A 220,605-nucleotide genomic window follows, 5' to 3' on the forward strand; every position below is an offset into this window, starting at 1 on the left:
CAGGCGAAGGTGATTTCCGTATTTGCTCCTTTGGCAGTTTTGTAAAACTGCTACCTGTGTCAAATGGCACAAATGCTCCTGTGCCACTTCCAAAGCGCTCTATAAGTTTCTTCGCTTCTCTGGCTAAGAAACACTGAGCTGCATCCTGCTTAAATCCTACCACCCTTTGCAGGTCTCAGCTCAAATCTAATTTCCCCCATGGAGGGTTGGGTGCCCCAGTGGTGTATACTGCTTTCAGCACATATCGCAGTTTATGTTAATTGGTGGTTTTATTTTCTTGTCTCCCTCTCTAGTCAGAAGCTCTATGAAAGCAGGGAGTTGTAGTTCTCATGCTTACTCCAGCGCCTGGCTCATTACAGACGGTCAATAAATCCTTTCTGAAGTGATAACTGTGGATGCAAGTGGGTGTCTGCAGGTGATTGCCTCTAGGCAAGAGCGCTAAATGGGGACCCGGTTAATTCCCCTGGGAGAAGTCATTGCTGCGCAATAATCTATTCTTGGTGCCCAGGACACAATGTGATTTCTATAACGGCATCCGTGATAAGAAAAGTTATTTTATATCAGCAACAGAATTGTCATTCATTATAATCAGTGTTTAATAAATCCTGTCATGTAATGTGTGGGGAGCTGTGTTTGCTTCCTATTGGTTTTATTTAACAATAAGCAGGATTTAATTACTTTCCTGGCACCAGGTCATTAACTTTTATGATACAGAGATTAAACGGCCAGGCTCTGGAGTCAGACTGCCTGGATTTGAATCCTGAATCTGCCACTTGCAAATGCGAGATCTTGGGGAGGTAACTTGACCACTCAGTGCCTTACTTTCCTCATCTGGAGAATGGAGATCACAGGAGTAACTTCCTTGCCGAGTGATGGCGGGGACTATATAGCTGAATGTAGGAACAGTCTGACACATGGTAAATAACCCCAGTGATTATTAGCTGTTACTGTTGTTATCTGGTGGTTCTTGTACTTCAAGAGCGGTTTTCCACAGAAACGCTTAAAATGTCCATACATGGTATCAGCTCAATACGTCCAACAAGGAACTTTTAACTTTCCCTCCTACGTTCATTTCTCACTTCAGTCTTCCTCCTCTCAGTAAAACATGCCATCTATCCAATGGTTCAGACCATAACATCTAAAAATAAACTGTAATGCCTCCCTTTCTTTGACAGCCCACATCCAGCACTTTCCCAAGCCCTGGTGAGTCTATCTCCCAAATACAATGGAAATCTGTCTGTGTTCCTTCTGTCTTGGTGGCTCCACGGTACCGTTGTTTGCCTGGACTTCTGCAAGAGCTTCCCAGCTGTTCTTCCTGCCTTTATCATTGCACTGCTTCAATCCATTTCCCTCATTTTTAAACACGCAGTTCAGGTCAGTTTACTCTCAGCTAGGAACCCTTCTATTGCTTCCCACGGCCTTTAGGAGAAAATTCAAATTCCCTGTTATAGCCTACGAAGCATGCGAAGTATTCATGGGCTGACCTCCCCAACCGCATTTGCCCAACTTTTCTCTCTCAACTTCTGTGGCTCTCTCAACTACTGAAGAGGCCATGCAGGCCTCTTTCTCTCCTTGATCATAGTGAGCCTTTCTTGTCTACAAGCTTGGCTGTTCTGTCTGCCTGAAATGCTCTTCCCCAGCTCTTTACAAGGCTGGGCATCTTATCCTTGAGCTCTTCATTAAAATATCAAGTGCTTGGAGAAGACTTCTCTGACCCCTCTTTCTAAGATGGCCTTCCTCACTAACTCCTTCTTTTCTTGGCTGTCAATTACTTTTCTGGCACTCATTATATGTTTATTATTTCTGTTATCTGCACTTCTTGCTAAAAGCAGCTCCACTCCATGAGGGCAGGAACCTTATCTACCTTTTTCCCCACTGTAACCCTTCTGCCTAGCAGAGTACCTGGCACAAGGTAGAAATACAACACACATTATTTGGAAGAACTGAAAGACTGAATGGATGCTATTGTGGCAAAAATTGACTTGGAGATCAAGAAACAATAGTACTCTCAGTTTATTCATTCATTCATTCAGCAAGCGTGTATTGAAGACCTACTATGAGTCATTCATGTAATTCATTAGGTGTTAGAATAAAAGCTGAGCAAGTCATTGTCTCTCGTATTGAATATAAATGAAGTATTGTGGAAATACAGAAGAGGGAGTGACTAACAGTTTGGAGAATGAAATGCTTTAATGAGTGATATTTGAGCTGCTTCTTGAGGACGAACATGTTCACAGGCCAGGAAAGGAGAGGGCATTTTAGACAGAGGGAGAGCATGCTCAAACACATAAGGAAAGGAACATGAACAGCAGGATTGTGGAAACGGATTATGGTCCACCTGGAGTCGTGGCGGGAACTGGAGTTGGAAGAATAGAGTGGTGCTTGATAAGGCAGAGCTGGGCCTTCAGGAATAAGAAAGAAAAAAGCATTTGGAAAAGCTTAAGTAGTTCAACATTCACATACCTGAGTTTCAGAAACTTAAGTATGATGGAAAAAGAGAATGGAACTGGAGGCAGAGAGACATGGTATGATGCTATTTTAACAGTGCAGGTAACAAATGAACCTGGACTTGGGTAGCGGCACAAGGAGTAGAGAAAAGTGCTTCTGCACGACATTGGGTGACCTTGGGCATTTTGTCCTAGCCAGGTCTCAATTTCCTTTCTGTAAAATGAGAGTTTTGATTAGATAATCTCTGTGATCCCTTTCAGGATGATTATCCCATACATGCCTTAGAATTTTTCTTTTGTTGTAAATCTATCTATCTAGTTTCCCGGCCAGGGAGAGGCCATGCCATCTACACCTTTTTTATCGTGTATATATAGATAAGTGTATATAGAATGACTGTGGAACAGAAAGGCCCAATTCAAATCCCAGATCTACCATTTTCTAGTGGTATGCCCATGTCAGATATTTATGCATCCTATGCCTCAGTTTCTTCATCCATAAAATGGGGATATTAACAGTACCAACTGCAAAACGTTAAGAAGATTAAATGAAACCAAAGAGATGAAGTATTTAGTATAGGGTTTGGTACATTGCGAGTGTCTATAAAGAGTGGCTATCATCACTATCATCATCATCATCACCACCATCATCATCATCCTCATCATCTCTCTGCCTAGTAGAGTACTTAACACCTAAAAAATACTTAACACATTCCTGATGAACGACTGGATGAATGCAGTAAAAGAGAATAGCAATTCAGGTAAATTATGCCAAATAAACCTCTACTTTTTTCCTTGACTATTTGAACACGTTTTTTATTAATTCTATGAAAATTGATAGGCAACAGCTATGTCTCCAGGGCAAATCTTCACCTTGCCATGTTTAGGAAGCTTCATTTGGAGTGACATGTGTGATAAAATCAGAGTAAGTCAGAAGCATAGGTGGCAGAATTGCCTGGTTTTTGTGATACGCTTTCCAATTTTTTTTCTGTTTTTGAAAATCCATAATAATTAAATGTTTGTGAATTTGTATGTGTCATAATTTTTCACATATCATCCTGTTGAAAGATTTTCACATCGTTCCTGACCTTGGACTATTTGTGTGGGTATAACAGACTGGCAAGTTCCAGATTACAGAGCTGCTGTAGTTAGAATGAGTTATCATTGTAGTCAACTCTGGCTTTTTCTACCTTACTCTTTTAGACGCACACATTATTATACATCTTCCATTATTGTGTTCTCCTTCATTTTATGTTTCTCCATTCTGGGAGGATTTCAGAATGGAGATAATGATATAGTGCCACATAAAACTATCCCATCAATTGCCAATGACATCAGCTCTGTCTGTAAAACAGGAAAGGAGGGTGGATGTTAACATGGGCTGTGTCTGGAACAACATAACACTGGCTAAGGTGTATACACACCAAGTGCCTTAAGAGCTTAAAATGGAATCTACAGTACAGCAGCATTAATGTTTGAAAATGCCATTACACCACAGGTTGGGTAATGCTGCCATCTTAAATCTGCCAGATGTTGGGTTTAAACAGCTCTGTAAGCTTTGAGGAAAGAACATAGCATTGAAAGGAAAGCAAACCTGGTGCTCATTTTGGCTTTTTAGGTCCCTCCTGTATTTTATTACATGATCTCCAGGTGCCCTTCTAATTTTACTAGTCTGTGCGTTTTGAAAACCTACCAAAGATATTCCTATTTTAGTACTTAATCTTTTAAAAATTATTTTGGGTCCCAAAGCATTTTTGTGGCATATTTAATTTTCAATGCTTTGGAATCAAGATTACTTAGCAAAGGATAAAGTCTTAGATTAGGTGGCAGGAAAGGGAGCTAATCATTTCGGTTTTCCGGGAGAGCGTCATTTCACCCCCCAAACGCAAATTAAAAAAAAAAAATGACTGTTATAGCTGCCAAATGGAAAAGAAACGTTCCAAAGATTGTAACCACATCTGTGACATGTATTGACGGCTTGGAGGAAGATCTGGTCATCCTACTGCTCACTCAGCCGTCTCCGTCTTCCCAGAAATTAGAGCAGTGGGGCTGCAGGGGTCACTCATTCAGCAGTTCCCTTTGCTCTGTTGTCTTGAAAGAGTTTAGAGAGGAGGCCAGCTGGCAGCCGTGGTGTGTGTTTGGGACGGGAGTGGTGAGATGAGGAGGAGAGTGTGATGAGAGGAGGAGGCACAGTGGCAGAGAAAGGGGTGGGCAGTAATGGGGGAGGTCTGGTGGTGACCGATTTATTTATTACCAAGTGTTCGAGGAGGCAAACCGTGCCTGCCTTTTCACGTGGAAAGATATGACTGCTGCGTCCTCCCTTCCTCTTGTCCTGTTCTCTCAAATCTGTCCTCCCCAGTGCTGCCAGAATGAACTTCCTACCAAGAGGGCTAGCTCATGCCAGTTCCTTGTTTAAAATCCTTTAATGGCTCTCTGTTGTTGCCCTACACCAGGAATGAACAAACTACAGCCCACATGCCGAGTTTGGCTTACCGCCTGTTTTTGTACAGTGAACTACAAATGGTTTTTACATTTGTAAGTGGTTGAAAAAAATTTTTTTAAAGAATATTATTTCATGACTTGTGAAGGTTATGTGAAATTCCAATTACAATGTCCGTAAATAAAGTTTTATTAAGCCATGCTCATTTGTTTTCATATCATGGTCACTTTTGCAGAGTTGACTTGAAGCCATATGGTTCTCTAAGCCTAAAGCATTTACCACCAGGCCTTTTACAGAAAAAAATTTACCCTTCCCTGTAGGATAAAATCCACTGTTTCTGATTCCCACCTTATTATCCAGTAATAACACAGAACAGCCTGGAGTTTATCAACACTGTGCTGTTCCCTTTGTCTGGAATGGCTTCCCTTTTGGCTGTACCAGTTACTCCTACTCAGCCCTTAAGACTCAACTCTGCCATAAATTCTTCCGGAAAGACTTCTGTGAGGACTTTTCCAACCATGCACCAATGCACCAATCTTCTCACCTTAAGGTTGGATATCTTTTTGCTGTTCTCATAACACTCTGTGTATAATCCTATCATTGTTCTTGTCTCTTTACATGTACCTCCTCTTAGAGCTACCAGCTCCCTGGGGACAGAGGCCACGTTTTATTCACTAATATGTCCATGGCATGGAACATCATGTATGGCAATCAGTTGGGAAATGATAAAGGATTGCTGACTGACTGATAAATGGTTGCATCCATCTCCCCCTGAGAGTAGCTCCTGGAGCTGCCAACAGAAGACCTTTATGTGCTCTTGCCAGAAGTGGTACATTCTGGAGGAATAACTAAGTGTCCATGAACTGTGACATTCCATTCTCCTTCCTAGGGCTTTATTCTTAAACTCTACAAAGAGTCTATAGCCATAGTCTATGGTGAGTCCTTTTATACTGGCTTTCCATTTGGGGAGAGGATTTGAGTTTGCTGTCTCTTTAAATCCAACTCTAGGTATATTCATTGTGCCAAGAAAAAAAGTCTAGGGCAGGAACAGAAATGCCATTCAATGTTATTAAACCTGTGGGCTGCTCATGCTGATAAAATTTTATGTTTCCCTTTGTCAGAAAAATTAAAAATCAGGATGAGCATTACCTGCTTTCCTTCTGACATCTTCACAGAAGCCCCGATTTTCTTAGATTAAAATAAAATCTTGCCACTGATAACTTCAAATAATAATAACTTGGGGAAAATGCTAAGTTGAGTAATTGAATGCCTGAGGGAGATTTCTTAAAATGAACGCAATGCACGTTTCATGGAAATACTTGTGCCATAAATATCAATGTCTTCATGGGAGTAAAAATATTTGTTTTATACTTATGGCTAAAATGCCTCCCCCCTTTTTTTTTTTTATCTTGGAATGGCCCTCTTTTAACGTACTTTGTTTTAAGAACAACTTTTTTTTTTAGAGTATTTATTTGTTTATTTATTTGTGAGGAAGATCAGCCCTGAGCTAACATCCATGCTAATCCTCCTCTTTTTGCTGAGGAAGACCGGCTCTGAGCTAACATCTATTGCCAATCCTCCTCCTTTTTTTTTCCCCCAAAGCCCCAGCAGATAGTTGCACGTCATAGCTGCACGTCATAGCTGCACATCCTTCTAGTTGCTGTATGTGGGACGCGGCCTCAGCATGGCCGGAGAAGCGGTGCGTCGGTGCGCGCTCGGGACCCGAACCCGGGCCGCCAGTAGCGGAGCGCGAGCACTTAACGGCTAAACCACGGGGCCGACCCTAAGAACAACTTTTTAGGAGGGTAATGGTGAAATAAAAATGTGCTACACATTCTTTTGCAACTTCCTCAGGCAAAATAGCTATAGCATTTGTTCCTACCTCTGATTTTTTCCTACATGATAGCATTTTAGACCTTGAACAGTTAATTCTTATTTATTTCTGGATGTCTTCCTTTATTACGCAAAATGAGAAAGCCAGATACTTTGCTTATTCAAACACATTGTGGAAGACCCAGTTGAGTCTCCGTTAGAAATATAAGATTTTCCAACAGCACCACTGGAGAACACCATAGGACGTGAAAGCTCTGCCCTCATTGGTTATTTTCTTTATCAAGTTCATACCGGACACGGGGCTTGGCTTAGCTGAGCATTGAACTTTGGCTATTTTATCACAAAATCAGGGTTCTTTTTCCTGTTCTCAGCCCTCTAGTAAGTATCAACCTTAATACATTATAGGCATTTTGTATTCTAATAATCAGAGCTGTAGTTACTGTAGATAGAAACCAGAGAAAGAGTGTCTGACGTCAAGGACAAAAAGGCATGTCACTGGCATAAAGGTCCAAACAATACCAAGTTATAGGAAAATGTGAAGCCCCTTCTCCTTTATTTATTTATGTTAAAAATATTTTTCTTCTCTGTCCTATGTACTGGTCTGGCAGAAAGCTGTGTTATGAATGACTTGTAGCTCAACAGGAAAAACTACCAAGGCAACCCCTTGAAATGAGGCTGGTCCTGACAGGTCAGGGAGCAGCCCCAGCTGCAGCAAAGCTTCTGCTGACTCTGTCAGGGTTTTCTCTTTTGCTTCCCAAATGGTTGCCCCATCGAAGCAGTAGCAAGGCAGTGCAGTGTGCCTTCCCTAGGGTAAGAACAGCGCTTTCCTTTCCAACACAGGCACTGTACTGTGTGGAAGAAACATCCCTGCAGAATACACCTATTGCTCAATTGTCTAAACAAATATTTTTTCCTAGAAAAGGGGATGCTGAAGAAAGACTAAGCAGGATCCTTCCTCTACCTCTGAATGTTCACAGCAATGTAGACAGGGTTCTTCAAGGAAAATTTGAGCTTAAATAAGATTGTGCCTTTGCCTTCATATACCCCATATAATTTATTTCGTAATTTAAGGCAAACGTCACGCTTATTCAGATCATCATGGTGAGGCAGTCCTGCCTTATAAAGCCTTCTCAGACCCTCAAGTAGGAAATACAGCTCTTGAAATTCTGAAGAGGTAAGGGAAGCTTTTTCTTCTTGAGGGTAGGTGAGAGTGGAGGAAAGCTTATGAAGACAGGCGACAGAAAAGTCAAGGAGAAAGGAAGTATAATATAGTAAATCTTCCCTACAACTTGAGAGAGAAAAAAATGTCAGAGCAAGATACATTGGAAGCATTTCATCTTTAAGTGCCCTTCATAAAATTACTTGATTTTTATAAGGGGGATTGCCAGATAATTTCTAGACGTATATTATAAAAACAGTTAGAAATTCTAGATTTCTAGAAATATAAAATCACATTTTGTAAGGCTGTAAATAACGAAATACCCCTTTGTGAAAAATATTGCCCTATTAAATTTGAGAAGTCAGGGATCTTGCTATTTTCCAAAACCACTGAGGAAAAGGGAATACGTTGCACTAAATATTTCTGGTATTATGTGGACCAGGGAAACTGGCTATTCTCGAAGGAACTCTGTGGCTGTCTTCCTGGTGGAGATCCAGGGAATTGAACTCTCCTTGTCTCAGGCTGTCGGTTTTCTCCATGTGGAGAAAACATTGCCTACCTCTTAGTGTGTTTTGAAATTTATAGTCTGCTAAGCGCTAGGAATTCCTCAGAGAAAAGGGACTTTTTCTATGGCATGAGCGTCTTAAGACAGTATAGTGCTACTCTCTCTTACGTCATTTTAATCTTTATAACAGTCCTCATTTTTGAAGAATGTTTCAAGTGCTGGCCCTTTAAAAAATATTTTTTTTACCGGAATGCCAAAAACAGCCGTCTTATTAAGAATTTATAAAAAAAAAGTGTCAAAAAGCTGAAAGTTTTAATGTTATGTAGGAAAAGCCAAAGTCATTTTTAAAAAAGTTTTACTTAAATACGCTTTATTATAATGAGGGCCTCAGTTTAACAGAGGTCAGTCTCGGGCCAGCCTAAAGAGGACAGACGGCTGGAAGTAATGGAATGACAAACATGGTAGGTTCTCTGAGTGAGTCCAGAGTAGTTTTAGAAATTCAACCAAAGTATTATCAAGTCATATTACCATTGGCTATGCTTGTGCTGAGGACTGATTTTCAAAATACTATAAAGGAAAGAATTAATAAAAAATAATATTAAGATATGTTTGGATCCTAAACTTCCTAATTTACATGTGAAATTGATAATGTTCTCAGGTAAGTTTTTTCTAAAGTTTTTAAATGTTAGAGTCAAAATGTTGCCATCAGCATGAAATTCTTTGATGTGCCTGGAGGCTGTTATTGTAGAAACCAAAATTTAAATATATGTAATAGGTAAGATTAAATCTCCTTTGGGGTGAAGACTAATTCAAAACAATTTTTTTATAAGGAAAAATGAAAAGACTCTTTAAGTTGATTTTCAAGTTACTTTTTATTACTAGTACAATTTAGACTTTCAGTATGCATTTTCAAATACAGTCTTTTGGGGGTAAACACAGGTGAAAATGTCAATCTAATTAGCAGGAGAACATAGTCTTTTTTTAGTAGAAAAGTGTGGACAGTGTATACTTCTACTTTGAATAGAAATCAAGTGTGAAAATCTACTTTCTCTTAAAAAACAAACATTTCTAAAATTCTTCTCTAATTATAATAACTGAGCCTATTTGATATAATTTTTTTACTCAAAGTTTCAATTTGTTAATACATATATATACGTGAGCCCTAATAGGGTGGCCCTTTCCACTGTGAGCAATGGTGCCAAAACATAAAAGAGACATAGAGATAAATCTGTGCATTTATGAAACTCAAAATACTAGACAAAATTTAAATCACCTTAATCATGGACACGTCACACACATGCAATAATATGATATTTAAACTCAAGATGGAGGAAAGGTGCCAAATTAATGTCCCTGTACTTTTAGAGAATCCTTTTTAATCCACGGTAAACCAGGAACTCTTTCTACCTATGTGGTTGCTACTAGCAGAAACATGTCCTACAACACATGCGGTATGTATTTACAAAGCAACAGCACTTCTCTAAACAGACTAATATTTTGTTTAGAGACTAACTAATTTTATTTTGTGAGAACAGTAGCTATCTAGGTATAGTCACCCACCGGAATCAGATCTCAGCGTGACATGTCCTGTCTCAAACATTAGCTTAAATGTAAGCAATCTAACTTTACTCTTTTTCAAATAAACGAGAGATAAACACCCACGATACGTTTTGTGATGATTTGACAATGGCAGTTTTGCTTTGCAGAATTATATCTGCAAAGTATGACTTCTTGAGACATTGATTTCTAATAAAAATATGAGATGTCTATTTCCTTCTGAGTGAAAAATGTACAACTTTCTTGCCGTATATTGTCTTTTTCTTGATGTCTAGAATAAATTCAGATAGCTTAATACAAATGACAATTTTGATCTAGTACATGCAAAGAGTGAGGTGGCTGTTTTATAATAGCAATATTTAGGTTTAAAATGTTCTGCTTCTCTCTATTTTTAGTCTAGTGAAAGTTTTAGTGAATAATATAATGTGTATCAACTTCTGGAATTGTAGTGTATCAAATCCTAGGAGTAATGGAAATCACTTCTAGTGTTTATAAAAGAAAGCAACAAAATAGGATCTGATCCCGTCAGGCTAATTCTTCTCTGCTAAATCCCCCATATCTTAAAACATTGACATCTAGAATGATTCAACCACTTTAATAAAGTTTGAAGCAAAGAAGTTTTTATGTGAGGGATTCCAGAGAATTTACTGACAGACTAACAATATATTGGGCATTATTTTTTAAGATTCCACAGGACCTTCAGGAGTCAATAAATATACCTTATAGTTTGAGAGAATTAACACTATATCGATTTAAGATAATTTAACAATATAACTTTAGAAAGTAGTCATCTTTTCTTCATAACTAAACAAATTAGTATCTAGTTGGGTCCTTCAATAACAGAACTTACTGTGATTTCTTCAAATTTTTATTCTTTTCTTCTAAGATAAGGGATCACTTGTACCCTGGAAATTTTTTTTAAGTTTTATTCTGTGAAAGACACCATCATAATAATAAATTCAAGGGTTAAAAAGTAAAACAAAGCAAAATAATCACATTTAAAAACCTAAGAAAGCTTCGAATGCTCAAGATGTTTTTATTTTAAAACAGTCTCAATACTTGCTTATGCTGTAAAATACTTTGAATTTCCTTGTATTTAATCCTCTGTGGGTATGGCAGGAAGAAGCAGGTGTTTGACTGATTGTCTCATGGCCATGCTAACAAGGCCTGGGTCATGGAATCAACCAAGCAGCTGTTTAACTTCCTGCGAACTTCCTAATGATGACTTTCGAAAGAAGCACGGCTTGTTGCATAGGCTTCTGTGGCATGTTTTGTATAACTGAATAAATGGTCATGTCCTACAGGTGCATAATAACAGACACATCCATCTACCACTTCCTTGAATCCATTAACAGTTTTTTCTTCACATCACATCACCCATCACTTCACGTAACACGTAGCACAAAATCTGCCGCCCAACCATTCTTTTTGGACCTTTACTGATTCATGTAGTGACATCCATGACCTAATCCACTCCTAAATTTAATCTGATATTTATATGATGAGCAACAAAAATGAAAAATGCATCAAAGGTCATTCTACTAATGAAAGAATCTCAGAATATCCGAGTTGTTAAGGATATAAGAGATTAGATAATCTGATCTCGTTTGACAAAGGAGGACACCTGAACCTGAGGTCTATTCCTGTCTCAGGCTGCTGGCTTTACATAGGTTAAAAACTAGTCCTGTACCTGAATCTTTCTATTCCCCACACGTTACATCATTTACTTCAAAAGTCCCTCTGAACTGTATAATTGTCTTACTCTCAAATACTTCTTTCTTTCTGAGAATACTTATACTGTATTTCAATTCTAAAAAACAAATCTGAATTTTATTAGATTTTAAAAAATATTTCAGCGAAACGCTTAAAATAACACCAAGGAAATCCTTTTTTATGTAATTATTATTCACTGGCTTACTCCCTTTGAAAACTTCTCCAACGTTATATTTCTTGCTGTTATTGCTAATGACAATTAGCACATCATATTTCATTAATTCTTTCCTGGACTAAGGCATATAGAAGAAAATAATTTCATTTTTATTAAGCAGAGTTTAATTGCCTAGACTACCTCATACTAATGAAATAAATGGAATTAAGATTGTGAATTACAGATAAGTACCAGCACATCAATGCAGAAAATAAATTTTTTCTTCAAAGAAATTCTCTACGCATCAGCAGAAAAGGAAGTGATTCACACTCACATGTGCGCGCACACACACACACACACACACTCAGATAAACGACCTATGAGAACAAGCCAAGATCAAAAGTAAATCTAAATCTATTGGAAAAATCAAAAACCCTGCAAGGGAACACTTTTAAAAATGATTACTGTAGGTGATGCATGATCAGTTCTTCTAACTTTCATGTTTGGCGTCTCCATCCCCTTGGGTGTGGGTTATAGTTGAAACTGGCTACTGGAAGACAGTAATCAGATCTGGTCTCCATGGACATTATTTCAGAATCATTTCTGGAAGGCTGCCTATAATATGCATATGACAACTGGGAACCATATTGGGAGTTGGTGGGCTTACTATTATTGGGTAGGGATGCAACATTATACTCTTGCCTTCCAGATGTGCCCATATTGGCCTTCTGGGTTTGAGGAGCATAGGACAGTCTCTCATTCCAATCCTCAGAGGGCCCTGGAAGCACCTTCCTCCGAGCTGCTGAGACCACATTTGCCACAATGGATTCCTGGATGTTTCTGGGTCTAAAGGCATCATCCACTAAACCAAGAGGAGAATTTGCTGCTGCTTCCCAAGGAGTTAGTCTCTTGTTTGCTTTCTCTAGCCCATCAGTTGGTTTGCTAGAGTAGCCATAAGCAGGCTGGTATACCCAAGGAGATGTTGTAGAGATGGCGGGTGGAACTGGTCTTCCAGGAAGAGAAAGGGAGCGTCCACTCTCCTAGAAACAATGAAAATGTTAATATATCTCATTCATTTTGGTTTATGCTGACTGGCTGTTACTCCAAAGTATACTTGGCACCATTACCAAGTACTGTAAAAGTCAGATCCCCCAGTGCTTAGTCCTAAAGCCAAGACACGCTGCCTTTGCCTGGTGTATTATTAGCTCTGCTCTGGGACTGGGCCCTCACTTAGGACCTCCTTGGTGCTCTAGCTCTCTGAGCCCATAGCTCCAATTGCCACTATCTGTCTTAGACATACCCACCACAGCAGGTGTCCTGTCATCACTGCGGGCCACCCTCACTTCCTCTCTGCCCTCCACATATTCATATCTACATCCACAGCCCACCCGCATTCCTGCTTTCCTGGTACAAAACAAACAACACGTATTGATAACTCCAGAAACAGACCATAAGCTACTGGGCTTCGTACTTTTCCCAAGTGACCTTTAATCTGTTATCTTATTCTGGTCCACTGAATATAGCAAAAACAAACAAAACCTGCTTAGATGTGTCTGACGTTACTGGCCTGATGGAGCGGATGGCCTTTTTCCCCTCAAATTCTATTTGTATATTGGGGAAGATCATATGGATCTTCATGTCCTAAGTGTGGTGTATTGTCCATGTCCCTGAAGGAAACACTCCGGCCACTTGTTTCACTGAGTTTTACTTCCTTTTGTGTGTATTACAGTTCTTATTTCTTTGAGAGTGTGTGTCCCTGCCACATTCCCTCGTGTATGCTAAATGTTCGGTCTGTCTAATACGCAGACATATAATTTAGTGACAGCTCTTGTGTTCTCTCCTTTCACCCCCTCTCTGTTTGCAGGGACCCTGAAGACTGGCTATCCGCATTACTTCCTCACACATTCCCACCTGCATGAGACTCTCTTAGACAAACTTCTGGCAAAAAGTAGCAAATGTATGCACACCTAAGGGAAAGGATATGAAAGTATCATGACATGTGTTTCTTGAACAAAAAGCATTGCCATGCTTGAAAATGTGTTCAAATTTCAGAAACGGCTTCAATAGCTTTCCTTTCTTAATCAAGTTCTTAAATTTTAAAGTGAATAGCAACATCTGGATTTGGACAAAATATTTCAGATTCAAATGTTTTGTTTTGTTTTTTCCATTAGGCACACAAAGAAGGTAGGCCATTCATTCTTGGTTTGCATATAAAGAATAAGGGGTCAATATAATGGATCTTCTCTCTTTTCAATCATTAGTATTTTAGTAATAATGGTTGAATCCTAGCAAAAAGTTGTTTTCATTAATCTCTTTCTCTTAGTCTGGATCTAATAATAAGTCCTCTTCACTATATAGTCAGGGAGGGGGAAAAAAAATGCCTGACTTTTAGTCACTCTTTAAGGATTAGCTTCTATTCCACATTATTTAGGCATTGGTTTCATTCATTCATTTAACAAAAATTTTATTGAACACCTAATATTTCTAGGCTGTCTTCTATGAACTAAAGATACAAAGATGATTCAGATAAAGTCCCCGTCCTCAAGAAGTGTGCAATCCAGTACCATTTTTAGCTCTGCAGTGGCAAGTCAGCCAATCACAGGTCAATTTAGAGAAGAGACTTTTTACCCATCTTGACAGGACCAATAGGGTTTTTTTCTCAACTGTGAGCAGTATTAACATTCAGTATGATAAGAAGAAATTTAGCTCCTGTCCCCTACAGTATATGTCTATGTCTCCCCATTGTCCTTATTTATGGAAGAAGGAGAACAATATTGGTCTATAGAGCCCTTGGGACAGTTTTCAGATTCCAAGGGTATCTGCCTTGTGTGGTCTTTCTTCTGATAGAGCAGCTCAAGGCCTACTGCAGTCGGGTCTTTAAAACAATAGAGACTTGAGGGGATGGCAATAAAGGGATCCAAGACTCTATAGAAATAGGAGAGGCTCCTGAATATACATACAGGTGACTAATGTCGCTGGTTAATATCTGGAAAAAGAAATAATTATCAATATATTTGGAAGTATTAAGTGCGATGTGAATGCATATACTTCAGGGATAGGACATCCAAAATGCAGGATGAAAGAGAGAAATTTATTTTCTGGTCTTTCTCCTACCCACTTAGTTTGAAAATCTTCAGAAGAATGGAAACTTAGAAATTAAAAAGTTAAAAACATTGTTAAATGATATTCTAATAACAAAGACATCAGGGATTTTTTTCAGCTAAGTTATAAACATTAATTAGTGGAATGTGTGGGGAAGAGTAAAACTGAAGTATAATATTGAAAGAGTAAGTCGAGGTTTTCCGAAGAGAAATTTAAAACCGCATTGAAATTAAAAAAAAAAAAATCTCACGTAGAAAACACATACGCCAAACATAGCAGCAGTACTGGTTCTGAAGGAAGCACGCAATTACCTCAAGGAACAAAATGACTGTCGCTCTTCTACGTGTTCCTCAGACTGCCAAACGGGCCTTCATATGCCTTTAAGTGCTAACAATAGAAGATAAAACTACAAATTGTCTTAGGTTAGAGGCGCAACTGTGCTATATATAAATAGTTCCTTAGGTACATTGTTGTTTCCGCTTGTGCCCAAAATATTGCAGGCCTCTAGTCTCTGCCTGCACCCACACCCCTAATTTTAACACATTTCCCCAAAGCAATTTCCACACCTTGTTCCTCGGTGCTATTTCCTTCTGCCAATCTCTGTCCCAGGGCTCATGCTGTTCTCTGCTTGGCTGGCTAAATGAAGCCATGTGGTATACCCTGAGCCAGAAATGACCAAAGGGACCTGAAAATAACAGAGGTGTTTCTTCTATTTCGGAGTTTGAACGTCTGATGGTGGAATCCTAGCATGACATGGGTTAGATCCTGGGTTGTAGTCTCTACCATGGTTATATTATTACCAAAAGAATTTAAATTTTTGACATGAGAGAACTTAACTGTAACCAATATGTTAAAATGGCACTATGTTTGATGCAACATAAAATTGCTTCTTCTTTTTTTTGTGTGTGTGTGAGGAAGATTAGCCCTGAGCTAACACCTGTTGCCAATCCTCCTATTTTTTGCTGAGGAAGATTGGCCCTGGGCTAATATCCATGCCCATCTTCCTCTACTTTATGTGGGATGCCTGCCACAGTGTGGCTTGATGAGCAGTGTGTAGGTCTGCACCTGGGATCTGAACCTGAGAACCCCGGGCCACCAGAAGCGGAGCTCGAGCTTAACCACTATACGACCGGGCCGGCCCCAATGGCTTCTTTCCTTTTGTCTCCTACTACCTTTTAAATTTTTTTAGTGCTAGAAGTTTTCCCACTGCCATTGGATGAAGACTTAGTAGGTTCTGTGACATTCTACTTCCTTTTAGGAATATGGTGACCTTATGTTACCTAAACCACTTTATTACAAAATAGAATATTCCATCCCTTGGAATAACAAACTCCAATTTCAACTTAGAGTTAAATCTCTTCTCCTTCCCCAACTGGGGCCCATTTTGGGAGGATCACCTTCCTTAAGGAAGGCATTGTGGTTGGCTTCTTTACTCTTTCCTTCCTTTTCCTCCCCCAGCTTTCTACCTGTGAGTTCTGGCCCCCTGGGATTAGAGTGCAAGAATGGAGAAGAAAAAAGAGTGGAAGGAAATTTTTACTGGATTTGGTAATATTATATTTTGGCTTTTCAGTCCTGGAGCCAGGTAGGCCCAAAAGAAGGAAACTTGCACGGGACATTTGAAGATTCCTATCACTGGGGACATCTTGGCTGTAGTCCTGGATTCATGCCAATTCATCCCTATCCTAGAGGTTAACTGTGACTCACTCTGCACCCCCCAGGAAGCTGTCTACCTCCAGCTTGTAACCACTAGGGTTCATTTGCACCCTTGGGGAGGGCCTGAGATGACCCGATCCAGCTCTCGCTTGCTCCTGGCCTGCTCTGGTCCACGGGGTACACTCACACCATTTGCCTTTGGGAGTGCTGCCACAAACTTCCTGGTTCTTTGCCAAAGCAGTTTGTCAGCCCGTCTCTCAACCCCCAGATATCCTGGGAGGGAGTCAGGCCCCAGTCCATTCTGACCTCCCAACCGTCCTCACGCAGTCACCTCATATCAAGTCCTCTAAGGAGTTACTTTGAAACTCTTTGTTCACAAGGCTGGAGGTGAGAGGGTAGGGCCCGTCTCCTCCACCTGTCCAAACACACACACCGTGATCCACTGCATTCCAGAATTCCTCCTCCCCAAATCCTCTCTCCTTGCCATTCTCTGACCCCTTTAACAGGCTGGACCTGACTGATGGGTTCAAGAATTGTGGAAGTGGTTTGCTATTCTTTGAACACACCAGGCACACTCATGCCTAATATTTTCTTTGTAAGTCTGTATTTTAATCTGGAATCTCACTGCAGTGTGCAGTGTCTCTTATATCTGAGGCCCTGGGGAAACTCCCACTTTAATATCCTGTCATGCAACATCATCATTTTCAGTAGAGTGCAAAGTTCTTTCTCTTATCTTTATTTATAAAATGAAATGCAGACTAAAAATAGAATGGAAAATGTTTTTTTCTACTAATTAATTTCAAGAAATTTCTCTAATAACTTCAAATAGTCTTAAGAGATGAAATCTTATACTTGACTCTGGTCTCGCTCTAGAGCAGAGGGCTCACTTGTTTCCAGGGCGTCTCGGTCCATCCTTAGGCTCTAATTGCTGAGAATTTCTTCCTTACGTTGAACCAAACTGCTTCCCGTAACTTCACCCCAGTGGTCCTGATAACATAGACCATATCTACTTCCACCTCTATGCAGACGTTCCTTCATATATTCCCAGTTGCTTCTCCCCTCTTTGAACACCTTCACCATCCTATTGCTATCCTTCATTTTTCAAAATAAGGAGAAATAACATCCACGGTGTTCATTCCCCCAAGTTTTCTGCATCTTCTTCCTCCAGGTTTATACGTAAGGCTAATGCAGATATAATATCTTGATCTTTTTAAGTAGGTGTACGTACATAAATACCAAAAGCCAAGCCATGAAGACATCATTCAAACTGACTGAGGGGCCATCGTCATCTGGCAGATGGCATAGTTAATATTCAGTCTGTGTGTATTCTGAGCAATGTGTCCTTTAAAAATCAAACCCGTGAAAGTACATGCCAATCTTTAGCTGGTCCAATGTGATGCATGCAGCAAAGGCTGCAAAGATTCCCAGTGAACTCACGAATCACCTGGTGTTATATATTCCCACCAAAAGGCTAAATACAAAGAAGGCTTTGTGTTTAGCTCTGCCTTTCATAATAGCCAACACTAATAGACCACTTAGTCTGTGCCAAGTGGTGGGTGCTGATTGCTTTACGTGGAGTATTTCATTTAATCCTCATAACAACCCCATGAAGTAGGCACTACTATCCCTATTTTCCAGATGGGACTTAAAGGGGGCAAGTAACTTCCCCAGGGGTGGAAAGCTAATAAGTGCTGGAGTGGGGCATTGAACCCAGGCAGTCTCATATCAGAGTTCTTAATTGAATAGTGCACTATACTTGCAATGAAATTGTTTTGAGACGACATCTTTTTAAAAAAAGATTCAAATCAAACCAGCCCTGATCGCCTAGCGGTTGAAGTTTGGTGCGCTCTGCTTCTGCAGCCCAGGTTTGGTTCCCGGGCGCGGAACCACACTACTTGTCTGTCAGTAGCCATGCTGTGGCGGTGGCTCATGTGGAAGAACTAGAAGAACTTACAACTATACACAATTATGTACTGGGGCTTTGTAGGGAGAAGAAAAAGGAGGAAGATTGGCACAGATGTTAGCGTAGGACGAATCTTCCCCTTTAAAGAACACAAAGATTCAAATCTAAGCAAACTAAATGGAACGAGATCTTGGAAATTTTGGAAAGGGTCATTAAATCTGTGATTAAATTTGGATTGATTAATACTGGCATCTTGCCATTTGTCAAGAACAAGTAGGTGCCGGTGCACACATCACATTTAGATGCACTCCCTCTTTAGAGACACAGCCGGGGCTCTGCATTCAGTCAGCTGAAAGGCTCAGAGGAGCTGAGGGCCTTTCTCAGCTTAACATAAACCATCTTTTCATGTCAATTAAATGTTGATTTATCCATACAGCTTGTTAATGAAGCGGCTTAGTTGGCTTCCTTGTTAAACCGTCTGGTGACCAATTTAACTGGCAGGAAACACTTGACAATTAAAAAGGAAGTATAGCCTGAGGTTTACTGAGGGCAAAGAAGTGAATTCTAAAGCAATGCAAACAGCCCTAGAAGCCAAAGAAGGTTAATGTGATCTATGTTTTGAAATTCAAACTATTTCATGCCATAAACCTGGAAAGCTAAAAAATTCTCTTGGCTGAAATCCTGCTTACATATGCAGAGTAGAGAAAGTGTCTCCAACTGATAAATGTTATTTCAACTCCTTCAACTCTGTTCTCTCTTAAACATATGATCAATAAATATTCATTACAAACATACTTTATCATAAGCAGATTCCAGGAAAAGCAAACAGGAATAAATGGCATTTCCTTTGCCTTTTAATCATTAATTAGAATTTCTAAAAAGCAGAGGTCCATGAAGGGCACATGAATAGAAGAAACCACTAGGCATTCTCCACTTTTCCTTTTGCTCAGGTCAAAATCTTGGGAGTCACTGTGGACTCCTCCCCATCTCTTACACTCTACACCTGACCTGCCAGCATTGACTTTAAAAGGCATCCAGTAGCCGACCATTTCTCACCACCTCCACTAGTACTATCCTAGGCTAAGCCATCATGTTCTCTTCCCCAGATTATTGCTATAGTCTCCTAATTAGTTTCCCCAGTTCCATCCTTGCTCCTTTAGTCTATTCTCAATATGGCAGCCAAAATTATCCTGTTAAAACCTAAGTCAGATTATGTCACTTAGTCCTCTGTTCATGGCTTCTCATTTCAAAAAAGGAAAATCAAAGTCCTTTTATTGATCCACAAGGCCCTGTAAAATCTGCTGGCCCCACCCCTCCTTATATCTCTGATTTTATCTCCTCCTGCTTGCTCCCACTCTCTTTGATCCAGCCACACTGGCCCCTTTGCTATTCTTTGAACATACCAGGCACACTCATGCCTCAGGACCTTTATACTTTCTTATCCTTCTCTCTGGAACACAATACTCCGGACATCAGCGTGATTCCTACTTCATTTCCTTTAGGCTTTACTCAAATATCATAGGATCACTATTTGGCTCTTCTCTCTCTCTCAAAGTTCCTTATCCCCCTTCCCTGCTCCACTTCTCCCCTTTTATCTAACATAAAATCTAATTTATTTAATTACTATTTATCTGCTTCTTCCCACTAGAATTTAGCTCCCTCAAGAGTAAGGCTTATTGTTTTATTCATTAAGACATCCCTAGACCTAGAACAGTGCCTGGCAAGTAGATGCCTAGTAAGTATTTGTTGAATGAATAAATGATAATTTCTATATCAGACTGCCATAACCAGGAAATTTGGTTAGCTTTACCAAAGTTTTTGGTCGTGTCCTAAGATGTAGCCCTTCTCATTTGTCAGTTACATGTGGTGAGGGACTCACACAAATAGACTCATGTCCACTACCCCCAGTATACGCACACTAATATACATGCCAAGCCATGTTGGCAAGACAGATAGCATTAATTAATATTTACAAATGAATCAATTTTTCTAAACAAGTAGAAGTTTTTACGTGCAAGTAAATGATTTGCATTTAGGTCAGTGGAAGTGTGAGGGTTTGATTCTGCTTTGATTCAACTGCTTTGATTCCCCAAATGAGAAAAATCTTAGAAAATATGCATGAATCCTAAAGGATTCCTTAAGAGCCTAAAATATATTTGCAAGATTTAAAAATAAAGACCTAAGAAGAAAAAGATAATGGAAATTGAGATTAGTGCGAGTTGGAGAAGCGAAAACTGAAAGTTGATTTACCAGTTACCAGGAGACTGCACGCAGCTGTGGGGAATGGCAATTTCTAATTCATCTCTTAGGGGCTGTTCCAGCTCTAATACATCTTCAGTTAAAATTTTCCTGACAGGGGAAGCAGGTCAACATTGGAAGAAATTTCTCCATAAAGATAGAGAATTCGTTTTTCTAGAGACCTTTAAATATAGGACAAATGCTCCTTTGAGGTGACTTAGACACAATCACGCTTGAAGTCAAGGGGATAAGGAGAATTTCAAAGTTAGTTTTGTTCTAGTCTCTTAATAAAACAGTCTCTATCTCATATTGCCTGAGACCTGACTTCTTAAAGTGAATCTTAAATTTTCTTCCACCAAGTGGATTTTTGGAAATTCTGTGATAGCACTCTCTTATCCAAAAAATGGAGGAGAGTATCCATTTCTTTAGACAGAAATCTGCAGTATTAGTCTGCTCACCAAGAACAATGCAGAGAACCGGGACTAATAAGTTGTATTAGTGAATACAAAAGCAGCCAGGTCACCACACATTGCTTAAAAAGTTCCATGAATGCAATAAATATATTAGACATCAAAAGACGGGACATCGCCTTGTAGCTAGAACTTCTCATCTTGGCTCTGTGCCACTAGGGACTATTCATCTTAATTCACTTTAGATTAGCTTTTAGATTAAATTTTCAGTTCTAAAACAATAGATTTTTTTTTTTAAGTTTTATTTCATGTTTGAAGGAAATCCCTTTGTGAGAAAGTGTGAGGGTTGTAAATGACAATGGAAGCCAGCACGATATATTGGAAAGAATGTGAACTTGGACATGACACTGACTCTGGAGACCTGCCTTTGCCTCTTGTTACCCATATGACCCAAGCCCTCCCAGCCTTACTTTCCCTGGTTGTAAAATGGTCATAATGCTGGCTACCATTTCAAGGTTACAGGTAGAGGAGAGAGTGCGTTTATAAATGGAATGCCGCATAGCACCACAAATGGGGATTATTCTTGTTATTGTGAGAAGAGTCTGCGAGGCCTTAAAAGGTATCAGAGACCCAGCAGAACCTTTTGTTCAAGAGGCAACTGCATAGGCAGGCTGCCGACTGGGATAAAAATAGGAGGGAGCCTTGCCTTTGAAGTGGCATTAGCGCCGCACGCCTCAGATACCGCTGCGCCAGCTCTGCCTCCCTCCCGCCACCCGCACTCAGGGAGCAGGGCTGGCCAGAAGCACCGCCCTGACCTCATCTGCCTGTCAGCCCCGGGTGGGCCAAAACACAGACTTCTCCATCTCTTTCAACCCTCTGTTATAAAAGAATAAAAATAACCACATTCAATTTAAGGTCATGAAGACTGATGTTAAGGAGGAATCTGTGCATATACTTCTGTGGTCCCTTTCATCTTAGAAGCAAAGATAACAGTAACTAAAATGTATGGAATCTTTACTAGGTACTAGTCGAAGTTCTAAGCATTTTTTCTATTGACTCATTTAATCCTCTCAACAACCCTATAATCACTATCTTTCAAATAAGGAAACTGAGGCATAGAAATTAGGTAATGGACTCTAGGTCACACAGTTAGTATGTGTTTGTACAGGGAAATTGAAGAATTAAAGCTGTAGATAACAAAATTTTATCTAAATAATGTATTTTAAGACATTAAATCTGTTAGTGGAAAGAAATCACTACAGTAGCAATTTCTACTCTCTCACCTTCCTTTATCTTCAAAAAAGAAGTTTGTCACTAAAAATGATAGTCTATGAAAATACTCCTGTTAATATAGACTGTGTTCTATTTAGATAGCTGGAATTGCCATTTTAATGTTTTGTGATTCTTGGGAAAAAGCCTTCCTTAGGTATATTTCTATAAAAATCTACTTCAGGAGGCAGCCCAGTGGCACAAGCGGTTAAGTGCGTGCGCTCTGCTGCGGCGGCCCGGGGTTTGCCAGTTCAGATCCCGGGTGCACCCCAAGGCACCGCTTGGCAAGCCATGCTGTGGTGGCATCCCATATAAAGTGGAGGAGGATGGGCACGGATGTTAGCCGGGGGCCAGTCTTCCTCAGCAAACAAAAAAAAAAAAAAAAAAAGAGGATTGGCAGATGTTAGCACAGGGCTGATCTTCCTCACACACACAAAAAATCTACTTCAACTGGTTTGAACATAAAAATAAGAACTTTTAAACACATTTCAAAATATTTTCTGAAAAGAAGTTTTCTCTCTCCCCAAAAGATTTAAGTAGTAAAAGTTATATAGATTTCCACCATAGAAAAAAATGAATAATAGATATCAAAAGTTCAAATTTCATGAGTTTCTATAGAGGAAAAAAAGGAATTTTCACAATAAACAGAGGATGTTGATCTTGTATGAAATAAATGAGTTTTTGACCTTGTGGGAAGTTTTTGTAGAGAAAAATGTCAGTGCCTGGCATATAGTAAGCACTTAATAAAGGAGAGTCATCATTATTAGGGTAAAATTGATACACTATATACCTTACTAGGATTATAATTATGATAAATTATAAAACCCACTTAAAATGTGTCTAACTATATGAACATAGCTTTAGCTGTTTGTAATATCTTAAATACCTTTCCTAAAACAAATCCAGGCCACCATCTCCTCCCTCCCTCGTTCACAAAACGAAAAGTCCCCATGAATGGGCACTTATCCCTAGAAGAAGTGTGGGGGTAAGAGAGATGATTTTTTACAGATTATGTGCCTGCTATTTGAAGAAGAGCTAATATCCCTTAAGCAAACTCATTTCCCAAGTAGAATGGCTTTGGCTTTCTCAGAGGAAAATTTTATCAGTTAAGATTTTAAGAACAAGAATTCTTAAGAAATGTGTGTATATCATCTGACAACCTTGATTGGGCTCTTTGCATGATAACATTCCCCAAATTTTCCACTGGCGTGCTTTTAAGCAATCCTATCACAACTCTTAATTATATTAGAAAACTGACAAGTCAAAGCTGGTTAATGGTAACGACAGGGACACATCAACAACTACACAACACGTGACAGCACTATTTCACAAGGATGCGGAGCACACAGTATGAGGAATACGGCTCATTTGATCTTTGCAACTCTTTCTGTCCATTACGTTTCTCAGCTTATTAAATAGATCCTTTGATTCATTCCCTGGGCCCTTGGGAAAATGTTTAACCTACTGTTCTTGGGAAATTTAAGATTTACTGCCAAATCATATTTATGTTTCCTTCTTCAAAGCATAGCCCCAGAGTGATTTTTAAAATTAGGAATAAAAAATGTAACTCTTCATCTGGGAAATCACCAATAGCTTGTTTTCTTAAGCCCAGAGTGGGAAAAATTTTGCTTAATTGCCTTAACACATCTCTCTGGTCCCAATGGTAAATTTTATTTAACCATCTCTGTCTTGTTTGAGGGAATTTACACCATAATTTCATGTATGTCCTTTCATTTTAGAGACACAGGAACGCCATAAACTAAGTGAGATTCTCAAACGAATGATTGTTTTTCTGGAATAGGTAACAGACCACTGAGGGGGAAAAATAGATTAGAGCAGAGTATACAATAATAGTCACGATGGTGTGCTTTCCCAGAACAAATGGGAAACTTGGAAACATCTTTTATCAGGAGTGTCCCAGGTACATTTCTTCAAAATCGGAAGGATTTACATCACTTGAAAATAGTAATCCCAGATATATCTGTAACTCCATCAATGTCAAGGGGATGTCTCATGAGGTATTAATATGCTTGTCACTTATCAAACTTTTAAAATTAGAGACCAAACATTTAATTTTGCCTTTAGCTTTTTCTATTGGCATAGCTTTCTTAATACACTCACAAAACAGCAAGATGTACTTATCTAGACATAACATTGCATGTTAATACTATAGCAAATTCTGCTATGTGGGCCAGTCATTTATTCAAAGGATCTCATTCCTTATTCCCCTGACTTCCTCCCATTCCCAAGTTCCCCTTTATTTTGACATGATGTTAGGTAGTTATTGACTATCCAATTGCTGAACAATTTTTTCACTTTCTTTCCAGTATTGATTCATGCAAATGCATAGATGAATTAACAAAAGCCTTGTGAATTAACTACACACACTTCATCAACCCTCTAAGCCACTTTGGATGTATAGTCTTAGCCTAAGATGATAGATAAATTCTCCTGGAGGTACTAAAATGTCTAGGCCCTTGTAAGTATGCACTTGAGATTGAGAAAGGAAGAGAAGACATCCTTCAGGGATGTGGATGTCTGAAGTCCTGAAGCAACTATCCATTAAAAAAAAAATACGCTGGGGAAGGAATGGAAAAGGAAATGTCTAGAGCTTATCTATTTGTAAAAGATTTCTAACTTACACCAGTCAAAATGTTCCTCTCAAATCTGTTTTGATCTGTTTCTTAAATATCATGAGACATTTTCTGATAGTGGTGTGCAGATGGTTGATGGTTGATGGTTGTTTCCCCAGTTCCAACCTTGTCCCTAATCTTGCTTGTTTCAGTACTGGTAAGTCTAATGCAGGTAAATTCCTTTTAAAATATAATTAGCCGATCAGCGATCATTGACCACCTGGAACCACACATGTGTAGTGACCTAGGGTAGAGCTCTCCTGTGTCTTTTAGCTGGGAGAAAGGTTATCTCCCAATTCTTTCATTTAAAGGGCCTGAATGAGGTGGGGATAGTGGGAGAATCTCCTGCAATTTATCCCTGTGAGTCAGATATTCTCAGATGAAATGCAACTTTGATGTTACAACTAATTGCTAAATTCAGGTCAGTCCAGACGAGTACACTTTTTGCAAAAAATGAAGTCTAGATGAGACAAAATGAAGTCTGACAATGCAGTGCATCCCCACGATATGTCGATAATTAAACATTTATGCACCATTCACAAGACAGGATTTTGACTTCGATCATGGTTGACAGCGCTAAGAAGAATTTATAGAAGTTTAAAAAAACAAAACAAAACATCAAAACAGGTTGAATAGTGAAAGCAAAGAAGATAAATCCTAAACAGTTCTTCTTTGCAAAAGATTGCTTTCTGTATGAATGCAAGATACATTTGACACAATTTTATAAAAAGGAACATGTGCATTTTAACAGCAAAGGATGGAGACCTAGTGATTCGGGTGAAACAATAAGCCAAGGGTACTAGAAGTTCTGCTTGACAGCATTGCAAGCCCATTTCTTACCTTCCTCCAGGTGCCTACTGGCTGCCCTAGGACTAGAGGCCGCTCTGCGCTTCAGAACCTCCCCATTCTCGGGATAGTCAGGAGGAACGTAATCACACTTCGCAACTCTGGAACCAAAGCAGATCCTTCTAGTCATGGCTTCAAGGAAAGAAAAATTGTTCTCTCGCCTCCTCTGCTTTTGCTCTCATTAAAAAAATGATGTATTTAATTTTAAGATATTGTTCCTTCAAATATCCTGGAATTAAAGTGGTAAGGAACAAGCAAATCTTGTCTTGTCGGGTTTTAAACTGACCCTGGTTTTTAAAAAGTATTGAACTACATCAAATACTCACAAAACTTAAAAACCTGAATGCTTTTCAGAAGATATTTATATAGAGAATCATAAACCCTTAGAGATGGAAGGGATGTTAGAGGTCCGGCGGTCAGGCTTCCATGAGGTACAGGAATTCCTGTTACGACACACCTGACAGGCATTGGAATGGGGAAAGCACGGGCTGTGAAAACAGATAAAGCTGGATTCAGCTGGTACCTTACTAGCTGGGTGACTTTGGGCAATTTTCTTAACCTCTCTGAGCTTCAGGTTCCTCATCAATTAAAAAAGATGGGGATAATTATAACAAATAGGTTGTTGTGAGAACTGAATTAAGTACATGTATTAAAGCCCTTAACACATTTTGTACGTTCAATAGATGTTAGTTCCTTCTCCATCTCTGCCCTGCAAGTTTTTGAAGTTTTCTTAAGTTAAACTGAAATTTACTATCTTGTAACTTCCACTCATTAGTCCTAATTTTTTTCTCTTTCACCAATAGAGACATTAACTCTCTCATCCACACCATGGTTCCCCAAGTGTCCATCTCTCCTATCTCCTTTTAGTCTTTTCTCCTCCCACTGGTAAATGCACAACCATGTATCTCATATTACAGGACTTCTAGACACGTCATCATCCTTTTTGTTTTAGCAATAAACTGTAGTGCGTCAAAGGTCTGAAAACAATGCTCTTGTTAGGATCAAAGCTGCTGCCCTGGGGCTCTACCTGTTTCTTTGTTCCGTACACTCTTGTAACATTTAAGCAGCCTCTGACTGATTTTGCATTTTGGCAATTCAATCATCTTAATGCTAAGATACAACAAAAATATTGAGATCTTTCCCTGTGAGCCATAAAGTGCACAAACTTCTTTTTCCTTTTGAAAATTTTACAATCATATTTGTTTTCATTTTAAAAAGCTAAGTAGCATTCAGAGTGCTTCAAAAATTCTCCGTTAGCCTAGATCCCAAAATAAGAATGTTTTGATTACCGCCAGAGAGATTTAAGTTAGTTATTGGTAAGAACATTTTTGATTGGAGATAACAGCCTCTATTTCCCTCTCCAAGGAGGAAGTCATACAATCCCTCTCCCTAGAGATAAGAAAACAGCCAAGCAACTTTGTACAGTCCTTTCTCTAGATGATAAATTGTATCATTCTATTCCTAGAAATATTTATTCTCAGCCTTGATTAGAAGCAGGAGGTCAGATAAAATAACATCTCCAGGCCCTCTTTATTCTCCTATTGAAAAAATAAATAAAAAAGAATGTTCAAAACAAATTATTTGCAACAAGTTTTAGAATGGCTGCCTGTGCAACCCTTTCTGAGCGAGAAGACAGTTTGCTGCCATCTCCTGGACCTTTGGAATAAAGTCATCAAGACCAATGCCTCAGTGCCTTGTCACTTCCGACAAGCATTTGAAAGCAGCTGTGGTTTACAGGTTTGGCTGTCCCTGACTGGATGAACTATTTATGGGTTTTAAAGAATAAAGTTGACTTAAACATTTTTGTGTAAGAAAAGCGTTTCTCAAAGTGTGTTTCACAGCCCGTTAGCATCAGAATCACCTGGGGTGTATGTTACAATAACAAATTCCTGGGGCCCACCCAGACCTACTAAATCAGAATTTCCAAGGTGGGGCCGGGGGAATCTTAATTCTCCCCTGGGAACAAAAGTTGGAAAATTGTTAGAACACTGTGAAGGCAACACTTTGCTAAAACTAAAGTGCTGTATATAAAAGAAATCATATTAGTTGGTGAACTGAAGTGTAAAATTAAAATCAAAAGTTCTAACTGACATATTTTGCTCTGTTCTTTATTTCAATAATACCACCCATGATGAGTTGTGACATTTTGCTGGATATTTCATGATATAGAATTCAAAATCTATTTAGCCCCTATTGGGTTTATATGAAGAATTATAATTGGCACCACCTGATAAACATTAATAAGTCCAGCGGGCCAGACATCAACTCTGGGTGTGATTTAAAAAAAAGCCCAAATGGTGGAAGGATTAGTATGACGTTTTAAATCAGCATTTTATTTATATTAGTCTACCCTATTCCTTAGTGATTTTTAGCTCTAGAGGATGGTTTTGTGAACATTTCTTTATCAATCTGAGATATGCTAGGAGAAAAAAGAACTAATGGGTATACAATGCAAGAAAGAGACCTAGTTGTTTTTTACTTTTTAAGAAAAAACGTAATTAAATGGCACAAAAAGAAAACTGAACTAAATCAATCAAATTGTATTTGAAACAAAAGCAATTTTGGATTCAGGTAAAATTTTTAGAATTTCAGCTTGTTTTGATATTTTTCTCTTCATGATCAGTCCTGACTTCTGCTTCTGACTCAGAAGGATACTAGAAGTACCAGAAAACCCACAAAAATTCCTGGGTTTGAAAGGCAGCTGGAATTTTAGGTTCCTCCCTACATCAGTCACTCAGCTTCTGAGTGTTTTTCATCACTTGCCCGGGAGCTGGGAGTTTGCTCTGTTCAGAATGAGGTTTCACTCTTTCTGTTTTTGGAAACTGATTATGCTTCTCAGGCAAGGGGATCAATTACTCTAAAGAGGCCAGGTTGTTGACCCTTTGTCCCGGGACAGTGCTGGGGAGGAAGGATAAGAATAGCTGTCTGCCGCCCCTTCAGAGGTCAGCCAGGTTCTGTCAGAGCCCCAACTGTCGGAGCTTGAATTGGGATGGCCTGGGGATTGGGTTGCCAATCGCTCTACTTTCTGTGTGATAGGCCTATTTAAGCTTCAGTGACCCGACTAGAACCTTGCTCAGGGTACCAACTATCCTATTTGAGACTATATTTAATTCACAAGCATTTTCTCACAAGAATCCTCTTTACATTGCTAAGTGCACCGCACTTGTTCTATTTAATATCGGTACTTTGAATTGAACACAGTCCCTTTACAGTAAATCTCAAAGCTGATGTTTCTTTTTTTTAATATTGTACCAGGTTTTTTCAATCCTGGTCTCATCTTTGTATACCCCACAACAATGCTAGTACACTAGACAAAGACAAGAAAAAAATTGACCAACAGGCCTGAATACAAAGGAATATAGACATATAAAGCTTCAGCAAGAAGAAGGCGGTAGAGAAGAAACACAGATCTCGCAGTAAAAGACTCCTGGGAATAGAAGGAGTCAATGTGAGATTTATATAGACATTGCTTCTGCTTTCGCTATTTTGGTTGTGTTAGACCCCTTAAACCGGGATGCATATTAACAGAGAAAACAAAAGAACTTGTTTAATTGTTGTGTGTGTGTTTTCCTCCTTGGAAGTTTTTGAAATAGTGGCTATTGTCTATTGAGCGCCCTTTACAGTAATGTTAATAGCTAACATACGTCAAATGCTTTCGATGTGCCAGGCCCTGTTCCGTACACCTAACACATATTGATTCACTTAATCTTCACAACAACTTGTGAGGTGCACCTATTATTGTCTCCACGTCACAGCTGAGAGTACAGAGGCACAGAAGGGTTGAATCATTTGCCTCAAGTCTGCAACTAGAAAGAGACAGGCCTGGGATTCAGCTGCAGGCAACGTGGCCCGAGTCCACACTCTCCCCACTACCAGATGTGCCTCTGTGGGCTTGGCATTTACCTGCACTGTCTCACCTAACCTAGGTGAATTTCATCAAAGAAATGGTTACCTTTGGCTTCACCTAAATCAAATTATGGCTTTTTTTTAATTTAAAAATTTGGGAAAACATTTTTCCACATTGTTGTTACTAAAATTTGAGAACTTTCTCATCACTCTTCTTTTCTTCCTTAATTTACCTGGTGTAAATTAGTGCAGCTCTAGAAATATATGATGCTAGTTGGCTGGAAGTGAATGTGTGGAGAAGTTGGTCTAGTGTATCATGGGTATTCGTTCAATGGTAACTAGAAAAACGTTGGGTTCCCTCTACCATTTATTGAGTTATAAGCAAATAGGGTGATAGAAATAAAAACTACAGCTTCCCCTTCCCTTGGACCTCTTTAAAAGTGTCTATCATTTGGGACTACCAAACTTGAAGACGTTTTTTCAATATTTCTTCCATTGATTTAGAATGTTTAAGGTCACATTTAAGTTATTGCTGAGACTGGTAAAGCTTATCGCCTTGGATGGGCAATTCTTTTCATCTGTGACCTTCGTCTTCTTGTGATCAAGAGAGACAATGTAGTATTGTGGTTAGAGAATGGCTCTGGAGCTTGACTGTTAGGTCTTGAGTCTTACCCTCACCACTTTAGACAAGTTCTTTAACTTTTCTTTACCTCAATTTTCTCATCTGTAAAGTGGGATGATAATAGCACCTACTTTATACTTTAGTCATTTTGTGATAACTAAAAAAGTTGACATTTGTTAAGTATTTAGAACAGCACCTAGCATATAGTAAGCCCTCATAATTGTTACCTGATTAGTGGCTCTATGATTTTAAATTAAGGCTGTGAAGCTCTGCAAATATAATGAGAGGTTTTTATAATTAACTTAGAAGTTCACGTCTTGTCTCCTTGAAGTCAGTGATGGCCATGTTCAAACCCATGTTTAGAATCCATTATACTAGTTTCTTAGAAGATGTTTTCAAAATAACAATGAGACATAGTTTAAGAAAAAAAAAAAAACTACTGGAAAAAACATAAGGTGTAAAAATGTCCTTGCTGGGAAGTCTTTGACAGAAATAACTGCTGAGAAATCTTCCATTGAGAACATTGGGGCAGGAAGGGTTTGCTGCCTCGTGCACATCCAGGATGAAAGCTAGCTCAGCTGGGAGAGACTTCACAGAACTCTGAGGTTCCAGTGACAACTGTTTTTTCAGAGTATAGTTTGAAACAATGAAAACTTGTGACTCTCTCAGCACTGTTCTGTTTAGAATTATTCTTGTTGAAATGTCTCAAGTTATTATTGGTTTAGTAGCAAGCCAAGCTGGGTGCTGATTCACTTTTTAACAAGCAAGTTCCCTGAATTACATTTAGTCAGAATGGCATGAAGCCAAGGGGAGGAGTTCCTTTTATGTGGAGACTTTGATTCTGCTTTATTTTTTTTAAGTGACATTCCTCCCCACTTCCAGCCTATGAATATCGTCTGTTCATCCTGAAATAAGCAAATGAAAGAATTTGGGGAACTCATACAAAATCACTGTCAAGTCCATCTTTTTTACTTAAAAAACAGATGTTTCTTTTTCAGAAACTGGTTTTCACTTCCAACACACTATCATAGCATCTGATTTTATGAGCAATCTTATGAAAGGAGTGGGGTCCTTTCTAATATTGCTCAACGTGGTTAAAGCCATCGATGAACCATGTACAGAGTAGGCTCTTGGCAAATAGTTCGGGGAACACACACTTAACAGGTCTCAGGGAGTGGGATCCTGGGGTTTAAAGAGACTGTGGACACCATGTGGTGCTGCAGGCAGAGCCCAGGCTTGGATGTCAGACAAATATCTAGGTCCAACCCCAGACCATTACACATAAGCTTCGTGATTGTTGGACAAGTTGTTTAGCCTCTCTGAGCTTCAGATACCTCGTCTATAAAATGAGAATAATAATACCTTCCCTTTAGGGTAATTTCGAGGAGTGAATGAAGCCATAGTATAATTGGGTAAGAGTGCAGGTCCGGACAGAATTCAGGGTCCACTACTTAACACTGTGAGATCTTGGGCAAGTTATTCAGCCTCTTTGTGCCTCAGAATCAGGTCTATAATCTATAAACTGGGGCCAATAATGGTACCTATCTCATAAGGACTGATTAAAAGAGAGAATCTATGGTGGTTACCAGAGGCAGGGAGTGGGGAGGGGTGCAAAATGGGTGAAGGTGGTCAAAAGGTAGAAACTTTCAGTTATAAGGTAAGTAAGTCTCTATTTATGGGATGTAATGGGATGTAATGTACAATATGGTGACTATAGTTAACAATACTGTATTGTATATTTGAAAGTTACTAAGAGAATAGATCTTAAAAGTTCTCATTACAAGAAAAAAAAATTTGAAACTATGTGTGGTGATGGATGTTAAGGTGATCATTTAGCAACATATACCAGTATTGAATCATTATGTTGTGCACCTGAAACTAACATAATGTTATATGTCAATTATATCTCAATAAAAAAAAAAGAGGTAATCTATGAAATATACTCGAAACAATTCAGGGCCCAAAGTTTGTGCTCGGTTAATGTTAGCTATTGTTATAACTTATGGAAAGGATTTAACACAGTTCCTGGCATATAGTAGAAACTTAATACCTTGATCCCCCACCCCACCTTCTGCCTTTTCCTCAGGTCTCACAAGGTGTTTGAATGGCTGCCACGGCTTCCATCCTCACCCATGTCATCTTGACTTGGACCATAATGTGTGACTCAGAGCCTTTGGATGGTCTTGAAAATAGATTATTCTACCAAATAAAGATATTGAAGATTCCCTGACTTATAAAATGTCTCCTGAAGAACAAACAAAAAAAAAAAACTTTGCTTTTTTTTTTTTTTTTTTGTGAGGAAGATGGGCCCTGAGCTAACATCTGCCAATCATCCTCTTTTTGCTGAGGAAGACTGGCCCTGGGCTAACATCCGTGCCCATCTTCCTCCACTTTATATGGGACGCCGCCACAGCATGGCTTGCCAAGCGGTGAGTCGGTGCGGGCCCGGGATCCGAACCGGCGAACCCCGGGCCGCCGCAGCGGAGCGTGTGAACTTAACTGCTTGCGCCACCAGGCCGGCCCCAAAAATACTTTGCTTTTTGATATTTACTTCCAAGAAGAAAAATGTTCTCAGTTTCTTCCTAAGATGTGCGTTCCTTTTCAACTTACAGCTAATCGCAGTCCCTTGTTTTGTTTTGTTTTTCTTCCATGAACAAACCATTAATAGTTATCAATGAGCTCAAGAAGAGGGAGCTGTGAGTGCAGGAATCCTCCACGCACATTTGAATATTATTATTGAGTATTATTATCATTATTAGATAGAGGAAGGAAGGTAGGCTGGAAAGTAGGTCCTTGTGATTATTTTTATTAGGGACCCTGAATGTATCTCTCACCAGTCATAAAGCACACATAATTTAGATAAACATGTCAAGAATGAGGTAAAGTGGTAAACATGAGGAGCTTTACATTTAGAACCAAAAAATAAAAATGTAAGAAATTCTATGTATGAATAACAAAAAATTATTTAAACTATAGACTCTGTAGAAGTCTAACTTTCTCTTTATACTTGAGATATACTTTATTAGCTGGCAAACCTCTGATCAAATCAGGAATCTGACAGGATTTGAGATGTCTGAAATGTCTGACAGGATTTGATTTTTTTTAATTAAATTTCTCTTTTATTCAATTGCCTCTAAGTAGAAAGATCTGTGATTTCCAAGTGCCAAATGATAGTTTAGTGTACAAATATACATACCACAGAAACATATTAATTTTTTAAAAGATTTACGAAACTGGCTGCCCCGATGACATCGAGGAAGGGACAATTCTGATCTGGGGGCTCCTCCAGAAGACTGATTTTCCTTGGCCTGACGCTCCATAGGATGGCCCGTAATTTTTGTACTTTTTTTTTTAAAGCCAGAGAGGGGGAAACAGAGACTGGCCTCTTACTGAAATTTTGCCTGGTGTTTGGGTCCTGTGGGAATTCACTAGCTTGCTTTATGGCCCTCAGCCAACCCTGGTGGGAAGTCTAGAGAAGAATTCAATTCTGCTTTTTCCCAGAATACTTGTTGACGACCTCAGCAGCACTGAAGTGTTACACGAGCCTTTGTGTCCCCCAGAGTCCAGTGATCAGGGGACATGAGACCAGCGAGGGTCAGTGTTTCCGGGAATATAATGTTGGTTCTTAGAATTTACATATTTTTCTCATGAACCTTTAACAATTTTTAAAACAAACTCAACAGCTCTGATTTTAGGAGGGAATGAGCATGTAGCCCCCTGCTTCCCTCTGGAAGCATTTTAAGCATTTAGCTTTTCAGAAAGCAATTACTTCTTTTTGATGACTAGGACTTCAAATACCCTTCCTGCCAGGCCGGTGGTGACTCATAAAACAGCAATTTCAGGAACTCACCATTAGAATAGGGGTGCTTGCAGGTTCTCAGATTTATAACTGGATGAAATGATACACAGCAAGGGGATTTTGTGTGAAAGATTAAATCCAAACTGAGACACTCACAGCCATGTGTCCTGTGCTCTCAAGAGGCTTCGCTGTGACGGTGCCGCGGAGTCAGAGTGTCTGATACGCTGTCAGCAGCAAAACGACCTTCCAAGTCCTCTGAGCGAGTAGCCGTAAATAGGACAATGGTCCCACATATGTGAGTCCACCCCCTTTAAATGTAGATCATTTATTTTGACATCTCAGACATGACTCTTGCTGCCAAGCTGGAATTTAGGCTCTACGCTAATACTCAGCTGCCCTAAGCAGCCCACTTCTTGAAAGGGGCCGGTACAATCTAGAAGAGTTAAGAACCCTGGCTTACTTTAAAGAACTATTTGTAACTCAGATCAGTTTTCCTATAGTTAAAATGAGTTGCTTCTTGTGAAGATTAAATGAGATACATGTTATCATGAAGAATCATGCTAGATATATTTTGAAGTACAAACTTTTACATCCTCCAGACTGACAACGCAAATGTGTCTTATAAAACATATTCCTAAAAACTTATGCTTTACACTACCAAGGAATAGTCAAAATGCAGAAACAGTGTGATTCTTCCTCTCTCAAAACAACGTGTTCATTATTGAGATATTAGAAACAAAATTGTAAATGTTCTAAAATTAAAGTGGCAACACTCAGAATCCCAATCTTACCAGTTCTGGGATTCAGTCTGCCCTCCTATAAAACTGAGAGGAATGTGCTTCACTTACATTTACATACATTTACCTTTCTTCCTAGAAGATCTAGTGTTGTGCATACTCACTATGGCACAAGATTCCAGGAAGAGAGGTTTGAGACGTTATTAAGGAGAAACTCGTGGAAAGAAATTTGCACAAGTTCCTGCAGTAAGTCAGTGACTGCAAATACATTTTATTTTATATTCCAGTGCCTATAAACCATGCAGTGGATTCCTTGGGATAATGTATATAAGGCATCTAACATAGCACAGGCACTCAGAAAATGATCATTGCTATTGTGTTGATGATGAAAACTTGAATTCATAGGTGCTCTGCCTAGAAATTAAGCTAACAAAGGACAAGGGAAAAGGCAAGGTGCTAAAAACTAAACAAAAACTGCCTCCTCACACCCCACGACCGGCCAACCAGCCAATCAAACATCTGTCACCACCACAAAGCCAACGACACCCAGATTGCAGAGGGTGTCCAGTGGGAGGGAAGCTGAGGTCATGAGTTTTAAGTCTCCCACCTGCCACACTGACATCATTTCCACAATTCCAACCTGAAACCTGGTGCATACAGCTTATTCTGCATGCAAGTTTCCAGGGGGCTCCCTGGCTGGGGAGAAGGGGCAAAGGAAATCCCTCTTTCTCCACGGAGCTGGCTTAGTCCTTCCCCTTCCTACTCCTCCATCCCTCAGCGGGAGGTGAGACTCTGTGGTGGGTATACTTTGGGAGGATTCCCACCCCTTTCCCATAAAATGGGACTGGATGAGATGAGACCTATATTCCCAGTTCCCAGTCCGAGTTGTGGATGCTTAGACTGGATGCCTCGCATGTTTCTTAGGAGATTTTTGGGAACCCATGCCAGTCCCAGTCATGTTAGTTGTGTCTTTAGTCATCAACTCCAGACAGTGGCTCTGCTAAGATCGCCACCTGTCCAACAGGAAGTGGACCGAAAACACTTCTCATTCCTACATACCACAAACCACTGGACAACTGGGAATACTGTGGGTCATTACCATCCTAGGCTACTTTTGAACCAATGATCTCAAACTGACTACCTTGTGTTCTATTAACTCTCCCCTATTTCATGCCGTTCTTTAGATGCTATGTTAAGAATGCAAAGTTATAAAAATGACCTCCTTTCCTGCTTCGCCTTCAGAAGGCTTTTTTGATTGTTCTATTAGCAAAGAATGCAAAATGCACAGCATTCAGCAGACTTCCTTTCCAGAGAACAAGAATACAAACAATAGTATTTTATAATGGATAGGCTGCTTTTTCCTTTATCCTGTATTAACCTTCCTAATTGACTTCCCAAAAAGGCAAATAAGAGACCCAGTTACATCCTGTGGTTGTAATCTCTAGGTAAATTGCCATCAAAGGCAATAGAAGATTTTCCAGAGAAAAAGCAGAAGAATCAGCCCTATCATTCTGTATCTGACATAATTCTCCTCTTTATGTGTGATGTCTTAGAAATACCTACGGCTTGCAGGTTTAGATGTATGGATAAATGGATATGCTCACAAAAAAGAAATTCAGATGCTTTAGGAGTGATAAAAGAGAAGTATCAGAAAAATGACTCAGGTCAGAACAGCTCATATAAGGAAGACTTTTTTAAAAATACATACATTGAACAGATAAAGAAGAAAGTAATATTTTAATAGGATAGTGAAAAATATAGCAGATTGACAGTGACAGCAGAAAAAGAACAGGAATACAGATATTTTCAGAGAATTAAAATGGTACCATGTACTCTCAAACCAGGCTAGTTTTTATGAGAGGTCTCTAAATGTATCCCCTGTATTGAGTAGATGGTTTTCCTTGGAGCTATCAAAAATGCTTTGTGATTCTCTACATTAATTCATGTTGAATATTTTCCATGGTCGGTCAAACTGGGACTTAAAATAGATATGAGAAAGGTCTTCAGGTTTACTGTCAGTAACATTATTAACTTCATAGCCAGCTGGATGACGGCATGGTGTGTGACCAATCCAAATTTACAAGGTAACCTTGCCTGAATCCTCCTGGTCCATCAAATATAAATAATAAAGTGAAGGTGCGAGAATAGAATTGCAAGGAACAGCGGGAGAAGCAGTCGTAAGAAAGCAAAAGAAACACAAGAAAAAAACTCTGTGAGGTCACTCAGAAATGATGCTAATGATTGTGTGTTCTCACCCTGCGGCCTCCATACACACGGGGTTCCTCGTGCTTCACAATCAGCCCCTGGAGTCAGCAACCCCTCACGCCCCGATCGCGGTTTCCCAAGGAAAAACAATAGTCCTGTGTACCTTATCTGCATCCTGCTCACTTTTTTATACCTTGCTCCATTACACTGTACTCTGCCACTCGCCTCAGCTGAGGAAAACACACTTTATGCTTTCACGGGCAATTGCAGATGTACTCAGTTTCCTATGTAACTGTGAGGGAGGATGGGGATCGATCGCTAAGGATAATTATCCTTCTTGCTCTATTCTCTTTACTTTAGAAACGTTTTCTGAAATAAGTTAATATCTGTAAAACATCTGGCAAGGAACCTGATACAGAAGTGCTCAATAATTATTAATACCCTCTTTCTGACTCTCCATGCTAAACGATGTACATTCCAACAATCCCCAGGGTACCTTCTCTGCAATATCAAACAGGTGGCTGAGGTTGACAGATCAGCACTGATCCCTGTGCTTGATAAATTTCTTATCCCTTAACACTAGTAATGGAGATAAAGCACTACTTAAAAAGGAAATTTCAGTCAATACATGTTATATTTTCACTACATTCGAACCTTTTCTCCATAGGAGCACAGCTATTATGTTACATAGAGGCTGTGTCCTCAAGTTTGATAACCCTGATCACTGTCTTTCTTGTGGCTAAAGCATAAATCCTAAGTATCCTGCTTACTTAATATGATGGCACATGTCTATTTGGGGTACTCCCAGATTTTTTAAGTGTGCAAAGAAGATAAATATGTTTTAAGTCAATCTGAGTTAGATTTTTGACTCATTAAAAATATTATGCTCCTTGGACCCAGATTGGGAGGTGACACCTGAAATTAAGTAAGTTGAGGACTTGCTAGGCATTCTCGGGGACTCAAGTAACACTGCAAACAATTCGCTTCAAGCAAAGCGGACACTCAGCCTCAGCTACAAGATCACTCTTCCACAATAGATGGTTTCCACACCTGAACTGTGACACCACTTTTCTTGGCTGAGAACTTCGGCCTTGGCGCCACAAAATAAGATGTTGAGGCTGATTCTTGCTTTGGAGAGGTGGGAATGCCCACAGGCACTGGGGAGGCACTGACTGGTGAGGTGGCCTCTGCAAAGAAGGTAGGCTGAGAGGTGTAGGCTGGTACTGAGTACACGGACGAGGCCTGCACATGAGTGGGTGAGCTAGCATTCACTGGCCGGGGAGGAAGAGCTTGCTTCATGGCTGGCCCTGAACTGACCTTGACTGATGACTTTTGGGGGAGGCCATCCTTTGCATCTGGAGGCTGGAAAGTAAACAAGGATGCATTTAGCTGATACGGTTGGTGCTTCATGACGTCCAAAGCATTGAGGGGTTTCTTGCCCTTTTTCTTGCTCGTTTTGGAGGCCTGTGGGGCTGACGGCTGAGACTTGACAGCAGCCGGTGGGTAGGAAGGAGAGTGGATAGGGTTGTAGGCCACAGGAGGGGGTGCTCGGACGTTGGAGGAGTACTTCCACCCGGCTGGTAGAGAGGGAGTGGGAGACTGAGCACGAGTGGCGTGGGCCTGCACGGTGTCTGAGTCTACCACGTACTTCTCCATCCTTGACTGCCTTTTAGCAAAGAGCTGGGCCCCTCTCCCACTCATTCCTGGAAGCTGATTGGATGGTCCCCCTGCGCCAGCACGGCCAGCATTTACTGTTGGTGTGGGAACTGTCGGCTTGGGTGCGTGGTTCAGACTGGCTACTGCTGCTTGTGGTCCCTTGAAGGGACCAGCTGGGTTCAGAGCACTCGCAGGCCGGGCAGGAGGGTAAGAAGGCTGGGCTATTTTGATGGAGGAGACAACGGTGCCCTGCGATGGGTTGGACGTGGGGAAGGCAGGTGGTTGGGTTGGAGCCACTCCTGGTGACCAGACTGGAGAAACTGGAGTTACTGGTTGGGAGGATGAGGACTTGACTGCAGGTTTTGGAGCAACAGGAGGTGGGGTCTTTTGTTTCCCAGAGGAGCCTTGCATGAAATTACAAGCCTCTGCTCCTAAACTGAGGTAGTCTTCTTCGGGTCCGGAATCGCCTCCAGCTCCAGTGGCCCGTTTGCCCTCTGAATTTTGAAGAAGTGACAAGAGTTCAGGATTTGGGCTTACTTTGGGCTCTTTAAAAGTGAACATGGGTTTTGTTGTGCTTCTCCTTTTGGCCTCCTGCAATATCCCTGTTCTTTTTGCTGGCACTGCGATCCTTTCATCCCGGGAAGCTATTCGCTCAGATGCGTCGTAAAAGGCTGCCTGGGACCAGGGGGCAGGCTGGGGCCACGGAGGGGGCTGTGCTGGGCCAGCTATCGGACTTGATACTGCTCTGGAGAAGGCTTCAGGTGGAGGTGTGACTGCAGAATAAGGTGGAGGCGCAGGAAAGTCAGCAGTGGGACTTGTCATGTTTCGGGTTGGGGAGAAGGGGGTTGCTGGCTGGTTCACAGACCCCGGGAAGGGTTTGGCCGTTCTGTTCATGGGGATCATCCTCTGGGCCTCTGCTGTCTCGGACACCCCACTGAAGCCATTCTGTTGGGGCACGTGGCCAAGACCATGGCTCACCTCCACGTAGCTTTGGCTCACAGAGCTCTGCACTCTCATCGATTCTTCTTCCTTCCTTTGGTAAGAAGTCATGGTTCTGAGGCCATCCGTCTGGGCAGCATCTGGTTCTCTGCTTGGCATTCCACCTGCCCTCTCTTCCTCTTTCTGGGCCGCAATCTGATCCATCCTCTCCCTCCTCTTGGCAAACATGAGGGCCCCCTTGCCTGTGGTGTCTGGCAACATCTCCATCTTGTCCCCTCTGTTCAGTTTCTTTTCAATGTCCACTAGTCCAGAATCCCAGTCAAAGTTCACAACTTGTGTGTTGTCGTCAACGTCAGATAATAACTCTTCATCCACCTCTGATTCACTCGGGTCCAGAAACGCGACTTCACATGTATCCTCCCTGTCCCCTTCCTCCTCTTCGTCTGCCTCTCGCTCGAGCTCGCCAGTACCGTAGCTGACTAGGGTGTATTTCCTGGCTCGCCGCCGACGCTTCTTAAACATCAACACCCCCTTGGAGTTGGGGTTGGGGGCATCTGTCAGAAGGAGGGCAATGCTTTTGCATTTAGATTTTGCTTCTTTCACCTGCTTTTCTGACAGGCTTTCACTCCTTCTGAGCCCTAGGGAAAGTACAAAAATTATATTGAATTGATGAGTACAAGGAAGACTCTATAGCGACCCAGAAATCAACTCTCTTGGGGGAAAATGAACACGAAAAAAACGTTTACAATTGGGAACTGAATTTTGAAGCAATCCAACTCATTTCTCTTTTTTATCTCTTTTAAAATGTATACTTCTATAATGATACACAATGATATATATAACTATACAATGCCTTGTTTCACTTGCTCATGTAAATACATTTTTATGTATTGATTAGAATATATGTTTCATAATTTGATTAGAATAATATGTTTCATAATGGATCCTGATACTTTAACAATAAACACTGGCTAGTAAATGTCAGTTAACAGGATGTAAACAAAACTAAAAGGGAAATAATTTAAGGACATAATATTTTCTGAAAAACAAGTTAAGATATACCTTGTACTTCTTCTTTTTTTTTTTTTTTTAAAGTCAATATAAAGCTGTTTCCAAGCATTTTTGAAAAGCAGGAGGGAGAGGGATCAAGAAAATGTTATTTACCTAAATATTTTAATGTAATGAATTTGAATATTTAAGTTTTCTTCTTCTTTTTTTACTTTGATATCCTCCCTAAAGTCCTTGCATTCATGGAGACTGAATTAACATAAATTCAAAAAACTGAATGAATAATAATTGAAGGTACTCAATCAATCATTAATAGTAATTCAGAACACTAGATCATTGTGAATACATGTAAGAAATTTTAGCTACAAAGTTGTCAAGATAAATTTGTAATATATAGCTATTTTGGAAATACAACACTACTAAAGTTGCAGCAACTTTAAATCTTGGGGAAATTTAGTGTAAATCTTGGGGAAATTTAAAAATTATATGACTGGTGACCCTTTTAACTGTGGGTAAAAGCTAGTGCAGAAACTAAGTCGTTTAGATGAGAGTTTGACAGTTTTAAAAATAACAAAAATTTAGATTTAAATTTTTACTTTTATCATTATTATTATAAAAAATAAATTGGTGGCAAATTAATTTATAGCATCAGTTAATTATAATCGTATATTTAGTGATAATGAGCATGATTCACAAATAAGTTTTGAATTCTTCAAAATAATTAAGTGGAGATTTCAGAGAAATGTTTTGAATATTTTATGATCGAAAATTAACTCTTTTTGTCACTGGAAAAAAAATCAGGCTTAATTGTTAATTTTTTAAAAATAAAAGAGAATCAGAGCAAATAGCTTCATAACAAAGTTACAAATATTCTCTGGTAATCGAATTTTATTTAGAGAAAACAGTAAAAAGTGTGGTCATTCCTAAATGTAATTCCTTTTTTGATCAGAGTTATACAGCTTACTGTTAAATTGACAGTCACAGTTGTTGCTACCTTCACCGCCAACATGTAAAGTATGTGAGCGCTGCCTTAATACACTTGTTTAATATGCTATAAATGTGGAGATGCGTACAGATGCTTAAAGTATAAGGAATGAGTAGCAGCACTTGCCAATAAAGCTACAAATGGTTATGCTAAAAATATGCTTTGAAAGGAATAACAATAGGTTGGAAGATTTAACATACTGCTTTGAATAGCCGAGTTCATTACTGTTGTGTATCATTCATACATTCAAGCGCCTTTGCCGGTCAGCCTTTACCTCCTCAAACAAAATTCCAAAATTTGTAAAAAAAAAAAAAAAAAATGAAAAAAAATAACGAAGATCTTAAAACCTAACTGCCTTTCTTATCCTCGTTCCCCTTTTTGTAATCAGTCCCTGAGTAAAACAAAAGACTGTAAAAAGCCATGAATTTAAATATATTTTATGTTTGGGGGCATTTACATGCCTCCACATGGCCCTGGAGACTGACTTCTGTTCTAGGAGGTAGACGAAACGCTGTGCAGTCTAGTGAAGACTTACACAACGGAGAGGATCATGTAACTGCTCAGTATTCCACATGTCCCTGTCTGTCAAGCTCACTTCTGCAAGCATCATCAAGCTGCACAAAGATTTTTTTTCAAAACGAGGATCTGCTTTGAATATCAGTGTGGAGCTTGTATTTTAAAGACACCTCTCGGTAGCAGACTCAACAGTTTTTGACATCTAAACTCGGAGTCCACATGACTTCGAATACTCTCGGACACTGTTTTGATATGAAATATTACAACCTTCTGAGACAAACCAAAAAGGCACATTAACAGTATTATTTTCTTTAACAGTTCCCGTGCCTTTGGGGAGAAAGGAAAGTGCATTAAAAACATTTAAATCTACTATAAAGGTCAAACTTACTGCTTCCAATTCGTGTTCTCCACAATTTCACATTTGTTATTTTGTGCATTAATTAAAAAAAAAAAAGCCAATGAGAGACATAAGAAAAGTCTTTAAAAAAGAGCAAAATCCATGCAGGCCAAGCAACAGCAAAATGCCCTAAGCTCCCACACCCCTTACGAGAGCCCAGCAGTGGCCGGGCAGGACTTACGTGCGTGGCGCGCTCTGTGCTTGTGAGGTTTGCTGTGATCCCTTTCCGAGCGTGGGTCTTCTCCCTGCTCTGTGCCTTCTGATGAGACTGCAAAGGATATCAGAGAAGGAGGTGCTTCTGACTGCCCTCCTTCCACTGGAGAATCCACACACCCCTTTCCTGCCTGCAGCCTGCACCCTTCTGTCTTCTGCCTGTCAGAGCAGTCGAGGATCACTTCCACTCGGGGCAGCCCCGCGGCTCCGGCTCCACTTTCCTGGATCACTCTCAACTCTTTGCCACTGGAAATCTGGATTATCTTACTGGACCTCCGAGAAGGGTCCTCTTTCTCATCAGTGGAGACTGAATTTATGTGGACAATCCCATCGTGTTGTAAATTAGGTTCTGAGTCGGGAGACTTAGATTTTTCAGCTCCCAGGAGAGCCACTACAGGAGCACTTGTGCCCTTGTGTCTCTCCTGTGAAAGGGACAGTTGTAACTCAACCACAGGGCCTGGCTGCCCCGCTTCTGCCTTGCCCCTTAAGATAACCTCCCCTGGTGGGCCTCCCCTTTGCAAGTCAGGCATTTGGGGAGCCACATGGTAGCTCAAGCTCCTTTCTTCTTTTATGCTCCCTGAACAACGGGGGCCACTTCCCTGGTCCTCAGCTGGGGGAGTTCCACTCTTGATGGGGGTGATGTAGAACTCTTTGTACTGGCTCTTTGTGGCTGGTCGAGTCTGCAGGGTGGTGCTTTCCACATACCCCTCCTGGGTGAGATGCTCATGGGTTTTGTTTTCAGTTTCAGAGATCGAAGTTTCACTTATTCCACTCGATGGTCTGCACATGGAAAAATCGGTCCAGACAGTTAAATCAGAGTGTGTTCCACCTGCCAAAGAACGTCCTGACACTTTTATGATGTCTAATACATGATACAGTCAAAATATTTCCTCCTAAATGTCAACTGCAACATATTTGAAAACAGAAATTGGCAACATGTTTATATTATTATTTAAAGATCTTCCAAATAAACTTCTTTTCAAAGCAAAGCAAAAATGCTTACAAAAGACTATGAAACCTAAATCCATCCTAAATTCAGCCTCCACTTTTTAAAAGCATGGGTTATAGCCTCATGGATGCCCTTTATTCATAATTATTTGGGTATTTTCAAATAACCATGTTTGCTATAATATGACTAAGCATTTCAACGTCTTATTGACTAAGTTTAGGTCTGCATGTTATAAAGTCTCATAAATATATTCAACAGCTTCAGGGCAATATTAATATACAGATAATCTTGTTATAAACCAATGTTACTTCAATAAAAAATTAAGTAAATAAAAAAATACAGATAATTCAAGTAAGCCTTTTAGAAGCTGTGCTTTCTTGAAAGGAATGAAATAGAAGCTGTTTTTTAAGCTCCAGTGAGCATGTGTTTTGTAATAAGTGGACCCCAGCCCAGTACTCTTGTGTAAAGAGAAATCCTTTCCATGCTGCAATGAATCATTGGGTCATGAAGTATTTATAATCTGAGATGTCTCCCCTTCTCCTATTTGAACCTGTCTCTTGGAGCATTTTCCTTATAAGATCTCTGAAGTCTAACTGTTCCTTTATCTCCCAGCTGAGGGGCCCAGAGCTGTTCACCACAGTTCTTTGATTTTGACCTTAACCGCTCCCAGTTGGTTTTGCAAAATTTGGGTTTGCAAGAAGCAAGGTCAGTTAAGGGTTAAACAACTTCTTGCTAAAATCCTAATTTAAACTCCAACTGCTTTTAGACAAGAAGCATCATTCGCAGAACAGCTGTAGGAGACGCCTTCATTTCTTACATTTGGAGGGTTTTTTTGAGAAGCAGCAGTGTCTATCTCTGCCCCTTTCTTCCTCCCTCAAAATGCACCCTGACTAATGCAGGATCATCACGGAAGGGAGTGAGCCCCTACTTTTATTCCACTCAAGGGAATTTATCTTAGAATTTATGTGGTAGTAGAATTTCAGACTAATGTTCAAAATAATTACTCCGAACTTTGCTTTGGACTGTATTTAGCCAAACAAAACTAAACAAAACAAAAACAAACAATCAAATGAAATGCAGCTTTCTCTATGCAAGTAATCTCCTGGTAATACAAAAAAAAAAAAAACATTATAATAGAGTATTTAAAAAATTTGATGACAGCAAATTAGATCTTTCTTTTATAGGAAATGATGAATACACTCTATGCAACTGAATCTGAGGGTACCAAAAGGTCAGAGAGTTGTAATTTAGGAAGGCCTTGGGATGGAAGTGGATTAAATCACTTTGAATTATATTAGCAATCAATTATGAAGCTGAGAAGAAAGTAGTCTGAATTGATTCCAGCCTTACAGACTATATCACAGGCAACAGGGTCAGATAAATGCTAACGTTTATTGGTAGCTGAAGTAAAATAGATATACATGAATAAAAATCATGAAAGCACTAGAGGTTAAAGCTTTATACCTTAAAATGCTTATTTCCATTCAGTCTACATAGGTAATCAAATCCAAAATATATGTCTCATAATTATATAATTTTTAAAATATCTTATTTTAATAAAATGTAAGATAATAGAGACATAATGTTAGAGGAGTCTTTTTAGATAGTCTGACCCAGCTATCTCTGGGCAATGGTCCAGGAGAAGCAAACCGCTTGTCCTCTAGTGATAGATGACAGTTACATGAGTGAGAGAAATATTTAATTCCAGGAAGCAATGTTCAGCCATCCAGAGTGGTGATGATGATGATGACGATGATTATCTTTGGGCTGATTTTAATTTGAATTAAAATTTTGAATCTCATCAATTAATTATCTATTTCGTGAAAGTAAAAATAGTTAAGAGAAAATAATAATAATCATGATTCCAGTTACTAAAAGCAGCAGAGAACTAGTCCATTTACTTCTGAAACCAAATATGTACCTAAGACTCAGCTTTAAACCACCAAGGATTTTCCCAATGATAGCCATCAAAATCAAAACAAGAACTAGTAAGGAATGTCCCAGACCGCAAATGTGTTCCAAAGAAATTGGCCTTAGTAAATCAGTAAAGACACTAAAAAGGAATAAATCAGAAAAGGGTTTTCTCCCATTTTGGATGTGATTAAACCTTTGCAAAGATGGAACTCTTCAAATACCTTGGAGATTGATGCAGGATAATGGCAGACACCATGACTACACTCACTTGGCAACATTGCCGTTAGATTCCTTTTAAAAGCAAGTGGCAGTTTTGTAAGTAGAATCCTATGGGCTTAAACATGGGTCTTGACGGGTAAATATTTAGATGGCAGATTCTAAGAATAATGCTAGATTTCTTTTATTTTCACAAGATTTTGGCCATAGTGAGTTCATGTTTGTATGGAAATGGAATCCCATTGAATGATTATCAGATGAGTGATGCTGCATGTAGTGTTTCTAGAGTTAAGGCAAAACCTGGAGGACTTTGAGAGTCTGTGAGATGTCCTCTGACATCTTCCTGAAGGCTGCTCTCCAGGAGGCCAGAACTTTCCTTTCTGGATTCATTCGACAGCCCTGTGTCACTTAACGATGGGGATACATTCTGGAGAAAAGCATCATTAGGCGATTTTGTTGTTGTGCGAACATCATGGTGTGTCTCACTCAAACCTAGACGGTATAGCCTACTGCACACCTAGCCTATATGGTACTAATCTTATCGGACCATCGTCATATATGTGGTCCGTCATCCTGAAACATCACTATGCGATGCATGACTGTATTGCCGTGGTCAGGGCCTCACTTGCAAAGTCAGTATGGACTGTGTTGTGATCTGCACACTGTGAAAAATTTGATGCTATAGTTTTTCATGATTGCTCTCATTGTTTTATTTTGTTTTTACGTTTAAAGTTTGCTTCTGCATTTTTAAGCAGTTTGGTGGGGAGGGTAGTATTTGGAGAGATCAAATTAACAAACGATTTGCATTGATAGTCCAAAAACTTTATTCTAACCATCTGCTTTTGCCCATATCCAAATATTAGTTTTACTGGAGGTCCTGGCAAGCAGAAATCTGGATGCTTTTATGGTTTTTGTTGTTGCTGTTCTTTTTCTTCTCCTAGGCATCCTCTTTCTATAAAAATTATTGTGTAGTGGTTTCACATCTTTAATTCATCTGGGAATCTGGGAATTAGCATTTCGTGATCCTGACCCACCACAAAATCTTGACCTTAAAGTGTTAAATTATGTCCAACACGCTGAGCATTCTGGGGAGCTGGTCTAAAATACCTAACTAAGATTTTCAATGAAGTTCTTGACATAAAGATTTTCAAGTTAATTCTCAGTTAACTAGAAAATTCAGTTGATTAGAATTGCCACTTTGCAAACACTGTGGGTTTCTGTTTAACTCTACTGACCTTCTACAGAGCACCGCCAATTTCCCCATAAATGACAAATTATATATGTAGTAGAAACTATAATCTTTCTCCTCTAGCTTCAAGAGAAAATATATACTCCAACAAATCTTCTGTACCTTTTGATGAGCATTTGGAGAGAGTCCGTTATGCTCTCCATGAGCTTGATGACCTCGGGGTAGGTGAGGTCTGCACAAGGGTTCCCATTGATAGAGACCACTTCATCCCCTTCACAGAGCCCAGACCTGGATGCTTTGCTCTGGCTTCGGATCTGAGTGGAATGAAAAAGGAGGCAATAGTTAGAGTCTTATAACTTGTAAAAAACCATGCCACCATCTCTGAGAAACATTTATTTGAAAGAGGTAAATAGATCTGCAAATTATAAAACCAGCCCTGATTTTTAATTCACCTGTTAATCTATAAGACCACCCTAAACACTTCCCAGCCCTCTCACACACACAATGTATTATGTACCATAATGTCAACATTTAATTCATAGCATTGTAAGAAGACAGAAAGGAAAAGTAAATCTACGGTAAAGGAGCTAGAATAAAAGGAATAAGGAATAGAGAAGAATGAGGGAAGACATGTTTTAATTGAGTATCCATTAAAAATAATTACGTCACATTGTAAAGTCTGACCCCAATCAGGCAGTTACTTCTTACATTAAAATAAATTTAAAAGCCTCTCCCATTGCCAAGGTGGCTGGAACACCGACTGTGAGAAGAGCGATCAGTTTAAGGGGAGAGCTGCACAGCTAAATGAACTAAGGAAAGCCATCTCAGCATAATGGGGAAGTTAGGCAGCCAGCATATTAAGAATTACGTCAAAGAGAAAAATCCTTGATTGAAATTAACTACTTAAGTCTTGGTACCAAGCAAATTTTAGCAAAAAAGTCATTATTTTGCAAAAAATAAAAACATCCCTGTTATAAGGACTGCATCATATTCTAGCACAGAATGATGTGAAACAAAAACTGAGTAAAAACCTAAGGAGAACCTTCGGACTCTGGAAGAAGAGAACTTCAGAGGAGCAGAAGAATGGCGGAGAGCTCCCTCCAGCTCCTTAGTGAGGAATAACTGGAGGTTTACGTCCCGTGTAATTATGATTATGGTGAGATGTTGTGCTGGTTATTCCCCCTCTGCCCCTCCAGGTCCATTCTCCACCCTCCCTGGTGCTGCTTTGTCCAGCAGGGGGACTGGCTTCTAGAACCGCATTGGCCAGGCTCCCTTACACGGTGGCTCTTGGTTAACCAGGATTTGGCCAATGGGAAGCTCAATAAGAGATCAAAGACCCAGGGAATGAGAGGTCAGGTAGATGATCTGCTGGGCGATGGTTTGGCAATGGTTCTGTTCCTCCATCTAGACAGTTACAGCTCCTGTCTGCCCCACTACCATGCGTTCACTTTTGTTCCAATAACACACACCGTCCCTTGCATCTTCAGGCCTCCTGGTAATAACAGCTTCCTGCTCTTCATCTCTGGGTGCTTCCTTATCATTTGTTGGTTCCCTTAAACCTGACTTTAGTCCTGTATTACATCATCCTTAATTACTCCTTTGAGCATGCCACCTCTTTCCTGCTGGGACCCTAAGTGATACTAATATCTTTAGATTTCATTTTATAATGTGAGTTTACTGGTTCTCGATGAACTATGTATTGTGATCATACAATCTCAAATTTAACTACACATTAAAATACTATTCTAGATATTTTCTACCAAGGTGATCCCTCTCTGACTATGAAAATCAAGATTGTGAGTCCACAGAGATTAAAACCAGGTAAGCATACTTCTTGAAGAATGTTTTCATAGCCAGCCTCATTTCTGATTGGGCATGAAATGTATTTCAATTTTTCTCTAACAGCTTCCCACTAATTCTTGCTAAGATCTTAAATAATGATTAATATGTTGACTAGTATAGATCTAAAGTTTACGTCTCTAAGTGCGTTTACAGTTTAAGTGACACTCTTGAAAGGAAAAGAATACCTTTAAGTGTCAAAGCAATGATGCTGTTGAAGTTCAATGTGATTCAGGGAAGTTCTTTTCTGGGAAGATCTACCCTTTTATTGTCATAAATTATAACCTCTAGAAGGCCTTCCCCTTCTCTAACAAATCAATCTCATTCCTTTTTTTTTTGGAAGAACCTACTAATTTACTGCAAAATATTAAATGAATTCAATATTTTCAAGGCTATAAGGAAGCAACAAAAGCAATGAGAAAGAGAATATTCACCCTATTTTGAAAAATATCTCTTTTAAGTGCCAAATGTATTTGTTTTGTTTTGTCTTTCATGAAATAATTAAAATAAAGAATCACAAGAGAATTGTTAATAAGTCAAGGATAAAACAATATCCAACATGAACATTTAAGTTAGGGTTAGAGTTCTTCACATTTCATTCATTTAAATTTATTTGTGTTTTTTATAAAGTGAGGTAGGTAGATAATAAAGCATATTTTGAAGCATAAAACCATTCATTCAATGGAGTCAGATGTACTAGAATACAAACAGAAAATTCATCCTTTGGACGACCAAAGGAGTCTTATGTTGATAAAACAGACGTGTCATTATATGCACCAAGGCCCTATCTCAGAGTGGGGGTTTCCCTTTATCAGCAACAGGTTGTGTGAATTTTAAGCAGCTTCACGGATTTGCAGAGCAAGATGAAAAACTGGTCCTTGGAAAATAAATAAATCCCCAACTTAACAGAGCTGTCTATCATCCAAACGTGTTGCTTGACGGGAAAAGCACAGTTCATCATTATGCTTGTCAAGTGGAGCTTTTAATGGTATCCCAACAAGCAGAAGCATTACCGTAGGAGTCGTTAGCATTCCTTCAGAGCGTACGTTCTGGGGTCAGCATTCAGAATCAAATGCTGTGATTGTGTTCGCCAACCTTTTACATTTGTCTGTATGGCAGGAAGTATTTTTCCCTCAAGAGCCATGTTAAATATGGTGATACTTTCATCGCCACAAAGGCTTTTCTGAAGGACTACTCTTTCTCCATTTTTTGTAGGACGACGAAACCAAACAAAGATTGTACGACAGGGTCTATTATGCCCACACATACCCCTTGCAATCACCAACTTCACCAGTATGCTCCTGTTCATAGGTGTATTATGAAGAATAAACATTTATTGTGCACAAAAAACCTTTACCTTATATTGTGTGTAATTATGTATTTTTATAATTTGTATAATCATGCATTATTATGTATGTGATTAAAAATTCTAACTCCTGAAAATATTCTTATGTGTGAAAATGAAATACATTGTTAGTAATAAGAGTAAGTTTGGCCATAAAAATCATTAGTATTGCCAATGCTGAATCTCTATCAGTGAATTTATCAACCAGTCTTCTCCTTAAGCCATTGGTCCTAGATTCACAAGATACACGTCATAGTGGGAAAGAACACCAGCTCTGAAGGAAGAGGACCTGGGTTTTAGTTGTGTGGCTGCAATGCTCACTAGCTGTCTGAACTTAGATGAGTTACACTACACCCTTGAGCTTTAGTTTTCTAAAGTGTAAAATACAGCTAATAAATCTGATCTATAGATGGTTAATAAGGATTAGAAATAATATGTGTTAAGTTCCACGATGCACACACAGCTCATAGAGGTGCTCGAGAAGGGACTAGTGAATGAGAATTTGTTGACTTCCTATACACACACACACAAAAGGAACAAGCCAAGTGAAAAGAAAAGCTGTAAAATGTTGGGACTTTATCTACAAGATGTTTGAAAACATCTGGATTTCTTTTCAGTTTTTATCCAGATATTTGGCATTATCTCATTATAATCTAAGATAAATAATGTTTTATCTGTCTTTTCCTCAGTAAGTACACATTTCATAACTGAAAGACAGAAGAAGACAAGCCTATTTATTGTTTACCAGCAGAAATAATAGTACAAATATTTAAATATTAGTGGTTTGTTTTTATTGAGCACCTACTGTGCTAAGCCCTTTACATCCTTATACCATTTATCTCTACAAAACCACAACAAGAAACATAAACATACTTCCACTTGCGTATGTTCAGATGCACTGCCATTACCTTCAGTTTAAAGATAAGAAAACTGAGACCCAGAAAAGTTAGTTACTTTGCCTAAAACCAAACAGCTAGGAGCAGAATTTGAACCCAGGGAATCTGGCTCCGGGACTTGTGTTTTGAACCACTGCACACATTGCCTCCCTGGTCAATAGTCTGAATTCTCTCCTGTGAACCCCAGAGTGAAGAGAGAGAGAGGAGCCGTGTGCCAACAATTGGCAGAGGTGGGGAGTAGAGTCAGGGAAGAAGTGGAAGGACTAGGTGGAGGTGACAGAAACTTGCCTGGTCATTTTAAGAGTTATATATATATAATATATTCTTTAAAGATTGGAAAATAGTCAATATTATGACCCAATATGTCACAAATTCAAAATCAAATATAACTATCTTTTGCAAACTGTGATTTGATACAACATACCTATGTGAGTATGTGAGAAATTGCTTTTCTTTGAGAACATTCCCTTAGAGACCTCATTCCACACCTAATACATTAGACAGATAAGTGAGTTTCTATCCATTAAATACTACATTCCCTTTTAGCGTCTCTCAATTTAATCATACCACATAACTAAGAGAGATATTGGCAGTGGAAATATTTACCAAATACTATGTTCTATTGCTTACAGCTTCTTGATCCATGCCAGGAAAGATTTATTTTACTGCAAGCAACTACAAATGGAAACTTAAGGCTTCTCTGGTAAATTTAACAACATTATTTTCATTTCACAAAATAAATCTGAGAAGAATGTCAGCTATGCTAATTTAGTTTTATGAATAAATAATTCCCTGGCAAAATTGAAAAAACTCCTTTTTCTATTCTCTTATTATTGCTTCATTTCCAAGTCTTCCAGAACTGACTAGAAAGCAAGTGTCAGATTTGAGTTCGCACCTTGTACTTAACTATTTTGTGTTGTGTCTACGCCACATCAATGGTGTTAGCTTCCTGTTAGTGAAACTACATCTTGTCTCACGGGCTGCATTTTCATGTACAACTCATTGACAAGTCATCTGGGAAGACATCAGAGTAAGTGGTAGAACCAACACAATCTTCTCCTTAAATTTCACTACGATATCTATTAAAATATAAGAAAAAGGAAGATAAAATTAGCATAAATCTATCCTATCGCATGTAGGGCTATTCTCAACCCATAAAACAAAGTCTTGCGGACCAGGAGATAACCAAGAGAGGATGAGAGAAATGATCTCAGACAACAAGTAAAGTTTTAGAGATTAAAATATTTTGATGGAAATTGGAAAGTAGTCTGTGATCTCGCAGCTCTTTCTGAAGCCCCAGCCCTTCCTCAATTTTCTACTTCAGGCCTTTGGCAAAACTTCCCTCATACCTGTGAGACAAGATTTAATAAGCATTCCCTTACCCCAGATGGCTCTTAAACTGAAGCCCTAGGTAGGTCTGTATTCCTCAATTGACCAGGGAAATGGGCACAATGGTCCTTGGGATGCGCAGCAAGAGTAATGAAACTGGTGGCTAAAGTTTTAGAAATAAGTAAATAATCCTACTTTTAAAGGGCTTGCTATGCAGATTCTGAACTCCTACCTCTGCCCTTGATGGGGGAGTTTCCCTTCCTGTTGGGTATTCATGTTTATAGTGGTACGATATTTTTGGAAATCAATAGCAAATAGAAATATAACAGTTTCAGAATGACAAGGCAAAAAAAAGAACTAGGACCAGAAAACAATGAAATAAAAACAATAATAACCCAAGGAAAATCTTTATCATAGGAAGCAAAAATCATCCTGGAATTTAGTGCAGAAATCCAAACAGTAAAATGGAAAAAAAGACTTGAGAAAATATCTAGCACATGGGATAAATAAATAAGAAATATAACTAACAACTGAATAAATCAAAAGTCAATGGAGAAGACTGTAGCTAAGAGCTGATCGGATTGCTCAACTTCTGTTCCAAGCCCCTCAGAGTGTGCCTTGTGTGTCGCAGAGGCTGAGAAAATAAAATACTATTTCTCAGACTGTCCCTCGGCTAGGGTTCTCAGTGCGATAGAGTTCAACACAGCAGGCATACTTGCAAGAACCCTGTATTTGGAACTGAGTTAAGCGGAGAGAAGCATTACACTGTGAGGCATCCCTCTTGCTGGTGCAGATCTGGGAGATGATTTTACTCTGGAGATAGCAGTTCTACTGGCAGCTTCTTAATTCCAGATCACAGTGAAGGTGTGCAACCCTGGACCCCAGAGCTGGCCCAGTGGCTTCCTGACTCCCTAGCTTCCCAATTGTGACAAATGCTGCCCAATCTCTTGAATAGCCAGTTTTGCAGTGTCGTGTGAAGTCATTCCTGGAGGCCCCACCTAAAGCCTGCCTTTCCAGATCTTTCAACAATTCAACAATAAGTGCTTCTTAAATTCCTTTCTGACTAAAATAACTAGAGAGGTTTCTATTTTTTGCAAATGAACCCTGAACTGATACAGAAGGATAGGATTAAGGGCGAACATAGGTGGTGAAAGAACAAGAGGTAAAAGAGCAACTATTTCTCAAACACAGAAAAGGGGGAAAATGATGATGCAGATACTGCTATTTCAAGACAGAGAGGAGAGACAGCACGAGAACTTACACCAGATAAATTGTATGAAGTCACCATCTGCTGAGAAGAAAGGAGGAAGGGCAGAGGGGGCTTAAAAGTTGAGGACAATGAAGGAAGGTCAGAAAAGCCATTGTAGAGCACATCCTAGAACTAAGCATGAGAGAAATAAAGGCTTTGTGAAGAACTTATAAGGAATAAAGTGAGATGATGATCAACATGCACAGTTGTCTTAGACAAATGTTCTAAAAAGAGAGTAGATTCCTAAAAGGAAGCGAAGCTTTTCTCCATTAAAGCATTGATAAGTGTATAAAGAATTGAACAAGAGATTCAATTATACAAATTGTCCAAATAGTGAAGATAACTCTTCAACTGTGTGTTCACACCAGGCCATGGTTGCACATGCACGTAGACACTAGCATATTTAAGTTATTCTCTACTCAATACTTCAATTCAAGCTCAATAGCCTGTCCTCACGTTGAGTTTTGGTTTGAAGACTATGAACTTTTCTGCTCTCGTCACTAATATCCGCCCAGATACGGGGCGAAAAGTTTTCCTTTTGGAAAATTGTCCTTATCCTTAGGGACCAAGTTGCCATAAAAGTAAAAAGCATTCCTGGTAGCAACTTTGGAAGGATTCCCGGAGTAAATAGCTGTCTTTGACAAGAATGAGGGCCCTAATCCATGGGGCTGCATACTTAAGAATCTGCATACCAATGTGATTCCACAGGCAGAAATGACGCCGCAGTTTCACTGCTATGAGCTGTTATAAAGCAGCCACCATGATGCTGGAAAACCAACAAGGACAAATATGGAATGGTATTCTCTGCTCTTCTTTCCTTCCTAAGAATGTAAACATCCTAGCTCTTTCAGAAAAACACGATGGATCAGAGCCTATGTAGGACATGCCCCCATCTGCTCTTCTGGTGGATTAAATGGTGAAAGATTGCACAAAGGATTTTGACCCATAGGCAGAGTCCTCTTATAAACATTTACACAGAATATCAGGAAAAAAAAAAATTCTTAAAGAACTCGTTAAAAAACATTTAAAATCTAAAAGATTAGATAAATAAGTTGTCAGTGTTATCAGGATTACTCAGGAAAGAGAGCAGAACTAGAACTCACTATTTGGGTTTCTCAAATCTCTGTTTATATTTATTAACTACACACACAAGTATTAACTAAATAACATTATGTCGCAATATCTCACCTAATAAGAATTTAGTTATCTAAAGGACCTGTAAGTGAGCTCATCAGTCTTCTGAGTGGTCAAAATACAGTAAAAAATAAAGTTCACTATAACTTCTGGACATCACTGTAAGTATGTGGAATCCTTTCTCAGTCTATTTGCTTAGTTTTATATAATTTGAATAAGCTTTTTAAATTTGGTTTAGAGAAAATAAGAAATGGAGAGTCAAACATGCATCCTGTATGAAGAAGGTGTTACAGTTAATACAACACCAAAGCAAGGCAGTAAAAGCCAAAATTTAAAAACACATACAAATCTTTAAAAGAAAAAAAGACTCAGAATACTAGGGTAATTTAATAAAAGTGTAAAAAAACTCTCATATGCTCAATGGAACTTAATGCTTGTACTGTATTTGAGTAAAATAATGGGCATTAATAATCATGATCCCGAGTCATTTAAAATGTTTAAATTATCTTTAATAGACTGATTAGATGCAGAAAAACATGTGATATCTTTTAGAAAGAGTGCCATCCCAAGCAGCTACATTGGAAGTTTTGCTCTCTAAAGGTATAACTGGACCTGAGGCATTACCAGATTAATAGAGTGAGGAAACTCGAAAATTCAGAATTTGAGATTCTAAGTACTTTGCTTAAATTGTGTTTTTAGGGCCAGCCCTGTGGCTTGGTGGTTAAGTGCGCGCACTGCGATGCTGGCGGCCCGGGTTCGGATCCCGGGTGCGCATCGAGGCACCACTTCTCCGTTCATCCTGAGGCCGAGTCCCACATGCAGCAACTAGAAGGATGTGCAGCTACGACACACAACTATCCACTGGGGCTTTGGGGGGAAAAAATAAAATAAATAAAATCTTTAAATTGTGTTTTTACTGAAATTGTTTTCTTTCGGACACTGAGTGTCTCATGTACCCAGAAAATGTATTTGTCTGGAATGCCCTGTTTTTCCATAGCTCCAGACATCTGAAGTTTTCCTGTTTGACTAAACTAGATGAAGCAATTTCTCCTCCCTCATACATAAAACTATAGCTAGAGAAGAGAGACATAAAGTGAAAATCGTCCTCCAAAGGACAAGAGTACAGATTTTTAAAAAATGTGTAAGTTCTATTCTTTTGCTCTGGACTTAAAGGTATTAGCAAACTGGAGATGTTATCTTAATTCTGTCACTGACTCATGTGACAAGGCATTTAAGCTCTGAGGGAATCATTTTCCTTACCAGGAGAATGAAGGAATGCCCTCCATACTCCTAATGTTATGCCTTGTTAAACTGTAATACATACACACATACACACATATAAGATATATCATGGTGCTTCCATTTTGGAAAGAATCATATAAAATTTTTATTGAGGTTTTAAAGAAGTGTCAACAGTACAAATTTATAAATATTTTAATCCAAGGAAATGAAGTTGATTGCGGTGAACATTTACTTTAGTGGGGAACGGGGGAAAAGACAATGCCAATACTGTCTTCACATAATTGGGATAATTGCCACCATCCCAGTCATAGGACATGCTGAAGATCTGCTTGCAAAAAGGAGCAACTATCTGGTGCAGGGGCCAGAGGAAGTTAATTAAGGACTGTGTCCTTTCAGGGAAGGGCCGATTTAAACAACCACCTCAAATGCTTGGTTAACTGGAATTTCATTTAGGCCATCATCAGTGTGTGACCTAAAGCAGTAAGTCTCAAATGTTTTGGTCTTAGGACCCCTTTACACTCTTAAAAATGATTGAGGACTTCAAAAATATTTTGTTCTTGTGGGTTCTTTCTATTGGCGTACACTGTGTTAGAAATAAAAAGTGAGACATTTAAAATTTTTGTTCATTATTTTAAGATAAAATAAGTGGCATGTCAACATAAATAATATGTTTTTAAGAAAAATAAAAATAATCAGGTTTTCTAAAACTAAGATAATTTAGTGAGAGTAGGGACATTGTTTTCCATTTTTGTAAATCTCTAATGTCTGAGCTTAATAGAAGACAGCTGTATTCTCATAGGTGCTTCTGCATTGATTCTGTTGTGTTGACTGAAGTATATAAAGTATATGTATCTGGCCTCACACAGATACATAGTTGGAAAAGGGAGGAGTATTTTGACAGCCTTTTCAGATAACTTTGGACATTCTTTTTTGATACTACATCAAACTCAACAAGTGGTAGTTTCTAAAGTTGCAATGTGGAATCTGAAACCATAGCAATGAACTTCTCATACTTGGTAATATTAAAATCCACTGGTTTATTTTGCCCTGTGAATGGGTCTTATACCCATGCATGATTTTGTTACATCATGCATTGGTCATTTGGAAAATATTGATTCACTGAATTACGCAGATCTTCCAAATGTTGATACATTTCATTATATAATATACAAAATCACACTCCTTAATATCACTAATAACTTCATCAGAGAAGTCTTAAAGTATTGGGAAACTGTCAAATTCATGATGGCAGATGAAACTTTCTAATTTTCCCTTGAAAGCTCAAATACTGTCAGTTGTTTTCCTTGAAGTGATAGCCTCACTTTGCTCATTTTCTAGAAAATGTCTGCTGAATACTCAAGTATGAATAACTACAGTTTGTCTGTCAGTCATTCTTTAAAGTAAAAATGATCTTCCATGAAAAAAATAGCTAACTAGCTATTTTGAGCTTGCAATTCAAACAACTGTACAAGTGTTTCCACAAGACAAACACTGTACTTTGGTATTCAGTCAAAGGGCTTTATACGTATTTTCATTTTGCCACACAGAATATTAAAAAGATATGTGCTTGAGATTTAATAAAATTCAAACTTTTACTGCTTCACCCAGGACATCCTTACATGAAACTGGTGTCTTGTTTCTTAAGTCAAATGATGACAGCGAGGAATATAACTCCTATGACAGGTAGGTGTCACCACCTCAAATGCTAAGGTGCAAGTGGTTTCATCCATCTTTGCTTTTGCACCATCAGTGCAAATTTCAACATGGTGAAAAAGGCAAACAATGTCTTAGTATTATTATGAAAATCGTTTTGAACTCACGGATTGCCTGAAAGTATCTCAGAGACCCCCAGAGGTCTGCAGACCACACTTTGAGAACCACTGATCTAAAGGGACACGGGTATGTGATAGAGATCCTTGGCCTCTTGGGTATCTGAGTTGGAGAAGGGGAAGTTCCATCAAAGGCAATGCAAGGGCAAACAGAAGTAAGGTCCAGCCCAGGGAGGAAAGGCTGAGAGAAACCAGGAAAGGATGCCTTTTAAGAACTGTGTGCTGAGAGAGCATGCCTGAAACCAACCATGAATTCAGACTGAAGATCACTTTGGTCATCTGAGGGAAATGGAGAAGCAGTTTCAGCCCAGTTCTGGAGATTCCAAGTCTATTGTCTGTGGAGAGGAGAGACAAAGAGGGGAAGAAAGTCTTCACTGGGCTGGAATGTCAGGTTGCTTTGGAAATAGCTCCCTTTTAGTTTCCAAACTACTGGCTAGTTGAAATTCACTGAGAGCTGTGACTGCAACACAAAGATCTTTGTATTTTTATAATCCAAAGTATGTCTTGCACATAGTAGGTGTGCAATAAATATGTGCTGAATAAATGACAATATGAATAAACCGAATTTTACCCAAACGTCTATCTCAACTTCCCTCAGTACCTGGGCAAACAGTCACTCCCAAATCTATTACTTTCTGTTTATTCTTTCTTCATAGTCTTTTCTCGGTACGAGATTACTACAACAGTATCCTGTGATAAATAGGAATTCCCAGTGTATCTGTGGAAAAGAATTGGTCCTATTGAATATCGGCCATCAGCAAGAACTGAGTTGTCCCTAGCAAAGGCAATGATCACACCATGATGACTCAAGAACAACTCTGCAGCTGCTCCTGCCAATCACCGCAGTTCGCCATCATTCCTCTGGCTCCATGGGAAGTAAGGTCACAAGGCAACCAGTAAAACTTAAAAACTTGACTATGCATGGGCTTGGCTGCAATTTCTGGAGCTGAGCGCACGAGCAGAGGCAGCTCGAGGTGCTGGAGCTGAGGCCCCAGCACAGGTGCGGCTGTGCTTCCTCTGTGCCCTGCCTGCCTTGGCAGGTCCCCGTGAGCTGAGTGGGGCCGTGGGAGCGATTTCCAAAGCCTGTACTTCAAGAAGGGAAATTAGGGTCATGCCAAGGGCCCTCTGTGCCCATGCAAGTGTTCTGTTGATGCGTCTTAAACCGGTCACGCTCCCTGCTGGGGTTGACTAATACTCTCCCTATTTATTTCTGATTGAGGAGAGCCTGCATGAATGTTATCATCTTGCCAAAAAATCCCGAGCCTTGCAGAGGCAGGCAAGAACCTCAGCTCCGCTGTCTCTTCACCTAGCCCGAGGTCTGTGTTATCTTTATGTAAGGAAATGGAGTCAGAGCTCGAGGCTGTGCTACGTCACCACGTTTGATTAATTAGTTAAGTCAATGATTATCCTACATATTTCCTGATTGTCTTTTATGTGACTGACAGTGTTCTGAGGTCTGAAATACGACAATGACTATTGCACTCAAGAGCAATTTATATTCTAAGATTGATACGTAAGTAGATAATTGTAACCCTATACGATAACTGTGATGATCAAAGTACACAGAGCATGCAATGGGAGCACACAGCAGGGCCATAGCAGGCAAGGATTCTTGGAGGAGGTGAGGTTTCCTAAAGGACACGTAGATGTTAGCCTCCCAAGGAGAGGGCAAGGGGAATTGGAGATGCAAAGGCATGGAACCCCATACACAGTGAGCCCTCAGTCAATGCCAGCTGGAGGAACTATCTTTTCACAACACAGTGCTGCCTCCCATTAATACTACAGTATCTTACAGGGTACTTCAAAACAAATGCCTGTTAGCTCACCCACAAAATGTTTACAAAAATCCCATCTTGGCTATTCAAAGTGAGGTTCACAGACCAGCAGCATTGGAATTACCCTGGGGCTTGTTAGAACCACAGTATCCCAGCCCCCAGCCCACATGAATCAACATCTGCATTTTAACAAGATCCCCTGGTGATTCATGCACATATTAGGATTTGAGATGACCTTCTAGAACAGTGGTTTATAACCTTTGGCGAACATCAGACTCTCTGGGGAGATGTTTTATAATACAGAAACCCAATTTTTATTCTCTATCCTCCATGGAAACCAAATCCCAGAGGCTGGGACCTATGTATCTGCATTTTTAATGAGCTTCCCAGGGGACACTGAGGCCTATTCTTTGACACAACCTGGTATTATTCTCTATAAAATACTGTAGGGAAATATGTCTGGGGCCAACCATTTCCGTGTGTGTGTGTGTGTGTGTGTGTGTGTGTGTGTGTGTGTGTGACAAATAGGAAGATCTTTACTGAGTGACTTTCTTCCAAGCGACCACATTATTAACTCTATCGAGCCTCAAATAACCATTCTTTTCAGGGAGACTGAAAGATGAGCTTATGATCACTATTTTAAGATTTCTTTGCATTTTCTTGTATTTTAACGATATAAGTTTTATTGTTCTGAAAACAAACATGCTCCAAAGCCAAGGCTCTCTGGATTAGAAGTAGTAAACATAAGGTAAGCTAGGGGGCTGCTAAAGGCCACTTATGTGGAAAAACTATCCCCCCAAATTTTATCCCTAAGCAGATCATGCAAGCAAATAACTAGCTCTTCAAAAATATTTTGCGTAGCCTCCAGCCATATAAAAAGCTCCAAAGACCATTTGACAATACTTGTGCTAAATGTAAAATGCAAATATGACAATATATTTGAATTCTGATTTACCTTAACTATAATTTTATTCTCCAGCTAGTCACAAAATTTAACATCCTGAAGACAAGGGATTTTCATTTGAAACTAAATATGATGAAATTTCAATTTCCTCTCTATTATTACATAAACCTGAAGCAAAGAAATGGAATTACGAAGTGCTCGTTTTATAGGAAAAATTATCTCCACATTAATTAAATTAGTTGTGCATAATATGGCATCTTCTAATATTGAAGGAAATGGAATAATCAAATGGCAGACAAATATATTAAAGTATTTTAATGATTTAAAGTTCAGTATAAAAACATTTGATATAACTCAAGGAAACTACACAACAGACTATATAAATTATGCTTTAAAGGAAAATATAAACCATATTAATTTCTTTGGGCAAGTACTTTCTTAATTTTACAAATTGTTGGTAAAAGAAAATTTAAGCAATATTGAGTCTCCTCCTCTTTCTATGAAACAATTTGGATTTGAATGAAAACATCAAATCCCCACTTTTTTTCAAATGAATGGTTTTGCACCCATCCTTCAGAATAACATAGCGTAATCTCTGTTACTGTTTAATCTCATTTACATTTGCTAAAACATGGTTTCTTTTATTCAGAATTTGTTTTGAAGAGAAATAAAAAGCCTGTTAAAATTAGACCAAGTTTCACAGCTCATTTCATCTCATTTTTGAAGGGATTTATTAGTCACAGAATTCACAAGTGGGGATTGTCCCCAGCAGCAGGTACTCTTCTGGACTTGCCTTCCCCGGGCTGGCCTCAGAGTCTAGGAAGAACTTGGCAATTGGACTTCCATCTTAAAAGGCTGGTTATATGACATGCCCTGACAACCACAGATAACCACCAGGACCCATAGTGAGAGAGGCACCAAATCCATGAGGACCGATTTACTCCGACAACAAATATGTATTAAGCACCTAGGCTGTGCAAGTACTGTACTCTGAAAACTATCAAGATGTTATGGTAGAGTTCCTGAACAAAGCTCTCAGAAGTGGAAAGCCATTGCATTATCTGCCGCAAAATTTAGTCTCCCATTTCTGAATTTCATTTATTTATCTGTCTTCTCTCCAGCTCTCCCTCCCTTTCCTCCTTCCTCTCCTCCCTCCCTTCTCTCTCTCTCCAATAATGATGTCTCTTACAAATTCTTCATGGACCACAACTATAGGTGATGGACTCAACTACTTGTCATTCACAAGGATGTGAAGAAAGGTTTCTTGTGCCTGAGTCTATATTTAGGATCCCTTCTCACAGATTCCTTTATTGGCACATTTATATTTGACATGTTAATATTCCTTGAAACAAAATACACACAGCAAAAGTATGAGATGATGTTGTTGGCATATAAGTGTACAAGACAGACGTTCTGTCTGTTCCCCAATATCAGTGTTAAAAAAATTGAAATCCATATTAAAATAGGAAAGAGTGTGATTTAGAGGAATATGGATTGACATTCCTGCATTAAGAGTTTCATAGAAGCATGAAGAAGACCCTGGCTAAGGGTGGCCTGCCCCTGATCATAGGTGCAATGCTGGGCTGGGCTTTACAAAGCCCTGACTGGACTGTGGATTTGGTTCTGAATAGTGTAGATGTTCACCAATAAAATGATGAACAGAACATTATGAAATCTAGATTTTGGCTGATGCCACATAAACATATGACTTGTGCCATATAAAGCTTATGAATATAAATCTAAGTTCTTTATTCAATCTCTACTGTTCAATAATTTTAAAGCCAAACTTTTGGATAAAATGGTATTATTTTCTACTTTTTAACATTTGAGAATGACATTTTTATTCCCACACCCTCCATTTTTTAAAAAAGTTAGTGGTAAAATAGAAGTATGCCTTCTTATATAACTTTGGAGGGTATTTTTGATTTGCTTTAGGAATTTTCTGGCTCCTCTTTATCTCCCTTTGCCTGTGTGTGTGTGTGTGTGTGTGTGTGTGTGTGAGAGAGAGAGAGAGAGACAAGAGAAATGTCTATGAGCCTCTTGACAGTAGAGACCACGTCTTCTTACCTGGTACAAAGAGCCAAGTGCATTTCTTTATGCGACGTCCATTACTCTTAGAAGCCCACAAATGCAATTAAAAAAATAGTAAATAATGAAGCAACAAGGCAAGAAATTAAGCGGACCAGAAAAAATATGAGACATGAGACAATTTAAGCGGCCACAAAAATTGTTACAAGCATACAATAAAGAAAAACTTGACTGATAATAAATGTAGATTGAAAGGTACATGGTAATTGAGAGACAATGTCTGCATGTTGCAGCGCCCTGGCGACAGCAGATGACCTCAACTCTCCTGGCTAATGGGAAAGCTATTAGCATAATGGAGCAGTTACTACCAGATGTGCCTGTTAGAAAAATAAAATATTACAACTATTGCACAGAAAATAAAACAACCAGCATGTTCCTTTGGGAATTACCTAAAATTCAACTCATTATTTACACACAGATATTGGTGAGGCTCTTTAATTTGTGAGTTTCTCCCTTTGATACTGACATTTTTTGATAGGATAAATATCTCAAATTGTGAGGCTGTTGTATTTTTTTCCAAAATGCCTTCCTTTATTTTCCTCACAAGGGAGGTATCGTTTATAATCTTAAGAACTTGGCAGTCACACGATTTCCCTTAGTAAGCCCAAGGCGTCCATGAGCATTCCTGGTGCTTAAGCCCACCAAGTAGTCCTGAGGTTTCGAGTCTTAAAGCTTTCTTCACAGCCAGAAGTTTCTTTGATGTTTGAGTTGTTGAACACAAATTTGCCAGATAATTTGTCTTCTAATAAAAGACTTCTGTAGTCCACTTCTGTTCCTAAGAGTGTTAGTTGAGCTTCCTTTTCGATGAACACTCTGATTCCATCTTGAACAACTTCATCAGAATCTCCTTGTGTGTTCATATATGAGAAAGTATATGAAAGGCAGTGGTAAGGACACCAGCTTTCACACCTTCGTGTTCAGGCTCATCTTGAAGAAGTGTTATATTGTTGACTGCTGATGGTGTCAGGGTGAGTGTGGCCTGGGTGGGTAGCTGCTTCCCCTTCTCCTCATCTCACAGCCTCGTCTTGCTAAGGAAGAGACATTTTTGCCTTTCTGGCACCCTAGTGCCCCTGGCTAACGCTCAGAGGACACCCCAGCTTCTGTCCATGGTTACACAGTGGGCCAATGCACTTTTTTTTTTTCACTATTAAACAATTTTTTCTCTTTGTAGTTAGTGAAGATATTTCCTGAAGGCTCCAATTGGATATAAGTGTTCCTAGACTAGCTTGGTGTTAATGCTATTTCGAAGCAATGATTTAGTTGTTCTCAGCAATGCTATTTGCACATATTGTTTTTCAAAGATAGATATTTGTCATTTTAAAACATTTCCTGGTTATAAAGACAGAAAATTTTCAACAGTTTCTACAAACAGGCAGACCCGGTAACTCTCACTCCTAAGTCAGGAACAGAGAAAGCCAAGAAGCAACACAATTTGCTCTACATAATTCCCTCAGGTATTTGTGGGAACAGTCCCCTCTTGAAGTAAGAATGAGGGTAGGGATGAAAACAGAAAGAATAGTTCAAATTCTGTTTAAGAAGACATTAGAACACCCCAATACCATTTCCTATTCCTCACAGCCAAGCAAATGTCCTTTATTTACCCTACAGGACCCCAGGCAGAGTTGAGCGTGGGTGTACCACATGGAAAATAGGGGCTTAAATGAAAGATGACTACAAGATCTTGAAACATGTCCTCTCAGCCCTCCTCCTGTCTGGGCTCCCGGAACTCTGGCAGCTGGACTTCATACTCTTCTGGAAGGAGATTGGAGGGTTCTGACCAGCCACTCAATAAAGATAGTAATCTTAGGGCTTCTCCAGAAAATGGCCCAGCTTTGTCACCCTACAGGAAGCAGAGAGCCAAGGAAATCAGTCTTCTAATCTAAAGGAGAGCCTCCATTGTAAAAGACAGAGACCAAAACAAGCAAAAAGCAAACATGGAGACTATGCCGGAAGAGGACAATGTCAACAAACATTATCACTACTGTCTCCAGAGAGATATGAAATTCGTGAAACGAAATAAGATGATATAGTAAAGAATGAGAAAGACTCTTGGAAATTAAAAGTAGCTTAGCAGAAATGAATAGCTCAATAGAGAATTTGGAAGATAATGTTGAGGAAATTTTCTAGAGTTTCCTAGAACTTAACAGATTTAAATAGTAAGACAAAGAGATGAAAATAGAAGGACAAAGCTAAGAAAATTAGAAAATGCATACGAATGGTTCAATGTCTGCATGACAGAAATTTCAGAAGGAGAAAACAGAGAAAATGAGAGAAATAAATAATGCAAGAAAATTTCCCATAATTGAAGGGCAAGTTTTTCTAGATTAAAAGGGCCCACATAATAGATAAAAATACACCCAAACCAAGGCACATCATTATGAATTTCACAAAAAGATTTTATAAGTTTCCAAGAGAAAAAGTTACATACAAGGGATGAAAAATCCGAATGGCTTTGAATTTCTCAAGAACAACACCGGAAGCTAAAACACAGACTAATACCTTCAAAATTCTGAGACAATATTTCCAGCTTAGAATGCTATACCTAGATAAATGATCAATTAAGTGTGAGGATGGAATAAAGATGCTATCATATATACTAGATCTCAGAAAATCTAGCTCTCATCACCCTTTCTTAGGAAGCAACTGAAGGAAGAGAGCCATGAAAATGAAGAAGAAAACCAAGAAAAAGGGAGACGTGGGATCTAGGAAATAGGGATCAACTCAAGAAAGAGGACAGAGGAATCCCCGGGATGATTAAGAAGGAAGATTCCAGAAACCAGGCATGCGCCTGGCAAAAAGAACCAGCAGTCCAAATTAGAACAGGTCAGAAGACTCCAGGGAAGGTGTCTCTGAAAGGGATGATAGTCATAGAGTTCTTGATTTGTTTTAAAATATGAGGAGGATTATTTAGACAGATGGAGAGAGTTTGGGAATAAATTAATGACAAATACTTAGAAAACTAAAAAGGAAAAACAGCTGTTAATTCTAAGGTGGAAAAAATTGTACAAGAAAGGAAAAAGTACTCATAGCATACTATATGGCTTAGCTTCATAATCTAAGCACTGAATATTGATTCAATCAATATATGAGACAATTATATTGGGAGGATGGAGTCAGAGCCAAGGGGAATTATGTGAGCTTGAGGCAAGGAGCAGGGAGGGGTAACAGAGCTGTATCTTCAGTTTCCATAGTGGTAAGCCAATGACAATGTTTACAACTAAAAAAATAATAAAATAAGGAAATAGCACAATAAGTGTGTATTTTAGAAATAAGAAGGAAAACAGCCAAAGGTAAGAGAGTCGCCTTTGGAAAATCCAGAACTGATGGTTTTTCATCACAAGTCCTCTAGAATTATTTGACTCTTTCAACTATGTGCATGTAACTTTGATAAAGATTAAAAACTAAATTTAAAGAAGCATCATGGCTTTTTCTCTAATTTTTGTATTTTTAATATTCTGGTTCCCAAGCGTACTGGCTTTGAGTAACCTGTGAATCTAAACTTTGTATAAATAAAAGTTGTCTTGATTTACTCAAAATTCTACTCTAGAATGTTAAATAATCCATGAGCTTTACGGACATGAAAGATTAGCCACTAGCCTAATTCTTCAGTGAACAACGAGTATCTAGTTAAGGAAAATATTAAAATGTTTTATTTCAGTATCTGCCCTTAATCTACAAGCCAGCATCAAAACAGGAGTATATATAAATATATAAATGTGCATGTGTTTTAGGTATAAAAGACCGTATTCTACAAAAGATTTTGAGGTGAAGAAGTAGTTTTCTTTTCTCTCTTCCTTTTTTTTTTTTCTGGTCAATTGATCCATCCATCCTTTAACTGTACATGGAAGGACCATAGGGCCAGGATGCTGCACGACTTTGAGGGGCACCCGTCACATTAGATACACGTTAATGACACCCCACGACGGGGCACAAAGTCAAGAAGAAAACAAATGGTGGAGATGAAATGGGAGGGATTTTTGACCTCTTGAGAGGAAAGTGTGAGGGTAGAAAGAAAATAGGCGTGGAATAAAAATTCTACAATGGAAAGCTCAAATAAAATTCCACTTCACTCCACTCATTTGAAACCCTAGATCTAACAGACTTGTTCCCGGTGAATGACTTCAGAGTTCGGCGCTTGGAGATTTTCTAGACTTCTGCCTCTGCAGAAGTTAAGACGGAAGGAAGAACAACAAGAAGACACAGACCTTCCGTGCAGATGATATAACTGAATTCTGAAAAGTGGAATTAAGTGTTTCGATTCGTTCAGCTTGCTGATCTCTGCTTCCTCTCCCTCTTGTCTACCTCCCTTCCCCTTTCTCCTGGAAGCCAGCCTTGGCAACACAGCCGGTGATGAGGACATAGGCTTCAAAATATGGCCATGGTATGAAGGCAGCAGCAGAAATTTTTAAACAGCATTTCAGCACCACACCACAGTGCCGCGAAGGGAACCTTGTGTAATATGAGCAACTATGAGCTGATGCTATTTTACTAATCCTGGGCAGTGATCCCTGGGGGTTGCATTACCTGTGTGTATGTGTGTGTGTGTGTGTGCATGTGTGTGTCTTCTGCAGTCTCCTATTTTATATGGCAGTTATCAAGAAGTCATCTTCTTTTCAGACATGCCAAAGGCAAAGTGGTGATAATCTGGTATTAACCCTAACTCTGGGGTTTTCACCTATTAGCAAGGACTTTGACATTAAAAGCAAAGAAAGGCTGAAATGAGAATGACCTTCTCTGACATCCCCTTCTTCTAGACTCAGCCTCTGCATGTGTTAGTTTCTTGGTCCTTATCACCTCATTAAGTCACCAAATCTTGCTACCTGGAAGGAAAGATTGATGGAGTGGTAACTGGCAGCTCTCTTGTGACACTGCAGCCAGTGCTCTCCCATTTGCTTACTAAAGGACACTTGCTTTTCCCCCAAGCAGATCCCTATTCTGAACTTCCTTTCTCTTTAACAGGCCATTCTCCAAACTCTTTAACTTTTCCCTCACCAGATCCTTCAGAAGAAAAATAACTTCTTGGGCCAGAACATGGTAGTATCTAACATCTCTACTTCAAAACCTTTAAAAGATATTAGGCAACAGTGCAAAACCCTGAAGATAGCAGGAGATTAGAAGAAAATTCTTCTCTGTGTTTAGAATCTACCTAGCGTTTCCCAGAATGTCCATCCTGTCTTCAAATCTGATTTTTCCTCCAGACCCCAGATCAAATGGCGGCTTTTACCTGGAGCCCTTCCCCTGATGACCTCCCATTACCCTCCAGGCAGAAACATCTGTAGTCTAGAAACTCATTAAAAATGACTACGAATTTCTCTTCTGGCATTTTATAGCTTACACTTTAATTATTAGGGAACATGTTGTCTCCACTCCTAAATTGAATCTTCATGAAAACAGAAACTGTTTTAATCTCCTTCTTATCCAACATGGCAAATTACTAATAACAACATCCCCAGCTAAACTGTTTGCTATACACACACTATCTCTAATCCTCACAACAACCCTGGGGGCAAGGGCTGTTAAGTCCATTTTGCAGAAGAACTGAAGGCTCTGAGATGTGAAGGGGCTTGCCCAAGATCACACTGTCAGTAAGTGGCCAGCATTTCACTGAACCTGTCATTTTATCCAGACTCTGTCCTCTTCATACTCTGCAATAAGACAGAAAGAAGGAGGGAGGAAGGAGGAAAGAAAAAGTTTGAAATCTCAAGCTTTTACTCATTTATTGGAATAATACTTCACAGACTTCCAGAGTTGTAGAGTTGCCAGAGATTGAAGAAATTAAGACAATCTATCCTCTATTTTTTACACAGAGGACAACAGAGACCAGAGAGGCTAAGATCCCTGTTCATGGTTGAACAGCCAGTGACACAGCTGGGACTAATGCAGACCTCAAGGATCCTGATTCCCACTCCAAAGTTCCTTTCTCTGTAAGATGTAAATTTTGAACCACGCACTAAAACATCAAGACATTCAAAACAGGATAGCACTAACAGACATGTAAGCATGTTTGTTTAAACTTTTGTTTGCTAAAGTCCTCTGGATGCTAAGAAGCAAGAATTACAATTTCTAAAAGTTTTCTTGAATAATTTTCCCATCCCCCAAACATGTGGGATAATATCTAAAATATACAAGATGACTTAATTCTCTTTTGTTGGTTCACCAAAAAGGAAATATTTGCCTTTAAAGTGTGCTTCGCTACTTAGTAGTCATAACAATACAAATAGTGAATGCTTCATCCATGAGCAACTTGCTAAATTCATACTTTTGAACAGCACAAAGGCAGCAAGTTTAGAATATGACCAAGCCAGTGTGGTGTGGGCATTAAAAATATATGCATGTTTAGGGCCAAGTTCAGGGCCTTGTAATTTTCCTTGTAATTAACTGATATATGCTTTCAGAAAAATGTGTCTAGCACCACGGGCAGTTAACCAAGTCCTAGAAGACCCCACAGCAGAACTGTGTGCCCTTACAGCTCCACACACACCCCCTGTCAGGACACTAAGGCCATCTCCTTCAGGAAACTCCTCTTCTTCCTCAATCCCTCTCCTTCCCCCCCAACACTGGGGCAGGAATCAGGGACATCTGAGATCTTAGAAATAAGGGAAAGAGAGTTACCTCTGAGAGTTAACTCTAAGATCAACAGTCACAGATGAGAACAGAAACTTGCACAGTAACTCGAGATACATGGACTGAGAGAAGGCCAGGGCAGCCTAATGGAAGGTATTACCATGTCTAAGGAAAGAATGTGTCTTTCAGAATGGGTTGTCCAGAAATAGACACTAGAAAAGGGTAGGAAACAAGCAGTGCCCATAAAAGTCATGTCTGGAAAAGACGGTATCCAGAGCCAGGGCTGATCTGCACAGTAATAAGTGCATTGCAACCACACAGGTGAGCCATCAGGCACCCACAGTTCAGTCTTTCAACTCACACACTTTGCTCTATTCCACACTCACACATCCAGCTTTACATAATAACTTGGTTTCCAAGGGAAGATGCAGCACCAGCCAGAAGATGCAAGTATTCAGTCTTCTTGTCAATATGCTTTGTCTCTCTCTCTAAAGGAAGAAATCAGAATTCTAGATCACCTTCAGTCTTCTTTGTCTCCAGGTAGCATGAGCTAGTAACCCCAGATTGGGTTACTGCTTGAACAATGACAAGATTATTTTAGAATCTGCGTAACTGAGGGTCAGGCCTGGACTCCGCTACATTTGCAAAGGTCAGGCCACCTTGGAGAGACCTTTTATCAAGCCAGTCAGTCAAATGTTCCCTACCTCATCATATCTTTTTTCAAATTTCAGTCAAAATTAATTGACTTCTACTCTGCCCACAAATAGACATTCAATGATCTCTCTTTCTCTTAGAGCATATCGTATGCCTTGTGCTATATTTCTTTTTATCTTACAAAAGTGTCTCTCTCTCCTTGAGAGCAGGTGGTTTTATTTTGTTTATTCAATCACTGTTTTTTGAGTGTCAATATAGAAACGAATAAGATACAGTCATGTCCTCTATACGCTCACGCTAGTAGGGGGGACAGACAGAAACACAAGTTATACAAGTGGTAAAGGCGATAATAAAAGTATGTATAAAGAAGAGACATATCGCAAAAGAGGGAGAGAGGGACCACATGGGGAAGCCTCCCAAGAGGAGGTGATGGCCAAGAAAGATTTTGGGAAATAAGTAAAACTTCACTGAGAAGACTAGAAAGGGGAAGAGCATTCAAAGCAAAGGAGAAAACATGTGCAAAGGCCAAAAATATGTGAAATGACCTGGGAACAAAACACAGCTCATACTGTGAAAATGTGAAGCACAAGGAAGAGAGTCATGAGAAACAAGAAGCGGGATAGGTGGAGAGAGGACGGACGAAAAGGGTGTCCCACATGGAGTTTGGATTTTCCATTGCAGATGACAGGAGCCAGCAGAGGCTTTCAACTACAAAAGAGCCTCATTCAGGTTTGTGCTTGGGAAGATGTTGTTAGTACCAGTGTGGACAAGGGAAGGGAGAGAGGTAAGCTAGAAAAAAGCCAGATTAGATACATAAACAGATGATTAGACATATAGATAGATAGATAGATAGATAGATAGATAGATAGATAGACAGATAATTAAAGAAGGCATTTGGAAAAATCCAGACCAGCAGTCGCCAATAGAAATATAATATGAACCACAAGCGTAAGCCACATGTATAATTTTAAATTTTCTAGTAGCCAGGTTAAAAACATAAAAAGAAACAGGTGAAATTAATTGTAATATGTATTTGTTCCCATATACCCCAAATATTATCCTTTCAACGTGTAATCAATATAAAAATTATTAATGAGATAGTTTACGTTCTTCTTTCATCCTAAGTCCTTGAAATCTGGTGTGTAGTTTACACTCCCAGTGCATTTCAATTCAAAATAGCCACAGTTCAGGTGTTCAATAGCCACATAGGGCTGGTGGCTACCATATGGGACAGCACAGGTTCAGACAATAAATGATGAGGCAGTGACTCACGTCATATATTTATATGATGAATTTGAGAGAAATTAGGGACAGATTGATGCCAACAATGAAACAACAGTTGAATATAAAGTTTTCCAGCTTAGGAAATTGCTGGATGACAATGCCATTAGCCAAGCCGGAGAAGCAAGTTTAGGGAAAATGAGATAATGAGTTTGTTGGGGACTTACTGAATTTGAAGTGTGTGTGGGACCTCACGCCTAGGGGATATAATAATGCCAACAGCATACACCACATAATGCTTTTATGTTTCAAGAACTCTTCTAAGTGGTTTTGTATATGAACACACTGAATCTTCAAAACAACACTATGAGTTAGGTCCTACTACCATCCCCAAGAGGAAACACTGATGTACAGAGAGAATAAGTCATTTGGCCCCAGTTCCATTGTTATCAGCTATCAAGCAGCAGAGCACAGATTTAACCCCAGGCAGGCTGGTTCCAGAGTCAAGGCTTACAACAGCACATTGTAAGGCCACTCTGAAGGCAGGGCCTGTGGAATCAGACAAACCTGGGTTCAAAAAACTCCTCCTTCACTTACTAATCGTGTGACTTTGAGCAAGTTTACTAATCACTGAATTTCAGTTTTCTCATCTGTAAAATGGGAATAATATGCCTATCCCACGGGGTTGTTGACAGGAATGACTGGCATAAGGTATATAAAATATTCATCACAGCAATAGGTATACAACACATGATAAATAGTAGCTACTGTTACTATTACATCCATTGGGCTTGGAGCTCAATGCAGAGCTCCAAGCTGGGATATATACTTCCCTTCAAATACCTAACATGGGATCTGTCTGAGTTCTGTCTTTTAAAGAAATGACTTTAGTTCATTACAAAGGCATATGTAAAGAACTTCACAGATGAGAACTATAGGCTGGGCTCATCCTGTGTCAACAGCTAAAGCAATCACAGGCATTTAGATCATGGGACAGCCCTGCTAAGTGGTCATGGCACTGAGATACTATGGAGAACTGCACTGGAAATAAAAATGGTGCTCCTACCCTCAAGGGGTCTAAAAGAACAGACTGAATACCTCACGAGAACACATTTGTTCTTGTGTACTTTTATTAGTTAGTGATAAAAAATAATCAATAAAAATTCTTTATCAGACAGGGATCTATGGTCATGTGGTTAAAATCCAAGAAAATTTAATCATCGGGTCTAGGTTTATCACATCACCCATCCAGATAATCTCATTCTTGTATAGGTAGGCATTTGGATAAGAAAACAAAAAACGAAATTAAATAAATTAACCAAAAACCTTAAACAAAGAACCTCTTGCTCCACAATCCTCAGCATTTTTAACTTGAGATTTCCGACATGTTCATGTTAATTACATGCCATTTCCTGCCAAGCTTATGGTCATGTGATCTAAGTTTGCATTGTAATTAGCTTTGTCTTTTACAAAACACTCTGCTTTTTTCTAGATGATGAGATGCTGGGTGTGGAATCTTTTGAATAGTTTTAAAGAAAACTTCAGCAACCAATTAGCTCTCAAACTCTTAGAATCCCCCAGTTCATACACTGAATCAACAAGCGCTCATATTGATCCATCCAATCCCACTGTCATTCCATCCCTCAACTCTCTAAATTCCATTTAGGTGGTAGGTCTCCTTTTTCAATTCAGGGCTAAGTTAATAACACAATGCTCTGCATGCCGAGCCCATCTGACTCTTCTCATCTCAGGTTCTGTCCGGAGGCCTACACTGGAAACCTCTCCTCTACAAGACGTTTGAGTGGGCCACATACCTGGCTTGCCCAACAGGCACAGCAGATGAGTAACAAGTATGTTTATAGATTTTGTGGTGCTCCAGCTGTCGCTATGTCAGTGTTTTCTGCTAAAATTGATGTATTTTTGGCTGTCTGCCTCATCCCCTGAGCAGTTCAGACATCACCAGCAGGGCCCAGTGGTCTGAGGACGCCACACTTCAGAGAAAGAAGTTAGATTCTTTGTAGGAATAAAGTTGCTTATCAGAAGGTTGCCTAATATGGTGGTTAATGACTGACCCAGAGGCCTCCTAGAAGAGCCAAATGTTCAGCAAGAATAAAAGAGAACATTAATTAGCTCAAGGACAATGCACAGGAGTGGAGAGCCTGTCTCTCCTAGCTTGCTGGGTAAGACTAGGTGAAGCATTAAATCACTCCATGATTCCATCACTGTAAGTCCAGGGATTAAACTTGCTACATTTTCAACCCATCTGAATATAAATGAACTTCCATTTGCGACTCCTTTACAATTTGGAAAATTCAGAATAATAATTCAAATGCAGAAATGCATATTATATATTTGGGGAGGAAAAAGTGTGGGGAGGGAGAAAAGACCTCAAAGTAGTTAAACAGGTTCTCAAACAGACATCTAGAAACACTTTACTAGGCTGTAGGTTATGTTGGCGAAAACCTGTCATGGGAGTCTGTAGGCTCAGAGATTTGTATGATAAGAGAATTGTGCTTGAAGAGCAAAATGGAGGAGGGAGGGAGATTGCTGGCTTATGCACAAGTATTCAGCTTGTGGATGGATCCAAGAGTTGAGTGGTGAGTTGTTAGAAGATGTCAGAAATTCACGCTGACATGTTAACAAGCTGCACTTGACAATTTGATCCAATGGAATATGTTTTTCCTTTGAATTTTAAACTGAACTAAACCAAGGAGACTCATAAAATGAAGTAAATTTGTCTAAAGGAAAAGGTTTCCAAATAAATTTCAATCCATTAAAATTATGTCTCTCTCCGATGGCCAATCCTTCACGCTCCATGGTGTTTACTATTTCATTTTCACCTTTTAAAGGACTTTTTCTTTTTAAAAAGAATATACACACACACAGACTCACACATGAAATTCTCATTTGGCTTCCTGCCTTCAGTCTCTTTCTTCTTTAATCAATTCTCAAATCAGTGTGAAATGGATTAATAAATATTTCTCTGTCACTTTACTACTCAAGGAGTAACATTGGCTTCCCATTAACTCTTAGATCCACTCTGCTTGGTTTTAGTCATTTTCTTAAGAAGATGAACCTAGTTTTGCCTGACCAACTGTCCAGGTCCAGAGAGGAGGCTGCTGTCTCTAGTCAGAACCAGAGCTCCTTCTGGATAACAGAAGATGCCTCAGATCTGAGCAGCAAGAGAAGCTGAACCCATGCAGAGGAGTCAGGATCCAAAAATCAGAGGACAGTTAAGAAAGCACTGTAAGTGGGAGGGCTTAGACACAGGCTTGGAAAGTTAGGCAGGAGTTGATGAGCCAGAACAGGAGTTCCAAACCTAAGAGGCAACAGCAAGACCAAGTGCAAATAATTCCAGACCAAGTGCATTTATGTGGTGGTTGGTGGTGAGTAGGTCATGGAGAGGGGTCCTAAGTAACTGCCTAGAACAGCGGGTCTCAAAGTGTGGTTCAAAGACCTTGGGGGATCCCTGAGACCCTTACAGAGGACCCACGAGGTCAAGACTATTTCATAACAATAGGAAGGCATTATTTGCCCTTTTCACTCTCATTAGCCTAGAGCGGAGTTTTCCAGAGGCTGCATGATACACGATGCCACCATCACTCTGATGGCTAATGGAATGTGTGCCTCCCACACTGGAGACCTCATTGCCAACCTTAACTCTTCACGGTGCCCTCACTCCATATCTCATCACATCCTGTTGCTTCTACCTCAGGACTGTCTCTTGAATCTGGTCCTCCTTGCCACGGCCTTATTTCAGTCCTTCTTCTGTTTTAGCAGCCTGCCATGTGCCCGCCTCCTCTCCAGTCACTTCACTTTCAATCCATTCTCCACACTAACACAATCAAGTCCTGCATCCACACTCCCACAGAAAAACCTGTGCAGAGTCTTGCTTATGAACAGAAGTAAATCTAAACGTCTTTACTTAACATACAAGCAAGATCCTCCACAATCTGACCCCTGTCTACCTCCCTAGCACCATCTCTTGTACCTTCTCCCTCACCCCACTCCATCCTCCAGCCTGGAGTGCAGCCACAAGGAAGTTCTCCTGAGTCTTAGAACATGCCAGACTCTTTTGTGACTCTACACCTTTGTACACGCTGTTGGCTCTGGAATGAACTCCCCTGAATCCTTTTTTGCTGAACGTCATTAAATGCCATCCTCCTCCTTTTTCTTTTAATTGCCATTTGTCACCATACACAAATGTCCTTTTACCCTTTTTGCCCTCCCCTCTCCCTCCTTCCCCCCTAGTAACCACTAATCTATTATCTGTGTCTACGTGTTTGTTTGTTGTTGCTCTTGTTTTTCATCTTCCACATAGGAGTGAAATCACATGGTATTTGGCTTTCTCTGTCCGACTTATTTTGCTTAGTATAATGCCCTCAGGATCCATCCACGCTGTCACAAATGGCACGATTTCATCTTTTTATGGCTGAGTAGTATTCCATTGTGTATGTGTGTGTGTGTGTATACATATATATTTATACACATACCACATCTATATCCATTCACCCAGTGATGGGCACTTAGGTTGTTTCCAAGTGTTGGCTATTGTGAATAATGCTGCAATGAACACAGGGGTGCAAATATCTTTTCAAATTAATGTTTTCATGTTCTTTGGATAAATACCCAGAAGTGGAACAGCTGGATCATATGGTAGTTCTATTTATAATTTTGCGGGGAATCTCCATACTGTGTTCCATAGTGGCTGCACCAGTTTACATTCCCACCAGCAGTGTATAAGGGTTCTCTTTTCTCCACATCCTCTTCAACATTTGTTATTTCTTGTCTTTTTAATAATAGCATCTCCCTTTTTTATTCTGTTTTTCTTTCACTTGCTCAGCCAAGCTATTCCCTGTTTCAGGGCAACTGTACGTGCTATTTCTGCCTAGAATGTTCTTCCCTTCCTTCTTTGCATGCCTTGTCCTTTCTATCCTTTGGTTCTTGGCTTCCTATCCTTTGGTTCCTTTCGTTCCTATCCTTTGGTTCCAGGCCAGAAGTCCTGCCAGCCCTTTTCCCTATAATCACAGATGCTAGAGCTATAGGGCCTCTCACAGGGCTCTGCCCAACCACTATGCAGGCTCCTCTGCAAAGGTCAATGGCTAAGGAGCCTCAATAGGCAACATTCACCCTTCTCTCTCTCTCTTTCACTTCTCTCCTCTCTAGTATTTTTTCTTCTCTCTCCCAAAGTCTAATCACTTCAGTCTTAAGGGTCTCCAAACTTTGATAGCAGCCTAAACTTGGATTAAAACTTCTCTAGAAGAACACTCAACTGGTGGTGATGATGAGCTGCAGGTCTTGCAGTTCCCTTCCTTGATAAAAAGAAAAATGAATAAGGTGGTCACACAAAAGAAGAGTCATTGAATTAGGCCAGAGCTAGACTTTGAGAATGCATTTGATACCCTGGAACCAGTGATCTTACCTGCATAATATTATGTATATACACAAGGGAGTTGATTTGGAAAAGCGTCTTAGCCTGACCCATGCTGTGTCGCAGGCTGCATTAGCCTGGTGCTCTCACCAGAAGGCTCTGAATACATTTGAAAGTCACACTTCCCCATCTCTGCCACCCTGCTCATACTTGGTGTGCCCATTTGTTTGGTTTTGGTCTGTCCCTCCCTCTGGCAGATGAGCTCCATGAGGTCCAGGGCCATGTCTATTTTGTTCACCATCGTGTCCCCAGCATCTGGCACAGTATCTGGTGCATATAGTGCTCTGTAAACATGTACTGAATAAATGATCGAACAAGGGACCTATTTATTTTTCAAGATCAAGCAAAAATGTTATTTCCTAGGTGGAGCCTCTGCTCCCTTTCTCAGGCAGCTATTGGCTCTTCCCTCTGAGCACCCACAACACTGCACACTCTGCTGTTACAGAGAAAGGGAACAGATATTTTCTGTGGCTCCATCATATGTCCTACGTGAGCTGCTGTTTATATGTATCTCTCACTTCATTCTTTCAACAATCCCAAGAGACAGATATTGTTTCCCACATTTACAGATGACAAACAGGCTCAAAAAATCCTAGTCATACAACCAGTAATAGGCGGCAAAGCCTTATTCAAAACTACCTCCATTTGCCTCTTCTGCAAAACCCCTTTTCATTAAGTTACTCTGCCATATGGTTTTAAGGTCGATGTCATAATTTACCTGTTTACAGGTTTGTGTTACCTTTGGAGACAGAGACTATGCAAATTCATCTTTGTATTTATAACACTGAGCATGCCGCCTGCCATACCACATTCAACATCTGAACTGAAGAACATACATACAAGTGAACGTGAGTCTGTCTACTGATGGACAGGGGACTTTACACCCTCAAGGCCTCAGGGCTTACTCTCAGAGACTGTTGGTATTGACCACGCACTCCATGGAGAGCTTCTGCCCGGGTTCCTGCCTGAACACAAGTTGGGTCCCTCCGCCAAGCTCCTGACCCTAAATCCAACCTCTTGTTTCTTCTGTCTCTGCCACAAGATTCCCAGATCCTGAGTGCATTTGGCTGATGTCTGCCTCATAGGGTATTTCTATCTTAGTGGTCAGTGCAACACCACAGAGGCGTGACTACATGACACACTCTTTTATTACTTGGAACATTAGCTACTTTTCTTTATTTGCAGCTGAAGTCACTGCTACCAATGACTGTCAGTCAATCAACAAGGTGAGCCCATGACTCTGGCAGATTCTTTTGGGAAATCAAAAATAGCATGCTGTCTGTCTTCAGATGCTTTCAGGCTTGCTAGGGAGATATAATCACAGATGAAACAGTTAGAGAACGGTACAAACAAGTTTAGAGTCATATACCAATTTGAGTCACAGTTTGAGGCTCTGGCTCTCAGTATAAGCTTGCCAAAGCCTTAGCTATTCCCATTTGCACTCCAGAAATCTCTGCACATGCTGTTCACTCCCCTAGAAACTGGCACTTGCCACCCCAGCTATGGGCACAGGGTCTCACAGGCATAATGATGACCCAGGGCCTGATGCTTTCAAATGTATTCAGAGTCGTCCGGCCAGAGCACCAGGCTAATACAGCCTGCGACTCAGTGCGGGCCAGGCTAAGATGCCTTTCCAAATCAACTCCCTCATGTGTAAACGTGAAATTATGCAGGTAAGATCACTGGTTCCAGGGCTTCAAATGCATTCCCAAAGCCTAGTTCTGGCCCAATTCAATGACTCTTCTTTTGTGTGACCACCTTATTCATTTTGTTTTTATCAAGGATGGGAACTGCTAAGACCTGCTGCTCGTCATTACCACCAGTTGACTTTCTTCTAAAGAAGTTTTAATCCAACTTGAACCTTCCCTCAAAGTTGGAAGCCCTTAAGACGGAAGTGATTAGACTTAGAGAGAGAGAAAAAAAAAATTAGAAGAGGGAGAAAGAGAAAGAGAGACAGAAAGAGAGAGAGAGAAGGGTGTACATTGCCTATTGAGGCCCCTTAGCCATTGACCTTTGCAGAGAAGCCTGAACAGTGGTTGGGCAGAGCCCACTGTGAGTCTCCTGTAGCTGGAACATCTGTGTTTATAGGGAAAGGGGTAGGGAGGGCTGGGTCTGGAACTCTTCATTATCATGTAAATTGAATTCCTTCTTTCTCCCCGAATGAAAGCTACAGTCACTTATTAATTTAGAAGTGAAAGTCCAAATTCTTACAGATTTTCTTCAGAATAACTCATAGATAGAGAAACTATCCTTGGAGCCCTTCTAAAGGAAATGCTAGATGTACTCTCCAAAACTTCAGTTAGAAATAAACCAGAATCCAAATGTCCCGCATTGTCGTGTCCAAGCAAGTCTTATTTTTAGAATGAGGTGTCACTCAACCCGCTGTATAAGGCCGCGCTAGAAGCCTCTGCTTTTAGGGAAGTTCCCTGCTCTTCCCTGGAGCAGGACTGTTTCATTTCACATTTATGTGCCTCTCCATTGACATCTTCTTCCCATCCCCAGAAAGAAAAGCCTCCCTCTTAGTCTAAAGGATTTCTTAAAAACGTGACAGTGTACAATATGAACACCTAAAAACAAAACCAAAACAGGTAAAAACAATAAGACATGCAGGTGGACATGCACGTAAATTAACGTTAGAGATATTGACAGATAAATATAGTTTACACAGTATTTGTTCTAGCTGTTCAAATAAACAGGATTAAAATAACTCTGCTCATGAAATCAAGTGTGAAAATTAAGGAAGTGTGTGTATAGTAGCAAAAGAATTCTGTTATATTTGAGTTTGAACTCAAATTCACCCATTTAGTAGTCTGTGTGACCTTGGGGAAAAATAATTAATATTTATTAAGAAATGGTTACGTGTCAGGTTCTGAGCTAATTACTTCACATGTTGCATAACTTTTCTGAGTCATGTTCCTTTTCTATAGAGCTATGATGATAATATGTACCTTATATGCTGTTGTGAAGAATTTGAAAACATATGTAAAACACCTAGACATGGAGTGACTATAAAAATAGATATTTTAAAAATAAAAATGGAACATAGTAACAGCACTTCTAGTATATTCAAAAAGTGATCTAGTTCTCACTCTACTTTTAGATGCATCTTCTTAAGTGAAGAAAAGAGTCTAGAAGCAGTGATTCTGGTGCATATTAAGTATTTTAATGAGTAAAGAAAGTAAAATTAAAAATTACTAAAGCAACATTATCTTTGAATCAAAGTGAAATTCTGAAGAATGAAAAGCATATTATTCAATTTCTCCTTGATGTTATTTGGGTGGACATTGCATGTTGCAAGAGAAAATAAATTTTATTACAGTCCTAGGAGAAAATTATTAGACCTTAGTTTTTCACCTATTCCATACTTATTAACTTGTTCTGTGAACTTGATCCAGTCAATTAACTTTTTCCCAGGTCCATTTGGATATCTGTAATTAACTCATTAGAGATTCTATATATTTGCAATTTCACCTAACACAGTGATAAGGATAATAAGATCTCTAAAGATGACTTCATCTTGGCACAATTCAGCAGAGCTGCAGTGGTTTTATTGAGTGAGATGCAGAACACATTGGCAATGCATATGAATGGACAACAACCTTCCACCGGAATTTTCTGGCCCTTTCAGAGATTTGATAGGGGAAGTTGTTGGAAGCTTTCGGGGGCAATGTCAATGGCACATTGAGTAGCACTCTGTTTCCTGGTTCCTCTGATCCAGCCGGAGCACTTATTTAAGGGCTAGATGAGATGGAAAAGGGAAGAGCATGTACAACATTCAGCCTGAAATAGAGTGAGGAACAACGTGGAGGTGAAATTACTGGTCAAAATCCCTCCCAGTAAAGGACTATGCTCCCTCCCACCCAAAGTGGTTTAGACTAGTTGCAAATCCAGCCCCCTTGTAGACTGGAGAGAGCGGAAATGGCCACAGGTGCCTATTATCACCTCTCAAACCCAGGATGAGGCAGAGATGTTTCCCATAGATACCTTTGTTACCACCAAAGCCAATCGAGATCAGGGGCAAATTTTTGGGCTACCTTTAAAAACTCATGAAATCTAAGTAAGAAAGAAGGCCAAAAATTTTCAGATCTTATCCACGGTGGTTTTGTTCTGATACTGATTCCCTACAGGTAACCTATGATGGTTGAAATCTGATTTTCAGGACCCTGAATGACCTGGCAGAATGTGTGATAAGCTCTAGGACATTCTTGGCACAGAAATTTCAGTTTGAGTTGACATTTTTAAACACGTTGAACTTACTTTACTATCTTTCGTGCATAAAAAAGTAAGCTAGTAGGAAAGAGCAAACAGGGTTGAACATTTTTGGTTATGGTTTCCACCATGACTGTTAGAAAATAAATGACAATATAAGTGTTGGTAAATGTAGTCTGTGGCATGAGAACACGATGTCTGCCTATTGGTTTTGGAAAGGGGTATAGGATTGGGGGCCATGGGGTGGGTTTATATAACAATCTTAACCTACAAAAAGATTTCAAATTGTGAGAATGAAGGCCATTTATGCTGAGGGTGAGGGTTTTGAGTATATATGGATTGGCAGGGGAGAAGAAAAAGATTTCTTTTATGGAGTCATATATTGTCTGCAGAATTTCTAATTTTAATTCAATGGAAGGCCAAGGAAAACTCAACAGACTCAGAGGCACATCAAGCTAAGATTGCCAGACAGCTGGTCACGTTACAGGAGATGGCCTCTCCCACTCTTTTTACCTTCATTAAGGGCTGCACAACTATGTAGTAAATGGTGGGGTTTTTGTGAAATATAGCTCAGCAGCCTGGCATGACCATAAAGGCAGCCGACCATGGACAGCATGGTACAGAATTAGATCCTAGATCAGGGATAATGCGAGGTCACTAAACCATGTTCTGCACAGGGCCCAGCCCAGCCAGCAGATGTTAAACAAGACACTTCTGGACGCCTATTTGGCATTCAGTAAATACTTGTTGATTAACTGATTGACTTACTGATTGACAAAATGGTCACTGGGGATGCCAAGTTAGACGACAGGGATTTTGACTTAACTCTATTAATATGTCAGAGGATTAGGCAAGTCTCAACATTTTCCCGCTTCAAGATCCTCAAGTCTACAACACAGAGATAATCACTTGCCTACAACAGTTACAGGAAAGAAGAGAAGACCGAAAAAAGACAAGATTATTGTTGAAGTCTGAGGCACCCCTCTCCAATGAAGAGGTGCCAGCACCAGCTTCTGTAGGGAATCAGAGCTTGATAGCTCAGCTGTCAACGTCCTGAAAGGAGAGACAGAGGGCGAGCCTGTTCCAGGAGCACGAGGCGCAGCCAGGCACATGGAGCAGGCTGCGCAACAGGGCGAAGGACTGGCAGAAGCTGAGGAACACTGAGCAGACAAGCAGGACTGGGCTGAGGACCTCAGGGATTCTCTCCTCTAAAACCTTCCCCCTTAACCCTGCTATATCCGGTTGGAGCAGAGGCTCTCAAAATTTAGTGTACATAAGAGTCACTTGGCATGCTTGCTTAGATTGTCAAACCCTTCCCCCGGAGACTCTGAATCAGCAGGTCTCAGTTGGAGCCCAGTAATCTGCATTTTAGCAAGCACTCCAGGTATTCCTGTAGTGGGTGGTCTAGGACCACATTTGGAGAAGACCACAGTTGAGAACCCATCAAGCTTTGTACTTCTTAATGGCAGTGACAAACACCAGTGATGACAAAAAGATGGCATTGGGCCTCATATCCAAACAGTTCAAATTTTGGATTTCTCATTATCTCAGGACCAATGACACTCAGCTACCATTTACTGAGCACCCATCCTATGAAAAGCATTGAACTAAGGGGTGCAAAGTATACAAAGATAAGAACAGTCACGTGCACAGACAACTTCAAAATCAGGCTGAATTTGATAGAATCATCAAGTGCTTAGGCCAGGAAACCTACAGAAGAGAAGGAGAGTTCTAAATGCTGGGATCTGGGAAAGCACTGGGAAAGAACTGGTGACCTCTGAGGTGAAGCTGGAAAGGAGGTAGGCCTGCATCCGGTATGAAGAAGGGCGCCTCAGGCAAAGGGCACCGGTTAAACAAAGATATGGAAGCCTCGGAATCCAGAGTAAGGGCGTGTGACTGGCCTGTGGAGAATATTAGAGTGGAGACAGAAAGCAGAGAAGACTAAAGAGGTGGGTTGTGGCCATACCTCGGGGAGCTTTCAACGATAGGATGAAGTTCAATTTTGTTCTAAAGGCGATGTACGTAGGATTTTGAGCAGAGGAGTAACTGTAAAGGATATTTCATCTATTTTTTTAATTTAATAGGTAATACTTAATATTTAACTTAAACATTATTCTTAATAGCTAATATATTCATGGGGCACAAAATTTTAAAGGAACAAGATGGCACATAAATGTAAATTTTCCCTCCCTTTCACCCTTGTCCCCCAGCCATTTATTTTGGAAGCAACTAATGTTACCAGTTTCTTTTGTATGGGGAGGATTTCTTGGGAAAATAACTAATGGTAAAATATTGGTTGGGCTGGAATGGGGAACAGAGAGCTTAATGACAGAGACATCAGTTTGGTGATCATTTCAAAAGCCCAGGTGATGAACTGAAGGCTTGAAATGGAGTACTGCTAATGTGAATACAAGGGAGATTCAGAAAAGACATTTCATAATCCTTTAGTCTCCATGTCCAACCAACTTCCAAATGGCACAGTAGGAGTCAAGGATGAAATTTTGTCTTGAGACTTGAGGGTTGGTGAGGAGAAAGAGTCAGTTTGGGACAGGGAGATGGGGAGGCTACACAGGAAAGACGAGTTCTATTGTGAAAACTTTTGTTTGAGAGACAGGACATAAAAGTGGACATGACAAATATTCCATTCCAAGGTCAGGCACATAGCTTGGAAGAGAAATAGATACCAGGGAGTCAAGGCAGAGAGGTGGTAGTTAAAGCTGTAGGATTGTATGAGCTTGGTAAAGGAGGACACACAGAAGATAAAGGGACTGAGTACTGAAAAATTTCCACATTGAAGGGGGAAGTAGAAGAAGTGGAGACAAGGAGGCAGAGGAGAAATGGCCAGAGAGTCAGTATGTGTGTTCCTGATTCCAGAGGAAGAAAGAATTTCAAATGCAGAGGGATAGGAGGATTTCCGGTCAATACCACCACCGTGGTAAAAGGGATGTGACGTAGAAAGAAAGAGCTGAGAAGACGTCATTGGAGCACCTGACGGTGAATAGATTATGGATGAGTTTTAAGGGCTGGTTTCTGAAGAGTGGTGGGGGTGGAATAATGCAAGAGAGAGAGTGAAGGAGGCAAGGAGTGGAGGCCCAGTGTAGACCCTTCTTTCAAGAAGTCTGCCCTGAGTGGAGGGAGAGAGGATAAGAGCTGGAAAGCGGAATAAGGTAGAGAACTTTTTCCACAAACGGAGGGGAAAAGGTTGGGGAGAAAAGGGTGGAGTGGGGAAATGTTGATGGCACAAGCTCCCTGGAAGAGACCGAGAGGAAAATTTGAAAGGAAGGGAGGAAAGCCAAGGAGTTCACGCCTCATCACCTTGGCCATCTCAGCACAGTAGCTGAACTTACCTCCATGCTCCACGGGCAATGAGTTTATTTTGGGAAGTTGGCAAAAAAATACAGAAAGGAATTTGATAGGATATTGACTTGAGATGAAAGAAGAGATTTTCAAGAGCCAGTGAAGGTCCAACTGAGGTTGGACTAAGGAAGCTACACCTATGAGTCGATTCAATTAGTTTCCAGAGCTTTCGTCCAATTCTCCCCCACAATCACCATCTCAAAAGAACTGTCCTTAAAGTAAGAGTTTGGCCTGTTGGAATACTCTGAGAAATGTTCTCAAGAACTCTCACATTCTTCCCGTGGCCCATAAAGAAAAGCAGAGGAAGGAATGCAGAGTGCCTTCCGGACAGGTTTCTGGGAGTCAATCACTGGTCGCTGTTACTCAGGAAGCTTATGCAGTGATATGTGGAAAGAGAACTTAAATATCTCTATCACACCAGGCTGCACAATTGCGATTTATTTATTAGCACCCTGTGAAAACTACCAAAAGGAATTTACAAACAATTTATTGGAGACGGATTGGAGATGAGTGGAGTCAGTACACCTCCCTGTGATTCGGGTCAATACAGACGTTATTTACCTAGAGATCACCTAGTGGTTCTCCAAGGACAGTGTGCAATGCCTTCCTCCTCCTCTTCCCTTTCCTCCTAAACCTCCTCCCTTTATCTTTTCTCGCCCATCCTGGATTTACTCCCAAAGTGTGGAAGGAAGGCATAGAGACAGTGCTCCTGCTTAGGTTAAAAGAAGTTATAATGGGGACACGTTAGTTGTGAAGAACCATGTGTCCCCAAGAGGAGCATAAGGACCTGCAAACCTATCTATGATTTTGTCCCCAGGTTAATTGTGGGATATATTTTAGTTTAGCTTTTTTTGTTTCTATCCTGTCCTGGACCGTTTTTTTTGGCTAGTGCTTCAGTTTTAAATCTCTCCTCATATGAATGATTTATATTGTGCCTGCGTCAAGCAATTATGATATATAAGAAAAAGATGTAAGTTCATTGAAAGTTAGACATTTATTCCTTTATCCTTAAATTTGAGATGACTCCCAGGGAGTGTTTTCTCATTGTTCATGGTTTTATTCCCTGAATTGCGGTAATGTGTAAGCGAAGCCCACACTGCATATTTCTTCCTCAGGCTACAGAGTATTTGGTCAAAACACGCGCTCCTGAGGCTATGCTGCCCTCCAGCGGTCTGCGCTGAGAATAGTCAACTATTTTTTTCTGGGCGGAAATCGGTTACCAACCAGGCCTGTTTGACTTAAGCATTAACTCCTGACCTAAAAAAAATTATTATGTGCCAAGTCTCAGAGGCATGAGGGAAAAAGGAAGGCTTTATTTCCCAACATTCCTTCAAAAGGTATAGGAGTAAAAAGTACAACAGCAGCAGCCCCACGCTTGCTTATGTTAATTATAACTGGCTGCAGGCATGTGGCCGTGGGGACTGAGCTGCGGGGTATGAGTTGAACTGGCTCCCCTAGGCCTTTGGGGCCAAGCCCCAGCTCCTCTACGGCAACCCCCTCATCAGAATCGTGACATCATGTTCCGCAACTGAGGATACACAGTTGTTCAGCAACAAACGCATTCAGGGAAAACATTCAACTCTTCTCCTTGTGGCCAAGACTCTCAAGAGGGGGCTCAGTAATTATGGTGATTACATTAATCACAAGGATCATTGTGGGGAAGGGTATTCATGTGGATGCCTGATAAGGGTGCTCTGCGGGGGTCTGCTCTAATTGGCCACCATCAAGGCCCACTAATGCCTGTGGTTAACCTCCCAGGTTGTTGATGGAGAAAGGAGACCACCCATCAAAGGGGCAGGCAGATTCAGGATTTGCTGGGTTGTTCTGTGCAGGGCTTAGGAGCCAGGTTGGTTGTGGGGCATTAGGCTACTCAGCTAGAACCCATCCTGGAACAGGCAGGCCAGCTAAAAACACATGCTGTGCTATCCCTGTGGTTCGTCACATTGTTTCTGGTACTTTGGGTGATTTTGGTTAATCGTGAATCTCCTTCAATAATCAAAGGTTTTCGGCATGGAAAGCACTAGTTCTTGTGCGCTGCTCTTGGGCACAGAGATGAGCTGGGCGAGTCCAGTGAGTAAAAATGAGTTCCCTACTAGTGGTTATCTGGTGCTGTGGGGAAAGCCCTAGAAAGGACCCTGTGCTTAGAAACTTGAGCTCTAGGATCAGCTTTGCCACAAACTGGTTACGTGACCACAAGCGAGTCACTTGATCTTTCTGGGCTCAGTCTCCTCATCTGCAATCTGTGGCATTTAGCTCAGATAAGTGGTTTACAGACTGATACGTGGGGAGGGTGTGCCTCACAGGCTACCACCAGGACACAGGGTCCATTCTTCCCTCCCTCTTCAAGCAAAGCAGGCCGACTTTGATCCATTTACAAACCAGAATTTGAAAACCACTGGATCAGATGGTCTATACACCCTTCCTTTCCAGCTATGTTATACTGAAATAGGGACAGATACTCTGAATGTCGATGGTACCCAGGAAATGAGTCCACTCTGACTCTGGGGTGATGGCATGTGTGTGTGTTGGAAGAGAGGAGACAAAGGAAGGAGTACAGCTCACTGTGGTCCCACAGCTCCCTGGAGGACACAGGTCAAGGAAGGAACTAGACAGAACCTATGAAGCAAACACCAGACAGTTTGAAGAATGTGGGCACGTGCATAAGTATGGTTATACTCTACAGGCAAGCCAGCCAGAAAATGGATGGTCAGAGTTGAGGAATGGTCTGGAAAAAATAGGGAGCATAAACAGGATAACAACTCTTTTCACTCCATCTCAAGAAGATTTATTGTAAATGGGCCCCCCATTCCTGAGTGGGCCCCCAAAGGAAAAATATACTAAAAAGAGTTGAAGAAGCAAGACTTCCAGAAAATAGAGGAAAAGGTTTTACTATACTGTACACGGGTATATGTATCATTATTAGTAGTAGCCGTCATTAATAAAAGTAATATGATTTGTTTTCATCCAGGAAGTTTTCCCTTTAAGTTAGCTTAAAAACAAGATATAATATAAAATGTGTACAACTTTATTTCTCAACCACCCAGAGTGTTTTTTCCTCTGCAGTGTTTAAGTCAAGATGAGATACATGGATGAGTGATGGCTGGGCTCCAATCTCCTTTCTTGATCCCATGGGATACAGATTAAGCACAGATCAAGGCTCAGAATCATGAACTAGCCACTGTTCTAGTTCAACTATGCTGAGTGAATGCAGAAGAAGTGTCTTTTCCTCTTGTGTTTTCATATCACCATCTGTAATCGATATTTATAGAGAGATTGCAATTTATGAAAGTAATTGCTCGAACTGTAATTCATAGTTATATGAATTGCTGCGGTCCGATTTGTATGCCCCTAATAGATGTCTCTATTGGTACCCATTTTTGCGCTAAAAATGCAGGATAGATAGTGAGAGAATATTCATCCAATGAACAAATATTTATTGAGCACATATTATAGGAAAGGCATTGAAGTAAATGATGTGGGACTACAAAGATTGGCCAGGCATAGTCCTTGCCCACAAAGCGCATACAATCTGGCAAAAAGCGGTGTGTGTGAACAACTACAAAATACGGCAGTAACTAGTGACTGCTGGATATGTGGAGTGGTAATATGTGCTTCTGATAGAGAGTTGAGGGTGGGATTTTAGGTAATTTGCTCAGAAAAGGGTTTATGAAGTAAACTGCCTGTGGTCTGGGCCTTGAAGCATGCATAAAATTTTGTAGGTAAAGATGGGAAGAGAGAACATTCCAGGCAGGATTGGCATGAGCAGGGTTAAGGCAGTGGGGAAGCACAGCCGGTGTTCAAGGGACAGCAAGGCAGGTGGAGGGTGTGGGGAGTGGAGGAGCGGGAGCATGGGGAGGGCTAGGGAAGGGAGAAGGCACGTCTGAACAGGAAGGTCGGAGTTATAGTACAGCGGGGTTTGTGTTTCGTGCTGAGAGGATGAGAGGTGTTGCATGGCGGCAAGCATGGAAGCCACATACAGAATGATTTGGAAGGAAAAGTGACTCTTCCAGAAATGCCTCTGGAGGACTATCACATTAGTCCAGGCGTAGAAGGACGAGGGTCTGAGCTAGAGGGTGGCATAGGACGTGTGTGTGTGTGTGTGCGTGCGCGCGCGCGTGTGCATGTTGGGGATGTTATTGGAAAAGAATTCAACCGGATGCCATTGCATAAGATAAAACAAGTTGGGCAAGAAGGAACAGGTTAGAGTCCTACATGTGAAAAGGTTTTGGCCTCTTTTCAACAGATGGGCTAAATACATATGTGGATGTGCAATGTCAGGAGGATTTAGTGTGACACATGCAGGTATACTGCGACACAAGAAGTCCTGGCATCATTTTCCAAAGTAAAGAAAGTTTTTTAAAAATGAAAGTGAAAAAAAATTCTGGAAGCAGGGAGATGTGATTGGGTACTGATAGTCATTACTTTGTAAATGAAGTTGAATATTTTTCTATTTCAGCAAATCATTAGAACAAGTGGAAAATCCATTGGAATACAGATATACAGTCCATAAACAGAAAAAGGTAATAGAAACCACCCTGACTATTCATAAGCCAACTGGTGACAAGGATGATGTGTAGACAAAATTTCCCTGCAAATGGTTTGTTGTGCTTTTCTTGTCAAAACATGAGTAACAGACCCAATTCTTTTGTGTTTTACTTCCCTTTTTATGTTAGGGAAAAATGTCATATTTTATTTTAGATGTAACTAGACAATTAAAGAAAACAACTGTCTAGAATTCCAAAAATCAAACAAAACGGTAACAAGATGTAGTTATTGAATCAATCAACAGCCCCAAATTGAATGCTCACTATAAAGGCAACTTTGGGCTAAATTGTGGGGGAAGAAGAGACTCGACTCATTCACAGAAAGGCTTGAAATTTAGTTGGGCAAATCTGGCTAAAGAACAAGAGACCACTAAAATCAATAAATTATAATACTGTAGGCTACTGATATTTTCAAGGAATTTATTCAGAGATCTTAGAAAATTTCCAATCCTCAAATCCCACAACAGCACATAATTCCCTCATAAAATATTCAAGCAACAACAACTTGATATCATCAAAACTATGTTGGACTATGATGGGGACCGATTTCCTGGGTTCACTCACTTGGCTAGTGACCCCCTACCTCAAGCTAGCTTTGCAGAACTCCTGAATGGAAGTCATGTCTTTGCAAAATACAAATGGCAGTGCCATGAAACTTAGGGATGACTTGAAAGAAGCCAAAACTAGGATTGCTAAGACTGTGCATGATCAAGTACTAATTAGCAAGATGCCTGTCCAAAAGGGGCTAAAAGAATGGAGAAATCCCTAGAGCAGAGTTGATGCTTCACAGAATAGATGGGGTTGTGTTGAGAATGAGTCATGTTCGGGATTGGTAGAGATGGGAAGAGGGATGAAGGAAGGCATCCCAGCGAGGAGTTTGGCCAGGCCTGATGTCTCGCCTCTGGGCTCTTCTCTACCATCAGTGGAATGGCTGGATCCCACCCACAGGCTTAGCATCACCTCAGCCACTAGGGTCAATCCTTTTCTTGGGCAGGAGTTATTTCAACAGCTCTGGCAGAGGGCAGCGAGCCTATTATTAAATGGCAGTCACCCTTGCAGGCACTTTATTTAATCGTCAAATCTATAAATCTATAAAATATTTATTATTTTCCCCATTTTTATATATGAAGAAATCAAGGCTTACAACAGTTAAGGAACTTGCCCATGATCATACAGTAAGTGGCAGGAGAATGAAATTCAAGTCCAAAGGCTTACCATGGTAGATTTCCTCTCAGGCTCTGGAACACATATTCTTAGCCTTGTGTTTTTGGGGACACAGGACGGGGTTGCTTGATGCTGGTCGGCTCTGATTAGGTGGCCAAGTTTTGACAATTAGGCTTCTCCCTTGTTTTAGAGAACCAATATGGTAACTATATTCCTGCTTGTCTTACTCTTTGTGACTTAATCCTACTCATGATAAATTGGGTGATAACCCAGATCCTCTAGGTTGAGAGTCTTTTCTTGCCCTTGTCGCACCTCCTCCTCCTCCCAGGGCTGGAAGTCCTGCTCTTGGATTTCACCTGAGTGCTTGGACTCTATGACCATTTGTTAGTAGATATCCCAGATGCTGTTTGTCTATACCCCTAGATTTCTCAGAATGGATGTCATGGATCCTTCATCTCTGTCTGTCATTCACATACTAGTCCATTCCCACTCTTGAAGTTTGGCTTTTTCTGAAAGGAACTGCTTGCCTAGCCTACTACCAATTTTCTGTTCCCATACTTATCCCAAAGTCTATTCTACTTGTTAGGCTTGTCTTCCTTCTAGTACTAATACTAGATAGATCTGGGGATCTGTCTCCCACATTATTTATCATTCTATGTGTATGTCTTTGTCTAGCTCCTTTAGCCCTATACCTGGGCTATGTGTGACCCACAGTGTAAGTATGGCAGAATAGTGATGGAAAGAAGCACAGTGTGTTCTTGAGAAGTGCAGAGCTTGACCTAAGAAGGGTGGGAGGGTGTGTGTGGCAAGTCATTGAAAGCAAAGGTGGATTAGTGGGGTGGAAACACAGTAAAAACAGTTTTAAATGCCAGGATGAGACATTTGGATATAACCCAGTAGTGATGAGAAGTTATTACTGGTTTTTAAGTACCCTAGGGAGATTAGTTAGGGTGCAGGATGGACTGGAGGGGATTAGACTGAAGATAGAGAAACTAGGAAATCATTAGAGTTGTGCAAACATGAAGTGATGAGAGCCTGGGTTAGAGTTTATTTGTAATAACCCATAGGAAGGAGATAAGAGACACAATTTGAAGCAAAAACTATAGACTCAGTGAGAGATTGGATTTATAGAGAAGAACTCAAGGATGACTGCAAATTCATAATAATGGTGGTATCATTAGAAGAAACAAAGAATCTAGGAAGGGAAATCAAAATATTGGGGAAGGACTCTAACACCCCAGCTCTCTTTCCAAGATGCTTAAGTAATAACTCTGATTGTATCTGAGGACATAGCTGGTAAGTATTCAAGCAGAGGGATATGTTGAAATCAGTTGAATTGCTGAAATGAGACAGGAAGGCAAATGAGAGATCAGAGCTAAACATACCAATTTGGGCTAGATGTGGGAGTGGAAGTCATAAATGTGGATGAGGGGGACTCAAACCTCGTCTGGCAAGAAGTCCACAGCTTTACACAGTATTCTGGGTCTGGGACCCTACAGGGCCGGTGGCCAAGGATGGGCAAGGGAGTTATGGATGGCCTGAATATTCGTAAATAAGAAAACCTGTTATATAACTTGGCTCTAAAAAGCTCGAACCTCTGGTGCATGAGAACCCTGATGTTATAATGCCTGTGTGCACATTTCCCATCTCATCCCACTGAGAAAGGCTGCAGATGCCCCTTGCTACAGCTGATTCCCTTTGGCACTAAAACGTACTCTCCCGCTAAAGTTGCTGTCGAAATGCCTCTTTTCTTAGATCAACGGTACAAATTATCTGAGTTTAATTCTCAGCTGTGCTTAACTCTCATTCTCAACTCTCCTTTCCAAAATGTATATAATGTCAACAAGATCAGCAAGTTGTTGAGGGTTTCTGTCAGTGTCCTCAGCTGTAAAATGGAAACATTAATACCTGACTTCCCTTTCTGTGAAGAAGGAAGAATCCTAAAATGGGTCCATACAGAATTTGCACTTAAAAAAATATATTGAGATGGCAGATTTCTTATTTCAGCGTGGCTCTTTTAGCTCGTAGGTTCAGAGGCTACTGATTGGTGTAGTCAATATACTTTTTATGTAACTTCAGGACCAAACTAGGCTTCTTTTAGTTCTGATCCTAATTAAAATTCAAAATTGTGGTTAAAAAAATAAAAGGAAGAAAAATGTAAATATTTATGGTGGGTTCTTTTGTGAGGAGGGAACTTTTTGGATATGAACTGGCTTTTGCCCAAGAGTATTCTGAGTTTAGTAAGTAACTCAGCACGCTTGGATTAAATTTCCAATGAAAAACATGAAGCTTAAAAAGTAAGTGGAAAGTACTTGGCAGGACACATATTTACATTTGATGAAGGGAAATCTTTGTGGTAATTGGCCAAACCTGACAAGCCCAGGGATTAACCCATCCTCACTCATCACAGTAACAGAAATTGCCAGTTATCATTGGCTCCATGCTGGGGCTTTCTCAAAGAAGTCGGCACACCCTGAAAGGAAGCTGACCTGTGTGAGCGCAGTGTGTGTGTGCTTGTGCACAAACTTAGTGCATGGGGATGCCTTACAGGTGGATGAATCATTGAAGACATGAGGCCCTCCTATAACATACAAACTGCTTTCTAAAACACAGGAGGAAATCTGATATTTGAGGTACTGTAATTCCCTTCTCTAAGACACGAGTCTGAATATAGGTCTCTTTTCTCATTGTGATAACATTTTCAGCACAATAAAATAATGAGACTTTTTAGATGATTTACCCATGATCACACAGGTAATAAATGGTAGAACAGAAATTCTAATCCATAACTGTTTCTACTCAAAAGTTCAAATATTTTCCACTATACTTGCCACCTACAAAATATGGTGTAGGTGAGGAGACGAAGGAGGGGGCTCCCGGGGACAGCCAGCTTACAAAGTGTATATTTCTGATTCCATGATATCTAATTCATTTCTAACATTCAAAGGCAAGGCATTAAAATTATCGAGCACCGTGATGAAAATTAAACTCAGCCGCAGAGAGATTTTAGTGACTTGCGCAAGGTCACAGAGCTAGTACATGGGAGAGCCAGGATTCAAACCGAGAGCTATGTGACTTAAAATGTCAGGCCATGGGCTAAACATTTTCACCTATGAAACTTCTTTATAATTGATGACAATCCTAGGAGAATGTTAGAAGTGAGGGGAGGAAATTGGAGTCAGCACATAAGAGAATTCGCTAGGCTTCCTTCTGAGTTACTTCAGACAAATTAGCTCCTGCATTTTGGGAGGGGGAGGAGGAGGAAAAACACATATAAAATATTTTATTTTCCCAAATGGGAAACATAAGGGGATCAGATTTTGCTTGCAGGCTTAGAGTTCTTTTTGTATGTATGGTTAATATTATTCTGTCTTCTTTCTTTCTTTTATGTTCTGATGAGGGTTTCAATCAGAAAACGTGAGGATAATTCCTACATCAGAATTTCCACAGAGATGAAACAGAGTTCTACGTGCAAACCTGCAGTGGTGTTCAGGACAATTTGCTGAGCACTGTGAAGGACATGAGGCCTGCACTGTGAGGTCGACCTCTGTAGAATACTTTGGTGTTGGGGAGACCATTATTCCCCTTTACATACTTTCTCAAAAGAGGGAAATTCCATTCCCCTCACAGATGGGACAATATAACACTTCTGGATGTCTCCTGTCACTTTGCCCATGGGAAGAGTAGCTAATTTGATTGGTGGAGAGTCTGAAAGCCACTGAGCCACAATGTTTTCCAGGGACTGTGTTTATTGAATTGAAAAGTTAATGACAGCCATTGCTTTCTCCTACTATCTTGGACTGGCTGTGCTCATGGGCAGTGGGCTCACTTGTGGCTTCAAGATCCAGGAAGTAAGTAAACTTTCCCTGGGGAGGCCCAGCTAGGCTTCTGTTCTCTTTGCCAGCTTTCTTGTCTGGAAATGGGTGAGTCAGGTCAGCCCGTCAGCAGAGGCCAATTAACTTTAGTGTAATAAATGTTAATTCCCTAAAAGGAAGTGCTATTTTAGCCTCAGGTCCAAGTCACATTGTCTAGTCCACCTTTATTGTGAGTAAAATTGATAATTTGAAGTTAAAACCTAAAAGGAAGGTGGGATGTGTGAGTGCTACTCTAAACCTTGAACATTTGGGACCTTTGAGACAGGCATTTCAGTCCTCTGCTGTCTGAAAACATTAGCATAACATAACCATCAGCAGGATCTGGCTCCGTGTTCTTGAGAGTCATGGGTTTGTTTTGCTTTTTTATTTGCTTTCTGCTTTAAAGGCACATAATAAATATCTGTTGATTGATTAGAGTAAGTTACTAAACAGCAGCTGGTGCTTAAATTAATCCTACTTGAACCAAAACAGCTGGCCTAAGGCACTGAGCAAATCTCAGAAATCAAACATGTCCCTCTTCATGTCAGAGAACAACATGTATTTTAAGATGAAGGGAGAGGAGGAGGAAAAGGTGCTGATGGGACCTCTCGCTGCCTCCAGAGAGTGCTCAGACCGAAAGCCACTCCAGCTTTCTGCCACCTCTGAGAGTGTCTTGCTAACAGCTGGCAAGCCCAAAGAGGCAAAGGGTCATCGGGGTTCAAAACAAAGGAAAAGACTCCATGTACTCTGGAATTTATATTGAAGTTCTTCTGAGAAAAGCAGAAATAGCCTTTTTGATGGATCGCTTCATTCATTCATTTATTGGCAAGGAGTTCTAAAGCGCTACCCAGAACTCTTCGGGGGAGAACAGTTTTCTCTGCACATGCAAATGCTTCCAAGATGGAGGGAAACTGTAGACAGCCTGACGTGGTCATAGGTCAAACCATGTTCTCCAAGCCAACTGTACCAATAACAAAGCTGATTGTTTTCTTTAAGCTCCAACTGTCTAACTCTGGTTTATTTCTTAATTTGTTCAGAAACTAAAAGAGAGCAAAGAGGATGATTAATTATTGCTCCCTAAAATTTCACAACATGCTTATTGAGTAAAAACCAATTAATTTTATGAAACTTTAAAATAAAATATGCTTAGTGTAGACAGTTTCCATCAACCGAATTTTTGGTAAGTATGAGGGACAGTAGTTAGATGTTACATTCCCTGTCAAGTTCTTTAATGCAACTAGCAGGAGAACCATATTGGCCACAGAATGAAGGAGACCGAAAGAAGTTGCCCAAATGGAAGGGCACCCTGTTTCCACATGGAGGTGGCCAACAGAGACAGGCTGGGCCTGGCTGAGATTCTCAAGAAGACACTTGGGGTTTCCATTCAAGGCTCATATATATGGAAAGACAACGAAGGTCCCCAGTTGCACACCATACAGTATGACTTCAATGACAATCCCAGAAAAAGTTTGAAGTAAATGTAACTAAATGCCTATCTTAACCATAACAAAATGAAAAACTTTATCAAAGCATTTAACAATGCCAACAACAAAGTTGAGCAATAACTTCCTGTGAATTCCTTATGTAACATTTGAGGACTTCAAGCAAAGCCCCTTGTGTACACCCTGTGTTTTCAAAACATACTCTTGGTAACCAGATAAACTAAGTTGCTAAATACATTTACTGATTCCCAGCCAGTTAAATGTCAGAATCATCCATCAAAAACACTCGCCTTGGTTCTGGAGTCTTGGATCTGTAGCTCTCTGTTTTTGCAATAATTAGATATAGCACCACCAGTTTTCTATTGCAATCCCTCCAGATTTATAACAATCAATAAGGTTATCTGCACTTGGATGTATATTTATCTTTCTATTATTTACAAACATGTTTGTGATTGAAGCTGCATGCATGCATCTTGTCCAAGGGAAGTGTCAAGTTATTAAAAGGTGTATAGTAAAAAAAAAAAGAGGGATGCAAAACCCATTCCTGTTTTTCTTAGTGAATATTGAGAAGTACTACAGGACAGAATTAGTCACTGGTGACTGTGTCACGGATCCTGATGGGAAACAATCAAACTACTGCAGCTCTTGATTGGTACAAATGGGAGCACAACCTTTGGAAGTTTCTCAGTAAGACAAATGTTTATCTACATTTTGCTCCCAATAAATTGTGAGCACCTTAAGTCAGAAATGCAGTTTGTTCGTCTATGAGTTTGTGCCTGGTACATGGTAGGCATTTGACATATATTGTTAAGTGAATGAAATCTGTTGATAATTTATAATCCAGGAATAGAACAGATTTCAGGTAAAGCTTTTGCTAGGTGAATAATGAATACAAATCACAAGCACATCTCCAGGAAGGCTCAGGAGTGTCTCTTATTAATTTCTGCTATTATTATTAAACAGAAGCCCTGGAGAATGGACAGAAATGGTGCCTAATGTTATTAATTAAAAGTAGATATGAACGTGATGTAATCTATGCAAAAATAGAAGTATAATGATGTACACCTGAAATGTATACAATGTTATAAATCAATGTTACTGCAATAAACAAAAAATTAAAAAAACAAAATAAAATAAAGATATTAATAACTAAAAAAAAAAAGTAGATGAAGATACTTAATTGAAACTATGAAGCACTCCATCTTTTCTTTATGCTAAGCACCCAATATTTAAAAGCAAACAATAAAATATTCTCTCAAGGCAATTCTATGAAGCTTCACTCCACTTTTTAAAGAAGCAATTTTCTCATCTAAGATTAGTTTTCTTGACATTTCTACTATTTTTTAATCTTTTAAAAAATAACTGATATTTTACAAAAAAGAAAAACCACCTTGTAATCAACTTCTAAATAAACAGCTTTTTCCATATATTAGTGATCTTGTAGCAAGAACACCCAGAACTTCATAAAACCCCAGAAGACTTGAGAAAATCCTGACTCACAAGAACATAGTGCTTATTTGGTTTCAGGCCGTTGGCTGCTTCATTGTTGGGATTTTCCAAGTCAAATAGAGTTACACTTAGAATATGCCAGTAAGCATTAATATTAATGACTATAAATGAAAGTTGGCCTTCCCCAGTCAGATGTAAGACCAGACTTTCCAAATCCAGTGTTCTCTTTTGGGCAGCAGAGGGCAGTGAAAGCACTGTTAATTGATCATATAAACCTTTTCTTACAGTCTGGAGAGAAACTGCATTTCCTTACAACTGCATTTTCCATTTTAAGCACCACACATGTAAGTGGTTCGAAAGACAATACATTTTTAGTCTCAGACGCATTTATGGAGCCACATAGAATGTTTACAAAGTGCAATGAAGTATCTATACAGCATTCCAGGGACTTACAGTTCAATTTAATATAACATAAAAATGTTTCAAAGGATATTATTACATTATGCTCTTGGTCTAAAATTTATCTATATGGTGTAGGAGATACTAAAACTGTGGTAACCTATCAGAGACAGAGTGCTGTGTCTGTATTAGCATATAATTTAAGAGTTGCAAGGGGCCCTTGAGGTCAACTAATGAGCCACGCTCCTCTTTTTAACCGACCTGGAAAGGTTACTGGATTCCCCCTACTGGAAAGAGGGTAAGGAATCATGAGAGTTGTGGTCTCCTCACTCCTCTCATCCTACAGTCTTTATTTTGCCACACCATATTTCATAATACTTAGTTAGATTTATGACTTCTGATATTTTTCTCAAGGTTCAAAGGTCTAGGAATCCTCACCTGGAAAATGCAGTAGTGTTCAAATTCAGTCTGATCTTGTCTCTGTAAAGGTTTGTTTTCAACAGATGAGGAGGAAGTAAACCCAGTAAGGTTACACATTTGACATTTTTAAAATTTCCCTACCTATAGCAAATCAATATATGTTTCATGATCTTCAAACGTAAGACCCCATCACTCCCCAACCCCAGCATTAGGACTAAGTAGAAGACACTGCCCTTTTAACCTCAGCAAACCCACGCAAATCTGGTCCCCTTTCCTTCTTGGCACGCCCCAGCACCGTATCATGGTTACAAATTTTACTAAATGGGACTGAAACCAGCTGTTGATGATTTCTGAGCTGTGAACTTCCAAAGCCTGGGCTTCAATCTGGAAAATCGACAGATTGAAGCCCACTTCACTTTCCCTACTGAGTTAGCAATGTCAACATCAGGGGAAATGGTTAAATGGCTAACGGTGAAATAATAACCTCTGGGAGAGAAGACAGCTCAGGGAAGCCAGGACGCCACTCAGTTACACTGAAACATTTTGCCTCTGGACTTTGTTGATCTGTCTGGAACACATGAGGTCTGATTGGCATTAGCAAGTTCAAGGGCCGCGAGCGACATTTTCCTGACCCTGCGGCAACTTCTTCTTTCTTTAAAGAACACACACTAAGCCTTGGGCCCAGGGCGTCTTACTTTCATTTTCACTAGCTGGCTTCTCAGCCCCTGGCTTTGTTCTAAGTCTGTAGTCTTTCAGCAAGTCAAGGGCCAGGCTGAAATCCCAGAGCAAATTCCTTCAAGGCCAAACAAGGAAATGCTCAAGGAGTCTTTGGAAACCCAAAACCAAGAACACTAGGTTATCTTATTTGGCAGTTAATATATTGGATGTTAACGTATTTTTCACCAAAATTAGACATTTATGAATTAGTTGTGTATCTTCATTACATCACATTCTCTAACAAAGGTCAAAGGTGCATGGATAGGTCCACATTTTAAATAGACTCTAACCTTTTATAAGGTATAAGGGTTTTTTTCAAAACCAAGTCAAGGAGAATACCTCCTTAGGGGCTCTGGCATTACAAACTTTAATTAAAATGCTGTATATCTTATGATTTCTTGTGGAGATGGTTAATACCTAAAGGAATTATCCAGAGGTGTACCAAAAACATATGGGAAAGATGGAATCTCTTTGTACAGAAACTATCAATTACTGTTCTCTATCCCTTTTCCCCAATGGCAAATGGTTCTCTAGAAAAGACTATGGATGGGGGCTTCCCCAGTGTGCCTTCAGTCGGGCTAGCTGGAGAAGCCACAGAGCCTCCAGCCAAGGGCCAAGCGGAGCTTTGTGTTCTTGTGTGCTGAAACGTGTTACCACCCAGCAAGGATGAGGCTCTGGGCACAACCTGCTGGTTTGGAAACCTGAAGCCAGGATTTTTAGAAGCCTGGCTCTTAGGCATACCCCAAACAACAAAGGGAAGCTATTTGTTTGGAAAGCCCAGTCTCAGGGAATGTCAGAGCTAAAGATCAATTGTAGAGTTATCCGGAAGCTCAATGCATACCCTATTTTCATGGCTCCTCTGCAAGATTTTGTTCCCTATACGGGACAGAGAGACAGGGAGAGGAGAGAAAGGAGGGAGCGAGGGAAAGGAAAAGAAATGGACAGTATAGAGCGAGAGTTAAAAATGGGCTTTAGGTTAAAACCCACTCACTAGCCGAGTTCAACTACCTAAGCTTCTGTTTTCTGAAATATTAAAAGGGAATAATAATACTCACCTAGGTTATAGGAGTGTTATAAGAATTCATTGAGTTAATCTCTGTAAATGACTTAGTGCAATGCCCAGAACATGTGAAGTATGCTCAATAAGGTTAACCAATATTACTGTTATTTTTAAGTAACTGGATAAAGAGGGCAAAGATGCACCTATTGTCAGGTACAGTTCCTTAAACACTACCATTTTATTAGCTAATCATTCAGAGCCTTGTGAGCAGGACCTATTCTTCAAGTACATCAGTGGATTTGGGTACTATAAGAGCCTCATCAATCTATTCAACCCACATTTATAGAATCTATACAACCCAGGTCACCATTTGTTCAGGTTGCACCCTGCACAAGGGGGACTGGTGCGGGGGGATCTTGCACTTGTCAAGCCCTGCACCCTGGCTTCGGGTTGCATCATCCCAGAAGAAGTGGCAATATTTTTTTTTAGTTTTGCATCAATGTTCCATATGAACTAGCAGCAGCTCTGGGGTCCAATCCCAAATCCCACAGCTCTTTATGATCATGACCAAACCCTCCAGCCACACCCTGGTTTCCTTTTCCCAGGCAAGATGGCAGAGACGCTCCTTCCCTGGGATCCACCTGGGTAAGGAGGAAGCTGTGCTCCAGGGACCAGCCTCTAGGGAAGAGAAACCAATTTAAACAGGCGTCTCCTATCTGTTGACTCCACCCAGAAACTGAAAAGGGGAGGGAGACTTTGCCTTTTCTTCCTCCCTAGAGAGCTCATATCTCAACTCTACCCAAAAGGTATTGCTTGAGTATTGAGGCATGGGAGTTAGAGGGAGAGATAACGGAAATAAACCACATTTTCTGTTTCCTTTTTCATCCCAGCAGCCCGAATGAATGGCGGAGAATTTCATAGCCAGTTTTGTCATTGAGTCCCTCTGTCTGAACTGCTGTCCTCTGATCCACCTAGAGTAATCCTGCTTGTCCTGTCAGACTTAGCTTTCCATGATCTGCAATCCTATCCTAGGGTGAGGTAGGGGCCTCTCTATTTCTTCAAAGCATCTTGGACATACTTCCCAGAATGTAAACCCACGAGGACAGGACCTGGGCCTATCTTTACACAGTTTTACTCCCAGTACCTAGAACAGTACCCGATACATAGTAGACATCCAGCAAATATTGTTGAACAAGTGGATAAGTGAATCAGTACATGTAAAGGAGGAGAAAAAAATAGTATATACAACTACAACTGCCTTCTATAAGAACAGAGAGTGGATTCTAGAACAAGAAAGGCCCATTCCCTGAGCACAAGGATGGATTTAGGTATGAACAAAACGGGCCTCGATTAGAATCTGGAAGTACATGAAAAGAACAGAATTACTCTGCACAATAGAGAGCAAGACTATCCCAGAGCTGGAGCATGAGGGAGAGGTAGAATGCAATGCAGGAGAGATGGCATGAGGAGGAGAATCGGGAGGCAGAAGAGAAGACTGGCAGGAGTCTGGGTGCTCCGTGGGGTGAAGCAGACAGTGAGGAAGCCCTGGTGATAGGGGACCAAACGGACCCATAACAAGAATGTGCCCTTTGTCATTTGAAGTTTATTGCTATGCTCTCCTATGACCCAAAAACTCAACAGTTCAAGTTTTGAAACATATTATCAGCCTTGATTTCCTCACTTTGTGTGGGAGGAGGAGAGGCAGATAGGGGGGTGTGGGAGAGACTAAAAGAGAAGGGAGTTGTGTCCCAAGCGTGGGTTTATGTCAGGACAGAGATAAAAGAACAGCTACAAGATGCAGAGTACATCAGAGAGCAGGAAATCAGAGCAGAGCTGACTACAAATGCAACAGGAATCTCGGGGGCATGCTTTGGCCTTCAAAGGGACGTGAAATGGGAATTTTGTGCTGCTAATCTTTGCCAGATCTCAAGGGGCCAGGAGGTCCCAACTAACACCTGGGGCACATTATACATTCTGCCATAAAGGTTAATTTTCTTGTCTGTGACCCCTTTGGACTATGATTTCCTCAAAGGCAGGGATTTTCTTATTTGTAAGAGCATCTGCATCTCTAGCACAGAGTCTAATAGATAGTAGTTACTGTTTGTTGAATGAATAAACGAATGGTTTATCATAGACCTTCTTTATTAAGAACTACCTAAGATTGAACCAGCCCTGATGGCCTAGTGGTTAAAGTTTGGCGCTCTCCGCTTTGGCAATCCTGGTTCTGTTCTCAGTTGCAGAACCACACCACTGGTCTGTCAGTAGCCATGCTATGGTGGAGGCTCACATAGAAGAACTAGAAGGACTTACAACTAGAATACACAGGGCTGGTCCCGTGGCTTAGTGGTTAAGTGCACACGCTCCGCTACTGGCGGCCCGGGTTCGGATCCCGGGCGTGCACCAATGCACCAATTCTCTGGCCATGATGAGGCCACGTCCCACATACAGCAACTAGAAGGATGTGCAACTATGACATACAACTATCTACTGGGGCTTTGGGGAAAAAAAAGGAGGAGGATTGGCAACAGATGTTAGCTCAGAGCCAGTCTTCCTCAGCAAAAAGAGGAGGCTTAGCATGGATGTTAGCTCAGGGCTCATCTTCCTCACAAAAAAAAAAAAAGAATTCAGTTCTAGAATATACAACTATGTACTGGGGCTTTGGGGAGGGGGAAAAAAAGAACTACCTAAGACTAGTGAAAAAATCAAATAGGAGAGAAGGAGCAATGAAGAGAGAGAGAGAGGGAGGGAGGGAAGGAAGGAGGGATGAAGGGAAAGAATAAGAATGGAACCCTAATACATATAAACTGAAGAGTTCCTCAGGTAATGTTTTTTCCACATCTCTAACTTATCTCTTACCTTCTAAAACTTCCCTTGGCACCTGCTCCATATTCTAGAATTAGGTTAAGTGGAGTCAAAAGCCTGGTGGATGGTCTTCACGGGCGGTCCTCTACTTAGGCAAAGGGCATGCACATCCTAACAGGCTGCAATCCCATCTCAGTGAGAGCCAAGCATCACCGGGCCAGTACTTGATGAGGAGTATTCACATTTCAAGGACAGAATGTACCCAGGACAGCTCTGGCCTCTATGCTACTGTGAGTTTGCCTCCAGGCAGTACTTAAAGATGAATAACAGGTTTTCCAGACCTTTATGCAAAAAGCTTAATGTAAGTTGTTAGATCAGATGGTCTGGGGATATACCCCTGCAATAAAGGTTTTACAGACTATGGAATAAATCATAACAACATTTAATAATACTAATAAAAAAAAGTCAGTTGATCTTCATTTCCCCATGTATTTGATGAATTGATAGAAGAAATAAGTAAAATCTGATGTTTAAAAAAATATTAAAGATGCAAAACAAAAATAAGTTCCGAGACCAGGTCTAAATATACGCAAATCCAAATGTCATACGTTTTCCCTATTATTGCAGATATATTAAGCATTGAAATAGCAATTACTGAAACACAGATCAGTAAGTCAGGCAAAATGATTTCTTAGTCTGGTGGACTGTATAAATATGCCCCTAATTTGAATTAATCCACCTTTGAAATTGTGTATAGGATGACAGTTTAGTTTTTCCTAGATGAAAACATGCTTAAATAGGACAGAAACTACTGCCTGCATACTCACTGTAATGATCTAACAGGACAGATATTTGCCTAGGATGCCTTGTGGAAAGTATCTGACTTTGCACACAAGAATGTACTCACTCACTAAAGGTGTTATGGAAGTGCTTCTTTCTTAGAATCAAATCTAATAATTGAGTTCATTCTCAGATGTGTTTAACTCTCATTCTCTACCCTACTTTCAAAAATGTCCTCTTCTTCCCTTCTTTCTTCATAGGATGGGACAAAATACACCACCACAAGGCAACCTTAATAATATGTGGTTGCAATGTAGTTAGTTCTTACACAATGGCTGCCCATGATTTCACTTGGTCCTCAGTTTATTTGCCCTCAGATTCTGGTCGTTACAGACAGTTTGCATTCCCCAAGACCAGGATCATGGCTAATGGGTGGTAGGGAGAAAAGTGCCTGTCATTCTCCAAAGATATGACGTGCCAACATAATGTGGATAAGCTCAAGAAACCATTTCCAAACATGGAAACAGGACTGACTCAGTTTGGGGCAGATAGAAGCTTTTGCCAGTTCTTAATTTTGCCAATCTCTCTAGCCAACTTCTCAACCACTCAACACAGGATGAAAGGAAACAAAATGACTTCTATTTCCAACACTTTGGAGCTATTAGAAATGATCAAAGTTTTTCTTAATAAGTAAAATAGATATTAGAAAAATTAGGGTCTGAGGATTATCTCAAAACCCTTTACAATTATGGAAATTTCACAGCAGGGTTAAAATTCCTAGAAAGTAAGAACTGAATATTTTCATTATCTTCTCTGTTTGTACGCACTTCTTTACAGCTAAGTTTATTTTGCTTTGCCAGAAAATTTTCAGCTATTCACTGATTAATAGAAGGGACATGTACCCCCAACACAAAAGCACCAAATTCCCAAAATGCATTAACAATGCTTCCTTTATAAAGTAGCTGTCTTCTTTCACTCCGTCCATAACTTGGGGCTTCAGAGACTTGGTTTTGTTTTGTTTTCCTATTAATTTTTAAATCAGTTTTTCTCTATTTCCTTTGACAACTCTTCTTTCTTCTCTCCTCCTAAGAGTAGGTTCTCTCAGGGCAAATCCTTGGCTTTTCTCTCCCAAAGCAATCCCTCAGTGGGCTCCTGCTCTCAGGGATTCATCCGTTGCTTCTCTGTGGATGCTTCGAAATCTACAACCACATTGACAACTGGTTACCAGCCATCTACTACCTGAAAGCCTGTTCTATCTTGAGGACAACAGATTCAAAGGAAAAATTACATCTTCCCCAGCCAGGTAGGCTGAACATCCATCCCAGCTACTTATTCTGTCAGTGGAGTTAAGACTTACATGGAGGTAATACCTAAAGAGCCATATACTAGAAATTGACAAAGGATAGAAATAAACCTGCCTTCCTGGTGACTCACTGCATTACTTTTGGCACTAAACCTTTTATGAGTTATTTAATTATCCTTTATTGCTTTACATTTGTGTGTCAGTGATTTGACCAATATTTATTGAGCGCTTACTCTGTGCCAGGTATTGTTGTAGATGCAGGCAGACAGCAGTGAACAGGAAAGACCTTAGAGAAGCTTACAATTTTAGAGGGAAGAAGCCAACAATCAACACATAAAAATATAGGATGAATTTAAGTACCAATTAGAGCAATATAGAAAAAGAAGGTAAAAATAGACTAACGTGATCGAGCAGCTGGGTAGAATGGTAGAGGCCACTTTAGATGGGGAATGTCCCTCTGAGGAGGTAATATTTGAATTGACACCTGAATAATGAAGACACAGAGATGCCAGGATCTAGTAAAAATGTATTCCAACCCAAAGACAGAGCATATTCAAAGGCTCTGAGATGTGGACAAGCTTAGTATTTTTTTTTTTTTTTGTGATGAACATCAGCCCTGAGCTAACATCCATGCCAATCCTCCTCTTTTTGCTGAGGAAGACTTAGCCCTGAGCTAACATCCATGCCCATCTTCCTCCACTTTATGTGGGACGCTGCCACAGCATGGCCTGACAAGCAGTGCGTCGGTGCGCGCCTGGGATCCGAACCCGGGCAACCAGCAGCAGAGCGTGCACACTTAACTGCTACACCACGGGGCAGGCCCCAAGCTTAGCGTATTTGAGGAAGAGTAGAAGGAAATGAGGCAACAGAAGTCAGATATCAGCTCATGTGGACTTTGTAGGCCAAGGTTTCTCAACTTGGGCACTGTTGACATTTTGGGCCGGAAAATTCTTTGTTGTGGGGAGCTATTCTGTATAGTGTAGGGTGTTTAGCAGCATTCCTGGGCTCTACCCACTAGATGCCAGTAGGGTCTCCCTAGTAGAGACAACCAAAAAGTGTCTCCAGAAATTGCCAAATGTCTTTGAGGGGGTGAGGGGGCAAAACAGCCTCCAGCTGAGAACCACGGTTGGAGGCCAAAGTAAGAAATTTGGATATTATTCTAAGCATAATGGGAAGCTATTAGAACATCTTGGGCAGAGAGTGATAAGATCTGAATTACGCTGTAGGAAGTTTATGCTGGCTTTTGTGGACAGAGAGAACAATAGAGGCAGGGAGGAAATTAGAAGGCTGCAACAAAACCCGAGTCAGAGACGATGGACTAAGGAGGTAATCAAGAGGACTCATCTTCATCTAGGAATTTGGTGGAGGGTGTTGAGAGGAAGAAAAGAATCAAGAATGATGCTTAGGTTCTTTGCTGGAACCATAAAGCAGCTGGACCTAAGCTCTAAGCCTGACATGGCAGTGCCACTTATTGATGGGGAAGACTTGGAAGCAGATTATGAGTGCAGGGGTTGGAAATCAAAAATTCTGTTTAGCCATGTTAAGTTTGAGATCTCTATTAGATATCCAAGCGGCGAGTCAAGTAGGCAGTTAGATGTATGAGTGTGGTACCCTGAGGAGAGGTCAGGATTGGAGATCTAAGTCTATAGATGGAATTTGAAGATGACAGATTAGATAGGATTATGTAGTCTATTAGTTTCCTGTGGGTGTTGTAACAAGTGACTACAAACTGGTGGCTTAATACAACTGAGAGTTATTCTCTCACAATCTGGAGGCCTGAAGTCCAAAATCAAAATGTCTATAGGGGCTGTACTCCCTCTGGAGACTCTAGGGGAGAATCCATTCCTCGCTTCTTCTAGCATCTGGTGGCTGTCAGCAATCCTTGACTTGTGGCCTTGTGGCCACATCACTCCAAGCTCTACATCTTTGGTCACATCACCTCCATCTCTTCTGTCTGTCAAATCTCCCCTGTGTTTCTTTTATAAGGACATTAGTCATTGGATTTGGAGCCCACTTGAATAATCCAAGATGATCCCTTTATCTCAAATTCCTTAACTTAATTACATCTGCAAAGACCCCTTTTCCGAAATAGTTAACATTCACAGGTTCTGGGAATTAGAACATGGACATATCTCTTAGGGGACCTCCAATCAATCCACAACACCTAGGGAGAGAGTGTAGATAGGGAAGAAAAAAGGCTGACACTCCAAGGACAGAGCCTTGGAGACTCCAACATACAGAAGTTGGTAGAGAAGGAGGAGCCAGGAAAGAATGGCTGGGAAATGCAGTGGTCACAGACAACTAGCGAGAGAGGGCCTGGGGTTCACGTTTCTTTTGCATCTCCGATGTTTCTTTGTACCAGATTTGGCCCAGAGTAAGTTTAAAAGATGCTCCTTGAACTGAAATGAATGTTTAGAGTGATCTTAAAAAGCACTTGTCCATGCCACTAAACTGCCTTGAGATTGTTGGAAAAACTCAGAGGTAATCGCTCACACATTTATTGCTTTAGGTGAGCACATGGAAAAAGACAGAGAGGGGGCAAAATAACTGTTTCATTTTGTGCCAAGTTTTTACTATAATAGTCACCATCATTCTTCCTTTAATTCTTCATTCCAAAGCCTACAAAGGGCTAACATTTGAAACCTATTGAGCAAATTCTTTGGAATTTGCAGCAAACTTCCAAAGTTAAATTTAGGATTCAAATCTTTGTGATTGGTCAGTGAAGTGAAGGGATGGGGACTGATGATTTGAGGAACTGCATTCCTCTGATGTCCTGATATGGTAACAGGAAATATATCTGGGTGATGCAATTAATTCTTCGCTCCTCGGGAAAATAGACTCATTATCTTTTCATAAAAGTAAGGGATTCAGTGTTACCAATAACTTAATAGTCAATACATTTCAGTTTTACTTACTGATGAGCAAACATATCCTAAAGTCCTTTGAATAGAAATATGTCATGTAGGGTCAAAATGTTATCTGTCTTACAACATAAAAATTGATACCTTGGAGAAACACATTTTAAATAAAATAAAATTGAATGTATGACCTCAGAATGCAGGAACACGGGTCTTTTTTCCTTTTTTTTTTTCAGGTGTGGCTCCCTTAGTGGCTGGCAGAGCACTCAAGGGCTTAGCCCTCAAAAACTCTACAGGGAGAAATTTAAGGGAAAATTTCAACTTTTCTTCTCATGAAGTCATCTTTCTTCTAGAAGGGAAATGATGATTGAAGCAGCCTGTTTCCTGAGATGGTTGAAGACTGCAGGAGGAGGTGTGAAGAACTTTCTATAGTTTCCCTCTGCTCACACAACTGTGGACGAGTTGTAGGGTGGAGCCATTTGGGATCCTCATCTCCACCACTGGAGATAGACTCAGAAATTGTAGTCTTGTACTTTCGACCCTCTCTCCGCCATTTTCCACCCTCACTCCTACCTGCCCCAAGGTCCTCAGGGGGAAACAAAATTATGTAAGACTGAGACTTGCTTGTCTAGGGCTGTCGGCCTCCCAAGCAAGAACAAGATGTATTAAATAATGGACCAGTCAATTAATTAACTTGGTGTACAAAGTTGAAGAAAAGCACATTTTACACTTAAAATCCTAAGATTTAAAGTAATATGACATGTCTCAAAATCTTTGAGATTAAATTTCACTTGCACTTTCCTCATGTTAACCACCACCCCCCACCACCGTCCACACACTGTATATATCCAAACCAATATTCTGATTTGAGTAAGTATTTAGATGGTAATGTGGATGAATGGAACATAACAAACCACATATTTTTTTGAGATGTGAAAAGGATGAAAACAATGCCCACTATGTAAGAATGTTAAGAGTAAATTGAAACGTGCCTTGAAAAATAAAAGTTAAAGCAGAAAGAGTATGAAAGAATTGCTGAGGCTAAGAAATGACACACGACTTGCCAAGAGTCGAAAGTCCCACAAGCAGCTCTTTGATATGACTAGAGAATTAGCTCATATCCGCGTTGTGTTCCCTACATAAGTGGAGGGGTATTTTGGCAAGAAAAGTGGCAGCAGATTCTTGGCTTTTCCCATCAGGCTCTGACGGGAGTGAGCAGCCAGCCCTGGGTTCCAGTTCAGGCTTTGTGCCCTTCTCATTTTGTGATAGAAACAAGTCCTCGCCCCTTTCTGAGGCCCTCTCTCTCCATCTGAAAAATAGGAGTAATAATGAATACACTGGCTCATTAATAGGTTTGTTGTGAGGATAACATGTATTAGTGGACATGGAAGGGCTTTGAAAGAGTTTAAAGATGCAAGTCATTTTATTATGTAGTAAAAGGAATCAGGATGGAGACTGTCTGACCCTACTCAGGCCTCATAATCAACTAGGATAATCACCATGCTTTCCACTAGACCTCCTTAAATAATAATTAGAGTAGCTACCATGTATTTAGTGTGTCACGTGAACAAAGCATTTAACAATAATCTTTGATATAGGGTTAGTACTTCCATCTTCACAGATGACACAAATAAGGTCCAGAAGGATTAAATGGCTTTCCAAATCACAGTTCTGAGAAATGGAGGAGCTGGGGTTTGGATCCAGATCTGACTCCCAAGCACATACTCTTACATTCTAGGTCATACAGACCAAAGGCCAGAGTGATGGGAAACACGGCCCCTGATTGCATTGGTGGGTGTGTTGACAGACCCCAGCCTACCTCTTCTCTTCACTAATCTCAAGAGCCTTTCATATCAGAAGCATCCAAGAGGTCCCTGCCGTGGAAGATCCCAGTGAACTTCCCTTGGGAAGAACCTCTTGTGTTTGTGGGGAATGGCTTTTCCAAACAAAGACCCCAGTTTCAAAGATCCATTATGTGGATGAGATTTGCCAGGGCACTCTTGGGATCTACTGTGCGAGTGAGTCCATAGGCTTCTTATCACCATGTCACCTTCTTGCATCTATTCTCTGTGTGCCTAAGGAAAAGGAAATTAGAGCTAAGATCACCCACGCTCTACAGTTCAGAAACCATTTTGTTTTACTGTGAGTTACACTTGTCTCCACCGCTCCCACCATGCTTCCCTCCTGTTGTGTGCCAAATATGAGTGCTCAATAAGCATTATTGACTGCCTGGCTGACTGAGTGAGAACTGATTTACCCAATAAGGAGTAATTTTGACTTGGACAAAATAAAAATAATTACAAGTTAAAAAATGTAGTTGGTACTTATGTATATGCTGTCTAATGTGAGTGTGCAGATCCAATGACTTTTTCTACGTTCTCATTCTCCTTTTCCTCCCTGTGACTCTTGGAGCTGTTGACCACAATTCACTTCTTGAAACCATCTCCTTCCTTGACTTCCATGGAGCTTACACTATCCTGGTTCTCCACAGCCTCTACTTTTATGACCGCGTCTTCACAGTTTCCTTCATGAGTTTTTCTTCACTTCCTATTCCTCACACATGGACATTACCTAAGATTATACCAATTTCCCAGTCTCTCTTCAAAATCAGTCCCCATCTATGGAGATGGCTTCTAAATCTGTGCTTCAAATCCCCACACTCTCACCTCACTTCCAGTTTGTACCTACTTTTCATTTGGATTCCATCTTACTATGTCCTACTCAGGTTTAAAAACCTTTGAAATCATCTTTGATGTTTTCCCTTAGGTTTCCTTCACCATTCAAACAATTCCTACTGATATTTCCTTAGTAATATTTCCATATTTATGCTTTCCTTTTTATTTATTTAACATATATCTTTGAATTCCAGGCCTTCATCTTGAAAAACGCACAAACTTCTGAGTAAGGCCCACTTCCTTTTTGTCATCCCTTCTAATCCTCTCGCACATGGTTGCCAGATTAGTATTCCCCAAACACTTTTTTCACTTTCCCACTCCTGTTCTTGACCTAAGACAACTCTGCTTTATCTATGAAATGAAGTCCAAATTCTTTGCCTGATAGTCACATCCTTGTAACATCTGAATTTAAGCAACCTTTCTAAATACATCTCCTATTTTTCTCTACTTAAATCTGTTGCTTTGGGCAGACTGATCTTCCCACTGCTCCCCTATAATAACACTTGGTGCATTTTGATCTCTGAATATTGGCTCATTCCTACCTCCTAGAATGCCTACTATTCTCTTCTTCTCTCATCCAATTCTTATACTTAAGAAGGCCCAATTCAATTCTTCTCTTCCTAAGAAGCTTCCCCTGGTTACCTCAGTCCCCAGTAAAATCGGCAAGGGAAACACATCCTCTAAATCTGCACCTATCACTGCCTCTGAGCCCAAGCACCATCTAAACACACTCTATTGTGGGGCATTTCATGTTGTGGAACTGAGTTATCATTTAACTTCCCACATGTGAATATTAAAACTTCCCATCATGTTGTGCCTTCTCTGAGGACAGAAGCAGATTGGCATGGTGGCAAAGAGCATGATGTCTATAGCCAGACTGTCTGGGGTCAAGTTATCAGTACCTGTGTGATCTTGGGCAATATATTTTATTGTACCTCAGTTTCCTCAAGTGAAAATGAGGATATTATACTTCCCTCATAACTTATTGTAAGGATTAAATGAGTTAATGTGTGTAAGGTACTTAGACGGTGCCAGGCACATAGTAAGTACTTTGTAAGTCTTAGCTATTATTCTTCCTGACGTATTTCCCAGTGTATACCAATTTATACACATACATACGTGTATATCTATATTTATATCTGGAAGGATAATTGTGATATTGTGATTTATAAGAAACACATATATTTGGTCATTCAGATGACTGAAATATATTTCTCAGATACATGTGGTCTTTGTCCACAGTTCCTGGCTCACAACTCCTAAAAGCCCTGGAATTTCTTGTTTGTGTTAATGAAGGTGACTTTTGGACTCCACCCAAGGGTGGGAGCTGGTTGCCAATAGAGCCAACCATGTGATTAGAGGGTTGGAACTTTCAGTTCCACCTCCTAACCTCCTGGGAGGGGGGAGGGGCTGGATGTTGAATCAATTGCCAATGGCCAATGATTTAGTCAGTCATGAGTACGTATGAAGCCTCCCTAAAAACCCAAAGGACGGCTTGTCAGTCTTTTTTGTCAGAGAGCTTCCAGGTTGGTGAACATATGGAGGTGCTGGGAGAGAGAGTGGTGCTTCCGGAGAGGGCACGGAAGCTCCACGCCCCTTCCCTCATACCTTGCCCTCTGCATCTCTTCCATCTGGATGTTCATCTGTATCCTTTATCATATTCTTTAATAGACTGGTAAATGTAAGCAAGTGTTTCCTTGAGTTCTAGCAAATTAATCAAACCTGGGGAGGGGATCGTGGGAACCTCTGATTTATAGCCAGTTGGCCAGAAGTACAGGTAACAACCTGGGAATTGTATCTGAAGTGGGGGGCAGTCTTGTGGGACTGAGACCTAACCTGTGGAATCTGATTCTATCTCCAGACAGAGAGTGTCAGAATTGAGTTGAATTCTTGGACACCCTGCTGGCGTGCGAGAACTGCTTGTTAGTGTGAGGAAGCCTTACACCATCGGAATTGGGTCCAGGAACCCTTTGCAATAGTTCATCAACTAACTAGTTAATTTGGAGAGTATAGAAATACCATCAATTTCAAGACTATATATGTGTTTCCCTCTAGCTCAGTTTTATGTCTGAATTATGCTGAGTTATGTTACTTTAGCTTCTCATTCTTCTCTTCCTGACTGCATACGAGTGTTCTTCTAAGACACAGAGATGAGCAGCACACTCATTTTCAGTGAAGACTTTGACCAAAATAGAAATGCCCATTTTTAGCTGAACATCCTTTCACACGTGAGACATACATATTCCCTAGATGGCAATGATGAGTCTAGATGAAACGGTGCTTTGTATAACAATTTGTGTTCAGTTTGGAAATAGGTTCTAAGACTTTCCCCATGAACAATCTTCCTGAAGTTAAAAAAGAAAAAAGAGAGAGGGAAAAAATGTAGGAAAATCCCCACTGCTGAATAATGAAGACATTTAAGGCACATCTGTGGGCAAATTGTCAGTTTTTAAAACATCTTTTTTTGTTTTAAAGATATATGCAGACTGCAAAATAAGATTACATGAAAATCTATATATTTAAATCTTTTAAAAAACTGAAATAAAAATGTGGTTTCATAATATAAAACAGTAAAACCTATATGGGAAGAAGAGCATAAGTAATTGGTAATGTTAAGGAGAGATTAGGTGCAGAATCTGGGGATAGAGCAGTAAACACCTGTAGACAGATGTGGGCTGTGTCAGGAGGGTAGAGATGGACAAGCCCCTGGGGGGGAATCCTGGCTCTCTGGGAGGGATGAGGGGAGAGGGGAGGAGTGCTCAACCTTTTTGCGTTCTGATCTATTCCTTACCAAACCCGGAGGAGTCCAGTTTTGTTAGAGAAAAATTCACTGGAGAGGACCAAGGGAAACTAGTATCCCTGATTCTCCTTGGAGCCCATCAATACTCAATTTCATGCTGGCTTATGTTCTTCACTCTGGTGATCCTTGACAGTCTACATTAATTCCTAGGAATCTATAACAAGCATGGTGGTTTTGCAGTTATACATGTAAATTATGAAAGTACAACAACAGATATTCTACATGGTACAAAGGTTGAAAGCCTCATGGTGTGCACAATTATGAGCAAATTTTAATTTTCAAAAGAAATGGCTGCAGTTGGAGAAAGTTGCAGAGTCACTCCTTTTCTTGCCTGAAGTTGAGACCGTCTACCACTCATTTCTGAGAACCCTACGCCTTTAGTTATTACTTAGTGCATTCAAATAGTCAATTAAATATTTAATTAGCACCTGTCCTGTCCCAAGTGTGATGAATCCTATGCAAGGAGAAATACAGGGTGTGCCCATTAAAAGCTTCAAATTAGAATCAATACGGGAAAAATTGTTTCATATTTCTTTGAACTCTCATCGTAGTCAAGATGAATCAACCAAACATTTTAGCTGAAAATGAATAATGTGTTTAAACTCATGTGTGAGGGTTAAAAAAGGGGTGTCTTCCTATTCCTCATCATACTTCCATTAAGTGAAGTTCCAAGGTCACTTCTGTTAGTTATGCTAATGGAACTACAACCTTGTTTTCTTTCTTTTCATATTAGAGTCTTCCCAGGGGGAGACAGAGGGACATATTTAAAGGAAAGAATGTGGGCTTTGCAGGATTCTGGGTTAGAATCCTGACTTTAGGCCTTTCAATCTGTATAATTTTGGGAAAATTACTCAACCTCTCTGAGCTTCAGTTTTCTCCTTAATAAAATTGTGATAATTATAATTCCTTCCAGTGTTGCTATATAATTAGAAATAAAGCTTTATAAACCACCTGACATAGTGCCTGACACAAAAAGCACTTGAAAAATAGTATATTTTAGTATCATTGCTGAAAGATCTCAAATTCTCATTTGCTGACCTGCACATTTAATAATGAAGAATGTGCTAAATTGTCCTACCTGAAAAGATGAATTAAATATCTACCATCTAATATGATCAACTAAGATACCACAGGGAACAATGGAATACTAAGATTTAATACTCATGTTCACAGATTGCTATTGTATTCCTTCTGGCATTTTCACCAATCTGCAGTCTTACTGAAATGGAATTTGAGAATCATAGAAGATGTGGTACATATACACAATGGAATACTACTCAACCATAAGAAACGATGAAATCCAGCCATTTGTGATTACATGGATGGACATTGATGGTATTATGCAAAGTGAAATAAGTCAGAGGGAGAAGGTCAAATACCATATGATTTCCTTCATTAAGTAGTAGATAATAACAACAATAAATAAACACATAGAGACAGAGATTGGATTGGTGGTTACCAGAGGGGAAGGGGGGAGGGAGGAGGGCAAAAGGGATAATTCGGCACATGTGTGTGGTGATGGGTTGTAATTAGTATTTGGGTGGTGAACATGATGTAATATATGCAGAAATAGAAGTATAATGATGTACACCTGAAATTTATACAATGTTATAAACCAATGTTACTGCAATAAACAAAAAAATAAAACATAAAAATAAATAAATAAATAAATAAAATCAGAGTTAATTCAGAATACATAATTACAAGTAACTGGGATTCAGACAGAATATCCCCTTTTTTCATAAACTAAAAAGTTTAGTCTTAGATGTCATATAAGAAAAAAAAGATTAAAAAAGAGCTATTTCACTAAATTTCAATATCAGGAGAAGGAACAATCTATACGTGGTAAATGAAGTCCTGATGAATTTTTCTCTCTCTTTCAATTTAAATTGCCTACTGCTCCAGCTAGGCATCTTGCATGTCTTATCTGTAATCTATCTTCAAGTAGTGTAGGGGGATTTCCAGTCCCCACTTCTAATTTTTCCAGGGCGGGGGAGGTGAGGGCCTATGGTCTCCTCTTTACCGCTCCTCACTCCTCAAGGAGGAGGATGAGTGCCTTGCCTGATTGTTGAGACTGGAGGAGGGACTGAGCAAGACTAGCTCAAGTCAGCCCCCTCTGGGTCTTCCCCCCTCAAGAGACCCTACTCGGGATGTATTCTCAGTTAGTCCATGTGATCAGTTTAGAAGAGTAGGCTCTCTCTGGCTTTGCCTGCGACTGGGCAGGGAAGTTTAATTCTGGGGTGAAATACTAAGAAGCTCATTATGGTTGCACATCTTGGCCACAACCTCAAATTCAGCTTAATTTAATTTTTTTTAAAATTTGTATTTAAATTTCATCTGTTTCCTATGTTTTATTTCTCAATTGTTTCCAATCTCAAGAATTGGTATAATTTGCATCTTATGATGAAAAAACTCATGTTTGGAGAAATAACATATGTAGCCCAAGGTTATACAGTTGGTAAATAGCTGAATAAGTGTTTCAGCCCTGGCCTACTTTGCTGTACCATCCAGTTTCTTTTCAAGATACAATGCTGCCTTCTTTTTGTTGAACAGTAAAAATAACAACTACCACAATAATAAAACTCCCGGTCCTATTTTGAAGCTATACATTTTCACCCTTGGGTCCCAACAAACTTGCTGTCTCTTCGTGTACTGATATTGTCTCATAACAGAAAGTGTCTGCTCTGACCTTCCCTCCTTACACAGTGTGTCTGCACAAACTAAGTACGCAGAGAAATAAGACAGGAGATAGAATTAACCAGGCCATCATATCAATCAAATCCTCCCTCTGCTTCTTCCCAAAATGTCTCACTGTTTAGGACAGGTGACTTTTCTTGATTTATGTACACAATAGCATGAAGACTTGCATAACTTTACACTTGGGTAAAACTTTCTACTTGTATAGAAATGGACCAGACTTAACAGAGTCTGGTTACGTTATTTTCACACTTGAATATCTTTCTCCTTTTCCACAACCAATTTATTTTATGGCTCTGACCTTCTGGGACACAACCCTGTATTACCTATATTTAACTACATTAACTGTATTTTCTTATTTTCTGCACTCTTGATGCTCTGACATCCCCATGCACTGCCTGGGGAACAACTGCCTCTCCCAGGGTTAGCTAATTCCTTGAGATAATTTACTTAGCATTTGAGCACACCTTTGATACACAAACCAACCAATCCGGAGTCCATACCCCACCTGCCTCCTCTATCTGGCATTCCAGGAGGCAATATTCCTCTGCCCTAATCATCTCGGGGCCAGGTACCAGACAGCTAGGGACCACCCTGATAATTCAGAGCCCTCCAAATTTATTCAAACTATCCAATCCTAAACCTGCTCACCTTGCCTTGCCCATTCCTTCCCTTGAAAATTGCAGTAAAGACTGCCCACTGTCTCCCCTCTCTCTCTGCCTGTTCACCAACTCTGTTCTTCCCCGGTGGCCTTGCGTGGTGTGGCACGTCCCCTCCTCTTGGGAACCGTGAGCAACAAACGATTTTTTCAATGGCATTGTCTCCTGAGCTGTTGGCCTCACCACACCTGAATAAAAACAAAATCCTGAGTACATTTCAAAACAAACCTGTACCCTTGCAAATAGCAAAAAGCATATGCAACCATAGATATTTTAACATACTGCTTTTTTTGTGGCAAGTTATACTCGAAAACTGGATTATTACAAATTAATGAAATGATAATTTTCTAGGATTCTTTAGACAAATAATACTGAGATGAAGATATGAAGGTTGTTTTCTTTTAATAGATTTCTTTTAATGGAATGTGATATTTTCCAAAGTGGATTACAAGCATTTGATAATGGCTTACAGTGAAAGCAATCTGAAGCCACCTCGTTGCCTTACAGCTTCAAATGGAATTCTTCTGTAAGCCTCATGAAGACAGTGGTTATTTTCATTATAAAATATTTTGAAAATGGAGTTGAAGCCAGAATCAAGCAAAACTAATTATAATTTTGATGTATATTCTAAAGGAAAAATACAGGGTAATGAGGATTAACTCAATAACATAAGTAAAAGCACCGAGGTAGGTGATCAACATGTAATAGAATTTAAAAATGCTACTTTTGGGGCCGGCCCCGTGGCTTAGCAGTTAAGTGTGCACGCTCCGCTACTGGCGGCCTGGGGTTCAGATCCCGGGTGCGCACCGACGCACCGCTTGTCCGGCCATGCTGAGGCCGCATCCCACATACAGCAACTAGAAGGATGTGCAGCTATGACATACAACTATCTACTGGGGCTTTGGGGGAAAAATAAATAAATAAAATTTAAAAAAAAAATGCTACTTTTCCCTACCATTATCTGCAAGAGTGCTCAACTAGATTTGCATTGCATTTTAGAAGGAAGTTGGATTACTGAAAACTAACAGCAATATCCCAGAATTAGAGCAGTATTTCTCAACATTTTTTTCATGGTCACTTCCTAAGGAGATTTTTTTCTTAATCTGCCCCATCCCCATGAAATGTTAAGACTACAACTATACTGTACATCTGTTTATGGGGGACCACAAACTATTACAATAGCTAAGATACTTTTTTGCCCCCCAAGAACTAATTTTCACCCCCATGGGGGAACTAGCACCCCACTGATAACCAGTGAGAATACATGGTTAGGGTCACCAATGGTGCTTACCCTGGCTGCACATCAGAACTGTGTGGAAGGCTTTTAGTTACCAAGGCCCCATTTGGAGACTTTTATGTAATTTGTCTGAGGTGGGACCCAGGCTTTGTTATTTTAAAACTCTCCAGTGGGTTAGATCAAGAAAGATCCTTCACTACTCACCAGAGAAGAGCAAGTCTAAGTTCTTATTCCATGCTTCCAGCCTGTGACAAGCTAACCAAGTAACATGACATGGTGTGTTTGTAATTTACTTAACTGTAAATTGACATACATCAATTCTTTCACACTGTAATAAAAACATATATTTATATGGCTTCCCCATGTACAGTTAGGGGATGGATGTGTTGGAGAAAGTACTTCTGGAATAAAAAGAGAAAGTGGGCAACGATCGTAACTCCAGGAACATGGTATTTGAAGGGAGAAACCCCCCTTTTCATTTTGGGGTCAACAGCAGGACGTCACCTGGGGTTAAGAACACCAGCAGGAGAGCAGTTTGCCCTCTGATCCCAGGAGGGCCTGTTTTGGTAGAACAGTAGTTCTCAAAGTGTGGTCCTTAGAACTTATTAGAAATGCAAATAATCAGACCTTACCCCAGACCTACTGAACCAGAAATTTGGGGGGTAGGGACAGTGATCTTTGTTTAACAAGCCCACCAGGTGACTGTGATGCTCTCTCAAGTGTGAGACTCACTGGTAAAACGTGGCTCTCAAGCATCTTACGTTCTAACTGCTTCTTTTCATCCTTGAGAAAATTTACCTTTTATTCCTACTGCTGATTTTTATCCTGTACTTGATTAATTTGTTCTTAATTCTGTTCCTATGAACCAAGATCTTAACAACCTGGATCATATTTGTGCAATCAACAAACTTTAAAAATTCCATCTTGGGGCCAGCCCTATGGCACAGTGGTCGAGTTTGACATGCTCTGCTTTGGCGGCCCGCATTCACAGGTTCAGTTCCTGGGTGCAGATCTATACCACTCATTGACGGCCATGCTGTGGCAGTGACCCACATCCAAAATGGATGAAGATTGGCACAGGTGTTAGCTCAGGGCGAATCTTTCTCAAGCAAAAAGAGGAAAATTGGCAACAGATGTTAGGTCAGGGACAATCTTCCTCACCAAAAAAAAAAAAAAAAAAAAAAATTCCATCTCCATAAACCACAGTTGGAAATATTAACAAGACAGAGCTCAAAACCAGCCACTTTGAACCTCTTTAAACACATTGTACAGAGGAGTTAACTAGGAAAAGAGGTGTCCCTTTGGACCACTACGAACATTTAAAATTCTTTATGTGTTGCTGGAAATACCAAACATTAATCAAATCCCCAATACTAGGGCGACATTAAACAAAAAGCAAATTAGACTATGGTGATAATAGTATCTAGTCTCTCATTATCATTCAAATCATGCCGATTCCTGAGCTCCATTGTCCTTCTAAAATTCTATATATATACAGTGCCATGGGAGCACTTGGTATCAGAACTTAAAACATATCCCATGTGAAAGAATTAAACTGTTCCATTCCTGTAAGTTGTTTTCGTTATTGTTTTAATTTTCCATACAGTTCAAAATTGCCTTTTAACAAGGGACCAGATCCTAAAGCAGAAGGGTGAGGATTACTTCTTCTGGGCCAGGCCTTATTAATATGATACTGATTCTGCCCTTACAGGAGAGGAAGAGAGCTGAAGAGGACAGAGGATAAAGGGCAGAGTCGGAAGCAATAAACTTATTTCAGGTGGCTTTAATCAAACTTAAGAGGACTGGAACTGAAGGTCATCTTCCTCCTCTACACTTCAAGAGGAAATGCTGCTGTAAATAAGGCTCATGTTGTTGACATGAACATGCTTAGAAAATGCTATCGTATACACATCCAGGCATAAAAACAGAGCTGTGTCCCATTTGCTGCAACACATTACATGTCTCGCTGCCCATAAAAGGTAATGTAACTCTGCTTGTGATCTTATTGTTCAAATATACATTGTGCCTGATGTAAACCGTCTTCCCCATCTGGCTGTAAGGGAGATAATACAGAGATGACAGAGCAGTTTATCACCAGAGACTCCGAAGTTTACAGAATTCAGTCAGTCTGCTTAAAGATGAATTAAACTGACTTGAAGCCAAAATGTGAGCTCTTGTAAAACCTGACACACCAGCAAAATATGCTTCTTGATAGAACAGAGATTAAGAAGAGTCTTTGGTCAAAAATTTTAGCTATAACTTCACAAAAGCAAGACAACTAATCAATTCAGTGAAAAATTGGTCAACTCAAAGTGCCTGACCCAAAAGTCCTAGCCTGAATGTATTTCTTTTAACTATACTGATCTTTACAGAAAAATAGGAAGCCTTTGATTGATTTCATTCTTAAAATACTGATGGCATTCTCTCAGCACTTTATATAAGACATTTAGAAAAGAGAACACACTAAATTATTTTATAAGGGATTTGAAACGTTAGAGTGAAATTATAAAGAGACTAACATTCTTTAGTGTAGCTTTCCAGGATTTTGCAATCTCCAACAATATTAATGAAGACATAAAATGCATTGTACCAATTCTGATAAAGCTTAAAGAAGGTAAAAGAAATAACCAATTACTGCTTTAATTTTATCGTTAGAACGCAACAGAGAGTGAGTGAAGGACATGCAGGGCTCACAGAAGAACTGGAGGCTAATCCAGGACCTGAGCGCCAGAGTGTGGAATCTTTTGAGAGCTTTTCTCTTCTTTTTGGGTGGCAGATTTCTAAAACTGGGTCACAGAAAGAACGAGAAAGTCAGCGACCTCTCCTGATTATCTGTCAGCTGTATTCAAAATAGCACTGGTGCTCACCACACAGCACAACTTGAGCCCTATTTGGCAGGAAAGTGCTGTTCTTGCCTGATGTTTTACCTTTCTTTCTGAACCTTTGAAGTCAGGTCTCACACAGAAAATAAAACCATATACACTACAGCAGAATACATATTTTTAAGCTTATGGCATCTGGCCTACTTCTAATATTTTATATAGGGAACTTTCTGGATGGAAGTTGTTTCGTGCGCCCTCTGCCTCTGGTTATCTTGGTAGATGACCACATGATCCCAACATACCTTTGTCTACAATGCCCTACAATGGACACATCTTGCTTTTTCCAGGTATTTTCCTAATAGTGTTTTTAAAAAGTGTTAAGCTATTCAGTCAACTAGCTGCTTTCGAACTAGCTATAAGAGAAACGTTTCAGGGACAAATTGTTGACTATTTTTATTCCATATATGTAGCATCCTAGTTTTGAAGTCAGTATGTCATGGAACTTTGGAAGATAACTGTGTAGAGCAATTTGGGGCACATCATCTTGCTTTTTAAAACCTGTATAGCAAGGTTTGTCATGTCTTGGTTTCTAACATCTTTATCAATAGATATGAATAACACATCTTACTTTCTTGTCCCAAGTAACATGTTTCAATGTCTCCTGCAATGAGATAAACATAAAGTCGTGTGCAAGATATACTAAAGAGTGGTTCAAATCTGGTTCCAATAGTTATTAACTCAAGTCCTTTTATTTTTTCAATTGTGTAGTTTGTTTTCAGAATTTCTTTTTTTGTTGCTTTAACTCATCTTGATTTGGGGACATTTGCAAAAGATTTTATGTCATGGGTGATTTATTTCTATCAATATTCTCTTATAGTAATAGTATATTGATCTTTGGAACCTACACTGATGTATAGTAAAACAGCTTTTATCATAATTCTTTGTGTTGTTTGTATATTTTTTAAACATGATCCTTCTGCAAAGAGCAATGGATAGGAAATAAGAAATTAAAGAGACAACAAGACTCTGAAATATAATCAGCATACACTATTACAGAAACTTTTGGTAGGTGTAAATAATAATGGCTCACATTTCTTGAGTGCTTACTATGTGCTGGGCACAGCATTATGTATTGTATATTCATTATAATTTAATAAACAGCAATTCCAGGAGATAAGTACCATCATTGCGCCTGTCGTTTGTTTTATGAAGGAACTGAGGTTTAGCGTGGCCAGCAACTAGTTCAGAGTCATGTACCAGTAAGTGATAAGGTAGGATGCAAACACAGCTCCTCTTGACTCTAGTGCTTAATCACTACGCCATCCTCTCTCCTATCTGTACAACCCTAAGTGTCCCCTCAGTGATGTATATTTTTAATGTTAACTCAGTTAAACTCCACCATAATTCATTTTCCAGGCATCGCATATGATTGTTAGATCCACCCTACGAAGTCATTGAAGAATTAAACAAGCCAATTATTTCCTTGCCCAAGGACATTAGTTGTCAAAATATTGCTCCTAAAGAACCAAAACAAGAGCCAGTCCTGATGGCCTGATGGTTAAAGTTTGGGGCTTGCTGCTTCGGCGGCCCGGGTTGGCTTGCCAGTCTTGGAACCACACCACCTGTCTGTCGGTTGCCATGCTGTGGTGGCAGCTCATAGAGAAGAACTAGAATGACTTACAACTAGCATATACAACCATGTACAGGGGCTTTGGGGAGCAAAAAAAAAAAGGGAAGATTGGCAACAGATGTTAGCTCAGGCTGAATAAGAAAAAAAAAAGAACCAAAACAAATATGATAAGCAAGATGGATAAAACTTCCTATAAAATTGTATTATTATTTTTATTGCAATTGCTGTTGTTGATATTACTATTATAATTGGTTGGTCAAACATGGCCTGAGCCATCACCATAAAATAGAACTTCTGACTTCAGTTGGAATCAGCATCAAAGTTAGTGAGTAGTTCAGCCTACTTTCAGCTCACAGATGTTGCTGTTTGACTCGAGTTGCTATGCTACTCCCAAAATGGATATGTCCTGGTCCTTTATTTATTATGGGGAGCCATTGTTTTGTTTTCACTGTAGATAGTCCAAAAAGAATAGAAGAGTTAGCTAAGAAACTGGGAGTTCAGTAACTGTCTTGATTTGCCGAGGACTGAAGGGTTTCCCAGGAAGCAGGACTTTCAGTTTTAAAATTGGGACCGTCCCAGGCAAATTGCGATGCATTGGTACCCTACTGGGAGGAGACTTGTGGTTTTATTAATCTTTCAGTTGTAACACCAATCTATCTCAAGTACGCTAGACATGCACTTGAGTTGACACTGAAAAGCTGTCCTCGATTAGGCCTACGTGGCCAAAGTAAAGCTGACATCTGAGGACAGAACTTAAAGATAAAGACCTCCATGCCTGTAATAGAAATTCCCACATCTTGAAATGTGGTGTCACAGCTTAAAAATGAAACTTTAACATATAAAAAGTCTAATAAGACCTGCCCTAACATTCTCACTCTATCAGAAATTTAGTTGTACTCAGACTTGGTGCTACTTTCACATATGTTCGTGGCACTGAAAACAACATGACTATCAAGTGATGCTTTGCTGACACTCACACATCAACATGAGCTTGGGCACCTTGAAAGGCTTATTCCAATGATATTGACTTAGCTCAAGTCATTTCTAAAACTCCTTTTAGAATTGCCTTTAAAGTCAGATTTATTTAATTTGTAGCCTGTCCTCAATTTGTATGAACAGGGTATTAGGAGCACGGATGATTTTCCTTATTCACCATACATAGGTCCAAATAACTTGATTTTTTTCCTAAAATCAAACTCCTACCTTAGAGGACAATGTTTACAACCCCTTGTGTTATTCAAAAGAACATGACACAAGCTCTGGGGACAATTCCAAAGGGGTGTGACCACATCCCTTTGATCAACAGCAGCATGCTGGCTTAAGGAGACAATCCCAATGTCAGAGAGAGCAATTTTGGAGTTATAAGCTCTATATGATCGTTCTCTTCCCCCACATCACTTATGTTAACTTAAAGTCAGACCTTTTAACTGTCAGCTAAAAAGCCTATAATTTTGGTGTTCATCTTAAGCCCAGCCATCAGTGTTGTCATGCTGTATCCCAAACCACTTAGGCTTCCTTTCATGGTGTCTACTCAAATACTGAACTTCTCACTTGTAGCTCGCTGGGTGTCCTTCTCTAAAGATTACTTTTCCCCTCAGAGCTGCTGTCTTTACCTCTAGGATATCAGCTATTTAGCTTGTAATCGCTTCATGAGGCGGTCGTGGGGCGTGGTTGGTTGTGTGAAGTCTTTCTAGGTAAACTTGTCAATCACGTCCTCCTCTAACATGAGGTTAGAGGTTTTGCAACATCAACACTATTGACATTTTAGATTGGATTATTGTTTGTTGTGGGGGCTGTCCTGTTTATTGTAGGAGGTTTAGCAGCATCCCTGGCCTCTATCCACTAGATGCCAGTTGTGACAATCAAAAATGTCTCCAGACATTGCCAAATGTCCCCCCGTAGGGCAAAATCGCTCCTGGTAAAGAACAACTGGCTAACATAAGGAACAGAGAGATGACTTGTTCTCTTCATAGAGTTTTACGTAATATACATTATGCTGAGCCCGATTAAACTTTACTTAGCTTGAAAGGAAAAGACTCTCACTTTTAAACCGAATGAAAATATATTTTACTTCATTAATTGATATAACAAAATCTATATTTAGAAAAAAATGCTGTGCTTTCCTGGTGAAACACTAACCACATACACCAGGTAGCAAGGTGTCCATTCATTTCTTCATTCCCCTGATATTTACTGAGCATCTACCAAGTGAGAGACCATGCTGGGCACTGGGAATACAGTGGTGAACAAGACACACAAGATCCCTGCTCTCAAGAAGCCTGCAATTTATCAAGTTTGGGAGACGTAAACAACACAGTGAGATATGTACCACACCACAATTTGTGGTAAGGTAGTGTATTGACCATATTTTTTATTTTCTATATTTTATAATGTTTTGACATTTTGGGGGTGGGGGTTGGTGGCTGGAGAGAGATGGCCCCTCCCAGAGCTAGTTCATTCCTAACGTAATAAGCAACATGCCTGAGAGCACTCCTTTCATATGCAAACCAACCAATCCCAAGTCCATACCCTCAACCGCCTCCCTTATCTAACTCTCACCCTCCAAGCCAATATTTCCCTTGCCCAGAATCAACCCAAGTCCAGGCACCAGACAACTAGGACAACCCCTGTGCCCCAAAGCCCACCAGAATTACTCAAATGAGCCAGTCCTAAGCTGCTTTGCCTGCTTTGACTTTCCCATGGAAAACACAATAAAGGTTGTGGCCTATGCCTTCCCCTCACTCTTTTTTGCACCCTGACTGACACTGATGCTTCCCCACGTGGCCCTGCATGCCATGGTATGCCCCCTCCTCTCTGGAAATGTAAGTAATAAAAACCTTCTTTCAATGGCATTAGTCTCTCCATGTTGTCACTCACTCACCTCTAAAAATTAAGATGCCACAGGTACAATGATTGAGACAGCACATAGAGGGTACTCTACTCCAGTCAAGGGGACCAGAAAAGTTTCCTGAGGAAGGATTAGAGTTAGGTAAGGGGGAATAAATTTCATGCAGGTAGAAAAGAATGTACAAATGGCCAGGTGTGACCAAGTTGAGGTAGGAGAGTTGAAGGACAGATTCATTCAGAGTGTTCATCTTGAAGGTAGTTGGAAATCATTAAGTATTTAAATCAGGAGAGTAACAGGATTAATCCATTTTATTAGGAAGATCCTTCTGGCTGCATTGTGGGAAACATGTCTTAGTAGAGAAAGAACTGGACAGAGACTAGTTAGTAGGTTTTTGAAGCAAATGTAGGAAAAGATGATAGTGTCCTAAAAGAAACTGGTGACTGAGAATGAACAGAAGTTGATCAATTGAAGAGATGTTCAGCATGAAGAACTGAGCAGAGCTGGTGAATTAAAAGGGAGGAGCAAGGAAGAAGCCAAGGTTTCTGGCTTAAGAAACTGTTTAGACGTGTCTAGTAGTGCCTTTCACTGAAATAAAGAACCCAAGAGGAGAATCAGATCTGGGGGGAAAGTTGAACTTGAGCTGTCTGTCAGACATTAAAATAGATGTCTAGCATTCAGTTGGATGTGATGGTCTGGAGTGGAGAAGAGAGATGCTCTAGAGACAGAGCATTTGAAAATCATGTCTAAATGATTCAAAAGTCATCCACAAGGAGTAGTAACGGCTGCCAGGAGTGACCCTGGAAGAGTGAGTCGAATGACAAGAGAGGAATTCAGGTCAGAACCCAGAGGAACATCAACATTAATTACCAGGAGGAAAAAGAGCCCTCAAAGGAGACTGAGATGGGGTGATGGGAGAGGCAGGAGGGAAACCCGTGCCTAGAATTCTCTCACTCCTCCATCTCCTCCCAGCCTCACCCCATCATCACTATCTTCTTCATCTGAAAACTATCCTATCAAGATTCTTTGCTGAAGACCCAGCTTCAAGCATTGTGACTTTTGTGGTGCTTCCTCTGACCACCCCCAGGTAGCAGTAAGTGTTCCTCCTCGGTTACAGCATTGATCTCATCACACGCGTGTCTCCCTTGACGGCAGAGACCATTCTCACTATTGTGTCCCCAGTCCAATAATGGCACCTAGTATGCATTCGACTTATATTTGTTGAATATATGAAAAAACATGTTGCATTCTTGACTCATAGGACAGTCCTTGGGCAATCACCTGAAGCCAATTTACTCTTATTTTGGCAAAAATTCTAATAGATTTTCTCACCCACAGGTGATTAAAAACAGAGGAGAAATGGAACTAGAGGACACATACTCACACACACTGATGGAGCACTGAAAGCTTAAAAGTGAAAGAGAAGAAGCTAAAATGCTTTGTATGTGGCAGTCTAGTGTCCTTCAACATAAATGCCAACACGTTCACTAATTTTAATACAATTCAGAAATTGATGTTCTTGTGAGAACATTGAGTCTCCAAGGAGGATAAATTATGATAGGTAAAACTCTATTAAGTCAGTCAAGAGAGCGTGTGTACATTTTTAGTAGATTTAGAGTACAATGGCAATTATTTTTAGTTTTCAGCTTTTAGAGCGAAGGTTATATAAATGTTAGAAAGATTCAAAATGTACAGTGACTATGCATTTTAGCTGAACTTCTGGTTGTCTGGAACACGTGCATTATGTGGAGTAGTTCACTCTCTAATAATGGGAGTGCCATATAAACGAGCTGCTGCCATATGTGGATATGATTACTCGGAATTACAAAATGGAATCTCTTGCCTTTCTCATTTACAAACTCATAAACACAATGTTTGCTACAAAAGCATATTAAGCACAACACAGCATTTCCAAGTGGCTGCCCCATTGTTATCAAGGTCTTCTATGTCAGGGTGTACAGGAATTTAAGAAGATTTCTATACTGTGCGCTCCCTCTCCATCCTTCATGGAATAGCACCGAAGTGTATTCTGTTGCCTTTTGCAGTCAGCATGAGCTTCCCTGCCACCAACCTATGATCGTGTTCTTGGACATTAAAATGAAGCTCACTCAAAAAATATTCCTAAATAGGGCACAATGGTTAAACTGGCAGTGCTATAAATACTACAGGACCAAAGTATATTTTTGTCTTTATTTCTCTGTGCCAGACACTGTTAAAGCAACTATTAATACACAAACTTTTTTGTTGTTGTTGTTGTCAAGGAGAGTCTGCAGCTTCCTTAGGGCTATTTTAAAGTCTGTGCCTGATTTCACATAAATATTTACCCAAGGGAAGGTGTCTGACAGTGAGAATCTATACACAGTCGCAGTCCTTAGGCAGTGCTTCCACTGTATAGACCCTGCTGAAGGGATAAAAAGCTCCCCCGTGGAAATCCCATTATGAAAAGAGAGAGAAAAAGGAAAAGTTACCATTATTCTCCAAAAGTTGAAGTTTATAAAAACAAAATGTCTTTGTCAAGAGGCCCAGCCAGTTTGCCTTGTGTTCGAAATATGCTCATTTTAGCAATCTCAAAGGAGAAAATAAAAAGTAATGGGGAATTATTTTTCAAAACATCTGAAAATAAGTACTTACACATATATTCTACAAATTTTTTAAAAACTCAATATATTTTAAGATGACCTCTGAAGCAGAGATTAAATTATGTATTGGCATGCCTAAATTGAAATATTTGACAATAAAAAAAACAGGGTGAATCACAGTGAAGCTATCAGTTAAAACCACATTTTTTAGTGCTTTTCTTTTTTTTTTTTTTTAAAGATTTTATTTATTCAGTTTTTTCCCCCCAAAGCCCCAGTAGATAGTTGTATGTCATAGGTTCACATCCTTCTAGTTGCTGTACGTGGGACTCGGCCTCACGTTGGACGGAGAAGTGGTGCCTCAGGGCGCTCCCGGGATCCGAACCCGGGCCGCCAGCATCAGAGCGCGCGCACTTAACCGCTAAGCCACGGAGCCGGCCCTTTTAGTGCTTTTCTAACTTGTAAACCAATAACTTTTCCAGAGATTGTTTAGAATTATTCAAGAAACTGATATCATTTCCTCGTGGCTTTTGCCTACAATCAGCACATATATCCTAAAAGCAATAATAATGTGCTAATAACCCATGTAGATTAAACACCTGTATGCGCCAGGCACTCTACGTAGAACTTCACATGGATTTTGTGATTTGATCCTTGCAACCATCCTGTAAAAAGGGCAATATTATTTTCTCTATTGAAGAGGTGGAGAAACTGAGGCTGAGTCCTAGTCAAGACCCCATAGCTGCCAAGTGAGGGCATGAGGAGTCACAACCAGGCAGTCTGATCATCCCCCGGAGACCAGCAGCGAGCCCACCCACTCCTCCTGCAGTTTGTGGTCTACTGGCCAAGGAGGACTTCAAACTCTCACACAGCACACACACAAGCGCTCTGAAAGAAAGGTGGAAAATGCTTTTAGAGAATATCACATGGGGTCTAAAATCAGGCTGTCAGGGAAGAATGGAGAGCTAATGACCCTTGGGCTGAGAGCTAATGGTTAGTAGGAGGTAGCCAGGCAAAGAGACAGAGAGTGTTCCTAGCAGCGTAGAGGGCATATGTAAAGGTCCCAAGGCAGAAAAGAGCTTATTCCAGTAATAGAACTGCAAGAAAATGAGTATTTGGAATGTATTGAGTAACAGAGAGGATGGAGGGAGATGGGCTCAGACATGTAGGCAGACCTCGCAGACCATGTGAGGGAATTTGTATTCATCCTAAGTGCAGCGAAAAGCGATTGAAGAATTTTGAGTAAAGAGAGCCATGAGCCTATTTGCATTTTAGAGTCATCTGTCTGCTGTTTGGAAAATGGACTGGAGGATGGGAAGAGAGCAGATTGGAGGCTGTTGCAGGAGCCCCAAGGGGCTGACGATGAAGCTTGACTAGCGGGGGCAGCGAAGTTGCAAGGAAGAGAATGTGCTTGAGATGTATTGTGGAAATAGATTTACAAGACCCGGTGGTGGACTGGATGAAGAGGAAGGAGTTCCAGATACCTCACAGAAGCTTTCATTAATTAAATCAAGGCTCAACTCCTTCCCACTTCTCCTATGTCTGACGGGGATCAGTTAACACCCTTTCAGAGTTAATACCAGTGTAAATATCTCATGAAAGAGAGAAGAGAGGGAGACTACAGACCTAATAGTTACTACTTAGTGATGTCAGGTTGTAAGTGTAACTAAATTTCCTCAGTGTTTCTAGGTGGTACCAATGGGATAGGTGGGGGAAGGGGAGAGAGAGGTGGAAGAAAGCTGTCTACCCCCAAGGAACAGCTGTGGGACCATTTGTCAAATGTCCCCCACAATGCTTCAAGTTGTGAATCCTGGGAGGTTGTCATTCTGCTGGAGAACACGCATAGTTAGAGAACTGAGAGTTCAAATACAAGTAGAATCTCACCAATCATTTTGAAGTAATACTTTCTCTCTCATTTTTATAAAAGAAAACAAAAAGCTCTTTAAAAACAAAACAGTATATATATATATAAAATAAGTCACAAATAAATACTATATATTAATAATATATATTATTAGGCACTTATTGAAATATTAATAGTTCATAACATTTAAAAAGTTAAATATCAAGCCTCCAACAAAAAAATAAGTAATTAAGCCCAATATTAATGGTTAGAGAATAAAGAGATCATGTTCCCAAACATATTTTTTTGCACACGTTCTGGCTGTGGATATTTTAGTTGAGGAAATCAGTTCCGAGACTGGCTTCTTCTACAGACTACTGTTAAAGTTATTCTCCACAAGATTTAGCCTCGTTTTCCTCAGTGTCTTTCTGCTCACACATACGGCAATAAACCCCCTCCCAATGGCCACATTGGGAGTCTCCACGTCAGTATATGGAACTGTGTGTCTGAGTGTGGAATTGATTAGCCAGAATTCCTACTAAGAAGAGAGACCAAAAGAGTGAGGTGTTTTAAACCTTTCAACATCAATAACAGATGAGAGAATGTGGGGTGTTAAGCCTGGAAAAGAGAGACTAAAGGTGACTATCTTAACTATTTTCATATCTATTAGGAAGCCTGCGATGTGGAAGAAGAATTGAATTCACTTTTTGTGGCCCCCAGGGCCAAAGCAAGGCCCAACGGATGAAGGACAAGGGGAAGCAAACTGATGCTCAACGTAAAGAAGGCCTTTTCCAACAGAATTGTTCAGAAATGAACCAGGGTACGGTGGCTCACTGTCACAAGTGCTACCTGCAGAGACTGAATGACTATTTTGCATTAATGCTTTACAAAGTTTGATCAGTCAGAAAGGCATTTGGCTAAAGAGCTCTATTTCTAAGATTCATCGTGTCATCGGTTATGTCTTCAGCATCCATTCTCACCATTCTAACAGCCACAAATTTCCATCTCATGATTTGTGAAGTTCATTGGCATCACAGTGGGGATTGATTGCGAGCGAGGGGTTTGAAGCAAGGCTAGGTAATTAGCACATCCCATTTCTCTGGCCACAGAGATTGGGTCAGGGGTGAGCGTGTGACAATCTAGTCTGATGTCTTGGGAGTTCTGGGACAAATATGCTTTTTTCCCACCTGCTATGGATAGGGAAGCACGTCGCCTCTGCAATAACTGTCAGTCATCTTAGGACCACAAAGGGAGATCCTGCCTAGAAACCAAGAAAAGAACTGAAGAGAGAAAGACCTGGACCTGGTTACATCATGGACACCAGCAGATCAAGCCATACCTAAAACCAGTTCTCCTAATGGATTTTTCAATTACATGAGCCAATGAAGTCTCTTTTTGCTTTGAGCAGTTTGCGTATGTTTTCTATGCATGCAAACTAATGATTCCTAACTCTGATTCTACCCGCTGCACTTTGCATTCAGAGATCCAATAGCAGCCAAGAGATTTCCCTAATACTGATCTCCGAATCATATAAACTCAATTTATGTCAAAATCTGGTTTCCATAACCATTAGTATCTCCTTCAGAACAAACAATGTTAACTACCATTGGAACTAAAAATTTACTAAGGATTTAAAATAGATCTAAAACAGTTTTACAGGAAACTTTTCATCCTGCATGTGTAAACTTAATCCTTCTTCCTCCTTGCAGGGCTACTGTCAATGAAAAAAAAGCAGTTACGATCAATGCAGAAATCCTACAGGGTTAACGACCTTGTGAATTGACCATATTAAATGCTTAAATAATTTCTTGATTTGCTTGAAGTTTGGTAACTTCTCAACACTAGAACTTTAATAACCATAAACTATTTTGCATGCTGTTTTCCAATCTTTCATATTTTGATTCTATAGAATTCGTTTTTTGACTCACATCAGCAGGTCATCCTCAGTTGGGTTCAGATTTTACTTATCTGTGCCTATGTGTAAACTGAAAAATGAAAAGTGAAAATCACAGACATACACTGAGCGCAAATATTAGCATCAACCTCGCCTCCAGGACAGGACCTTCCCAGCTCTGGCTGTGGTCCGCTAGTGTGTTGAGATACTGATTTTTTTTCCTTCAGTCCTCAAGGCAGCTGCGCAGAGCCCCAGACAGTCCAAGACTGGCCAGGAGCAGCCTTGTCTGTTTACGCAAAATGCAATCGAAATATTTTCCTTTCCTACGTGTGGTATTGCAATAAAAAGCCCAGGATGCACTACCCTACATAACCCTACTTAAAGGAACTACCTTGTTCCTCTTTTGTTGAACTTGACAGATTCCAGCTTTGGAAACCCATAATAAACATTGTTTTGCCAGCATATTAGTAAAGGAAAGTGGTAAGACTTTCCTTTGAGTTTGAATTCAAAGACAAGAAAATCCAAAACTTATTTTCTTTTTCTGCGTTGAGATAAAATGTTTTCACTTATCTCTTTCCCTTGAAAATTATTTTTATGTGCTTTTACTCAGTGTTCTTCTTATAAAAATGGATTTTAGTAAGTTCTGGTTTAAAACGAAAATTGTGGACTTTCAGGGTAGAGCAGGTGTCCTCACATCATCACTCTTCACCAACGAGACTCCTGCAGCCGGACACAGAGAAGTGAGGACTGTTGTTGCAGAGACCACACAATAGGTCCTTGGAAAACTTGTAAGGGACACTCCAGAAAGATGGGTTCTTGTTCCAATATGATGGTGCCAATGAACTATCATGCACCTGTCTACCACTTTCATTAACAATGGTTATTTAACATTTCAGGTTTTAAATTGCAGAAAACAAATTCTTACACAGGTGTTCTTACATTTCAACTGAATGTTGACACACAAAACACCATTTTATGGCAAACACTAACCCTAAATAAGGTCTATGCCCAGTTCCCGTGGAGGTTTCTTATGTAACCAGGATGGAATATTTGATTATTGATAGTGCCTGAAATCTAGGTGTTTCTTGGCTAAAGTAAGCAAGAACCATTTGAGGCAACTTAAATTTTATAACTAGCAGAAGGTAAATTGCTTCAAGATGCTCACTTTCAAAGAATAAAATGTCTTCTTTTATTAACGATAACAAGTCAGATACAAACACGTTTACAAGCTCAAAACTCAGCTATATTTCCAAAGGCAGGGACAGGAAGTTTTTCAGAGCATTTCTTTTTCTAAACCAGACTCTTCTTTGAATCCCACCTTAAACACTGCCTTATTCCTGGTGTGGTCACCGGCCTCTAACTCAGAACACAAGTAGGTCGAAGAAAACGCTCTCATCTATTTTCAAACACCCTGGGATTTTTGAAGTGAAAACTTTTATAAATAGTTGGAAGCATATTATTAGGAGTCTGCTTGGAAACTGCACCATTTGGGTCAGAAAAAAGATACCTGCTGAGGGAAAAGATTACAAGGTTGTGGATAACCGCAAGATCAAATGGTTTTAACAGCTGGCACACTGCTTATGCTTCTCTGTGCTAAATTCACACCTTTCAACATGGGAATAGAAACAGAGTGGTTTTTAAAAATGCAGAAATTTTGAGCAGTGACAAGTGCTCAATTCAGGAAAAAAACTGTAACTCACTAAATTTAAATTAATGACTGATGTAGTAAGGAGTTTTCACCCAGGAAATAAACAAATATTTGCTGATTTTTAAATTATGTGTAAGACTGGCCCTATACTAGGCATTCCATACAAGCCTGAGCCGTTTGTTGGCAATCCCAACTGAAGAGCTCTTGATTCAATGAGCCAAACGAATGGAAAAAGATCCACAGTATACAGGTGGTAGTAACAGATTGGGTGTAGAGCTGGTTCCTGAGAATCTAGGAGCCCACTGATTTGCTTACATAATTTATGCCTCACTTGCTGCCTGTTATTTCTGATCTATGCAGCAAAGCTGGATTCTTGTACAGTTTAGATTATAGAGTAAAGGAGTGGCATGGATTCATTTCAGTATAGAATTGCTTTTTTCCCCTTCTAGACAGAGTCAAGCTTTTTGTCAGTACAGCACAGTGTATAAGATTTTTCACAATGGAGTCTACCATTTTGTAAGTGTTCAAAAAACATTAAAAGCAAGAATAGCCTAATGATCCTGGATGCTTGGGGGATTAAGTGTTCTCACAAATTGAAATGTTAGCTGTGTAATAGTTTAATATCATAGCAAAGACCCAAACTAGTAGTCAGAAGACCTATGTTTCTCTCCCAGGTCTGTGAATGTGGACAAGGCATAAACTCTCCAATGGTCAATTTCCTTACTTCTGAATTCTTAATTTCTCAGGTTTATTGAGAGAATCCAACAAACGATGTTCTTTTTAAATTGGAAGGTGCTAAGGATATTGTATCTACCCTTTTGAATATCTGCATAAGATGTGATAGTCTTCTCATATCTTAGTTAACACAGTCATAGATATAATTGAATATTCCTCATCACAATAAAATGCTTATTGCATGTAACACCCATTTTAACCCTTAACTCAACTCAGTAAATATTAATTTGAGTCATCACCATGGGTAAGAATTCACAAGTTGGATACAGATACGTCCCTATCCTCAAGGTAGTCATAATCTAATGAAGGTGAGAAACCCAAACACAACCACTTATGTATTCGGTAAATATTGATTGAATTCCTACTAGATGACAGGCACTGTGGTAGGCCCTTTGCTACCAATGTGAAAAAGTCCTGTACCGTGACATCAAGGAGCTTGTGTTGTGGGCCGGCCCCGTGGCTTAGCGGTTAAGTGCGCACTCTCCACTGCTGGCGGCCTGGGTTCGGATACCGGGCGCGCACCGACGCACTGCTTCTCCGGCCATGCTGAGGCCGCGTCCCACATACAGCAACTAGAAGGATGTGCAGCTATGACATACAACTATCTACTGGGGCTTTGGGGGAAAATAAATAAATAAATAAATAAAAATTAAAGAAAAAAAAGGAGCTTGTGTTCTAATAAGAAAGACAAAGTTTCTTTTATAAAAAAGCTACAAATTATTCCCATATACTACATAAATATTGTAACGGAAGTATGCACAACACAGTTGAAAAGTAGAGGTGGGAAGGAAGTACTAAAATATGATAACTAGAGCAAGGGATGAAAAGCCCAAGGTCAAGTTTATGTGGAAATTTGAGCTATGTGATCTATTCCAAGGTACTTGTTTTCTCTATTAGCTTCAAGATGTATAAAATGGGAAAAAAAAAATATTATCTTCCTCGTAGGACTTTTGTGTGGATTAAAAGAGGCAATGCAGATCAAGCTTTAGCCTTGCTCCTGGCACATGAGAAATGCTTGATACATGTTTAATTATTGTTAACACATGTATGCCCCATCTCTATTGTCTCTGCTTGAATGCCTAATACAATGTTATATACACAACAGGTTCTCGGTAAATCCTTAGTTGCAACCCTACAGGGTCATTATGAACGTTAATCTAAAGGATTATCATCATAAACATCTATTCCAACAATAAAATATTGAAGATGTAATTTTTTTCACTAAATTATACCATCCACTTGCTTAGTCCTTTACCTTTTCTTCTATAAACAGAATGCAGAAAATAAATAAATCAGAAACAAACTATACACATCCATGATAAATCAGTTGATTGAGGGCTCTAATTAATGGAATTTGACTTAATTCAGATCAATCTATCTATAAGTTATGATAATCATTATATATTTTTATTTTAAAAAGTGCACTTGTACTTTTTGGAACTTTCCATTATAGTTAATTTAGTGAAAAATTATTTCAATTTTGTAGACTCTTGGGAGATAATTGAAAGACTCTATTTGTACAAACAAAAATAAATGAAGATTTGAAGAAATCATTTGGCTAAAGTGAAGGGCAGGGTTCAATTGAAGAAGAAATGAAGTATAAATTCTTCTATTAAAAATTAAAAGCCAGGGCTGGCCCAGTGGCACAGCAGTTAAGTTCACGAGCTCTACTTCGGTGGCCCATGGTTCGCAGGTTCAGATCCTGGGCACGGACCGATGCACCGCTTATCAAGCCATGCTTTCGCTGGCATCCCATATAAAATGGAGGAAGATGGGCACAGATGTTATCCCAGGGCCAGTCTTCCTCAGCAAAAAGAGGAGGATTGGCATCAGATGTTAGCTCAGGGCAAATCTTCCTCACACACACACGAAAAATATTAAAAGCCGGCTCCTTGTTACTTAGGAAATATAACCAAATATATTTCTTATTTTCCCCTACATAATTAGCCAAAATGAGATTAGAAACCTCTTGACTTTAAAACTTTGAGAGGCTACCTGATTTTCTTAGAGGACATTCTGAATTCTTTATGGCGATATAATTTAGGAGGTATAAACAATTCAGTTACTACCCATGCAAACCTAAAAACATTCATCTAAATTTTAAAATGGTCCAAAGAGTTGCCCAGTTCCTTATTTTTACGGCAAATAAAAAACAGCCACTCGACTGGCTTTTTTTTGCCTGTATGCATCTGTCCTTTTTTTCCCCTTCCAGTTTTGTTGAGATATAATTGACATATAACATCATATTAGCTTTAGGTGTACAACACGATGATTGTGTATATTGCAAAATGAGTACCGCAAGTCTAGTTAACGTCCATCACTTCGCATAGTTACAAATTTATTTGTCTTGTGATGAGAACTTGGAAGATCTGCTCTCTCAGCAACCTTCAAATATACAATTCGGCACTGTTCACACTAGTCACCATGCTGTCCCTTATCCCCAGGCCTTATGCACCTGGCTTTCTGTTTTGCTTCGGCTCTTCCTCTTCCTCTCCCTTCCCCTCCATCTTGCCCTCCTTCCCTTTCTCCTTTCTTTTTTTCTAGTCCTCCCTTCCTTCTATCTTTACCTCTTCCTTCTTTTGTTTTTTCTTTATATGGCCAGGGACCAGGAGCTTTCTTAAGTGCTGGCAAAGAAACAGTGAATAAAACAGACACAGTTCCTTCTTCCTTCCTCACAGAGCTTATAATCTTCTATGGAAAACCCTTAATTAAACAAGTGTCTACTACAACATTTTAAGCACTATAATCAGGCAAGTACGGTACAGGACAAGAGCACGTTGCTGTGGAATGCGGCTTAGTTCGTGAACAAGAAGCAGCTCATTAACCAAGGCTTTTAAAGTTGCTTTACGTTTTACTGTGTATTTATATATAAGTATATAAATATAAAAATACTACGTAGTCAAACTTTGCCTCACAGTATCCCAGGGTAACTAGGTGTAAGCAGTTTGCTTCACTCTAATAAATAGGCTAATCTCCTTCACCAGACATTTATAAAATAGAGGAACAAATAATAGAAGGTTAAAGAAAAAGCATCTCTTTTGTAATGATCTGAGACTTTTTGAGTAAGGTCTAATCTTTCTAAAGAAATGTCACTGCTAACGTTTGGATATCGTTGGAACTGGTCTGGATTTTCAAGGCTCAAAGTATGAGTTATGACCTAATAAGACCTAGGCCATCTGTTTTTTCTTGCTCGGAGAAGCTTTTCTAAGTTTACTATAGAAGGACATAGTTTCAATGTATTTCTTCCCGTGCAAATTTATACGCAGGGTGGCAAATTTTCTCAAAGATCAACACTTCTGACTTCATCCTAAGGGTTTTTTTCCTGCCGTGTAATCACAGATGACTGTTTTCCAAATGCTTTTTATAAGTTTTGATCCTGACCAATTAACTAATACACCCGTACATGGACTGATTAGTTCAGTACAAACAAACCTCTTGCCATGAAATAGCAACACTTCTTAACAGGCTAACACGTCAACCATTCTGGTCCCGATCTAGTTTACTGTGCCTGCTTGCCTTCTTGGAGGATGGCAACAGGCCAGGCAGGAATATCTAGGCTTGTTTGAGAGTTCGCTTTGGTTGCCTAGCAAACCTCCTGTCATGGGGGCCAGGCGGCCTGGCCTCCGCAGATCCTGTGCACCCTGCAGACACCCTCCTCCTCCCGAGACGCAGTGCAAGGATACACGAATGCTTTTCTGAAAAAAGAATATTTTCTTCATTTCTGTAATCAGCCCATGTGCATATTTAATACGGTGCTTTTAAAAAGTAAAAACAGGGGAGAAATTTAATATTTCTAGATCAATACAGTTTCCTGACCAATTTCTACGCAATACCAGTACGGCATATATAAGCAGGATGCTTTTTTCCAAAGTTGATAGCACAGGTCATTTTTCCAAAATTCAAATTATATCTATGGAATACATGTATAAAACCAATAGCAACCACTAGGTCTCAGGAGCAGCTCTGCCGTCATCTACAGGACATTAAACGTCCACTATGCTCCGAGGTTCTCTTATGGTGTAACTTCTCAACCGTTTTTAGGAAAAAACAGGCTCTAGAACAACATCAGGAAAAGCACCCCTGGGTGAGCACGGCCCCCGCCACGTGCCGTAAAGCAGGTACGCGTGTCTATGTGCACAGAGGATAACACAGCACTGCCGTGCAGCTACACCACTGGAGGAGGCAGTGAAGACGTTGTTTTGAAAATTCTACTTTTCCAGCAGAGAGGGCTAATGTTTTTAAACCCAAGAGACACCTCTCTCTCTCTCTCTAATTCAATTTCAAGAAGGCCCTGGGAAGCAGCATGGTAATGGCAGAAATCCTTATCTGACAGTCAGGGCTCTTGAGTCCAGACTCGGCTGAGACACCACCTGGTTGTAGAGCCTTGAACACTTCACTTTACTTTTCTGGGCCCCAGCTACCTCATGTGTAGAAGGACAGGAGTGGTCAAGGTCATCTTTAGGGTCCCTTCTGATTCCGACATTTTGTGTCTTGTCAATAAAACAAAGAGAATCCCGCAGCCACAAAGAGTTAGGAAAATGAGAGTAAATATCTGAATAACGTCAAACTTGAGATTTTTTTTAATGCAGAAAATATCCCTGACAGCAACTTCATCTTGCTCTTCGGCCCACCATCTGCTAGCGTCCAGGCCAAGCTGCGCATGTTGGGCAAACGAGTGAGACAGGACCAAAGGGAGTCATTTGCACGAAGGTTTTGGGTTTGCTGAAAAGGGGAAAGGAGAAGACTGGAAAGAGAGTGAAAATGATGAAGGAGCGCAGCTGGTGTCTCCCTAAGAGCATCTCTAAGACGTGGGTCTCAATGCACGGGCAGGGACAGCGTCCTCAGCGTCCCCTTGCTGAGTAGGACCAGTGAGGGGAGTGCGTCCTCACTCTCTATGGACAGAGGCCGTGGAGAGGGGGACCACCGGGCTCCGCGGGGCTTCGGCACACTCAGGAGTGCTGGACGACAGCATCCTGGTTCCTCCAGCGGAAAGCAGATTTGACTATCACAGTAATAATGTACATTTGTTACATTTGATAACTTACAGCATTTTAGAGTTTTTGTTTTATTATACCTTTTAACAATGTGACCCTAGTAACTGACTGTATTTTTTCTCTTGGCTTTGACTGCTACAAAGTTTGAGACCAAACTGCAGCCTGGCTCCCACGGTTGCTGTGTGTTGTTGCACAGGTTTGCACTGCACAACTCTAGGGGGCACTATATTCCCTTTTGAGTAGATGCCAGCATGATTTCATCAATGCAGAAAGAAATATCCCTTTAATCACCCTTATTATTCTTTCTCCCTACCTCCACTGATCATCCAAACCTTCCCACTGCATTACCCAAACACTCCTTAACCCTGTCCTGTTCTCAGCCCACAGCAGCTGCCACAATTCACATCCTCAACATATTCCATGGTTGCAATAGCTTCCCAGCAGCTCCAGACATGTATGAAAAAGCAAAACATTTTTTTCCTCTCCATGAGGGCTCAAGAATTATGTGAACAAATTTCACTCTTGCTAGTGCTTCGAATAGCTCCCTATCACACACTCACAAGATGAAACCCAAGATTTCATCTTGTGAAACCCGTATCACAGCTTACAAAGGCCTTCTGGATCTAGCCCCTGCCTACCTCTACGGTTCACCTCCTATAACCCCAGCTCTGTTCTCCATTCACATGGAGGTGCTTGTAATTCCTCAAACACACCACCCCAGCCCTGCGTCCTTGACACTGCAAATATTATTCTATCTGCTCCAATTGTATTTCTCCTTCTCATCTGCCTGGTGAAAATCTATCACGAACTCCCCCATCAAACTGTGCACATTTTGGAGGCAGGATCTTTGTCTCATTTTCCTCTGTTTTCCCGGTACCTAGCCAACGTCTTGGCACTCCTTACACATTTGAAAAATCTCTTGGAATTCTCAAAACAAAGTTGGGAAATTGTTGCACTGAGATTTCAGGGCACCAGTTCCCTATAAGGCATCTGTGTTTGTTACCCAAACCTGGCCTGGCAGAGAGTTATTATCATACATCCCACCCACAAGTTTATGGAGAAAGGTATCCCTCTCTTCCTTATCCTTAAGATAGTCCACATCTCTTCTTCCTCTGCATGTACTGGAGACAGAATTCAAGCGACCCCATGATTTTAATAATACTTGAATACAGCTGCATTAAGGAACCCTATTAGGGTTAGACTGTAATGAGCCTGACAGTGATGAACATTCCTCTGGGAAAGCTATGGAGCTCAAGATGTTCAGGCCCCTGTCCTCACAGAACAACCTTAATGGATAAAATCACAAACTCTGTTACCTGGGGTCTGTATGTAGGTGGAGAGCATGAGATTTAGGTGATGACAATGAACTATTACTGGCAAAAAATGCAACAGCTGGAGTGGGGTTTGGGGATGGAAAAAAATTTCAATATATCCTTTGCAAGTAGGCTGGGCTTTTAAGGCCAGCAGCCACCTGGTTTGAGGTTGACATTCTACTGGCTGGTGATTCTAGTTAGCAAGTCACATCGATGCCTCACGTGCTAGAGAGTCCAGGCAATGAAATTGTATTTCCTTGGATTCTCTTGCTATATCAGGAATATTTTCCATCCTAATGCCTCCCTAACACATTTTTTTGAGTTACCACAACACTGAAACAACCACATTCTTAAAACTTTGGTACCCTTTACAACATTGATTAGACTATAAACAGAGATTCTAGCAAAGTGCTACATCTAACCATGCAATGAAGTTCACCATGCAGCCCGGAACACATCCCGTGCAAGGAAAAGGAGGATCGGCCTCACTCCAAGAAAACCTCGCTTATTGGATTACTACAGCTATGAGCATTATGTATTAGATCTTACTGTCTGGGACAGCAATTTGCAGAACAGTTTTCCAAAAACCAGTCATATGTTAGCTACTCAACTCCAATGCACAATATTTGGGCTTTTGCAACTGAGAGACAGCTAGAAATAGGATTGGAGAGAAGCTGCATCATCGTCTGGAGAGTAGCCTAGAGGAAAGCTCCCTTTAACAGAGTGAAGACGTTGGCAGGACAGACTGTCCAGTTTGCAAGTGCTGAGCTTTATATACCTGGCTGGAGAAGACATAATCTGAACGAAAATGTCTCCCTATCTTTCTGGAGATTCTTCAGCCCTTCACCATGTCCACACAGAGGTGGTGTGCCATACATCTCAGGATCAGGGCCAACACCCCTGCCAAGAGCCTGAGAAGGTGGGCATGGATGGGCAGGGGCAGGAGAGGACATGCCAGCAGGGATGACTCAGCCAACAACACTGACCAAGGTCCTGGTCTTTTTTGCTGTGACTCCTCTGTTGGCTTCTATGTTGCCAATGCCTAGGGTACATGTTTGGGGAAATATTTCTACCCTCTTAAGAGCCATGTAATTAAAATGAATTAACTCAGAACGCCCATGGCTTTGTTCCATCCCAAATGATAATACCTGAAAGCCAATGCTGAATGAAAAGTTTCTATACTTCTCATTGGAGTCACGGCACAAGACCCTCTTCTGCCAATTCTCTACCAGAAAAAAAATAGGCAAAGATTTCCTGCAGACCTGTACAGTCCTGAAGTGAGGGTATACCTGTCACAGAAGGGCTTATTTTTGATATATGTCTGTAACTTCGCATTGATCTGTTGGTCCTTAATCCACTGGGGAATGCTACACACCCACACTGGGCCCCTGGGTACTGCCTTTCACATTCAAATCTTTGATTTACTGACAGAATGTGTAAAATCTGATGTATCTAGACAGCTCCCGTCAACTACATGTGTATTGAAACACAAATTACATACAAGTGCAAATTATTTCAGCTGAGATCAGCATTAATTGAAACTCAGAATAATAATCCCCTCGAGACTTTCTGGAAAAACTTGTTGCCACATGAATTCAGATTTTTTTCTAGTGCACCCTGTTGAGATGTCTGTCCTTTTCTCATGCAAGGATTTTTCCATAAAGAGAGGCTCAGTAAGCTAAAGAGAAGGAGCTGCATTACAGAGGCAGCAGAAAGGTTACAGTGATGTTAAGAGCCAACATCCTCTCCAATAGGTCTGTAGCCTGCAGGCATTTCCTCAGCTGCACTCAACAGTCAGGATCTGTATTCTAGAAGGGATGACACAGATCAATTAACCATCTTGTTTGTATTTAGAGCTAGGAAACAACTTCCAAGGTCAATATTTGGGTTCTTAGACTATATATTACATGTGAAATTTGGCTAAAACACCAATATTCTATAGCTACCGCCATGCTATGTGTATGGCAGACAAAACTTTTTTTTCCAAAATATACGTAAGGAACCTGGATACCACACTTTCTTTATTATATATCCAGGGAATTTATTGTTTTATTTAAAAGATTTACTTTGTGCTATTAGCACAGATGTATAATGAAAGACATGTGCACAGATAAGGCCAGACAGTCCACATATGGCTAAACTACACTATGTGGATGATACTTCTAGTAAAAAAAACCTTTTTTCTTCTTGACAAGCTGAGCTTATTAGCTGTCTGAGATCCCCAAATATAATGCGATTCTTACAGGACACTTTTCCTTGGAGTTTAAAATGGAAGACAACATTATATCTCTCTATCCTATTATAATAGCAGCCTTATCTTCACAACTAACAGAAATCAAACAATGCCAGGAGGTAATGTACTGGAGAAGGCTGTTAACCCTCTTTGGTTTCATAAACAAATATGGTTGTGTCTCTTTGCATGAATCTGTGGGTCCCAATAGAATACGTAGGTAGAAAATATGTGGGTCCCGTGAATACGTAGGTTGAAAAGAGTTAAGAGAAAAATCTATTTGACCATCCTGTCCAGCTAGAAAGTAAACTGCTGGAGGTTCCTCAGGGAATTCTTTAGAAAGAGGAAGTAAGCAACATCACAAATATGGCATGTTTTTACTTCCAGAAAGGATCATCTACCTGTAGGTCTTGGACCAGAAAGCCAAGCTTTTTTTCTCTAAAACTGAAGGATTTCTTGAGGTCACAAAGCAGCCCCATCCACACAGCAGAGGTATGTCTATTTCGGACAGCATCTGATTAGGATCTGAGTATTAGAACTGGTAACAAAAAGCATCTGACACGTGGTGAACTGGAATTACTCAGTGGCTAAAAAATGACACTGAAGTACAAAGACATTTTCCATGAGCGTTTGCCTTTGACCTTCACTGCTTCCTCATTTATTTGACCGTTCTATAAGCACATGCTAGACGCTAAGGATACAAAGATGAATAGGATAGAGTTGCTACCCTCAGGATGCTCCCAGCATCGTGAGGGAAGCAGATAACTGTCAAACAATGTGTTGTGCAACAAAGACATGCACAGAGTATTATGAGAACACTGAGATGAGGTCATTAATTCACAGCCAAGACAGGCTACCTCAGCAGGTGGCAGAAGTTAACCAAGTGGAGAGAGAGAACACCATATTGAGGGAGAAGCAAGAATAAAGACAAGATGGCAAAAAAAAAAGTATACATAAATACAAATAAAAATAAAAATAAATCAATGAATAAATATATATCATATGTAGAGTAAATATAAGCAATTGGTGCTGGCGGAGTTTAAAGCTCAAGTAGGAAAAAAAAAAAGATAAGGCTGGAGAATTAGACAAAACATCGTTGATCAAGGATTTATTTTCCCAAATTAAAGAGCTTTAGCTTTAGTCTGGAAGGGATGGGCATGCTGAAGGGTTTTGATCAGCAGAGTGGCATGGGCCGCTAAGTTTTATAGATCCATCAGCCTGGCAGATGTGTGAAAGATGGATTTGAAGATAAGAGGGAGCTAGAGACAGAGATGCGGTCATCATACCCATAACGATGGTAGCAGAGCTTCTGACAATGAGAAAATCTGCAAGGGATTGTGTGCAGAGGGAGAAGGCAGAGGGCTGACCATGGAACTCTACAAAAACCAACATTTAAAGGCTAGGTAAAGAACTTAGGCAGATCTTAATAACAATCTTCCTCAGCCGGAGGAGATTTTTCTTGATTAGGCCAGTTTGCTCACCTTCTGCCTGGTTATTCCATGATTAGACTGGTGTCAAGAAAAGAAATGGTTTCGGGGCAGGCCGGTGGCGTAGTGAATAAGTGCGTGCGGTCCGCTTTGGCGGGGGGACTGTGGGTTTGGATTCCGGGCGCGCACCTACGCACCACTTGTCAAGCCACGCTGTGGCAGCGTCCCATATAAAGTAGAGGAAGATGGGCATGGATGTGAGCCCAGGGCCAATCTTCCTCAGCAAAAAAAGAGGAGGATTGGCATTGGACATTAGCTCAGGGCTGATCTTCCTCAAAAAAAAAAGAAAAGAAAAGAAATGGTTTCATATGTGTATTGTGAAAACATTCATTTGCTTTAAGATTTATTTCATCCTCAGCAAAATTGTTCCAGTACGCAATTTTAATAAAGCTGGAGTGTGAAATACATATTTTTTATTATATCACACTAAAACTATAAGAGATTTTTTTGATGGTTAAGTTACTTTACAGTTTAAAGAGAGAAAGCCTAAGGAAGTGATTGCCTTTCCTCTGTTCTGTGGCAGGTTATTTTGATCCTAGAGCCCATGGTCCAAGACAGAACGAGTACGTGGTGGTGTGCCCACTGTAGGCATCAAGTGTTGTTGTATCTACTCTAATATGTGTGAAGCTGGATCACTTAGATAAAAGCTGTTTTCATGACATGGGTGATCTCACCCACTCAATGACTTCAGCCACCAGCTGTACACAGCTGAATTCCAAATCCTTTCCTGTCTCCTGAGCTCTGGATCCTATGCACAACTGCTGACAAGGCACTGTGGATGGCCTCCAGGAACCTCACACTTCAAGTGCATAAAAGTAAACCTTTATCTTTCTTGTATACCTGTTCCTTCTCGTATCGTCGCTTTCTCCAAGAATGACACTAAAATTTGCTCAATTACCCAAGTCATCTCAGATTCTTCTTTTTCCTTCACCACCTCCCACATCCCTTCAGCCACCTTATCCTACAGAATCTAATTATTTTGGTCATTGGAATTCATCTCCTCTTTTCTACTCCTCATCCTCTGTCCCCTACACTGGGACAATAATGTTAAATCTGCTCTCACAGACTTCAGTCTCTCACCCAACCAATCTTTTCTCCATGAATTGACCAAATTATTCGCTAAATGCATAAAATGTTTTTAATGAATTACCATTGCCTTAATAAAATTCTAACTTCCTAGGGGCCACAAGCCCCTTCATGATGTGGCTCCTGCCTAACTCCCCAACAATATCTTTTGTCTGCTGCTCTCCACCCTCAGCTTGCCCCGCACAGTTACACGCCAAGGCTCCTAACAGGCCACGCTGGTTTACGCCTTAAGGCTGTTCCTAGAACACATCTGTGACCGTCTGCTCCATCCTGACAGACACCATCTCGTATTTCAAGCTTCAGCTTGTGTATTCCATCTTCTAGAAAACATTCTGATCCCCTCTCCATCCCCTTTTGTGCCTCCGCTGTCTCCTACACCGTCTTCTACAATAACACAAAATCCTATTACACTAATTGCATCACTTACTTGACTCCCTCTACAATAATAGAAGCTTTTGGAGGAGATGAAGCTTATAATGTTCATCTTTGCATCCCTGGGACCGTGTTTGATTCATGGTGAGCCCTTAATTGATGTTTGTTGGCATCAAAACAGTTAAAAAGTTGATATTCAGATGAATACATTTTTCTCTTTTCATTTAATTACTTTAGTATATAAAAACAGCCAAAATTGGCTGAGGAGAGAAAATGGCTAAGTACAGTGATTGCAAAGAGATTTTGGCTCGAAGTCCAACTCTAATCAATTGCAAGTGGGCACAAGCTTGAGGGAGAGGGAGGCCCTATTGGGGCTCTGGAGAACGAATGTAAACACCTTCTGTCATGTCTGTGCCTTGTATTTGCTCTCCCTCCCTTAATGTAAGTATTCAATAAGCAAGTCTCTTTGAATAAGTATTCAAAAGTATTTTTAAAGATCTCACTTCATGCACATGAATAAGGCAAAAATGTCTGCATTTTCAGAGAATATATTCACCCTGAGAAACCGTGCTAAAACCAGCAAAGGGCATTTCTGTTAGATAATGACACAGAATTCTTAAAAGGCATATTGAATTTTATAATAGCCTTAATTTTATGCCATCTGGTTGGTACAATTATATTGTTTTATGTAATTTGATGGACTTGGGCATCTAAAATAGTCATGGAATTACCTTTGAAATATGTGAATAAGGATTAAATTATCACTACCTAATATAACTATATATGTCATGTCTTTTGGCAAATACAAAACTAGATATAGTGAGTTAAAAAGGCAAATGAAAATCTTATCCCAATAGTTGGATTGTCTTTTTTTTTTTTAAAGGAACAACTTATTTTATCTACAAAGTAGATTCAAGAAAATGCAATCCCTAAAATTCACTTTAAAAAATTCCTCTCTTGTTCCACAAAGTCTAATCAGGGTCTGTTTCATTATAATTTTATCTGAACTCTATATGCTGTAGCGCTGCTCTGCAAATGAGTCATAGGACAACTATTCCCAGTTTGTAGCCAATTCTCCAGAGAAGCAAAGAAAAAAGAAACAACTGCCTTTTAAGGAAATCAAACCTGTTTCTAGCGATAAAGCTCTTTCCATTCCTATTTGAATATATTCTCAACAACCGAAGAAGAGAGGATTGTAAAATACATGACCTATTGGATGAACCACCCAGCCAAATACATCTGTAGGTTTGTTTAATGTTTCTGCTCTACCATAATCTATTATATAGAGACACAGTACATAAATATATGCACCTGGGCACACGTGAAATGGTGAGATAAAAGGACATTTCTTTTTCTGCAAACATAAAAACATCTGGTCGCAGTTTGAAATTACATTATAGCTACTTTGTTAAAGAAATTTGTTTTTAAAAGAGAACTTGCAGTTTCTAGGAATCTTATAAAACATGGAATTTATATTGCAAAGAATTTGTATAGACAGCTGAATGGGAAAGACTGTTAAAAGTAGAGTCATGCAGCAGGCACCATTCAATTAATCTCTCTCTGCCTAACTCAACAATGTGAGGGGGAAACTGTCTCTTCAGTCTGGACTTCCCTGTAACTCTTCTCATTCTCCGAATTTGGAAAGTGAGGGAATATAAAAGTTTAGTATACAGTGGCTGGATATTTAGCTATTTTTCCAAAATTTTGGAATCATCACCTTACATTATACCAGAATATTTCTACCACTAATCTTTTTCGTTAGTGTCTTAGAATGAACTAGAAAAATGATTCCTGGCATAATGAAGTTCTTCTTTTAAAAGTGCAAGTGATTGATATTTATCCAATAACACAAAATCACTCTTACAGATTGAAATGTTCTATTAGTTTTGCCACCTGGAAGTCATATATAATAAGGGACACACATGTACATATAGGCACACATATCTACATACTATAAATCCGGATTTGGGTTTTGACTAAATTCTTTCCTACTTCTTTTGTCTGGACAACAAAGCTGTAGCTGAAGAATTTAAAATTAAAACACTTGATTGTCATCTATCAAGTCAAAACATCCTGATGCCATTATTCAGTCAGGGAATTGTAATAGTTGAATTCTCTGAATCGGAGGGGGTTTTTGTTTGTTCGTTTTGTTTTGTTTTGTTTTTTGTGAGGAAGATCAGCCCTGAGCTAACATCCATGCTAATCCTCCTCTTTTTGCTGAGGAAGACCGGCTCTGAGCTAACATCTATTGCCAATCCTCCTCCTTTTTTTCCCCAAAGCCCCAGTAGATAGTTGTATGTCATAGTTGCACATCCTTCTAGTTGCTGTATGTGGGACGCAGCCTCAGCATGGCGGGAGAAGCGGTGCATCGGTGCTCGCCCGGGATCCGAACCCGGGCCGCCAGTAGCGGAGCGTGAGCACTTAACCACTAAGCCTTGGGGCCAGCCCCTGTTTGTTCGTCTTTAACCAAATTACTTTTAATCTCCAAGATGATTAAAACAAATTTCTCAAAAGCAGCAGAAATGCTCTGGAATTTAAGGAACAGCATTATCTAAGAAAAATAAAAGGTTTATTGTAAAAAGTATATCTGGTAAAACATCTTGGAAAAAAATTTTAAATAATAATCTAAAAACCCAAGATCTTATAGAAAATATGTGTATATTTCTTCCACCTTGGCATAGGTAAAAGATTTCTCTAACAAGACCAAAAAACATTAACTGTAAAAGAAAAAAATTGGTAAGTTTGACTATATTAAAATTGTTGTTCAGCAAAAGAAATCTTAACAGGAAAAGAAAGGTTATAAAATTGAGAGGTCATTCACTATACATTCAACTGACAAGGTTTCATATGAAGAACAAGTACAGTACTTGTAGTAATCAAGATGAAGGACACAAATAACCTAACAGAAAAATATTTGAAAGATATGAATACGTAATTCATAGAAGAGAAAACACATTCAGCCAATAAACACATGAAGAGATATTCGACTTACCTGGTGGTCAGAGAAATACAAATCAAAACCACAATGAGATGACATTTTACACCCAGAAGATTGGCAAGAATTAAAAAGTCTGACCATATCAAGTGTTGGAAAGGATGTGGAGCCACAGGATGCCATATCCACTGCTGGTGGAATTGTAAAATCGCGCATCAATTTGAAAAAGAGTTTGGTATTTTCTCCTAAACCTGATCATTCACAAACCTGCGACCCAACAACTCCACTCCCAGCTATGTAACTAGAAGAAGCAGCCCTTGCTCATGTGCAACAGGAGACATGTTCTAGTAGCACTGTTCACAACAGCAGAAACCTGAAGTAACCCACATGCCCATCGACAAGGACATGGTGAATGAGCTGTGAGATATTTGCACAATCGAATATTATATATCAGACAAAACAAATGAACCAGAGTTGTAGCCATATGGATATAAGCTAGAGATAATGTTTTAAGTGAAAAAAAAGACTTCAAAGATTACATAAAACATGACACCCTTTTTATAAAAACAACTAAAATAAAAATACCTACTTCTTAAGAATGCATAAATATTCAATAAAACTGTATAAAAAGAACAGCAAGTAATGATGAATACAGAATTCGGGATGATGGTTACCTGAGGTGGAGAGAGGCAGGGTGATACATTGCGGAGTGGAGATCCCTAACGATGGATGTAGTCTCCGGTTTTAGTTTTTGTTTAGGAAGTTGGGGTCACGTGTGCTTAAGATATTATTAAAAGTAATTTAGGAAATATACTATGAACAAAGGATTATAATTACTCTAATTCTGTGCTCCTGTTGTCCAAAGTAAAAAAAAAAAAATTAATTTAAATAAATAAAAATTCATGGTCCGTGGCTCAAATGCTTTAGAAGGCTTTCAGATAATGATCTTGTTTGTTTTTCTGTTTTTTATGGGACTTTTTAACATCTAATACTTTTCATTATATAAAAAATACTTCCAAATACCCAAATGACATATGTAAAATACCAACTTATTAAGCACTAAGCTCCATGGATTTAATCCTTCCCAACTCCTCTGATTTTGCTGTTAACTACTCTGTCATACTTAGTCTTTCTCTCTCTTTCTCCCTCCAATATTTTAAAAAACACTTTCTTGGACCATCTTTTCCCTCAAGTAGATGCCATCTTCACTCTTCCCGTTTTCTCACCAGTCACATCCTACTTGCTATCTTTCCCTCACTGCCAAACTTGAAATATAATTGCCTATACTTGTATCTCCACTTGCTCTCCTCTAATGCCTATTCACTTCCCAGCCAACTACTGTGCAACTTCCATCCCTTCCATTCTACTGAGAAACGATCAGCAAACACTTCCTAGGTGTCAAATGTGTGGTCTTATCACCCTCTTCCTTGAACCCTGACATATTTGTCACTGATAACACATTCCTTGAAATATTCTCCTTCCTTAACTTCTCAGAAATACTTATGTTCTTCCTCTTTCTCTAGTGATCACCTTTAACTTCTTTCATTGGCTCCTCTTTCTCTGCCCATACTTTATATGTTGCTCGTCCCCCAGTGTCTGTCCTCTGCTTTCTTTGCTTCTTGCTTCATGTCCTTCACTATTAACTCCAGATTTTCTCTAGTGTTGGCCACTCTCCTGAGCCCTGACTGATACTCTTAACTCTCCATTATATAGTTCCTTCTGTATGTCCCAGAGATAACTCAAATCCAATTTAAAATTAAATTTTTCTTCTCACCATAACTACTCCTCATAACTGTTTCCCTGTAATTGTTCCTCCTATGCAACATTTCAACAAATGCCACATCTATCCTCCAAATTATTGTCCACTCTTCCCCTGTTCTTGTCATCCACAGCCTGTATCTTTCTAATTTGTCTGTTTCTTCCTTTTCAGCCCCAATGCTATTAGCTTAATCTAGAGTCTCATTATTTGTCACTGAAGTATTATATTCGTCTCCCAACCGTTCTCCGTCCTCCAAGCTCCACCTTTCAATCCGTCTCCACATTGCCATCATTCATCTTTCTAAGCCTGCAGATCGTCCCACGCCCCTCTTTAAAAATCTTTGATGAGAATTTGGGAGAGTTCGCAATGAATAAGATGATGAGTTTGAAAGGAAGGAGATAGTAACGTTTAATTCCTGATTCGTCTCAAATTCTGAGTTAATAAACTAAAGGGATTCTAAAATTAGTATCTTTTAACTCTTTCCATGATTGTGAGGTGGCAAGAGCTTCATTATGGCCTTTCTCACAGTTTTCCTTTGAGTCTGACACAAGGACTTCAGGCAAACTAAGACAATGAGTATAGAGTTTTAAATGTTATCAGAGGAACATGCCAACGAGCTTTTACGCACGCACAAAGAAAAACAAAACAATAAAAGAAAGAAGGCTCAGGCATCAAAGAGGGACACTGTGAATCTATCTGACTGAATTCTGTCTTTTGCATAATTCACTGAGATTTATCCAATACTCATAAAAGAGATCACTATAGCACCCAAACTGAAAGATTTCAGGAGATTCTAGTCTCTACAGACCACTTGCTGTTCATTGAACATGCCACATTCTTCCAAGCTCTTGTGTCCTTGTTGACTGTGCTCCCTAGGCCTGGAATGTCTTTGTCCAATTCAGAGTCCAGTTTGCAAGATGACTCCTCTGTATTGCTCCCTGATGCTACTAAGCAGAATTAAATTTATTCATGATTTTTATTTTACATTTATTTTTTATTATATATTCCTCTCTTTAAAGCCTGGTCACCTTGTATAATAGTTATAAATCTGCCTCTTCCATGGGCGTTTAAGTTTCCTAAGAGCAAGGACAATGTCTTATTCACTCCAGAATCTAGCATAGTTGTGGTATAATAAGAAACATATTTGGTCCTTGTCTCTGGTACCTGGCACAAAACTCCTAAACCCTTGGAATTTCCTGAGTGATAGGAGTGTCTTTTGTTGCTCATAAGGAGTCTTTCTGAGCACACCTGGGTTATGCTAATGAGGTGATTTTGGATGGGACCCCTAGATAGCCTCAGATGGGGCTGGGCACCAGAAAGATCAACTGATTAGAGGGTTGAAATTTTCAGCCCCACCTACTGACCTCTGGGAAGAGTGTGTGTGGGGGGAGGGCATGGATTAAGCTCTGTAAAAACTGAAACAGTGAGATTTGAGGAGCTTCCAGGTTGGTGGATGCATCCACATGCAGGAGGGTAGCGCACCCCAGTTCCACAGGGACAGGAACTCCTGTACTCAGGACCCCTCTTGACTTCACCCTATATACCTCTTCATCTGGCTGTTCATCTGTATGCTCTTTAATATCTTTTATAATAAACTGGTAAATGTAAGTAAATATTTCTCTGAGTTCTGTGAGCTCCTCTAGCAAATTAATCAAACCCAAGGAAGGGTTCTTGGGAACCTCCAATTTATAATCAGTTGGTCAGAAGCACAGGTGACAATCTGGATTTGCAAGTGGCATCTGAAGAAGAGGTAGCCTTGTGGGACTGAGCCCTTACCCTGTGGGATCTGACATTATCTCCGGGTAGATAGCATCATAATTGAGTTAAATTTGTAGGAGACCCAGTCAGTGTCTGCTGAGACTTGAAGAAATGCTTGCTGGTGTTTGAAAAAACACATCGGAATAGTACTTTTTACAAAGCAAGTGGTGAATATGCTTGCTGAATCAAAATGAATGTCAGAAGCTGATGCTAAAAATGAGGTAGAATCCATAAATCTGGGAAGTGTGGTTATTCCACTCTGAAATAGCTCGCTTAATGATTATGGACCCAACTTAGATAATTACACGAAAAAAATTCTTACAATGAAGTTGAAGCTATAAAAATAAATAATAACCATGTGTTTAGCTAAACATTTTCCTTATTAATGATGCCTGAGGTTATCTTATAACTGCTGGATCTCAGTGTTAATTAATAGTAAGTTTGGCCAACTAAAACTCTAGTCTCATTTTTCTGAACTGCTATCTACCTGGTATCACCACATCACCTTATAAAATTGATTTTTTTAATTAAATGCAGAACTTCACATTTATTGGTACAGCTAGTGCTTCAGTAGATGTGTTCCATTACCAGGACAAATTACAGGGTAGGAATGATTGGCATTTCCAGAAGTCTTTATTCGAACAGCTGTCATAGGAAGGAGTAGACTTGTTCTATATTTCACTGAAGGCAAAGTTTGAATCCATGAGTAGAAGTTATAAGGAGGAAGATTTCACCTAAATATAAAGTAAATTTCTTCGAATAACAGTGACCAACAATGAATTCTTTAGATTTCATTGGGTCCCACGGCCAGAAAGAACTATTTTTTTAAAGGCTGGTTGTTTATCTATTAGTGATGTTGTAAAAAGAAGCCTTCCATCTAGGGGCAAGTTGTATCAAATGAGATGTCTCTTTCAACTCTAAGCTTTTATGATCCCATTAATACTTTCCCTATTTTTCAGTTGTTGCCATTCTACAATCAATCTTATTTTGCTCCTAGATTTAATCCTGTCAATTGTTGTAACCTGTTAATTCATGTCTGTGCCTCAAGGGAAGTTTCTCTTTATAAAGTAAGTCTGTGTTCTCATTGTATATAGACCTATTATAAAGGGAGAAAAAAGATCTGTAGATGAAAATGGGACTTACAAACAAAATGATTTTTAAGCACATGTTTCATCTCAACTCCTAGAATTCATGATCCAAAGAGCTTCTAAATATTAGTATCTCTTAACTCTTTCCATGATGGTAAGAGGTCCTTCATTATGACCTCTTATGCAAAGAATTTTCCTTTGACTCTGATACAGAAATTTCATGCAAACTACAGAGAAAGAGTGTAGAGTTTTGAATGTCATCATAGGAACATGCCAAGAAACTTTTATGCACACACGAAAAAAATAAAAGAATGAAGGATCAGGCATCACAGAAGAATATATTGACATTTCCACTCCAGCTGCTTGAAAGGTGACTAGATTCAATAGGAAAAAAATGGTGAAGGGGGAAAAAACAAAGACTAAATTAATCTCAGACGTACATCTGGAGTTTATAAGAGAGGAGCGGAGAAGTGCTATGTCACTGATCCACACTAATGGATAACCAAGAGAGTTCACGCAAGTGTAACGCAGGCAATTCCCAATTACCCATCATAACGGAACCAAGGAGAGCAGAAAGTGATTTGAAATCTCTGATAATTCAAAGATAACAAAATTCCATCCTTATACGCATCAGATTTTCTTAAATTAAAATATTTTCTTATCTTTCCTTTATCCACATTACGTAAATGTGGTACTGAGTAGTAAAAGAACTAAAGGACAGACAATGAATAGGAAAATCCAGAATAGATCTCCTGGATAGTTATTGAGGGTCTTTAATATGCAAGAAACCATCAGATAAAAGAAATGTAAAATAGACTCCCTGACTTTAAGGGACTTAGCGTTTTCTTTGGGAAAAAACACACACTTGTGAAAAATCAAATAAATTAACAGTGTATGACCAAGCACCAAATGAGTGGGCATTGACAGTTTTAGAAAATAAAATACATTTTGTTTGGGGACAGATTCATGAAACCAGCTGAACCAAACTAAACTTTAAAGGATTATGAGGAAAAAAAATTGGCTACATAAGAAAGAAAGATTTGTTCTGGTGCTGTGTTCCTTTAATCTAGCTTAAAATGAACGATTGGATTGGGCTCACACACACATCTACCCACACACTAAGCTTTTAAACAACATCGCTTTTCTATGAAATGCTTACAGTAGTTGGTGAAAATCTCCTAAAGCTATTAGTCCCTGAAAGCACTCTTCCCTTTGTTTGGAGATCAGTGCATCACTTTTCCCTGTCTATCCCATCAATTAGCAGGAACTCTCAATAGTTAAACACACCATATTTCCCATAAATATAAACACACACACAAAATTAAACAATTTCTAAGCATTTGTGCTCATGAAGATTAAGGGATTTTGAATGCTGTAAAAATGGAAATCCCCAGCGCAACGCTCCTATTTTAGGTCTGAGTGTAGGCATGTTCTGCAAGGTCAAAAGCAAATTAAGGGACAGAGGGAAGAACAAAGTCCTAGCACAGAGAAGGAAAAGCCAAATTTTGGGATAATGTCTGCATCCTCCACTGACATCCTTTTTCATAAAGCCATCCCATCCTAAGAAGGAACTGGTTCAAAGGAGGCACTTGAGGCTACAATGTCAGTGTTTCTCTCTGAACCTTGAGCAACCTTCAGAGCTAAACCACAGTGAGAAACAGCAACGTGTGTTGCTGCAAAGACAGAATCTAAGATTAAAAGCAGCAACAACAGAGGGACCGGTGACCCTTCAATACTTTAGCTAGATTAACAATTTTGAGGTCACTGCAGAACATAGACTCTGGAAATGGAAAACAAAAAAATGGGAGTGGCGAATGATAGTCAAGACATCTGTCTTCAACGAACAGGAGAGACCAGGAACACGATGTGAGTGCCGTTGTGCAATTGCTGTGTCATCTCATTTGTTATTGTTTTAGTTTACAGATAGCTTCTGGTATGTGGACACCAACTTCTGGAAAGAGTCAGAGATAGGGACCCAGGCCACGCTCTCTGGAAATCACACAGATATAAACGTAATCACACTGCCCCCAGGGACACTAATAATTGGAAGTTTGCTAGCTCCTCCTCCATGCTCAGGAACAAGTTCACTTACATCCTTCTGCTCCAGCATTCCCAAGAATGGGCATGGCCCACAATCCATCCACATCTGTCCGTATCAGCTGCTCTTTCCAGAGGCCTTCATGACACAGCTTCCTCTCTGCTAGGAGCACCGTGGCTCCTGTGTACAAAGCTGTCAAGTTGCAAAACCCTCAAGGGTTAAACTGCAATGTCTGCAGTCCTTGCCATCCCTTCCTCCTGCTCCAGCCTCACTGCCTGTGAGAAGAAATGGCCACAACACACCTCTCCACAGCTCTGTGTCCCACGTTGTCACCTGGACTCCGGCACAGCTAACGCCCTGCATTTCACAGAAAACAGTTCCTAGTGCTTCCACCTGCTCTCTCTCTACTGGAGTGAAAGGTTGTCCTCAGCAAGGCTGGGAATTGGCATCTCCATTTCCTGCAGGCTGTCCCCTCTCGCACACATCCAAGCATATGAACTCCTATAGGTCAAGACCCCAACGGACACGTCTTTAGCCTAGGCTCACTCAGGACCAGCCCCATTACTCCACAAAATGAAACTAAGGACCATGTAAATGGAATAGATGGTCCACATGCATGTAAGTTCCCATTCTTTGGAAGCTTCAATGAAAGGAGCTTTATCTTTCATATTATGCTTCCCTCAGGGTGAATTTACAATCACCGGGGTACTTTTTGTTAATGTCTAAAGGATGTTTGAGAGCACATATGAGTCATGCACTCATATCTCAGCACAGAGTCATTCCTGTGGACCCGAGCTTCAGGCCAGGCTGCTGGGTCTTGTCCAGGGGCCCTCGGCAGCGCCAGAGAATTGAACAGGGCCAGAGGTGGCCGTTCCTCCATGCTTTATATTACATAGGCCAGATCTTTTAAAAAATAAATTACTTATCTTTTTCTAGAACCAGACAGATTAGGGACCTTTTAAACCATAGTAAAAAATATATATATACATATAAAGTATATTAAACACTAAATAGAGGTTTTGTAATACTTTTGTAAATTAAAACAAAAAAAAAAATTGATTCTAAGACCTAAATTTCAATGATGTGTTTCCTAAAAGGAAGGCTTTCTGTTGAAACTGACTATAACTATAGGAAAACAATACTACAATGACATTTATAGCAATACTTTTGTATATGGCTTTATCATGTATACAACCTATTTTCACATATCACCCAAAAGAGAGATACCAGAGTTTAATGACTTCTTTAGGGTAGGTTTTTTAAAATTTGATTTATCTGACTATCCTGTCTTGATAATTCCACGAAAAGCTGCAAACCCTGATTCCCTAGGCATTAATATCTTCTTGTCCATTACTTTTAAGACACTGATCATCTTTATGTAAAATTTTTATCCTGCAACAATCTGGAAATTTAATAGAATTGAAACACGTGGGAAATATTTTTCTCTCAAAAATTTTTCTTTCAAGACTTTTTTTAAGTTACAAATCACTATCAATATTTTTAAATGTTTAGAAATGAAAGTATGTTACTTAGGTTATGTGACCTTGGCATTTAATTATTTTATCAGCCAAAAAGAATTATACTTGCCAGTATAATAATGAGTAACATGTACATGATAAGAAAATTTCTGTTTCTCTATAATAGTTGGCCCCAAATTAATTCACATGGTCTTCATTTCCACCAAAAAAAAAAAGATAGCATACTATCAGACTAGTAATTCTACTTTTAGGGATTTTTTCTATAGGAATGATCCAACAAGTGCACAAATATATTTTATATATAAAAAGTATTCATCTCAGTGCTATTTCTAATGGTGAAAAGTTAAAAATAATTTAACGTGCAATAGAGAATGGGTTACATAAATTATAGTCAACTCATACCATGTAATACTATGCAGCCATAAAAAATTATGATGTAAATCAGTATTCATTGACATGGAAAGATGTTCACGCTGTGTTGTTGAATAAGAAAGCATATTCAGTACCATTCTTTTTACGTGGAATTGAATGTAAGTGTAAATGTAAGTTCGTGTGCGTGCAGAGAAAGGGGTCAGAAAAGTTGTTCACCAAAATGTTAATACTATGTTATTTCAGAATTGTATGATTTTTACTTTATTTTTATCCTTTTCTGTAATGGTTGAATTTTTTTACAGTGACAATGTGTCCTTTTTTATAAGCCAAAAATAAAAGCTATTTTCAATTCTAGCTATTTCAATTTTTTTAAAAAATATAGTCTTTAAACAATCCATTTGTGGGATAGAGCCATGATTTGATTCAAAACACTGCAGAGATGTGGAACTAAACTAATCAAGTCCAAGTTTACCAAGAACTCTCTCCTTTTTCTCTTTGACACATATTACCCAAAGGAGAGGGGTTTACAGAACAGATGAACAATATCAAACACATTCTCTCTTCTCCAGAAAATTAGAATTCTTCATAGAAGTGAACAGCTAGGTGAGAATGAGTGGTTTTACTTTATGAGATGGTCTCTATGCACAGTCATTCTGGGACTTCTAGTAGGGTAAGGACAACAAAACTTAAAAGCTGTAAACCATGTTGAATCCAGAGTTTGAGTAAAGAAGTTAGATTTATAAAAACATCAATTGTGTTTAAATTCATGACTTTTTAATGATATTTAAAAAAACATATTGACTATATTTGCATATGTTAGGGAACCACCTCATTATTTAGAAAAATACTAAGGAAAGGGAAAGAATAAAGCATTTACAAAAAAAAGGGCATTAGAAAATGTTGAATTCAGTCAACCACTGCAGTACAATTTTAAGCATTAAAAAAGGAAAAACTAGGGGCCAGCCTGGTGGTGTAGTGGTTAAGTTCGCGTGCTCCGCTTCGATGGCCCAGGGTTCGCAGGTTTGGATCCCAGGCACAGACATAACGCACCACTTATCAAGCCGTGCTGTGGTGGCATCCCACGTATAAAGTACAGGAAGATGGGCACAGATGTTAGCCCAGGACCAATGTTCCTTAGCAAAAAGAGGAGGATTGGCAACAGATGTTATTTCAGGGCTAATCTTCCTCACCAAAAAAAAAGGAAAAACTAATGAAAAAGCATATTAAATTGATACCATTTTGAGAGTTTTGTTTTATTTTGTTTTTTAATCAAACACATCCTGCAAATTACAATTTGGAAATGCAAATAAAATTCCCATAAAATACTATATAAAGAATTGCCCTTTCCAGAAAATACTGCTTTATTTTTCAAGTTAAGAGAAAAGGTAAGAGTTAAGATAAAATGTGACCATTCGTGGGCATTTTCTTTCACCTATGATCTTCGTGATTTAAAATAGACTCTAGCTAAAAGAAACCTTAAAATCATGTATTCTACATCTTTCATTTTATAAACAGAGGAATTGAGAGCCAGATAGTTCTAGCGATGTAGTTAAGGTCGCAGAGTAAAGTCAAGTTAGATCCATGCCTAGAATTCAGGTCTGATTCCCAGTTCAATCAATGGTCTTTGCACTGAACCTCTTGGATTGGCATCTTGTTACTATGTAATATCAAATAAAAATACGAACACACACATACAAAGCATATATATCACTCTTCTAATCACCCTTTAAATGAATTGCTCATTTAAAAAATCATCACATAAAAATTCAGCAAAATCAAGCTTTTCAGTAGTTGCCATTCTCACACTAAAGAATAAAAGATGTACCTTCACATTCATTCATTCATTTATTTAACAACCTTTCAATAAGTGTATAAGTCTGACTTAAGTGCCTAGTTATACATAAACAATATATGACATCTACATATATCATCTACCTTGAAGAGCACCATTTTAGAAGATGCCAAGAGCTATGACCCTGCTTTCAAAGAGCAGGGTGACAATATAATATGTGTGGGAAAAATACAAATCTTTTAACTAAAAATACCAATGAGAAACAAGTCTCTATGTCATAACAATAATATTTGTCTAAGTGCAAAATAGGAAGGCACACGATAGTCTGAAGTCACCCTTTGCCACCTTGGCTGCAGGACGCTGGGGCCTGAGTAAGAGTTCCTGCTTGGTAGTATTGTGAGTACCTAAAGGAAGAATGTCCTTATTTCCTGCTGTGCTGCAGTCATTATTGCATACCTACTATGTGCCTGGGAGAAACAAAGAGAGGAACATTCCGTCTTCAGAAGAGATCATGGTCAAAGTCACAGAGGCCTGGGGGAGAGTAAATGTGTCATGTTCAGGAGAAAATGAGAACAGCCATCCGGGAAGAAGCAAGCTGCTCAGACCAGAAACAGTGAAAGGGGGGAAAGGGCCTTAAAACCTTAAAAAGGAGTTTCTGTGAGTGAAGTGCTAGACTGGGGAAACACACTTAGGGAAAATAAGGGCAAAACAACTCTCCATACTTGTTCATCTCACCCCTGAATCAAAAGATCCAGGATGCTGTTACCTTTCCATGAAAATCAATTAAGAAAGAGAGACACATGCAGAACTTTTTATATTTGTTTCTCTCTCTCTCTATCTCCCCCTCACACACACACACACACACACACACACACACACACGGTATCACTCCTCTTTCTTCTGCAAGTAAGGCAACATCAGATTTGATGTCTCGATTTGTTTAGGAAGCTATGGGGGAAAAGAGAAGTTTACAGAGAACTGGATAAAAAAAGAATGAGAACTAAGAGAATGGGGGCAGTGAAGACAGAGAAGGAATTTTCCTTCTCAAATAAGAAAGAGAAGCAGAGGGTTAGAGACGTTGAAGGTAATCAAGAACAGAAGGGAATAAATATCATAATGAGATCCTTAATTGAATTTGTGTCTACTCTCAGCCCCGCGCCTGCAGCTGAAGGAACCCATGGTAACTCGCTCCACGTGAAGCCACATGGTCGTTTGGGCACAAAGGAAGCGTACAGAGATGAGCTTCCTCTCTGATTGCAGCTCTGCCTCAGGAGGAAATTGTCCTGATCAACATTTCCCCATCTGACAGGCAGGCAGCCAAAAGATTGGAGACCTGAAAATGGATCACTGCGTTCCGACTCTCTGCAGCAGCCAATAACTGTAATATAATATTTACACAATTCAGTCTAATATCAGTCATGCTGAGCACTGTCCAGTGGAAAATGTTATGTTTTTCATGAAAGAAATAAGAATAAAGGTGACTTATATGGTAGTCTCTTGACTCTTGAGGCCTAAGCCTTTCCTAAATTTTGTTTTTCACTTTAGCTTGATCTTGACTGATGAAAATAACTCACCACTGTTTGAAAAGCTAAAAACACCAAGAGTTGAATGTATTATCATTTACTTAGAAAAAGCAGCCTTATATAGTAATAACTTCTAATTTAGAAGACAAGAGCACGGGGGCGGAGGTCAGGGAGGGAATGAAATGCTCATTAGCCTTCGCCAAAGCCTTGGCACAGAGTTTTCCTGACTATTCAGAGATCAGTGTCCTATATTTACTTACCAGGGACAATTTATTTTCTTTTATATTTTCGAAGCACTTGAAATGATTCCTTCTCTTTGTGATGATTTCCATATGCTGTTTCCAACGAAAGGGCGATGGCTTACTGGTGAGTATAAGGCCACATTCTGAAACCATTAAATGCCACCTCACAGGGAGGGACCCCAAGGGCTGCAGGACCTCTCCCAGTGACATCGAGATCCGGATCTCAAAAGGCATTGCATGGCGGACAGCAGATATTCCTTCAATTTCGTAAAAGTTGGTTAAATAAAATGAGAACAACCACAAACGTGATAGTGATTTTTTAAAACCCCTGAATGTTTCCTGTGTGTTAAGTAATTTATACCGGTCATTTCTTACCCTGAAAACAATCCTTGGAGATAGGTGCTAACACTATCCCCATTTTACTATTGAGGAAACTGAGGCACAGAGACTAACATGATTGAAAGTGTCAGACTAAATAGAGCGCAACATAATTATATGCAACTAATTTTTCATAACTCTAGGTATTTTCCTTTTAAAAATGTGTACTATTTTAAAGTGGGACAATCCTTTTATTTGGCCTTGCAAAATATATAACTTTAAGATCCACTGCCTCAAACTGATTAAACTGCACAACAAAGAAATCTTGGTTAGTAATTGATACTGCAAACATTTTGTGAAATGTTGTATTTTATCAAAAATGAAAATTTGTGCTGGGTGAAAGAACTATCACAAATCATATATTCAGCTTTTGTGCTCCTAATTAGAATAATAATTAGAATAGTAATAATAGACTCTTTTACTGCACGATTACTATGTGTCAGGTATTATCTTAATATACAATCCTTACAAAGTATCACAAGATGTATTATTAACTGATTCCTTGGGTCTCAGATTCCTCACCTGTAAAACTGGTGACATTTATTATCTACAAAAACAGCAATTCCATTACATAGTACCCCATTTTACAGATCAGGAAACTGAGGCTCAGAAAACTGTGTTTAAAGCTACACAGTAAGTGGTAGCCAGCATCAAAATGCTTTTGTCCTTTCAATGAGTCAGTTTCCAAACAATATCTAAAGAAGATGATCTCTTCTTTGAATGAGCAATGAAAGTAAGACACACTAAAAAATATAATAAAATTCTTCTTTCCTCTAGGTCTGACATCGAGGTCAAAATAAACAGGATCTATGTATCAAATTCTCCTTGACACTCCTTAAATTCTTCTTCTCTCACTGGGAGAATCAATTTCAGAGGAAGAGGGAAGATTGCTTAACGTAACTTTTAACCAAACTTCTACATAAGAGGCAGTGGTAATTATTCATTTAAATAAAGTGTTCTAAAGACCGGCCAGTAGGCTGCTACATTATGAAAAGCTGAAGTGGATGAAGAGGAAATACGAAGACAAGAGCTCAAAGTTGTTCTCGCAGGACCAGTATTTTAATCATTTAATGATGGGAAAATAACCACATGGTGAGGGTTCCCAGGAGAGAGAGTTTTTCATTTTTATCACTGTGAAAGAAAGACTGGACTTCTTATAGCAATTTCTCATGGAAATATGTGCCAGCTACGTTGGCGTCTTTACGGTTCCTTGAACGTGCCAAGCATGCTTCTGTCTCAGGGCTCTTGTACTTGTGTTGCCCTGTGCCTGAAAGGCATGCCCCACACACCTGCCAAGCCAACTGGAACTCCTATGGACATTTATTTTCATCTAAAAAATGAGAAGGAAATGAGCGCTAACTAATGTTTAAACTACTTTAATATATTGACCGACACCGGTACCCTGGTCCAGTCTGGTCCAGACAGTTATGAATTGCATACTATACTTGAGGTAACCCCAACAAACAGGGGACCTCCCAACATGGCGGAGGGGAAAGAGGCTGCCTCATGTATTCATTCCCTTTCGGCATATTGCAATATACTGTGTTTTATGGTGCTTGATTAAGTGAACTTCCATTTTATTATCTAGTTTCAACTTCACAAAATGACACGTTTTAAAATACTCCTGAAAGGAAGCTATTAATTAAAGATAACATTTACATTTCAAGCACAAGAGAACAAGAATACAGCAAAGTGATCCTTCTCTATATTCCTACAGAAACTCTTCATCAGCCATGTTGTGAGATTAAAAACCATACTGTCTAATCATATGTGACAGGTAAGTAAAGTATTCAAAATTACCATGAAGACCATTTGGAATACGGATTTATATCCACTGTTTTTAGAGAGGAACTTTGCCTTATTGTGCCGCATGAGATTAGCTAGTGTTGATGTGAAGCAGTCAGGATTAAGAAGATATTTAATAACTAAGCATCCAGAACGTGAAAAACTTCTAGATTTGTTTTTTCAACAATGGTTGAAGTCAGGCAATACTTGACTTAAAACTTTACAGAATTTAAACCAAACAATTATGTTTAGAAAGCTCTTCATGGGTACAATTAAAAATGGCTAAAATAATACAATATGGCAACAAACCAAGATGTATTTTTTGTCAGCAAATATTGCTGCAGATGCAAAGAAAAAAGAATAAGGAAAATGGTAGAAACAATACTAGAACAAACTACACATTGGAGGAGGTTCGCTGTATAGTTAGATAAAAGAACATGTTTCTGGTATGTCTCAGCCTGCAGCATTTTCTAGATGCAATTTCAATACTGAAATAAATGAAGAACTACTCCTTTGGAGAGCCAATAAGGAAAGATATTGGAGATAAATTCTCAAAAGTAAATGAATTCTTTAAAAAAGTCAACGTTTTATCGGAAAAATGTAAATAAAACCACTGATGAAGCAGCTGCTTCAAGAGGGATTAACAAAGAAAAGATTCTAGCGTCAGGGTATGAAGGTGCCTCACGTAAGATTCGTTCACTGCATTATTTGTATGCAAATGCTTACAGCAAAATAAATTGAAGATAAAAGCACAAAAGTTCTGCAGAATGTCATCAATATGCTTAATTTTATAAAAACTCAGATTTAAAATATACTGGGGGGCTGGCCCCGTGGCATAGTGGTTAAGTGCTTGCACTCCCCTTTGGCGGCCTGGGGTTGGCAGGTTCCGATCCCGGGCATGGACATATGCACTGCTTATCAAGCCATGCTGTGGAGGCATCCCACATAAAAAATAGAGGAAGATGGGCACAGATGCTAGCCCAGGGGCAATGTTCCTCAGCAAAAAGAGGAGGATGTTAGCTCAGGGCTAATCTTCCTCACCAAAATAAATAAATAAATAAATAAATAAATAAATAAATAAATAAATAATAAAATATACCAGAATTTTTAAAACCTGCAATGATATAGGGAGTGACCAGGAAAAGCTTTTGTATCATACAGAGATTTGTACCACTGAGGGTCAATGGTACCTCTTGCAAATCCTTAAAAGCATGGATGTTTCACAGATCTATTTAATAGATAAATGAATGCTCCAAATTTGTTGACCTTTTCTGGAATGACAAATGGCTCTTAGTCGTTGGTTACCTGGCATATATTTTGGAATAATAAACACAATGTGTCCCCTAACAATTAATTGCTTGGAAAGCAAGTTAAAAAAAAAAAGAAAGAAATGGATGAAACAGAGAGAAGATTTTGAAGAGTTGTTGAAAATGTTTTTCTCATTATGTGATTTTTCAAGCTGAAAATTAATGGTGTTATTCTTTAAAATGTCATATCTACACACTTAACTAGAAAAAAGAATTTCTAACTGGTTTTCATATGTTTCAAATAAAAAGTATCAGTGACATTTTAACACTAAAACATAAAAATGTAGCCTATTCCAATTAGTTTGTGAGAACAGGATGCACACTGGGGAAGATGGAAATCTACCCATCAAATTACAACAAAAACATTTGTATTATTAGTTAATAAGAATGAAAAATGATTTTCAGCTAGTGATTCATTTCTTCAATGTGGATCTACCTATGTTAAGAAATTATCTTGTTCAGCCATGATAGTCTTTAGATTCAAGTATTGAAATAAATTAAAATGTCACTGAATCATTGTACCACCTAGGGTCACACCAAGATCTAAAAATCATAAAGTCTGTCAATCACATTGTTCTCACTAATAAAACCCCTGGTCAGTGAGAGTAAAAAGACCTCTTTTGTGCTGTTAAAGTAAAATAAAAATTAGTTTTAAAAATATTACTTATTTCATCTTTATCTTATTCTTTTAAATTTTCCTTTTGATATGTTGTATACTATCCATAAAATAATAGCACAGTATTACATAAATATGTATATACCCCATTTATACATCCCATATATATATACGCATCATGTATACATATATCTGATGTATAAATGGAATATGCTCCAAATTGTTTTACTTAAGGAGCCACAATCAGAACATTTTGGACACCACTGGTCTAATGGAGGAAAAATTGCAGCCATAGGCGGTAGCCAAATTTCATATGCAGCAAAGCATATGGAAGGTGAGGTGAAAGCTGTCTGATAACGGGAACAAAGTAGAGCAAGTGTTTACCTCTGACTAGAAAACTGAGTCAAGTCTCCCAGAGAGCTGACTTTGAGCAGCGTCTTCCAGAGTGGGTAAAATTTCTCCAAGCAGACAGAGCAGGTGCCGGAGAAAGGGGCAGACAAGCATTCCAGCCAGGACACAGCAGGGATGAAGTCTCAGCAGCAAGAAAGGCACGGTGTTTTGAGAGAACTGTAGCATTTGCCAATGGCTGAGTGCATATTCTGGGGAGTGGCGAGCATTGGGGCTGGATAGTGTGGCAGGGACCAGGTCTCGGATGGCCATGGGTGCCACGGCGGGGTCGTGAGCCCGGGAACAAGCCGAGGTGCAGGGGGCAGTGCGGAGCATGGGCTTTGGGATCAAAGCTGCATGACCTTAAGTTATTTACTTAACTTCTCTAAGACTCAGTTTCCTCTTTCATAAAAAAAGAGGACAGTAAGGCTATTGTGAATGAGATAATTCATAAAGCGCTTAAGGGTACTTAATAAGAGCTTTTAAATGTTATGGTTATTTTGATGACTATGATGGGGAGATTTTGAAGTATTTTAAGCAGTGATATAACAGGTGATTTAGAAAAATCTCTCTGGCAGCTCTCTGTAGTGTGAACCTGAGGAATGTGAAACCCCAGGCAGGGAGACAGTTAAAGGCCGCTGTGGTTATCTAAGAGACACAGGGCAAGGGCCTGAGCTGCAGGGGCGGGGTAGGCACACAGGGCAGGACGTGGAGGAAGAGCTACGGAGGAGGTGCAAGATCCCCACCCGGGTACCACCTCAATGCGTTGGCTTATATGCTTTTAATGTCTTGAACTACATAAGAAAATTCTCAAACATGGTCCTACTGCTAGAAACTTTTTGCTTCAAAAATAAAGTAGCATGTCATATTTCTTTTTTAAATAACATTTATTTGCTTCTAGCTACCAGTGGATGACCACTGTAGTTAGCTTCATGGAGTCTGAAATAATGTCTCAACACTTAAGTGATCAGTAGCGTTGAAGACTTCCCCCCCACCCAAAGCCCCAGCAGATAGTTGTATGTCATAGTTGCACATTCTTCTAGTTGCTGTATGTGGGACGCGGCCTCAGCATGGCCGGACAAGCGGTGCGTCAGTGCGCGCCCGGGATCCGAACCCCGGCCGCCAGTAGCGGAGCGCGCGCACTTAACTGCTAAGCCACGGGGCCGGCCCAGCATGTCATATTTTTTAAGAAGACGTGGGAAAAGCTAGTCATGGGTGAGGAGGATTATAAAAACCAAAGATCAATGGAGAGGAAAACTATTTGTTACATAATCAAGTGATACAATCTTTCGTTTACATTGTTTCAAATGGTAAATCCACCACATGTTTTAGTACATTTATCTAAAACACACCAGATTTATATGCTTGTTAAGGAAAACTACATCCAGACCATCCTAACACCAAACAATATCCACTATTGCCAATGATCTGCTACATGCCAAGGATTTTGACTTTGAAGACACAGTTTGTTAAGAATCTGGCCATCTCTGCTTTTTAATAATAAGAAAAAAATGGTAAATAATTTGGAAAAATAAAGTGCCTAAGGTAATTCAATACTATCAATAAATTCTCACCGAAGTGGTCAAACAATGAAATATCCCCCAAAGAGTAAATGTTATTTTGTTTCTCAGATGAACTTTAACTTCATAAAGTTGTTTACTCTGTAGGATCATTTAATAAAGCTGATGTAGGCATTCTCCACCTCCTTTTACCAAAACCTCATGGCATTTGGTTTCATCACGAGGCTGTTAGAATAGACACAAGAAACATCTTGGAGTCCGTATACTTTTCAGGTTTATTTACAAGACTGGTTCCCTTTCCAGTCTTGTCTCTCATTGCACATTGCTTGGAAATGCGTTTCCTGCAATCCTTTTCCTCAGGCCCATTAAAAGAAGAAATCATTACAAATGTTTCTAAGGATTAAATCTTAGATTGGTGATATTCTATTTGATAGAATTCTGTATTGAAATCACTGCAATTTTCAGCATTACTAAATGATAGCCTGTTCTCTTATCCAGGCTGACGCAGAGTGGCATGATGCCACTGACAGAGGGAAAGAATTCTATTTGACTTTGGACTGCTTTATATATATATATATTTTGTGCAAATAGTTTATATTTTGGGGCATCCGTTTTTTTCATGTATAAACTGAGAGAAATAAAGCTTTGTCTACTCAACTAGTATCAAATGAGATAACATATGTTAACACTTGGACTATTGTGAGACAAACACACTGAAGTATTTTTAGCTAAATATATAAATTAGCTTATATTCTTGAACACTTATTAACTAACAGAGCGAGGTAAATTATTTTGGAAGTTATTCTGTCTTTTAAAACCATTACCATGAAAAATATGCAAATATTATCCAGTTAGGCATAACATTTACGTCATGATATTACATACTGACCCTTGGAATTTGCAATACCACTTTCTTTAAAAACAACAATCACCTTAGTTTAATATCCAATAAAAGCTCAGAGTACTTACTTCTAAGTTGAGAGTTCTAGACTCTGACCATAATGTTCAAGAAACACCTTTTTAGACTAAAAAAGTACACATCTGCCTAATAGCAAAAACCATCCCAGGTTATGAAAGTACTGATTGACATTCAACAAACAGAGAATAAAAGGAAAAAAGAGTTGTTTACATTTCTTAAGCCCAAAGCCAGCTTTTCACTCATTCTACCTAGAAATAGCTTCAACATGATCATCAACAGAAGTCATAGGAGTTGGTGATAAGTTTTCAGGGCCAACCTACATCAAGGATATGTGATTGATAGTATGCACCTGTGTGAACTGATGTTTTTGTGGATTGTCATCTCATTCAGTTATAAACACGAAACTGTTTTATTTCTTCCATATTTATCTCAACTATGATAAAGCCAAATCCCTCCCTTAATATTTAGGTCAGATCCCATGCATTTTGGGTGGCTTTTTGTTATTAAAACAGTCTAGTCTGATAACAGCTTCAATCTAATGTCTGACTCCAAGCTCTCTGCCTAAGCACACTGGCCAGGCTTGGAGGGCTTGGCATGGGGAGGAAGGTGTTGTCTGCTCTTTACCCCTTTACCCACCTCCCTTTAGCTCCTCCCAGGTTGAAGGCAGAAAGGAAGACTGGAGAGGGAAGGGGAAGGTAGATATACTTATTCATAGCTGAATGAGGTGGCATTTCTCTCTCGGTTGGTTGCTGTGCTTCTCTGGTTAATGTTGAGTGGCCACCACTGCCCTCTCTGTGGCCAGTGTCCAAATGCTGAGGCACTTGTGTGGTTTCTTCTAGGAGCCCTGGAGGGCTTCACATTGCACAGTTTCCTAACACAGGAAATAGGGCTCCAGCCAACCTTTTCTATATCCCTTCCAAGCCCAAGTAGTTCCTCAAGATGCCAGCTTTCTCCTGCCAGCCCCTGGCTAAGAGCTTGGCCTTTCCAGGAAGGCCCAGCAAGATGGCTCAAGTCCTGCCACTTTCTGTGATAGTCATTCATCCAGAGGAAATGCAAGGATCCTTGCCTTACCAAATGGACAAGTTCCTATTCATTCTCTCTGTCTCTGTCTCTTTTTTTCTCTCCCTCCCCCTGCATCTTTCTCCAGTTTTATTCCCCCCACCCACCTCTCTTTATCCCCATCCCACCGGTGACATAGGCACTGGGCAGGTCAGCAACTCCATTGACAAAGACACACTACCAGGGAGTAAACTGCTAGGCTCTCCTCTTGCAGGCACCTCCAATCTTTACAACGATCATTTTTGAGGTTCCTGGCAGCCCCTCTCTTCCCTCCAGCCCACCCATCTTGGCTTCAGAAAGGGAAACTCTTCCCACCACCAATTATGACCTGCTCACAATGCCAAGGACTCGGACAATTCTTGCCTTTCTCTGGTCATCCTCTTATATCACTGGGAAAGGAGCAGTGGGGACATGATGGAAGGACATACGTGCCACCTTCAATATGTCCTGTGGGGACAGATCTGGCCTCAACTTTCTACAGCAGTGGTTCTGAATCTTGACCACATATCAGAATTATCTTTGGAGTGTTTACAAATCTTGATGCCCGGGGGCTCCCCTGAGCAATTAAATTAGAGTTGGATGAACACCATGGTATTTCTTTTTTTTAAACTCCCTTTTTGGGACCACCTTAACCTACCTTTATCCTGCAGGGCGCCTGTTTCCAGCAATGCAAAAGGAGAAGTCAGATCTGCAATTCAATCTCACCATTTTTATAGCTTAACCTTTGGCAAGTGACTTAGCCTTTCTGTGCCGCAATTTCCTCATCTCTAAAATGAGGATATTTTTCATATTACTTCTTTGGTTTGGGGGATCATTTGAGGAGATAATACCTACAAAATTCTTGGAACATTTCCTGGCATATGACAAGGGCCTGATAAATGCGAGCTACACATGGACTATGTCCAGATAAGGGCAAAGTCCATGCATAGTCATTATTTTATCTCATTGTCTCTTCACAAACAGTGATCTGTCTTAAAACATGCAATTTCAGAATAAAGATTTTGTATAACATCTGCTTAATAGATTTAGCGAGTGTGCACTGACTTCTTTAAGTACAGCTGTTTTTAGAATTTCTAAAAAGTGCTCAAGAAGTCAATAAAAAATGAAGTGATCAGTCATATTTTCTAATAAAGATGTTACTAACTTTCCTTATGTAGTAAGGAGCTTGATTTTGAAGTATACACATTCAAACACATTAAAATCTTTTTTTCTCTTTAGAAATAGCTATGTTTCTGGAATTACTTTATTTGAAGCATTTTAGAAACCTCACTGGTGGTACCAAAGGATAAGAGTTACGTTATTTGAATGTGCTTTGCCTGAATACATTTGTATTCAATCATTTAAAGAGAGGATATACAATAATATATGAGAATCATTAAATCTAATTCTGCCTCATAAAATGGATGATTGTGATTTGTCATCTCAATTTTAATAAAGTTATTTGAAGCTTTGAATTAAAATTCAATAGGAGAATAATTACCATAGTGGTCTATAACTTTTGAAGAAAATTTACATTTCTAAACATTAAAACATGTAAAGGATAAACAGGCTAAATATTCCTTTGTTCATTATTTTCAAAATGTGAGTTATTTCTGAATTGTTCGTAAGATTTGTTTGTAAACCAAAATTTATCCCCATTTCTTTATATGACAGCTTTCTAAACTGATTTGCCAAGACCATGTCCAGACACATAGCCATGTAAGAATATGTTCCAAAAAGAGAGTTTTATAAAGTAAAAGTGCTAACGTGCTTTAATAAGGACAACTGCACACACACAAAGGGGGTTTTATGTTGTAATTACATCTGGATAAATTTGTTTCTGTGGATTATCTCTTGGAAATATACTTTGCAGAGTATTGTCTTATAACTCTGTATTAGAAATGTTTGCTTCCCATCACATGTATTTAGAACATAAATTAAAATGTATATAAACATTTAAAAACCAGCCTAATGTTACTGATTAGTTAGGTCTTTTAAAATTCAATTTCTTCTTGAAAACAAAACAGAATTTTATGGCCTTGAGTTTCAATGTCAATGAAAAGTTTTGATTATTAATATTTCTTTAGTGATCTTTACAAATTGGGATTTCTCTACAGTTCAGCCAGCCAGCCAAATACTAAAAACCTTTGAACATCTCTCAAAAGCGACTAAACATGCCACTAGAAGGATGTTTATTGGGAATTACAAAGCTACTCAATTTCTGATCATTCTTAATGACATTAGACTAGCTTTTCTTTTGCTATTTTAGCTTGTTAGACTTTCATTCTATATAGAATTATGGAAAATCTAAACACTAGATATTTACAACAAGCCAAAAATTTGTTGTTGTCTATAAAGAACTGCTTGGTTGCATTCCCATTTTAAGGAGCATGATGCACTGTCTGCAATTTTCTTTTCTTTGGAAATACATATTTTCATCAATTTCCAAATTATTCCTTTGCGTGTTCTTCAAAACTGTGAGCATTTTGTTTGCCAGCACCCATCCCCTACCCAGCCTTTCTGCCTCTTTCCTCTACATCCTCCTACCTGAAGGTAAGTTGGCCTAATAAGTTATCACCAGTCCCTGGAAGAGGAGAAAGTCTATCCAAGCGACATTCACTTCAATTTGAACTCAGTGAGAGATCATTACTAGCATCAAGTTGACAATATTTTAAATGAAAAACAGTGATCCCAGTGAGTCCATGGCCTTGATAATACAGAAAGTGACAAGCACTCTGCTCCGAGGGTTTTCTAGAACAAATAAGACTAGTATAAGAAATAAAATATAATAACTTTGAATTAAGGAAAAAAATAGATCAACAAAAGAGAACCATAGTAATTTAGAAATTAGATTTTCTTTAGAAGGCTCTCTAGCCACCTTTTTACATACAGAAAAAAACTAGACTGTAGACCATGGTATCTCTCTCTGTCTCTCTCTCACTCACGTGTGCGCACGCACACACACACATGAGAATTAAGGCAAACATCCAGATGCTTTAATAACGATCTTTTGAAAACCACAAATATATTGCCTGGGTGTTTTAGGAAAGAAGACTTCGGGGGAGAGTGGGACTGAATTCTTGGACCCTGACACAGTCTAACAGCCTCTCTGAATCCTGGTAAGAGGGATGCCATCAGCAGAGAAATGCCTCCAAAGCACCTCTCACTAGCAATTTTCTTCAATTCTTCAAAAAATCACTACACATTGGTTCCACATTGAAATAAGCACATGGAGAACTCCAGAGAAACCCACTACCCACTCTATTCTTAAGGTCTGGCTACAAAAGAGCCACCAGGGAATCCCAGCTTCTAGTCACTTCTGTCTCCACATTTCAACTGGTAGGCAAGCGATTCTAAAATTGTATACCATAGTATCATTGTCGCATACATGAGCAACACAGGACCTCACTGATGGCAGAGTCCAGTTTCCTCCTTACTTCTCTCCTTTCCCACTCCAGTCAAAATTTTTGTCTCTCTCTCCCTCTACACACACACACACACACACACACACACACACACACAAAACTGATGAGTCAGGAAGGGTTAGAGTCTGTCTTAGGCCAGGCTGCAAGTTAGATCAGGGGTGGAATTAGAACCCAGATCTCAGTAACTAGAGCCAGACAACTGCTATTCTAGACCCAGAACAAATCCACTTCAATCTCATGGATTCTACATACCCTGAATTAGGCAGTAATATTTTGTCCTCTGTTGCCTGCCGCTGCCTCCTAAAGAAACACAATGAAGCTATCTTTCTGTACCCTTTATCACCACCAATTCCAAGCCAAAGACCCAAGGCAAGTTACTTAACCTCTCTGGGCTCTTTCCTCATCTGCAATTATCGAATTGATCTGCAGATCTCTGAAAAACTTTCCAGTTCTAAAAATTCTGCTTTTCATCTCCTGTTTTATGCTTCATTCTTGATGTTTGAAATTTCACTAGGTGGCAGGATTCCACCATCACATTATGAAAGGATTTTCTGATGGATGCCTGGGAGCAGAAAATTTCAAAGTATCTCCTTTCTTTACAGTGAACATAAAAAAAAAAAAGCGAAAAGGAAAGAATAACTAAAAGGCTGATGATCCATATCTTTCATAAAGATCTGGATCCATTTTTAATGTAAGTACAAAATAGGAAATTAATCGAACATGTTCTTTCATATAATACCACAATTGAATATTAAAATCAGGTAAACGTCTGCTTATTTTCATGCATTTTTAAATTTACTTTAGCTGAACTTCAATTAGACAATACCAGGTCCCCTCAAGCAAACTGGTAGTATATTGAGCTAAGAAACAAACAATCTAATGAAAACAAAAACAACTAAAACATTTTAAATCATTATTAGATGCATTTCCAAGTTACCTCTAAGTTATTTACAGTATATTTCCAGTGTCTTTGAATTTTATTTTGAGCATTTAACCAAATGAGTATACATGCTGGAATAGAGTACTTGGATTTTTGCGTTTATTTGTCAAATCCTTAGAAGAGTATTCTTTCAAATAGATTATATGACATCTTCATCATCTTTTTAAAATTATTGCCCCAAATTGGCCTTTTCACAAATGCCGCATAACACACATCTATAAGAGTGTATTTTATACCAGTCCCCAGTTGATAAGAGTCCCCAAAACAGCCAAGCCAATTGGTTATGCCAAGCTGGGCATTTCTTCTCTACCAGACCCAAGTAAAGTGGCATGAAACAGTAACTCAACCGTATATTCTAATATTGCCTAGAAGAAACATTACCAAGTGTCAGAGAGGCTGATTAAACTAGGCTTTTCTTCAGCTGATAAATACGGCACTCTTTTCTCTTTTTTCTATCAGTCGCTGTTTAATTACATATACGCTATATGTTACTCTCCAAACTTTCTTTGAAAACAAACAAACCCACACCCTAGAAAAATTCAACATCAGCAACAAAATTAAACTAATATATAGACTTCTGAATCTGAACTTGAAAAAACCATCAACAGGTTGCTTCCATTGCTTCCCTCCCGGCCCAGCGCGGTGATAACATCTCTTCGGTGGTCCTACCTTAGCAACTCGTAAGGGCTGCTTCTGCTCCTTGCCACCTTGCAGTCTGAACCCCCAGGGCGCCCCTCCGGTCATGGAAATGCAGATAAAATCCCCCGTGCCCATTTTCTCCTTTTAGCGGGGTAGCATGAAGAGGCTGAAAAGACAGACGAAGCCTGGGTGCGGCTGAGGAGGAGCCAAGCAGGCAGGACTGGGGCGCGCAGAGCCTTCGCTGCAGACGCCGCTGCGAATTTGCGCCGCTCGCTACTGGGAACGTTCAGGAGGAGCAGAGGCGCTCTCTAGCATCAAGGACACAGCCCACTCTTGCGTCACGCTCCTTTGCTCAGCCCACCTTCAAGGAAAGGAAAGCCCACACATAGGAAAACGTCCCCATCTGCCGCAAGATGGGGGGGTGGGGACGAGGGGAGCTAAAGTTGTCTAGCACTAACATTAAATCTCAGCACTTAAAAGAAAGCGTGATTGAAAAACTTGCGTTTAATAATTCTGTAAATAGTAGAGGACACGTGAAGGTTTTAATCTCCAGGCCACGGGTGACATCCTAAAATATGAGCTCTGAGAACTCAACTACTAGAGGATTAGATTCTCTCGAATAAATGTTTTGAGAGTTACCACACTGATGATTGAAACAGACAAAAGTGAGTTAAAGTGGGTTAAATTATTATTTTCCTAAGCTTTTACTGTCTGCAGCCTGCAGAATTAATCCCATAAGAAGAGGAAATAAAAGAAAGCAAAACATTTATATTTTTAAAAACCTTCTGCTCTAAGAAGTACTTTTCTGAACTATAATATATATATTTAGAGGAAAGGAGGAGGAAAGGGAGGCAGGGAGAAAAGAGAGGGAGAGAGAGAGAGAATTTCCCTCTGGAAACTACATTCTTATTACTATGTCTGTTGCATGGTTTGGGGTATTTTAAATTTAAATGTGTTTCATTTTCCTCCCTCCTCAGCAGGGAGGAAACTGCTTAAACCCGAATAATCAGCCAACTGCATACAATGCCACCTACCAGTTTCTTGTTTTTACAGTCTCTCATCGTGTGTTCTGAGTCTGGGTGGTCCAGCATAAAAGTTGATTTTATATGTGGTCTAAAATATTTTAGTGTCTTAAGTATGAATACAATCTCCTAAAAACTGTGCAATTGGAATATTTTTGATTTGCCATAATACTCTTATTTTCCATAATATTCATCCACGTAAAAACAGACTAAATACAGAGGAGCCTGGGAAAGTTAGCTGGTGTTCCGTGTGGCACCAGACACTGCGCCTGGTTCAGGACTAGGAAGCACTATACAATGAACACTCACACAGCACCACTCCCTGGGGGGCCAAAGATGTCAAGAGATTTTACTTGTGCTCATCACTGGAGCAAGGAGGACAAGTCATCAGAGACCACTGGCGCTGGCAGAGCCCCTTCAAAGGTCATGAGGCCCAGATGCCTCCCAAGTTTGAATTTCTTCAGAAAGGTGAATCGATTTTACCAAAATATTTCTTTTAAAGAAAGAATTTTACAAGTGACATCCTAAAATAGGAACTCTGAGGACAAAAGTAAGAGAAAAGAACTTTTATATTTGTTCTTTCCACTTTCTCATATCTCTTCTGCTCCTCATCCCACTCCAGTCCAGTGCTGTCCCCACAAGGGGACAAGCTCTCGGCGAGGTCACTTGTCACCTCCTTGCTCTTGTGTAGCACTCGACATTATTGACACGTCCTCGGTAAATTGTTTTCTCCCTGGGGCGTCTAGGACACCGCACGGGCTTGGCGTTCCTCCTGCCTCTCTAGCCACTCTCTTTACAACATTTCCATGGGTTCTCTCATTCACTTCACAAAATTTAACCTTCCGCTCAATCTCAGATATCTTTCCTTAACTCCAGGCCAATATAGCCAACTGTCTATTAAACCTGTTTCTGTGTGAATATATCACAGAAATCTAAAACTCAATATATTCAAGATCAAGTTCATTATTTTTCCCCCCAAATTCTGCGTCTCCTTTTAAGTTCCCCATCTCAGGATAATTGAATAACCCATTACCTTTCTCTTACGCCTGGTTACCTTCGGCCCTGACTTAAATGTAAATGTGATGCTGGAGGCTGGAACTGGTGCAGCCACATTGTGACGGTGAAGTAAAGCCGAAGATAACTGCAAAGACTCCAGTCTGGACTGAATTAATGCCAATAGCTGACCACCTCCAGTCGTCTTACTGTGCGAGAAAAATAACCCATGTTTGTTTAAACTGTTCTGGGTCCAGTTTATTGTTACTTGTAGCCAGCACACTCCTAACTGCTACACTCAAGGAATAGCTTCTCCATCCAACCTGTCCCTCCAGAGAACCAGGGTCTCAAAAATTGCTGTAATTTATTGAAGATTTATTCTGTCAGAAAGTTGACAAATAGTATTTTATTTATCCTCAAAGCAACCATGCGAGGTAGTTATTAGTGTCTCCCTTTTACTGGTAATTAACCCAGCCTTAGATCCTAAGTGACAGAGTGAAGGTTTGAACTTTTGCCTGCCTGAATTTAAAATACCTGTTCTTATCATTGCTCTCCTGTCTCCAGCACTTATGTATTCTCTTATGCTCATCTCATGCATCCAATTGCTCCTTAAGACCTAGGGATCCAACTTCTAAATAGATTGCAAATCCGCCCCTTCACTCCATTCCCACTGCTATGATTACTTCTATCTCTGGCCTGGATTTCAACAATCTCCTAACTATTCTCTGTTCCAGCTTTATCTCCACCCTCAATTAATTTTTGACTCTATACTCAGGGTGAAATTTCTGAAATGCAATATCTATCTTCTTTATCCTCTGTTTAAAGCCTCAAGGGCTTTCAGAATAGTCAAAACTCCTTTATAGAGATAACAGTTTCTGCCTCCCACTCCTCACTTCTCCCATCTCATCTCTCACCTTGAATTGTATGACTCAGACACACAGAACTACTTTTAGATTCTCTAACTTGCCTTGTAGTTCCATCTGCTAAGGCATTCTTCCAAGCTGTCTAGTCCTCCCCCACACATAGATCACCTGACAATTCTTACTCATCCTTGTGGCCTCAGATTGGGTGTCTCATCCTCCAGGAAGCCTTTCATAACCCTCCCCACAATATCCAGGTTAGGTGCTCCTTCCACATGCTACCATTACTCTGCACTTTCCCTCTCATTCTAATGGTCTCTTCAATTGTCTGAATCCTACCCTGGATTATTAACCCTGTCAGATTAGGGATCATTTCTGATTTATTCAGAATGGTATCCACAAGCCTAATACAGTTCCTGAAACCTAACTGGTATTGAACTAATATGAGTAGAATGAAAGAGCAGAAAAGATTTCCCAGAATAAAGGTGTAGAAAAGAGAAACAAAGAGTTCTAATTTCTTTTCTTTTTCTCCACTTCATTTGACTTGGAAAAATCTGAAATAGAGCCAAACTCTTGAATTCTATCACTTAGAGACCATGTGGAGTAGGTAGTGGCTGCCCCCCTAATATTTTGTCCCTCCCCCATTGGGTAGGAACTGCTGGGTTAGGTAAAATTGATCCTCCCGCCCCAGCAGCCTGGATGAGTTGGTTGATCTAAGGCAATCAGAGCAATCTTTCCTCCTCAACACAGAGATTAGTTCAGGAATGGGTACGAAACCTAGGCCTAAGTCAGACATTCTCCTGGCCCCAGTGATCAATTCATATATAGTCCAATCACAGGGAAGTTCAAGACTTTTCTACATAGCTGTAAGGGGCAGTATCCTTCCCCCGTGGATGTTGATAGCAGCCAATGGGGGAAGCCAGTATGAGGAGGAAACCACCACGAGGTATGTTGGGAGAGAGAGTCTGCCATGGGTCTCTAGCGCTCCTACATGTCTTTCTGGGTGTGTCAGACTGCAAGGTCCTAATGCTTTTCCTGAGCTATTTCTCAGGGTTGTGTTTGCAGCAAGCCACCTGGAGAGATGCGGTAATATCTCAATCTGGTACAAAGAGAAAGTTTGCTAGATGATAGTTAGCTGAAAACAAATTAAAAGAACGGTTTCACTAAGCTTAGTGTTCCTTAGCTGTTATGCAAACTTATTGTGTGTGTAGCATCCATCTGGGTCATATGTTAACCCTGTGAAGTTTGAGGCAAGATGAACTGATATAAGCATGCTGATGTCCATGCTGCTTGCTGTTCTGAGTAATAAAGTTCTTTGTCTCTACCCAAGAGTTTCCTGTCTACTTTCAACATCATGAAACAGTAACAAGCTAACTTAGTAGCTTGCACGGTGGATGAAATCGAATCCCAGATGCAATGGGTACAAACTGAGACACTAGTAGAGGAATGGAACCAGAGCCCTGGTCAAACAGCACATAAACCTGCTCTTCATTTTATTTGGGATTTAAGAATAAAGGCAAGAGCTAAAACATTATTTTCTTAAGGAAAAAAAAAGTGACAAGTGGCTTTGAAAATGATCTTCTTAGACTAAGTCTATACCTACGCCCTTTAAATGATTTAACAATGTATCAGATCCTCTGTTTTATACTATCATTCATTCTTCATTCACTTGATCATTCAAATAATACCTGTACTATCTTTCCCAGTTTTGACAGGACAGTAAGATATCTGAGCCTAACATGGGCTGGGAAGGCATATTGTGAAGCAAAACTATTCCATTAGGAGCGACTTGTTCTACAATAATTTCACATTGGCCACATGTGCCAGGCTCGTACCTCCTTACTTTTCTAATTCAATTTTTCACTCAAAAAAATTACTTTCCGGGGCAGCCCGGTGGCGCAAGCAGTTAAGTGCGCACGCTCCGCTGCAGCGGCCCAGGGTTCGCCGGTTCGGAGCCTGGGTGCGCACCAACGCACCACTTGTCAAGCCATGCTGTGGCGCCGTCCCGTATAAAGTGGAGGAAGATGGGCATGGATGTTAGCCCAGGACCAGTCTTCCTCAGCAAAAAGAGGAGGATTGGCAGATGTTAGCTCGGGGCTGGTCTTCCTCACAAAAAAAAAAAAAAAAATTACTTTCCATTTTGAGCTAATGTCTATGATCTCTTTCTAATTATTCAAAATCCTAGAAGTTACTCTTCATGATGAATAACATAGTAACAAATTTGGGGGGCAGGAGTAAAGCACCACAGCAAAAGGAATAAACATTTGTTGTGGTGTTCTGACCACAATTCCAGTGTGTGTGTATGTGTCAGGGGTTCTCCCACACCAACAAGCAATCTCAGATACCAGAAGGGTGTCCAAAAATTCAACTCAATTATGACACTATCTACCAGGAGACAGTGTCAGGTCCTACAGGTAAGGGCTCAGTCCCATAAGACTACCCGCCATCCCCATCTCCACTCACACACACTTCAGACGCCGGTTGCAAGCCCCGGTTGTCACCTGTGCTTCTGACTAACCAGCTATAGATCAGAGTTTCCAAAGACTTCTCTTTGAGTTGGATTAATTTGCTAGAGTGGCTCACAGAACTCAGAAACACTTACTTACATTTACCAGTTTATTAAAGGATATGATAAAGGATACAGATGAACAGCCAGATGGAAGAGATGCGTAGGGCAAGCTATGTGGGAAGGTGGGAGGAGCGTCCATGCCCTCTCAGGCACACCACTCTCCCAGCACCTCCACGTGTTCACCCACCTGGAAACTCTCTGAACCCTGTACTTTTGGGATTTTATGGAGGCTTCATCACGTAAGCATGATCGATCATTGACTCCATTGTCCACCCTTCTCCTTCCTCAAGAGAATGGGGGCGGGGCTGAAAATTCTAAGCTTCTAATGACGTTTGATCTTTCCGATGACCAGCCCTCATCTGGGAGCCATCTGGGAACCCACCCGGAGTCACCTCATTAGAACAAAAGACACTCTTATGGCCCAGGAAATCACAAGGGTTTCAGGGGCCCTATGTCAGGAACAGAGGTCAAAGACCAATATTAGAACAAGTGATGCTCCTAGTGTTCTTGTCACTTAGGAAATTACAAGGGTTTCAGGAGCTTTGTGGCAGAAACCAGGGGCAGAGACCAATAAATATTTTCTACTATCTCACAAAATTATTGTAAAATTATGTGAAATTTAGAATGACCAAAACTGGAAAAATGCACCATGATTTCAATATCTAAACCAAACCTATGTCTTTTTTCCTTTTGAGCATCAAAACTTCGCCCTTATTAAAAGACCTTAAAAAAAAAAAACTATCAGGCATCTTACATTAGCTAATATATTTATCCAAGTTAAATTTCAGTGAATCACCAAGTGAAACCACATGGCTTAAATTCCCTGTAGGATACATATATATTAAAAGTTTCATTTTCAAAAAGCATACCTTATAAAATGGTGTGTGTATGTGTACATTTTAGGGCAATGAAGATGGAGTTAAATAAACATATTAGAAAAAACTTCAGGCATCAGATTTTTCCAAAAGACTAGAGGGCATTTGTCTGTAACATCAAGGAATGAAATGACAATGTTATGACTCACGATGTCAACTGACGGTATTGTTTTGCTGCTTTATGTTTTTACCAATAAGTATTGCATGTTTTGCATTTCAGATAGTATTAGATTATCTGACACATCAGATAAAGGTAATTTTTAAGGAAAAATGTAAGGTAACATCAACGAACTATTGAAGATGAGATTTAAATGATAACTTTATATTTTTAAACCAGCAAAACCACTTTTTCCATGCATTACAATCATTATTTGGAGCTGTCACTAAATTATGCCCTCCAAAATCAGTGCTAAAATTGAAGCTTTGAAACAATGTATTGTGTTATTGTTGTTTTGTTTTATTTCTCCCTCTGCAAAAAGTGACTGACAACAGTTAGACATAAGATGATTGTTCTTAACCTCTGGAGGAAACATGCTGGTTGGAATTAATTGCAGATAACAGAACTTCATCCTAAGCATTGAAAAATATATATACAGATAATCAGCACGATGAATAAGCATTTGTGGACTCATATGTAACAGTTCTGCAACTCTCTGACTGTTGGAGCCTCACTACAGCATCATTTGCTGACCCCACCGGGGTCTGCGGTGACTCGAGTATTTGTGTTGTTTCCAGGAATGCCCGTGCGTGACATGCCATCTGAGCAGGTGGTGGTGCTCTGCGGCATTCCTGTGAAGGAGAAAACAGCAGTGGGAAAGAAGACACGCTCGGGCCCTCCTGAAAGAACTTTCCCTGCTCATCTTCATGTTCCGTCTTGCTTCGAGGCTGAATCTGGTTTGGGGAGAAAGTACCACCGCTGCTGCTGCTGATCCCCCGTCCGTCACGGAGGCTTGGAGAGCTAAGCAGATGCTCCCTATCGACTCCTACTTTCACACAAAGCCCAGGGTTGCTGCGTTGCCCAACCTCACAGCATGAGGGAGTGTATTGCCAGGCCTCCATCACAAAGTACCACAGACTGGGTAGCTTAAAGTACAGAAATTTATTTTCTCACAATTCTGGAAGCTGCAAGTCTGAGATCAAGGTGTCAGCAGAGTTTTTTAAGGTCTGTCTCGTTGACTTCTAGATAGCTGTCTTCACAGTCTTTTCTCGGTTGCTGTCTATCTTAATCTCCTCTTCTTATAAGGACACCAGTCGTAGTGGATGAAGGCCCACCCTAATGAGCTCATTTTATTTATTTATTTATTTATTTATTTATTTATTTATTTATTTATTCATTTTTTATTTATATATTTTTTGTGAGGAGATCAGCCCTGTGCTAACATCTGCCAATCCTCTTTTTTCGCTGAGGAAGACTGGCTCTGGGCTAACATCCTTGCCCGTCTTCCTCCACTTTATATGGGACGCCATCACAGCATGGCTTGCCAAGTGGTGTGTCGGTGTGCGCCTGGGATCCGAACCAGCGAACCCCGGGCCGCCACAGCGGAGCACACGCACTTAACCGCCTGCGCCACCGGGCCGGCCCCATGAGCTCATTTTAAATTGATTACCTTGAAAGACCCTATCTCCAAATACAGTGACATTCTGATACTGGGGAGTAGCACTTCAACATATGAATTTAGGGGGATAAAATTCAGCCCATAAGGGTCACATAGCACACAGACAGCCATACTGCCAGTTAATTTCCTTTTCAGTACACAAAAATATAGAAAACGTATGTGACAGGATAATTTTTGAGATTTTGATAATTTTCTTTGTTCTTCGGACTTTTCCCTTCTTCCTATTCCAAGAAAGGAGTCAGATCCTTACAATTCCTCAACTCAGGGATTTTCTTAACTCAGAAGGTGGTAACAGCGAGTCGCAGTTTTGTAAGGTCTAAACTCCATGAAATGATTTGGCAAGGTGTTCCAGAGGCAAGGAAGGCCAGGGGAGTGCCCTGGAGAGAAGCGGGAGAGTGTGTGGGGGGTTCGTCCTGACCGGGAGGGTCTGGAGGTCTGCAGGCATCTCAAGAAGTGCAGACCACACTGCTGTCAGGGAAACAACGGCCTCAGAGGGAGAGGCTGTGGGGTCTTTGAAGGCAGGTCAGATGCACAGAGCAGGGCCCCCAACTCCTGCTGACATTTGTCAGCCACGTGCATGTCAGGGCAGCTGCAGTCGGGTACCTGACTGCTGGCCAAGACCGCAGACAGTGCAGCGACCAGTGACGACAAATGACTGACCACCTGTTGCTCTGTTGACTTCCAATACCTTTGCAAACCCTGGGGAGGAAGAGACTCTAACCTTACCTGAGACTGGCTTTTCTGCCAACCCCGGGAGATGGGGGACAGAAGTTGAGAGTAAATTGATTGAAATGATAAAATAATATTCATTTGAATGAATGAGTGCCAGACGCTCCTCTAGGTTCAGGTGGTGTAGCTATCAGCATCCCAGGCAATATTCCTGCTCTCCTGGAGCCCACATTTTACCGGAGAGGGCAGACAATAAATAAGTAAACAAAATAGCTTTGGAGAGAAACGAGGGTGCAAAGAGAGAGCAACAGGGTGATAGGGGAGAGAGCGATGGGAGTGATACACACGACATGATCAGAGAGAGTCTCCCTGAGCTGAGACAACCGATAAGGGGACGGTTATGTGAAAAGCAGGAAGAGTGGGAGGAAGGGCAGAGATATGCTCTGTCAACCCGAAAAGGAGATGAAGTCTCGTGCAGGTACGTGTGGTAGACAGGTACCCATTACTGCAGAATCTCATAGGAAGCTCGTGGAGCTGAAGCTCAGGACCGTCCTCTCCAGGATCCCTTCCAAGGCCTGGGAAGGAACACCAACAGTGTGTTCCCATGCTCCCATGCCTTTGTGAAACTTGCCAAAGTAAAATACTTGAAGTGAATTTGGTTAAGATTGTTGTCTTCTTTCACTCCGACTTCCCCTCCAAGTGGTGGTAGAGAACCATCAGGAGTGTTCGGATCCAGCTAAGGGGAAGATGACTTGGGGATCCGTTCAGCTTGGGTTTGGTGGAACACAGTTATGTGGTTCACAGTCACATTTGTGTCAAGCTAGTGCTAGCTGTGCAGAGTAGGAACGAATAGCTTCCAGGCAGACGCCTTCCACGTGTTGTGCTAGCTTGCATGGTGTGGAAACATGAAAGGGCAGGGCCGGAGGTCTTATCGCAGCACGAGCCCATTCTAAGGTGCTGACACTAAGTATTTGGCCAGTGGGGAGAAACATAGGTTCAAATGTATAGTGCCACCAGCTAGTCTGGAAAACTTTTCCAATAGCTACACATAAAAATTGCCAGTGAAGAACTCCTGTCTTATCGATGCCTCGTCAAATGCGAAGGTCACCCCTTTCAGGAATGTGCTAGATAATGCACCACATACAATTATAAATGCGCCATACATCTTTCTTATGGCTATCGTGCAAAATAGAATTCATCAAAGTTCCTATGTTTATGGGCACAAACGTGCAGTCATGTTATAGTGATTACATCTATATAAGAAGTCTCATGTTGTGTGCAATCCAATTATCAATAACAAAAATATTGATTAACCATGCTAGAGGTTAACGGAAAAAAATGATATTACAAAATTATTGTCATATAAAGAGGAGATCAAAGAGTATTCAACCAAAAAATGTAGGAAAAAAGAGGTGTATCAAACAGTTAATTAATAAAAATAATGTTATTTATCTGGATTTTGAGATGTTTGTGGTAGTTATCAGCTAATTTGTGTGGATTTTTTTCATAGATAAAACTAATACTTTTTATTTATTTATTTTTTATTTTTTTGGTGACTAAGATTGTCCTTGAGCTAACATCTATGCCAATCTTCCTCTATTTTGTATGTTGGACGCCACTGTAGCGTGGCTTGATGAGCAGTATGTAGGTCCGTGCCAGGGATCTGAACCTGCGAACCTAACCACTATGCCACTGGGCTGGCCCCAAAACTAACATTTTTTAGATTTTCATAATTTAGTTGTCCCTCTTCTGATCTTTTCCTTTTTCTCCAATCTTTCCACCCCTTCTCTTACTTTATAGCTTCACAAGAAGAATTAAAATGTCTGCTTTACCCTTAGGCTTCTGGAAGGTAATAATATTAAAAATAGATACACTTACATTTACAATGTCAAAATGTGTGAAGTTGCAATAGTAGTATTAAAAATGCCTAATAAATGAAAAAAAAAATAATGCTGATGGAGTTCCTGAGTGAAGCCTTACATTGGAGCCAAATTTTAGATGTGGGTAGTAGTTTCTTGAGTTGGGAATCACTTTTAACCTATTAAGCAAAAATATGATTCAAATTTCTGTGTTTTTTTGCACCAAAGTAATATTTTCCAGACTAAACCATACTGTGCCATCAACCTGCTACCGGCTTGCTATCTACTCTGCCTTTAAAAACCTGCTTTAACTCACTCATTCATTTAACAAATGTTCCTTATTTACTTCAGGCACTTTTCTAGGCATGAGGCATATAGAAATTAACAAGTCAGACAAGCCCCGTGCCTCTAGAAGCTCATATTCCAGTAGGCTGGGCAGACCATAAAGGCAAATACTGACCCTATGTTTTGTCAGATGGTGGCAAGTGCTGTGAAGAAAAACACAGCTGTGGGGACGGGGGATGGGGAGGTTGGCTAGCTCAGGGAAAGCCCCCACCCCATGAGGAGGTGGTATCCGAGCAGAGACGTATCCTGCATTGTTGCAGTAGTGGTGGTTGTCATTGCAGGTTTAAATCATAACAACTTTTGACCAAACAAGATACTATAAGTATATTCTTTTCAGAGGCAGCACAGGTTCTGGGGAGAGGCAGGGGCTCGGTGCGAATTCAAACCCCAGTTTTGCTGCAGTTTTCTGCACAGCCTTGGGTGCGTCATTTGTCTTTTCTGAACCTTGGTATTCTCCTCCTTTGAAGTCGCTCTGAGCAATAAATGAAGTGTTTTTAAACACCTGCTTTTTAAGTAAGTGCCTGGCACATAGTAACTGCTCAATAAATCTTCCTCGAACCCCATCCCTTTGCTATCTAAGATGGTTCTTTCTGGATGGAAACACAGATACCTTAGCTGAGCGTTTGGGGAAGGAAGTAGCTTTTCATTGCAGGTCAGTGCAACAGGCTTCCCATAAAAGTGAGGAACTTCCTAGAAAACTGCCAATTATTCGCAAGGCAGCCAGCAATAACTGAGCAAAGAGAGAGTAAAATGGCCAGTGGTGAGTTTGAAGAGCAACCGTTCAGCTGACCGGATCGCGTTACCCCTCATAACTCTCTGGAATTAGACAGGCCTGGGTTTGTGTCCTGGTTCTGTCACCCCTGGTTACTGTGACCATCTATGCCTCAGTTTCCTCATGTGTGGAAAAGAAATGGCTGTTGTAGAGAGTTGGTGTGGGAAGTCAATGTTCAGCACTGTGCTGGAAGACAGGCGGCACTCGGTTTGTTTTTGTTGTTATTGTTATTGGTAGGGATTTATCACTTGTTTGACTCAAGACACTGTCCCCTTCCCTCTCTTACAGGTTTCTCACAAGACCCTGAGATAGTAGAAATATCGTCATAGCCTATAATAGAACTATGACATGAGGCCCTGACAGAGCAACTGGCTCCATCCATGACTGGGATTGCATTTCAGTTCTCCCACTTCCCCAGCATCCAGAACAGTGCCTGGAACCTACCAGGAACTCAGATATACTTGCTAATGGATGGACTCTACTCTTCCACGGTGCGTCACATCCAGATTTGACGGAACTGCTGAACCGGACAACGACTTGGGAGATTCTTTTTCTGCCCTGCAAGCAGGGGAACCCCTGGACTTTCCAACATGGCCAGGGAACCAATTTCCATGGGCTTCAGATTTTGAGTTTTCTGAGGGCAATAGTAGCTCCTCAGTAAATACACATGGAATGAAATCTCATAGAATCAAATTGAATTAAATGGAAACACAGTAAATGCAGACCCTAACATTATTAATCCTGGCTCAGACTTTGTTTCCAGATTTCAACTTTCGTGGACCATCATGTAGGGTGACAAGGACCAATACTTTTTGCATTCTTTGATAACTTTCTTTCTGAACTCCTGAGGTGGTTACAAACTAGTGATTAAGCCCCCTCAAGTAAGTGTCATTTTCTAAAGTCTCTGGGGAGAGGGAAAATGGCAGTCAGGTCAAGCAAATTGCCTGAGGTGACACTGGACTCAGTGAGAGCGCAAACCAGCTCCAGAGCCCCCTCGCCACACCAACGCCACACGGAACAGAGTGATAGGGACGTCACTTAGGTCATTTCCCTGACAACAGATGCAGGGGGTTTTCCTTCATCTTGTTCTCCAACACTTTCCCAAATCTGGCCTTAAATATCTCTATAGGGATAGCATTTCTTTCCATTTCCTTCTTTCCAACCTGGGAAATTATGCCAGCATCCAAGAGCTCTGGCCGCCAGGAGAAGTTTGTCATTTTAACTACAGCTTCCAGGTTTTTTTTCATATTTCTAGTAGTACTCTTTCTATTACTCTCTTTTTCTTTCTTTGTAGTGCTGATACCAGTAATGATTAAGATTATTGGGAATAGCGCCATCATACACGAATAATTCCTTCTCTGCAATAATTTAAAATGCCTTTGAAAAATCTGTCTTTCCGAGGGCCAGCCTGGTGGCATAGTGGTTAAGTTCTCGCATTCAGCTTCGGTGGCCCGGGGTTCACTGGTTCCGATCCTGGGCATGGACCTACTCACCGCTCATCAAGCCATGCTGAGGCAGCATCCCACGTAGAAGAGCTGCAACTCTACAACTGTGATACACAACTATGTACTGGGGCTTTGGGGAGAAAAAAGAAAAAGAGGAAGAGCCAATCTTCCTCAAAAAAAAATCTTTCTTTCCATCTTTATTAAAACATAGGTTTTTTAATCAAAATACTGAAGTAATGTTTGAGAAAGTCATCTGTTCTGCCAGATATCTACAGAATTTCAAGAAAATGTAAGAAAAGTTTTTTGAAAGGCTTACATAAACAAATATGAATATTTGCACAGATTGACAATTTTAAAATGTAATGTTATGTTATCATTAAGGGAAAAGTTAAATCACATATGGGATACTTCAAAGACATTATTTCTGATGTATCTCATTTATGAATGTATTTTAAAAATCCCAAAATCACTCAAATTTAGATAATCAATTTGAAATCTGTAAAATCTAGATGAAGTATATTATATTTTTGGAGGAATAAAGTGTTTTAACAAGTGCAGCCAATTAAAAAAATATATGTGAAATCCAACAGAGCCATTACACAAAAATTTCAAGTAAGATTATGTCTCCTACTCCAACGTTTACCATGAAGTAAGCTTTTTTTTAAGTCCGAGGGAGAAGAGGAACTGACTAGGTCACTGTAACTTTTATTCCTATGAAGTACACACTCAAAGTTAAACATGACAGAGCCTGACTTGGAGGGAAATTTTCAGTCCAAAAAAAACCAAATCAGATAATGATCATTAAAATGGATTTCATTTCATTCTTTCCAAATTCATCTTATCCTGCCTTAGCAATAAATGAAACCCAGATGTTAGAATGATGCAAGATACTTTGTTTTAAGCCCAGTAAAGCAGAGGTATGCTTTCTAGTTAGTATCACCATTCATTTGGAAATCAAACCCATTAGTTTCTTTACCAAATTATTTTGGCTAAGGAAACCCTGGGACGTAAATCGTTAAGGATTACCACTAGCCCTCAGGAGGCAAGTAAATAAATAATAGATACTACCCAGGTATAGTGGTAACTCAAAATCAGAAAATAACACAGTTTCACAGTTTTAAGTAACTTTTGTTCAAAGACTGATAAGATTTACAGTATGGTAAACATGCTTTTGTCACAGAATTAATGGAATGACAAATATATATTAATATTCAAGAGGCAAAATGAGTTCAGGATAATATCTGACTAATGATGTCATCATTAAAAATTAATAGAACACATCATTAATAAGAATTATAAGATTTTGAAGTGGAAGCATACAAGCAACAATGTATTCATAGACAGGGTACACAAATGTTATTTTGGTCCCAGGACAATGAATCTCAACAACCTTGAATTAGTAAATAATTTCCTTTCTTTGGTTTATGAGCCCATTTGTGACATACAGTTATACCAGTTACCTCTACCTCATTTGTGCCTGTGAAAGAAGGGTGAGAAAAGAAAGGGTAACTATTCTAAGAGCTATCTGCTTTTGAAACAAATTAAATAGAAGGGATTCTTATTATCAAAGAATATATTATCAAATATATATCAAATATAAATTATTATATTCTTCAGATGAATTTCAAAGAGAACATGTGTCATGTAAACAGGTATACTGTAAGAAGATATATGTGGAACTGTTCTATTAATAGAAAAGTGAAATAAATGACCATCTTTAATAAATATACATTTTTAAAAATCTTTCAGAACAACCGATTTGTACTGATTCATTTGTTCACTTTGTCGTATTCTCCTTGTAACACATAATACATTTTTTCACAAGATGGTTAGTGAAAGGGGCAGTTTATGACTGAAAACAAAACAAAACAAAACAAAACCCATAGGTACAGCCAGGAATTGGGTCTATATTCTTAAAATTAAACCCTTTGGCATTATTCTTTAACCAACCATACCATTTGACTTAAACAATACATAATAATGCAGGCAAATATAGTAACATCTTTCATTGCCTTTAGTCACTTGAAAGAAAATGATTGAGTTTATTGTACATTTTTAGGTAAATCTAAGAAAATTTAAACATGCAGTCACTCAGCCACAGTATATTAGACACCAGAGATACAAACTCTTGGTTCCTATCTTCAAGGTGTTCAAGATCTAGAGCAGGGTTGAAAAGCCATGGCTTGAGGGCCATGGATCTCTGTGGCAACCACTCCACAGTCTTCCGCGAAAGCAGCCACAGGCAATACGTAAACGATGGTGTGACTGTGTTGTCATAAAACTTATTTCCAAAACAGCCAGGAGCTGGACTTGGCCCATGGGCTGAAGTCTGCTGATCAGTCAGTTAGAATACAGGAAAAACAGTATAACTAAATCAAAGAATCAAAAAAAAAAAGATAGTTCTTTGGAATTATGTTTCTGAACATTGGGGATAACTTTCAGCAGAGCAAAACTCCCATGCGAACCACTAGAAAAGCCCAATACATTTTTTAAAAATCTATTTAAAGACATCAGAAGTGGTGAACCAACTAGGATTAGGAGATGCCAAGATTCCTGAGAAGGACCAGAAGCTGACACTGTAAACTTTGCCCAGAGAGAGGACTGCTGCTGGGAATAAAGAAATCAGCAGATCCTTGGTTGAGTTCATGGAGCTAGAGCACTGGTTCTAAACCAGGGGTAATTCTGCCTCCAGGGGACATTTGACAATGTCTGGGGACATTTTTGATTGTCTTGATGTGGGGGAGGGGATCTAGTGAGTAGAGGTCAGGGATGCAATTTAAACACCCTGCAATGCACAGGACAGCCTTCCACCCCTCATACCAAACCTCTTAAGCTCAAGTTCATGTGCCCAACGCGCAGTAAGTCAAACACTGAGACATGGGTGCTTGGAGAGGGCAAAAGGTTTATTCAAATCAGCCAAAAGGAGAAGGTGGGAGCTAGGTTCTCTAAAATCTGCCTTAACAAGAGCAGAAAGCATGGGGATTTCATAGAGCTAAGGGGCTTGGCAGCAGGAGCTTTGGAGAAACAAAGGGGTCACTCTCGATAAGCCTCTGAGCAGTCTGACTTCTGGGCATCAACCGCTGCTGGGGGCTGGCCATCCAGTGATTGCAACCTCCCGGAAGGCATTCTCTTTCTTCTGCAAAATAAGCTCACAAATCCTCACCACCCCAAGTCACCCTCAAATTAAATAAGAAAACAGCAAATAAAACAAGGTCGAAAGGCAATCATGTTCTTATTGAATATCTACAGTAACCCTCAGGTATCCGGGGTTCACCCCCAGTAAAAAATTATCTGGCCCAAAATGTCCATAGTACCTCAGCTGAAAATCACTGGGCTACAGAAATGAAAAGCTTAGATTCTTACACAAACACACACACACACACACACACACACCCTAAAGCCTATTTAGTTCTTATTCCTGGTTTGGTTCAGACACTTCTAGAAATCACTTTATTGTAGTCTCACAGTCTCAGGTATGGAACTTTCCTGCCCCTATTGAATTCCACACATGAGGTTTTCTGAATCATCTTCGTTCACCTGGGGCCCAATCCCACTGCCCTACATTCATTCTCAGTAAAGCACCTGATCACTTACCTTAATGATTTGGCTAAAATTAGCCTGCAAACGCTCTACTTCCTTCCTTCCCACATAATTTTTCTATAATTTCACTCATTCTTTTCCATCTTGAAGAAATACTTTCTTAAAGTATTTCTTCTTTATCAAGGAAATGCCTTATCAGTTCTCTTTTCCTGCATCCCCCCACCCCAAAATCACTCTTTCTTAACCCTGCTATCTTTTTAGGTTATTCTCCTATCTCTCTCCTTCCTTTTGTGGCCACATTTATTGAAAGAGTAGTCAGCATGGACTGTGTCCACTTTATTATAGTCTAGCGTCTGTTTCAGAGACTCTCTACAAATGTCTTCTTAGCCAAATCTCAAGTGTAAAACCAACGGTCTTCCCTCAGCCACAACACAACACTTAAAAATCTCCTGTGTCCTCCTCTGACACTTACTAACCTGATTTTCCTTCTAGCATCATTTTTTTTATGCCCTTTCACGATCCCACCCGCTAAAGACGTCCCACAAGGCTCTATGTTCAGCATGCCAGTCATCATACTACGCCTCGCAGCGTCTGCCTTCGGCTTTACGATGCTTGAGCTGGGACTCAGACTATATTTCTGCTTTGCCAGAGGCTCCTTATTAAGTCTGCCAATAGGGGGCGCTGGAGGGAGACGGCAAGGCCAGAGAAGAGAGAGGGACTTGCTGCTCCCGATTGTTTCCAGTTCCTGTAACAGTCAGTTCCAACAGCAGCCCTTGATTCCAGTTTGTAGCTATTCCCACCCTTGCAGAACCAGTCTCATGACACCCCCTCAGAGACGTCAGCATCAGTGGAGCAGCAATCCCCCTGCAGCGGTCTGGCCCAGCCCCACCAAGTCCCACCTTCAAAATTCCATGTTTTAATAATTCCAACTTCTTCCCTTTGTTTCCCCAGACCTATTTGGGGGTGGGAGGGCTGCTTCTTGCAGTTGCTACCTCCATGGTGCCTTGGTGTTCTTATTTGCCTTTTCAATTATTTAATAATAGTGCCAGTAATACACAGAATAGACATTATTATAGCCATCATCATCTTACTTATTCAACAGAATAGTAATGTAACTTGCTTGTATCTTAGAACATTTTGAGTTAATTTTCTCCTAACTGACATGAAGGGAATATGGGATTTGGGGGTTCATTTAGTATATTGATGTTAATCGTGAAGAAAGATTTGGCCTCACTCTAAGGCTTAACTGGCAGCCAAGTTCACCTTCCGTCCTCCCTCCAGATAAGGGCTGCATCACTTGTTATGGGATGTGGGTGCTTATAGTGTGCGTGGAAGAGGGACCCAAAACTGGAAGAAGTTTGAAAGTTTGAATGAGAGAGGGGGTTTCAGTGACTGATATATAAACCCTGATGAAATGAGCATCTTTGGGCTGAACTAAGGACATCCATAAACTTTGCCTCATGTGCAGTAGGTATTATGCATTAATGAAATCTAAGATTCGCTCATTCAGGCTTACTTATTTTTTATATCATCCCCAAGGCCCCCAGGAACTATGACTATTCAAAGGAAGCTTCTAGATGTGGTAACATCATAGGGGAGCATGTTCTGTGTTGAGTTGTGAGGCCATGGAGAAGGGAGGCAAGACTGGAAGGCCCTGAGATGGGTACCCTGACACTGATGCTGACTGACAGCCATCGCTTTGCATCTTCAGGCCTGTGTACTAGGGAGGTAGGCCTTATAGAGAAAGGGGTCTTTGGGCCTGGAAACAGGAAGGCTAGAAACACGTGACATCTGCCACCAAAAACAAAAGAGCAGAGCAGGAGTCCTCAGAGATTCTAGGCCTTCTAGTCATATCGGGAAATTGTGAGGGGACAACATGCATTCAAATGTTATAAAGGTGGGGGCAGGGGGTATATGGGAACCCTCTGAACCTTCCTCTCAATTTTGCTGTGAACCTAAAACTGCTCTAAAAAAAATAAAGTCATTAAAAAAAGTTATCAGTTTCTTAAATTTTGTACTTGCCTTAATCTGATTATTTTTATCAAGACTTTCTATCCCACAATGAATAACTTAAAATTCTTAAATGAAGAGTGTCTACTCTGCTTGTTTTCAGGGCAGCAAGGAAGTGGGAGCTGAGAGACGATATCCTCCTCATTACGCAGCCAGCAAGCAGCAGAGAAGATGCTAACAGTGTTGAAGAGGATGTTGAAGGCTAAAGCCCTTGGGCCTGTACAGCAAGGAAGAAAGGATCGCAGGGAAAACCAGCCTAGCATCGAGAACTGACCCTGAGAACTTTAAGGTTCAGAAGCCCTATGGCTTTCAATTATGCAGAAATACAAACTGTAAAGAAAGCAAGAGAAATGCAAGCTACACAAGACACCACCACCACTTCTTGATTTCTGCAATCTTGCTGTGTCACTATTTCTCCCAGAATTACTTTGATAAGTCAAGGTAGCCAAAATCCCCCTCAAAAATGCCATTTACTTTCCTTCTAATAAATAAAAATACTCTAAATGTATCTTAGTTATGACATAATGATCAATGTTATTCAAATAAATAGTTCTAGAAAAATCTACATGACTGTTAGTATGAAAGCATTCTACTCAACTGGAAGCTAAATTCAAGCTTAAACTTTACACTGAATTTCAGAGGTCTTCTTTTAACTAATTTTCATGCTACATTGATCTGTGAAGAAATCTAAAATTTTAGTAATTTCACAGATTGCTTAAAACATTTGACTTTTTAAAAAAAAAATTCAATCCTAGCTCAATGAACCGTATGCCCTGTGTAGTTCTTTACTGACAAATCCAGAAATTTTTCTATCAAAGGCTTTCTAATGCAATCCAATCTGCTATTAACTTAACGTGTCTTGGCTGGCCTTTGGGGTTATCATTTAGTATTTATTATATCATATGCACACCTCTCACAGTTTATCCTGCCCTCAGTTTAATATAGTTACCATTTTATGAAGTTTCCTGGGGAATTAGGTTGCTCTATAAGGCTGTTACTTATGCACTACTACCAATAATTCCTTGAAATGATGAATTTTCTCACATTAGTGTTTTTTCGCTCTGCTTTGTTAAATTACCCTGGTGGCTTTAACACAGAAACTCAAAGAAGAAATGCTTGACTGTATTTTGTTTCTTTAATGTTTGGAAAAGAATGGGGATGACAGGTTCTATAAAGATTGTTCCAAGTTCAATACAATATAATTATGTATATTACTTGGTTATACTATTAATAAACTATTTTGAAGCCAAGGTTTCTTTTTAAATGATAAAAGTAAAAGCCTATATTTTTGGATTATACCTATAAAGAATAAATTTGTTGAATAAAAAATTTTTTATAGATAGTTTTTGAAAACAAAGTAAATTCACATCCTTTACTTAAACTACCATATAGAATAAAAATAAAGGGAGGATGTCCATTATTTCTATACAATTGAAGGCTCTGTGCATCCTCTTCTTCACGCTAACAGTAGAATAAGAGGAAACACTTTATTTAGAATATATAAATTGAAAATACTCAATGATCTGGAGTGATTTCTAAGCATCTCAGCATAAACAGTGGCTTTGTATGAAGCTGTGCTAATGAGGAAGCCTTGATATGAAACCTGTGGTAGGTTTCATAATCCTCCCTGGTAAAGCTGTAGGCATCTCAGAACTAGATGTGTGCTAACACCAAAGAACAAGAAGATATAGGGTTACCCACTTCAACAATATTTATTGAGAGCCATCAGTGTGTTCAACCCAATTCGATGATCCAATAAACAAACAGATCATTCATTTCACAGGACGCTTGTTGAGCATCTACTGCGTACCTTGTACAAAGTGCTAGGTGCTGGGGATAAAGGAGAGCAAAACATGGCCCCGACCCACAAACAACCCCCTAGCTAGTTGTGGGACTAGGTACAAATGCAACTCACAATCTACAATATGATATGTGCTATAACAGAGGTAGAGTCACTGTGTTATGGTATCTCAGAAGAATTTTGCCAGGGGTGGTGATGAAAGGGATGTTTGTGGAACACTTCCAAGAGAAGAAATGATATTTGAGCTGGACTTTGTAGACAGAAAGAGAGAGAGAGAAAAGAGGTAGAAGTCAGGAGGTAGGTGAGGAGGGAAGAAGAGAGGAAGAAGGAGGGAGGGAGGGAGGGAGTGAGGCAGGGAGGCTGAAAGATAAAGCAGGCAAAGAGACACCCTAAGGAGGACACGGAGGCATAAATAGGCACGTAAGTTTAAGGCCTACTACTGAGAGGTGCGGTTAGAGAACAGAGGCTGGGGCGGGGTGGTGCTGGGATGCTAGAGCTGAAGCTGGAAGCCTTGACTGGGATCAGATTACAAAGGACCTTGGTGCAGCGGTAGACTTTGGACTTTATCGTGAAGGCAATGAACAGCCAACAAACATTCTTAAACAAATAAACGAGAAATTGAGGGTGTTTTGGTGGTTATTTTGCTTTGTCGTGTTTCAGATGCTGCTGTTGAGTTGTGTGTTTTAGAAAGTTACTTTGGGAGCAGTACGGGAGTAGAGTGTGTGTCCTACATGCCTCTGCTACTAATAATATTTGTCAGATATTGAAGAAGAACTGTTGAGAGATGAGAGGATCTAAACTACATCAGGGACAAAAGAAAAGAAAAATAATTGTCAGCTATTGCCTAGAGAGGTGATACAGTGGGGTGGTAGACACTGGAAACAAACAGCTTAGATTGGAATCCAGGATTTCCAGTTATTAATTGCATAAACTCTGGCAAGTTATTTAATCTCTCTGTAACGCAGTTTCCTTTCCTGTAAAAAAGCAATAAAAATAATACCTACCTCATGAGGTTGTTAGGATTAAATGAGTTAACATGTTTAAAGCATAAGTACTACCTGACACGTAGTGGTTGTCCTGTAGTTGTTAGTGGTTATTAACAGTATCTATTCAAAGGAGAACTAAATCTCTTATTTTTGGAATGGAGGAAGAAGAGAGCATTTAATTTGGAATGTAAGGTGTAGGAAAAATGCCAAAATGCAAAGACTGCGGGAGTTGAGAGGGTACTCCAGGTGGGAAGAGCGAGAGGAAAGGCCCAGAGCAGGGAAGGAGAGGAGATGCTCAGCTTGTGGTAGAAGGTTCGGAGGGTCGTGCTGCAGAAGGAAAACAATGTTTCTTTATCTGAGAGCCTAAGGGCAGGAAAGAAACAGTCTTGCCCTTAACTCTACAGTTTCTCTACATATTAATAAGGGACCATAAAAATTTATCATCCAGCTGTGACACTTTGAGAGAGAAAAGAGCAGTAAAAATGATGAAAATTACATAACTTAATATTTATTTTAATGTATTTCAATATATTTTTAAAATATTTATGTATTGACCAAAAATTGTTTTATTCGAAAATTATTTTCAAATATGTCTTTCTAGATATAAAACAATACATATCTACGTACATTCAAGGAAAGTTTAAAAATTTTTATATTGATTATCTGAACATTTAAAATGACTTAGGCATAATAATTACAAGAAAGAAAATTATAGGATAATATCTGTCATGAACATAGATGCAAAAGTCCTATAAAAGAATGAGCAAATCTAATACAGGACATACAAAAAGGGTAATACATCAAGACCAAACGGGGTTTATTCCATAAATGCAAGATGGGTTTAACATTTAAAATTCAATGTAACTCAATGCATTAACAAAATAAAGAAAAAGAACATATAGTTATCTCAATAGATGCAGGAAGAATATGATCAAGAAAAAAAAAATACCTCTCAGCAAACTAGGAATGGAAAGGAACTACCTTTATTTCATCTTTTTTAGTATCTTTTTTAAAAAATTGACAACTATATTTTACTTAATGGTGAATTTTGAACATTTGCCTCTTGAGTTGAGATTAAGAAAATGATGACCACTATCACCAGTTCTAGTCTACATTATACTGGAGGTACAAGTCAGTGCTGTAAGGCAAGAAAAATAAAAGAAATGAGAGGTATAAGAAAAAGTAAAAGTACTTTTTTGGAAAAGAAAAAGTAAAGTTGGCGTTATTTGCAGATGACATGATTATGTATGTAAAAAATCCAAAAAAATGTACAAACTATTAGAATTAACAAGCACAGTTACTGGAAATAATGTCAATATCCAAAACTCAATTGTATTCTATATACTAAAAACAATTAGAAAATTAAAAAAATAATTAACAGCTTTTAAAATGGCACTGAAAAATAAAACATCTAGGAATAAATCTAAAAAATGATGTGCAAAACTTCTGTGCCGAAAATACAAAATATTGCTAAAGAGATTACAGTCATGTGGTGCTTAACAATGAGGATATGTTCTGAGAAATGCACTGTTAGGCGATTTTGTTGTCGTGGGAACAGCATAGAATGTACTGAAGGAGAATAAAATTTGCCACCCCAAAATGTGTCTCTTTAACATGAAGATTATTTTAGGCTGATTATTTCTTTTTCCTTTTTTTTTTTTTTTTTTCTGGTGAGGAAGATTATCCCTGAGCTAACATCTCTTGCCAATCCTCCCCTTTCTGCTGAGGAAAATTGGCCCTGGGCTAACATCCATGCGCATCTTTCCTCTACTTTATATGTGGGATGCCTGCCACAGCATGGCTTGATAAGCAGTGTGTAGGTCTATGCTCGGGATTCGAACCTGCGAACCCCAGGGTGCCGAAGTGCGAACTTAACCACTATGCCATCGGGCTGGCCCCTAGACTGATTATTTCTAAGAAACAAAAGACTCAGAAAGTTTTTCTTGTTACCTCCCCCTTAACAGCCTAGAAAAATTCAGATTAAAAAATCTGTCTTGGGAAGCAAGCTATCACCTTAACACAACATGAACTAGGTGGTAATAGGGAGGAACATAGAAAAGCCTGTTTGTTGGGCTCCCCTCTGTATTCTTCTGTTTCTGTGTGGCCAAACACTGGTTTTCCAAACGTTTATTCCTTTTCACCCACCTGTGAATTACCTTCCTTCCCTTTAAAGTCCCTGACTCTCCCACCCCCAACATCTTCTTTTGTCTTTAGCTGAGGATGGTATTTCAAGTGAGGGCCTCAGCCATTTTGATGAGTTACTTGGTTTTCCTGGGTTTCTCCCATATATGCATGTTGTTAAACTTTTGCCTGTTTTTTTTTTTTTTTTTTTTTTTTGCAGGGAAAGCTTCATCCTGAGCTAATATCTGTTGCCAGTCTTCCTCTTTTTTTTTTTCCCTCCCCAAAGCCCCAGTGCGTGGTTGAATATCTAGTTGTAAGTCCTTCTAGTTCTTTTGTATGAGCTGCCACCACAGTATGGCAACTGACAGAAGGGCGGTGTGGTTCCATGACTGGGAAGTGAACCCAGGCCACCAAAGAGGTGAGAGCACCAAATTTTAACCACTAGGCCATCAGGGCTGGCTTATTGCTTGTTTTTTTTTTCCCCCTGTCAATCTGTCTCACGTCAATTTAATTCTTAGAGCAACCAGAAGAACCTAGAAAGGTAGAAGAAAATTTCTTCCTCCCCTGCAGTACTTTTACAGAAACCTAGATGGTGTAGCCTACTACACACCTAGGCTATATGGTACTAATCTTATGGGACCACCATCGTATATGCAGTCCGTCATTGACAGAAATGTCATTATCGTACAAAAACATGACTGTATAAGGATCTAAATAAATGGAAGGATATTCTATGTTCATGATTGGAAGATTCATGATAGTAAAAATGTCAATTCTCCCCCAAAGTGATTTACCTATTCAAGGCAATCCTAATTCAAAATCATGGAAGGTTTTTGTTTTTGTGCCAATTGACAAGCGTATTCTAAAATTTATATGAAAAAGCAAAGTACCTAACCTAGCCAAGGCATCTTGAAGAAGAACAAAAACGTTGGGGGAACACAGATATCAAGATTTGTTATGAAGCTACGGAAATTACAACAGTGTGGTATTGGTTCAAGGACAATATAACAAAGTAAGGAACCCAGAAACAGACCCAAATATATACACTCACTTGATTTATGACAAAGTCACCACAGCAATTCAATAAAAGAAATGTTAGTCTTTTTAATAAAAGAATGCCAAAAAAAACTGGATATAATACTGGAAAATATTAAATATGACTCCTATCTCACACAAAAATTAATTTGAGATGGATTCTGCTATAGACTGAATGTTTTTGTCCCTTAGAAATTAATATATTGAAACCTAATCTCTAATGTGATGGTATTTGGAGGTGGGGACTTTGGGAGATGATTAGGTCCTGAGGGTGGAGCCCTCATGAATGGGATTAGTGCCCTTATAAAACAGACTCTAGAGTGCCCCTTGACCCTTCTGCCAAGAACCAGGAAGTGGGTCCTCACCAGACATGAAATCTGTGTGTGCCTAGGAAGTCGTGGACTTCCTAGCCTCCAGAACTGTGCGAAATAAGTATTTGTTGTCTATAAGCCACCCAGTCTGTGGTATTCTGTTATAGCAGCCCAAATGGACTAAGACAGATTTTATACCTAAATGTGAAAAGTCAAATAATGAATTTTCAAGAAGAAAAAAAGAATATCTTTATAGTCTTGAGACAAGCATATATTCTTAAATAGAATACAAAATTCATCAATCATAAAATAAAATATTGATAAATTTGCCTTTATTAAAATTAAGAAGATTTTCTTCATCAAAACCACCACCGAGAGAGTGAAAAGGAAGCCACAGATTGGAAGAAGATATTTGAAATACGTATATCTCCCAAAAGACTTGTGTCCAGAATATACAATAAATGACGCATATAAAACAATAGGTGGCCAGCCTTGGTGGCCTGGTGGTTAAGTTCAGCATGCTCCACTTCGGTGGCACGGAGTTTGGTTCCCAGGCACGGCCCTATACCACTCCATCAGTGGCCATGCTGTGGCGGCAACCCACATACAAAATAGAGGAAGACCAGCAACAGATGTTAGCACAGGGTGAATCTTCCTCAGCAAAAGAAAAGAAAAAAACACAATAGGAAAGAGACCCTTAGCTCAAATTTTTTAAAATGAGCAAAAGACTTGAATAGGCACTCCACAAAAGAAAGTCACCAATAAATACATAAAAATATGTGCAATATTATTAATCACAGTGAAATACAAATTAAAACAGTAATAAAATACCAATAACACCCATCAAAATGGCTGTAATTAAAAGGACTGAAAATACCAAGTGTTGGCAAAGATGTAAAGGAACTGAAACTCTAATACATGGCTGGTGATTGTGTTAGTTACAGTGTGGGAAACTGTTTAGCAATATCTACTAAAGCTAAATGTCCCCAAACTCTATAACACAGTGATATCCACGCCTAGGTATGTACTCAAGAGAGATGACTACCTACGCCTACCAAATATATAAAGAAAAAATATCTATAGAGCATTACTCATAACGGCCCCAAATTGGAAACAAACCAAATGTTCATCAATAGCACAATGGAATAAATTATAGATGGTATATTCATATACTAGAATACTACACAACAACAACAAAAGAATAGACCCTGCAATACTCAAAAGCACGTATGAATCTTATAGTGTTGAGTCAAAGAAGTCAGAGACAAAAGAGTGTATATTGCAGTATTCCATTTATATTTAGTTCAAAAAGAGGCAAAATTAATTTTTGGTGACAGAGGTCAGAATAGTGGTAACTTATTAGGGGCTAAATCAACTGGAAGGAGGAATGAGGGAGTTGACTGTGGTGCTGGAATGTTCTCCTCTTGATCTGAGTGGTGCTTGCACAAGTGTATACATATGTAAGAAATCATCAAGCTTTAACATCAGTGAATTGTACTATATGTGTTATATCTTCACTTTAAAAAGATAAATAATATAGATAGTAAAAATGATATAGACAGAATTATTATTCTCATTACATCTTCATATATTTTAATTGGTTTCTTAGCCATATATGTTTCTAATGTCATGTCACTAGTATTTTCCTGAAGAATGTTTTCTTTTACTATGGTCTTATTATTTTGTATGTTTTTCATAAAATTACCTGCAATATTTAAAGTGGTATTTTATTGTTAATATATTTGAAATTGTTGACATCTTCAGTTGATTTCAACCATACTATTTTGTGTGTGTGTGTGTGTGTGAGGAGATCAGCCCTGTGCTAACATCTGCCAATCCTCCTCTTTTTTTTTTTTTTGCCGAGGAAGACTGGCCCTGGGCTAACATCCATGCCCGTCTTCCTCCACTTTATATGGGATGCTGCCACAGCATGGCTTGCCAAGCAGTGCGTCAGTGCGCGCCCGGGATCCGAACCGGCGAACCCCAGGCCGCTACAGTGGAGCCTCGCACTTAACCGCTTGCGCCACCGGACCGGCCCCTCAACCGTACTACTTTTAATTATGAAAATATTCTCTCTAGAGTTGCTATGGTACCTTTTCAGATCAAAAATAATGCTAACGAGAATATTCTCAATTTTATTGTATTATATTGAAATGTGCTAATATTTCAGCCAAAATATTTTCACAGGTACTCTCTTTTTGTCTCAGGTATATTTATTCAATAAGTGTTTTATCAAACAAAATCCATCAAACAAATTCTCTCTCTCTATGATTCTTTTGAATGTTTTGCTACATTTAAATTCTTTTAAATTTCATTCTATTTTGGCACAGAGAATAATTTTCTCTGAATAAAGATAGGGGCACAATAAAAAGACATGCAAGATATTCTAAAGATCTATTATTTAATTTCAAAATCAAATCTTGTACACCTTTTGAGCCTTCATTAACTAATATGCTAAGTTCTGTTGTTCTAGTTAAACTGCAAAGATATTCTGCTTGCAGGTATTGTTTTCAGTAATTGCAACTTCCTAAAAACTTCAAAAGCTGAAGTTTTGGGCTCTCTATTTATTGACTACTTTGATTTAATATTTCCAAGCAATTCTGAACATTTACAACTAAGTTCAATATTATTGTATCACACTTAGATTGATTTACAAAGAACTTCTTTAAGGGCTCCAGCATTTCTAAAATGTGATTGATAATAAGTAGCAAAGAGAGAAAGCACGTATTTCCACACTGAATTTGAATTATTTTTTATTTCAACATCCCATTTGTAAAAAAACATTATGTAGCTCACTCTAACTGCATGTATGTACAAAACGTTTATAAAATTTGACAACTGAAGCTTCTATTTCAGCTGTTAGATCATCACAGCTCTTTTAGGATGCAATTATCAATTTTGTATGTACCACAACCAATACAATAAGCACATTTTTCAATGTATATTTCTTAATTTAGTGGGACATTGTTTATACTATGTTTCTACCAGGTTATCCATCAATATTTGTATTCATTTTATTACTGTATAAAGCAAATAATTTTATCTCAATGTTGAAATTTTAAACTAAATTAATAATGGCTTTAACAATGGTGCCAGATGTTTTATCTTGACAGAATGAATTTAAATAGTTTTACTTTGATTCCATGATTTTTACAGGGAAAAAATGGAAACATTTTTAATTGACTTGTTTTCTATTTGTAGCATCTGATATGTTGCTATAAGATTCTTATCATTTAACTATCTGTGAAGTTATTCTGTTAATGGAAGCAATAAAGTAATAGCTATCACTTCACTTTTTGTATGATAATAAGAAAACTTGGAATCTAAAATGAGCAAAATTTAGAAGTAAAATCATCTGATCCAAATGGAAAGTCATGCTTCACAGAGTGACATGTAAATACACCTTCTGCAGCTGCATATGTGAAATCATGGTCTCCACGCAGAATCCTCTTAAAATAACATTAGTGGAAGTTTTTGGTCTTCATGTGGTCAGCCATTTGGCCCCCTTGTTGGATGGGAAATTTTAACATTTTTGAAAGTTACACCTTCATCATTAGCTTTCTTTTTTTTTTTTTTTTTTTTTTTGTGAGGAAGATCAGCCCTGAGCTAACATCCATGCTAATCCTCCTCTTTTTGCTGAGGAAGACCAGCCCTGAGCTAACATCTATTGCCAATCCTCCTCCTTTTTTTCCCCCAAAGCCCCAGTAGATAGTTGTATGTCATAGTTGCACATCCTTCTAGTTGCTGTATGTGGGACGCCGCCTTAGCACGGCCAGACAAGTGGTGCATCAGTGAGCGCCCGGGATCCAAACCTGGGCCGCCAGTAGCGGAGCACGCACTTCACCGCTAAGCCACGGGGCCGGCCCCCATCCTTAGCTTTCTCTAGAAACAGAAACACGATACTTAATTTTTCACTAAACACTCTTGGTTTTAGCTCTTTACTACCAAAACAGTTTATTGCAATATTTTTTTAAAAAGCGTTGATAAAAAGATAAACAAAATTTTGAAGATTTATACCATAGGATACTGACAAAACTGCTTTAGTAAGAGTGTTCAGACCCCTCTCATTACACATGATGATAACCAGCCTCTATTTCCTGCACATGTTTTGTGGACATCTAATCTATAATTACCCACATTTCCTCATGACTCTGGCAGCTTGTTCCATCTTGAAAGCTGTAGCATGAACCGTGGCATAATTGGCTGGAACACCAGACAGACTGTGGGGGCAAGTGTGTTGAATCTTTCTTCCTCTACCCCCAAGCCCAGAATGATTTAACTGTTCCTAGCCTCTTGAGCCCAAGTGCACACCATTTTATCAATTTAGACTCTACTTCGTGTTCTGAACGGCAACTGTTAGTTATTTTGCTCTTAGAAAGGTTCTGGAAAGATAGGTTATCTCCAGTTGTCTTTATATGTGTTAAAGTGAGAATTCTTTTCCCTGCATATTAGTCTCACACTTCTAGATGAGCCTATAGTAGAAATTGCAAGTATAAAATAAAGGTCTATCAAATTGATCCTCACTTGTTTTAATACAACACTTAATACTACTTGTTTAAATCAGGAAAATAATTGTAAACTGGGGGCCAGCCTGGTGGCGTAGTGGTTGGGTCCGCATGCTCTGCTTCGGTGGCCTGGGGTTAGCGGGTTTGGATCCCCAGCACGGACCTACACACTGCTCATCAAGCCATGCTGTGGCAGCATCCCACATACAAAATAGAGGAGGATTGGCACAGATGTTAGCTCAGCGACAATCTTCCTCAAACAAAAAGAGGAAGATTGGCAACAGTCGTTAGCTCAGGGCCAATCTTCCTCAGACACAAAAAAATCGTAAACTGGATGGTACATTGAGGGAATAGGCATAAGTGGGGAATCTCTCAGGCAAACTGGGGCATATGGAAACCTTAGAACAGTTTAAATTCACAGTAGAAATAAATTCAATTCAATTCCACAAGTATTTGTTGAGGACCAAGTCAAGAACCTCTGCTATGAGCTGAAAGGAAAATACAAATAGGAATCAAGACAATTCTTTCATCTTACCTCTAGAAAGATAAAGCGTATATACAAAAAATTCATATTCAGAGTAGAATGGCATAATATTTTCTCAAAAATGAAGAAAGTTCTGAAAAATACATTTTCTTTCTTTTTTTTTTTTTTTGTGAGTGAGATCAGCCCTGAGTTAACATCCATGCCAATCTTCCTCATTTTGTTGAGGGAGACCGGCTTTGAGCTAACATCTATTGCCAATCCTCCTCCTTTTTTTTTCCCCCAAAGCCCCAGTAGATAGTTGTATGTCATAGTTGCACATCCTCCTAGTTGCTGTATGTGAGACGCGGCCTCAGCAAGGCCGGAGAAGAGGTGTGTCGGTGCGTGCCCAGGATCTGAACCCGGGCCGCCGGTAGCGGAGGGTGTGCACATAACCACTAAGCCATGGGCGGACCCTCAAAAATACATTAAAGACAATAACTGATGGTATTTGTTTCCAATGATAAAACTTGAGTTTTCAAGTAAAAATGAGAATTTGGATAAGTTGTATTCGCTACTACAAGCTTAATAGTTTCCAAATAATTAAAGGCTTTTCTGAAGAGATTGATAGTAATATGAACAAATGTGGTAATGAAATGTGTCAAGATTTCAAAGAATTGTGTAACTCAGTGAATCAATATTTTCCAAATGACTAATGTGTAAGCAATGTTACAAAAATCACGCATGGGTAAAAAAATGGCCATTCAAATTGTAAGATAGAAGAGTAGATTTTAATATAACAGTTTGAAACTTTTGTTGATATGGTTTCAGAATCCGCATTACAACTAACCTTTAAGAAATAAACCCTTGTTAAGTTTTGGTATATATCCCAAAAAAGGAAGAATACCGTAGTTTTCTGAAAAGGCTATTAAATATGCCCTTCTTTTTCCAACCACATATCTGTGTAAGGCTAAATTTTCCTCCTGTACTTCAACTGCAACAGCTACTCACAACAGATTGAATACAATAGTAGTTATGATAATTCAGCTGTCTTCTATTAAGCCAGGCATCAGAGATTCGCAAAAATGTAAAACAATGCTACTTTTCTCATTAAATCGTTCTGTTTTAGAAAATGTATTTTTTCATTAAAATATTATTTACACTAACATGTAATGGCATCATGACTGTTATTTCAAAAGGAATTAATAAAGATTGCCTTAAGTAATACAACTGTATCCAATTTCATGACGCTGGGACCATTGGGAAAACAGGGGAAAGAGAGATTATGGAGGTAATGATCAGGAAAGTTTTCACCAAAGACCTGGTATTCTAGTTAGACCCTGAAAAGTAGGACTTTAAGAGGAACTCTTTTTTAAAAGATGAAAGGTCATAAATAAAGGCTTAGAAACCGGAAAGCACCTGGTATTCTCAGGTGGTAATGAGTAATGAACTCAGTTGGCTGAAATATAAGGAAGACACCACTCTTTCCTGATTCTCTTACCTCTCTAACCATTCTTTCATCTCTCTTTCTCTTTTTTTTTGGCTTTTCTTTCTCTCTCACTCCATAAATATTGATATATTGATGCTTCCAACAGTTTTGTCCTTAGATCTCTCTTCTCACTCTAAGTCTCCCTCACCAATCATATCCATCCTTAAGACTGGAACTTCACTTCTTGGCCACGGAATCCCAGATATTTATCTTACTTCTCTTCCTGAGTTCCAGAACTATGTTTTCGACATATTGAAAGCAATAAACCTACAGTGAAATAAAGGTTTTCCTGGAAACCACTCCCTTTCCTATATCCCCGTTCTTAGCACCCCCCACTCAGGAGCAACTGAAGTCAAAATCAGCAGAGTCACCTTAGCCTTCACTCTCAGCTTCATCCCCCATATTCATTCAATTTCAGCCCCCTCCATTATCACTGTTCCTTGTTTTTCTTTTCTATAATATTATGCTATTTTCTTACTTCTCTTCTGCCACTAGACTCACAACGTTCCATTCCATGCTCCGTATTGCTGCCAAAGCCAATAGTACAAAAGCAACAAATCAAATCATGTTTTCCTGTTTTGAAACCCCTTGATGTCCCCCTCCAGGGACCCCTAACACCTTAGTGGGACATAAAATGCCATCTATTATCTGGTCTTTGATTACTTCTCCATTCTTAATTCTTGGCAGGTACCCTCCTCAGCCCATGACAAACATATTCCTTGATTCTGCCATATCAAAGAACTTGGAGTTCTCAAAATGTCTCCAGGTTGTTTTACATTTCCATGGCCTTGTTCTAGAAATGCCCTTCCCTGCTCTATCAACAAAGAATACCTAGTGACCTTTCATGATTGTTCTAGAGACCTATTTCCTGTAAGAATCCACATTGAGTTACGTAATGTATTTATTTTCCTCTTTTAATAATAACATTTTAAAAGTAATTATTAACACAAAATCTGTTTCTGAAACTATTCTTAACTCATTTCCCCTTTCTCTAGCACAAAATACTACTGTATGAAGCATTTTGCAGCGGCTCGTATTGTTTTAAATAAAAAGCAAAGAAAATTTAAATATCCAGCAGAAAGTACCCAAATAGATATTTCTTCTAACATCCCAACATATAAACTGGCAAACGAAGAGCTAAGGTTTATAAAACACATGTCCAAGAGCCAAGTGTACATTATGTCCTTTAAAAACTTGTTTCACAAATGATTTTCTATTGCTAGAATTCCTTGAATATTACGCAGATTTAATTTTTGATAGACTTGACATCCTTTTATATCACAGAAGATATTTTGTTTGGAGAGTTTTTTTCTCAAACCAAGCCAAATTTCTTATCTTTCATATTAACATAGCTGGTTATTCACAGCTCGTTTTAAAAAGGATTAAAATTCTTAAGTGACAACATCATAGCTGTATTTGCCATCCCCTGTATTCAAGCGATATCAGAGGTACAGATAAGCCTGCCAGAGACTTGCTTCATTATTGGGCTCAAGTCCCCATAATCAGTGAGCCCTTGTAGTTTTCTGTGAAAAATACAAGAACTTGGAAGAATGTCTTATGAAACCAATTTGAAAAAATAGAACACGCTTAGTTTTATACTAAGTTAGATGATTCCTCTACACCTAACATTGCGAATGAACGCTTAATGATTTGAACTTTAGAACTTCATTAAGAGGTTTCCAGTTCTACCATTAAAAAATAATCTATGAGAAGAATTTTGTCAAAAAAAAAGATTTATAATAAGTGACACCATAAGGATGTTATTCTCATACTTAAATCCTCATTGTGCTTTGTTTTCTTGGTTTTAAAGGCAGAATGCTGACACAATATTCTTAATATGGTGCCTAAAGACCATGTCAAGTTGAAAATTGCCTAAACACAGGGCTAGAAATAACTTGTTTAAGATTTAACAAACAAAATTCAACTTAATAAATTTTGAAGATCTTATTGGCTTTTTTCAGTAATTCAGGAATCAGGCAGCATCCAATCTGGCAGATAGAAAGGAACTCCCAGAGGCTGTACAAAATGAAAGGCTTCCATGGGCAGAAGGGAGCAGCAACAAGGAAGTCATACTGGGCGAAACAGTGGATTGGCTACTGCGAGGTTACTTTCCCTTAGGGGTCGTCAGGGGTCTATCAGGCAGATGACCTAGTGCCCATCAGGTGATTCCTGATTGCCTCGTTTTAGATTTCATTTCTAGGAGAGCCGAAACTGTATTTAAGTCTCAGTTTGGTGACTTGGGCTTGGCATGAGTGACTCCATTTTGGGCCGATTGTCTTTAAAAAGACAAATTTGGATGGAAATGTATATGATTTACCGAAGAGATGCAAAATGCTCACAGCATATACCTAATTATGTGAGGAAGACCTGATCCCAGTTACAGAAATGACAGGTTCCACCTTTACATATGGGTATAGACTTCAGGGCCTATCACATTCACGCTAAGAGCAGAAACAGTGATCATAAAGGCAGGGAAGCATCACTTATTGCTGCTTGGGTGATTCAGTAACATGAGGTTTTTCACGTCTGTAGTGATAGTGATGTTTTTCAGTGCCTTGTAAGCACCCCATGCATGGAAGCAGGTTTTTTTAAAAGGGCTAACAGAGAAAGGCAAGAAATAAGTAAAGGAAGCAAAGCAGTTAGGAATTAGAAAAGAAAGAAAGAAACGTGAAAACTCCCTGAGAAATTAGCCAACGTTGTGGAGAGAATATACGATTATAGGAGTTAGGGTCCTTAATGTTGAGAATGAGAATAATCAAAACTTAATGAAGAAAAAGTTTTATAACAGAGTGGTGAGATCTCTGACAAATCAGATTTTTTCCCCCATTCATTTTTCCGTTTAACAGATTCTGTTTCCTGGTAAGCTGTGTGGTCGGTTTACTGGGGTAACAAATGGTTTGAAACAATGATAGGGACAGTAGAGTAAACGGCATGAGTAACACATTTAAATAGGACAGAGAGCTCTCAACCACAGAAATAGAAGGGAGGAGGCTGTCCCACCTCTCAAAGAGGAGATGGAAGGTCATCCTATCTGAGGACAAGATTTGGGATTCCCACCTCCTGCTCCCCACTTAGAGACACTTTGTGCCTGCTGTATGTGAAGATGAGATCTTAAAGCTGAAATGTGGAGCAGACGAATTGGTTTTTATCCTTAAAGCTTCATGCTACAAAAGCAGATTCACACCTTCCCATGCATGGCTTGGAAACTGTCGATGCAAGCCATAGAAAGAGGATGTGGAACCTAGAAAGGCAGAAGCTGAGCCAAATTGCAAGAGATCGAAGACTGTGTACAGAGTTGGGTTAAAGTGAGCTACAAATGGAAGCTTTTTTGCATCGATTTCCCTTCCCCTCCCCACGACTGCCTTCTCTCTCTGATTTGTGTGCGAGCGTGGGGAGTGGAGGTGGGGGGCATTAATGTTTATATATTTTAGAAACTGATTCATTTTTTAAAAGTTTGCTTCAAAGTATCCTCTTGAAATGAAATTATAATTCAAAGTTTGCTTAACTCTTAAAATAAGCTTTTTAATGAAAGTATAGAAAATGTGGAGAGAGTTTGGAATCATGGATAAGGCACTGGAGTGCAGATCAAGAGATCTGGGTTCTAGTCCCAGCTTTTCAAAACCCGTGTGACGGTAAGCTTGACTATCTGAACCTCAGCTTTCCCATCTGCAGAATGAAAGTGTTGGACTAGAATGGTGTCCAAGGCTTCTTCCAACTCTGACATTTGATTACTCTGTGAAATCTGGGTTGAGTTGAGAGTTCCCTTTCATCTAGCACATTAACTATAGGTGGTTAGAGGCACACCTAAAGTGTGAGGACAGGAGGGACAAAACTAGCTTCTGAAATGTTGAAATTGCCCCCCTCAACAAATGAGTAGCTTGCTTTGTAACAAGTAGGAATAAAAAGATCACATGAATAGCAACATGTGGTACTCGTTACAAGTGAACAGTAGCAAAAGCCAAAGAATACATACGTAAGATCACCCAAAGGAAAGTACCATCAAGGACACTGGGCTGCTCTTACTAAACCTTCCAGGTGGAACAGATAATGCAAATAAAATTTAGATATCAAGTAACACAATGACAACATAGTAATAAATCCAAGAGAAGCAAGTACTCTCATTGGAACAGTGTTTTGACAGATCTGCTTGTGTATATTTACTTGGCTTGACCACTTACCAGCTATATGTACTTGGGCAAGTTAATTAGGTGCTCATTGTAGAAAATTTGGAAAATATAGAAAAATATCAAAGAATGAAAAAAAAGCCTCTTTGAAAGGAATTCTGGAAAATGTAGTTTTAGCTTTCAAACCTTTATACTAAAGGAAAGCAAGCCAGAACAGGTGCTTCTGTATTTGCCATGCTTATCATCTTTTACCTAAAACATCATTCTAAACACACATGCTAAAGCCATTTTCTTTAAGAGCACAAGCAGACAGAAATGTTCGCCACTATGTTTATTAATCAACATTATTTTGGAAGTTCCAATGAGTGCAATAAAAAAACCTAAATGAAATAATTTGTAAAACCATTGGAATAGAATAAATGTAGGGCTGATGATGTAGCTATACATCTAGAAAACTCCCAAAATTGCAGTTTTAAAGTAATAAAGAAGAGAATTTGATAATTCTATCCATTACTCATATAAATACATATTTAAAAATGAATAGCTTTTTCCTTACTGGCAATAAACAGACATAGAAATGGAAAAAAGCACACACACATAAAACAGATAATAGTAAAGAATTAAGTTAAAAAGAAAAATGCAGGACCTACATGTTAAAAAAATAAAAGCCCCAAAATCAATACTAACTGACTAAAGGGCCCAAATGTAAAGCAAACCACAGAGCATGTTCTGGGTTGAGAAATCTTAATATCACAAAAATATCAAGCTTCTAGAAAAAATGGTAAATTCAAAGAAAAAAATTTAGCAGCTTTATTGAGGTGTAATTGAAATGCAGTAAACTGTACATATTTAAATACACAATGTGATATACACACCCACACACACCCTGTAAAACCAACATCATGATCAAGATAATGAACATATCTATCACCATCAAAAGTACCCCCTTGCCGATGGTTCAATATTCGCAAATCAATCAACGTTAATACACCACATTCATAAAATGAAGAATAAAAATCACATGATCATCTCAATAGATGCAGAGAAAGCATTTGACAAGATACAGCATCCATTTATGATAAAAACTCTGAATAAAATGGGTACAGAAGGAAAGAACCTCAACATAATAAAGGCCGTATATGACAAACCCACAGCTAATATCATCCTCAATGGTGAAAAACTGAAACCTATCCCTCTAAGAACAGGAACCAGACAAGGATGCCCACTCTCACCACTCCTATTTAACATAGTACTGGAAGTCCTAGCCAGAGCAATCAGACAAGAAAAAGAAATAAAAGGGATCCAAATTGGAAAGGAAGAAGTGAAACTCTCACTATTTGCAGATGACATGATTTTATATATAGAAAACCCTAAAGAATCCACCAAAAAACTTTTAGAAGTAATAAACGAATACGGTAAATTTGCAGGATACAAAATCAACATACAAAAATCAGTTGCATTTCTATACACTAACAACGAAGTAGCAGAAAGAGAAATTAAGAATACAATCCCATTTAAAATTGCAACAAAAAGAATAAAATACCTAGGAATAAACTTAACCAAAGAGGTGAAAGATCTGTACACCGAAAACTATAAAACATTGCTGAACAAAATTGAAGAAGACACAAAGAAATGGAAAGATATTCCATGCTCTTGGATTGGAAGAATTAACATAGTTAAGATGTCCATACTTCCTAAAGCCATCTATAGATTCAATGCAATCCCTATCAAAGCTCCAACAATATTTTTCACAGAAATAGAACAAACAATCCTAAAATTTATATGGAACAACAAAAGACCCTGAATAGCCAAAGGAATCCTGAGAAAAAAGAACAAAGCTGGAGGTATCACACTCCCTGATTTCAAAATATACTACAAAGCTATAGTAACCAAAACAGCATGGTACTGGCACAAAAACAGACACACAGATCAATGGAATAGAATCGAAAACCCAGAAATAAACCCACACGTATATGGACAGCTAATCTTTGACAAAGGAGCCAGGAACATACAATGGAGAAAAGAAAGTCTCTTCAACAAATGGTGTTGGGAAAACTGGATAGATGTAGAGTAGACCCTTACCTTACACCATACACAAAAATTAACTCCAAATGGATTAAAGACTTGAATGTAAGACCTAGAACTATGAAACTTCTAGAAGAAAACATAGGCAGTATGCTCTTTGACATAGGTCTTAGCAACATATTTTCAAGCACCATGTCTCACCGGGCAAGAGAAACAATAGAAAAAATAAACAAATGGGACTACATCAAACTAAAAAGCTTCTGCACAGCAAAGGAAACCATCAACAAAACGAGAAGACAACCTAACAATTGGGAGAAGATATTTGCAAACCATACATCTGATAAGGGCTTAATCTCCAAAATATATAAAGAACTCATGCATCTCAACAACAAAAAAACTAACAACCCGATTAAAAAATGGGCAAAAGACCTGAACAGACATTTCTCCAAAGAAGATATACAGATGGCCAACAGACACGTGAAAAGATGTTCAAAATCATTAACTAGCAGGGAAATGCAAATCAAAACTACAATGAGATATCACCTCACGCCCGTCAGAATGGCTATAATTAACAAGACAGGAAACAACATGTGTTGGAGAGGATGTGGAGAGAAGGGAACTCTCATACACTGCTGGTGGGAGTGCAAACTGGTGCAGCAACTATGGAAAACAGCATGGAGATTCCTCAAAAAATCAAGGATAGAACTACCATATGATCCAGCTATTCCACTGCTGGGTATTTATCCAAAGAACTTGAAAACACCATTGCGTAAAGATACATGCACCCCTGTGTTCATTGCAGCGTTATTCACAATAGCCAAGACTTGGAAACAACCTAAGTGCCCATCAAGGGACGAATGGATAAAGAAGCTGTGGTATATATACACAATGGAATACTACTCAGCCATAAGAAATGATGAAATCCAGCCATTTGTGACAACATGGATGGACATTGAGGGTATTATGCAAAGTGAAATAAGTCAGAGGGAGAAGGTCAAATACCGTATGATTTCCCTCATTAAGTAGTAGATAATAACAACAATAAACAAACACATAGAGACAGAGATTGGATTGGTGGTTACCAGAGGGGAAAGGAGGAGGGAGGAGGGCGAAAGGAATAATTAGGCACATGTGTGTAATGATGGGTTGTAATTAGTATTTGGGTGGTGAACATGATGTAATCTATGCAGAAATAGAAGTACAATGATGTACACCTGAAATTTATGCAATGTTATAAACCAATGTTACTGCAATAAACAAAAAATAAAAATTTGCTAAGAGGATAAAAAAAAAAAAGTACCCGCTTGCCCATTGGAAATCCCTCCCGCCCCCCTCTCTGCCCCCTCCCCATTTCCTACTTTCCGTTACTATAGATTAGTTTGCATTTTCTCAAAATTTATGTAAATGTAATCTTATAATATGTTCTCCTTTTTGTTTGGCTTTTTTCACTTAACATAATTATTTCAAAATTCATCCATTTGTTGCATGTAGTTCATTCTTTTTTATTGCTGAGTATTCCATTGTATGGATATACCACAATTTATCTATTCACCTGTTCATAGAAATTTGTTAATTTCAGGTTTGAGTTTTTACAAATAAAGCTGTTGTGAACATTTGTGTACGAGCTTTTGTATGGACATACGTTTTTGTTCTTGGCACTTTGAAACCTCCAGAAGAAAACAGGAGGGAAATCTTTGTGATCTTGGTTTTAAAGTTGTACGTTTTTCATTTGGGCCTATGTTCCACTTTGAGTTAATTTTTTAACATGATGCAAGGTAGAAGATAGGAACTGAAGTTCATTTTTTGCATGTGGATATCAAATTGTTCCAGCACCATTTGTTGAAAAGACAGGAAGAGGCTGTTCTCCTTTACATCTTTGTTGAAAATCAATTGACTATATATATATGTGTCAATCTATTTCTGGAAACTATAATCTGTTTCCTTAATTTTTTGTCAATTTTGATGCTAATACTATAATGATTTGATTATTGGAGCTTTATAAGAATTCTCAGTGTCAGCCAGTATAAGTCCCTCAACTTTGTTCTTTTTCAAAGTTGCTTTGATTAATATAGATCTTCTGTATTTCCATGTGAATTTTTGAATAGCTAGTCATTTCCCCAAAAACAAACCTTGCTATTATTTTGATTGGGGTTGCATAGAATCTATAGATCAATTTGGGAAGAACTGACTTCTTAGCAATATTAAACCTTCCAATTCATCAATCTAGTATATCTCTTCATTTATTTAAATTACTAAAAAATTTTAAATTTTCTACAGTTTCTCTCAGCAATGTTTTGAACTTTTCTGTACATAGGACGTGCACATCTTCTGTCAGATTTATCCCTAATATTTCATATTTTTATTCTAGGGTAAATGGCATTGCTTTATTAAAATTTCAATTTCTAATTGTTTGTTGCTACTATACAGAAATACTATTGATTTTAAAATATTTATCTTGTATTCTTCAACCTTACTAAATTTACATATTAGTTCTAGTAGCTTTTTTGATAGAATCCACTGGATTTTTTTCACACAGACTATTATGTTGTGTGCAAATAAGAGTTTTTCTTTCTTTCTTTCTTACTAAACAAGATAACCTTTTTTTTCCATGCCTTACTGCACTGGCTAGAACTTCTAGTACAATGTTGAACAGAAGTGATAAAAGCAAACATCCTTGTATCATTTCTCACTGTGGGGGAAAGTAATTCAGTTTTTAGTCCTTAAGTATGATGTTAGCAGTAGGTTTTTGAAGATGCCTATTATCAGATTTAAAAAGTTCATTTTTATTCCTAGTTCACAGAGAATTTTAATCAGTGTGGATGTTGAACTTTGTCAAATGTTTTCTTCTGCATTTATTGAGATAATCATATGGTTTTTCTTTTTAATCTATTTATATGGTGAAGTACATTTATTTTTGAGTGTTAAACTAGTCTTGCATTCCTGGAATAAACTCCACTTGGTCCAAATATATTATACTTTTCATAAGTTTTTTCATTTTATCTCCTAAAATTTTAAGTTTTGCACCTATATTTATGAGCAATATTGATTTGTATATTCTTTCCTTTTAATGCCTTTGTCTGGTTTTGGTATCATGTAATGCTAGCATTGCAAAATTGTTTGGGAAGTAGTCCATCCTCTTCAATTTTTTCGAAGAATGTTTATAGAATTGGTTTTTTCCTCATTAAATGTTTGGTAGAATTTACTAATGAGGACCTCTGAGCCTAGAATATATCTGTCAGAAAGTTTTTAATTATAATTTCAATCTAATAGATAGAGGAAAATTTAGGTTATCCATTTCTTCTTCAGTGAGCTTTGCTATTTAAGTTGTCAAACTCATTGGCATAAAGTTATTCTATAATTCTATTCTCTTTTTTATTTATTTATTTATTTATTTATTTATTTATTTATTTATTTATTTATTTATTTATTTATTTATTTTTGTGAGAAAGATCAGCCCTGAGCTAACATCCATGTTAATCCTCCTTTTTTTCCTGAGGAAAACCGGCTCTGAGCTAACATCTACTGCCAATCCTCCTCCTTTTTCTCCCCAAAGCTCCAGCAGGTAGTTGTATGTCATAGTTGCACATCCTTCTAGTTGCTGTATGTGGGACGCGGCCTCAGCATGGCTGGACAAGCAGTGTGTTGGTGCACGCCTGGGATCCAAACCCGGGCCGCCAGCAGTGGAGCACTCGCACTTAACCGCTAAGCTATGGGGCCGGCACTCTATTATCTTTTAATATGGTAGAATTTGTAGTGATGTCATCTCTCATTCCTGATTTGATAATTTGTGTTTTTTCTCTCTCTCTCTCCCTCCCTTCTTCTCCTTCCTGATCTCCCTGGCTAGAAGTTTACCAATTTTATTGTCTCAAAGAAGCATCTTTGGATTTTCACTGATTTTCTCTATTACTTTTCTGTTTTCTATTTCACTGGTTCCCCTACTCTGATCTTTATTATTTCCTTTATATAGTTTATTTGGGGTTTCATTTGCTCTTTTTTTTCCTAGTGCCTTATGATGGAAAATGGTGTCATTGATTTAACGTCTTTCTTCTTTTCTAATATAGCATTTTAATGTTATAGATTTTGCCCTAAATAATGCTTTAAGCTGCATCTCATAACATTTGACATGTTATATTTTCATTTAGCTCAAAATAATTTTTAATTTTCCTTTTAATTTCTTTCATGACCCATGGGAATGTAGAAGTCTACTATTTAATTTCCAAATATTTCAGATTTTTCAAGATACCTATAATTGATTTCCAATTTAATTCAATTAAGTTCAGAGAACATGTTTGTATGACTGGAATCCTTTTACATTTATTGAGATTTTTTTTTTGTGGCTCAGCATCATCTACATAAATTAACTCCAAATGGGTCATAGACCTAAATGAAAAACCTAAAATTATAAAACTTCTAGAAGAAAACATAGGAGATGTCTTTGTGATCTTGAGTTAAACAAAGATTTCTTAGATAACATCAAAAGCATGATTTATAAAAGAAAAGTTAGTAAATTGAATTTCATCAAAATTAAGAACTTCTCTTCAAAAGAAACTGTTAAAGAAAGAAAAGCTAAGCCACAGTCTGGGAGAAAATATTAGTAAATTGCATATATGATAAAGAATCTAGAATTGTGAAGAAATCCCAGAATATGTGAAGAAATTCCAAAAATTCAATAATAAGAAATCAAACAACCCCCCAAAAATGGCAAAATATTTGAACAGACACTTCATCAAATATAATGTACAAATGGCAATTAAACACATAAAAAGATACTTGACAACATTAGTCATTGGGGAAACGCAAATTAAAACCACAATGAGATAACATTACACAACTATGAGAAGGTCTAAAATCAAAAACACTGAGCATACCAAGTGTTGGAGAGGAGCAACTGTAATTCTCATTCACTGCTGGTGGTAATGTAAAATGGTACACCACTTTGGAAAACAGTTTGGGAATATCTTAAAAAATTAAACATACATCTACTATCTCACCCAACTACTCCACTCCTAGGTATTTGTCTAAAAGAAATGAAAGCATTTGTTCACACAAAGACGTGTACATGAATGGTCATATTAGCTTTATTTATAATAGTCCCAAACTGGAATAACCCAATGTCCATCAGCTGATGATGGATAAACAAATTGTGGTATATCCATTCAATGGAATACTACTCTGATAAAAAGGAATGAACTACCAGTACACACACACAAAATAGATGAATCTCAAAATAATTAGCTTGAGTGAAAGAAGCCAGACCAAAAAAATAGTACATACAATATGATTCTACGTACATAAAACTCTAGAAAAAGCAAACAATCCTTTGACAGAAAGTAGATCAGTGGTTTCTTGGGGATGGAAGGGTGGAAAGAAGAAGGAAGAAGTGATTACAAAGAAGCACAAGGAAGCTTTTAGGGGTAGTAGATTTGTTAATTATTTTAATTAAGATGATTTCACTGGTGTATACATATGTCAAAACATCAAATTGAATACTTTAAGTATGTGCATCTTATTGTACGTCAATTATGTTTCAATACAGCTATTAAAAAATAATACATGTGCTACAACTAAAGTTCAATGCTAGCAACGTAAATTTAATATTTATTTCGTTATCCTTTAGGTGTTATTTCAATTCCAGAGAATACATTAATATAATTCAAACTTCATTCTTTGAACAATGGCATTTTCCTATGAAAGTATTCATTAAAATTGGTTTTCTAATATGAAATAGAAGACATAAATAAAAAGTTTTACAAAATTGTGTTTCATTGCTAATATTTATATAACATATCTCAAATTATAACCAGTTAAGAAATAAACCATTGAATGAATTATTTCAACCTAGAACAGTTCTTTCACCTCCTAAGTACTTTTCTCTACTCTGAATTGAAGGCTCAATCTTTATTTAAGCTAAAATAAGATGTATGCATTTAATTTCACCTTGAAACATTCTCCAGATAATGAAATATCCAATTAACTAAATATTAACATTAATTTATTTAGTAATAAAAATTAAATATGAGTTCACTTTCCTTTAAAACCAAGAAGTCAAAAAAGCCATTGAAGAACGCAAAACAAACCTAACATTGTCTTAGATCATCTTTTATGAGTCTACTCAGCTGGCTCTATGGTGTGCCTAGGGCTGCATTCTTTACCTACCATTCAACACTTTTCTGAACTCCAGATCCATATCCAGTCACTGAAATGTGAAATAAAACTGGATATTCCAAGATGAACCTAAACTAAATTTGTTAAATATTATATTTGGAACTTCACATTCAAGATGGTACTATGCCCACATTTGGTATTTTAAGACCAGACTTCTCCTCTGACCTCAAGTTGAAATATCCCAATTCATACTTGATATTAGCATTTGGATGTCTCATATACAACTCAAATATAACTTGTCCCAACCTGTACCCAATTCCCCACCCTCATTCCTTGGCATATAATTTTCCCTATCTCAGTAAAGGGCACTATTGCTCAAACTAGTTGCCTATGAATCCTTAGCAGATTTAAGTTCCAAAGAAAGACTGTAGCTATTACATTCCTTTCTGGTGCCTGTTAAACATAATGAACATAAATTTATATCGACATCATATTGTTCTACAACAAAGACGTTCAGTCAACATCTTTATCCATTTAAAATCAATATCTCTTTTCCAATTTCTAGGTAATTCACAACCTCTATTTCATTTTCTTTTCAGTCGTTATCAGAACAAATATTGAACCTACAGTTGCACCAAATGAGAAAAATCTCAACCTATAAACAAGTCTTAAAAACCTAAATCTAAAAAGATGTTTTCTTAGGAGGTGATAAAATATCACTTAGTGAAATATACATATAAGTTGTTGGTTCGAAACTGCACCCTTTCACGGAGGGCGAGAAGAGACGGAAGAAAGAGGCAGGCCACTCCAGATCGGTAGGTGGTGGTTTTAATAAGCAAGGGAACCCACCTACAAGGCTTGTCTTCAGCAGCCACAAGACGGTAGTTCTCCGCACCCACCTGCCAGAACTTTACAGTTTCTATAGAGGCCTTAATGGGGTTCAATCACATATACAGTCCAGACGGTTTCAACAACACCTTACTCTCTCAAGGCTGCATCCTTGAAAATGGCTCCCACTGTGAGAGGAAGGCACCTCCAAGGACACAGGAGGAGGCGAGGAGCTTCCAATTGCTGAGTCCAGCTGGAAGGTCAGCCTGTGGTCAAGTCCTCTCCATGACCTCCTCCAACATAAGTATATATATATATACAAAAATCTTACAAGACTGTGATTATAAAATAAAGTTACACTTTAAAAAATAAACCAAATTATTATGAGACAAGCCCGCACCAGATCCCTGAATTCAGTCCCCATTCAGGGTGATGCAGAAGAGGCTCTCTGAAGGCTCCCCAGGGTGCTAAATTATATGTGCTCCTGAACTCAATTCTCAGCTTCTTCCACCCTGGCTGGGTCTTGCCACACGCCCAGTCATCTGTGACTCCTCTACTCCTCAAATCTAAAGCCAGAGAGAACCATGCCCTCTTCACCTCTAAACAACGGCTCTCACTCTTGTTTGTGGAGATGGGACTGAGAGGTGCTCCCAGGAGGCTGAAGGGTGCTCCAGAGGAAACGGGCTCCCACTCACTGCTGCCACCAACATGGGACCTTTGCGTGGCCAGGATGAGCTCTCCAGACCTACTCCCCAACTGGGATAGGTGCAGACTTCTCTGTGTCTCCCAGTCTAGACTCAACTCTTAGATCTAGGGGGAAGGGGAAAAGGCAACATCTCCTTTCTCAGTTCAAAAAATCACCTAAGTTCTTGGCCAATGAAATACTATCCATTTTCATTAACAATAGAAACATTAGCTCCTTTCAAAAGAAAACTCCAATGCTTGGCCCCATTAGAACAACAGAATCACCAAACTGTCTACACATTTTCTCCCATGTGGTTAATACAGTCTTATCCATAGTCCCCTTGTTATTCTAGAATATACACTGATCTGTTTGTTGGTTTATGTAGATTTACTCTGACTAATAAAAAGTTACAAGTTTCTTACTTTTTTAAATATACTAATTTTAAAAATATGATTATTTGTTGTAAGAGGTCCCTCCCCCTCTCAAAATTAGTGGTTCAAACTATATACAGTTTATTTTTCCCTCTTGCAACAGCTCAGAGGTAGACATGGGGTACCTGTCTACTTCTGAGCTCTCTTCAAGGTGACTGGGTGGTTCTGGTTCATGGAGATACCCATGGACCATAGTTCCTTTTATCTTATTTCTTCCCATCAATCCTAGAGGGTTGTCCTCATCTAGATGGTTAATTTGGCTTGACCACTACCATGTCTGCAGTCCAGCCTGCAGGAAGGTGAGACAATCAGAATGAAAGTTTTAAAGATGAAACAAAGAAGTTGCACACATAATTTCCACTCTGGTTGGTGAGTCACGAAGTTACAACCAGCTGTAAGGGAGGCTGGGGCTGTAGTTGCTGGCTGAGCAGCCACGCAGCAGCTAAAACTCAAAAGAATAGATATTCCAGAAAAATTAGCAGTCCCTGCCACAAATATAATATTCTAAAATCTAAATTTATGATATTTTTATTTATAATAATAATATAAAATTGCATAATTTTTCTAGGTAGTCAAGTAAGTGGATTTGAGGAAGGAACCAAAGGAAAATCATTTCTTCTTGTTATTGATCATATATTCAAGCACCGATTTCAATTAGATTGTTAGTACCATTTCTACTTCTTCCCACCAATATTTTAGTGAGTTATCAGATGATTTTTATTTCTCATTTTCAATCCTAACAGCAGAAAAGGAAATGTTTGTGGTAGAATATCCCACAATAAGCTTTCAATATTATGAAGGTAAGAGTACCTTCCTTATAAGCATTTTGCAACATAAAAATTGGGATTCATTCATCTCTTAAGTGCCTGCTCTCCTGCCATCTTAGATCAAGAAAACAGTGCAATGAAAACATTGAATCATATCTCATTCGCTTCATCAACTGGACAAGCTTTCAAGCCACCAGGAATGTGGTATGAGTATGGGGTGAGCTATGGATACAGCACTATGGCTGTGCAGCAGTCATGACTCCATCTTCCACCTGCCATTATAGCAGGTTATGAAACTACATTTGCTGTTCCTTCTCAAATCTCAGCCACCATCAGGAAAGCCTATGTGAAGCCAAATGATTGCAGGATAAAGTTCTGAGGCCTAAAATCTTACTGAAACTTTGTAAAATAAGTGTTTTCTGAACACCAGATTCTTTATGAAGAGATGCTGCCTCCCATATAATTAAAAAAAATATACTGGAAAGTGTGTCAGATCATGTCATTCCTCAGTTCAAAACTTGAAATGACCCCTTTTTCATCAGAGTAAAAACCAAACTCGTAAAGGACCTACACCATCTCATCTGCTTCCCCTCTTAACTCCTGGCCTTTCTTTCCTACAACTTCCCTCCCATTCCCTCTGCTCCAGCCTTGCTGGCCTCCTTCTGCTCCTAGGACATGCCAGGCACCCTCCTTCCTGACACAGGGACTTTTGGGGGCTCTCTTCTGCCTGGAATGCTCTGCCCCCAGGTAATCTCTGTGGCTAATTCCACTACCTCCTTCAAGACTTTGTTCAAATCTCACCTTCTCTGTGAAGCTGTGTTAATTCAGGTCCCCTGAAAATCAGACGCTAATGTGGAATTAGACATATAAGATAGGAGGATTGGGTAGGATGATCCTCAGATGGCAGTGCAGCTCTGAGAAAATCTCAGCCAGGATGATGGGAAGCCTAGAGGAAAGATTTCTTACTAGAGGCCTCCCATGTTGGGCAGAAATACTCTGACTTTAGTACTCCGACTAGGCTCAGTCATTGGCTTGGTACTACTGGGAAAGCGTTTGCTTTGGCATGGATGCTGTAGCCCAAAGACATGGAAGCTGAAGGCTGTTATCTTGAAGGGAGATCTGAGTGGCGCACCTCCAGGGCCCCACAGAGCCCCGCCCTAACTACGCCATGTAATCCTGGAGCCCACCGCCAACTTGGTGTTCCCAGTCCTCCTTACCTTGCTCTTCTTTTACTTTGTCCCATGCATTTTATTTATTTTATATCACTTAATGCTCATGATCACAATGAGAAGAATGTAATATCTCAAATGTACAACGAGTAAGCTAAGGTTAGGAGGTTTAGAAAGCTCACCCACTGTAGGGTTTCCTGGGGTTTGGTCCTTAGACTTTATCTACTTACATTCAACTGTCACAGATGTGCTGTTAAGACTGATGATTACCGATGATGGTGCCATAACAACAACATTATTCGCGCTTATTATGTGTCAAACACTGTACTAAGTGCTTTACCTGCATCATCTCATTTAATCCACCAAACGACCCTTGAGGTTAGTATTATTTTGTGTGTGTGTGTGAGGAAGACTGGCTCTGAGTGAACATCTGTGCTCATCTTCCTCTATTTTGTATATGGGACGCTGCCACAGCATGGCTTGATGGGTGATGCATAGGTCTGCACCCGGGATCCGAAACTGCGGACCCTGGGCCACAGAAGCAGACTTAACCACTAGCCATGGGGCTGGCCCAGAAGTTAGTATTATTATGACTCCTATTTTTCTTGATGAACATACTGAGGTTTAGAGAGGGAACACACAGCTAGGAAGGGGCAGAACCAGACGTCATGACTTGGTCTGACCACAGGGCCCCATCTCTTGTCTGCCAGACTGATTTCTAAATCAGTACAGATCCCTCCCACGCTCCAGGCATGCATAGCCAATGGACGACTAGACATTTCCACTCAGAGGCCCCCAGATACCTCTGAACACACACACCCAAAACTGAACCCAGGCCCCTCCCCAAATCTGCTCTTG

The 220,605-nt window shown here is 39.4% G+C and overlaps 1 protein-coding gene across 2 annotated transcripts; it reads right to left on the reverse strand.

Annotated features, from left to right (window-relative positions):
• Positions 1 to 9,244: 9,244 nt before the first annotated feature.
• Positions 9,245 to 172,603, reverse strand: SYNPO2 (synaptopodin 2). 2 transcript variants are annotated; one of them, XM_087437685.1, is made up of 5 exons: positions 172,361 to 172,603; positions 47,213 to 47,364; positions 42,751 to 43,562; positions 38,386 to 40,301; positions 9,245 to 12,845 (listed from the first exon to the last, which is right to left on the reverse strand). In XM_087437685.1, exons 1-5 carry the CDS (start codon positions 172,463 to 172,465, stop codon positions 12,303 to 12,305), a joined length of 3,528 nt encoding a protein of 1,175 aa, XP_087293811.1. In that variant the 5' UTR covers positions 172,466 to 172,603; the 3' UTR covers positions 9,245 to 12,302. The 2 variants fall into 2 exon arrangements, with proteins under 2 accessions (XP_087293811.1, XP_004426600.2); XM_004426543.3 differs by having other exon boundaries at positions 38,119 to 40,301.
• Positions 172,604 to 220,605: the final 48,002 nt, after the last annotated feature.

The sequence above is a fragment of the Ceratotherium simum genome, chromosome 12, assembly GCF_057802395.1.
Source record: "Ceratotherium simum simum isolate JZ-2026a chromosome 12, ASM5780239v1, whole genome shotgun sequence".
NCBI classification, from domain to species: domain Eukaryota; kingdom Metazoa; phylum Chordata; class Mammalia; order Perissodactyla; family Rhinocerotidae; genus Ceratotherium; species Ceratotherium simum.

Coding starts and splice junctions, on each gene's coding strand:
- SYNPO2 (XM_004426543.3), bottom strand. CDS start 172,465: ATGGGCACGGGGGATTTTATCTGCATTTCCATGACCGGAGGGGCGCCC. Junction 43,563..47,212: donor CTCCAAATGCTCATCAAAAG/GTACAGAAGATT, acceptor TTCCATGTGCAG/ACCATCGAGTGGAATAAGTG. Junction 12,846..38,118: donor AAAGTGGTGTCACAGTTCAG/GTGTGGAAACCA, acceptor CATTGTTTCTAG/GAGAGTGGACGCTCCCTTTC.